Raw genomic sequence first — 226437 nt, forward strand, 5'->3', positions numbered from 1 at the left:
TTTGGGCAACTGACACTTGGACAATTTCTCCTGCACTAGAGTGCAAATGTTTATAGTTATAAGGAAAAATAACTCAAGTTCTAGTCTGCATCAGTAAAGGAACAAGAACATTCTATGCCTATCTGGATCTACATACTCTTATCTACTCAGTAGGCTGAGAGAAACGGCAAGTCCTTGTGTCTTCTGTGATCACCTCTTACACAGTATCTCAGGTTCACATGACCTCTGCTTCCCAATATCCCTGTGAAAAATAACTAACTCCACTTTATAGGGGGTTAATTTGCTAGCAGAGGCAGTGAAAACGTTTGTAAAACCCCCTAAGCTACCATCAACCAAGAACTGAACCTAGATTTTTGCATCTCGACAACTGCCACTGCATTGCCCCTCAGGTACCTCGAGGCCGCGTTAGGCCCTGGGCTGCACGTGGGCCTCCCCGGAGAATCCTGCCACTTGACACCTGTCTGAAGAGGCAGGAGGAGGGACACCCCGCCTGGCTGGTCTTCTTTAGCCAGATGTGCCAGAGACAGGCACTCACATCTGCACGGGAGGCCCGATTTCCACCCTGTCCGCCACCAGCACAGGCACGGGCCTTGACCCCGAGTAGCATCAGCACACGGACCGGTCTCCCGCCGCCGGGGCCGGCCCCCCCCCCACCGCTGCCCTAAGGGCTCGCGTCGCGCCTGCCTTCCAGTGCCCAGTGCCACCTGGCAGCGGCGCGGCACGGGCCCGCCCCCATTGCGCCGGCAGCGGGAGGGCGGCGGACAGCGCGGTACGCACCGCCGCACCGAGAACCGTCAGCACTGCTGAAGAACCCCCCGCCGCTGGCGGGAGCCTTGGTGCGCCGGGCAGGGGCAGTGGGTGGAGCTGCTGCCGCCCCCGCCCCGCTCTGGGACCCGCTTCCTGCGGCGCGGCGCGCCGTGGCGACTGCTTCCTGCTCCTCCCCGCGCTGCGTCGGGCGGGCGGCTCCGCCATGGCTGCGCTGGCGGCCCGTTCAAACGCGGTAGCTGGCTGCAGGGGGTAATGTCTGGGGAAGCCTCCCGCCCCTGGCCGGGCCTGGGCCGAGGGTGAGACAGGGCGGGCAGCGACCTGCGGGCTGTGCTGGCTCTGGCACTCTCCGTTCCGGGCCGCGCCGGCAAGCGAGGACTTTCCTGTTGTCTCGGTTGTTCAGGTGGAAACGAGCCATTTTCTTCCTGAACCTCCGTTTCTGCTCCCTGTCTCTCCCCTAGCTTGGAGGAAAAAGGTTTTTCGGGGCTTCTCTCGCCCTGATACGGTGCCGGGGGCGGGTGAGCGGGACCGGGGATGCGGGCGGCAGCGCCCCGGGGTCCGGGGCACCTGCTGTGCTGGGGCTAGGGCGGGAGGGTGTGGGGCTACCGGCCCCGGCCGGGATGCATCTTGTGCCCCCGCCTTTCTTCACGGCAGGAAGGGGCCTGTGAGGTGGTTTGTTCCCCTGTTTCTGTCTGGGAATTGGTGCCCTTCCCATGCAGAGAGGGTGAAATTTAACTGCATTAGTCCTTTCTCTTGAACGCTCTCAACAGATATGAGGAACAATAGGACCTTGAAGTACATGAAGTCTATTTTAATGAGTCACCAAGCAACTAACAGTGCTTTACTATTAGCTCCTCTTTGTGCCTATAAGACTCTGAAACAAGTGTTATTCATGTGATAAACTGCTCCAGCTGTCACCAGGCAGAACAAGAGCACATCTTTATGCTTCAGGAGCAAAGGACATGGCATTTATTTAAGCTGATGGGAGTGTCACTGTATGGCTGGTTTAGTGGATTGGAGAAAAGGAGTAGCCACACATGGCATAGCAGTGTGTTAGTGAATCAGCAGCAGTATCCCCTCAGTTTCAGATAATGTCTGTTTTCATAGGTCGTTTGCAATGATTGGCTTAAACACATGGAAAGTGTTTGTTTCCCTGCATTCCTGTGCACCTCTCTTCCGATTCATTGCCAGGCTGCTGCATAATGCAGGTTGTTCCTTTTTCCCGGTGAGACCACTGATACAGGAATAGGTTTGGATGAGTGTGCATTCTAAGGGCCCAGCCTTGGTGCTTTGAATGGTGGTACTTCTGTAGGTGGTACTCCTACTAGTCATACTTTTCTCCTTTCTGGTTAGCATTGGAGACTGTTTTGCTGTATGTGTGTCTTGTGTATGTCCTCTCTTTTTTTCTAGCTGTAATTTTTCAGTTACCACTGCAGTCTCCTGATGTGTATCTTTCACCCCTTTCCCAGACAGTCCTGACTGGCTTTGTATAGGAAAAGTCCTTGGAAATCTGCATCAGCTTTTCTGAGCAGAAGTGCCTGGGAGTTCTCCAAAGTTTTAACCTCGAGAGGATTACAGTAAGTTGGTTTTATATTTTGAAGTACAACTTAGTTTGTTACAGGTGATAAAATCATTCTGGAGTGGTAGAACAATTTCCCTACAAGTCTCTACCGTCAATCTGCCAAACGCTTTTCCCCTTTGCTGCTACCAGCATGCTCAGACCTTGATTCTTTCTTAGGATATTATTCTAATATGCAGTAGAGGTCTCTTAAGATGACAAGCAAAGTCAAACTGTTGAGAGCCTACGTATAATTGTTGAAGTGGGCCATTCTGCTGCTACTAATAATGGTCTGAAATTCACTTCTCATGTGGAATTCACAGTGCTTTCTGTATCCTGCCCCAGATGCTTGGGGTTATAATAAACTGTCATTTGGCTAGTACTATGGGATTTAAGAAGATGCTAAAAGGTGAATTTCTGTTTTCCTTGCTATTGTGTTCATGCCAGAAAAGCAGAGCCAACAGCAAAGTTTGAGGAGCTTCCTGCACCGACAGACTTACTTTCTCTAAGAAATACATTACTTTAAATGAACTGGAAAAGAGCTTTAGAAACTTCTGTGTCTCTTTTGCAGTTACTGAAATGAAATTAGTTTCCAAGTATATGTCTGATTGTGTTGCATTTGTTTGGTTTTGTGTTGTGTTTTCGGTTTTTTTTAAGTTCTGTACCTTCAGCTAGAAAAATCTGTCTGATTGAGTTGTAAGGTGCAATAGACTTTGTCGATATTCAAATCTATATTTCTCTCATTGTGAGGGATTTACATGACTCAATGTAGTAAGATTATGAGATGTAAATTTGCCATAATGACATTCATTTGATCATAGTGTGAAAGTAGAATATTTTCTGTATTTTGCAGCTGTTAAATAGACTATTCTTTTAAAAAGACCTGTAGAAACAGTTCTATTGGGATTACTGGAGCAATTTCTAACTGAAAATTGTTACTCATGGTTGAGCCTTGTGCTGATGCAGGGGATTTTTTAGGGAAGGTGGGTGGATGATGGTGAGGAGGGGTTGTTTTTAATCTACTTAATCTTAAAATATTGTTAAACTTTTCTTTCTGCAAGCAGTTGCATGCACCATCTGGTTTCACATATGAAGAAATTTACTTTTTATGGGTTGTATGTTTGTATGAATGTGGAGGTTGAAGAGAACATTGATCTCCAAATGAGACTTGGATGGCTCTTTAATAAGGCCTTTGAAACCACAGTCTACTTACGTTTTCCAAACAGACTAGAACTCCTATCTGGGGAGAGAGACCAGAGGAATGATTATTTCCTTGCTGCATTTTCTGTGTACCCATATTTAGGTTCTGTACAGTGAAGTATAAGAAGAGCTACCCTGTCACTCTTTGTTTATTCCTTGAGTAGCCCATCACCAAAGTACACTAGCTGTATTCTAATGATTAGCTGACAGGCAGAGAGAAATGTGGTATTTAGAGCCATCATGATAGCTGATAGTGTTGTGGAGCTCTGCATTGGATGCAAAGAATAGAAGCAGTGGGAACAGAAGAACTGGCAACAAAACTGATGCCAGTTTATCTGGACCTGGGAGATATATTTGTCTATAATAGCAATGTTGTAAATAGCTTCAGCTCTTGTTTGCTGGACAGCTCTACAAAGTTCTCTGTCTTTTTTTAATCAGAAGTACTTTTGAAGAATATGCTGTAATTATTTTTGATTTTGTGGAGAAGCAAGGCTTTAGTGAGTGTATGTCAAGCAAAGAGACTTGAAGCAATCTGCTCTCATTTGGGAGATGAGGCAAGAAGAGTTTTGATCACCTCAAACAGGCAATCAGGGGTCTAGTGTGGAGGTGCAGTCTTAAGATTTCAGCCCAGGACACAGAAGCAAAACATATGCAGACAGAACTGAAATGAAAAGGGAGTTAGAAGCTTAAGTATATGGGCATGGCCAAAGTTTCCAGGGTCTAGCTCATGTTGTCTGGCATTGAAATAAAATACAGTTAGAGAATCACAGGATCTTAAGGGTTGGAAGGGACCTCAAAAGATCATATAGTCTACCCCACCTGCCAGAGCAGGACCACCTAGAGTAGGTTACACAGGAACTCATCCAGGTGGATTTTCAATGTCTCCAGAGAAGGAGATGCCACAACCCATATGAGTAGCCTGTTCCAATGCTCTGTCACCCTCACAGTGAAGAAGTTTTTCCTTATGTTTCTTTGGAATCTCTTATGTTCAAGCCTGGCTCCGTCCTCCTGACACACATCCTTTACATATTTGTGAACATTAATGAGATCACCCCTCAGTCTCCTCCAAGCTGAAGAGCCCCAGCTCCCTCAGCCTTTCATCATAAGGGAGATGCTCCACTCCATCATCTTGATGGCCCTGTGCTGAACTCTCTCCAGCAGCTCCCTGTCCTCCTTGAACTGAGGAGCCCAGAACTGGACATGATATTCCTGATGCGGTCTCACGATGGCAGAGTATAGGGGGAAGAGAACCGCTTTCAACCTACTGCCCATGCCTCTTCTAATACACCCCAGGATGCCATTGGAGCTGATTGTTAAGAACTCTCTTTCTCATTATAACTTAAAAAGTTGAGGCATAACTTTCAACCATGTACATAAAACAAGAAAAAAATGTTTTAGCGAATGTTACTTGAAAGTTTGCTAGCTTCAGATGCGAGGAGAGCTGCCAGAGCAGAACTTGTAGGAGTTCAATAGGCTAGTTGACAAGCCAAGGAAATCCTGCACAGGGTTGCTGGATAACTCATGGATATCACTGGATACTGCAAGTTTACTTCCTTCAGGCATTAAGTACAGGAGATGCCAAGCACTGTGAACACCTGCAATAAGGTACAGAACAATGAACACAGATAAAGGAAGGGAAAAAAGTTTGCTCTGACCTGGCTCTGGTATAAATAAATCTTATTTTTTCAGCTTTGTAATTGGCTTTTCTATAGGTATGGAACTTTTCTGGATTTGGGAAGGAGATACAAATCTATACAAGCTAAAGTTTCTTTTCTCACAGTAGAAACCAGCCCTCACTTTGGGTATGGTTGTCTGGAGGCAACAGAGAAGGAAGATGTAAAGGCAGATTTTCCACAGAGACCAGTCTGTCTAGAAAATAGAATAGGAGCTAAGTGGCCAGTTGCATTCTGTATTGATCCCAACATGCTGTGGGAACAATTCCAAGCTCTTTCAACAGTTGAGGCAAGAGACATGGGGGACTATATTCCAGTAGAATCAATGCGTAGCAGGCAGTGGCTTGTTTGATTGCTTTTGGTGTGTAGTCAGTGCAGTCAGCATTGTAGTTGTCCAATGTGGGTCGTAACTATGTTTGATTGTTGCTTCAAGTCCTCCTGCCTCACTTCAGGGACTGTATCTAAGCTTTTAAAAAAAATCTGTAATAGTTATTCATCATCATCAATGGCATTTAGACTCATTGCTTTTCCATACTCTTCCCTGCCCCTCTCCTGCAGTGAATCAGTTTCTTAGTCATTGCTGTAGGTGTTAGCACACCCTTGCACAGGCAGCTCAGAAGGAAAATTTAGCAGATAGCTGTCTAGCAATTTGGAATCAAGTCAGAAGGACTTTTGTGGATTTGAATTTAAAAAAAATATGCTTTGTAAACAAAAAGAATATATGCAGCAAGTGCAAGATTCTTTGTCTACAAATAGGCAGTACAGTTAGTTTTGTGTATATGTTATCAGGAGGAGAGGAGATTATGACTTGGCTTCGCTTCACAGTGAAATAGCGTGACTCACAGATGCCCTTTGGTATTGGGCTTTTATTTTGAACTGCCGAACTCACATTTCAGCTTGCAACCATGGCTTGTCTGTTTATGGAGAGCCATTCTTAAATAAATTTTGTGCTTTAAATTCACATCTTACCTTAGTTAAAATTAATTTTAAGTGCAGGTACAAAAGCCTTTAGGAATAAAATTACCACTTTTCTCAAGACAACATGGTAGATTAATAATATAGTTAATGATAATAATCCTCTCTATCTGAAGCCAGTCCTAAGTCACTATATGCTTGCAAGAACTGACACTATTGATGAGTGGAACAGAAGACAGATTCTGTGCTGATCCTGTCTTCTTTGATGTTCTGGATCAAACCTGCTTGGTACTTCTCCAGCTTTTAGAAGGACCAGAAAAAGTACTTAAAAGTTGATCTAATTATTTTTTCAAGTGGATGATCCAAGAAATCAGAAGGAAAAAAACCTCAACCCACAACCTTGAAGTATCTCATAAAGAGTTAGAACAGAAAGTGATATGTAATAAGTCTGTTTCATGCTTTCCTGTGATATTTTCCCATTTACTGTATGGTAATTTTGCTTCATTCAATATGTTGTGTGAAGTAGACTGCCTTACAAATGTAGAAGCAAGTACTAATCTGTTCTTGAAAAGTGTGGAAAAATGACTAAAAAAACACCTAGTTGACTTAGCTGAGGAAATGGGACTGACAATGATATTGTAAGCTAAACATGTAATTTGAAAACAGAACCATGCAAACTAACCCTGTGCCTGCAAAAATTGGTTCAGAAATCTGTCTCAGGTGTTACCTAATTCTGGAAATCTTAGTGTTGCAAACATGAATGTTTTTTGTTTTTCCCATTCATAGGTTAAAGTACAACATCAAATGGAAATACTGTTTGCATACCTCTGAGTTAATAGGAATAAATATATAACAAATTCAGGGCTATGATAATGACCATTCAGCTATAAAAGGCAAAGGAAAAAGGAGAAGCAGAAAGTCTCAGAATTGACAGTGAAAAGTCACCTGGGAAGTTAATAAGGTGAGTATTTTAAATTTTTTTTTGGTGTTCTGTGGGTATTTCTGTTTTTCTGTTGTAGACATAAAATTTAACCAGTTGGGTAATGGGGCTTCAGTCAGTCGAACAGCAGATAAATGCTGACTTGTCACTGACCATGCTGATTGCTACCAGAAGGTGTTTTGCAAACCAGCTAAGCTAGTGCTGTTTGATGTGAGCCTCAATAGTCTTTCCACTGATGCCGAAAATGGTCACTTGAGTGACCTTGCTTTGCACGAAAAACTTGCTGAAAGCTATTTATTACAATAGTTGTGCTTCTGGTGCTTGAACATAGGCCAGAATTAAGTTGGATTACAGACCATTTAATCCTTTTGACCTTGCAAGGTCAAGGTGCAAGAAGGTTTTCTATTTTTTTGGTATGAGAGCTGAAGAGCAGAACATGAATAGTGAAATTGTACCAGATATAGGTAAAGTATGTTTTTTATAGTTATAGAAATTAAGAGTTTTTTTTAGTCAATTTTTTAGATATTACTCTTCTGGCAGGTAAAATTCTAATTAAAACTGCAAAATATGGTTGTTGGAATTCATGAGCTCAACCATTGCCAAAAATTCTGAGACTAACTAAAAAGTACCAATTGTAGCTATGAATCGTGGATCAGGAAAAAGTCAGTGCCTTCCCTTTTTACCTTTGTTCATTGTTTTCTGTACTTTCTGTATGCTAATGAGCAGCCCTTTCGTAGAATCATAGAATCACAGAATGGTAGGGGTTGGAAGGGACCTTTAGAGATCTAGTCCAACCCCCCTGCAGAAGCAGGTTCACCTAGATTAGGTTGCATAGGAACATGTCCAGGCAGGTCTTGAAGACCTCCAAGGAAGGAGACTCCACAACCCCTCTGGGCAGCCTGTGCCAGGGCTCCGTCACCTGAACAGTGAAATACTTTTTTCTGATATTTAAGTGAAACTTTTGTGTTCCAACTTCATCCCATTAACCCTTGTTCTGTTGCTAGCTACTACAGAAAAAAGGGATGTCCCAACCTCCTGACACCCACCCTTTATAAATGTTAATAAGATCTCCCCTCAATCTCCTCCAGACTAAACAGCCCCAGTTCCCGCAGCCTTTCCTCTTATGAAAGACGTTCCATTCCCCTGATCATCTTGGTGGCCCTGTGCTAGACTCTCTCCAGCAGTTCCCTGTCCCTCTTGAGCTGAGGGACACAGTACTCCAGATGAGGCCTCACCAGGGCAGAGTAGAGAGGGAGAAGAACCTCCCTTGACCTGCTGGCCACACTCTTCTTGATGCATCCCAGGCTGCCATTGGCCTTCTTGGCTGTGAGGGCACATTACTGGCTCATATTTAGCTTATTATCAATCAGGACTCCCAGGTCTCTCTCTGCAGAGCTGCTCTTCAGCATTTGGACCCCCAGTCTGTACTGGTGCATGGGGTTGTTCCTTCCCAGATGCAGGACTCTGTACTTGTCCTTGATGAACCTCATGAGGTTCCTCTCTGCCCAATTCTCAAGCTGGTCGAGATCCCACTGAATGGCAGCACAGCCTTCTGGGGAATCAGCCAGTCCTCCCACTTTGGTGTCATCAGCGAACTTGCTGAGGGTACACTCTGTCCCCTCATCCAGGTTGTTGATGAAGATGTTGAACAAGACTGGCCCCAGAATAGATCCCTGTGGAACTCCACTGGCCACAGGCCTCCAACTCGACTCTGTGCCATTGATCACCACCCTCTGGGCTCTGTCATTCAGCCAGCTCTCGATCCACCTCACTGTCCACTCATCCAAGCCACATTGCTTGAGCTTTCTGATGAGGATGTTATGGGACACAGTGTTAAAAGCCTTGCTGAAGTCAGAGTAGATGACATCTGCTGCTCTCCCCTCATCTAACCAGCTGGTTATGCACTCATAGAAGACTCTCAGGTTGGTCAAACAGGATTTCCCCTTGGTGAAGCCATGTTGACTCCCCCTGATAACCATCTTATCCTTCATATGTTCAGTGATAACATTCAGGATGAGTTGTTCCATCACTTTTCCAGGGGTGGAGGTGAGGCTGACTGGCCTGTAGTTTCCTGGGTTGTCCTTGCCCTTTTTGAAGGCTGGAGTGACATTGGCCTTTCTCAGGCACCTCGCCTGTCCTCCATGATTGTTCAAAAATGATAGAGAGAGGCTTAGCAATCACATCAGACAGCTCCCTCAAGCACTCTAAGATGCATCCCATCAGGACCCATTGACTTATGAGCCTTAAGCTTGGCCAACAAGTCTTTAACCTCTTCCTCTTCCACCCAGGGCAAGTCCTTTGCTGTCCTGGCCATACTATTATCCTTGCTGTACTGGGCTTCCCAAGCGTTGGCCTTGGCTGTAAGGACTGAAGCAAAGAAGGCATTCAGTACTTCGGTCTTTTCTGCATCCTCAGACACCAGGGCACCCATAGTGTTTAGCAGCAGGCTCACATTACCCCTCACCATCCTTCTGCTGCTGATGTACTTGCAAAATGCCTTATTACTGTCTTTAACATTTCTGGCTAAACTTAATTCTAGAAGGGCTCTAGCCTTCCTAGTTGCACCCCTGCATGCCCTGGCAATGTTCCTATACTCTTCCCAAGAAACTAGCCCCTTTCAAAGTAATTTTTTTTATTTTGCATATAAGCCACAGATAATCTTCAAAAGGCAAAATTCTAGATCAGAATGGAAAATATTCTTGCAGTCCAGTTCACACCAAAACCATAGGTGAGCTCATTTTAATAGGTATTAATTTAGTATTCTCTGCTTCTTAGATTGATGGAGGACAGTATGAGTGACACCCAGTAGTTTATTTGAGATAGGCTACTCTTACTGGTAGGATAGCTTTACATGCAAGTCAAATAATTACCTTTGTTTAAAGAGAAAAATAATTTCAGAACTATGGTGCTGATTTGTCTTTTTGCTTAGTTGAGAAGGTTGTTGAGTGTGTGCTGCTGTGCCCTGAATTCTTGGATAATAAGAAAGCTGAACTTGCTTTAGAGGAAACTTTTGTGGTTGGTGAAGACATTATGAGGGCACACTTGGCAACAAGCTAAAGGGCTGAATAAGAGAATGCAACTGCAACTAAATGTTCTGTTTCTCTCTTCTTGCCTCTATTTAAGATGTCATCTCTACCAAGGAGGGTGAAAACTGAAGCCAAATCTTTTACATCAGAAGATGATGAACCTTCACTTCTTAATTCGTAATATTACTTTTTCCTTAAGATATTCTTAAAGGTTTATGCTAAAAATGAGGTGCTTGAAAAAGTTTTAATGCACAAAACTTCAATTATAAAACACAAATTACCTATGCTCTTCATGCTCACAGTGAAGATAGGATGCAACTGATGCCAGTTGTCCAAACATAATCATGTGTGCAGACACTCCAGAGACCAGCTTCAGGAAAGCTTGGTAAATTGTTACAGCCATTAGTCTGCAACAGCATGAGGGGCCTATATTTATTCTGTCTGCCTTTCTGTTAATTTTTCCTGTTTGCTTCCTTTCATGTCAGATCTCAGATTGGTTTGCTTATGAGTTTTTTTTTTTGTTCTTCTTACAAGCAATATTGTTTCATCATTTGTTTTTCAGGAGCTCTGAATCAGAGGAGGAAGAGGAGGAGTGGAAACCAAAAACTAAAATGGCCAAGAAACCTCGGTTGCCAAAGAAAAATGAGGCAAAACCTAAAAAAGTTGCTGCCCCACGGTCAGCTTTGGCCAGGAAAACAGTCAATAAAGTAGCAATAAAACAGGAAATGGTGAGTATCTGTAAGCAGGAGGCATTTATTTACTGTGGTTGGCAAGTAACACGAGCAGAATTTTTTCAGCTCTGATTCACTTGGCTGCCTGAGCCTGATCAGCTCATCTGATTCCTCTGTTCCTGTGAATCTTCAGTATATATTGAGAATCATAGAATGATAAATGTGACTTTCTTACATATTTAAGTGTCCCAGACCTAAGGGCTCTTTAATGTTTTGGCCAATGATAATGGGACGTGGTTCTAAAAGGAGATCTTTCAACAACTAAAATAAACAAATACTTCTACATTTCCTGCTGTAATGAAAACTAAACACTCTCACCTGCTTTCTCTGTGGCAACTTTAATATCTTCCACCTTTTCGCAGGCTGGGTACCATGACCAAAGAAAGCCTGTGCTTAAGTTTCCTTGAATGGTTATTTGACCCAGTAAGGGTTGCAGTTTTATTATGACGAATATAAGCTACACTTCTATCAGAAATTACTTCTGTAACTTCAGAGGTCAGATCATAACAGAAGCTGTTCCTTATAGCTTCTGAAGTTCATCTCTGGGGAAATTTGGGAAGGAAGGTGTGACTTGTCCAAGGTTAAACAGTATATAGCTGATATATATAATACTGCACCTTAACAACTCATTAGAAGAATGCTTCTCTACACTGTTCTCTGTTTTGTGGAGATGAGTGGAAGCAAGGACTATAGGTCAGTGTCTTCTGAAGGATAGGCTGATTAAAGTCTTTCGAGGATAATTTAGTTTGATCTTTTAAAGCAGTTTTGTTGGGTATGTTTGTATATTTTTTTATTCCATGAAAGATATATTTCAGATTACTTGATTTCTGTCTTGGCATTTCCTTGCCAGACACATACATCAGTTGGGAAAATGATGTGTAATAAAGAGTCTTCTTGTGTTTTAATAGAAATATTGTATCAGTTTGTAACAGTTAATGATTGACATGTTTTCAATGCCTTTTTGCCAGGATGTATCCTTGCCTGTTGCTTCTGCAGAAAGTAATAGAATGCAACTTCTAAAAGTTAAGGAAGAACATGTAGGCACTAAACCAAAAACTTTAAATCAAAAGCCAGAAGTGCCTAAAAAAATGGAAATAAATTCATTCCAAGGGAAGAACATACGGAGTTTAGAGAGTGATGAAAAACCCTCAACAAGCATTCCTGTAGTGGAGAATCAAGTGAAATGCGAGAAATCTGAGGAGTATTTCGCTTTTAATGAACCACCTTTTAAAAAGATTAAGTCTACTACATGTCCTGAAGGAAAGCCAGTAAAAAGCCTGGGAGGCAACAAAGTGAAAGAAGAGTTTGAAATGAACTGGGATATTGTACAGGTATGAGATTTATTTGGTTTTTTTTACCTTTTCTGAGGTATCAATGAACCATGTTCTCTATAATTAGCACTTAGCATCTTAACATACGCTTCCAGTCCTCTTGGCATCAATTGGAGTGTCAGAAAACCATTGTGCTCTTAAATAGTCATTTAACTTTTGCTTAAATTGTCATATAAATACAAATGTTGATTGGTAAGTGTTAAAACTTCAAACTTTAACATTTTTCTAATATCTGCTATTAAACACTTACAAAGACTGCCTGTAACAGTTTGCATTTTTCTTCTATATCAGCACGTGGTGGGTTTTTTGTGGGTATTGTCAACTGAAACTCCTGCAGAAAGGGATGCTAAAAGATTTGAGATGTCTATGTGCAGTTTCACAATTTTAGATTTTGTTGCTGTGGATGTTTGCACTGTAGAGACTCATTGGAGAGTGTATATCAATTTATATCACCACCAAGGAGGAGACAGCATCCTTGGAAGAACAGTGACATAAAGGCAGATATCATCTTTGTCTTTTTAAGATGTTGACTTTGAAGCCATTCAGGTCAAGACAGTTTTAGGATAGCTTCTGCTTTGGGAGACTGACTATAGTTATGGAAGATTTTAATAAAAACAGAATTGTGCACATTGTATTAATCATCCTTATTACTGCTTGCAGAAGAATGACAAAGTTTTGTATTTTGTTCCTGAGTCTTCTAAAATATTCCTGAAAATGTAGATGGAGGATTTGAAATTTATGTATTGCTACTCTAAAAGCAGTGAATGTGCAGTAAGTTGTGCAATGGTTTTGCAAGAGTTGTTACACTTTTAGGTTTCAGAATCAAACTTTTGAGAGGTTTTTAAATCGACCATCTATGGGAATAACTTTAGTGAAGTACAAACACTGTGGAGGTGAAAATGTTACTAAGCTAAGGTACTTCTGTAGTTTGTCCTCCATACCATATTGATACACTAAAACTTTAGAAAGCTCTGTTTCTGAAAAATCATGTTAACTTTGTGAGGCTTGGTTCATCTTGAAAACTTTAGTAATACCATGCTAGTTTCCAGTTATTGTTGGAGTTGGGATTTGAATCAGCTTTGAGTTTGAGTGTTTTGTTTGTTTTGTTTATCTGTGAGGTATGTCAATGTTGGGTTAAAAAAAAAAAATTCCAAGTTTTCTGAGTTGCTGTGTACAGTTTGTTGTCATCTTGATTTTTTGGGGGATTTGTTTTTGTTGGGGTTTTTTTTCTGTTCCCAAGACCACTCCTGCCTGATTTGTTGGTTTTTTTTTTTTCTTCTGTAGTTACAGGTTTCTGGAAACACTGTCGTGTTTTTTTTCTGAAGTACTGGGTTTGGCTGGATGCATAGAAAGCTTAGTATCCTGCCTTAGGGAGAACAATAGTCTCTGCTGGCCAGCATAATATTCTGGGGACGATTATGAATTTTGAGTGAGAGTCTGTTTAAAGCAGTCTATCACCTCTGTTAAATATGGTTTATTGTGGTTTTGGGTTTGAGTTTGTTTTTTTTTGCTTCTCACAGGCCTTGTCAGAAATAACAAATGTCGAGCCATGGGTTTGTGCAAACTTAATTCGCCTCTTTCAAGAAGAGAACACAATTCCTTTTATTGCTCGATATCGAAAAGAGCTCATCAATAATCTGGAGGCTGATGCTTTGCGGGAAGTGCAGCAAACATTGGAAGAGCTACGGTAAGTAAGATAGTACAGGGAGGTGTCTCATGGGAAGATTAAGCAAAAAGCAACTGCTGCTTCTCAGTCCCTTGTTTTGGCACTTTGTACACTCTACAATTATATAAAGGAACTGCTAAAGAAGAAAGGCTAAAACTGAGGTAATTATGCTTCATACCTGTCTGGTTTGGTTTGTTTTTACTGTAAGTACCAAGAAATCTAGCATTAGTAATTGCTGAAAAAAAATTAATATCTTAATTTCTCTGCTATTTACTAAAAGGACAGAGAAAAAAGTCTAACTAAGAGTAGTTTATAAGTTCTGAAGATACACAGTCTGATTAAACATAAGCTGCACTCTTCAAAAAATAATCTCTAAGAATCCTTTGGCTCCCTGCTTGTAGCAGCAAAGCCTCTAGTGAAGAGCACTGCTGGAGGTTGTAGTGTACCAGGAGGGCAGGCTAAACTATCCCAGGCCATTGCAGCAATTAAATGACCAGCAAAGCCTTCTGCTGGAGTGGATGAGACTGCTCTCATATCTTCTTGCTTTTGGGTAGCTATGTGTTCTTGAGGTGGTGAGGGAACAGATTTGCCAGCTGTTCTGCCAGTATGGTGGCTTTTTCCTTGTATTCTCCACTATCTCCTAGCAAGAGACACTTTCCTAAAAGAAAAGGTCACCTGAGAGAGTCCTTGTCCAAAAAAGTAATTTAAATCCTAGCAAAATACTTTCACTGCTTGAAGTTGTCATAGATACCTTACTGAAGATCTAAGAGTTTAAAGTCTGGTACCCTTTACTTGATTCTGCAGAACTATCTTAACATGAATTACAGCTTCATCAACACAGTTTTAATTTAGGGCCCTTTTATTTGACTTGCAGGCCAAAATAAATCTTGTAAATATATATGACTATCAGTATTGTTTGCTTTTTCTTAAATCTACCGCAAGAAATTTTGACATAGTTTTGAACTAACCTTTTGGATTATCGGACTTGGTTTGTTGAGGATTAATGTAAGATACAATCTGTAGAGGTTTCATAGAACTTCAGCAGTGTAATAAACAAGGTCACAATTAATGGCCTTAATTCACCATGAAATGTGACTGTTAATATCGATCTGTTGCATTTTAGTTCTGTTGCAAAGAAGACACATACAATGATACAGAAGTTAAAGAAAGAGGGGAAATTATCTGGATGCCTTTTAACAGCATTATTGAATTGCAGAACCTTGGAAGAATTAGACCATGTGGTCAGTACACCAGTTTTTTTTTTTTCAAATCATTCTTAGTTTTAGTTGAATAAAGAAATAATGTGTGAAGTACATATCTTGACTGAGAAATTTCCTTGCCTTTTCATAACTTGGTTTTTTTTTGTTGTTGTTTTGTTGTAAGTCTGCACCTTATAAAACTGGGAGTAAAGGCACCAAAGCCCAGAGAGCCAAGCAGCTGGGATTAGAACCGGCTGCTCTCTCTCTCCTGCAGAATCCTATGGAACTCAATCTCTTTTCTTACATTAGACCCAATACCAAAGGTAAGTGCTCTGCTTCTGTAAGCAATAACGTCCTAAATGTCTGAAAATGTTTTAAAAGGGGAGTTCTGTTCTTATATTGCTTGAAGTTATAAATTTTAAATTCAGCAGTTCTTTTAGCAATGCATGGTAAGATTACGTTTCATGCCATGGCTCTCCAACCTTTCCGGTGTTTCTGTATTGTAAACAGTAGTGATTCTGGTTAACATCTGTAGACTTCTGTCTCTTGTACTAGTTGACATCTGTATTTGCTGGCAAGAGAGAGGGGAAGTGCACCACACACCTGAGACTTCTCCATAATTCTACTTGAATTGTTTGTTGAAGATTCTTCTTTGGTTGTACAAGGGGCTTATGCCCGTACTTGGTATTGAAGTAAATGTCACCCACCAAAGTATATCTTAATAAAAACTGCCTGGGAGTGAACAGGAGAGATTTTGTTAATGAATGACAGTTGGGGTTGGAGAAGTTGTGATCTCTGAAATGGAGCAGGAACTTGAAAAAAATGATTGTCACATATAGACTGCAGAATTGTATTTCTGTGTGAATGCAGTTATTCGTGAATCTGTAGGGGGCAACCTCTGACAATAAAACACAAAGATTGCTGCAACCTTCTGTATGGTGTTGAAGTAGACATACTTTTTCTCTGCCCCAGCATTTTTTGAACTTTAACATAAAGACACTGAGGCTCTTAGTGAGACTCTTACTCTTTCCACTTAGTTGTTCTTTTGTTTACGTATTTTTCTTATAAAACAATCTTAACTTGGCATTGAAACTCAGACGGCAAATATTCTGTTTAGTTAGTGCATTTCAGCATGCATCATTACTTCATACTGCAGTATATTGCAACCACATCTGACTGTTCTGACAGAGGAAAAAAAAAAGAGCCAAAAGAAAATCTTCATGGTGTAAGTTCAAATGAATTATTTAGGGTGCATTTAGAAAAGAAGTGCTATTTGTTGCAGCGTAAACATTTTGGGTTTTGAAAAATCGGTACACCTACTTTCAATTTTGTGCTAAAAATAATGTTGCTTCTGTTTATATAATAGTTTTCATTTGAAAGGTGCATCAGAAATTACACATGTATATGAACTGGGTCACTTTTATCAACTTGGGGACCAATTTGGCAACTTATATACAGCTTGATCAGAGTGAGGGTTTTTTTTAAGTGATGAGATGTTCTGTTCAGAAGAGTTTTCATCGAGTCTTGATATTCAATTCTTCCACATTCTCAGTGTTTTTAAACTTAGACTAAAAATAAACTGAAATAAAAACAGCAGTTCATGTTTGAAAGACCCATATTTGAGAGCTAGGGAAACAGGCTCTCCAGAAAACTTTGTTTTCCTACAGTTTGTATATATTTTCTTAAGACTTGTGCAGTTGTGTAAACTAATTTTTCATATTATTTTTTTATAATTATTAACTGTTCTTTTCTTCCAAGGACTTTCAACTATCCAAGAAGTAGAGGCTGGAGTACAGCACATTTTAGCTGACATATTTGCTAAAGATAAAGATACACTGGATTTTATCAGGAAACTGTAAGTTTCACTTTCTAAACTTCCCTGGTACATGATATGATTCAGTCTCCTAGCATGCAGATGCATAATAAACTTTTTTGCTTTCATGTTGTGAAAACAATGTTACTGTGAGACTACTTTAGTTTCATTCATTTACTTGTGCTGGAGGTCCATTCATTGGCATTTCTGCCCATCCGGCTACTAGTGGAGAGATCTACTGTGAGCATGACACTGATTCCAGAGACTAAACCAATTTGTGTCAGTGCTCCATATAGGGCCAATCTCCCTTGCAATTAGTGATCTATGAGGGAAAGCTTTCTCTTCTTGCATTTCTGTCGAGCTATAACTTTTCGGAGGTGCATATGCTTAAGCTATTGCTCCAACATTTGGTGCTTGACACGAGTCAATGTAGTTACTGTGAAGTGATGGTCGATTTTTGGCATTGGTAGGCAATAAGGCAAACAAATGTGGCTGTTTTAAAAGCAGGAATTACTGTTGCTTTGACAGCGTTAGCTGAATGTAAAGGTTTTACGTTACACGACTTGCAGGTAGTCACGTCGTCATTGGTATGACAGTAATAATTGCTTGTTATTTTTTTTTCATCTGCTATGTACCATCTGGGACAGAGAGCAGGTGATGCCTTGGGAGCGTGCAGTGTAGGTTTGAATCAACTCAGTTCTATTTAGTTGACACTTCTTGGATGTTTATTATGAGTAATGACCAACTCCATTAAAAGGGTAGAGCACAGCAATGTGATGATGTTGATGAAAGGGTTGTTTTGTAAAGGATGTGCTGTCTTTACCAGACTATCACTTTCATTCTTTTGACCACTTGAAGTTCCTTAATTGAATATGCAGTGCTCTACAGATGTATCCTGTTGATCTAAAGTCTGTTATATGTATAATAATCATGAGGAGCATTCAGGAAGCTACTGTTTTGGATCTCTGTTAGTTCTAAAAATAACAAAAACTTTTGTGAGTGTTAATTTATTGCTTTCAGCACTTCTGAGACTGGATAGATTCAAGAGAGATGTTACATTTATATAAAATAAATGAGTATAATATTTTTGCAACTTCCCAAAATTTGGTATCCATTCCTTTCAGGAAAAGAGCTGTAGTCAGCTTTTTCTGAGGTCTGCTCAGATTTCTTCTCTTGATGTGTTCCAATTAGTATATGTTATGTCAGTGTCAGCATTAGGGTATGTAATACAGTTCTGCAGGTAATTAGAGTTAACAGAACTTGAGTGGGGCTCCAAACTTTTTATTTAGTACAAGCACTGATGACTTGTAAGAAGTTTTGTGCTAAATTACCTTATTGACATTTGTTTCTTTTATTCAGATGTCAGCAAAGGTACATTTGTATCCAGTCAGCCTTGGCAAAAGTATCATCCAAAAGTGGAAATGAAAAAGATATTGATAAATTCCAACTGTACCATGAGTTTTCTTGTAGTATAAAGAACATTCAGCATCACCAGGTACTAATAGAAATTTGATTTTTTTTCTTAGAATTTTAAGTATAGCAAAGATGACTTTGCTTTTGAATTTTGTTGCTTAAAACTGATTCTGAAGATACTTGATTTTGCATTTCAGTCATCAAAAATAATAGATGCTCTCAAATTCTTGAAATGCTTAAGGAAACGAATAAAAGACTACTTATTCAATATGCCCATTGTCAAATAAATTCTCATCAAACAAATATTTATAATTTAGTTGATGCATTGGAGATTTCAGTACTAATGTGGTTTATTTTCAGCGTGTCCTTTAGAAGACTGCCTTATGCTGTAGTAGAATGCTTTTCCTTTAATATCTTTGATATGCTTTCATTTTCTCTCTACTTGCTATGTTAAAAGTGTAATATTGAATTAATAAAGGATTTGCTTGCATGTCTTGAAGTGAATTTATTACAAAAAAATATTTTGCAACATGCTAGTTTTACACCCTCTCTTTCCAGTGTGGATGGTTTAGGTTGAAAGATGAAATAACTAAAAGTCATTTTACTTTCTGTTAACATTTGAAGAGGTACTTGTATTTATTCTCTTTAATAATTGTGAACAATTACTGTGTTTATATCACTAATTATTTAGTGAAAACTTGCTTCTACGGGGTCTGGAGAAGTTAATAGGGCAATCTGAGACCACCATGCTAACATTACCAAGATCTGTGGATTCATCAGGCAATTCAATGTTGCGCTGTATGGATTTTGTTGTTTGAGTGCTTTACTGTTGAATGAATGTTTTGGCTGTCAAAGACTGTTCAGTTTTCCCTCCACCGAGAGAGAGGAATATCAATATGTATTCTGTGGGGAAGTGCTTCCTAGAATGATGGTATAATTTACTTCTTATCTGAGACATCCTTTTTTCTGTTTTACATAGACTGTTGCTTAGCTAGAGCCAGAACTAGAAACCAGATTTTCTAAACCTGGTTAGACTTCTGACTTCGTCTATTTCTTATCCAGGATTTCTGCTTAGTACATCTGATGTTAAAATTAACTCTATCTGTTTTGGTTTATTTCTCCTTGTGTTTGTCACTAACCTTAATGCCTCTTTCTTTTCCTATTCTGGCTCTCCAGTGAAGTCATAACTACTGTTCTTTGCAGCTGGTATTCCTGTAATCATGGGATGTTTTTGCACTCTTATGTGTTGTCTTTTGTCTATATATTACTGCTATAAGATATTCTACAACGTTGAATATTTCTCTATTATGAATCTTAAAAGACTATGTTTTTTGTGCTTCACAGAGGTTTCAGGACCCAAGGCATGCCAGAGCTCTTTTGCACTATTCAAGGAAAAAATGCATTTTTATGATCATCTCTTGACATGTGCAGTTTGCAGAGTTCCCTGTTATGTAAAAACAGTAATTTCTTATTTCTGTCTCATTTTTGTAATATAATAGTTTCCAGTTAGTTTTCTTTGTCTTGCTTTGGTGTTTTTATGATGAAATAAGGAAAGAAAAAGTATTTTATTTGCCATTTCTTCCTTAAGCTTAAACCTTACTATTTTCCTTCTGAAAGTTTTTTCTCAGAAATTGCAATTTATTAACCAGCTGTATTACCCTGGTGATGCAAATTACCTGAAAATGCCTGAAATACAGAGGCATTTATAGGATTTGCTGATCCCCCAGGACTGCAGGTTAAATAGCTGTGTTTGAAGAACACTTGCGAAGTTCACTGTTTTGAAGACCTTCTCTTTCAGGACTGCACACAGACAAGTGCACTCAATGGGTTTAACTAGAGGAAAAGTAGAACTCAGCTTTAAATCACCTCTTTGCAGAGCTGCAAATAAAGGATTCCATAACATTTCTGCACTGAAAGTGATCACGTGCAACCCTAACTCTGCTCTAGCTTAGTTATAAGTAGTCACGAGTGTGCCTTGCAGCGTGTATTGCAATGAGGTAAAGTGGTGTGCAGGAGGCTGCAATGTGGTTGTGCAGCTGTCATTGCACACACGGTAGTTCTGGGTTACTTTCTGTGCCATTGTCATTTTGTGTTGATACACATCACAAAATAATCAGGACTGGCATGGAGTCAGGTTGTTTGAAGGAAAAAGTTAAAACGTTGATCCTGAAATGAGGAAAAAACCTTAACTTGTTTAAAAAGCCTGACTCGAGATACTGACATGGGCAGATACCTGTGGGTGTTTCCAGCTGGAACTTTTTGCTTTTGGGAGGTTCAGCCACAGTTCTTTCCTTTGGCATCAAGGAGAACCTGACTGGCCTCTTAGGATGTAGTTGGGTAGCTATACCAACACTGTCATAACTAAGGGAAAAATCCTTCAAGAGTTTATTTAAATTTTTGACTAATTGTAAACAGTTCGGTGTTTGTGTATGCCTTAGACTTGCTTTCCTCTATTTGGAAATGACTGAATTGGTGGGAGGAGAAGAATTCATGAATAAAGTATGATGTTTGAGGCAAGCGCTCTATTTTTCAGTCTTATACTTAAAAAGGAATTGGAAATCAATGTCCTTGGCAAAATATACAAAACTTATTCAGTGAGTTTAAGTAAGTCTGTAACATAGAAGAGAGCTGTGCAAAGTGAAGGATGTTGTATTTTTCTGATAAACAGAATAAGATTTGATTAATCGTGTGACTAAATGAAATTATTGTCTTTGCTTTCTCTGAAAAAATGTATGCTGTTTTTATTAACCCTTCTCCTGGATCTGTTCCAGTCTTACAGAAAAACAGTCTTTTTCCAGAACTAAAAGACTTCTTTCTTCGAGAATAGCCAGATTTTTAACCTGTTACATAAAAAAAACCCAACAAATGAAAAATAACAAAAAACCTCAAAACAAAAACCAAACCTTTTTTATATTAGAGGAAGAAATTAATTACTTCCTTAATTGAGCATTTATTGGATAACAATTATTCTCTGAATACATGTCTCTTAAAACAGGAGAAACAAATTGTTTAAGAATAACAATGTAAATAATATTAGCAACTGCAATACAGCTGGTTTAAGTTCAAGTGACTGACACATTCTACAGAAATAGTGCCAGAAAACAAAATGTGATGCAAATATTGGCCCTGCTAACAGCATGCTAAATGATGAATTATAATTCCATCAGATACGTTCTTTGTCGTGAGCATCATTTTGATTTCATTTTAGATTGACATTTAACTTTCTCTCTTTTTAAAAAATAAAATCAAAATAAATGTGAAAGCATTTGATTTGTTAAAATGTGTCTTTCTAATCTCTGCATGAAGACATTTGCTTTGGCAGTCAAGATACCAGATGCTATAATGTTTCACATGCAATCTTTATTATTAGCTTTGTTGTTCAATGATATGTCAGGCCTGGTATGTCACAGGAACAGTATGGCTGAGGAATATAAATTGGTACTATGTCCTGGAGTCATTTTAAACTATTGTATTTAACATATGTGACATGTCTGAGTTAGCTAGTGATTGAATTAAAGTTCATGATTGACGCAGAATGCTCTGTTGTGACAATGCTTAGGGCCTGCTACATACAGCAACATGTGTAGTCATACAGGAATGTTGACTTCTAGCAGCTTTTTAATTATTTTTGCACTTTAAAGTATTTTGAAAGGGAATATGAAATCTAAAAATGAATGAGTTTTATTTGTAGCTACTTTTGACTATTATTCTGTTTCTAAAATCCCTTGATGAGTGAGTTTTCGTAATCCATGCTTCAGATGAGCATTCAGCATCTTCAGAGCGAGGTTAGACTAGTAGATACCAACCAGTATTTTCCAGATCCACTACCTGCATTGAGATCCTGGTTTTAAATGTAGAGCCTTGGACTTCCATGTAAAATAGAACTCTCTGCAGATAGCACTTGCACAACCAGACTTAGCTTTAGGTCATGAATATGCAGCAATGTACACAAGCAGATGATGTAAAAATTAGGTTTTAAGGTTGGAGTTTTAATATGAATGTAAAGAATATATGTACAATATTTTCTGTTACTTATAAACCTGGCACAAGTAATGCTGCATTCATCTCCTTTCAAATTAAGCTGATTACCTTTGTGTCCAATTCATAATTAATTTTTTTAATTTGGGTTGACTTGGAGAAGAAACCTTTCTCACCTCTAATGCTGATTGGAATCACTTCTCAATTAATTTCTTAAGTTTTAAGTTGGATTATTAAACAAAATTATTCCACCAACTAATTTCATGATGACTTGTATTATAAATGTGTTTAAGATGAACTGGATCTTGAGATCGCCGTCTGTTAAAACTATATGATTTGTTATGCTATAGCATGATTTAATCTGTGTTTAAGTTGTGGATGTTATCTGTATATGCTAGTACTCGGTGAACTGATTTGTTGTACCACCATCATGATTTGCTACAGAATGTCAAGCAAGCGCGTACACAAATGTTGATAAGTTTATCTTTTAGATATTTTGTGTGTCATCTGTCTCTGCCATTTATGTTTGCACTCAGATTCTGGCCATTAACCGAGGGGAAAATCTGAAGATCCTGACAGTGAAGGTCAACATTCCTGACGGGGTGAAGAATGAATTCTGTTGGTGGTGTGTCAATGAAAGGTCTGCATGGATACATATTCTTACAGAAATCTTTTTTCTATAGACAGCTGCATACTGAAATGTACCTCACATGTCTTGTTGCATTAAGAGAACAATTTAAATGAATACTTATTAAATTAGATGAAATTAACAAATGGATGATTCTTATTCTGTATTTCCAACTACTGTAGCATTATGCAGAAAAGATCATGCCTTTGGCCATATATGGGGAATTCTGGCACTGTTTTTCAAACAATCGAATTTTTAAAAAGATATGTGAAGGATGATGAAATGTGAATATAATTTTAAATTGTAATGTGCATCACATTCAGTAGTCTTTACTGAATGGAATAAAATCCAATAGAATATACTTCTGACTTTTAAAAGTAACTTCATATGCCTGATTACAACAACTTCAGGTTTTAGGTCAATACAATGTATTACTTGGCATTTCACAAACCTAAGGAATTGCATGTTTAAAAAGCATATTGGATTTAATAAATAGGCTTAAGTGTAGCTCTCTTAAATCCACGATTCTCAAATATGGTGTGGCCTAACACTTGTATTTGGATTTCTGGTCAAGTTAGAAGACTGGGCTCTAGATTTTGAGTGATTCTTTTAGTTCCTAGGGATTTGGTCTTACAAGTTGCTTTCTTTAAGCCTGTAGTGAGATGTTTAGTGTTGCATAAGTTTGCAAAATTCAGGTTAAATATATGTTGTCTTATGCAATATCCCTGTCAGTCTCTTTATTGGAGACTGTACCTTGATATTTTCTGTTGGAAAATATTGTGACTTGAACTATGCATCTTCCGTGCTTTTCTATTTCTTAGTAGTTTGACGTTTTTGGCGTTATTCTGAGGATGTCTCACTCCTATCTTTCCATCTGAAAACTGAATAATCCAAATGAGGAAAAATAGGAAAATATGCTCTTTGAAAAAAAAAAAAAAAATTGAAAATGTATACAGTTCTATACAGTTACACTGCCCTAGCATGCCTTTTTCTTCTCCAAAAGAGATGTGGTACAAATGCTCCCTTTTCACTATAGAAATTCAATAAATCTCTTTCCAATATGGAAACTTCTGAAAGAGTTAAAATATTGGTTGATCAAATAATATAACATCTTTTAGCACTAACAGTAAGTAACTTTTGTTTTGTCAGAAAAATATCAGGATTCATAAACACACCTAAGTTTCGTTCTAGTTTTAATACCTGTAACAGAATTTCTGTCCTCCCACCAAGATGTATATTCTGTAGACAGATCATGGCTGCGAGTCTTGTTTTTACCATGCCTATGACAGAATTTGGAAGCACTGCAAGCCACAGATAATGGAACAGCTTGTCACTGCTACACAAATGAAAGTGGGATGTAAATTGAGATATTTTTGGTTGATTGCAATTTTGTGAGTCATCCTGAGATTAAAAGAATGTTGACTTTGGAAATGGAACTACTTATTAATACTTAGCATTCATGAGTCTATATTTGCTTATGGCTTTTTACTATTTAAAACAACTTCTCCGTTATCAGAAAACTTTTGAAAGAATGATATTAACAGATGTTGATACATCAACATCTAGGACAGATTCTGATCTTTCTCATTAGATTGACAACTGTGTTACCAAACTAGCAAAACTGTTGCATTATTTCCATGGAATTGATTTACTGGTGAGAGCAGATTAAGAGCTTTTGTTTTAGGCAAGGGTATAAAAACTTTGCAAAGGTGTTAACTGATTTCCTGAAGGTCACACACAAAAATCAGTTGCAGAAGCAAAAATGCCATGTTGCTACACAGTCTGGCCAGTATACTAGCCAAAAAAACCAGTATTATCTATGACCTAATGAACTAGTAGCAAATATGCTGACCTTTGTGTTATTCTGAGGTGAATTTTTTAAAGTTAAATGTGATGGAAAGTGGTTTTGGAAGACTAGAGTTTGTTATTACATTGAGCTCCATGTAGATGCAGTCTCGGATGACTGTATTTTCTTTGCCTCTATTCAAGTTCAGAATATTAGCCTCTGGAAGGATCTGTATTTCCTTGAAATTTGGATTTGTGCTGTAAACTTGGAAATATCCTTATGCTTGGTCTTCTGGTTGGACAGTGAACTGAACTTCATTAGCACTAGAACTGCCCTGGTCCCAAAGACTTATTTGTGAACTGGGACATGGAAGAAGGATCAGTGAGAAACAGATGGAGAAGGGGCTGCTTAGCTGGTTTTGAGTGTAAAGACAGCATGGAGTTGTTCCTTGGGAATGGGCAAGAATTTGTTCCAAGGTGGGACTGCAACCTTTAGAATTCAAGTTTGGTGATTGACAACATTTTTTTCAATTTTCAGGTAAATCCTCAGATCCTGTTTAAAGACTAAGATCTTGTTTAAAATCTAATGACATGCTTTCTGATTACCAATTTGTACCAAGATTCATGTCATGTCCTGAGGTAAAACGAAGCTCTGCTTCTTGTGCTTCAGATCTGAAAGCCTAGCTGTGCTCTTCTTGGAACAGTCATTAATTAATACTACTGGTTCTTAAAGCGAGCTGCCTTAATTTGGTTGATGTATAGTTTCACCTTCAGAGGTGTATCAGTAGTCTAAGCTGTTAATGCTATGGTGGTTCCTGTTGAGAGCAAATATATGTGGAGAGCAGAGTAAGACAATATTGTTTATATGGAGTTCTTCTAAATAGGGTTTCATTTAAAGGACTTTGAAGGTAGTCTTTTGATTATTTAATCAAGAAAAATCTCTTCTTAGAGGGAAGCTTAACTAGACTTCCATGGTCTTTAAAATTATACACACATGCATTTGCTTTATTTTCTGCAGTGAAGTGGATTTGTCTCTTTCCTCATGAAGTATTCAAATGATTAAAGTCCAGTATTTGCTATGTTTGAACTTACCGTGTGGATGTTTTTGCATTTATGGCAATTCTAGAATTTTTAATAGAACATTGCCTAAGTATTTTTAACTTCCATATAGGCAGATAAATAAAATATCTGTGTAATAAACTATTTACAGAGTAAAGATTTGCTAAGTATGTTTAATAGATGGAAGACAGGGAGAAACAGCTGCCATGTTTCCAAATGAATTCTTATTTGTGCTGAGAAAACTTTCTGGGAGAGTGTAGTCATACTTGCCACCTGTAAAAACTTAATGTTTATAGGATTGGATGGCAATAAAGAGGTTTAAAACCTCTGCCAGTTTTACATAGGTATGGAAAGAGTTTCTAGTTACAAGTAAGTATAACAGAACTATTTGCAAAAATCTGTTAGCAAAGTGATGAGGTCATGTGGCTAAGCTCTTAACAACTCTGGATGTTGTAAAACTAAATGGTAAGCTTAATTCTCCTCCCATGTCTGGATTAATGCAGTATTGACTTGATCACAAGTTTCTTGACTATTATATCTGCAGACACTTAGAAAAACTGTTCCAGGAAGTTGTAGATCCCTGTAAACAACTGCAAAACTGTTTGGGTAGGAGCAATTTTGGATTCTTGGTATTTCCGAGTGTAAGTAAACAAAATCACTGGTACAATTCAGCCCTGTTTTTGACTTGGCTTGCACCTGGATGCACTGTCAAATGGCCATAATTCTATCATATTACATTTTAAACTCCCAATGAACAAACAAAAAACTTAGAAAATTTACCCATACATATTAAAAAAACATATGTATACCACTTTGCAGTTAGGGACCCAGGTGTGCAAAAGAAAAAGTGCACTAAATGAAGAAAATTCTGAATGTCATCAGTGTTTTTTAAAAAAAGAAAAGCCAGAACAGATAACAGAAAATGTTCATAGTCTTTACTTGCATTTGAGTAGAATATAAATATACCTCACCATATCTCCAAATCTTTCTATCTTCTTGTTGGGTACACAGTCTCAGTGAGTCAATTATGCTTGTTCAAGGACAAAATTTGAAGTAATTGTCATTACAGCTCTGACCACAGAGCACAATCTCCTTACAGAAGGGAATATTCCAAAGAAATGTTAGGAAATAGTCTTGTGCTTGTGTGGTATTGTTTCTTTTTTTTTCTTTTGCTAGAATGTTATTTACACTTTAAATCTCAGCAGTAGGTAAAAGAGATAAATAATCTGCAAATTGTTTGGGGTTTGTTGTTTTGGTGTTGGGGTTTTTTAAGGACTACTACAGAATTGATAGATTTTGTTTTGGATTGGAATAGAGAGGATGCCAAAAACTCAGAGGATTCCAAATGAAATTTGAATTGGTTTTCAGTAATTGACATTAGTTTAGCTCTTGAATTTCTATCTGAACACAGTTGCCTTATATCAGTAGTTCTGCAGTGACACTCACAGATGATGTTTAGTCACTTTTTTATGTGTCGAGGAACAGCAAATAATGCAACACAAATGATGATATGGAATCAAGTTCTTAATTCAGTTATGATAAACTTTTACTTCTCAAATTGAAGAGTAACTTTAAAAATATTTTCTTTAAAACATAAAATACTGTTTCATTATAATACCTAACAAAAAGGAAAAGACAGGCCTTGTCTCTTGTCTGATAGTAGAATCATGAGCAACTTCTTATTCCATTCATATTTGAAGTTATACTTTCACTGCCTAATTATTGCAGTAATCCTGCACTATATAGGACAGTACACTCAATGTAAAAGAGGGGTTTTTTTTAATTTCCTTTTATCTGAGTTTTTGCATGTGTTCTTAAAATTTTCTTTTTCTATTCATTTGCAGATGGAGACCCAAACAATTTTTAAAACCAGAGTTAATGAGGATCTTACGGACTTCAGTAGAGGATGCATATAAACGCCTTATATATCCTCTGCTCTGTAGAGAATTCAGGTAAGCCGAGAATGAGTGTTTTCATACTGCCAAATTCCTAATAATTCCATCCTCAACTTTATATTACAATATCTTGTATCCATTTGAAAATATCAGCGTGTCTTTAATTCTCTGTGCTTAGGGAAGGAATGAACTCCCTAGTCTTGGCTCTGTCAATTTAATTTGTGACCCTATCGAGTTTAGGCTACAATAGAGAAATGATTTTTTTCCGTGAAGACATTTACATGTTTACATATTTTTCTTGTCCGTTTATCTAATAAATTACAGTTCAGATCTACATTACCATAATGGTTGCATCTTTATCCTTGTATTAGCATAAACTATTATATCACTGAGTTTCCCCAGCATCAATTCATGTTCCAACCATAGTGCCATTGTTCTGACTCCTTCTCTTTTACCTGTCTGAAAGAAACATGCAAAGTCATTGTGGTTGGAAGCACCCCTCATGTTTATCTTCTGTGTTTTGTGGAAAAGCAATTAGTCATAGTCTTAGTCCGATACCGTTCTGTGAGTATTGTGGTGGTTCCATCTGGTGATACTGTAGTAATGATGTCATCAGTGTCACTTGTAAAATCTATAATATTGTTCTAATTTTAAAGGAAATTCAAAACCTAGTATCAAAGTAATAGGGTATTTTCATGGTGTAGTATAGAGTTTAGTGTGTAATTGAAATGATCTGTCAGAAAGTGTACATTCTAAAAGCATTATCTTTCAATAGCTAACAGTACCAATGGTGTGATTCTTCTCTTGCTTCAGGGAGCTTCTCCAGTATTCATAAGATGTTTGTTCTGGCAAGGCTTTCTGATATATAACCTAAATTTTCATACCTGTTATGAGATAGTTGAAAAGGCATTTAGCAGAGAGACCCTATTTCTTGGACCAGAAATGTTGAAATCATATTTATTGGTTATTTGGTACCTAAAATCAGCAATCACATTCTGAAATGAAGCTCTTCTGTACCTGCCTGACTGTGCTCTTATGTTTCTTTTCAAACTGGAGTTGTCTTCAGGCACCATTGGTTGAATGTTCTATGTTCTTCCCTCCTGAAAAGGACTGTCAGTCAGCTAAAGTTTTGAACAGCAAATATTTTTACTGGCTTTTAGATTTCTCCACTACAGTATGTTGTGTTTGCTCATTAGTTTGCAAACAAGATCGCCTCACCTCTTAATTAGTGAGCCTGTTTTTTTTGCTACTGTGAATTTTACAGATTTTTAAAAGTGCTGAGTCCAATTCTTTTGTGACCTGGGTACATATAGTTACTTCAGGGGGAAAGCGTTGTGCCAATTGTCATTTTTTAGCCTCGTTGTCATTTCTAGCCTTCTTTACAATTGTAATCTTTTAAAATAAAGAAAAAAGATTTTTTATCAGGGATTGGTTTTATCATAAATAAGCAAACTGACATAAGGGTCCTCCAAGGCTCTTTCATTGTGTTTCTGCTTTGTGATTCCTACCACAGTACCGCTGTGGCCTCTGTATTGTGTGAGGCCTCTGTGAGGGCTGCTGCAGCAGTAGATTGCCGAAGATTTTATCTTCACTTAATTTTTAAAATCTAGCTTCCTTCCCTACTACTTCCTAAATGTAGCTCACAAGTCATAAATGCAAAACCCACAAATCTTGCTGACTGTTTCTGTGTAGATGTCTGCTTGTATTTTACTCTCTGATAATTTTGCATAATTGGAGGTGTCTGATAAGGAAAAGATGAAACATCTCCTATACAGAGGAATGCAGAGCACCTGCCAGTAGTATTCTTGTCCATGACCACTTAACCCTTATCCTTATTTTATTCTCTTTCCACTCACACCAGAAGGTGGTTTTTAGAACTCTTGCAAAGGACTGCTAAAGTATTCAATAGCTCCTTCTCCTTTCAGCATTAATATTTCCAACCCACCCCCCACTGTTCTTTTTTTCCTTTTATTTAATATCATTAAATGTTGGAACAGAAAGTTTCCAAGAGTGTATTGAAATTTCTGGTGCTTCTAGTGATCAGAAAAATGAAACTTGCCAACAAGACAGTTACCTTATTTATTGTTTAATTTCCTTTCTTCTACTCTCAGATACCACCATTTCTTATATCTGGTATAATAATGTCCAGTGTTGCTTTTGGCTCTTTGAAATACATTTTATTTTGTTGCAGTACTGCATGGAACGATTCCATCAGGATTTGACACAAGTCATGTGGCACAGATTTTTTTTTTTTTTTTTTTAATGGATAATCCTTTCCCGATTTTCCAGGCTTCCTTGAAGTGAGTGCTTTCTCTTTGTCTTCAGGGACACAAACATTTCTCTGTATATCTTGTTTCGCACCTGAAGCTAGTTTGCAGATATTTTTCCACAGAAATGATTGCCTCTCAGACTGTATATGGAAGTGGGGAGTTTTAAATCTCAGTTTAAAAATTAAGTCTTATAACACAAATATAGAAACTTGTAGGTAATGATTAAGTTATTTGCTTTTATTACAATACACCTGTTAGTGACATAAAGTCTAAGTGCTTCACAGACTTCAAGGAAGGGGCTTGAAATTGTGACTTGGTGGATACTTTTTCATAAAGTAGCTACTGAAAGGTTTGGGTTTGGTGGTTTGATTTGTTTTTTTAACCAAATAACTATTTCTTCTGTGTTTGTATCTCTACTATATTAACAAGAATTGTCACAAATTGAAAAAACGTGAGGCTGGGCATCTTGCCAGTTGGAGCCAGTAGTGCACTGAAAAAGAGAAACAGATTATTTGAGGTTGCTTGATATTTTTTTCTCAAGGATCAAATGACAATCCCAAACTTCACAATAAAGGCCAGTAGTTGGGACAAATAGATCATGTCATTGGTACAACTGATGAGTGAAAGACAGAGAAAAGATAAGTCTATATCTGAAATTAAAAAATACAGGATATTATGTCATAGAAAGGACATACGTTATGTTCCCCCTACGCACTTGGCACTTTCAGTAACATATCCTGTTGCTATAAAAGTTTCTGTATATCCATGCCAATTTCAAACATAATTTCCATAAGGTGCATATAACTAATAGCATGTACTTAGTTGCAGTTTTAATTCCTGCACAAGTCTATCTTTATAGGTAGACTGATGTGAATTTGCAGCATGGGAGGACTTGGCCTTGTGGGGAATGGGGATCCTGTATCTCTGGGATAGATGGAAAGCTGGAACTTGGCCTGTGTCTGTGCAAAGCCTCCATTCCAAGAGCATTCAACTTTCCTGTGTTTACAAGCTGCTTTTAAACTTCATTTGTATATGTGTATGGTTGAATCTCTGTTGTGTGTGTAGGTAAGAGATCCATACAGCTGTGAGGCTTTGCTTTCTCTGATCTCCCACAAGTGGCAATAAATTGTTTTGTCCCTGGACTTTCCCTGGAAGAAGCTTATTCTGTGGCTTGGGATAGATCTCTGGAATTTTTTAAGAATAAAAGAAAGACCAAATGATCAGAAAATGAAATGGCAACTGAAATTCAGTGGAGCTGAGTGTAAAACACTTGCAAGAGGAAGTAATTCTTATTTTATATGTAAGATAGAGATCTGACCTATCCTTACACAAAAATGCTTTGATCCATTAAGTGCTCAGAAGATAAGATTTTTTTAGTTAAAGAATAAAGACAAAAAAAAGAGAATCACTGATGCAGTTGGTCTGTATTTGGAATATTATTAGCCATTTTGGTCCCTCCACCTTGGAGAGGGGGAAAAGGACATTAGAACTGCAAAAGGCCCAGTGAAGGGGAGCAAGGTATGAAATACTTTCTGTGTGAAAGAAGACTGACTAGGCTATTACTCTTCAGCTTGGAGAAGAGAGGACTAGGAGATGAATAACGTGTGAAGAGTAGTGACACAGGTTTCTAAGGATAAATTTTTACTCTCTTACAATGTAAGACCTAAGGTGTCATAAAACTAAAAAATCAGCTTCCAAACAGAAGACAGCAGCTACTTGTACAGTTTGTGATGGACCGATGGAACTCACTGCCAGCAGACTGTGTAGATGCAAGAAATGTGTGTGGGTTCAAATAGAAGATTGGATAGTTAGACAAGAGATCTTTTACGGGCTACTAAAGAGACTAAATCACGTCAAGCTCAGGATATACTCAGAGCTTGAAACGGTTGGAGGCTAGGATAAGATTATGGGACATGTATACTAATGCTGCTGTATTGGTTCCCTAGGAAGCTGCTTATAGCCACACTGGGAACTGGGATAGAGGGACCACTTAACTGAAATAGTGCAGCTATTCCCATATGCTTGTTTTCAGTGGTGGAGATATACAGAATGTCTGTTCTTCCGTGCTCACACCAAAATTTGAATTGCATTTGAATTGCCAAGGAGCATACTTTCACCGTCTTATATTAAATCATTCCCTTGTGAATTCGATATACTTGCAGAGTCACAGAATCTTAAGTGTTGGAAGGGACCTCTAGTCCAACTCTTTGCCAGAGCAGGACCACCTAGGAACTCATCAAGGTGAATTTTGAATGTCTCCTTCTCTGGAGACATACCTGTGCCCTTTTGCTGTTGCACACTTCCTTGGAAAAATGTTTAATTGATACAGAAGAGAATCTAGACCTATCTCTAGACTGCTTTATAAATGAGAGATGATGAGGACTTCACTAGTGCTGTCTGTACTATTGTGGAATGAGACAAGGCTGTTTGGCTGTTTCATCCTAGACAAACTGGATAGGCCCTTCCATTTTCTCTCAAGTATCTCTCAGCCTAAATGATCATCCTTTTTTTACTGGATGTTCATTTTTCTCTAGAACTGGGAAGTTATGATGAATTCAGTACATGCCTTCTTCAAATGCACTTTCCTTTGCAATTCGGTATCAGCTTTGGGAAACTTATTCACTCAAAATTTTGAGCTGATGTTTGTATATTAGTATATGTACATTCTTATAGGTGTTTCTATTATACTCTTTGTTCACTTAGTTTCTTAGAAGCAGAATGAGACGATCATATAGCTGATCTTTTTTTAAAAAGTGTCAAAAACTTGATTCAAATTGTGGTATTTAATGAAAGATAACGAAAATGTGACTGGAAAAAGCCATACAACTCTGGAACAATTCAGAAGTGCCTTTGAAAGCTAATTGATGGGAAAATGTGTTTTGCTTTCATCCTCGTAAGGTCAAAGTTGACATCTGATGCAGAGAAGGAGTCGGTGATGATGTTTGGGAGAAATCTCCGGCAGTTGCTTCTGACCAGCCCTGTGAGGGGTCGTACTTTGATGGGAGTAGATCCTGGCTACAAACATGGCTGCAAGTTGGCAATTATTTCACCAACCAGTAAGTTTCAATTCCAAATATTTTTGAAAGGACCGATAAAAAATATATTAACAGAGAGGGAAGGATAGTTTCAAAACCTACTTTTAAATCAAATAGATTTTTTTTTATTAAGCTTTTAGGGTTTTTTACATATCTTGTCGTTCAAATTCCTTTCTTCAGGCTTAAGGTTAAGTTTCTGGCACATGAATTCCAGTGTCTCCTTTGGTGTTATAATTCCTCTCAACATAATATTTAAAATCCCTTCTGCCTTCTTGAATAGAAGCTCCAATATTTGTATATCTCAGTAGTCAGCAAAGAGAACACCTGGCATTTTTATTGCTTAACAAAGAATTTGAGGTTAAATACTTGTGATAACTTTGCTTCTTTCATGGGTAATATTTTGGACATCTGGATGCTTTACCAGCCTTCTTTAGTGGTATGTGTGTTAATGTGAGAAATGAGAAACCTATTTGCAAAATTTTTTAGTTCAGTTTTTAGACAGATACAGAACAGTCTTTCCTGTTCATCGTAGTCTGATCTGGGAATATATACTTCTCTATACCTGTGCAAAAGTGATTTCTTTTTCTTCTATTTTGTTGTTGCTTTTCTTCTGAGAATATATCCAGCCAGGATGGGTGTAGGAAAAACAATGTTCTTGACACGTTTTAAAATGGCAGTAAAGATAAGCTTAATGGATATTATCTTGCATTGTATCATATGCTGTCAGTAACAGTGAATACAGGTATTTCCAAATGTGACAGGATGATAGCAAGAGCTGGCATTGGAGTTCTAGAGCTCCTGGAGTGCAAGTCCCAAACTTTCCTAATTTTCTGTCTTTGCTATATCTTTAAAACCTACTAGACTAGAGCAAGAAATAATTTGCTGCGAATTGCTGGTTTTCTTTGGTATTATAATAGACTTTATTTACCTAAAATTACTAGATGCTCATTATTTGTTATGTGGATTTGTCCCCAGGGAACTAGAAAATGTATCAGCTCATTTTGCTTGAGCCGCCAAAGCATTTTCGTCCTCTTGTCCATCCTATTTCATCTACTTGGGGGAAAAAAAAAGGGGAGGGAAAGATGGTTTACGAAGAAACTTTCTTTGTGAATCATCAAATTAGCTTCACTAATTCTGCAGGATATAACTTCTGGATTTTTTTAATTTTTAAATGGCTTTGCCTTTCTTTGCTCTAGGTCAGATACTTCATACTGATGTTGTTTACTTGCATTCTGGTCAAGGATTTCGGGAAGCTGAGAAGATAAAAAAGCTTCTACTACAGTACAAGTATGCTAAAGAAACTTTTATTTATTGCTCTTTCTTACTAAACTTGAAGAAAATCTTAACTATATCAATACTTTGAGTGGAATAGGAATTCTACTCATTTAACCCGAATTATTCTTTTGTAATGTAGCTCAGAGCTTATTTTTCTTTTAGTCTGTGTTCGTTCTTTCACACCATATCTATGTTGGAAGCATATGAAATCAAGCCACGTCTCTGACAAGGACTGCATGCTACAGATATATTCCTGTAATGCTTTGTGAATCCATTTGTTTTTAGAAATAGAAATCAGCATTCAGCTGAGGAATATGTTTAGCCTGACTCTTCCTACCCCCCACAACCCCAAACTACTGATCAGTCTTTCCCTGTTTCAAAAGATACTTTTTTTTTTTTTGGAAAGGTTTTATTAAGCAAAAGAAATCCTACTCAGGTACATCTCCAGACAGACTTGCAAATAGAGGCAGCATGATTAGAACGTTATTCTGTCCCACTGTTATGATCCCCTATGGACAGACATTACATCTACTGAGTCAGATGCTGAACTGCCACAGCATACAGTCCAGTTTATCTTTAAGCATTAGATTGGATTTAAACAAGGTGATTTGGTGCTTGACTGGCTGTGGTGAGGGCAGTCAGAGGTAATGGCCTGGCAAGCTGTTACAGACTATGATGTTCCCATGAAAGAATTAAGGTTCTGATTGCTTGAGCTTCTGTCCTTTTTCATGACTCATAACAGTTGAGGGGAAATATGAGGGGAAAGAGGACTGTAAATAGCATTAAATTTCTTTTATGAATGTGAAGTATAATTCTGTGGTTTTCTACAGATATTACCACTACTCAGTTCCATTACAAATGAGTGAAAATTTTCACTCATCTCTTGACTTGTCACATTTAAAACCTGTTAAACACAAGATGATATTACTAAGACTATGTTCTTATTAGATCAAGGCCTTGTGTTATATGAAATAAGATGTATTAGTTGTTGTTGTACAACAAAGCTAGGTATGAAAAAGTCTAAAATAAGAATTAAGAATAATTGTGGGTTTGTTCTTTGTTTTGGTTTTTTTACTCTGTGCAAAGCTGTAGCACTGTCGTGATTGGCAATGGCACGGCCTGCAGAGAAACAGAAGCTTATTTTGCTGACTTAATTATGAAGAAATATTTTGCACCACTGGATGTTGTTTACTGGTAAGATCATTTCACTTGCTGGAATGTTCATCTGTTCAGCATATTTTAGCTTAACAGATACTTCTAAATGTAAATTTTTCAGGTATTTCTTTTTGTTGCACATTGTCTTTAAGTCAAGCCTGACCCATACTTCTAGCCAAAGGAAAATGCTGTAGCTCTTTGGATCATGAAGGTAGTTCTCTTGGGCCAGTAAGACAGACTCGCTGTTGCGTTTTCTTTTCTCTTCCTGAGGTTCACTCTGTTGCTGTTGTCATTGTTACAAAGTGAACGAGAACAGCAACTCAAACAGCCAGGACCTGCTTGACATTGTGTTTATTACTTGATAAATGAGGTTTAAATGCAAATGATAAAACTTGTTGTATTATCTAGCTACTATATGGCATGGTTGCTAATGCTATGGGTATTAAGTAGTCTGGAAATAAATATCTTTTAATAACTAGTGGAAAGTAGTGAAGGTATTTATCCTCTTTAAACTTGACATTTTATCCATTCATTTGAGTTTAAACTGAAGTATTCTTCCGGTGATTTGGATGGAAACTGTACTATATCAATTTTCTCCCATGCAGAAGTACTCTATTTTTTAAATTCACACCTTTATTTTTTAAGCTTTTTTGGTGATTTACCTTGGATTATCTTTTGTGCTGAAGTTTAATTGCAGTATTTAGTTTTCACTGTCTTAACATGCAGAAATAAGTTATCTAAATTTTTGAAAAAGTTGTTATTTTTCTCTGTTAAAACAACTATATACACTTAATTAAGCCTTTTTTCTATAGATTAGGAAGTTACTGTACAGAAATGGCCAACAAATCTATTATTCCTACTAAATTAGGCTATCATTTAATTTCACTTGTTGTTTGTTTCTAGGATTTCTAAGTAAATTTGCACAAGATCTGATACTTAAATCCCCATTTTGTTCCAGGAGACATAGTAGGGGTTTTCTAGTTTTGATTCTTTGCAAAGGAAAGAGGCTATTCAAGCTTATCAAAAATTAGGCATCTTCTTTCCTGAATTCAACTCAAAAACAGTGGTTTTGTTCACTTTATATAGTTTAAAAATCCATTACATTGACATAAGCACTTTGTCTGAAAGAGTAATAGTGGTTTTATTTAATTACATTTTGTAGCATATAATGCATGTGAACTACTTTACAGGAAAAGGTTATTTATGTAATACTGTGGTGAATGGTTTTCTCACTGTGCTTTCCTCTTTTGCTTTAATATTTTCTCCTTGTTTATCAAATTTCAAGATTATCGCATTTGCAAGATAATTACCAGAATTGACTCTTATTTTGGCCAGTAGAGCTACCAAATTCTTGGAACTGATAAAACCTGTTTTAAACTGTGAAATACTAATTAGTATAAATGCACTAAGGCAGTAGTCAGGTTATCAAGTTGGTTATTTTTTCTAGTACTGACAGGTAATTTTTTAACCTTTCACTTTTTCTAAAATTTGTTGTGATATTTGTAGGAAAAGTATATAAATGTGATTGCTTACTCGGCCACATTAATTCCTGGGAGTGAAAGTTAGCGTAATAAAAAGCATTTTTGTTTTTAATATATATTTATATTGTGATTTTCTTGCGCTGTACTCATATATGGTGAAGAACTAGTCCCTACTTCAGAGTTTGTAAGTAGAGCACTGAGCTACTGAACATTATATTAAAAATCAGAAGAATGTAATTTTTTTTCTACTGTGTTCTATAGGTTACATTTGGTGCTGTTGAGCTTTATACAATGCTGTTTGTGTGCTGTTTTACAAATAAGCTAGACTTAGAGTTCTCATCTCTCTTACATTTAGACAGTCTTGATTGTTTTTCTTGAAGATCGGGATTCCTATGTTGCACTTTCTGCTAAACTAGTTTTATGCATATCTCATTGCATTGTCCAGTGCAGGGGTTTCCCAGCTGTGCTGCTGAATCCTAGAAGTTAGCTACCCACTCTGCTTTTCTAGCTTCAAAAAACATTCTCCTTAATCTCTGTGGTATTGGTAATGGAAAGGAATGATGAGTCTGGACATCCACCTCCCCACTTCTGATAATCCAATGAAATGCCTGGAATTTGTCAATCTGACTTTAAAAATGTGATACATGGTAAATGGGAAGCAATTAGTACAGGATTCTTATTTAAGCAATAAGTAACACTAGACATACATTGTGAGAACTGCTGTAACTTTTGAGGGGAACTAGGAAAGATGACTTCGAACAATATGCTCTGCTAATCTTTTTTTCTTTAAAAAAGTACCCTAGAGCATGCATGTTCAGATCACAAGCTATTTCTGTTTCCATGTACAAAGTGTTTCCTTGGTTATGTTGTTTTCTAATGACAAGAGAAAATATGAAGTCTTTGTTTATACATAGGCTGAATACAGATTCCTAATCAGTTCTGTGGAAACCCACGGTATGCTTTTGGATCAAGTGATCTTCATAAATTGTTTTTCAATTAAAATCTCTAGAAAACAATGTAAGTAATGCTTTAATAGTTGATTTTTAAATATCTGTTTCATCAGGTTGCAATTGTAGCTGAAAATAGTATTTACAAATCAATTTACTGTTCAAACTGTTTGGGGAAAAAAACCCAAACAAACAATACCCCCAAAAAAGAAACCAACAACAAAAAAACCCCTAGAATCTAAATGGTTCTTCTACTTTAACCAAATGAGTGAGTTGCATCTAACACGATACTGTTTCCCAAGAACTCAGCTTCTTACAGTGAGACTGAGCTGTGCAAAGGTGGAAATCCTTTTCCAGCAAAACAGCTCAGTTCAGTGCTGTGTGAAAGTTTTAGAGAATTGTTGATTGTATTTGCATTTTACAATATCTTTCCGTAAAGAATTCCAAAGGTAAAGTGGCTTGCCAGATCCCAATCAACTCAAGCTGTCATTCAGAAAGGTGGCTGATAGAGAGGTACAACAGACTTGACTTCCTTGCAAATAAAGCTTGTAATACCATATTTTTTTTTTGTTAGATGTGAAGAACAGAATCAGAAATTATTATAGAAAAGAAATCTGTTCATACACTTATGACCAGTTCATCATATGGAACTTGGATCATGGATTTCCAGGGAAATGAGACAATTATAGAGTCTGTAGTTTTAGAAAGAAGCTGTGTGCATCTGTAAATAGTCTGGACAGGTATGCACTGTAACAAAAGTTAATGATAATAACCAGCTAAACACTTAATTGATTGCATGTATATGAACACATGCTGAAATAGTCTCTCCACTTCTAAAGTTCTCTACAGTAATTTGAGAATTGTTCGCAAAGTTATTCCTTACCTTCAGTATCTGATTCTAGTGGACACCTAACCGCACTTAAATGAGAACACCTTTTCCAGCTTTTTTTGGTTGTGACAAGCATCAAATTAACTGATTCTTACTTGAAAATATTTCAGTTATATCAGTGTCAAAAGAGCCTTACAAAATTATCTTCTTCACTTCAATTTCTCTCTAAAACATTACAGTATTTCCTGTGATTGCTTTGTCTTTTTTAATGCTAATAAATATATGAAAGCAAGCAATTAAAATAACAAATCCTCAGAAATGGCAAGTACAAAGTACACCTAGTTTTACTGAAGTTTTACAAAGAGACGACAAGTCAGTGAAGACAGTAGTAGGAAATGAGGCATGTGACACGATTTTTCATGTGGCTTTAAAAACTGTCTGGACTGAGTTTGACAGTTTTTGATGTAAAGCAAATATTTTTCACTATTTTTGTAACCAACATGCTTTCAGATACCTACATCCAACCTAAATAACTGCAGGACTTTCTTTTTTCTAAAATATAGTTTCCCTTTTAGAGCTATGTTTATTGACTTAGATTAGGACTGGACTAGAGCCCAGAGACAGTCAGATCTAGTCTTCAGATTTTTTGTTACAAATCAGTTTTTGTTACAAGGTTCAATAAATATTCTTGATTATTTATATTAGTTCTATTGTGAGTTCTTGCCAAAGATACATTGTATTATAACCAAAACAGATGTTCTGTTTTAGACAAGTGTATTTGTTTTAACAGGACCAGAAATGTAAATGAAACAACAGTGTGTTCAGCATTAACATGGCAAATGATGAACTTTTCAGATTTCATTGGCCTTTTTGGATTAAATGAAAATCTTGACAAAATATTTCAGGAATCTCATTCCACATTTTGTTCACTGTAACTGTTTTTCTTTGCTGTCAGTTGTCGGCATCTTGGAAATGAGTTATTTGAATGACAGGTGAACTATGCTATAACAGGACAACATGAACAGCTCAGTCATCGTATTTGCAAAAATAAAATCACAATCCGGTCTCAGTGGTTTCACTGTCACAATACAAAGATTCTTACTCACCTGACTTTTCTTATGTACTTTTTACATTAACACACACTCAGACTAAAGTATATCAGCTCATATTTAAAAGAAAATTTTATAGGTATCGTGAATTGTTAATTGCTTTCAACAAGCAGTAAAGAATGAAGACAAGTGTATTTTTTTGGTTTTTAGGTGGCTTGGTTTCTCATTTCTGTTATACTTAGTTTTAAACTCGATACAAAATCCTTTTCTGCCACTTTTAGCAAAATCTTTTCTTGCTTTTGTGACTTTAAGCACCATAATTAATAATTTACTACTGCTTAAGTTCAAACACTTCTGTACTGTAACAAATGGAGGAAAGTCTGTAATGTCTTGTAAAGTTCTCATCGGGATTTCTTTAATGTTTAAATTGTCTGCTTTAGAATACTTAGAAATGTTCTACTAAGGTAGAATAGGACTGTTTAATACCTTTTGAAGTTGGACCTTGGTGGCAAGAAATTGATTTGGAAATGTTTGTTCTACAGAATTTTAGGTCCGCTTATATTTTATAGGTGTCTGCACATGCTTTAAATATCCTTTTCAATTTAAATGTCTGTTTTATGTTGTTGAATATCTACATTATACTCTCTCAGCTTTAACAAATGCCACTTTCAAGTTCTATGCCTCTATATTTCTAATGTTACACTAGCTTAATTCCCATTACTTTTCTGCTTCATAGCACTTGCAGTTTGAAAGGGACCTAACATTTGGGTTCACATTATGATAATTAGGTTTCAAAGCAGTGTGGGGGGATTAAGATGTCTGAAGTCTAGTTGCTGAATAAAGTTCAGAACTACTTGTAAAACTTGTTTGAGTGGTTAACAGAAGTGGTTTTATTTATTCAGTGCTCATGCAGCATTAATCCGTATTTCATCAGGTACCCACAGTGCTGTAACTCTAGATATGACCTTGGGACTTAATTTACCCCATCTCAGTTTTCCTTATTAATGTGCCATGAAAGAGGTACATGAAAGATAGCCAACATCAAAGCACCTTTTCAAATAAAGTGGTTGATATGAATCCTCTGGTATTTAACACTGTCTGTCAAATGTTTCAGCTGGTTTGCATCCTTTTACAAGCTATTGCTTGCTGAATTAATGCAGTTGTTTCAAGTCTGTTGAAAGTACAAAGGGGCATAGGGATATGGGAAACTTTATTCCTATTTCTTTTTGATTGTGTTTTCTTTAAGCTGTTATTTTTGTCTGCTAAGCTGTACAACTCTACTGATGACACATTTATGTACACACACCTACACACTTAGATCGTTAGATGTCTGATACAGAAAGTAGAAAGTAGTTTAGAAAGTTTTGGCAAAAAGAATACATATTTGGTGGAAACAATGAACATGTCCGAATTGTGCACTGAAGAGCTTTTGTTGTGCTTTCATCTCCTTCGAGCTCTAGTGGAGTCGTGAGAAGTCTGAAATAATGAAAAAATAATTTGAGGAACAAACAGATTTAAAAGGTATTTGAAAAGGACATAATTTAAAAGGTTCTCCTTGACTGTGTAGTGATTTCCAGCCAAACTGTCATCTATTCTTTACTTAAGTTCCTTTCTATACATACTTCATACACACTTCAAATGAAAAATCATTTTGCTTATATTAATATTTACAGGAGACAATCTTGTAAAGTAAAACTTCACTCTGTACAGTGACTTCTTCCTCCTGCTACTCTTGATTGTTCATAACTTTAGTTAGTAATTAGTCTATTGTTGAGCACAACGGGAAATGTAATATGGCACATTAAAAATAGTATCAGATGTTTGTTCCTGGTGCACCCACAGACTGCTGTCTCTGTTGAGCTGAATCCATTCTATATTCCAAAGGGGAAAAACAGAAGTCAGCTTAGATTTTGAAGCAGTCCAAGAAAGCGAAGGTTCCCCTCTGCCCAAGCTCTATTGCTTATTTTAAAAGTTTACTTTAGTACTATCTCTAGCTCTGTTCTGAGGGGAGGAAAATAAATGTGTAAGCAGTGAAGAAAGAAGAGAGACAGGTGAAATAGGAGATGATAATTTCTAGCTCGTGTTGCACAAATTTTTAAAACAAACTTTGTTTGCAGTACATGACACAATTATGAAACTATCTTTGAATTCTATTTCAGAGAAACAACTTCACAGTTTTTAAGATGAGAATGAGGACTGAGAGTGTTGTCATGTAGTTAAAGACACTAGGAATTCCTTTAAGTTCAGAAAAGGAGTATGATATATGTGGAGTTTAGCTTTTAGCAATGTGAAGGCAGGGGGTCAGGAAGCAAATGTAACTAGCAAAAGAAATTTAAATCTTGAGGAAAATGTAATTTTTTCCAGAAGACTAGGATATGTCGTTTGACTTGGGTCGAGGGCAATCGATGGGAAAACAGTCTTGGGGGAGAGAATAAAATAATTCATGTAACTTCCGTTCTATGTTTTCTCTTTCTAAGAGAAAATCACAATAACAATAATATTAGCCAGTGATTTTAAAAGTTATATATTCTCAGTATGTAAATCTCTTCAGACATGTAAAGGATACTAAACAGGCAAACAAAAAAAAAAAATCACATCTCTAAAGTTAGGAAAGATTTTAGGATGAAAAGCCATCCGACGTGTGGCAATATGTTCAGAGGCAACTTTGCATGCTCCTCAATTAGGAATGTACAGATATCAAATGCGTGCTTGAAAAACAGATAATAAATTCATCACAATAATTCCTCTCCCACCCTTTTGTTTTTTAAGAGAATAATTTGTTATACTTAGGATGGCAAAATTACTTATCCATTTTCGGTTTTATGTTCCCCACAGAGTGGTAATTTGTACACAGACTGTTTTCTTGTAGATCTTTGTTATTTTCAGACAAATAAGAGACATCTTTTATATTAAGATAATAGTTTGAAAGATGTTTGTTACTGCAGTACAATCTGTTACTGCAGATGAAGAGGGAGAACCATCCAAAAATATTTACAAACACAAACCAAGACCATGTTGGAAAGGTAAAAAGTTATTGAGAAATGACAAAGGCTATACAATGAGTAGGTCTTACCATTTCCACACAGAGTGGGCCCATAGGTCCTCTGGGAGTAGTTTTGAGATGTGGGTATTGTAATGGGTATATTCACAGAGCAAGTCTGGGTGTTTCGTTCCTAAAGCTCTCTTAAAATGAAATCAGATTGCTACCAGATATGTGTAATGGTCTTTCTAATGTTCAGCATAGAACTTCTAAAACTACACCGTGAGTAAGGAATTCTATTTTGTCGATTTTTATCACTTGATGTTGTGCACTGGTCAGCGTTTCCAATGCAATCTCCTTTCATAAGAGCTTTCTGTGATGACAATGAAAATAACTCTGGCCTAAATTATATTTTTCAAGGCTACTTCCAAAGCTCAGAAATGAAAACATTTAATAGATTTGAAGAAAAATAGATTACTAGATCTTTTTGAGGGAATGCGATACCTAGGGGTTTTTTTTTTTAAGGTAGTTACATCTTTTGAAGTTTTTCTGTGCCATTTGGTCAACACCAGAAGGTGTTGGTATAATTTAATTGATTTCATTCAAAAAAAAATTTCCAAGGAGATCTTATTTGGTGGAATGAACCTAACATAAGGCACTATTATAACATCTCTACTTTTCCCAGAACTGATGTTCTTATTTGGTCTGACATTCTTCTTCCTCTGACGGGTCACCAAACCACCCTTCCTTGCAATGGCTGTTGATTTGTGCATGTGATGTTTGGAGTATTGGTAGAGATACTGAAGGATGAAACTTCCAGTTGATCATCTACAACTGGAAAGGTTGTGTGCAGGTCTCTGCATTCTGTGTACTATCTTGCACTTCTTGGCAGGAGATGGCGAGGATCCTTTTGTTAAGAGGTGTCTGAGTGGTGGACAAGGTCTAGGAGTAGCTTGAGAAATGCAATAAGTCTGAGGAACTGAGTAGTTGGTAGAGGAAAATTGTGCAGAAAGACCGGGGGTGCTGTCAGGGAATAAGAAGCAGGACAATTTTGAAATACTTCCTCTAGATAAAGGCACTGAAGTACAGTCTATGGAAACTTTTCACAACTTTGAGCTCACTTGAGCAGTGTATTCCGTGTCTTTACAATGCCACAGAGTATATCCAGAGTACAGTTCTCTTTCCTCTTCTATTCCCTCTCATAATCATTTGTAAGCATGAATGGATAGTGTACAGTCCAAGATAAAAACTGTGGTTTGGGCTTCAGGTGAAAAATGTAACCTAATGACATATTGCTTCTTACAGTGAGGTAGATTCTCAACAGCTGCACCTATGAGTCTTTTCCCAGTACTACATTTTATTTTTATTTATTAGCTGGAGCGAGATGAAGTGTGCCTGTGGCAAGTGGTGAATTTTCACTAGTGAAGACTGGGAAAATTCATTTTGGTTCCTCACTATTTTAAAAGCTCCAGCGGGAATTACTTGGGGAATCCTGTTGGGAGTTAAAGGGATGCATCCAAATGCAGTGTGATTTATACTGAGAACATCCTGATTAAAGTTATATAAATACAAGATGTATCCTCTGATTTGCGAGATACTAAGTGTTATTGCACCGTCTGACCTGGTTGTATATTTGGATAGTATTTTGTCTTCAGTTACATATTCTGTAGGAATCTAATGGAGAAGTAAGCATTTTTCCATTTGTGTGAAGTTGTTTGTTTTAAGTAGTAAATATCAGGAAATGGCCGTTTGTACTATTGTTGACAAATTTCCCCAGTACTAGGAAAGCAACTACTACAATTGACTTTAAAAAAAAAAGCGCTTGGATTTTAGGGAGATTTGAAAATTAACTATTAATGACTTTGAGATGACCGATAGCCTCAGAATTATCTAGAACTGAAAAGCAAATATGTGTCAGTCAGTAAACCAAGGGCTCTTTCCCTTTGTAGTTACAGAAAATTGTTATTTCTGTTCTTGATTACAGGCTATCAGCTCTGAGAGGCTGTTGTCAGTGCAAGAGTGAGTGCTACCTATGTTGCACCTTCACTTGGAGTAATTCTGTGTGATACTGAAACTGAGGGCTTTGCTTGCTTGGACTCATTTAACTTTTTCTTACCAACAAAATGTATGGCAGTCTTAAAAGCTTAGTGAATGACATTGAAAGAAGCCACGGCAACAGGAGATACTTTAGCATGCTTCTGATGTTTTCAGGGCATGAGAAGCAGAGAATATAAATGTGCTGTGTGTCTCAAAGGGCCTTTGAGTAGGTTATTTCAGCTTGAAAAGGGATTAGATTTAGATGACTGTGGTGTCCAACGGTTGTAACTGAAGGTGGCTATTGAGGATAATTCTTCTCTATAACTGGATCCCAGCAGTTTTGTCAATGATGAGTAAGTGCAGGGGAGGAGAAATGATCCATTTGTCATGTTGGGTGATATGGAGGCAAGAGAGTACGTCTGAAAGGAGACAGGAAAAAGCACAAGCTGCTTGAAGCACCCTCTTCAGTTACTGGGATGTCCTAGCAGCAACAGCATAAAATGATGAGCAAGTGGTGGGGAAAGGGTAGAGAGGAGTGAGTGCTGTTGGTTTTCGAGTTCTTTTCCAATTTTGGGAGATATGTGTTGCTTTGGTGGCTTCATGTATGGTTGTAAATGTAATCATATCCATCTAGCAGTTCTGTACATTTAGTTATTTTCTTTTCCTTCAAACATTTTCACTTTAATCCTGTTTGCAGCTTCAAACACAAGTAACATCACAGTTTCTAATTGTATCAGATTATTTTATGTACCAGTAAATACTATCCAAGCACCTCAGTTGTCTATGGAGCTTTCTAAATAAAAAACCTGGAGGTGGAGGGGAAGATGTTCATCTATACGCAGTTATAGTTAGTGCTACTATTAAGTTGGTTTTTCATATAAAACTTCTCTCTCAAACCTAATTAATTTTTACAGCTTTTTAAACACCTTTGGCAGCTAAGGCAACATGCCTACTGCCTATTTAGTTCTTTCATTGAGTTGGACTAGAACTAACATTTGGATAAAATACATTTTGACATTTGAATTTGACATAAATGTTTCAGGGAAACAATTTAGACATGCATCCTCCATGAGCGATTCTCTTGTCAGCGTAACGATGTTGTACTGTAAATATACTTTGGAAGTGGGCTTTCAGTAAAATCAGTGATGCATTTATTACTTGTTCCTGGTCTATTTTTCATCATAGTGTAAAATCACAGCTCAAAGTTACTTTGTCATTTTTTTATTAAAGTTATTTTTTAGAAGTTAGTTTGTCATTTTTAGGTAAATCAAACTGGATATTCCTGTGTTACTTCTCAGTGATTATCTCTCTGCTGAAGGAAATGTTAACTCTGATCTTCTGCCATAAGAGTAAATAGAAAGAGACATTGTCAATTTGAATGTTTTAAAAGGAAATAATTCTGAAATCATGATCTAGTACCCTTTTAATGTTTTCCATTTCTTTAGCTAACAACAAGAAAAAATGGCCTTTAAAGAAATGTTTAATTCTTTTCAAAGGAATGCTTAAGGCTGTCCTCTTTTCTATTCCTCTTGTTTTTCCCTGCTCCTGTAGGCCCTGGCTTTCTCTACTGACATCATGCTCTCTTATTGCCATGCCCACAGCCACTTGGTGCCTTCTTGGTCATAGATTTCTTTGTAGGGAAACTGCTTAATGAGCTCCTTGTGTTTCTGGAGAAGATTGGAAAGGCTGATCATTGTTAGCACAGCAATTTAGGGAAAATTGCTTCACTGGCATCCTTTTGATAAGGTAGTTACAGTAGATTCTAGGTTACTGGACATCTGACATTAACCAGAGTAATGTTTTCTGATTGACACAGAATTTTAAATAAAGGGGTTTTTCTGATGGTGAGAAGAAAAAACCGGTGGCATCGAATTCAGCGGAGATTCTCTTCAGTTTTATGGTCTGTAGGGAATTTCTTCTGGAAATTTAAGAAGCAAAGATACAGATCAAATGTCGATGATGTTTTATGTAAATATATTTAATGTGCAATGCATAGAGTACAAAGTTCATTGTTTTTTGGTGGATCTTAAATACCAGTATTATGAAGCCAACCTAATTTGTGAGAAGCTGCTAGAAGCTTCCACTATGAGCCAATGCCAGATAGCTTCAAGACAGACCTACCACTGGCCAAGGCTGAGCCGGTTAGCAATGGTGGTAACACCTCTGTGATTAATGTATTTGAGAAGAGGATGAAACCTGATCTAGGTTGACCTGCTTCTGCAGAGGGGTTGGACTAGATGATCTCTAAAGGTCCCTTCCAACCCTATCATTCTACAATTCTAACTGCAAACTCTGGTAGAAGTGAGGAGTGAGAATGCAGAGTTGTTGCGCTCTGACTCCAAGATCACTGGGGAAGGGGGAGGAGGTGCTCCAGACACCAGAGCAGAGATTCAGCTGCCACCTGTGATGAAGCCCATGGTGAGGCAGGCCCTTCCCCTGCAGCCATAGAGACCACAGTGGAGCAGGCTCCACAGGCCCATGGAGGACCCTATACTAGAATGGGTGAATGTGTCCCAAGAAGGCTGTGACCCTGTGGGAAGCTCATGCTGCAGCAGGCTTCTGGCAGAACCTGTGAACCTGTAGAGGGAGAGGAGCCCATGCCAGATCAGGTCTGCTGGCAGGACTTGAGACCTCATGGGAGACCTGTGCTGGAGCAGTTTGTGAAGAACTGTAGTCTGTGGGAAGTACACGTTAGAGAAGTTTGTGGTGGACTATCTCCCATGGGAGGGATCCCATGCTGAAGCAGGGGACAGTGTGAGGAGTCCACCCTCTGAGGGGAAGGAGCAGCAGAAACAACATGTGATGAATTGACAGTAATACCCTTCATCTTGTCCCTGCACTACTGAGAGAGAGGAAATTAGATACTGGGAGGAAGGGAAGGGTGGGGGAAAGATGTTTTAAGATTTAGTTATTTCTCATTATGTTTCTTTGTTCTGATTGTCAATAAATTAAACTATTTTTTCCCAAGTTTAGTCAGTTTTTGCCTGTGGCAGTAATTGCTTAGTGATCTCCCTGTCCTTATTTCGACCCATGAGCTTTTTGTTACATTTTCTGTTCCTTGTACATCATAGGAGGAAGAGTGACAGGGCAGCTTTGGTGGGCACCTGGCATCCAGACAGAGTTAACCCACCAGAGTTGTTATAAGCTAAAATTTATAATTAACACATTGAACTTTGTGGGAAATGCTTTCTTTAAGTTATTTTTGAATCCTCTGAACTACCAGCTACCAACACAGTACAAATTGAAACTTTTAATTATTAAAACAGGACTTGTGAAAATGTTAATGGAATATGTATGGTGGAAGTTCGTGTCTACTCCTTATTTATAAAGCATCTGTAAGTTAGTTTCCATTAGATTTAATGACAAAGTTTGGGGTTTCTTATTTACTGTGCCATGATCATGTGGTGCTTGTGATGATGGTGATGTTGTGGGCCTTTATGAACTTCAGAGAAAGTTAAGAGTTGGAGCTTGTGAAATGTGTTTGTTCTAGTTCTCTGGGTTTGATTAGACCCAAATCCAGAACATGCTAGTTTGTGGTATTAATAATTTTAAAGTTTTAGTTGTATTTTGTAAGAAGATAGCTCAGTATCTTGAATAGAATTCTGAACATACCTATCTTTGACTGATTTATAGAAAATAATTTTCAAATATGTAGTTTAGAAGTATTTACATGACACTTTAGGATTAGCTTCTCCTTTACCCAATTTCATAATTTGGGGGCGTGGTGGGTGGAGAAAAGTAGCAATTAGACCCTTAATGTCAAAATCTACATTCATACTTTCTTAATATAATTTTAGATATACATTAACTGAGCTTTTGATCAGGCTTGGTCATAGAAACCTGTACTTTCTCTGAGGGAATATATTTAATGTTTGTGCCTTATTCTTTTGGTGGAGGTGGAGCTTTTTCCCTATCTCTGCAGTGGATGTAAGAAATGCTATCAGTCTTATGACACCCTGACCAGTAAAAGTGCTAGAATGGTTCAGTGCAGATCTCGGCCATGTTGTTGCATGTGATGATGCATGTTGGTGTGCAAACAAATGTGAATTTCGTGCTGCTCTGGCTCAGGGCTGTGGAAATGCTGACAGCAGCATTAGTGCTGGCCCATCTACCATTAGCAGGCTAAAGATGAGGCTTGGCTCTGCCACCTTCCACACTAGCCAACAGAGCTGAGCAGGTGCCTGAGGGCAGAAGATGTTCTGCCATATTAAAGGGTGCTGCATGTCCCACCCTGGCATATGTTCTCCATAATCCCCTGTAGGAGCTCTCTGCATCAGCCCAAGTGCCTCGGGGCTCTGCGCTGATGTGGGGTCTCTAACAGATAAACTCTTGTTCTTATCTAGATGATTATTCTTTTAATATTGTGTTGTCTCTTCTTCTGTAGCCTTAATCTACAAATTGAGTTGTTTAAGGGTATTTTTAAAGTACCAGATGTTAGTTATCAACTGCAAGAATAGTCATAACAGTTCAACATCAGACAGTTGAGATTGAGTGAGCCTACTCTATTATTGCGGGAATCAGTAGGACACACAGTTGCATTCATTTAATTTCTAATGTTTTCTTTTTGCTTATACAGCATTTGAGGAAGATAGGGTTGTTTAGGGAGTTTTCAGTACAGAACTGTTTGAAAACAGAGTTGACTTGTAAAATTTCCATTTGTTTCTCAGACACTGTCCTACGCCAGATATATACTTTTCTGAAATGAATACATGGTGCTAAATTTTTAAACTGCTATTAAAAAAAAATCTGAACCTCAGTTTAACATCATCAAAACCTCAGTCCTCAGCTACAGAGGATCCAAGTGTCCTGTTAATAATATGCAGTAGGTTTTGGGATCCCTGTTCATTGAAATATTTGAAAGCTGACTGGACGCAGCCCTGAGCAACTTGCTTTGGTTGACCCTGCACTGAGTAAGAGATGTTAGACCAGCTGATGTCCACAGCTGCCTTTCAACCACTATGATTCCTTACAATGCTGGCTTGTCTTGCAGGATAGACATAAGAATCTAATAACTGATCCGGAAGTAGATAGGGAGTAGCTGTCCCTTGCCCACATGTTAGAGTAACTGTAGACTCTGCCAGCATTGGCAGATTCTGATTGTCAGTGCTTTCTGTATAATGCTCTCCAGAAGACTCTTTGATCGAGCTCCAGTGTACTTTTCTTGCTGCCCAGATGTGAACTGGCCAGAAAGCTTTGCATAATTTTGTGTCGTTTTTGAAGTAACATGTGATGAGAAAACAGCTTTGAATGGGGAAAGGAGGACATCAGTGCTTCATTTTAGGCCATTGGCTTTGGGTGGGAGCATCGCTGTTGATGGATTATTATTTTTGTTGCCTTGCAAGAAACAAACTGAATGTGAATTTCCTGCTGCAAACTTTATCATCTGTTAGAGAAAACAACATAGTTGTACATGAAAAGGACAAGTCAACCATTTTAGTTTTGTTAGTGTGTTTGTTTATAGTTGTGTAACTGTGACTTGCAACTCCTCAAATATTTGAGAGACTTTCTCTTTTATACTACAAAAGGAGGGCTAACATGGTTAAAAAGATGCATGTTCTAAGGTTTTTTTCTGTTTAATATTTGTCGTTGGACTTACAAGTAGTTACATGTATAAATGTGCTAATGAACCTTTATACTGTTGTAAGATATTTTATTGCTATAATTGCAGGTGATGTGAGTATCTAGGTATTGTGAACATACCTGTGACTGGACAATCACTTAGAAAATTATGATGTAAAAGGGAAGACATGATTTAGCCAGGTTTTTATGATTTAGATGTAAGATTACCTCTTCAAAATCTAGAAAGCCATTTTATTCTACACTTTCATATTTTGATAACTAAAAAAAATGACTATATTATAGTTTTGCAGGTTTTTTTGAGTCTGAAAGTAATTGGTTAGAAATGAAGCATAAGAAATTTCAGTCCAGAAGAACCATTATTTTTTTAAGTGTTTGTAACTGGATGAAAAATGTGTTTTAAATGAAGTGGTCTTTCAACATATGTTTATGCCAGTTCCAGTGATATTACTCATGGAAAGTCTCCACTGTGGATCTGTCACAACCTGAGGGAACAAATTATTCGCTTTTAAGAGAAGAGGGAAAACAAATATAGCACTACCTAACTGAACTTTTATTTCACTAATTCCAGATATTTATTTTTGTCAGTACTTTTCCCTCATTTGGTTACAGTCTTACTAAAAGAATTTATTTTCTGTAAAAACATGGAATTCATGAATTCATTTCAAGTTTTTGGGGATTTTTATTTTTATCTCTCCACAGAGATTGATACATACTTCTGTTTGTAATACAAAATATGACTGTATCCAGTATTTTAAGTGGCTAAAGGATAAACAATAATGTACCTAATATGTAGCTCACTTTGATTTGGAGATATGTTTGGTTCAGTTCAGCAGCTTTTACTGTAGATGCCCAGCAGTTGCATATTATTGTCAGTAAAAAAATAATATTTAAAACTTATGACAATGAGGAGCACCAGAGAAGACATGAAAGAATCCTAGAGGCCTAAAAAGAGAAAGTATAATTTAATAACAAAGCACTTAATGTACTTAGGTTGCTCTACAGGTGTCTAAGTATGTCTTGTTACCTTTAAATCTGAGAAGTAACCAAACTGGTACTATGCTTGTTAGGGTGAAGCAAGCTTCGTCTTTTTTTTTTTTCCCCCCCTAGTTTTATGTGAAAAATGTTACCTTTTTTTGAAGAATGAGTAACTTACTCTTTTTGTTAACTTGTTTTGTTTTTTTCTTGGCTATTGCTATGATCCTTTTTATACTGTAATGCTGCAGTTGCTTCATAGGAGATTAATAGATTTTGCTGGAAGCACTGAACAGGTACCTCAGTTTTACAGCCTTTTTTTTCCAGTGAAGAAAAACAATTTCCTTGATGGACAGAGAGAAACACTTCTTGATCAGTGCTTTCAATAGTCATAAACTAGAAAACAGGAAAATGTCAAAGCAAGCTGTTTCTTCACATAATAAGAAAATGGAACAAAACAAACTAAACAAATGAGGACTTGAAAAATTGTAAGAGCACTGTCATGATTGAGTTTGCAGAATTTTTTTTGAGAGCGACATATAATTTTGATAAGGTCTGCATGAAACAATATTTGGTTTATGTAACGTTTGTCTTGATTACATTGAGCTGGAGAATAAACACAGAATGCAAAGAAAAGTATCTTCTGTAAACTGAAGCACACAATTTTTTTCTTTTTTTGTGAATTCCAAATCAAAGTTAAGTGAGAAGAAACAACAGAGCTAAAAAGATGTGATCACACTTTTCCTTAGTATTTAATAGCTCAAATAAATTTTCCTGCCAGCATTCATTCTGTTTCCAGAATTGTTAATTTATTTTGAGTTTCTTGCTGTTGAAAACCTGGGTACTTCAGAGTTCAGTAAACTGTGCCAAGAAGTGTCTGTAGGCTAAAAATATTTAATATGATGTCTTCAGATACAGCCTAGATGATAAGAGGGATGGGAAGGGAACAGAGAGGAGCAACAGTGGAGGATCTGTGATTCCCTCACACTGTGCAGTCTGTCTACAGACAGACTTAGCTTAACCCTAATAGGAGTATAGTTGATTCCAGTCTTCCCTCATGGACCTGTGCTGAGGAGAGAGTAGCTTGCTAGGGAGAGAGAGTTAAGATCAGCAATATTGTCAGAAGGGACTGTGGAGAGAACAGAATAAGGCCTGACTCAAGTCAAAGCTTCAGGTCAGGATTTTGCATGAATAAGGGCTGTGGAGGCTGCACAGCAGCGCTGGCCAGACTGCCTCCCAACTGCCCAGAGTGAGCATTAAAGAAAATGACAGTTGCTGGAGGTGCCGTTCTCCAAGAGGCATTTTGCTCCATATGTTGTGGTCTTGTCCAGTTATGCTCCGCTCAAGGGATGAAGTCACTATGGGAGTTAATGTGACTCTTAGCTCCAGCCTTTCATCTGGCTTAAATAGCGACTTTGTAGCCACAACAGTTGCTGCATCTGTGTTGCCTGTTATACCAGATTTTAGTCAAGTAAAAGCTGTATCAAGAAGCATCACATGCCAACAATCACTTTGAAATTATCTAGAAAGGCTACAAGAACATGCTATTCGGCTGCTGTAGTTGCTCTCAGAAATCATTTTTGTTGACTAAATCTACATGCTCTGTGAAGTTGGCTGACAAATAAATTGATTGAGAGGTCTGTATTCACTAGAGTACCTGATAAGCTCTCCTCAATGGATCATCTGTGTCTTAAATGTCCTGTGTCCCATGGGAAAAGGGTGATATGGGTAGGACAGTGTGTGCTGAAAATTAGACAGACTTTAGGCAGACATCAGTTTCCCCAATTATAAACTGTTGGTGACTATCAATTATAGATAGTACTAGCAAAATCTAAGTATGTCTTTATAGGCAGGATTTTTTAAAAAAAAACTTATTTGTTCCCAAAAACCTAGCTCTTGCTACTTTATAATGCTTCAGCTTGAATAATTGTGTGTAAACACAAACTGCCAAGTTCCAGTTTTACTCTTTGCCTCTGCTGTTTCTAAAAGCAGACAAGATGAGTCTTATCTCCTGCAAAGTCCTGCATCGCTGGAGACGGGCTGGATGAAATTCCAGCTTTCCCCATATGCTACCGCTGCAGGGGTGTCTGCTTGGCTGGGAAGAGAAGGAGCTGTTGAAGGGACAACATTAGTGTTGGCTTTCTGCTCTGGAACTTGCAACTTCCTTTGGTCTGCTGTGTTTTGTGGTGTTGAGTCAGGCATGTTGGCTTCACCAAGCTCTTGAGAACAGGAAGGTGAAGGGCCTAAGTAAGGCTGCTCATTGAGCTCTTCAGCATGGAATGGTTTTGCTGGGCTTTTCGAGAAGCAGCAGCATCTTTTTGGACTGCAGTGTTTTTAGTGTATGCATCTAGGCAATTTCATTTCAAGAGTGTCTCTAAATATATGAAATGTGTTTAAAATCACCTAGTGTTTCTCTTCTTTTTGGAATGTGACTACCAAAATCGGTTGTGTTTGTTTCCATGTGCCCCTCCCTCCCAGTGGGTAAAAAGAGAGTAGGTAACATCTTGTCAGTGTTTGGGTATATTTTGTAGAGCTGTATATTCAGTTTGTTCCCTTGAGATCATTGGGATAATTTGTGTAAAAATGAGTGAGTACTGGGAGAATTGATCTTGAATTTATAAAGTGTATTCATGAGGAGCATACCATTTTTCATGCCTATTATATTTTTGGATATGGACTCTAGGGTTTTCAATTCCTATGTCAATCCTGAAGCCTTTTTTACTGCCTACTCTTTCTTCTAATCTTAATATTAATTTGTTACAGATAGGTAACTTCTTAACATATTGGAGTACATCCAATAATCATTATTTCTGCTTAAAATTACTTAAACGTGGTCTTATTGTAATCACATAAAATGTACTTTTTTTTTAAACTTGCCCTCTTACATTGAGGTAATATTGTATTCAATAACGTTCATATTCCTGCAATTTCTCTTTATGTCATTGCTGCAACAGTGAGAGGAGGAGTAGCTAAATTTCCTCTCAAATTTCTCCTGTACTGCAGTGTTTAAAGTAAAAATAAATTACTTAACTGCCTTTTAGTTGGATGGTTAACTTGGAATTGAAGCTCCTCTCTGCTCTTGCAGAGAGCCTGAAAATCTGAACTCTAGATCCAAAATCTACTTCCAACTGCTTTATGAGCAATGACAGGACCCGTTTTCTCAAACTGTCAATGAAAGCAGCGGGGGCAGTCACAGGTGACTGTCACCTTCAGTCTTGATACATGCCACCCCAGGTCTTTCACTTTTCACTGTAGACATGGGATGTGTATTTCTTCTGGGGATGAATCCGCGGAACCAGTTTTGTTCTGATAACAGCATCTGGCAGTAGATTGATTTAACAGGCTGTGAGGTTTGCTCTTTTCAGATATGCACTTGTACAGCAGCTTCTGTGCAGCTCTGACATGGCCACACGCTACTGTTGTTTTTTCTGCCTCCTAGCACCACGTGTGAAGCTAAAGCTCTTTGACACCTGCCATTTGGACCCTTTTCTTACTGAAAAATGTCATCGTTTTCAGACAAGATGAAGACAGATATCTGATCATTCTTCCCTTTGCAGGGATGTGCTGAGGGCATACATAGATGAATAAAGGATTCCGAGCCGTAGCTATACAGTTAGTTTTACTAGTTCAGTACAATAAGTAGTTTTTGATTTAGATGTTCATAGAGTTGTATCTAATACAGAAGAAATTAAAAGCATGGTAAGATCTTGTGACAATTCTCAAACATATTTCATTGTGCTACAAGCAGCATATGTCCTACTGTTTTAATGGTGGGAAATTTCAGACTACTTCTCTTTGGGGGGAGAGATGATGGTAGTTGAGGAACTGAATCCAGAAGATTTTTAACTCTTCTAATTCAGTAATGAGTGAAGTGTTTTACATGGGATATTTTCTATTTTCATCCAAATCTGGAAGTTAGTAGAACTGGGCTGTGTTTTTTCAAAGTAGTAACTTTTTCAAAGGAAAAGCCTTTAAATCCTATGCCACAATTGCTTCCTCCATATTCTTGAAACCTGTTTTGTGCTAACAAATAGGCAATCAGGTTGCATTGCTTAGAACAAGATTGGCCTTTTGTTTGAAATATCCTTTTGTTATGTTTGATTACAGGAAAAATGCTCTTAGAATGTAAAATCAATATGCAGCCCTCACATATTCTAAAGGAGTCAAAGTAAAAAATGCTGGGCTTTCTTAGCCCTAATATTTCCCAGCTTACAGGGAAGTAAGTAATACTTGATGACAACTATTTCAATAATTGCATTTTTAGTATACTTCCTAACTTTTCGGTCTCTGTCATGCATTGCTCCTGAGGTTTGGATTCACGTTTTCTTAGTTAAACTGGATTTGACTTCTTGTATTCCTTTTAATTTTTTATAAAATACAGATTGAGGAGTTCTTGCACTTTATTTGATGTTGAAAGACCATACTTTGGTATTTCAATCCATTAAGGTTTTCTTTTGCATATTGTTCTTCATCTGAAAGTACATTTCTGAAGTGAAATTTAGTTCTGCATATAAGTTAAGTCACTCTTCATGATTTCAAGTCATGATAGAAACTCTGATTAGATTATCTTGCTAAACGCTTAAAGAAGCAGGTCTAATTCTTTTCTCTTGAAGATTCTAAAGATTATACTGACTACCAGGAAAGTCATCAGCCTAACTGGCACTAAATATCACTTGTGTCTGAACAGAAGAGAAATAGTCCCTTAAGGCAAGGATGTTTGCTTTGAGATTCTGTAATTTCAGAAGCTGCTTCAGAAGATGCTTATTTATTGTCTCTACTGTAGAGTTAGCAAGCTGTTTCAAAAGTGGCATTTGTGACTAAAAAATATACTGTTCTGTGTTACAATTTGCTGCATGTCAGAGTTCCTAGTTGTAAATAGCTTACTAATTTTTGATTTAAAAACTAGGTTTTGTTGGTCAAGACAAAATTACTTTCATCTTTTTGTGATGTAATTTCTGGTGAACTTTCTGAAATACTGAGCAAATTTATTCATATGTGCGTAGAAACCTTTGCAGAGTTTTTTTGTTTTGACTTCAAAACACTAGTTAGAGCAGAATTTCAGCTAATATTTTCTATGAAAGGTTTCAGAATGTGACTGAGCAACAATGCAGGGTCTATATCACAGCTCATCATTTGATGTACTCTCTGAAGACACTTTGTGGGCTTCAGTTCTTGTGTGCTTGAGTGTTTCTGGGTAGGAACTGTTCTTTAAAACTTGTCCGTGTCATATCGATCAATGCCCTCCTTCATCTAACTGAATGGTGTCACTATGAGCTTTTCTGTAGTATTTTTGCAAGAGAAAGCTAATGCCTCATGTCTAAAGTGACTGATTTTGAGAAATGGACTTCTGTATAAATAAAACGTGTGTAGTACATAGTGACTAATTTTTTTAATGAAAGAATGGAAAGTATATCATAAAATATATTTAATACAAGAATATCTCCTGAATTCTATAGTATAGTTAAAATATAAAGCTAAATCTTTAGACTATTTAAAAGCAGAGATTAATTGTAGAGGTTTTTACTTGCTTCAGTTGAATAATGATTGCTTTCTAATATAATATTTTTTTTATGATCCTAACATCTTCCTTTGCCATACCACTAGCTAGAGAGGGTAGAGAGACCAAATTTTGAATTTTATCTTATCTGTCTGAATGAACAGGCTTTTAAAAATCTTTTCAGCCTTTTTCTTGTTTGAGTATATACTAGAACGTTTTTATCTTGCACTTCCATGACATATGTTCCTAATAAAATGAAAGCAATGGTGTAGCTGTGTCAGAGCCAGGGTCTGTCAAGCCTGGTACCCTATTGTTCCTGTGGCAAAATGTGTATGGATGAATAAATCACAGCAACTCGCTCAGCCTGCACTGTGCTGCAGTCTTCAGTTGACCAAATTCTTCATATTGTCCAGAAAAGGAAATGTTCTGTATGCAGTGTGTAGGGGCTGGAATGCTCTCATACCCGAATGTGAGATCCTGGAAGCAGCAGGTAACTCTACCTATGATGGCAAGGAACCTGCAACTTGCCATTGGTAATGGTGAGTTCAAGTAACTGTCAGAGTTACTTCTGCCATGGGCATTGTCTGGCTTGACAGGAGAGGAAAGAGTGAGACATAAGTCAAAATGCAAATCAACGGATTATTGCTGTTTAATGTGAAGAGCTGCTTTGACCTCTTCCCCTAAGTGACTTTCATTAGTTGCCAAAAATGGGTAGAGAGACGCATAAGAACAGATGCAGACTGCCTATTTTTCTAGTATTTCCATAGGTCTAAACCATTTTTTGGTTTGGGCTCTTGTGAAACTAGTTGTGACTTCTGCAACTTCAGTAAGGCCGAGTGGATTTCTCGTTCCTGAAATAGCCCAATCTTCTTTTGAGCCTGTAATTAAATAAGTTCCCTGCCCCTCATCAGTTTGTTTTTAATCACTAAGCCTATCAACATAATTAAAGCTTGTAAGCATTCCAGTCAAGCTGCTAAATGTAGCATTCTTTTCTGGCAAATATTTATAATTATTTTCTGTTCTGAGTAATTCTTAAGCCAATTAATTTAGTAAGTAACACTTGAGTAATCCTCTGACCCTTTTGTACTTCCGTTCTTTGTGGGAACCTCTAGCTTTTGTTGCCACAAGCTTAGGAAGAATATACTTCTCAGTTAATATGTAAAAAGTCAGCTTAATGGAGTTAACCTCCTGAACTAATTTTTGATCAGGGAGTTATGTTTTGGCAGATGATGATTTTATGACCAAATATGAAAATCTTATCTCATTTTGATGTTGACGTACCCTTTGCTTTTAGAGTGACCATGATTTTCTTCCAAATGTTAGCACTGGTCTCTTCTTTGTACTAATATTCTTTCTTAAAGGGTTGTAAAACATGTGTTTGGAGATTATAGGAACAGTAAGTTAAGTTGGTTAAAGTTATTTTTTTCATTCTCTGTGGGCTATTAATCCAGTGTTGCATTTGATTGTGTGGAAATTACTTCAATGGAATAAAACAGGCTGAAAAGTTGGTAAGGTTCATTAGTATGACAGGAAGATGCATCCATCTTTAATAGCCTCTAGCCTGAAGTATCTTTCATTATACATACGATAGACTTCTGCACATGGTTTTGAAAACATTTTCAATAAGGACTTATGATCTAGAAACCATTTAAGTTTTCAGAAATGCCATTACATTCATGTAACATGAAATTGTAGTAGAGTTTACAACTGTTGCTAACTCTAGTTTGTTACATGCAATATTTACATGCATTTTTGTAGGTAAGTTGCTTTTTTTTCCTTTTACAAGAAAGGTTGGTGGTTTTTTTTTTCCTGTAAAAGTTAAGAGATCGAAAGTCTGAATGTTTTGAACATGTCTTTAAATTATCTTTCCGTACCAACTATATAGTGCTTATTTAAACTGAGTAAGAAATAACTTGCTCTAGCAAATGTTATAAGACTCCTTAAAAGAGCAGGCATGGTCTCTGGCATAAAGCTGAGGGCCCACCAGGTGGTGCTGGTGGAATATATTTAATGTTAGCTTAACAGTGCTTAAAATATGTCTTAACAAATGTGAGTGCAGTACACAGAAACTTACTTTCTATGCAACAAACTTGTTTGTACAATGAAAAATTAAATTGAAATATTATGTAGTGGCTTCTTTGTTGAGGCAGACGTTTTTTAAAGTTGGATACTGTTTCTGGGGAAGAAAGCTTGTCTGTAGGATAGCTAATGTGGGAAACAGAGAGAGTATGGAGGCACAGTCGCAGATTCCTTACCTTCATTTTTGTTAATTTGGCGAGCAGTTTATGAAACTTGTCCATTCATGTACTAGAAGTGTATCAAATCATGACCTCTTGCTTATTTGCCTACTACATTTTGACTTGAAATAGCAAAATAGCTTTTTTAATAATGTTGTTTTAACTGTTAAGATTTTGGTTAGTGCAAGTCTTTCCTCTGAAGAAATGCACGGGAATGAGGGAGTCTAGTTTTCTGGATTAAGACATTATGTAGCTTAAAATACCCAAATACAAACAAACTCTAATTCTGAAGATATAATTTTTTTTTTTGTTTAGGTATAGTCTTTACCAGCTTTTATAAGGGCTTCCTTTTGACACTATTGAAAACTATATCTTTTAAAACAAGGCGAGGGAGGAAGGGAGGGTAGAGAACAGAGTGGATTTCTGTCATCCACTGATTTGAGCAGGTTTGATTTTGTCTTAATGTTCCCTGACATAAAATATGTATTTTCTTTACAAGCATGATGTAGAGCATTTTACAACATTAAATTAGCTTAAATTGTCCTGTATATCACCCCCTTTTAAAGAGAATTATTAGAATTTGAAAAACACACAAGCAAACAAAATGTCTGTAAACCAAAGTGTCTGTCTCCTGTCTAGTCAAAAAGAAAAATCCAAAGCAACTGCAACTAAAAATCCTCAAACCAATTTTGCCTGTAATCTTAGCATTGTGACCAAGCTAAATGTTTTAGCGTTGTATGTGCCAGTGTCACATTACTAACCACCTCACTGCAGCTAAAAACAAACTAAATAAAACCACATGACAGCCACTAATAGGTCTGTAAAAGTTTGGTTGACTATGGCTGAGTGAACCAGAGGATGATTTCTTTGGAGTTTGTGGCCCTACGCATTTACTCTGTGTAACAAATGTATTTAACGTCTGGGTTTTACTGTCTTAAGTGCAGTGATATGGGGTTCTGCACAAGTGGAAATTCTTCTCTCTGCTTTTCCAAATCTGCTGCAGCAAATGCTTAAAGAATAACTGCATGCGTATATAAAACCATATCAGAGTGAATGTCAACTATATAATGTGTGCTGCTTCTAAAAGTGCTTTTTATATCTTATTTTCTTCCTTGAGACAGATTTGGCTTTTTTTTTTTTTTTACTTGGTTTTTCTCGCTCCTCTTCCTGATATATAAATGTTCTGGCACTTGAGGAAAGGAAATGTTTTCTTTTCAAATATTTCTGTCTGAGTTCAATTTTATTTACTCATTTCAGCAAGGACTTTTTGTACTACCTACCTTAAAATTTGGCACTATTTACTTACTACTGTGGAATGATAGTATTACTGCAATCCTCTCACTTCTGAATTGTCAATGTAGCATTAATGGGTATCAATTAAATGTCAAGTATGTTAAAACTCCAGGTCACTTTGTGTTTTCACTGCACGAAAGACTGGCAGGGATGAAGCAATAATCTATGTGTATTAGTACAGTACTGTAAAAATGTGTGCAAAACACTGCTTTTATGTTTTTTACCGAAGTGTAAGATCAATGTATTAAATTTAGAAATTGTGTTAGAGGTGACTTTTTGGATCTGTTTGAATACAAAGTTTGAAGACCTATTACTGAAAAGCCTTAGAAGTGTGTGCTAATGTGTGGGGGTTTTTTGGAAGCAATATCCAAAAAGAGAGCACTTGCCAGATGCTGCCTTTGTAAGGTGTGAACAGATTAAGAAATACATTCTGCTGCATTGCTCTTTAAACTACTCATTTATCAGAAAAATCAGTTTTAAGCTTCTGTCAACAGCTTCATTTTTTTAGCATACAAACATATTTCAGAATCCTTTGAGACTATTTACTGAATGTCATCTATAGTAAAGGAATGCCTGTAATGCAGAATCTTTTCAAAAGACCACATAAATAGTTTCGTTTTTGTCTCATCAATTTTTTTTTCTCTGTTAGACTCATTCAAACAACCAGTTTAGAGTTATACTAATACAGAAGAAAACAGGATTTTATTCTCTATAGTTATTGAAAGATCCAGTCTGTCTGTAATACTGAAATGCTCTTTTCCATTTTGAGTACAAAATCTGACTTGTGTGTGCAGCACACTAGCAATTTCCAGTTTTGATTGAGAGATCTGTAAAATCAATAGTAAGAAATTATCACCTTTTATATCTGCATTTTACACTATTTATTGTTGACATGATTGGAACACTGAATGAGAATGTCTTTTTTTTTTTCTCTGAACTCCAGATTTTTCGAAAGGGTGGGCCTTCTAGGTATCAGTTTATTTAAAAATTCAACCTACTGATTGTTCTTAAAAAGAAAATGTGTAGTCTAATTTTAAAACAATTGAAACCAAACTTATTAAAAGGTCAGATTCTTAAGTATTATGGTTGCCCCTCTTATGGCAAAGATAAGGTTGTTCCAAGAGTGGAACAGTAAAAACGAAACTAGTTCTGAAACTGATAGTATTCATCTGCAGTAGCTGTGAGATGCCTTATTATCAACCTGAAATTCAAGTTGTGTTGAAGGTATTTGAAGACATATACTGTTGATTCAGTGGTGTCAAAATTTCACAGCTGAAAATAAACTTACGCTGTGAGCAATTGATTGCCATTTTCTCTTGAGTGGAACTAGAGCACTTGAGGGTTTTTTAATGATGTGACTTGAATTGGTGAGTTTATCATCATTACTGAATAAGTTTGGAGTATATGGTAGATATATGAACTGTAGTTTAAGTTACTGATGACATGCAGTCTGTGGTTTTTTGGGGGGATGGCAGTGAGAGCAGGGAGAAGATGATATTAACTGCTGCTGAGAAGCAAGCTGCAGCTCTGTGGCTCAGTGTGTATCAGGTTGGGGGATTTTTCTGAGTATATTTTAGGCATCTAGCTTTAGACAGTGTGTGTACACACACAACCTGGATTTATGTAGTAGTTTGATGTTAGACTTTACAACATAGCTGTTGTTAATGAAGTTGTCAGGTAAGTTTTTGTTATGTTTATGGAAGCCAATTTCCCCTTTTACTTCTGGTAACACTTGTTTCTTGTGTTAATTTCCTCCATTGTAACATTATTGTGAGGGCTCATATGATGCACAGTATGTATCTATAATAGAGCCAAAATTTCAAAAGAATGGATGCTGCAGATCAAGGCAAGGTCTTTTGTCATAAACAGAGATCTTTTATTTTGTACTGTCTTAATATTCAGTTGATTAAAAATGTTTTTAAAACATGAGTTTTTTAAAAAAATGTGAAAATTCCGTTAAGTCACTTGCTTTAGTTGTGTTATTCAGTTCTGTGGTGTTTTAATTGCTTGCTGTGTTATTTTTCAGCATTGTGAGTGAAGCAGGAGCATCCATCTACAGTGTCAGTCCAGAAGCATCCAAGGAAATGCCAGATCTAGACCCTAACCTAAGAAGTGCAGGTATGAAATGTATTGAATTTTATCATCATTTCAACATGGAGCTCAAGTCTCATTTCTCAAATGGTAATATTTATAATGTTATGTATAATAATAGTCAGAAGTGTAAAAAGGGAAGGTTTTGGATGTTTTTTTTCTAAACTTTAACTATTCTACCATTTTCACATTTGAAGTCATAGGTATGCCAATGAATTACATCTTGTAATAATGCTTGTAAAGTAAAGGTCCTTGTAGGTGGATTCCTTCAATAGGCTGATACAGGAAAATTTATGGGGATTAATATAACCAATGACCTGTATAAACATTCACAATTGGACATGTCTGTGTTCGAAAGAGCTAGTTCTTCCCTCTCTTCTCTTGCCCCTTGTGTGCACACAAATGTTTTCAACAATAATGAAACACTTAAGGCTCAGAAAAAACTAAGAATAGAATAGATAATTTAAAGGTGTTCATTCATTGTGATCACTTTGAAGTCTTCATGTAGCTGAATATAGTCCTCAAGAAATACTGTTTAATTGTGGTTTTTAAAAAATTGCGTCCTTCAGCAGAAATGTCACTGAGATTTAATACAGCCCAAGTTCTTAGAAATATACAAATATTACCACTTTTTAGTATTCAGACTAGATGATCCCTGGAGGTATCTTCCAACCCCTAGCATTATGTAATTAAAGAGTAGTCTTTCAAGATCAAATTCTTAGCAGCTTTGATGGTGTCCAAATTCTACTCATGGATTTGGCTTTATCTACCCTTATGGCTGTCCTCAATCTGAGGTTATTTTTTTATTACTTCGATTGGATATTTTCATTTGTATGTCCTTTTGTATTTGTTTTTATCTACCTCAGGTGTTTTATATTCTTGGTTCTTGTGCAATTTGCAGTCATACTACACTTTCAAATATACTGTATGTAATTGAGTAACACTCATTTGTAAGTCCTTTCCAGTCAAAGTTATACTGATGTTAAGTTTAATGTTGCTCTAGCAGGTTAGTGGCCTCAATCTTTTGGAAGGTGTAGAAGCGAATCAGCAGAAAACAGTTCTGAAATTACAAGCTATTTGGGCTAGAACATGGGTAATTCTACCCATGTTCTCCTCTCTTTTAATTTCCATGAAGGGGGAAAAAGAGATTTGTGTTAAATCAGTGTTTCAAGTGAATGTTTTTACAGAAATATTCTTTAAATGTCCAATGCCCTTCCCTTCTTAGAATAGACCTCTAGATTCTTTTTGCTCAGCTCTTTCCTCCCTGACTATGAACATGGTGATTATTTCTTCCCTGGGTCACAGAGGTTTTGAGTAATGGTATGGCCAGAGAAAATATTTGGCATGTGACATTTTTCTGTATGTGACAGATGCTACTAACTTTCCCTTGGGACGAAGATTTTTATGTTGCTGATATACTTAATGTGGATTTAGAATTGATATAAATTAACAGAAAAAAAAATGAAAAGGAGAAAATATATTTATTAGCAATATACTTTTCCAAATATACACGATTTTCCTTTTTTTCAGAGTTAATTTTTGAACATTTCAGGTACTTTTATTTAGCATTATGCATCAAATGTGGTAAACACAAATAAAATTTGTAGTACATGACCAATTTCAATATTGATTATCTGGAGTTCATAATTTCTCCATTATTACAAGACATTGTTTCAGGCAGGACTTCGGTGCTCCTGCATCCTGGTTGAAAAGCATCAACAATTTTAAAGTGCTGCAGCAGTACCACAGAGTGGATAGAAATTGAAAAAGGGTAGTATAGAAAGTGAAAAATAATTGCTTAGTTCCATGGATGCCAGCTGTTATGGAACCGACTCTATTCATTACAATCAAGACTTTCTAGAAGTTTTAGGCTTCCTTCTTGATGTCTTCTGGTGTCAGTTTGTAATTAGCTGTGCCAAAGCTGTGGATGCGTTTTGTTGAAATTGAATGTAAAAATGTGACATAAGATATTTGGCTTTGAGATTTTTTTGCAAACTTCTTTCTTGTCTAGCCTTTACTTACGTACTTTTTGAGGTTTTTTCCTTTAATTTGCGGCAAACGGAGAAGTGACATGATGTCAAAGCTGACTTGCTTTTTATTTTAATTGTTGTGTTACATCATGTCAGATTCTGTGCTTACATGATAGCATTTAGTACATTAAAGGAAGCTGACAGCTGCATGATGAAGTGTGACATTTATAGTTAAAATAAAAGGTACAACTGACACGAAATATCTGTGATCCTAACACAGTTTGCCACTTTAACATTTTTCTCAACACAAATCTCAAGAAGGATTTGGGGTTTTTTGAACTACCTAGGTAGGTCTAAGTTTGTCCATCAGGTATTAAATAATGTATATTATATGAGAACTTACTTTCACATCTTGTGACATGATCTCTGACATATTTGCAGTGGTGTTTAGCAACTGTGTGTACTGAGCTTTCACTTGATACAGAGAAACAGAAGATATCAGTCCTGATTAAAAATACCACCTTATCCTTGGCTGAATATTGCATATAGGGAGAAAACCAGCAACCTTTAGCATTTCTTGGGGTTGATAATTACAGGCATTAGTTGAGCCAAGAAGTCATCTCTTTTGTTGTGGTGTATTTGTTCTTTTTTTTTTTTTCCTTTGAGCTGTCTTTGAAGGTCTTGGATGATATGGGTTTGTAATAAATGATTGAGAAAGATCTCATTATAGACTAATGGTGTATGTACAAACTATAGTGCAAAGTCTTTGTAGTCATCCCTATAACACTTTTTGCCAAAACAGCGGTTGGCTATGCTCTTTCTGGCACTAGGCAATATCAGCTTTTGTTAGATAGTCTTTACTTTGAACCAGGTTCTTGAAAATTTTTATAGCATCAAATATGAATATTTTGTGAAAGTGCAGAAGCTTGTGTATTGCTCGTCCAATTCCTATAAAAAACCTTGTGGAGTGGGACTCCACTAAGTTGATAGTAAAGAACTATCTTTATGAAACCTATTTTCTTGTGTTTGAGTGCGAAGGTATATATCCCCTTCTAACAGATGTTGTAGGATTAATGAGCAGAACAGCTATTTCTCAGCCTCACAGAATTAGGAGATAAGAGGCTTATAGGACAGAGCAGTAAAAGGATTTCCTACTTGACAGGCTGAGTAGGTTCAGCTACAGCAGATTAGGACATTCTGACTAGAGAATGGGCCACTGGAGTTCAGTAACAGGGGTTTTAGGATGAACTTGCAATAGGGTTGCAGCCTGACAGAGAAGGGAATGCAAAGCTTCCTTGAATTCTCTTTCTGAAAATCTTTGCCAAAAGACGAGCTGAAGATTTGATGGGGGAAACATTTTTTGTACGGGAGAAAAGACACAATGAAAAGAGTGCTTAGCAAGCTGGAAATGTTGATAACTTTTGTAAAGCTTATTAATATGTACCTTTTTAAAGCTTTGTGACTGCCTGCTCTAGAGTTAGTGGAACGGTAACAAGGAAGCTTTGAGGCTGGGTGAATGACTGACTGCCATTTTGTTTCTGCCCTGGCATATGTCCTCTGGCCACCTTCTTAAAGAAGTCAAATGATTCATTTGGTGGCTTTCGTAAAGCCATCAGATTAATATTTACTTATCTGTCCTGTTCTTTTGTTGTTTGGTTTCTTTTTTCCTGAGCTACCAACAGTGTAACAGTGTTCAACCTTTGCCTATAGCTTTCATTCATGGCAACTTCACGTAGTATTTTTTCACTGTAACTTGTCCATAAGATGTTCTGGATTGCTCTAGATCTCCATGGTAGAGATTTGCTTATGCCTCTTTTAATGGAAGGCCTGAATGCAAGTTTCCCCTTGAAATAGTTGTAAGTACTGTGCTCAGCAAACTGTTACTTTGCCTTGTAAGTTTACCAGTAATTCTTATTGCCATTAGTTGTCTTTCATTATCAGGGCAGTTGAGAAGACTCCTGATGCACGAGTAAGACAAAAAAAAGCTAAACTCAGGGGTGATAAGCATTCCTCCTTCAAACAGATGGACTCTCTGACAATCAGTGTCAACCTTTTTTTGATTGCTGTCACTGTGCCTGTGAACTGTGGAATTAAATGATTTTCCAAAGGTTGAAATCTTTTTTTGTTTTACCTTCATCCTGTCTTCTTATAGTTTTGCCCAAGAGTTGTTTGGTTTTTTCTTTTGTTTGCAGAACAATGAAAATGAGGCTTCTGGGATGAGAAATAAATTGAGCCTCTGCAGGTGTCAGTGCATAGATACCACCATGCTTGCTTTTTTTTCTCTCAGATGACACTTCTCTACTTCTGCAGTTTCATGTTAGTGCAAATGCTTGTTGACTCAAACAAATTTGACTAGACAAAATAGGTAAGATTGTGGAGGCACAGGTGAAGAATATAGAAAATGTAATCACATATGACTTGTGTTAAGAGATTGACACATAGAAATATGGAATTTGGTTGGATGTCTGGAACTTTTGAAGGTATGATCTCAACTGGTGGTGGATCTTTTTTTTTGTTGTCCTTAGTACACGGAGGATAAAGGATGCACCAATTGTTTGGCATGTGCCCATATAAGAAATTTTTTTTTCTGCTGCCTCTCCGCTTCTTATAAGTGTATACTATGATGAAACGAATGTCACTTAATAACTCTAAGAACAAGAGCTAAATTCTGGTGGAACAGTGATCTGATGGTGGAGAATCACCATGAGGTGGTAGTCATGCTGGGATTTTACCCTGGTTTCGATATATGCTCAGTTATATTAAATGAGAAATGCCTTTCCTTCATTAAGTTGATTAATTACCTTTCATTTTGAGATGACTGCTCTAACAAATAAGCAATCTCTTCTTTCTTTCACTGTTTAAAAAGCAAAATTAAAACCTAATTTACTTCGTTGCATTGATTTATAAAAACGCAGACAAATCTGAATACATAGTCTTTAAACACAGGATGAGGTGGGAAAGGGGATTACGTCTTTTCAGACATCACATTTGTGTATATGTGTAATCACTTGTTAGATGAGATCTCGCTCTAAGCTGCTCCAGTTTATTTCCATATCTTACTGCAATCATGCATTTGTTTTTTAATTTGCAATTCTATGTTCAGATGTGAAACGAGCAATGTACTTGGGCTTGTCTTATGCAACAACTCTAAGAAATGCTTATTTTCCTCTCAGACATGAAGGGCCAGGAGTCCTTCGTGAAGACTGCACAATTGTGTCACCCACTTAGGAAAGCAGTAAATGTAGATAAAATATTCCCTACAGTTACCTTTTCTGCAAGGATTTGGAATACTAACAGGGCAAGCATTTGCGTCCTGCTGCATGCAAAGGTATGATGCAGTGTAGAAACTATATTGCTTCCAAAGGATGATCTCTGAGGATAAAGAAGAATGCAGGAGAGCAAAAGGTCACACAGCGCAGCTTGCCTTAAACATTGTCAAATCCCATCTGCTTGTCTCCTCTCCACAGGGCAGAATACATTGGATTATTGTACACTCAAAGTTCAGCACACCACTTGCACTTTTCGTTGCAAAAGAAAGCCTTATAGGCTTTCGGGGCTTGTTAGGACTTTGAGACTGTCATGCTACAGGGTTTTGTTCCCTGGAGTGCTGTTAAAGATAGAGACATACAGTTCAGAGCTGTCATACAGGCCAGCAAGTAGAAGGCAGAGTGTGGAAAAAATGTAATTTCTTTTGACTTCATCTTAAGGAAAGTAAAACAATTTGATGATTAGATGTGTGGGACATAGTGCCTTGATGTCTACTTGAGCTAATTTCTTCATCTTCTTAAAAGAGCACTGCTACCCCTTGGCTACTCAGGAGAGAAGGTCATTTTTCAAAAACTTTGTTGGTCAGAAGTCTTACAGTTAAACCATTCATACTGCTTTCTAAGTGGAAGCTTCCTTCTGCAGCTTATTGTGGAGGACAGGTGTATGTTCCACAAGTTTTCATAAAGTTAAAAGAAACAAAAGTAAGCTCTGAATTCTGACTCGTTACAACATTTTGCCAGCCCATTTAGTTAGGTTGTGTGCAACTATATCAGTACAAAATGAAACTGTATTTCATCTTTCATCTCCTGTATTTTGTAGCATTTAAGAAATGGAGTAATAAAGCTGCTGGAGGGGAAAAGATGCAGTGGTTAGAAGCAAAATGGCTGGTGAACAGCAACAATAGGCAGAGGTGCTTGTTCATTTTCTCCCCACAGGACTCAGTTCCTCCTAATGAGCAGAAGCTCAAAAGTAAAGTTGTGAGCTAGATTCTACAGTTTAAAAACAGCCCCTAACTGCAGATAGTCTGGAAATGGCTGGACCTTTTACAGATGTGCATGGGCATATGTGCCTGCATCAGGATTTTGAAAGAGAAAAAGGGACTTGAATTGCCTCAAATCATTGACACAGTGCCAAATGGGTTGTTACACAGGTGCTAGAGATGTTTGTAGTCTTTGCTTTCTTGTTGTTCTAGACAAAAATTTTGTTTTGCAAACTTCATGGCATATGTGAGGGAGGATATATAATTATTAACATCCTTATTATCAGCACTGTATTTCCTCTGAAGCTGTAGAGTGTAGTAGTAGGCAGGAGTAAAGTGAGTTATCTTCTGTAATCTGCAAGGTCGAGACCCACTTAGAATCCCTATGGCTTCTGCCTTATTACAGGATCAAAACAGGATTTGAGCCAGGTGAAAACTCTTCTGTCTAGTTTGGATCAGTATTTTCACCATACTATGAGTTTTCTGTGTGTGTATAGTTTTTAACTAAATGTCATTCTTTCCGTATATGTTAATGTTTGCAACTGATGTCTAATCTTTGCATGCTTTGCGAAAACACATGTTGTTTGCTTTGCTTTGCATTCCTCTCATTTACCTATTTTTTTTATTTCTCCATCTGAGTTCAGCAAATGAACTTGACATTTTCCTTACAGAATGTAATTTTCTGTGCTTCTGAACAAACTGAAAATACCCCACCAGCTGTTTAAAAGCAATCTCCAGAAGGAGAGCGCTAGTCCAGGCTCTCGTTTCCCTTAGCATAAAAGAGTGATGAAAATTATGTACTTCCTCCCTCTGGATGTAACTGTATGTGTGTGTTTGGATGTTTTCCTTAGAAGGCTTTGTTGCTTTTTGGAAATGTGGAGCCAGGGGAATGACAAATACAAGGATGCTTGTCAACTTGAGGAGTTTTGCTTTGCTTTTAATATGACAGTGTGATGTGTTACTCACCAAACCTGATTTTCTTACTATGGACATAGGAAAGAACATTCTGGTCACTTACAAAAGGTTAATTTTTGTTGTTGATATAAATGAATGGCTCATGTACGAAAGTACAGAGCTTCAAGAAACAGTAATCAATAGCATGGTGATGCAGTTAAAATTAGTACCAGTGATCTGAATGTGCAAAGCATACTGATGATATCTACCTTTTAAGGTGAGCAGATGGGAAAAGATTTTTATGAATTTATACCATCCTGTAAGACTAACTCTTTTCCATGACAGAAAAGTCACATCAGGCTTAAATTAAATAATTGTGTCTCCCATCTCACCTTGGATTAATAAAAGTGCTACTATCCTGTGATACAGAAATTACCAGCACTTGAGAAAAGTACTTCTGAGAATGTGTTTCTAAGTAAAAATACTGACTTTAATAAGCTGCACTGTAATATTCACTTGTTGTGGTTTTATCTTTAAATGTATTTCTTACTACATTTTTGTATTCAAGCAATCTCTTTTAAAGATTTTTGTAGTAAAGAAATAGAACTTTGTCATTAATTATTTCATTAATCTTAGGCAAATAACAGATTATCAGTTTTATGGAGTTAAAAGTAAACTAAAATGTAACCTTTTCAAAACAAAAACCTGCTCACTTGCCACAGAAGAATTTTCGATGAAATGCAGCTGTTAAGCAGTTGCTTAAAATAAATTGCATACTTTAAACCCACCAAGAAGATATATGAGGATTCAAAACTGTGTCACAAATCCTGACCTACCGAGAAAGAATGCTTAATGAAAAGACTACTGTACGTTTCACTGTATCCTTTGCAAGGAGGGTGAAATTCAGGTCAACAGGATAGAAAGCTTCCAGGACTCAGGAAACCTGAACAATCGATCACTGAGTAAACATTATTGCAGATACTTATGGACGGTAATTGATCTTGAACACAATAATAGGCTTTAGAAAAGGATTTAAATAAGTTGTAATGTTTCCATAGCTATCCCAGTATAATATATGGACAGTAATTACATATGCTTTTGTGAGTTAGTCTCTGATTACCTTAATGTATTTTATTTTAATTCCACTGACATTGAAATTTCAACCCAGATTTTTGAGGTGCAAAGGCTAATTTAAAATAGGAAGGGGGATGAGTTACTTGGATGTTTTAGTAGCATGTCTCAGCAAGAATGAAATACTGAGGTTTTATTAAAAAAAATACAGAATGTTCTCATTTGTGACAAAATTGAGGTTGAACTAACCAAAGCCTAATAGCATGTGGTTGCCATATATTTATTTCTAAAACATTTGTAAAAGTTATCCACTGCTTTCACATCTGAGAGCTTCACATTGCTTCAAAACACAAACAAATGTTCCCGCTTGTATGAGGTAGCTAAACTGTCACAGTTATTGACTGGGACACATTTTTATCCTTATATAAAGACCTTATGTGTTTGAAGGAAGAAATACCATCATCTTCGACTTTTGGCCAAAAAAATGATTTTCTGTTTGCAGTGGCAAGCAACACTTGCATGCCATTAACTAAAAGAATTTTTTTTTTTTTTCCTTTGACTACCTAAAATCATTCCTAGCAGTTTCTCAAACTTCATTTGGGCAGAACTTTTGCATTCATTTGCACTCTTTCCTTATCTACAGCAATTAAACTTTTGCTTTATGTTATGGCTCTTGCATAGAGCAATGCAAAAGGAGAGCATTTTAATATGCAGTTGTTTGAATGCAGTAGTTGGCAGACTGCCCTCAAACCAGACATAATATTTGAAGCTATAATTTTGTTATATAGTCTAGCTGCTTTTGCACCCTAAAAAGTACACACATCTGATGTGGACCATAGCGATTGCTTTAGACTAATTCCGTTACTGAAGGGAGACAGGTAGCCTAATTAAGAAGATAGCACTAACTCTTTGTTTTTTTAGGTCTGGCAGCTGATATGGTCTTTATATAGATACCATCTACAGAAATATTTGGAAGCCTGCTATATTGATTTTGTACCTCACTGTTGAGAGTGAGTACTTTTTTCCATCCTTAGGCTGAAAAGATTCAGCCTGAAAACTATTATCAGTATTCCAGAGTGGAAATTCTCTCCTTTTTAGTCTCTGTGAAAAATGATATCACTTGCTGTAGAAAGTACTAGTTAAAACAAAGTTATGTCATGTGTATGTGAAGAAAAGAACCTTAGTTTTCATCTTGTCAGTTTGGAATTAATTTTGAACTTCTAAAGACAGGAGTAACCCTATAGTTCCGTTTGCAAGTCTGTGAGGGCACATCTGCTCATTAGTCATTAGGAAACAAAACATTTTATTATAATACCTTATTTTCTATGAAGATCAGACACTAAGGTTGACATGACTTGTGGAAGCAACACATAAGCCTCCATAAGGAAGCTTTTCACCCACCACACTATCATCACACTTTATTGTTGATAGGCAAAAATACTTAACTGTCTGGTGGGTGTCTTGTCTAATAGCCAAAGTCTGGAGTGAATTGAGACTCCTGAACAGTTAAGTTGTCTTTCTTACAGAGTGACAGAAAATGTCCTAATGACAAGATAGGATTTCAGTAAACAGGCTTTCTATAATCTTTATTTCTCATTGCATTTGGAGACAAAGTGTGTCAACATTAAAGTCGAGGAGACCATCCTGTGGTCTCATGGATGCCTCTCCAAGCTTTAAAATTTTACATGGATTTACTGCATGGCAACACAATTTCATAATGTCATTCCAAGTACTGCAATAATGTTTTATTCTTAATTGACATCTTGAAGATTTGCATCTGTTGGGTATACAGTTCTTGTGGTGATTTTCTAGCAGAGTGACATGTCATCCTCATCTTAATGCCTTGTTCAATAGTGAATAGGTTTTTTTCCACATTTTAATTAGACTAGCATATTTTAAGAATGGCATCTCAAATGGCCTCCTTCATGTTTGGCCCTGCTGATTACTTTTGAGACATCTGATTTTCTGGTTTGCCCTACATGCCATCATAGAATTTGTTTTGTATTTGCTTGAGCAAAAGTGAAGCACATCTTAACTGTAAAAATGAGAATGCACTACCTGTTTCATTGTCAGTCTTCTAAAAACGCATAGTTTCTGACCAAGAGACTTCAGATTCTGATCTTGACTGAATTTATACCCATAGAGGATGTGAATTACTCTTGCCTTTTCCCTATTGTGCTCTCTCGTATCTTGAATTTTAAGAGTTTTGGAGTGAACTTGTGGCTCTAGTGGGGAATTCTGCAGGTCAACTATCCTGCTGATGTTGGCCGAAAGAACTGCATCCCTTAAATCGTGTAACTGACTGTTAGTTGATCTTTGTGCTTCAATATTGTAACTATTAGGCCGTATCCAGGAAGGCACTTAAATGTCTATGTAACTTTATGCATGTGAATAGTTTTGGTGGTTCCGGTGGGAATACGGACAGCAATCTCTGCTGAAGTGCTTTGCTGGATCAGGTCCTACACCTCCGCTGGAAGCCTCCTAGGGATATGACGGCATTGTCAACCTAGCTATTATGACAAGAAGAGTCTAGATTTTCCTTCTTAATTGAAGATTCCCAAGAGAAAGTTATGCTTGGAAAATGCCTGTATCGACCTATCCATGTAGTTGTCTATTTTAAAAGACTTAATGAAAGGCTTATCTAAAATACAACTTTGGAACTGTGTTTTGTCATTAGGAGAAGCTAAAAGAGAATTCTGTCAAACATTGTCTATTAAACAGGTTTAAGAAAGCTTACTGGAAGACTAGTATAGTACCTATACAGAGACATAAATGCATTCAGAAGAAATATATAGTTTTAAATGTTTTCTGGTTTGGATCAATACTTTCACTAGTGCTTTCTCCCACTTTCATTTTACATGACTAATGATATGTAGCACTAGTGTTTCAAAGTAGTTAATGTGAAAGATTGTTATAGGCAAGCGCTTCTGTAGAGAGCTATACTTGTGTAAGTAATTTGTGTATTTAGGCTGATTAACCTTTTGTGATGTTTTAGTGGGTTTTTTTGGTTGATTTGGTTGGGGGTTTTCTTTTTTGACAAGAAGGTGTATCTGAATTCAGAACTTCTCCATCAGAAAGTCAGACAGATCAGATGTCACCAGCACAGTACTTTCTGAGCCTAGCTAGCAAATTGCCATTGTCAGCATTCGTTAAAATGGATAATAAAGGATATGCAAAGTCTTGCATGACCTAGCAGTGAACTTCATGTTAACTGTTCATTTAGCAGAGCTAAATCTCTAATGCTGTATTTAATCAATAAACTTTGCATCTGTGGTTTGAGAAGCCTGTGTAGCTAATAAATCTATTTACTGTTTGGCTTCAAGTATCAATATTTAGTGAAATCTCTTTCTTAAGGCTACAGAATTATTAAGGAACTGAAGTATCTTTCATAGAAACCAAGAGAATTGGGATTTCAGCGTGGAGAAGCAGCAGCTCAGGGAGATCTTATGAATGTGTATAAATACCTGCTGGGAGGGAATGAAGACTTACTCTTCTCAGTAGTGTACTCTGTCAGGACAATGAGCACAAATTGCAACACAGGAAACATGATCTGAACACAGGAAAACACTTAAATATTTTAAGGGTGATCAAACACTAGTATGAATTGCCCAGGCAGGTTGTATAGTCTCCATCCATGACTATAATCAAAACCCATCTGGGTGAGATCCTGGGCAAACTGTTCTTAGCTGACCCCGCTTCAGCAGGAGTGTTAGACCACATGATGTCTGTCCAACTTAAATAGTTTCATGTTTCTGCAGAGGTGTTTATATGTTTTTATATATATAAAAATAGGTATATTATAATCATGCTTGTGATTGTATAACTATATATATGTGTGTGTGTATGTATAAAATCAGCTATTGACTACTGGAGATGCTTTTCCTGTTTAAACATAACATATATATATTGTTGACCAAATGACCACATATGTACACGTTCATTCCTGACTCATGTCTGTTCTTGCTCTAGCCCTCTGTTCATTTGCTTTAAAATGGTTTTAAATGTAAAATAAATTTAATGAAATATCTCTTGAAATGACTAATGCCAGCTGTGGGGATGATTCTGGAGACAGCTTAAAAAGGATCACAGCTTTCTTTTGTCTCACTCCATTTCTCATTCTTGCACATGTGTACATGGTAGGACAAGGAGTCTTAGCAAGAAGGCCTGGCGCTGGTGTTTTAGTAATTTGGTGGGTTGTGATTTGGGAATTTGGTGTGGGGGGAAGTGGGTGTTGGTTGGGTTATTTTATTTGATACTTCGGGGGATTTTGTTGGGGATTTTTTTTAAAGACTTTTGGTCCTTTTTTGGAAAAACTTTTGCAGTACCTCCAGACACTTATGTTCTTCATCAGTGTTCTCTTCACTACGTAGAATGAACGTTCTTATAGCTGCTATACCAACCAACCTGTATTGTCAGGAGAAATGTATAAATGTGATACTGGCAGAGTAGAACTGTGATGAAAGATTGCAAATGGATGTGTTTTGGTATATAGTTTAGATTAGCAAAGTCCAATAAGCATTTTCAAAGTGAACAGTGATTTTTATAGTTGAATTTTATATATATATAATATGCAAGTACATAAGATGAACTTTAGGAAATACTGTATTATATCATTAAATCTGTGAACAGTTGCTCCGTTCTTTTTTAAATGTTTCTTTTTTGCTACATATTTGCTATTTAAGATTGGAGGATATTTCAGAGATTAATTTTATATGTTACATGTGCCTTTCAGTAAGAATACAAGGGAAAAATCTCCTGTACATAATTCTATTTAACTCTATGTCCTGGAAAAGCTTTTTTAATGTCATGATTACAATTAGAACGTCTTTGTTTGAGTTATTCAAGTAAAAAGTTTGATTAAAGTACATTTCATATCCTGTATTTAATAGTGAAGTAGGACTCTGCTATATTATTGATTATTTCCTGGTTAAAAGGAAAAAAAAAAGATTAAATTTGTAAGATTTTTTTAAGTAAGAGCAATTACATTATTCTGATTTTCTGATAAAACCTATAGTTATTTTGTAATTCTTTTTTTTCAGTTTCCATAGCTAGACGTGTCCAAGACCCATTAGCTGAACTAGTGAAAATTGAGCCCAAACACATAGGAGTTGGAATGTATCAGGTAAGATAATACATGTGATTTGATCTAAATCATCTATCATGATATAAAACACCACCAAAATGCTGTTTTATAATTGTCAACTAATTACTTCTCCTTTAAGGCATCTGTATAGTTGATAGAATTATAGTAAACACTTGGAAGTCAGAGACAGTGGTTTTTTTTTTTTTAATCTCTACTTTTAATGATTGTGATTGAGACTCTGAAATGGCTGTAGCCAGATTTATAGTCTATTAAAAACATCAAATCAGCCAGGAAACCTGATCTGTAAAGCTTTCTCTTTTTTGTATTGTTGCAGCAATGGGATTTTAGCTCTTTGTATAAAATACAATGAGATATTGATCCCCCACTTAGAAGCCATTAATTTGTACAATTACATGCATTCCTTCTTGTAAGTTTGTAATAAAAGCACTTATTTTTAAGTTTTTCATTTACTAAAGCTGAATTCTTTCTGCTATACATTTTTGTAGGTTATTTCTAAAAGGTAACTTTTACCTTCAAAGTGTCTTTACAAAGTGAATGGTATTGAGAAGTGGTACAGAAGTTATTGCCACTTTACAGCATGTTGGCATCCATTCAGGGAAGCATTTATTCATATGCTTGAATCCCACCAAATAGAGAAATAAATAAAGTAGAAAATTCAGTGTGTGCTTTTCTCTATTTTTGAAACTGTAGAATGTAAGTAAATTTGAAAGTCTTGAACAGAAGTCAGAACAGAAAGCACTGAACTGTCTGCATCTGTGTTTTCACATTAGCACATGGTAGTTAACAGAACAGAATGTCATTAGCAGCCTGGAATCTTTTAGTGCCACTGCTAAATGTGATGTGACTAAGAAACGTGCTATGAAAAATTTCAAAGAAGTGTATACCCTGTTTTGCTTTTGGGCTGTTTTTTGGTTTTGTTGTTTTAAAGAATTGATGCCAACATTTTTGTTGGTTAAGGTAGCGCTCAGTACTGCTTTTGCAAGCCCTACTTCTGTTGTCACAGACTATAAAATGTACTCATGTTCCTTGCTAACTGAAAAATGTATTGGTAAAACAAAATTAATTGATACAGAAGGATTAACTGTGTATACCATAGTTTTTGAGGAAAATTAGATCCAAGAGCTGAAATACTGTAGATTTCTTTAATGTATGTATCCATATTTCAGCAAAGGTATGCTTTAATGATGACAACTATAAATCAGGGAGTGGTCATCTGGCAAAGAAGAGCAGCTTCCATCTGAAGCATAGTTAAGTTTCCTTCCTTGTAGAGACCCCCTGCTTTTCTTTATAACCGTAGCCACATTAACAACAGTAAGTGGTACACATTTTTCTTGGTCCTTGCCTTAAGGTAAAAAGTATTTAAAAGTAACAAAAAATGTTATATCAGCCATTTGAGAAGCTGGTTGCTTTGTTTAAACAATTTTTTTTAAAAAATCCATTCAGAAATGGAATATTTTACTATTTAAATGATACAGTGAATTCATAAGTATTAGGAACTTGCATTGCCGTGTCTAGAAGGTGTTCATTTAGGTGTACAAGCATACATCTAAAGCAAAAAGATACTGAATTGGTTGTATGGTTTTGAAAGCATGACATTGTCAGGTGAATGTTGCAATGAATATATTGCAACAGTTCACTACTGCCTCAGTGGCTGAAGCTGACATAATTCAGTTTACACTGAAACAGAGCAGGTGACGTACCATGTTCCCAGCCCTTTCAGGGATGCTTCTTGACCCACTAGATGCACTTTTACTTGTAAGCACCTAACTACAGTATTTGTTCACATCCAAACTGGTTACATGAGAAGTTTCAGAGAAATAATTCCTAAAAGCCTGGTCAAGTTAGACCTCAAAAATTGTGCTCTATCAGCTGTCTTCACTTTTAAGTCTTGTCATGGTTTGGATAAATCCTCTGAGACAGACCTCCTGTCTGAATTGTTAGTGATCGCTACAGAAGCTGTAAGGTGCTCATTCAAAGGAATTTCGGGGTTCTAGAGCTTTGTGTGACACTTGAAAGCAAATCTGCATACCTGAAAACCAAATCAGAAGCTGTGATGCACTTTGGGCATGAGAGCTCCCTCATGGCAGATGAGTGGGAGGGAGAAGAAGATGAATTAAGCTGTTAGGACTGGTCTTGTCTTCTTTTGCTGGCATCTCAGAAGGCAGGCATGGGAAAAGCTGTTGTGTCGTGCAGGGAGTCACAAAGCAATAGCTGATATAATCCCTGTATATCAGGTACAGATTTTCATATTATCCAAGTTGATTTTGTTCTACTTTATAACTTAATTGTTGGCTTTACTTTTTTATTAATTTCTGGGATGAAATATGCAATATGCAGTCAAGACCAAAAACTAACAAGCTTTTCACAAGGGAAGTAACTCTCTTAGCCTGCTGTAGGTATAAACCTAGCATTAACATATGACTTTTTCTTCAGCACTTTGAAATTGATATTCAGAAATCTGACAGATCCAGATTTTGGCATTCTTTACCTGAAGGACAGATAGCGATTAGTCCTATGGCTGGCCTGTGTTTCTTTCAGCAGAGGCAGGCTGAGACTGTGTGGTGCTGCCGCCAACGGCTGTGGAAGCTGTATAGCAAAAGCAGGATGGTGGCTACTTGGAGGATGGTTGCACGCTGACTTCGCATTGATCAAAATATGAGCACCCAGAACAAGGGATCCTGCTTTCTCTGTTACTCCTGCCGAAGTGACCTGAACCTTTTCTGATGCTGTTAATGGCTACTTGATGTACTGTGCTGGCAAAAGCAATGCATAGCTGAGGGCCACTGCCTTCACAGCAGCTGAGTTTGGATGGATTTAGATATGGCTGCTATTGGTTTAAGATAGTCAGAGGTTTCAAACAGTTGTTTGAAAGGCAATATCTAAGAGACATTAATTTCTCTATATTTTTAGGGAGTTTTTCTGAGAGGTTCAAGTGAGATGCTGGCGATGCAGAACCTGCTAGAAGACTGTAGCTGTTGTAATGCCAAACAATGGCACAGGAGCATTGTATGTTCAGATAAGTGACCCTTGGGCAGGAGCTCCTGCTGCTATCAAAAATGACAGTAGTGCTACAGGAAGTTGAAGTGGGCATGTGTTAAATATGCTGCTAAAAATCCAGAGCATATTCCCTACTGCCTCCCTCCCCCTGCCATTTCCCCAAGAGTACTGTGAGAAAGAGAATGTGTCTTCTGTAGCCACCACTTCCATGGGATTTTGGACCCTCCCACCTGTCATCTTCGTACCTTTTGTGCATGTTTATGAGAATAGTGGTGTTTTCTATTTTTTCTAGCACAAGTTTTCCAAGCAAATCTCCTGATACTTTGGGTTGTGGAAATAAGTTTCCAGGTAGCAGGAGATCTCAGGAAATTGAATCTCATCAGTTGGAATTTGGGTTTCAATTTGGGTTTTTTTGTCATCTAAAGTAAACTTGTATTTGACCACCTGCTTTTATTCTCATTTCCAGTTATGATTCTGAGTTTCTGCACTACCAAAAAAATCAGGTTTGTCAGACAAAAATAAACAGGCCCCAGATCTCCTAACAGGTATTTCCTCAAACAAGGAGAAGCACAACCTGATTTATTAGGGTCTCTCTCAGACTAAATTCCAGTTGCCTAAAGGTCCTTGTTCTTCCTTCATCTTTATCTCATTAGGAAAATTGTTCTTTCCTCCCAGACAGGAACCTAGCCAAAATTAATATATCACCTTCAGGCCATATTACTACGATTTCTTCTGTAGCTGAACATGAAGATGATGCCCAGACTCTGTCTGATGCAGAATATGTTTTCCTTGCCACCTTCCTATGCCAGTTCAAAGCTAAATTCCTGTCGGGGAAGAAGCAGTTACTGGCTTAAGATATTTTTCTGCTGCAAACTAAATTTTGACCTCTACATTTGTAATGATTTTGGAAGATGTAGATAAGAGTGGAGAAAAAAGCCACTTCACAAAATTGCAGTCAGGCAGTTAGGGAATTCAATTCCAGAGCAAAGAAAGTGAATAATAGTAAAAAAGATGCCTAAAGAAGAAAGAAAGAAAAAAAAAATCTTTCCTCTCAAATAGAAACCCAACATTTTATGGAAGAATAAAACATCACTAGCATAAATGCTCTATCCAGCTGTCCCTGTCAAAGACAAATAGCTTTAAAGGGGGAATTTAATTAAATTTTTAAAGTCAAAACTTGAACCAGGTTATAAGGCAGAGAAAGGAGAAATAATGCTAAGGGACTATTTCAAGTTTGGTCGGTCTTTTGCTGTTGCTAAAAATCCAGTAACCTCTAAGGAAAGAGCTAGGTGGAGCTCAAACTTACCTGTAGCCTAAGCACAAAATATGTGGTGTGTGTTGAAGGATCAGAATTTTCAACAAATAGTGTATAATACTAAAAAACATGCACTATGATCTTAAAAAGGCAACATCTTATAAGGCCTTCATAATTTTTGGAGCAGAAATATCTCTTCATTGTGTATTTTGATAACATCTTCACTGTTTACCACATTTGGAAAATTAACATCGCAAAAGGATGGTAGGGGATAATAGCTGTAATTTTGTAACCTCTGCATTAGGAGGAGATTTGATTCTCGATGTCAAATAAATATTGTTTGTAAACAACACTCTAAAGTAGCAGTTCCTTCGGGGGGAAAAAATATTTAGCAAATTCTTGGTGTATTTTCTATAATATAAGCCTAATAATAATTAAATTTGGAAATGCCTTTTCTGTCACTCTTGCCTGTGTTCCTGTCATTATTTAAGTGCATCAGTTTTGTATTTGATTATCTGTAGGACATTTTATTATTTCAGGTGCAATTTGATATACCTTTTAGGCTTGGGATTTTCCTCACAAAGATGGGCATGTTTTATTAAATGACAATGCAACTTTAAGGAACACTTTTAATCAGATATACTTCCTCCTTAATTGAACTGCTTCTGTCTTAATCATGGTATTGCAGATGTAAACTACTTTCAAATGTACAGCCAGGTGGTTGATAGCAAGGCATCTCACTGAAGTTGTTACCTTAGTTCTGATTGGAAGGAAAGGAGATTTTTTCTTTTCTCCTAGAAAGGCCATGTAGAACCATTCCTACCGTTGCTGGACATCCTTGTGTGGGTCCTCCATTCCCTACCACCGTGCCAAACTATACTCACACTGATGAGAGGCAATGGGTGGTAGGATGTTACTGGCCTCTCCTGCATGTGTCTAAAACTGCATGTAATCTGTTTAGTTTGTTGCATTCTTTAGTCATCTCAGTCCTCCCTCAAAAGATGTACATGACATTGCTGCTATCAGTCTTTTTAAACCTCCAGTGGGTGCCTGTGTCATAGGATCAGTATTAGAAAGGTGTGGCCTTAAACCTCATTTTTGGCAGTAGTGTCACTCAGAATTTTATTACTCTTCTGAATTCCCATAATGAAATTACTTACCTTAGGGAAACTGATTGTATATTTAATGCTTAATAGTTACTAAATTTGGAGATATTTGGGAGGTGAACTATAGCAACATTTTAGGAAGACATCTATCAGAGAGACCTCAAGGGTACCATTTAAATACAAGAGTAAGGTCAGATAACACTTGGGTCAGATGGATATAACTGTGGGCTGAACAAGCCTATTCATGTATTTGTTGTCTTTCTTATGGAAAAGCTGTCTTGTTCCTTGTACTGCAGGTATTTGTCAGCCTGTTCTTGCAAAACCCTAGCAAAGATAACTTGGTATCTTTATTTATTGAACTATTCTAAGACTTAACAAACCTTAGATTGATTTCTTTACTGTCTAAACAAATATTTGAGGTAAACTAAATGTTGTGTTTTTTCTCTAATAGTAAACATTTGTAAGTTAGTGTTTGAACAGGAAGCTGCTAACAAAGTATGCTGTGAGGCCTGCAAACAGGCATCATAATCTGAACTTTGGGCATTCCAAAGAATCACTGTGGTTTAAGAAAATATGTTTCATTTTTCCTTAAAATAGAGAAACAATTCTTAATGTTGAAAGATATTTCATATTCCTCTTGTTATCTGATTTTGGTTGTATATCCTTTGTGTAGCATGCATTTATTTAATAGCATGGAGCAAAGTACTGGAGCTGACTGATTTTTCAGTCAGAAATGTGCATTTTTCACTATTTGAGAACTTCAGTACTGGGTTTTCTTTTTGTTAATTGACCCATAAGATATATGAGTAGTTAGACATGTTGCTTACATGGCATAGGAGAATCAATGACATGATGTGAGAATATGATGACATATGATGTGCAAGAGTGTCTTCTTTAACACTCTGAAATCACCTCAAATTTGAGCTTACTTTATTAAACTATTAGTACAAATTTTCCATGGGTTTGCAACTTAGATTTTTCTGATTAAGAAGATGGGATACCTTATTAGATGAGCACTGCTTTATATTGTGTGACTCATGTAGCTCCTGTAGAAAATCAGTTCATCAGGAATGTTATTTGTTGATCAGAATTGTAAGTCACAGGTTTCAACACCCAGTTGAACAACCAGTCTACAAAATTCTTCATCTTTCTTTCTGTATTACTACACTGGATTTCTATATATGGTTAGACATCAAATTAATCTCTGGTGATATATAACTGCCATTTTGTGACCTCGCTTATGGTTTTCTGTACTTTAATTGAAATGGTTGCATGAAGAGTATCTTTGCCTAAGCACTAATTGTCAAAGGACATAGATGTGAGCTCTTGTGTATCTCAGAGTAATCAAACCACTTATTAAGTGTATATTACTCATTTTCTGGCAGTATATGGCAATGAGTTAATTATGGGTGTACTGTAGATGAAAAAAATTATGAAAAATACTGATAGACTGGAATCTGTCTGAAACTCTGGGGTGGCATGAGAGAAACCTGGCTGTTCTAATGTTAAAGAAATTGCTAAACAACATAGACTAAAGGATATCTTGCCAGCAATTTTTAAAAATACATTACAGTAACACAGTAATTCTGGACTGCTTCTGTATTCGTCTCTGAACTCACTGGGACTTGAAAGACAGGGGCATGGGGGATAATATTTCACAGTGCTCTTAGCTCTGCTACTCAATAAAAGAAACTTAAAACTTCTGTAGGGTCCTGCAAAGGGACTGTTGTCACAGAACTTTTTTGTAGCATACTGTAAGGAATGGCTTGCTTTGAAAACTGTGGAAAATGTAGAGGTGTACTCAAAGTTTTAAGGTGTACAAAAAGTTTTTTGAGGGATGGAGTGTGGTGGCTTTACCTATAAAATACTACCAAAGGCAGGCAAAACCCAGGATCTTGTCAGTGAGAAAAAGGTGTCTTTCAAAAAAAGAAAGTGGATATGTAGGCTGGTGAATACATTTGTGTTTCTTGCAGGATTTCTGACACCCAGCAACTTACAAAATCCTTAATAGTTATGTACTAGCGGTAAAGCATTAGCTCTATGTGGAAACCAAGAAAAAAACACATGTGGTTTTGCCCAGTGCTGTTTTTATGGCAAATGATGTTTTTAGGGCAAATAATTTTGAAAAGTAGAGCCCTGTGAATTGAGTTGTCTGACATCTGTGAGAACATAATCTTTGCAGACAGCTTTATCAGGAAGAGGTAACGTTATATAGGTGCACCCCCTCCTCAGTGAAGGAGGTACGCAAAACTTAAAGTTCCCTTTCCAAAGAAGTTACACTTCTGGCAAGTTTGCATAATTTAAGCTTCATCAGCAGTTTTGGCGGCTGCCAGGGATGATTTATATGTCCTGTACATTGATGATGTCTCTTTGGTTTTGCCTACCTAATTCTTTCACTGGCAAAGAAAAATCAACTGTCCAGCAAGCAAAGCACAATCAACTTTTGCTAGTCTGTTTTGGGCACATATAACAAAACAAAAGAACACACAAACAAGATAACAGTTGTGTTGTTAAGGATTCTAGTTAGTATACTGTATGTATTTACTGGCATCTTCATGAAAGTGTGCCAGTTCGCTGAGGTACAACGCTGCCCCTTTAAGGAAATGAAGGAAAATGTCATACATGTGTATTTACAAAGAGTGCAAGAGCACAGCGGTAGCACGGCATCTGCACATGTCACTCACAAAACTGCCTATGGGACTTCATCTCTTTTTCACTGCTGTCACCACAAATGCCCTGTAGACAGCATTTGAAAACTTGACATAGATGTGCCTTTGTAAGACACCTGAACTGCAGGTAAATTTTAGACATTACTGCTAATAATCTTCACCTTGCATCTCTGCAATTTAGTATTAGAGAGTTTGTATCTGCATATAGAGGGTTTTATAGAGCTGCTGAGGTTTTAGGAAAAGTAGGGAAATTTCAGAAGTAGTACTGGTACGCTGAAGTGGGATGGTCTAAGGGTGTTGATAGGAAACAGCTGCTGGAGAGATATGCCCTCTCTTGTCAGTTTGTTTCTGATTGCTTCATTACCAACTTGCTTAGCAGAAGTTTGTTAGGAAACTTTTTGTCACCATATGACAACAGACTTGGTACAGACTTTCTCATGTGATTTGGGCTTTAACTGGATTAAAATTTCATTGAAAATAGGTTGTTTACTTTCAGACTGTCACAAAAGCAGCAGATAAGAACTCCTGAGCAGAAATTGCCCAGGTATAGGGAACAATCTGTTGAAGCCTATGTAATGTTTCAGGCTTTTTTTTTTTGTTGTTTTTTTGTTGGGGTTTTTTTGTGCTTTTCCATAAATGTTCTTGGTCAGAGGTAGTTCAAACATAGGCAAGCTGAGTTACAGTCCAGATGAATGGATGGATTTAAACTCCTGCAAGAGAGTGTTCTGATATGGGATCCAAGTGGCAAGAGGTGCAAAATGGGAGTTGAGGCTGGGATCCTGAAAATCGTCTTGATGTGGCTTCTCTGAACACTTGGTTCGCTAAAAGCTGAAACAGAAAAGAGGATGATAAAGTCTATCTTTTCAAAAGTATTTTGATTGGACAGCTTCTGACATGTGTGAGATGCTGTTGGGTTTCCTGTTTACATTTCAAGTGTTTAATGACCTTAAGTGGAAATACACAATTTTAGCAATGAAAAATTTTTCAACTCCTTTCATCTAGGTTTCATTTGAATTTTCATAAATTAAGTTCTTTACATTTTTGAAACAGTCTTGAAAATGCAACATTCAAAACCAGCCAGAGAGCAGCAAATTACTCTTGGCATTACCTGTATCTGTGATGTGATATTTGTGTTCATAGCACTTGCGTTTCAGCCTCAAACATTCACCTTTTACGTGAAGTTAATCTTTAAGAAGATGTGTTATGAATTCTAGTCAGTTTTTAATGTAAATATTATAATGGGAAAATTGTTTAAACTGTAACTATAGGAAAATAATTTCTTCAGTGTCCAAAGTCAGGTAAAAGTGACACTGGGGATGTGAATCACTTGCTTTGAGTATCTGTGTGGGTTCAATTTAAATATCACGAATGTAAATATTATTTGTTAGTTGAATTACATAGTTACTGCTTGCTGTGCAGTGGTCATCTGTTGCATCTGTTGTTTTGGTTTCGTGAATTAACAGTATATGCATTTGACTCATAAGGAAAAATACTAATATTATCATACTCTTGAGTGATTCCATGTGAGTTCACCACAAGCAGCTGTTGACTCAATATCTGAAATCTGGACTCAGCAATAAATTTCTGTTCCATTTAGTAGGAGATTGTAAGTGGCAATTAAAATCCTGATGGTGTTTTAAACCCATGAATGTTTTCTTGATATATATATAGTTCTACTGGTAGATATTTCAATGTTCTTATTTTACATAATATATAAAATAATTATTCTTACTTTAGTTTGAACAAATATCAAGTTACAGAATACTGCAAGTACTGTTTCATAGGTTCACCTGAGCTATGGATTTATTTTTCTCAGCAACTATTTACTATAAAATGCAAGTAATTGATAAAAATGATACATTTTATTTGAGTCGTGGTGCAATTTTAGCATACAAATTTGTTGAAATATTTGGTTCTGTGATCAAATTTTTCCTCTTTTCCATAAAGTAAGAAGAATGTAAATTAATGTAGGAAGAATTTAATTTAGTGTTGCTTATCCGAAGTAATCCTGTAACAGTTACATCATTCAATAGATTTTGCTGGAAATTCTAGTCTCTTTTCACTAAGAGACAATGTAACGTGCAAGATTTCTCTGATGTTTAATAATTTGTTGGAGTTTAGATTTTTATCTTGCTAATAACACTTTTGAAAAAATCATTTTAGAAACTAAAATCACCTTTCACTAGACAGTGATTATTATGTATGACCTTTATTTTTGGATCAGGAACATAAATATACACTTTTTTCTGTGTCACTCATTGTCTAAGATTTCATCTTTGTTCTGCTTTCCATTACATACCATGAATTATATGAAATTAATTTAATCGCTACTCCAAACAGAAATTAAATGTGCCTTAATCCAGAGTTACGTTGTTTGCTTTTACAACTGTAAGTCATAAGTAATTAATTTTCCTTGGAAAATTAATTCACTTACCATTCCCAGTAGCATCATATGTTGACACAGGGTTATAGATAGTTTAATATTTTTGTTCAGCATGTTGGCCTCAACTTTGGAAGACCTTAAAGCAAAACAAATTCAGATTTACTCAACTGTATATAATTCAGGGTTATTTAAAGTGAATATTGTCTTTATTATTGTCAACCAGCTGATGATGATGATTTTAAAATTATATTCCATTTTCTAGAGAATTGAAGTCTATGGACAGATGTGAATAATTTCTTTTAAAAAAAATGTTTCGTGTCAGACATTTACGTAACAGAGCCACTGGAATGCCATCAGTAATAGGAAAATTTATCTCCTTGGAGAACATAGCTATATATTACAAAGCCTTGGGACACAGGTAGATACTTTTTACTGTACCTTACGTTGCCTGAGATGTTAGAAGGTGATTCGTTATTCCTGTTGCACTGAGAAATTTCTAAGTTGACTTAATTTGGAACATTGTTTTCTTTCCTGTATTGTCACGTACAGAAGGGCAGCTTGTCACAGTGCTGAAGGGCAGCACCGGTGCTTGTGTTGGGTGGCCCTGCTGCCTACAGGTGACTGGCCTTCAGAGGTAGCATTGAGTAGCGTGAGCGAGAAGTCTTCCGGAATGAGAGAGGAGGCTTTTAAGTCTAATCTTTCAAGTTTGCCAGGAGGACTTCTCTTTTCTTATTTTTTTTTTTTCTTCCCCATGCAGCTCCATAAAACATGGTGTTTATTACTTTGGTTTATTTTTATTTATTTAAGTCTCCCGGCTGAAACTCCAGTGACGGCAGTGTTGTGGTTCAAACAAGCAAGGCTTATTTTATAAATGTCCCTTTGTGGGCTACATTTTGCCTGAATGCAGGGGGTCAGTATCAATGGTGTTTAATTTAGAATTTTGGGGGTGGAAAGTAGAAATTGACATTTAATTCCAGTGTAAAGTTACTGCTAGGTCAGGCATAAAAATATTATTGCATTAGCAATCGCAGGAAGAAAATAAACTGTGGGTGCATTGACAATATACAGTCGTATGGCAGACTTGTGTAGAATAGAGCAGTAGATAAATAGAAAAAAATACTTTTTCAGGTGCTTTTTTTACCACAACACATTTTTATCAAGTAGAGAGTGTACAGAAAAGTATTGTACTAATAGAATTGAGTCCAGCAAAAGCAAATTCATCTGTTTGTAGCAAAACTGTGTATAGGTAAATATAGCCACACATCTCTTAAACAGTCTTTTATACATACATGCATGTATTTGAAACATTGATGAACACATTGACAGAGATCTCTTAAATTCTCAGTCTGTTACTTTCAAATACAACTGTTTTCAGTTTCCTGGTTCTACATAAGATACAATGACACTGTGTGTATTTGTTAATATAGCAGATCTCAGTAGATGTTGCTGACTGATTCATTATTGTGGCTTAATTACTTTAAATAGGATTCACTGTGATATTTAGAAGTACAAAATCTACTGCAAAGAAAACAGTGACCTGGTGAACTGAGTTTTGCCACGTACTTCATAGTCACCTATATTACTGAAGCTTTATCCTACACATGGCACTGAGCTGTTCCCCATCTTCCTTACCTGTGCTTTCAGCTTTAACAAAGTGCAAACTCTAACTGAGACTGCAAAAATTGTTCGTCTCTTCATTTTCACCTACTCTGAAATGATGTACCTTCCATGTCAGGAAAATGAGAAGCAAGAACCAACTTTATCCTTTTCTTACCTTTTTTTTTTTTTTTTTTCCCTTCCCAGGAGCTTGTGCTAAATTACACATACAGACACCAAGCTCAGGACACCCTGCCCCAGTGTATAAACATTCTCATTACACTTACCCTTTAGTGGTACTGTTATGTGTGTAATGTGCGTAAAATGGTGATGTGTGTAAAAATTTTGGGAGCCAACCAAAAGCTGTTGCTGTACTTACAGTTTTTTTGGCAGTAGGAGTTTGTGTTTCTTTTGGGAATATTCCCATTCATTTCATGATGACAGTGATTGTCTAAATTTGCAAGAAAAATGAAGTTACAGTAATTATTTTTAAAAAAATTCTGCAGAAATTGTTTCTTCAGGCAAAATTTATATTTTGAGCTCAACTGTAGTTTTGGATTAGATAATTTAGAGTTGGCACTAATTCCAAAAAAACCATTGAGCTATGAAGTACAATAGGAGAAAGCCCAAGAAGCATGAACAGATGCATACAGTGTCTCCTAACGTAAGTGCCTGGCTCTTTGGAGGCCACCAAGAAGACTACAGTGATTGACACACATTCTGGCAAAGTGCTTTCCCCCTCCACACCCCCCTGCACCCTGTAACAGTATTGAAGTCAGTCAAAATGTATAGACAAAGCTGAGTGAATACCAGTTTCCCCAGTACAGGGGCTATTTTTTCAGGAAGTCTAACTCAAACCAGATGTTTTGCTTAGACCTAGAGTTTGTTGCTGCCAAGCATCTCATCAGAGGTCAGAGTTCTGGGCTCAGGGCCCTGCTAGAATTCTTTCACAAATTGCTATTCGGTGAGGTTTTAATCCTAATGGAAAGAATAATGTGCTTGTAAAATCTGCAGTTATTACAAACACAGTATACATATTGTGGACTTCAAATGACTACATATTTCATTCCCATAAACAGGGAATGCAGATGAATGCAGTGTGTAATAGTTTTAGACATTCAAACTTAAACCAAGTATATAGTTTATACTACTGTTAACCATTTGCATTCTTAACACTCCTGTAAAACGAACGGTAATCTTAACTAACAATTGGCAGCTCAAAACAAAGCAAAAAAACCTCCAGCACATTTTGACTTGTAAGCTGTTTCCTGAAGTAAATAGGAAACCATAAGCTTTTGAGAATGTTCAGAAAACCCACTCTGCTTGCTAAGGTACTAAGGTTGGCATAGTTTGTTTCTTTCCTTCTTTTTTTCCCGTCTCAGTTTTAAAATAGCTTTGTAGCAACATTTTATGGTCAACTTAATCTTACTGCAAGTATTTCTTCATACAGCTAATTATTCATCCTCAAAAACTGAGTAGACTGTATATACTTTAGCTTACTTAAAAACAAATGCTGGTAATAGAAAGTGACAAGAACTAGTGATGAAAAATCTCGCTTTATTTTTGTCTTCTTGCGGGGAGCATTATTAATAAATTTCTGCTATGGTGCTACTGAAGTAAAGTTTGAGTGTGAAGAAAAAAACCCTCAGGTAACTTTTCTAGGGTGATGCAGCCTGCAGCTGGAGAAATGCAGATTGGTGTAGTATGAAGATTGAGATTTTGGATATCAGAAATTAATGTGTGCTGCAGGAAACGGGACTACAGTGTGAAACTGGGTGGTGTAACGGATATTTTGGTATAGTGAGGCTATATTGATGAGTTGCTTGGTTTTTATGTTGTGTAGCATGTTAGTTTTCGCTGCTGAAGAATGGTATCTGTTATTTTTCAGCTTGCATACTCTTCAAACTTTTAAGTCTTGAATATGTTCAATTATAATTAATAAAACTGTGCTGTTTCATCTCATTCTAATTTGTGAATGTTTTGTAATTCATAAATGTGTTTTCAGTTTGGTGATAAATATAACGTAAGGTTATGTCACTCAAAAGAGTGAACATTGTCCTGTTCGTGCAATGATCTTAGTGACAGGCTGGTAAGGAGGTAAATACGTATAAGATAGTATTTCTGTGTTAATACTCAAAACTTACAGACATGCTCATGTGTTCATCTACTGTGTAATGTATTCTTTTTTCTTACTTAAAATAAGAAAACTGCATAATGAATGTCAATGCTATGGTTACAGGTGTTACTGTTCAGGGGAGCGGGAGGAAAATCTTTTACATACTGCTGTAAGTCTCCAACAAGAGTCTCTTAGCTAAATTTGTTTCATGGGACAGAATTCAGAGATTTGTATAACAGATCACTGCTACATCAGTCAGGTCATTGAATAAGAAATTGATGATGCTAGTATTTGGACAGCAAACTAATTTTCAGAGACAGCATGCATTTTTCAGAGAATCAAAACAATAATTTGTTCCTGCTATTTTCTTTTTAAAGGAGAATGTGACCAAAAGAATATTGGTAATCTTTTTGCTTTATACAATACCTTTGTATAAATAATTTTTCCCTTTGGTTATTGGGTGTGACTTACGTTTGGATGCACAGAACTGAATTAGAAAACTTGAGTTCTTTTAGTGGGTAGATTAAAAGTTTTAAATTTGTTCTGTTGAAATCTACATTTTTTTAATAAGCTACTAAATTCCCCAAAAGATATACTACTTCTATTGCAAATCGAATGATCTTGGGGCAAGCTGCTGCCTCAAGGTGAGAAAGCGAATATTAAATATGGGATGAAATTAATACGTACAAACTAATCATTCAGATGCAGTAAGAAAAAGTGGAGACAAACTGCAATCTTATAGTAGAGGCTTTTTCATATTAATGAGTTTCCATTTGCCAATAATTCTGTCATTTGTAACTTGAATCATTCATCACCCCTGCAAATGGTTCTTTCTAGACGTTATTTGCAATTTTGTCTTGTGTTTTTGTCCTTGATGTTGTGAAAATGACCGTCTACTGTTACAGGAATGAAAAGAGATCTCATTCAAACATCTTTTGTGTTTCCACTTTCAGTGAAAAATGTTTTTCAAACCTGCAGCTGGTTATTTCTGCAGGAGTTCCCACTTATATTCAGATTTGATTGACATTTTGAAATGGCAGCTTTTCATGAAAAGCTGTTAACTTGTAGAATTTGGTTATGGTAGTAAGACAGACTGACTTTGTTCTGCTGTTGGGGCCTGTCCAACCTAAACACAACCCTGCATCTGAATTTAATAGTGCTACTCAGCACAGAGAGCATGAGCTTTTTCTTTTTTCGTTTTTCTTTTCTGTTTTTTTAACACTGGTGCTTCTGATGTGTTTTTGAACCTGACCTGATAGGTACTCATCCTGATATCTTTTCTGTCAGTAATTGAGTTAATTGACATTCTCCTTTCTCCCTCTCCTGGGCTAACATGTTGTTCCATAATTTGAGTAACTGAATAAGTTTTCATTTTACCTGATAAAAATAAGTGGAAAATAGGTTTTAATGGCTACAGAGGTACTGCAGTGTCTTAAAAGTGACTATCTACAGCCTTTACTGCTATTTATTTTTGATGTTTTGTGTGTGAGGGCAAGCTTACAGTATTAATAGATCTTCTGAACAGTGATTGCCAATTTAATTTGTAGTTAAAAAAAAAACCCAAAAAAACGAGAAAGCAGTGCATAACATAATTATTCTGCTCTGGACTTTACCAAGCTGGTCTTTAATATTATGCCAGGATGTTGAAAATGGGAAAAGGAGACATCATGCAAAACCAGTTACCTTCTGAATTTCTTGCCAAGTTTCTAAATACGGATATAAAAGTACCCATATACATTAACTGAGAGGAAGAGGAGTATTTTTAACTTGGAAAGAAATTACTATTTACATAAGGGAACTGCAAAAACATAGAGATCCAAGCATCCTGGCATCCATTGCTGATGTCTACTGTTTTACTTGATTGCGAGAGAAGTAGAACATGGGAAATAGTTGGGGATTTCCACAAATTACATTTACAGTCCTGTAAGAGTACATTTATATAATTTGTGTGAGGGAACATTTGAATCTTATTTTATAAGGAGGTGAGTGATAGTGTCATTGGTTACAAGTGATTGTAAATTGTTGAGCTGCCGACTGATTTTAAAAAACTTTATTTTCTACATACCGTAGTTAGAATTTCTGATCTCTCACCTGACTGATTAGTTTTATAAATAGCTTCTCCATAGATATTTGCCTACCCATAGTGATATACAAATTGATATACTCATCAACTGCATGCCACTGTAGTTTGTTTAGGATGCTGAGATGGGGATGTAAAATATATCCTGATTATGCTGTCTCTGCAAATGTCTCCTGTCTTTGCCATCTGGCAGTGGTACAGCCACACTTTGGTTAATATTAAAAACCATGTGTGTTCTTCCTGTGAAATAAACTATTATTTGCTTGATCCTTTCCTTTAAAATTATCTAGATTAAGTGAAAGTGAATGTTTTCTCAGATGCCCATTCTGTAGTTTCTAAGTTTTAAAATGAATTTTTGAGTATCAACCAGAAGATAAATTTTATGTTGACAGGCCAATGTTTACAGTTCTGTCAGGTAATTTTGAATGAATGCTTGTGAGCTTCATGTGAGCTTTCAAAGTAAAAGCGAAAGTGTCCTAGTTGCCACTCAGATGTTAATATTAAAAACTAATATGTGCCACCACTATTCTTCCAAGCAAAGACAGGATACATGGGTACAAGCTTTTCGGTGTATCCTTAAGGTCACTGTGAAATACTAGACCAATTGAATTAAATGACGAACTGCCCACTGACTTTAAATGAAGCCAGGATTTTGCCCTTTAACTCTATCAAGCCCTAAGGGCAAGCAGATTTCATTCTTAAACAGACCAAACATGGCAGTGTTTCAAAGGAAAGCTGAGCTGTTGTGAGGTTAGACCCAAACTGCAAAATGCAGAGGGTAGCATAGGGATGTTGAGCTGCACTTGGAAGTACAAGGGTTACAGGTAAAAGGCTACTGTCTGATTGGATGGGTGGAAAGTGTTTACTGTTTTCAGATGCATCTCCCATGTCATTTTGTATATGAAAACATTCTTTTGATGTGTTATTGATTGCAAATTAACATTCTTTGCTTAAAAATAGGAGCATATAGAGAGTGGGAGGTACTAACCAATTTGCTGCTGCCTCACACTCTTCCTGTGCACAGTAAAACAGGTTGGATTTTTTTTTTTTGACCCTTCCAGAAATAGAACTAGGCATTTAAAATGGATACGTTATTTTTGTTGTTACATATTTAATGTTAGCTTTTTCTGGTATTCATTCTTTAGCATTCTGGGGCAAATTGTCAATAATATGCATGGTCATTTCATATGGTATCCAGTTTTGGTTTTTTTTTAAAGTGAGATCTGTTAAGACAGAATGTTTATCAATAAATTAAAGGACTGATACATTAGAATGATTTGCTGTCACAGAAATCTTGGGTTGCAAGATAAAACTCTAGAGAAAAATATTTATTTCAACCAGATAAGCATGCATTTAGGATATTCAAAGTCACTTGTTTTACAAGACCAAGTCTAATAGTTATTTCCAATGGAATAAGTACTGTATGTTATTATTGCAGAGAAAAATGAAAAGTCTTTGAGCCTGGATTTTCTGCCATATTTATCTGGGCAGAAGAATTACACATCCTTATAATATTTTTTATTTTCTCTCTCTAATGGGCTGTCTTAAGTTCACATACTTTATTTCTAATGGACCTCCTCTTCCTCTCCTTCCTTCCTGCATAGAAATACTGCTGTGAATCAAGAATCTCTTACCTGTTTGCTCCCTTCAGATTAGCTTAAATTTATACATCACGAAACCTCAAAGTAGGTGTGTTCATAATCTGGACATTCTTTGTATTAAAACCCTCCTTGTCTCTTTGAGTATCGTTTTCCTCCACTCCTTATTCCTGCTGTGTCCATCTTCATTTTATTTTACTTTTTTTTCTGATGGATACAACTGTATATTCATGAACTAGAGAAGGGGAAGTTATAGAAATGTTATTTCCATTATATCCTTCTAAATTTCTGTTTTGTCAATAGAAGAGGTTTATATCACTCACAGCTCTCATTTATTCCTAAGATGAAGCGAAACACTTCTCTTAATTAAAGCTGTTTTAAAGCAATATTTCTGAACATACTCACAATCTTGTCTTCTCAGAAAGCGTAAACTGGCAGGATTGCCTGCTGTTTCTGCAACTCCTCCTCTCTGTAGTGGTGTAATAAAGCCATGCTGAGGAACATTATGCCTATATGTTATGAATCAATATGTTAGAGATATCTGGGATAATCTGGCTTTTCAATAGCTTTCTTTAATTCACCTGACAGCCATTGTTAAAAGTACTTTACTTCAAAGTAGCACTGTCAAAGAACACAGATATTTTGCTGAAAACACTTCTAAGTGTGGGTAAGAGGGTAATGCTACAGATTTTGGCCTGAAGTGTGTGCAAAATAGTATGTCCATGCTCTTTATTTGCATAGCATTCCTTCCTTCTGTGTACACATCATTAGTCTGTCTTTCTATTTTATCACATCCTGAGATCTGATCCTACCTTGCTATTACGAGGTACTATATAATTTCCCAGCTCTATTTAGTAAGCCACTCTGCTCCTTCCATAATCTTCTCTGAAAAGCCAGTGTCCCAAGTCATTGGTCCATCTTTGTGTATTGTGGGGTTTAGTTTTTCAGGGCTTTGGGAAAAAATATGCTAAGACTTCTGCCTTAGTGTCTACATCCTGAATTTTAGAGATACCTTAAAGAATGACTTTTTTTCTGTGGATGAGTTTTTGTCTTTTTCTCTTCCAGTCCTAAAATACAAGGTACATAACTAAGGCAAATAGAAAATAGGTGAATACATAATTTAGAGGTATGAATACTTTATGAAACCTTTGAATCAGTTGTCCAGAATTCATTCTCAATTCCAAGTGCAATTGTCTTCTGAAAATGACAATGTGAATTTCCATGTGAATATACAAAGGGACGGAAAGCTAGAACTGGATCCTTCTGGAATCTTCTTGTACATGACAAAGGTATTTTGTTGCTAAAATTTCAGGCTGTTGCATGATACTTCAATTTTTGCATAGCAGTCTTTTTGCAGAATTTTTGCTACTTCTGCATTGCTAGCTCTTGGACATGTTCTAGTGCTGCAGATCTCCAGGAGAGTCGCTAAGTCTTGCAGAATGAGATTCGGAAAACGCATATTTTAGTGCAATGAAGTGCAACGTGCAGATGAGAGGAGAAAGAGGAAGAAATTAAACTCTTCTGAAAAATTTGATTCATGAGGTATCCATTTTTTAGGCATTAACATTGAATGATGGAGAAGACTGAAAGTACTTGAAAATAGCTGTGAATGAGCCACGATGAAGAACGTTATCAGTTGTAGCTGCTTCTTTGTTCCAAGTATAAATTTCAAAATGACTACTGTGGCTAGCAGTGTTTTGTCTTCCATTAGTTCTTCTTGATAATGTTTCAAAATTATTTCTTTCATGTGATGTGACATAATGTAGACTCTATCTGCAATGCCGTCTTCTCATTTTTCATAACTGTCTGTATTTGAATATATTTTGGACCAGGTTTCCATACCTCATACCTAGAGGTCATTGGTATTCACGTAACTCAAACCATTTGGATGTTGATTTCCAGTTCTCTTGTAGAAGCATACATGCAATAATAAAAATCTTCTCCTTATAGATCCCATCTAACTTCAAAGAAGAAAAAAATACCACCCCAAAACTGAAGTACAGGCCATTTTAAATTTTTTCACATACTTATTTTAGTCAGTATCTTAGAAATACTATTTGAAACAATTATTGAGCCTTTCATCCCATTTGGCTGTGCATGTAAGGAAGTCTAGCAACTGATTATTGCTAGTAGTTAAGTAGCAGCAGGAGAACTTGGGATCAGCTTTTGGAAACATTTTTTCCATCACTAGAATTCAACTACAGTTATGGTATTAAATAATTTTGTTTTCCAAGTTTTTATCTAGACCTTAAATATGTTGATCTGAGGTGGTAGCCTAGTTGCATCTAAATCTTGTTTTCTACTTGAAAATAATTTATGAAAGAGGGCAGCTTAGTTCCTGTCACCAAACTGGGCATATTGAGCATGTCCTCTGGAACAGGATGTAATGCATTCAGTTACAGCACATTTTTTTTATAGCAGCTGTGATAACTAAGAGAATTGCTTAATGAGAAGTGGTTATTAGCTTCTGAAGTGAAGGGTATTTAGAGATATGTTTTAACTGAAAATATTTGTAAGATGACCCTGGACTATGCAATCGGAGAACAGAGCCATCAGTGTATGAGCATCAAAATATTGGAGAAGCAATGTTTGTCCTCTTTGCTTCTGGGTAATGATGCTCAGATTGCAGACAGGAAATGAAGAATTATGATCCTTTCTTTTTTTATTTACCACTTCTTTGATTTAAGAGAAATTTCTAAGTTCTTTTGAGTTTAATTTGTCATGTGTTAAGCTGGGACTGTTTTCAGTTACCTATTATCTGAGTAGTGTGAAGTTTAAGGGTTCTGCCTGCTGTGGCAGGGCAGGTTAGTACTTTTTGAAGTTCATGCAAAACCAGAACAGTTGCTATAAGAAAATATCTCCTCAAAATTCTGTCACCTACAGGTCAAAGTAGTCTGAGCAAGTACACTAAAACAAAAAAGTCACCACTTGGTATCTCTGCACTGCCAATTGTGCATGTTCTGCCACTGTAAGTTTGGAAGAAGTTAAGAGTACTTTTATTGTTTTATGAAGTGACTTGAAGTTCTTGAGATTGCACTACTCTAATGTGCAAATTTCCCAGACTATTAGGAACATGGAAAAATACTGTGAGTGTTCTTGTATAGAGTAGCTATTTGATATGTCTTTTCAGATTGTCTAATACTTCTAAAAAACCCAAAATAAACCTGTTTCAAAGGTTGCTCTCAATTACTGGTAACTCAAAAAATAATTAATCCTCAAAAACTTCATATCTGCTTACAAGCCCTTGATTGAAACGATCTCATGTCCTAAAGAACACTGAATTAGGGTCAGTTCAGCACTCTGCTGAAATATTCATTTTCATTGCTGCAAATCATAGAACTTCATATAACTGGATTCTGTGCCTTCAAAGATGGACAAAGTCATGTACACATTACTTTAGACCAGTAGCATATTCTAATGATATCTGGTCCTAATTATATTTATACTCTAAAACACTGAGAAATTTCTGTACTCAAATGGCTAACAAATTAAAATAGAATGAAGACACTAGCCTGTTAAGCAGACCACCTCACATGAATTTCTTATGTAGATGTAGAATTACTATGTTTTGTATGTTTAGAAAGGAATACTAAAACACTAAGTTCTTAATTCAGCTAAAACCTCTCAATGTTTTCATCTATCTGACCTTTAACATCGCCCCTGAAAACTAGTTTCTTTCTGTTGTGACATAATGCTAATGCCTTTTCAGAATTACAGCTATCCCTGATCTGCTGAAGGCATTATAACCTTACTTGTATGAGTCAATAAGCAAGAGTCTTCTGCCAGACAGTGAAATGTACCTCACAACAGTAGTTTGAGTAATGCAAATTAAACACCCTCATATTTCTTTTTTTTTTTAACATGAGTATCAAATGCTTTAAAAAAAAAAAAAAAAGAATTCTTAGAATGCACACTGAGTAGGGGGTTTGTTGTTATGTTTCAAATAAGCTAAGCTAACAATTTTAAGAGGAATGTAAGGTTATGTTAGGAGGCCAGAAATCACAGCATCTGGCAGGGATATTGGGGAAAACAAATGCTCTTTGATTTGTGCTTTTCTCTCCTAGATGCTGTGATCTGATTTGTTTAAAAAAATGTATATTGCAAAAGTACTCAGTTGCTATTTCCATGTATGGGGTAGTGCATGCACTGTTCTAGTTTGTGTCATTGTGCTAGCTCATTTTGATTTACTACTTTTTATGTTATGCTAATCACTTTAGTAGTATCAGCCAGGTTCTGTCAATGATTCTGAAATGTTGCTTGGTTTTAAGAGTGAGACAAATATTGTTCTCACTCACTTGTAAAAATTTTCACTGAGAACTTAAATTTTTAGTACTGACAAGTTAATGCAACTAATTTATTATTCAGTCCTGTCAACTTTTCAACTTCCAATGTGCAAATATTTTGCTTGTGCTATATGTGTAATAGCAAAAGTACTAAATAGACATCTTAATGCGTATTTTGTTAAGCTTAGTGCAGAGCAGGTTTTGTAAAATGCATAAACTTACTGCATCATAGGGATTTTTTTACTAGTTAATTATTTGTGCTTTTGCTTTAAACATAACTTGCTATTATATGTGCTGAAATTGGTTCCAGTTATCAAAGAGATGAATGACAATGGATACTTGTATGACTCTGCCTGTCAAATGCATTTACGCTGGTGCTGAACAAACTTCTGTTTTCTCACATGTTTCCTGGTTTTCTGTCAGTCTTCAGTCTTCCACGGATCATTCAATAAACAGTACCCTGGGTGACTTTTTTGAGTTGCCGTATGTCAATCAAACTGGAGTGCATGCTTTTTAGTAAGCAGAGAAAATAAGCTTGCTTTGTTTGAGTTCGGCTATGCCTCCTGCAGGACAGTGTCACGCATTTTATTTCATTGCACTTAGGGAAATGGTCTAGTGGTTGATAGGGCTGGGACAAAGGCTGGACTCGATGATCTTAAAGGTCTCTTCCAGCCTAAATGATTCTGTGATTCTTATCATTCTTAGCTTATTTTTTGCTTTCAGTTATGCAATGGAAGAAGTTGGGGATGCAGATGAAGGGAATGACTGCCCCAAACAAAACAAAAAAACCCCAACCAAAATGTACAAAGGAGAAGCCAAACAGAAGAGAGGGAGAGAACTTAACAGGAGGAATTTAAAGCATTATTTAAACATTTTCAATCTGAACTGATCTGATTTAAAAAAAAAAAAAAAAGGAAGGTTAAATTGCCTACAAGCTTTTTCCAGCAAGCACTTTGGGAGCTGGTGTCCCTTTAAATAAGTAATTTTTAGAATCCTCTCAAATTTTCCTCTTAATCGTATCATGATTAGTTCTGTTGATGTGTGATTTAAAAAAAACTGCTGAATGTCATTGTTCAGCATATGCTTTTTTTCTAATGAGGGAATGGATGTGTCATTGTATTAAATATATTATCAGTGCATTGCTGATATGAGTCACTTGGTGTAGCAGTTAAGTGCATTTGTATACTACCTTTGAGAAGGATAGTGAGTGTAAATTGCTTATATTAGATATTTAAGGTACAGTAATATATGTATCACCTGTACCAATCTTTCCTTTCTACAAAATACACTTAAATTACTTTGTGTTTTGTTGTAGTTTTTAATAGTATGACAAGTACCACTTTTCTCATTAGAGATGAGTGGGAGGAACCCCCCAACTTGTCTTCAGTGGAGCTGGTAGAAGTGTATGTAATAGACTTTTACCAAGCTCTTTGCATCTCCTGGGGGCTCTCCTTGTTCAGAGTTGGAACTTTATACCCCAGGAGCTGCTGTTCCTCACTCATCTGCTGCAGGGGGATGGATGGTCACTGACTTCAGACTAAACAGAATTCTCAGAATTCCAGACTCACCTGGGCTTTCATGACTTCTGTCTTGTCCCTCCAGAAATGTCTTGTTCATTTGCCCTCTATCAGCATACTCATTTTTCCTCTCTTATCCTTCAGTACTTTTCATTAAAATCCCTAACTGTCTTTGTTGCCTTTCGGCCACATGATCTTTGAAATTCTACTCCTGATCTCCTGGCCTTGTTTTTCCATAGCATTGCAGGGTGTCCTCTATATTTTTGGTGCTTTAACATACCCAAAATTCAGTTTTGGACTGAAATCGAGGTGTAGACTGTCCCACTGAAATCTCCAGGAGTTATGCAGTTGATTATAATTGCAATTCAGATTGCTGCCCCTTATTCACATAATAATATGCATTGGAGAAAACTGATGCCTGATTTGAAAAGAAGATGATAGTTCTGGATATATGTTAGGATTTTCTGCTAGCATACTCACATCAAAAAAGTTAGCTTTAGAAACCAGTCATATTAGCAATGGGTTCAAATTCTTGTAACAAGCTTAGCAGTATTATTGCTTCTGTTAAGACCCAAGCACAAGTAAGTATAGTATGAATTCGAACATCTTGCAAGTAACTTTACATGTAATTTGAACATTTACATGACCAAGTGTCCATCTTTGTTTTCTTTTTTTAATATCAGAGCTGACTGACTTTGTTTCACCATTTTCTTTGAAAACATAAATCCATTTCTCTCTTGGGATATTTCAGTAATAGTAATATGCTGTTAAAATAAATAGGATTTGGATTTTTGAAAACAAAAAAATGAGTCAGAGTTAAGTACATAGGATAATAATATATCCTGTAACAATATAACATTTGAAGAAACCATAAACAATCTTCAAAAGAATTTCTTGAAGTTAGGTCCTTTTATCAAACATCAGAGGGATAAGCTTGTTTTCTTAGAATCTAAATGAAAGGGATTTTCCAGAGGATGCTAGAGATTAAAAACTCCTGCCAGAACTTTCCAACATTTACACCTGACATGTAAGGTGTATTTTATTTTTTTTTTTCTAATTCTGCACATGAAATTTACTTATCATTAGGCTATTTTTGTTACAGTACTCCTGCAGTGCTTAAAGACTTGTCCTGAATGTATTTTGCCTTTGTGGTTTCACAAGCACTTGAAGTGTAGCTGGTTGGGTGTATGCCACAGCATCAGTGGAGAATGTTGGGGTTTTTTTTTTCCCTTTTTCAAAATTTTAAATATATTTACATGGATCAAATCTCAGTAAAATAATGTAGTTTTGAACTTTGCTTAGGATGTGTTGTGTCCCACCTAATTTCTCATTCAGTAAAAGTCATTCTAACTGAACAGTTATACCACTTTTTAAAGAAAAAAAAAGTATTTTTTCAAGAGGCATGTTGGCTAGTCTCACATGCCAATATTTAAATTTGTGGATACAGGAGTTAATAGTAGGTACCAACAAAATAATGTTTTATGAGGTGTTAGAAGTGTTTCAGGACTTATTTTAAGACAGAAAAAAAAAATTGCATTTACTTTTTTGAAGGTTGACTGTTGGATTCAAAGGACGAGTGAGGTATAACTTGATCAAAACCCAAAATAGCTGACGTGCAGCTCAGCCTTATTTACGATGAATGTTGATCTTATTATAGTACTATAATTCTGAGCCTGGGTCAAGAACCTGCAAGTTGCTGCCCAGACTTGAGAACTCTTCCCCTCCCAATTTCTTTGTGACCAGAATCATTAGGTCATGTCTACTTTATGTTTGTAGCCTCTACAGATTACAAATAATTCTTATTCAACATTTATTGGAAGGTATCTTGCCTGATTATTGGGCATTGTAAAGTAATAACGATGCACAGGCTGCTTGTCACAATGTCTACTAATGTTTATAAATGTCAAATAAGAAGTATTTAAGAATAGCTGTATTGCAGTAGAATTTTAAGCTGTTTGAATTTGTCTTTAAGGCACAGGGAATCATGCCAAATTTCTGAAAACATGGGTTTATAGGGAACTGCATTATAGTTATGTGGATTGTTTTAGTATTTGGGATTGGTGGTTTTTGGTTGGGTTCTTTTTAGGCTGCCAATGGTAAATTACTTAGAGTTGTAATTTACTACTATGTAAAAGCTGCTGGTTATGTTATAGTAGTCTAACTCTACCAATTTAGTGTTCATTGTGTTTGGTCAGGCAAAGTTAGCGTACTGGTCCACCATCTATGCTCATGCAGAGTCTCCAGGCTTCATGTGAACAGTGGTTCTTTGACTTTGACATCGTGCTGATGATAGATGTGTTTTTACAGTGTCTGTACTGGTATACTGCTAGAAAGAATTGAGATGAGAGTTTGTTTAAAATACTGCCTTCCTGTTGTGTACATCAACAGGAGTTTGAATCCAGAACATGGCTTTCAATTACAGTTGTGATGTCATCCTCTTAAGGAACAGATTGCTTTTTAGTAATGTTCACTGTTTCCAGCAAGTGTTCATAGCTCATGAAACAGTGAAACAACAATCTCTGCTTCATACCACATAAAAAGAAAAGATAGCTGATGCCTTGGGATATAATACTAGGAAAAACTATCATGTGCATTATAAGCGGCTATTCTTACCACTATTCTTTAGTGTTAAATGTTCTGTGCTTTGTTTAATGAAAGTACAAGAAATGAATTTTTTTTTGATTTCTGGTGTTTTGTTTTTGGTTTTTTTTTAGCATGAGTTTGCAGAATGGTGATTTTAAAATATCCAAGATAAGTTTTTTATGGTAATTTTAACAAATTTGCCACAGAGTAATTTGAGCAGTAATCATGACCAGAAATCAAAATAGCAGCCCTTGATTTTCTTCCAGATTCGTAAATGTAAGTTAAAGTTAAGTATTTTAAAAAATGCAACGTTTGAATTTCATTTATTGGTCAACTGCAAGTATTTACTAATTTATCAATTAATTTATCAATTAATCAAGTAATTTAATTTTATGTATTTTGTTCCCTGGCTCCCTTGGTAACTCCCTAGAAAACAGATACTAAAATCTGGTTACAGTGTCTGATATTTTTAAGAGCATATTCATTCCTGTAATACTCCTCACAAAAAACTCAAACGGAATAGATGTCTAAGTACTTCCTAATGCTAATCTGTGAAGCAAGGTAGCTTTGTTTTCTGGAGTGATAATAAAAGAAAGTTCACAGATTTGCACTGGATATCCTACAGTTTGTGGAAAGTCCCTTATTTTGGTTGGCCTTAGTTTCCATAATTTGGTTTTTCAATAATTTTTTTTGGAGATCAGCATACAAAATCAAGTTACCTGCTCCAAGAGATCTACTATTCTAGCAGTCAATATTTTAATGGTAGTAATTTCTGAGTATTTTTTTAATGAAACTGTGATAGTTTATCTGGGTGATATATCCAAGATGGTGTTTGAAAATCACACCAAAGGATAGGCTCCTACTTATTAGCATAGCTATCAGGGCACCTTGTGAGCTTCACTGTGGGTAAACTCCTATTTTGATTGGTTCAGCTGGCTGAAGAATATAGTTTCTCCTGGTTTCTTAAAACGAATTTTGGAGGCAGTTGTGGTATTCGTTCCACAGATAAAGACAATTAATAAATACAAATTATTGTGAGAAAATACTTAACAGTTCTAGAAGGGACACCCACATGCATAGGGGTACATTCAGTGTTAGTGTTACTATGAAAATGTTTTATTTAGAAGGATTTTCAGGGGATCTGCCGAAGCAATGATCTTCCATGTTGATGTGTGAAGGGATTGTTATGCATAAAATTCTGCATAAGCGCATTTTGAAAGTAGCCTTGTATATTGGACTTGGACTTTATTTCTATAGATGTATATTCTCATGTGCTTAATGCAACAGTTGAGAAGGATTCCTGTCTTTACAGACTCGTAGCAAGTGAGTACCATGAAGTATGTGTACTTCTAGTAGCATCTGAATAATCCAATACCACCCCAGTGCTTATAAATAGTACATAATAGTATATATAGTATATAATATCATCTACCTTCTGGTATTTGAGAAGGTGAGTGGAATTGTTAGAAGACTGGAAATGCACTGCACTTCAAACCTTTCTGAACTGTAGCTTGTGAGTGGTAGGAAGTCTCAACAATGGTGTTGGAGCTAAAGGAAGCTGTGATGGTCAGTAGCTGTGTGTTGGGAGGCAGATGTGCTGTCTGGAAAGTTTTTCTAGTGTTTGCAACTTAACACTGTTCACTAGCTGAATGTATATTCGGTGAGGTACTGATAGCTTAGGGATTGTTTTAGCCATGCTCCCTTATGCTTATGTTCTGGCACATTAGTCCACTCAGTTTTTTTTTACTGAGCCTTCATATACGTGCTGTGTTGTCCATTCCAGGTGGTACAACTGTTATATGTTGTAGTAATAAAGAACAATTTGTGCATGTCCTTTTTGTTTTGTTTTGTTTCTTAATGGTGACTGCCAAGCAGTAGCAAAGCTAAAAGATGTATATCATCTTTGAGAGACCTGAGAACTTGTATTCTCGACAAAAGAGACAGATGAATAATACAGTTTCTCTGTATTCTGCCACACAAATTTTACATAAACTGTTGCATCCACGAACAAGTCTTCAGGTAAATGCTAACTTTGCATTTGAAACTGGGCATCTGTGAGCATTGATCTGTCTTCCACTAGCAGAGGTATTTCAGGGTGCTTAGCTTTTGTGATATACCCTTTCCTTGTTCTGGGAGGAGTGGAGTTGGCTGAATTGCGATCTAGGTTCACTTCCAGCAGACTGGAAATAAAGCTGCTTTTTCTGAATCAAGTCTATTCGAAAGAACTGCTTAGAAAGATTAGGTTAGATCTGTGGATTACTTTCTTTGCTGCATCTCATTTGTTACATCATTGTGGTGACAATGACGAGTGTCTTTGTTTTGGATCATGTAACTGCATGCTATTCCTTCTGAAGAACAATCATTATCTTAAGGAATGAGACTGAAATAATCTATCCTACTCTGTGCCACAGACTCTGCTTTATATTCTCAGTAGTTTAGACCAAGACTTTTAGAGGTGGCCAAGAAGAGCTATAGATAATGGCACTTGTTACTGTAGCTTGTGAAAACTACATGATAATCAGCTTCCAGGTAACTTGAATTCAGTAGGCTTTCCTAAAAGTAGAAAGATGTTTTGAGTAGTCTGCATTTTTGTTTCTCCTTTTGCCTTCCACCGTTGTAATAAAAATAATTATTACATTGATATCTCTTACCTTACCAGCTCTTTAATTGTGGAAAATCTAGCCCAGTATTTGGTAGCTGTATTTGTCAAAGAAGAGAAAATGTGTGTTGTTTCTGAACAGTTTTTTTCTGCTTCTTGTACTGTTTTGTATAAATGCATCTTGCATGAGGGTGTGTGTGAACTGGAAGCCTCTAGCTCCAGTACATTATCTGGCTGATGGAAGGAACATGAGGAAATGTATAGAACATCCTCACTAAGAAAAGCTTCTTCAGTAAGTCAGAAAAATAGAAACATTTCTTTTTAGGGTTTGTTTCTTTGTTTATATCTCTTCATTAAGAAAAGAAATGCCAGTTTCTACTGACCTGCAAAGTATGCAAGTAAGCTTTGTGATTGTAAGGCCAAGACTGTGCAAATGCCAGTATGTGTGCATGTATATGGCTGGTTGCATGTAGAAGGAGTAATACTGGCTACATTCGTGCTTTGAGTTTGTCAGTAACTTTTATTATGACATCATGAAAATGCATCACATTACCAATACCTGAAATGAGGAGGCTATGAAATAACCTTGACGTAAGTTTTATGGTTGTTTCAGTTATTAACAACTACTTGATGAACTACCAATATTAGTAGATTGGGATTAATGCTGTTCTCATGTTAAATGTAACTGTGAACTCTTGAAAAAAGACCTGAATGTCTTAGAACATAAAGTAGTGGATGAGATGCTTGGTGTCTTGGCTTGGATCCAGCTTGATGCCCTAAATGAATGAATCATAAAACCACAACAGATCAACCCAGATTTACATGAGCGATGTATAAGAGCCCTGAAGCTAAGCCAACATAGTGATTGAATTAGCTCCTGCATTTAGAGAGGCTTCTCCCTCCAGGTCAGACTTTCAAGCACTGATGGGCTTACATGGGGAACTAGCAGTTACAGATTGAAGTATGCCTATGCTATGAAAGAAATTACAGAGCTTCAGAACTTTTACCTCTGACAAGTGTGACTGATTTTCTTTTAAGAGGTAAAAGGAGGAAATATTAGGAACAATAATGGAAAAAAATTGGAAGAGTTTCCATCAGTGGTACTTTAGTCAGGGACCTGCCAATCTTCCTAGAAATATCTGTTCAAAATGTGAAACATTTTGTTGCTGCAGGGCTGATACGTACCTTATGTATTACCCACTATTGTACAATAACTGACTTGTTCTTTTAGTAAATAATAAATGTACTGTAGTGTGATGCTCTTAAGTAGGACAGTTTTTCAAATGTTCGTATGTACAGGTACAAAAGTACAGCAGTTGTTATCTTTTCTCTAAGTAACTTGTTTTGAAATGTTGTCTTGTAGTAAATTGATATTATAGGTAAATGTCACATTAAAGACAAGACATAGTGGATTAACAGAAACATCACTCATTTTGAGTAATCATTATATATTTGATATAGCTTTGTTTTTACATGGTGCAGAGAAATAATTATGTTAAAAAATACAGTAACGTGAAGAGTGTCTTATTCTAGGGATTTGTATCATAACAAAGATGTTGCAAAGGTATACTGGAGCAATTTTTTAAATATCTTTTACAGTTTATGTTCTTAACTGATACCCTCACAGAAGATTCTGTTAAGTTCCATCAACTATTTTATTAATATTGATATTTGCAGTTCTTATTTGTGTATGCTTTGATATTTTGGTAACCCGATATCTCCATTTCTATTTCTCAGCATGATGTATCACAGACTTTGCTCAAAGCAACTCTGGATAGTGTGGTTGAAGAGTGTGTCAGTTTTGTAGGAGTTGATATTAACATCTGCTCAGAAATACTACTAAGGTGAGTCAAACATTTTCCTATTCCAGTAATTACATGGCTCTGGATCAGAGAGTCTCTGTTTAGTCTGCCATCTGACTCAAGCTCAGCTGGAGCAAATGGCTCATGTGTTACACTTGCAATTACATGAAAATGACACATGAAGACAGTTTTTCACTAGATCATTAAGGATCCATTTTTAAGAGGAGGTGTGATTCTCCAGAGTGAAACTGTTCTTTTAAGAAAAAATTATTTAAAAATTTTGAGCCAACACTGCAATTTTTAAAAAACTTGGTAAAATTAACTTGTATCTTTACACTGAGAACAGGATTTACAAATGTACTTTCTGTCTCTTAGAGGATATTTTTATAGGTATTGCTAAGTGGAACAGGTTGTAAAAGTTGGGTGAGGAAAGCAGAAAAGGAAAGATTTAAGGACAAACTGCTGAAAAAATGATCCCATTTTACTGGATTTTTTAAAAACTAATTATGCCATATTTACTTGGAAAATACTCTGGATTTTATTTCTCTTGGTTAGAAATTAAAAGCTTATTCTCTGTCTTGGCTGTTTAGAATTCAGAATCATTTAGCTGAACAGTGTCTCAGAAGAGCAAAAGTGTTGCTGACCTCCTCTGTAGTAGGAGGGGAAGAAAAATAATGTCTGTAGTCTTGATGATGACAGTTCTATCTGGTATCAAGATTGGGACAAATGTATTCTTACTAGCTCTATCTTTGATTAAAAGGGGTTAAATTTTTTTCTTGAAAACACCTTTCCATATTTTGGAAGAGCCTTTTCTATTCTTTCTGTTTCTTCGTTTTCTCTTCCTTATTCTTTTTCTGTGTATCCAATTCCTAGCCTGACTCCTCGTTTACTTTCCATCTACCTTCTTTCAGATTTAGATCACCAATTAGTAAGAAAGCAAGCAGTACCTATTGGTAAATGATGCTGAACAGCTTTCATTCCATGAATAAAAGCCTACCTGAGTAAATATTTTGGGCGAACACTGTCAGCATTGCCTACCTAAGCAAGTGCAGTGGATGAGCACTGTCAACCTTGTACACGATACAGCTTTATCGTGCAGTTCAGCAGACAGCACCAGGCTGAGGTGCTAATGTGTCTCGACAAAACTGTGAACATGGAGTGACATGTCAGGTCATGGTTACAGGTGGTAACTGTGTTGGCAAAGTACTTTGGTCTGATGAACCTGGCTTATGATGCATGTACTGCATCGAGTTCTGCATCTAACTTGATCCTCAGCAGTTCAATTCTGTGGTTCTGTGTAGATGCAGTCTGTTTCCCTCAGATGTACATTGTATGAAATTGTCATCCTAGCTAGAATATACCATGAACAGGGCTTTCTGATTATACTTTCTAATGCTTCAAATACACTTATTGGTATACATTACACATGGAAGAGGTGATGATGCTACGGTACTTGCATTACTGTTGAGTATCATACTGGAAAGACTTGAGATCTTGGAAAATTGTGAACTCTGTCACGGTCCTTTGTAGGTGTAAATAAGCTGGATTTCATAATGTTTCTGAGAAATTTTTGCAGAAAATTCCATTTGTAACGATTAATATTTTGTCTGTGGTTAAAGATGAGTGTCTCCAATTTAATTCTGAGGTTTCACCGACTTTGGATTATTTCTTTAACTTTTACTTGAAGATGAGAATACTGGAAAGATTTTTTAAATTTGTTTTTTCCCTGATTTCTTTTTAATTAAGTATTGCTGCCAGGTTTGCTGGTGGTTTTTCTAGAATTGGTCCATGGCATTCCACAAATAGCTCTATGCTGCCATTGACTTAAAGCAATGGTCTCTGATATATAGTACCATATAGGTGACATTTCCATCACTAGTGCCAGGAGTAACTGCCTGCTACTGCTCTTTTCCCTCTTTATATGAGTAACATACTCCGTACACAGAAAGTTGTACTCGCATGTGCATACACAAAATGTGCAGCAAACCCACTGCTTCCTGAAGGGACTTGGCTAACAAGTTGTACTTCACAGGTAAGTTCTTTGCCAGATCTGAGTTGCCCTCAGAACAACTTGTACAGCCTGTTCCCAGCTGCTCTTTTATCTCAAAAGCAGCTGAGACAAAAGGAACAAGCTGTGTGAATCTGTTAAATTCTGTGAGGAAGACAATCTGCCCCCAGCCACTCTACTTCTGGAGACCAGACGTCAGCCCTTCATGTTGGGGCAAGGTGTCGCGGCACCATTGGAAGAAAATAGCTGAGAGAGGGGGTTGTTCTCACAGGAACAATTTATCTGTCCTGAACCCTCCTCCCACGTTGTTTCCTAGAGAGGGCAGCTAGGGGCAGGCTGTAAGACATGACAAATTGAATTGGCATTACAGAAATAGCCAACAGATCATAAATTACAAGTCCTTGTCTTACTAGTTAGGTATGTGCAGAACTGTATTGTTGTACCAAGTTTTGTTGACTTGAGTGGATTCCTTCAACAGAACTAAAGGAAGTGATCCTTTTTCAAAGGACCTTGGTCTGGTAGTGTATTTTCAAATTTTTTGGCTGTTAGTAAGTTTTGTAAACCAGATTTTCTATAGTAATGTGTTTCCTTGTAATGGATACCACTTATATTAATGACTGTTCAATGGTAATCAATGTATTCTGTAAAATTTTCTCATAGACATATTGCAGGACTGAATGCTAACAGGGCTAAAAATATAATTGAATGGAGAGAGAAGAATGGACCATTTATAAACCGAGAACAGCTCAAGGAAGTTAAAGGTCTGGGTCCTAAAACCTTCCAACAGTGTGCTGGCTTCATCAGATTTAATCAAGAATATATTAAGACCTTTTGCAGGTAAGAGGGATGTTAGCTAACTTGACTAAATTATCCCTAATAGCATGAGAAGACTTTTTTCCCTGTTTCTGTTTTGTATTCAGGCTTGAGACTTGAAGAATCCTAGGCCTTTGCACTCTGAAAGACAACATCATCTTAACAAATGAGCTTCTTGAGGTCAATGGTTGAAGACAGTTCTTCCCCTGAATAGTCATGTCTTATTAGCCAAGTACTTTCTTAAGTGAGGCTTTCAGTAAGTACGTAAGTTAGAATTCTGCCACTGAATTGGTAGAAATTTGGCAGGTGGTAGTGTCATGATCTGAGATATTAAAACCTTAGGCTTGTGTTTCAGGCATAACTTAGAGATATCTAAATTCATGTTGGTGCGGTAAAGGTTACTCTGGAGAATGTCAAGGTAGTAAACTAGAGTGGATTTTTTGAGAGTTTCAATTCTGTTACTTGGAGAGAGACAGTTAAACAGCTGTCTGGGTCAAACTCTGTTATACTCCTGTACCTAGCAAGCATGTCTCAAATATGAGGCCCTTTCCCAAGTCCACTTTATCAACAACGGGTCATCCTTTTCCCTGCCATGTCATTTCCTATTTCTGTACCAAGCCTTTCCCTCTTGCAGCTATTCATTGTGCTCCTCTTGACCTGAAATGCTTCCTTTCCACAACTGAATGTCCCCTTTCTCGAGCAATTTATCTTCTGCCTTTCTCACTTTTCCTTCCAACATAAAGAACTAAGAAAGGGCACAGTGGTAACACCACCCCCACCCTTTTGCCACTGACTCCTCTCAAAAAATATTTTCCTGGGAACCACATGCTGCGATTTTAGCCAACCCAATGCTCAGAAGCAATACTGTATTCCCAGCTGCTGCTGGCCAAACAGCACATGCGTAACTTCCAGGCAGGAGGTAGGTACGTTAGGACTGGATTACTGCCCGGGTGGAAGGTATACATATTGGTTGCCCATCTGGCAGGGAGACTCATGCTGCAGGCCAAATGGTGCTCACTGTAAGCACCAGAAGACCAAAGAAACTAGTTTCAAGACTGTAGATGATTGATAGGTCTTAGTTGTACAGATCTCTTCTAGTCAACACTGCAATGCAACAGAGGAAGAAAAGATTACCGCCTTTTTTTTTTCCCAAAGAGTTCACTGTTGAAATATTTAAGAACATTGTAATTTTTCCTTGCTACAGCACACTTCTGATATTAGTCAGATTCCATAAAACTTGAGAACACTGTATAACCTGAGAAATCTACTGTAACTTTAGAGTTTGAGGCCAAAATAAAGCTCTAACACCATCGCCTCTGCAACATTTCTTGTGGGCCTAGGTGGCAAAGCCAAGCGTTTTTTAAATGGACTCAGAAGATTTCATTTTTGTCTTCTCTAATCACATTGATGGCTACAGAGTGCTGTGTGACCTGAGTTTTGTGCTTTTTACTGGAAAGTTTATAAATAGTGGTTATGTTAAAAATTGATATGGAAAGAGAAAGTTATGTCTGCATTTCTGGCAATTGTCAGTGCCCAAAGTGCCAGTGTCAATTCCGTGTCCTTCAGTGTGTTCTCTTCTGTCCTGCAAAAGTGTGAGCTACTTGTGATTTAGGAAGCAAAACCAAACAAAAGAAAGGAGCCTTTGCCAGTAGGAGTCATTCGATGCCTTTACTGTATCCTGGACATTTTCCTTTATTTAAGGGAAAAAGTGTGCCAGTTGTATATATGCTACACACCAGAAACAGAGATCTTTCTCTCCTGTCTTCTGTAAAGTACTTGTGTCAATATGGGCAATCTGTCCATGGAGCCTCTTCATTGTCCAGCCAATTAAAAGAAAAAGAAGGGAAAACTCAATCCAAATTGGGTTTTCTGTGGAGTCAGTAATGTATTCGTGAAGTTTTAAAGAAAGCTGTATTAAGATACTTTCCCAAAAATAGTTTCTAATTTTTTAAATACTGATAGCTTTGACTTTTAGCTTTTTTTCTCTTCTAATCAAGTCTTGGTCTGAATTCTTTTGATTTGAAATTTTACATATTTTGACCTGGACCATGTTTGAGTTGAATTCTCCAGAAATTTAAGTATAGCGAGTGAATAAATGTAGTTTAAGGAGTTCTGATATTTAAGCATTAACATACTTTCCTTGTTCCGTACATATGCTTGAGATGAAATTTGCTTACCTAAAGGTAAATATTTCGGATTTTAAACTATGCAGACTATTACTAGACAGTTACGTATGAAAGTATCCTCACAAGATCTTTATCAAGTAGGTAAATGTAATTGGCACCATTTAACAGGCAGAAGATGCTATCCAGACTGCAAATGATACCATAAGTTGTATAGTGTTTTCTTCATAATCTCATCATCATGAATAAATTTTCAGGAAGCACAGAATCCCTTCCCAATGTTTGTTTCTGTTTTAAATTAATTTGTTCATACATTGATATGCTATAATTGTATTATTAAGATGCTGTTGCAGTGCTCTTTTGTGGGTTTTGTACTTTTTGGTTTTTTAAATAATGAATATTATATAAAAGTCTTGAGTGCATTTTTCATTTGTGTACAGTGGAGTAGGATCTTCTTTGTTAAGAATGACGTGTTCATTTTTGATTTCTAACAGTAATAAGAAAACCGAACTTGGAAATCAAGCAGTTTTGACTAAAGCAGGTGTACAGGGTAAAAAGAAGAGCAAACCAATACCATATGTCTCACGACAGCCCAATCCTTTGGACCAAACTTGTATTCATCCAGAGTCTTACAACATTGCTATGAGGTAAGCAGTCGGAAAACATTTGAACTGCTGGTGAAAAATGTCAAAAAATGTCAAAATTCAAATATTGATTTTTCAGACAGCAGCCTGCTCAGCCTTTTGACACAGAAATACATTAATTTGATGCTTTCCACCCTTTCTTCAAGAAAAAGGTTTGCTTCAGAAGTTCTCTGCATGCAAGTTTCAGTTTTATTGTTTGGGGTCTTTTTGTTTGCATAGTATTCTTCAGTGAGGGAAAACAATGAATTTTCAAAACTTCGCCGGACTTTCCTCCCATGATCCTGTTTTCTTCATATCACCACTTTATGCCTCATTGAGGTCACTTTTCTCAGTTTCATTCTGTTTACTAGTTCTATGCCACACATCAGTTTGGGCTTTTGATTCACAAAGTGTAGAGACAACTTGTTCTAAAGATATCTACAAAGTGATTTTTTTTCTCTTCTATTGTGCCTCCTTATATTATGTAAAAGGCCATAAGTAAACCATCATTTTACTTGTTCTTTAAAAGAATCTTGTTGAAATGACACGTAGCTTTTTTTCAGTCAGCAGTAGTTTAATACCTCTGCATTGTTGCTTATGTTCAGCATATGGTAGACGTTCTGCTTAGTTAATCTTGACCACCAGTATTTGTTTATTTGTATGTTTGAGCCTGCACAGAACTGCATGGACATAGGTGAGTGTGTCATGATAATGAGCCTTCAAAATTAAATTCTGATATTGCAAGGTCTGATTAAGATGTGTAAATATTAAGTTCCCAAATACATAAACACAATGGTGGTTTTATTAAGTGACCATTGGCTAAAAGAAGAGAATGGTGTTTGTGTCAGAAAAAAGTAATTAGGAATCCATGTGTGCCTCTGGTTAGGGGATACTGCAGCTAGTAAATGCTAGTATAAGCTGTGATCATTTCTATCATCAGTCCTGATTGAAATTGGACTCCGCTTGTCCTCTTGAGAAAACATTATCTCTTACCATAAACCTGCACATATTTATTTTAAGTGATTTGCAGTGAGCAGGCTTATTTCTTCAAATGTGCTGGAGCTAATTTCAGCAGTATCTACATGCTTTAGGATTCTTATGATCTCTGTTGAGAATACTATTCTTAAAGAAACAGAGTTGTGCCTTCTATTTTATAAAAAACCGTCATTAAGCAGCAGAGAGATATGGTGAATTTCTGAATTCGTGAAGCTTCAGTTTCTTATCTAAGAAAATCTTCCTTAGAACCTTGCATTGTTAGGACACCTTCTCTACAGTGTGTGCTCTTTTCTCTTTCTGGGGGAGATATTGTATATACAACTTCCTACGTATAAGTCTGCATGCCTTCCTTCTGCTAGGCATGCAATGCACTTCTGTTTTCAACTTCTACCTGCCACAGTTCATTCTTCTTTGTGTCGGATTCTAGGGCCACCATGCATTTGCCTGCTAGAGTCTGTCTTCTTTGTGCAGTGTTTAGGTAACATATGCTTCTCCTTTTCCACAACCATTTCTTTTCTTAAATGTCAGCATTTGTTTTTCCCTAAGCATAGCTGTGGAAAAAATCAAGCAAAATTCTGATCCTAATGTTCTTCATTTGGTAGGTTCCTTATAGGATAAGGAAACTTGATCACACTGCCAAGCCCACCATTAAACCATATCTCTCAGCACCTCATTTACATAGCTTTTCAATATCTCCAGGAATGGTAACTCCAGCACCTCTCTGCGTAGCCTGGGCCAGTGCTTAACAACCCTCTCAGTGAAAAAGTTCTTCCTAATGTCCACTCTAAACCTCTCCTCTTTTCCTACCACTCATTACTTGGGAGAAGATACTGACCCTCACCTCACTAAAATTTGCTTTCAGGTAGCTGTAGAGACTGATTATGTCTCCCCTCAGCCTCCTCCAGACTTCTCCAGTACATATCAAGTAGTCAGGATTTGGTTAGTAGCTTTCCAGCCCCAGTACATTAATAAAATAATAAAAATGTTCACAGTACTGATGTGGAAAGATTACTTTCAAGGAACAGAGAAATACAGTTAGTTAAATAATGGAATACTACAGGAATTTATCTACATACAATACCATCACAAAGATTCATCAGAAAATAGAGTTGTGACTTCATTTCTAGAGCAGCACTGATTACTTTTATATCTGAATTGGTGAGTAGGATTATTTCTGTATAGATTAACTCAGATATTCACATACAGGTGAAATTCTGAAGACAATTTTAGTACATATCACAAATCATAAAATTGGGATTTGGGATTTGACCGGAAACTCAGGCTTAGCACTATTTAAAAAATGAAAATAACAAGTTTTTCATCTCAACCAAAAGATAATGGTTTGAGTCACACGCTTATGTGTGATTCAGAAAAGGAGGCTGCCACCTATTGCACAGACAACATTGCTTAGAAGATACCTTGCTGATTCTTTAAATGTGCTCAGGGTCAGACTCTTTGGATGTGGAGACCTGCAAAACCATTGCAAAAGTATGACATGACTGCAGACCAATGCTACCTATTTTGTCCTTTCTCTGGCTCATGCAATTACTTGAAAGTAAGTTTCCAGCTCTACTGTTGTCTGTTCTCTCTTTCTCACCAAATAGTTTGTCTTCCTAGACTGAATTTTCAGAGGAAGTATTTAGATTGAAGTGCGTGCTGCAGGTGTTGTACTGTATGGAGGGGGGGGGGGATATGCTAAAGGATATCAGTTGATATCAAAACAGAGTTACAATATCTGCTAGGGGAACACCAAAACTACTAAGTTTATCATCTGTCTCTGTAACTAACTGAACCAGTCTGTTTTTTCTTTGGGCTTTCTCTGTTGTCTTACTAGTTACATTTATGAGTGTCTGTACACAGTCTGATGGGGGGTGAAGTCTCAAAATACTTTCTGTGCTTTCTATGAATGTTCAATATGTTCAACAGTATTTTTCTTCTTGCAATCGAAAGTTAGTTTCCTTGACAACTCATTAAATATGGAGGTTATAACTTCTATTATATAGAGTCTATTAACATGAACTAGCTTGATATCACACAGTAATCTGGAGAAGGGGGCAAATATCTCAAATTTTTTCATTGCAAATTGCTGTTTGAAGACAACACTGCTCTGCAGCAAACTGACAGAAGCCAAGAAGTGTGGTATTAAAAATTTACACTGGTGACATAAGGGCTGAGTTTAAACCAAGCATCCTGTCCTCAAGCAACTAATGCTATCATTTAGCAATGATTATATATTTAAAATGACTCCTCAAGAAAAGCATATGAGCTATTAAGCTTCTTGGAACATACGGAAACAGCTTTCCAAAGCAATTTTGCTCTCTAAATATGAATGCATGGAGGATTCAGTCCAAAGCTTATCATGGCGGTTGATGAGTTTTGCTGACTTTGATAGGTAGTGGATGAGACTGGGTTTGTAATTCCCTTTTGCTGAGCCTGTGGACTTTTTAACATGTTAGAACTAAGCTAGATTTAAAACCTAATTGGTAATTCTTGTAACTTAATGTGCATGAGAAAAATTGAGACTGTTAGAAGTGTGTTAGAATCAGTGTTAAATATGTATGTTTTTAAACAAAGTACATTTTAAAGGAATTCGGTTGCTTTGCTGCTTTCAAAGTATTTCTTATTTTCTGTGCTTATGAAGAATTTGTCAGAGGCCATGCCAAGCTTACAGGTGGAACTGAGCTCTCGAAGGTCAGAATTATTGTCTTGAAGAAGTTGGGAAGATTTGATTGAAGACATCAAAATGCAATATTGTGTACCGTTGCGACAGGAACTAAAATTAATTGTATAGATACTACATAAATGAACCATAAAGACTTCCTCATGCAATGTCTACCAGATCTTGCCATGAGAAAGTAATTTGTGAAAATTTTATTGGATTAAATGTTTTCATGGGAAACTATATTTCTTTTTAAACAAAATACACTGATGAATTTTGTCCACTGCGTCTATCCAAATTACCCAAAAGTAGCAGTGCACGTTACAGATTTGACATGCAAAAATTATCAGTTTTTAAAACAATATTTTTGAGGGATAGAAGTTCACCAAAATTTGAAACCACTGATTTTCTTTACTGAACTATCTTATTTTGTAGCTTGAAAACCAATCTTTTTTTTTTTTTATTTACAAAAGGTTAAAAGCATTGCTCCCAAGTGATGACTTTGGTTGCCAAGCTTTAGACTGGAGCCAATTTTTATGACTGAATTAGAAACTCCTGAAAAATAAGGTTTTTATAATGGAAACACTGATGTAATCTTTACTACAGTGGCACAAATGGTGCTAGTATGATTGATTTATGGCATTTAAACATCTTAGCTTAAAATCTGTATAAATTCTCTAATATAATTGGAAAACATCCTACTGGTGATTTAACACACTCTACAGATGACCCAAATGTTTTGTTCACGATTTCCACACTGTCAAAGCTTGGCTTTGTCTTGTGCAGTAGTCCGACTTAAGAACATCTATAAATATTGTGATTCAGAATTTCTTAAAAGTTAAATTAAAAACAAAAAACAAATCCCCAAGACTTTGTAGTCAGCGTATTTTCCTGCTAAGCAGAGCTGTGATGTAAGTTTCTGAAAAGTTTATATGTGAAAACCAGTTCATAGTGGCAGATTCTTTTACAAACAATTAATACAACATGTAGGGCATATCCAATTTCTTGGTATGTATTGTAAAAGAACTGGTAGGAAAACCAAGGAAATGTTTAGGAAGTCCCAAGAAGTTGCAGCCAGATTATACTTATAAACCAAAGATGACGGACAGAACACACAATGTTTTTTTCTTTGTCATATCAGTCTGCTGGGTACAGCTGATTTCAAATCTTAGCATTTACTGAATTTTATTCAAATCTCATAAAAATGCTCGTTGTTAAAGGTTGGCACTGGAAATATGTATTTGCTGCTCATAGATTGCAACATCTGACAGATAGAAGTTGTACTGCAGTCTGATTTAGAAATCTTTTACCGAAAGTTCTGATTTAGCATAACGCAGGTGAGGATCTTCCTTGACTAATTACCCAGGTTTAGGGCCTTCCCTGGTAGAGGATAGTACTACTCACTGTGGTTATGCCTTACAAGAAGTTTTTACTCTACTGAGCAGAGTAACTTGGCAGTGAAGATTCACGTCTCACCCTTCACTGTGTGTCAATAATGCTGCTTGATATCCCCAGAAGCACTTTGAAATCCCAAGAGAATTTAGCAAAGCACTCATTTGTTTGCTTATTCTTCACCTACGTAAAACATTTGGATTTGGTGCTCACTTTGACATTTATGTCCATAACATTTTTTTACTCCATAGGAGAAGTATTGATCATTTATCAAATATCTTGCTGTTTCTACTAGTCTTTTCATGGGTGAATGTAGCTGCTAGCTTTTGAAGGCAAGTGTGATAGTTAAGAAAATACAGAAGTTGATTAGCTAGAGGCTACAACAAGAAAGAGATCTTCCTCTCCAGCGCCTTATGCAACTGCAAACTTGTCCTTTGGTGGCACTTCCAGTTCTTTGCTGGGCTGCCTTTCTTCTTTCCAGGTCTCCTAGTTTTTCCTGAGCAACTGAGGCAATGTTTAAGGGGATAGAAATCAGGGAGGGAAGTTATTCGATATGGTCTTTGAGCAATGAAAACTTAATTATTGTGTTCTGTTTAATAATGCAGTCTACATGTGAATATTTTTCAGAGGGCAGGAGTTCTTACTGTGAAATGTTGCCTTTCCCTAAATTCTTTGTAAAGTCATCAGAAACATCTTTTGTCCACTTCAGTAAGACGGTATTTGCATGCACACAGTATTCCACTATTTAACGTAAGAAGTAATACTTTTTAGTAAAGTCTTAGTTTTCTCTTATCAAGCCTAAAAAAGGTATGCTCAGTAGATGAGTGAATCTCTATGACTATTTCCAATAGAAAATGAGTAACCTTGTAAGGAGAACACTTGAAGAATTATGGCAATTAAGCCCAATAAAGAATAGTTCATGTCATTCTAGAAAACTATTTCAGTCACAAGTCTCTTATCTTAGTAGCTAGGTTTTTGGAGGACATATTTTGAAAGTTACCTTGTCAATAAATAGAGGAGCAGAAAGGACTTTCACTGCTAATTGCCATCCAGTAAAAGACATTTTGAAACTTTTATGTGATGTAAAATATCCAGTTAACAAGAACAATTAGAAGAACTTGGAAATAACAAAGCATTATCCTCCAGTTGCTTGATCCATAAATCACGTGATATTATTTATTTGTTCAAATATTTGAAACTTGCATAGCTTTCTACTGCATTTTAAAAAGTTAAGAAGAGAAAAAATGAACTTTTTAATGGGATGATCTCCTTTAACTGTAATGTTAACTAATCATGTTTCAATGCTTTGTATTTCAGGTTAGACTTTAGTTACGTGATATATCAATAGTCATGAAAACAGCAAACAGCAGCCTGCCTAATGGTATGGTATCAAAGTGGCTATGCTGCAGTGGAGCTGTATCTGAAGTTCTTTTGTCATTTAGAAACTCCATTGTTTATTAGATTTATACATTCAAAATGTCATAAACTGGGTACTTTCTGGTCTTCTACATGCAGTCAGATAATCTAGAATAGCAACAATTTATGCATTTGAGGAAAAACATACTGGTTAAATAACCTTATCTGGCTAAACCATGTAAGTAGTTTTAAACATATTTGAAACTAACTTTCTGTGTGCAGCAACTAATTAGAGAGTCATGCACAAATATTGTTTTATATATAAACTGCATTAGTAAAAAACTGAGGATCCATATCACTAGTGAGAACAAGAGTAGCTGACATCTACATTATACAAATAATGCTTCTACATTTCAAAACATTACTAAAACATAAATGTCTGCATAATTTAAGTTTGCTACTGTCACGAATGTACATTTTACCTAACAAAGCACATGCTAATGCAAAGTTGTTTTGTTTTCAGAGTGATTATGTTGCATTACCATTAATTCATATGTGAGCTATGACAAGACGTAATGGTGTATCATGTTGCCTTAATGTAATGAATCCAGTACTACCAGCTCTTAAGTCGCGTTGCTGGAAATGATTACATAAAACAGAAATGACTGTGACTAAAACCCTTAAAAAGCTCCTGCACATTATAAGAAGCTTTTTTGAGGGTTTAAAGTAACTTCATAAAAATTTACTGAAGGCTTCCCTTAGTAATATTTTTATTCTTTTCTGACTATTTTTTGCATTCCAGTGACATTTGCATTATCTTTTAAGCATTGCGAGGGCTGTGCTATAATTTTGTGCAGATGTGTCCGTTAAGTGAACATGATGTGCTTATTTGTTACATTTATGCTACTTTTCTTTCTTTATCTGCCTAAGATGGATGAAATTATGTATTAAATAAAAACATCGGTGATTTAGCCATGACCACTCTTTGCAGTTTCTGTAAGACTACAGTCATGCCTTTTAAAACTGTGGTAGTTGCAGGGGTTTCTGAGTATCCCCTAAATCTCAAACTCATAAAACTCAGTCTCTAAACCAGCTAAACTTTGCTCTCTTCTCACTCTCCTAAGACTAGCAGCTTTTATCTGAGTTGATGTGCCTTGAACAGAAATTTCGCCATTCACTGAGACACTCAACATTTGAGGAAATGAGGGTAGTATTTCTTATAAGAATGACCTCACTTCAGAAAGAAACATCTCGTCTTTCCCATTTCCATTTCTGTTAACTTTTCCTTAGGTTTTATCTTTCTAGTAGATAAACATAGCACTTGAACTACTGGAACATGTTCTTTAGTTCACATGTGTAGCCGGGAAAATAGTTGAAGGACTTTCATTTTTGCACGGATCATTCATGTTCTTGTGCCATGCGGCTGGAACTCTCATTTACAAATTGGGTAAGATATTTCAAAGATTGTGGATAGATAATTTACATGTTTTTATCTTAAAAATGTTAAATTAAGGGAAATCTCTTCTCCCCCCCACCCCATCCCCTTGCCATATCGCAGTCTTGTTACTCATTGTATCCTTTTTCTTTCTGGCCTTGAAATAAGTCTTAAAGGAAGTTGTTGGGTTGCTTTTTTAATAAGAAAACATTTAGCTTTGTTCTTAGAAGTGACATTTAAAAATAAAAAAGATCACTGTAATGCATCGCTGTTCAGTTAGAGATTTGGGCTTTATATTGACTTTTTTTCATTCTTATTGCCCTCAAACTGTGTTCATTTGAGTTAAAATGTTATATTAAATATATAACCAGATTCAAGAAGTTTCTTGTATTTTAAAATGTTTTAATACATAGATTTTACTGAAACCTAATCTAAAAATGGGAGAATTTCTAAAATAGAAATATATTGTTCCAATTAAAGATTTCTTTTTTAAGTATATGCATGCAGGGCCTCGTTACAGTGCTTCTTTCTGTCTATAATATAATTGATGATTCTGAAATGTTCTTAACCAAATGCCTGATTTTTAAAACATTAATAATTCTGCTGAGATCAGTGGGACTTCTCATGTACTTTGACTTGACCACATGTTTTAAGCATCATCTTCAGTGGAGCCAATATTTTATTCTGAGCCATAACCATGTAAAGATGTTAATTTAAACAATTGTAAATGATAATGTAGGGCCCAAACCTACCACCCTTGCCTAGATGAGGAATCCTTTTTAATATCAGACACATACTTTCACTGGGATTTCTGGAGGATTGGGGAGGCAGAGGAAGAAGCAGGGGACAAAACTACTTTCATTAATAGTGGTTGAGGGCTCTGGCAACTGGATTGTGTCCTGTTTCAGGCTGGTTTTCTCTCCAGCAGCCTGCACATAGCGCTGTGCATTCTGATTGCATTACCTACACATTTGAAGTTTCGTATGTACCAGAATTTTGGGGTTTACATTGGTGATTGTTCCATGTGGTTGCATTTACTAGCATCATGACCCACCCTGTTATCAATATACAAAGTGAATGCACTTCTGAATTTCCATTTGAAGTGTAGCAAAGCCAAGTACATGAATGTCAGCAAACTTGTTTATAGGAGCGGGTGGTAAAGCATACATTATTTAGAAGGTTGAGTCATGAGGCTGGTCAGTTTTGTCCTGTTACATCTGGCGTGTCAGTCAAAGCTGAGGCAGCTGCCGCCTGTCACTACTGCTGTGGTGGGGCATTGTCCATCCATCAGCATTGGCAGTCAGCAGCCGTGAGGCGTTCTGCAAAGAGTGCTTCACTTGGACCTAGGTGCAATTTTGGTATTATCATTGCAACCACTTCTGGTGCTCTGAGACCAACAGAGGATGGTTTCATAGAAAGTCTTTTATTTTTTATATGTAGCCTCTTATGAGACAAAATATTTGAGGATTAGTAGTGTTTTGGTGTCAATTTACAGCAAATTAAAAATTGTGTTCAATATTATAACCAATTTTGCATCTGTTTTGATGTTTACTTTGTTTCTAAAGCATCTAAAACTATTTTAAAAAGTGATCTCAAAAGTTAAAATCAAAACACAACTCAGTAAATCCTGAAAACAGTATCATCCACCAAATGTTTATTAATTTTTCCTTCATACGTTACTGCATGAAAAATTTGTAACCATTAAGAAACTCAATTTGGAAGTTGTATCTATCACTATTAAGTGCAAATATTTTTATGTAAGCCAACAATAAATTGCCATGCTTGCATTTGAATTCTGTAAAAAAAAAAAAAAGTAACATCAGATGGGTTCCTCAGGTTAAAAAAAAATAAAATACTAGCCTCAGGTTTGATAAAAGCACAGCATGTATTTTTGTGGGGAGAATAGTGGATTAGTACCTGGGACTTTTGCTTTCTTACAAAGCTGCAACGTCTCCCACCACTCCCAAGCACAGGGCATGAACTGGTGGTCAGCACTTCTTTTGGAGCTTGAGGTTTGCACCTGTTATGACATAGGATAAGGACAGGAAGTAGGGATCTCTTTTAAGAACTTGGAAGGAAAGTTTACTCTGGAGGTCAGGGACAATAATTCTACCTGTCTGCTGTGTTGGAGAACACACAAGAAAACCGTATTCCTCTCTCCAATAGTAAAGGACATGATAAAGCAAAAAGAAGAGGCTTATTCATGGTGAGATGCAGAGCAGGGCCACAGGTAATTTGTCTACTGAGAAAATAGTGATTTGCTTTATTTAGTACAATGTGGCTCAGCTTCTGTGGGCTGCATCCTCATTTTCTTTCATTTATATCCATTAAAGCCTGGTTTGCATTTTTAAGTCCTTCAGTAAAATAAGGTCATCTATTCAGTAATAAATAAGCATTGTCTAAAGCATCACTACTGATAATAAGGAGTAGGGTCTGCGTGTCCATTTTTGTCATGTATTCTCTGTGCTTCTCAGCATATGTTCCAACATTGCTTAACTAAAAACTTTCAGTAAGTGTGGTTTAGGTTTTTCTTTTATTAAAAAAGAAAAGAAAAAAAAAGAGAGATCACAGATAATAACTTATTTATTTAGAAGTATTTGTTTTCAGCATTTTTAGATACTGCTCTAAGTCTCTATGGGTCTGCAATACATGTATGTGACAATAGAGAAGGATAAGGTTGTTTGTCTTGTGTAACTACTTTGACTTGGTAATTTCCTAGTTTCTGAAAAACTAATTGTTCTTAATCATGAAGCTCATAGGCAAGAGTATTTTTGTGTAATTTTTTTCTTACATTTGCTTAAAGATTCTGCTTATTAAATAATTTAAGTGTTGACTGTTGTTTTACTGAATTGTCACTCATTTTAATTTGAATGAGAGTGACAAATTACGGTATTACAGAACTCTCACTTACTTCTAGGGAACTTTCATGGTAAAAGATATTTCAGTCATAATCAGATTTGGTTTTAGCATGAGATGAAATCATTGGTCTGAAAACTGATTTACATTTTGAAATTTTGCTTTTAGTTTTATAATGTGTAGCAGGAGATACATGTAGACACATAGACACTGAGTTTACCTGTATGTCTCTAATCAGCGTTGAATTGAGAAGATGCGTACTTGGGAATCTGTTCATTGTTCATATTTCTTTTATCAGAAGTTTGGTTCACATGTCAATGCAAAAGTAATTAAAATCCCTAAATATAACAAAAGTTCAGTTCTCACTAAAGGATGTTACAAATATCTTTCTGTATCTTTGTTTGAATTTCCCAGGTTTTTATCTTTGATTGGAGGAAATGCAAATGACATAGGAAAATCAGATATGCAGCAAAAAGTAAATGCAGTAATTCAAAAGGAAGGACTGGAAGGCACAGCCAAGAGGCTAAACACAACGGTGCACACACTGCAGCTTATCATTGATGGTCTGACTCAGCCTGAAGGCTTTGACATACGAACAGGTAAACCTTTGTTTTGAAGGCTGTAATATTAGTTTGATTGTTTTACATACCCTTTTTAAAACTTCTTCTTCTAAAGTCAGTAGTAGATTTTTATGGATCTGTAACTCCATTTCTTTTCTCAGACAAGATAAAGACTATATCATAGTCAGATGTTTTTTCCAGTACAGTAGGTAAGGAGTATGAATGCTGTCTTAAATCATGGCTTTTTCAGCCTTAGGAAAGGGAGTTGTATGGATGTTAAGAAATGAAATAGTTTCAATATGCTGACTCTATACAGATTAAGTCTATGTTGGCTCTCCATCACAGGAGGGAATGCTGAGATCAAGCTGAACCAGTAGTAATAAAGGTCTGTGGAGCGGTAGTGTAATGGTGTCTCTGCTGCTCCTCAGGGGAAGGCCTCCTCAGACTTCTCACCTGCTCCACTGTGAGATCCCTCTCATAGGAGACAGTTCTCCACTAACTTCTACAACATAAGTTCTTCACGAACTGCTCTGGTGTGGTCCTTTCCACAGGGTACAATTCTTCAGGCATAGATTGCTCCAGCATGGATCCCAACAGCGTCACAATTCTGGTCACAGCAAACCTGCTCCACTGTGGGCTCCTCTCTCCATAAGAACACAGAAGACACCCCTGTAGCCCCCCACTACCAAAACCTTACCACACAAACCCAATACAGATCTACAGCCTCATGAAGTTACAGACTGAGTGATTTTGGTGTATTTTCGCTATAAACTTCTTATTGTATTTTATTTCTCCAGGGCAAATATAGGAAAATGGTTGCAATCCTGGTTTGGTGATGCTTTCTGTGGACAACCTCAGTCCTATTACATCTCAGAAAAGCTAAAAAAACAGTAGGAAAAGGTTGAAAGGGAAGTTGTTGAGGGCTCAAAAGGGTTTTCTGCAGGAGCAGGAAGTGGTAAACAAAGAGCAAGAAAGTTTGAGAGTTATCTATGCCCTTAAATTCAGAAGGTGAACTTCAATATATTGGGATATTACCTGCTTGTAGTCACATGTGTGTGATCTGTAAGTTGTCAGTGCAAAGAAGCAGTTGATCACGTGATGTCATGGTGCAGATGAACAGCAATCCTAAAAACTGTGCATTGTCAATTTCTCTCTTTAGTGCAGGATGAGACTATTCACTTTCCTGTATAAAAATTTGTATAGGAATAGAATTTCATGTATAATTATGTATCTCAAGTAAGAATCACCTCAAGTCTTTTCTCCATAGCTCCAAGGAAATTTAAAGAATCTTTCAGTGACTAATATACTGTGCGCTTCTGATCAGCTTGTGATAGTCTTGTATCCCAGAGTTCACTAAACTTATTACTCCACTAATTATAGTCTCTTAAAGTGATTCACAAAATACGAGAAATCCGTTGTTTATCACAGGTGGATCTTTGTTTCAAAAACTTAATAAAGCAGTGTTTTGGACCTTAAAGCTATCTTGGGATGAAACAATCAGCTGGAAATAACCCTTAGAAATAATACAAGCTTTTTCTCTGGTGTCTTACTTTTGTTTCTTGTTTCTTATAACAGATTTTGATAAACCTGACTTCAAGAGAAGCATAGTCTGCTTTGAAGACTTAAGCGTTGGTACTGTTCTGACTGGAAAAGTTGAAAATGCAACGCCATTTGGAGTTTTTGTTGATGTTGGGGTGGGAAAAGCAGGTTTGATTCCCATGAGAAACATAACAGAAGCAAAACTTTCTAAAGTGAAGAAGAGAAGAAGCCTGGGGTTAGGTCCTGGAGAAAGAGTGGAAGTTAAAGTGCTTAATGTCGATATTCCTCGATTGAGGATAACATTGGATCTTATCCGCGTTATATGAGTGATTTCTTTATGACTGAGACTTTGTTTTAAAGGTTAAGTAATGTCAGCAAGGTTGTGGAGATTCAGGCATTTAATGAGTGTGTTGAAAATTAGCAAATTTTGTAAACCTCAGTTTTGCTGCTTTTTTTTTTTTTTTTTAGTCTAACAGTTTTTCCACATTTCTTGAATCCTATCTCCTGTTAATTGTCAAAGCTTCCTAGCAACATTGTTGCTTTCTCTGCAGAGAAAATGAAATCTCAATGAACTGTCAGACGACTCTCTTATCTATTCTACCAGTGCAACATTTGCAGTCTTAATCTTTGGTCAGTACTATAGGAGCCGACACATATACTGCGCCTCTTCAAAAAATAGCCATTCAGTTTGCCTGTTTTCTGGTTGAGACTCTAACAGAAGGTACCTAAATGTAGAAACAAGTGATCTATGTAAGTTAGTCGATCGTGGCATCACTTTAAAAGTAGACTAAGAAGAGAGCATCTGCTAATAGAATTGATGGTTCAGAAATGTTCAGCTTTAATTTATTTGAGCAGGTCTTTTTACCTTATCTTTTTTATCTTATTGTTTGTTCAGTTATCATTGATTAACATACTTGGATATACCTTTGGGTTTAAGGAACTTGGCTCAAAGATTTCAAAAGACGTTTATGTTGTTCTGTACTTGTGCAAAATAAAAACATTTCTGGCCACTGTTTCTCAGTGTGTTGATCCTTTGAGTGATTTAGCAGTCCTAGTCCTCTTTCTTCATCAGTAACACTTTTAACTTAAGGATACAGCTTGTGGGAATGTGCTTTTCTGACCTTCTGAATGGTATGCACTTTCTTGACATTTAATACTAGACTACAGCCATGGCTTCATGTTGTTCCTGATTTAACAAAATAGTTCTAGTCTGTCTTGGACTCATTTAACTTGACATTAGGGGTTTTTTGTTTTTTCCATCTTTGATGTATTTTTCTGACTATTTCAAGTGAAAAAACAATTTTTCGACACTGATCTTTACACAGTGTGCTCATGAAGGCATGATTCTCCATAAGTAAAACCTTTTTACTGGTTGTCAATGCTTGAAAAACTCTTTTTAGCCTTCTATTTTAATAAGAATGCTCATTGTCTCTTATGAGTGCCTAAGATATGGGATTTGTCTTCTACCTAGCGACTTTGTTTCGGTGGTATTTCAAGGGGTTTACGCATTTGACCAAATTGAAAAGGACAGATGATGGTATAGTGGCAGAAGAGCCTTCAGCAACAGCAGATGGATGTGGCCTTTCCAAGGAATTTTTGGTGTATTGGGTGTTTATTCCTTTTAATTCATCTAACTCATCTGTAATTTGACAAACTGCTGTCTTTAACAACACCTATAGTGAGCATCAAACATCTTTGCAAGATTTCTAACTACAAATGTCAAAATAGCTGTTGGCACAGGGAATATATAGTAGTCAGCAAAAGGTTGGCATTGTTTATTGTCCAATCTCTGTGCTTTAATTTTAAAAATTAAGAGCCAGCTATAGACAGTGTATTTTGGAGACCACAGAATCTTAAGGGTTGGAAAGGACCTCAAAAGATCATCTAGTCCAACCCCTCTGCCAGAGCAGGACCACCTAGAGTAGGTCACTTGAGAGGAACTCATCCAGGTGGGTTTTGAATGTCTCCAGAGAAGGAGGTTCAACAGCCCACCTGGGTAGCCCATTCCAGTGCTCCGTCACCCTCACAGTGAAGAAATTCTTCCTTGTATTTCTTTGGAACCTCTTGTGTTCCAGTTTATACCCATTGCCCCTTGTCCTATCATTGGCCATCATTGAGAAGAGCCTGGTTCCATTCTCCTGACACTCACCCTTTAGATATTTGTAGACATTAATGGGATCACCCCTCAGTCTCTTCCAAACTAAAGAGCCCCAACTCCCTCAGCCTCTCATCATAAGAGAGATGCTCCAGTCCATTATCTTGGTGGTCCTATGCTGAACTATGGTCCAGCAGCTCCCTGTCCTTCTTGAACTGAGGGACCCAGAACTGGACACAATATTCCACATGTGGTCTCACAAGGGCAGAGTAGAGAGGGGAGGAGAACCTTTTGTGACCTGCTAATCACAGCCCTTCTAATACACCCCAGGATTTCATTGGCCTCCTTGGCCACGAGGGCTCATTGCTGGATCGTGGTTATCCTGCTGTCCACCAAGACCCCCAGGTCCCTTTCCCCTACAGTGCTCTCTAACAGTTCATTCCCTAACCTGTACTGGTACATGTGGTACTTCTTTCCCAGATGCAAGACTCTACACTTGCCCTTGTTGATGATGGAATCATTTACCAGATGGAAAAAAGGAGACAGACCGTACTAGCCTCACTGCATTTTTCTGCTGAAGATAATAATTCTTTATGATATGAAGGTCAGCACAGTTTGGAATCATGTTTCTCAGGCCTTTAGAAATTTTCCTGTAATACTTCTGCACAGTAGAATTTGTTGGTATCAAATTAGAAACTGTGATACTGTATTGCAGTCTTCAAAAACATAGATACAAAGCAAACAAGCTGAAATGATTTTTTTTCCTACTACAAATGATGCATTCACTGATAATGCTGCAGTATTTTTTGCTATCTCCACCAGAAGAATTATTTAAGTTCTGCAAGCTTTATCTAAACACTTAGCAAATGAACTGAATTTGGTTGGCCTTCCCTAAAGAGATAAACTGAGCCTGCTCCTGAAGGTCATTTCAAGTGAAGATGGAGAGTATTTTCTCTTTGTGTATTTTGTTTGTTAGTGAATTTCTTTTTTTAAAAATCTTTAATATGAGGACTGTGACATCTTCTGCATTTTTGTGTATATCTCTTGAAAGTTCATAACATTCTGTAAATAAAAGTCATCTCTTTGAGATTGTTTTTCTCAAAGTCTATACACAGGAGGCTTCTGCCTTACTCAGAGGATGTACTCATGAGCTAGTTTCATTTTGCCTTAGCAGAACTCAGAAGCTTGTTCTGTGCAATCACAGGGACTGTTGGAAAATGTCACCTCAATCTGTTTTCTCTTTGCAAATTTATGGGGAATTTTTTGTTTGCTTGAGGGGTTTTTTTTGCCATAACACAGTTCCTTTAACAGCCTAATGAGAGTCTAATAAGGAAGAATATGTATTCATATGACTTCCTCAGCTTTTGTCAGATCTTTGTCTGGAGATTTCATAATACTTATCAGTTTCCTCTTGAATTTCTGTGGCATCACAACATAGAGACTTTTCTCTCATTCATTTCCCCCTTTAGTTTCTAAACCAAGAAAAAAGTTGGCTGGATGTCTTTTCCCATTTGAGATACTCTTCATGATGCAGTCTGATCTTTGCTATAAATTCTGTAGTACTTAATAGTGATGTCTCCAAGATGTAAAACAAACAAAAAATACTACTTCATCCAGATAATACTTAAATGCTTCAAAGTACAGTTTCCCAGGGGAAGAATTAAATACAAGTCTTTAATTCTAGCTAAAAATTTTACTTTTGCCTTAAGCTGTGGATTCCAGAGGCATCTACTCACTGTTCCACCTCTCCACAAGAGAATCCAACCCATTGATCTTGGGTGACAATCTCCTTTTATAGTCTCACCCACACTTATAATCTGGTATTTTGCAATTGCCTTCCTCCTATATGCAGACACATAAGAAGAGCTTCTAAAGGTTTCCTGTGCTTTTAGATGTTACACAAAGGAAAAGAATTCTTCTACCAAACAAGATGACACTTGTATGCCTGGCTGTGGTAATGCAAATCAAGAGTTTAAAAGAAGCCATTTGTTTTGGTTTTATTCCTGCCTCGGGCAGTTTTAGACAGCATATATCAATTTTCCAGAAACTTGTCAACCTCAGGAATGATTTAGTATGCTGTTCAACATAATAAAATCAATCGGAAAACAAATACAATTTCCATGAGGAGCAGACGGTTGGGGAAGTTTGTCCATATGGCATATAGACATGCTGGAATTTGGAGTTTTGTGGGGTACTTAGGTTAGAAAAATTGCATGCCAAGTGAAGATAATGCATAATTCAGTAGAACAAATAATCTAACAGCTTTGTGGTAGTGCATCTTTAACTTGGTGTCTGTATTTATTTAGCAACAAATAACACTGAGAAACTCAATGCCTGGAAGGTACAAAGCAAACATGAATCATATTTGCCTAATTCCAGAGCTTCGTATAAGGAGCCTCACCCACTCTGAAGTGAGTGCAGAGTTCTTGGTTCAGGCTGAACAGCACATTTGCTGTTCTAGCTTTCCTGAGAGTAATTTATATAGCTATTTGGCATTGTTTAACTTAAAGAACTTAACTTTGCTTAACTTAAAAAACTTAAACATCTACCTTAAAGACTATCAGTCTTGTAAGAAAGTTAAGGGAACCAATTGGTTATGCCAGTATGCGTTACTCTGTGTCACTCCCTTTTGTTCAAGGTTTCCTAAAGAGCTGTGAGGGAGTTGATGTGTCTCTGGGCATATGTAAAAGCTAGACAGATTAGTAATAAGCTGTATATAAGTAAGCTGTAAGTATAGAAGTGTTTCATCCTGAGACATCATTGTGAATCCATACTCCCTAACACTTCAAAAGTAACTGACACTTCTGTGTTTCTTACAGCAAACCTCAGTGACTATTTTTTAGAGAGCTTTGGTTGCCTGTCTCCAGTTGAGAGTAATGGTCTTAAATGGTCTCTTCACTAGATGTTGGCTATATGTTTGTTACAGGTACCTCTTGCCAGGAGGCTGTTGAAGAGTGCTGCTTATTCAGAGATGTCTCTAGGAGCTGACCAGTAACTTCCATCTAATCTGCACTGGAACTTTAGGTGGTCTTGTGACAGGTCAATCTATTCTCATAAAGGTTTTCTGCAACAGATGGCCATTTCTAGAAAGCTAGAGTTGAACAGCAAGTAGTCTACGTATTCTGCCACGGACAACAACAGCTTCTGCCACTTGGATATCAACAGTCAAAATTCTTCAGTCTGGGAGAGACCAGTGCTGCTGGGAGAGACCAGACTACTTCTGTGTGAGCTTGTACAATGGGGCTTGCTGCTGTTAATCAATCTGCTGTTTTTCATGTTCTTCTGTTTTTCACATTTCCAGTCTTTGAAAGTGAGAGGGAACTGGTGGTCATGTGCAGAATAGCATGACATACCCAGGTGAGAATTTTGCATGTCAAAGTTCAGGGTAAAACACTTAAATATCATCTCACCTGTTCTCTGTCCTTGACTAGGAGCTGACAAGCTTTTGAAATTGGCCTGCTTACTCCTTGTTTCACTGGTTAGAGCTTTTACCTTATTTAGCTTCTTCTAGAATTGAAGAAGATTAAAGCATTTATTGGAAAACTTTGTTTCATTTTCCTCTTACTCTCCACAAAGAGCAACAAAGAAGGAAACAGTTGTAAATTGAGGAGCTAAATGATTTCTTTAGTTTTATTAAATCTGATTGAGTTCAGGCTTTTACTTGTTAAGAATTTGTTTGTCTTCAAGAAGTAATTAGGAGACCACCACTTCAGAGAAGTTATTCAGAGTGTTGTTAACTCCTTAACTTACAGATCCATTTATCCTACTACACTTGTGTAACTAAATGACAAGTATTTTCAGTATGCAGTGAGCTAAGCTGGAGTTTTGCATTCTCATGTCTCATCATCAGTCATGTTTCTAGTGAAGACTATGCCTTTATTTGTGGTCAAGCAGTGAATTTTTTTGTGTGTGACTCATGATGAGGTATGTGGAAATAATGTCAAGAGAAGAATTATTATGCTTGGGGGTCATTTACAAAGACTGAACAGAAGTGAAATTTTAGGAAAGTATTTTCACCTCAGAATGAAATGTGTGGAATAGCTTGGCAGAAAGCGGAAACTGCCACATACCAGAGCCTGTATGTTGGCACTGTGACTGCTTTTTTGTGTCATGAGGAGAGGGAGAGGCTGGAAAGGAGAAATGGAAGGAAATGGGGGAATTTGGGGAAGAATATCCTGGAGATGTAAATAGTCTTACAGGGATGAAGTTCCTGGTTATCTGTTATTCCTGTACCTCCCATGAAGGTAAAACCAGTAAGTATAAGTGTGCGTTATAACTAAAAGGAAATTGCATATCTCATCACTGCATGTTGCTACTGAAGGGTAGTGTGGAACCATTTGCCTTCAAATGGGAGAAACACAAAACATGTGCTGTTAATTGATTTGCTTATCATTTCCCAGTGTTGCTGTTTCTAACTAGTTTAGTATGAGTAGATCAATTCTTGTTCATCAGCACTTCTGGCTGATAGAGTGCAGCTGTCATGTGAGTATATGTGTCATCCACTGATGTGAGGGAATGGGATGCTCTGGAGCCATTGCCGGTTCCAGTGTACAGAACTGTTATTCATTTATACCTAGTGGGAAGAATCCTTGAAAGACTAGTTTTTCATAGCTTTCTTTGATCTTTCAGACTTCATATGCAGAGCCAATCAGAAGCTGAAAACAGCAGAAAATCCAGATATCTGTATGTGGGATAGATTTTTTTTCTAAGAGCACACAGCATTGATGATTTAAGATCTGCACTGGTGATTAACTTTTTTGCGTAAGCACATGCTTGTTAGTCTCTAAAGAAATTAAATCTTTGCTCATGTAAAGACCACCTCTGCTGGTGTACTCCGTGGCTAAGATAGTTGTTCAGATTAAAATTTAAACATGTTCTCAGGATGTTGTCTCTTCTGGACTGTCTAGTTTAGAATTGATCCGAAGTAGCCCCAGTGTGTTAATCTTCAATATGTATTATGAGGCACATACAGGACAACCAAGTGTTCAGACTCAGCCTGTTTGACCAATCTAATCTCCTTCTATGACAAGATTTCCTGCTTAGCAGATGAGGGAAAGGCAGTGAATGTGGTCTACTCAGACTTCAGTAAGGCCTTCAATAGAGGCTCCCACAGCATCCTCCTGGAGAAACTGGCTGCCCATGGCTTGTATGGACCTCCTCTCAGATGGATGGAAAACTGGCTGAATGACTGGGTCCAGAGAGATGGTGAATGGAGTTAAATCCAGCTGGCAGCCAGTGGTATTCCCCAGGGATCAGTGTTGGGGCCTGTTTTCTTTAACATCTTTATCAATGATCTGGATGAGGGGATCAAGTACAACCTCAAAAAATTTGCTGATGACACCAAGCTGAATGGGAATGCCAGACCTGCTTAAGGGCAGGAAGGCTCTTTAGAGGGACCTGGACAGGCTGGAGCTATGGACTGAGGCCTGCAGTGTGCCCATGTGGCCAAGAAGGCCAAGGACATCCTGGCCTGATCAGAAACAGTGTGGCCAGCAGGACCAAGGAAGCGATTGTCCCCTTGTACTTGGCACTGACAAGGCTACACCTCGAATACTGTGCTCAAATCTGGGCCCCTCACTACAAGGACATAGTGATGCTGGGGTGTGTCCAGAGACAGGCAACAAAGCTGGTGAAGGGTCTAGAGAACGAGTCTTATGAGGAGCTGGGGATATTTAGCCTGGAGGAGACTGGTAAGAGATGTGATCACTCTCTACAACTTCCTGAAGGGGAGTTGTAGTGAAGTGGGGATCGATCTCTACTCTCTAGTAATGGATGATAGGACATGAGGAAATGGGCTTATGTTGCAGCAGGGGAGGTTTAGAATAGACATGAGGAAGAACTTCTTTACCAAGAGTAAGTATTGGAGTAAGTATTAAGTATTGGAACAGGCTAGCCAAGGAGGTAGTGGAGTCAACATTCCTGGACATATTCTAAAGATGCATAGATGAGGTATGGAGGGATATGGTTTAGTTTAGTGATGGGCCTGGCAGTGTGAGGTTAGTGGTTGGACTTGATGAAGGCAGGTGGTGAAGCTTATAAAATGAATAAAAACCATTCAAAATGACATTAAAAGAAAATATCTGCCTGGCAGTAGGAAATCCTTGACAGTCTCTCTCACGGTCTATTTCCCACATTTCAGAGTATTAAGCTTCTCACTTGGATCAAGTTACAGTAGTGTTTCTTGGGGGTACACCATCACTTTGCATGTCTTCCATTGCTTGCAAACTTTGCCAGACCAGTGACAATCTGTCCCTTCTTAGAGATCAGCAAGACAACGGTAAAAAATCCCTCCTCTGGGAGTGGAGCTTCAGCTCATCTCCAAAACCAAGACTGCCCACAGTCAAAACCGTCTGAAACAGTTCTGCTCCTTTTCCAATTGTGAGAGGACTGGCTGCCTCAAGTCTTCTGTTGCCTTTGTTGAACACAGTATCGCTGTTTTATCATTATTTCTTGGTGTCAGTCTTTTTCTTTCTTGGATTTGTTGGTCTGGGTTTTTTCATTTCATGTTCTGAAGTGAGTCATTTACTCTTAGGTAAACCAGAGCAGTGCAGAGCTTTATTTTCAAATGTACGTCCAATTTTGTTATTTCAGCATCTGTTCTATGTCCTTTAAATGTAACTTATATCTGAGTTTGTTGTGAGAACACTTTCCTTATAATCAGGGTGACAGTTATGGTATTTAACTGATTTGGTGGTTATCAGATCACAACCATGTGGGCAGGCGTCACTCTCCACAGACCGCCGTATCTGTTAAAGGAGAACTTCTTGATATTGTATGATCTTTAAAGGTAGGAAAAAGTAATAAAGCTTTGGGGCTTAAATTGACACCTGAAAGTTGGGAAGCGTTTAAGGGTGTGCTTTGGAGTGCCCATCCTCTGCATTAAGCAAGGCAGGGCTTCCACAGGAGAAGCATTATGTGATTACTTTGTCTCAGGCAAGGCAATGGTGTAGTGCATATCCATAGCATAAGAAACCAAGGATAGATGTAAATGGTGTTTTCTACCCTCTAAGTGTGTGACTTTGCAGCCCGAACAAAGATTTTTTTCCAGTGATGTTACAATGTCCTTTACTGGCTTGTTCTTTGAACAAGAGATTGAAAACTAGTTAAGGGGCAGACAGGAGGATGGCAGTCCTGAGTCCAGTTTGCACTGGGCTTAATCTTGTTCTACCACAAGCATCACATCACAGGATCACTTTCATAAACTTAATGAGTCCTTTTGAAAAACATATTTGGCAATGTTATCAAACAGAAGATAATTATTGCATTTTGTGAAGAAATAAACTGGAGAGACCTTAACCAAATTCAGACTCAGTGTCAATGAACTGGGATTTCGATTGTATCCAAACGGAAGTGTGACCATTCAGATGGGATTTACATGAAGATGATGTGTTTTCATACAGGCAAAGCTGCTTTTCAGTAGTATCAGCTTCCTTGTCAAGTCTGCAAAAGCTAATGAAGTAGGCTGTAAAAGTAGTGTTAATTACAATATTAGCATTGTTAGTCAGCATTTCAAACTGAAGCTTTGCTGGTCGTAATAAAAGGAGGGACCTTGGCAGACTTTGTGTTAACTTCACATTGCATGTAAGCAATTACAGCATCCCAGGAGTTCCTCTGTATCTTGATAACTATAAAAAAGTACAGTTGTAACTGAAAGATAAAGGTCCAGCAGAACAAGAATATAAATGTGAATGACATCTTTGTTCCATTATTTCATTTCTGTTTGTAAACTATATTCATAGACAAATCTATATTATTTATTTCTGGCTGATTGCTGGCAAGATAGACATAAATATGCCTAGGAATGGACATGCAATAAACAAACTATCCAGAATGTATTTTGGTGGGTTTAAAGATCGGATGGTTTTGGTCAGCAGATTTTCACTCTGCAGATCAGCAGATTAACATGCCAGGTAATGTGTGTTCACATTTCCCTCAGTTGAGGGTGCAAGTTCATAGGGTTTTTTTTACTGGTGCAGAAAACAGAGACAAGATTTTGTTTTTTCTTTTCCTAGAACTCTTTACAGGAACACTTACTTAACAAGTTAATTAAATGAAACTGCCCCTAAGCAACATCTACTCCAGACTCTCTGGGTGACTTCTCTAATTTTTTCTTCTATCTTCCCAGTGGTTTCAGCACTAGTAAAATTCTCATGTTGTATATTTCTCCTAGTAGCATCTAGGGGAGCAAACCTCATTTCACCAGCAAAAATTAAAAAGAGGGGGTTAAAAAGGCAAAACCCACAAATCTACTGTTACTTACTTAGGTTTATATAGTTTTCCCACTGTATCTTGCAGAAACACCTTTGTTATTTTTTCATTCAAACTCAGCTAAATGGTATTTCACAAAAATAATACTTGAAGGAGTTTGTACCAAATGGAATAGGAAAATTTTAGTAAGTAAAATGTTATCAATGGAACAGAGATTGACTGTTCATCATGCCTGGTATATATTGCTTTGTCTAACAACTCGCCCCAGCAGGCTTACAATTGTGCTCTCTCTCAAGACCCTCCCAGCTGCAAGACCTGATTGACAGAATCTGTGGGCAGATGCACTTGCCAGACTCCAATAAAGACGGGGCCTTGGGAAAATCTAAGGCAATTATTGACGGGCAGCAATCCACTAATCAGACAATTTCAAAATTAATCCCACAGTCCCTTACTGTATTAGCTTTCCTTCTTGTTTGTATTTATATAGCAAATTCATGACTTCAGTGAATACTCTCCCTTCCAGCCCAATTATATCTCTCTGAGGGTATTAAATTAAAACCAAAAGAAATATTGAAAGTGGCTTGCAATTAGGTTTTTTTAAAGGTAGTATGGCACTCGCAGGCTGGGGTTCTTAATATGATGCTTGATAATAAAAGTAAACAGGATTTTTTTCATCATGCAAGCAAGACAAGTATTCCTAATATGCCTTGTTATAAGGCATATATATAATGAGAGGAAAAAAGTGATTTGATTTTGGAGTTTAATTATATTTTCATAGAATTCTTCTAGAGTAACTGACAAGTCCACAGTGTCTCCAAATAACATAAATAGATTTTGGTTTGTGCATTTTGATTTATCTTTCCCTTGTTTTATTTTGATCACTTTATAATACAAAATTGCGTTGTGTTTGATTGTAACCTGCCTTTTAAATGAGCACTGATCCAAATAGAACTCTTCTTTCACATGGAAATGAAATATAGAGCCATCTTCATGGTGTCAGTGTTTAAACATGAGTCACTGCCTAGAGTCTTTGGTCATGTATCTCATTCTTTTAATATTTTTAATTTTGCATTGAGAGTTGTTTCTGCAAACCTGAAGCTGAATGTAAAATTTCATTTTTTTAATATCTGTCCCGTTTTCAGCTTGGGGTATTTTTCTTCCTAGTAGCTGGTACAGGGCTATGTTTTGGATTTATCCTGAAAACAGTGTTGATAACACAGGGATGTTCTGGTTACTGCTGAGCAGTGCTTGTACAGCATCAAAACCTTTTCTGCTTCTCACTCTGCCCTGCAAGCAAGTAGCTGGGGATGTGCAAGAAGCTGGGAGGAAGCATGGCCAGGACAGCTGACCCCAACTAGCCAAAGGGCTATTCCATACCACAGGACGTCATGCCCAGTACATAAACTGGAGGGAGCTGGAGGCACAGGTCACTGCTCAGACATCAGTGAGCAGGTGGAGAGCAACTGCATTGGGCATCACTTGGTTTTGGGTTTTTATTTCCTTGAGTTTTTTTATTTCTCTCTCTTCCTCAGTTACATTTCTTTTCATTACTATTATTATATATTATATGTTGTTGTTATTGTATATTATTTAATTTTAGTTATGAAGCTGGTCTTAACCCATGAGTTTAACTTTTTTCCCCTTGATTCTCCTCCCCATCCTACTGGTGGGTGAGTAGCAAGCTGCTGTGTGGTGCTTAGTTACCAATGACATTACGGAAAACAGACATACAAAGAGAGACATCACTTTAAAGGTCTTCTTTTGCATCTTTGCACTGCAAATGGCTACTGGCTTGGGTAATAAGAGCACTGTGCACTTCTATTGTTTCCCACCATGGTGGGAAGCATATAATTTTTTGTTTGTTTGTTTATTAGTGATCCATTTGCTTTCAAGTACAGAGCATTGAGAAAAAAGAAAGAGCCAATCCCCTTTGAAGTCAATGGGTAAGCTCAGTGCACGTGGGTTGGGGAGTAGGTGGTGCAGTGCTAGATGTAAAGATTATAGAAGGTATTTCCAAGTTGAGAAACATGTGAGGCAGAGATGTGACTGGAGAAGCTTAGGCTCAAACCATTCTTGGGTAACTTTGGTGAGTTCAGCCAATTTTTCTGTACTTTCCATCTGTATGTCACCTTGAATGGATACTGAGGCGGAGAGGGAAGTGATGTGAAAGTTTTATTGGGTTTTATTAAAAATATAGAACTGGCATAATTTTCCAGTAAAAAGGGTAAACAATTCTGAAAGTGACAGCAGAGATGGTTAACTCTGATCTTTTTAGTATGTGGAGCTGGTGAACATACAGTTGCAAACACGGAACCTCATCTTCTATTTTGAACAAAAAGATTACCAAACAATGTCACTTTTGGGCTTTTGTAATCAGTCACAGTTCAGATTGATTCACAGTCAAGGAGGACATATGAGGCAAGAGTTATGCCCTAAGTAAAGGATTTTCTAATTACTCAGGCAATTTTTCTAACTCTTTCCAGAGCTATGCAGTCGCTTGTCATGGAAAAGGGCTGAAGTAACACGCTTGTATGTTTGGATACATTTGCACAAGACAACGAGGCACAGGAGACATAAAAGTTCCTCTGCTTCTTTTATACTCTGATGTCTAACAACATGCCTGCAATGATGCCAGGCTGCCTTTCCTGATGCAAGCAAAATGCAGGATGGAGCTACTGATAGGCCTTTTTTAATATTACTTTTATTTGATTTATTGCAGAAGCTGTTAACACCCCATAGTGCTTTGAATAAAATAAAACAAAAAAACCTGTAAGACTCAGCAACAATGTAAGCCAGGCAGCCTTTCATCTTCATTATGAACTAATTCAGCTGTTGATTACCTAGGGATTAACACCTCCCTATGTAACAAAAGATGCATTCTGTGAGTAGGAAGCTCAGTAAACTACCAGCTCACATAGTTTGACATATTTCAATTTAGCTCAGGAGTACAGAGTGTGAAAAGTGAGAGATTAGCAAACAAAAAAAGAGTATCCAGATTTCTACACGTGCTTATTTTAGAATCTAGCAATTCATCAAATAGATTTCACATGAGATGATTAAAAAGTGCTTTAAAAGCTCGGTTATGTCAGTGGAACTTTGTCCTTTAGCAAGGGATTGAGCTTGGAGGTTTCTGAGCCTGAAATCCTTTCCTATAACTAAATATTATTTTGATAAATAAGAGCGGCTCTTCAATCCATATCTGCCTAGATGGGAGGGATCCTCTTTAGACGTGGGAACGGTTCAATTTCCCTGGTCATGCTGCAGTTCAGCTAACTGCTGCTCTTTTTGGGCATTGCTTTGTCTTCATTTTATATGTGCAGGTGGATTCAGACCACTGGCTTTATATCAGACACCAGCTGGCAACAGTTTTCAGCTATAGTTGACCTGGGTTAAGTTAGAGCGGATGACCAAGAAGTAAAAGTCTGTGTTACCGAAACCTGAAGTTATTTGTTGCCCTTTAATGGTGGCTGGTTCTGAAGCAGCAGCAATTAGGTTTGTGTGGCACAATAAACAAAAATAGAAAGTGCGTTCATATGGATAATGTAAAGATTAAAGCTCTTCCACTCTCAGCTGCATGCTGAATAGCTTGCTTTTTTATATGCTTTTAAATAGGAGAGCTGCGTAACATGACCCTCTAGTTGAAAGGATGCAGAATCACTATACTCCCATCTGGATTATTACATTCAATTTAGGCCACATGAACTCCTGTGCTGAAGGTGTACATCTAAGAAAACGGTTGTGAATTGAGCGTGACTTGCATAAAAGAGCAAGTTGCACCTATTCTCTCTTGAAAAGCATCTGCTTTTATTTAAAATCACAGTTGGCTTGCCAGCCAGCCATGGGGCCCCCATCTTCTTTTCTGTATCACCCCACATTCACATGCTTAATATACTAGTAATTTTATTATGGAGCTGTGGTCAAGACTCTGTGGCTAAGGTTGCAACCAGGTTCTTTTATAAGCTCTGTTTTTTGTCTGCCCCACTAGAGCTTTCACTAGGAAAATTGACTTGAAAATTGGCAACATTTGCTCTGCACTTCATATCCATATATTTGCATTCTCAGGCATGGTTAATTGTCATGCTCCCTGCTTTACTGCTCTTTCAACTTTAATGTTAATTGTTGGGCTCCAGTTAAAATTAAGCCTTTCTTGGTGTCTTTTAATTATAACAAGGCCCTAGGCAGCTGGGTTCCTATGACCACTGCACATCACACAGTTCTTGGTTGTGACCCTCAGTTGCCTTGGTATGGCTTATTTGTAGACTGAAACCTCTTTGACTTTTTGTTGAATTTGTTGAGGGTCCCAATCTGCAAGTCAAATCTCCTCTTATGGCTGTAGTAAAAAGAAGTGGTAGTAAACATGCGAACAACTCATAGGCGCAACCTGGCTCCAGTTGAAGCTGATGGCAGAGTTTCCACCAACGTCAACAAGAATGTGGTGCAGATGTGTCTCTCATTTTGTAAATGATGGTAAATGCTAACTCATCCTACCATCTCAGCTCAACCACTGATGTTTTCCACGTGTTGTTTCCTTATCACTGTACAAATTGAAATCACTGGTTTTGGCAAGGTACTGAAAATCTGCACATTTGAGTGTAGGGAGTATATGTGTAGTAGAGTTGATCACTTATAACTAAAAGTGTGTTTTGAAAACCGTGATGAAAATTAAGACGTTTAATACAAATAGTTTCTTATTTGCTTTTTTAATGTACTTTTCTTATCTCTTTTCAAGGGCAAAATCCAGCCTTACTCACAGGAGCTAAATAGTGGCAGAGGATGTACAAGCAGCCAGTTGACTTTGGCACCTTAGTTTTCCAAAGTGAATTCAGATCAAAGCAGGGTGGCAAAGTCTCAATTAAAAATGGAGTATCTGTTATTGTTCCATAGGAGGAGGACATTTTTCCTATTTAATCTGGGTCATTTTCATGCAATTTCTGAATAATTATTCTTGACTATGTATTGGAAAGCTGTCAAGAATCCTATATCCAAAAGTGACTTAATAGCATCCAGAGTTCTAAATAATTGCCATTTTCACACTCAGCATCCTCAATGTATGATTCGCTTTTGAAAATGAATCAGAATTTTCTAAGTCCTCTACTTTTTTTTTTCCCCTAGTTTTACTTAGGTTCTTTAAACACACAGGCTCTGCAGTCACAGGTTTGAAAGTGGTGAAAGACCCAAAATTATCTGCAACAAGCAGCAAGTCCTTTGGTATTTTCAAAAGAGACTTGATGAAAGTCAAAATGTAAAAAATAAAGGAAAACAGGAGAAAGTCTGCTCCTAGAAGAGCAAGAAACTTTTAAAAATAAGACTAAGAAGATGGTGGTGAAGACAATAAGGGGAGGCAAGTCTAAAAGTAATCATGAAATGTGGATGGGACACGTTTTCAGGCAAAGGCAGAATGGATAGACATGAATACTCTCAGGAATGTTAGTTTGTCTATAATATCATCTTCTAAAAAAAAGTAGTCTTTTTAAAAACCTATGTAGATTTTTCTTCTCTTCCACTGAACTGTTCAATGTATTTGTTATCCCTTTAGTGCAGATTTCTTGGGCTTGAATGCATTCATTATGCTTAACGTAAAGCGCAGTATCCTTGCTTCTAAAGTATAAGTTCACATCCACTTAAGGAAAACTTTGTCCATTCTTTGAATAGAAAGATTGCAGTCTGCTCATATGATAAAGAAGCTGTGTCTGAGAAGTCTGTGTGAAGACTACTCAAAACTGTAGCGCTGAATCTGCCAGTAACACCAGTCCAAAGAAGGATGTATCTTACAGGTATACGTCACTATGCATGTTCAGAGGAACATATTGCAGACCTGAAACAACAGTAACAGTAGTTTGTAGCTGTAAACAGGTCATGGTATTGTTAGTGATGCAGCAACAAGCACTTGCCAGAGAAACCTAGGAAGTGCTTGGGCTGTAGTGGTAGCTGGATGATTCCAGGTGTCTCTCTCATGCAAAAAGGTCTTAGAAGAGCATACAGAAATTGGCCATTTGTACTTAAATGAATACAGAGAAACACTGAAACTGTCTGGAATTTCCTTTTTCAGAGTTTGTAGAGTTCACTCCTCCAATCTGAGAGGAGATATGAAATAATGAAATAATACTGCATTACTGCTAGCCTGTTGATGTAGTCAGTACATTCCCTGTGAAATTGTGCTTTGTATTATTGAATGTGAGAAGTCTAAACATGTTCTGTGACGCCAAAACCTTCTGCAAACCAAATATCTGGGATATCTTTATTGCATACCTGCCAGAGAGAGTTATCCTTGGTCTACACTCTTCAGAGAGGTTTTAAGAGAAATAACTCTCTTTAAAGATTAGGCTTTTTAGGAGGCTGGGCAGTGAAGTCTGCCTTGTTGGTTTGTTTGTGTCTTGCAGTTGTAAACTTAGTGACACATACGTTAAAATTCATGTAACTTAGTATGATGCTCTTTACCAACTTCATGCAATATATATCAGTTTAAAAAAATCACTCACATTATGTGTAAATGCTAATAAAATGAAATCCCTTAGCAGTCAAAGGAATTAGCCCAAATATGAGTGAAATACCAAGACAGGCCTTGTTATTTTTTATGAAACTGTGAATAATATAAGTATCCAATTGATAAAATTTTATTAAAGCTGACAGCCCTTAAGTGATCTAAGTGGTAAATATTGAAATGAAGTTTCAACAACACTGCAGTACCAAGGGAGGCCTAAGGCAGTAATAAGGATTAAACAATGATTTAATGTTGTTCCTCGGGGGTAGGGATTGTTGTTTTAATGGAGAGCAAAAGCTTACTTCCTTCTAAATAATTAAACTGTGATTTGAGGAATTGATCTAAGGTAGTTGTAGTGGTTTGTTAAGTCCGAAAGAGGTAAATGAAGGCAAAGTGTCCTGGGGCAAGGGGAAGTCAGGGGAGAGTTAGTGAAGAGATAGTTTTGCAGGATAGATTCATGACAAGTGTCCCTTGGGAAGGGAGAAGATGGCAATGAGCATATTTTATCTTTTATTTGTAATGTAAACAGACTTGTGCTGCCTGAGGCTGGGTAATAGCTAATGAGCAGGGGGTTTTCATGGGGTGCAGATTTTATTAGCACAGCTTATAAAAAACAGAGCTAAATTAAAAATGTGATGTCTTCTAGATAATCCGATAATCAGGGATGCTAAAGGGAGCTCCTCCACCGAAGCAGAGCGAGCGTATTAGCATACTCATGTAAAATTCCCAAACAATTTGTTCAGCAGTTTTTGTGAGCTGAATGGCTTTCCCATCTTCGCAGCAGAAGGCAGATTTCACATAATAGGGCTGAGTATTTTGGGCTGTCTTAGGAATGCAGGAATGAAGGAATTTTGTAATGTGTTTCAAATCTGTCATTTATGTATAAGCAGTGGGAGGCTTGGCCAGAGAACTTCTCACCGTATGTGCCTCTTGGGTGACTTACAAATGAGATGACAGCTAGGATGGTGGTAGAGATGGGATATAAGTGGAAAAGGAGAGAGAGAAAAAACCCTCCCTAATTAGATAATTGCTTAAGGTAATTTCCTTGGGGTTAACATGATACACAGTCTGGACTAGTTCTAGACAACTAATACAGAGCATCCAAAATCGTGGTGAATGGTTTCCAGCTATAACCCCCCTCTCGGTCTGTATGTGCGTAACATGGTTTTAAAAGGCTGTTGAATTAATATCCAAGAAAATACTGACATTCCTTCCTCCTTACTTACAGAAGACTGTTTCTGTACTCAAACTATGCCTTCAGGTGTAGATAAAAATGGGCAGGGTGTATGTTATTTGTTCAGAATAATGTTGTATTTGTGCTATAGCACATCAATGGACAAATAAGTTGAAATATCAAAAGCCTTTGAGAACCCACACTACTGTCCTACAGAGTCTCCTGACTACCACTGCCAGTGCCTCCATTTTTCTCAGCACTCAAGACAAAGCTCAGAAGGCAAATTGAATGCAGAGGATGAATGGCAAAATTCTTCTAGAACTTCAGTTCTAGAAACTGTATTTTCCACAAATAAGAGAAAAAGACAAAACAACAACTTGTGTCTATTGGGAGCTTTGGGACTTAATGAGTGAGGTCCAGGAAAAAAAAAAAACAGAAATTCACCCTGTATAACTCACTCCAGGTTGTAAGACGTGGGTGCAGCAGTGTCAAAGCTGAAGTTATGCAGCCAGAAATCGACTTTTGACCCACCTACTCCTCTCTGTGCAATAAAATGAAGAAGTGAAAGTCAAATCCTGCAAGTAGGTAAGTGTATAGAAAATGATTTACTGGTTTGATTTTTCCAAGCAGGCTGTTATGTGTTGTTCTATTTTGGACACATTTTACTGTAGTTAAAGGAAAAGCTCATGACCACCTGGTGTACAATCAACCTTATTGTTCCTTACTCCTCAGGCTAGCAAAGAGAAGACGTACAATGATCAAACAATCATTGTTATTATTTACTGATGGTTTTCCGTTGCAAGTTCTAGTCTACATAGTTCCTTAGAGTGCACCCACTGATGTACTGAAGGGTGCACTCCAGCTGTTTGGATGTTCTCCTACTGTTCAGTCTGATTGAAACACATTTTCTGTCAGAAGGAATGAAAAATATATAGACTATTATGTTTTGTTAAGTTCAGTTATCAGATTGGATGTGATTTTGTATGTATTCGTCTTGCTTTTTATTTCTATGGGAGAACACAGGGAAGAAGAAACATCTTGTATGTGGAGCCAGAAGATGGTAGAATTCAGTACATGGTTTGAACCCACCCCCAGGAAGATTTCTGTCCCCTGAGGCAAATTCTGCTTTATAGAAAACTCCATTGTATGAAAGAAGTCACACACATCTGAGGTTTTTAGGAAGTTCTCTGACGACAAGAACTAGGAATTCTGAACATGATTCAGGTCCTGTGGACAGACATGGTAGGGAACCGAGACAGGGCTGACATGCTTATGCTAACTCATATTAGTGAGAAGATGTTATCATAGTGTCACTGAGGTTATAAGGCACTGCTGGAGATTTTCTAGTCTAGTCTCCCTGTTGAGAGAAGGAACATGTTCAGGGCTGTGTATTTTAGTACTTGACATCAACTGGAGTTTCCAAGGGTCTGAGCGTTTCCTGTGTAGGTACATCACGTGGCTTTAGTCCATACTTCAGGAAAGGAAAGTGTAGGCAAATGAAAGTTATCACCTGCCTGGATAAAGTAACGATAGAAGGATTACTCGTTTGTAATTATTTTCAGCTAACATCCATGTGAAAGACCAGAGTCTTTTTATTATATTGAAATAACCAAAATTAAATACTTAAAGATAATTTTCTCTGCTCCCAAGATGTACTTCTGCCACCAGGTATGTACCCATGAGTTTATCCTAGGCACTGGGACTTGTCAATAGCAGTAAATGGTTGAACGACAATTACACTGTAGGTTATCTTGATCTCGCTGGCATGTGAGTTTGTGTTGTCAGTTCAGTTGTTTTGGAACAGAAAGAATTGGTCAAAATGAATAAATGAATTTATTTTAGAATTAAAAAACAAAACAAAACAAAACATTCTGGTCATCTAGAGAGCCAAGACCTCTACCCAGTCAAGAAGACTAGAACTGTACCGTGGACAGTTTTGGAAGTGTGCCCAAGGTGAGATCCAAGATATCTACTCTATGGAGATCAAAATTTTACATTTGATCTCCTGTAAGCATACAATCCAAATTCTTGGATATCACAATGTGGCATCTCCAATGTTTATTCAGGGAGAATAAGGCTCTGTTTTAGAGGACCAGGAGGTGCACAACACTAACAGGGACATAAGTAATGGCTGACTATCTGCTTACTAGGATGTCAGTAGATCAGTTCCTGCCTTTGCCCTATGCCTCCTGGAGAGCAGTCATGCAAGTCATTTGTCTTTCTATTTACCATATCTGCAAAAGTAGTAAAAACAGTTCCTTTCCTATTACTCTTCTAATACAACTATTTTGTTTAGACAATCACTCTTTCAGTCCAGCAAGTGTCCTGTTCTCTGCATTGAAAATGAAGCTGAGATAAGAGCTTGAAAATTAATGTGGAGAGCTTTGTGACCATTGAATTAAAATACATTTTTGCTGTGGTTAGGTTTCTTACAACAGCTTTTTTTTGTGGCAAGCATGGCTATGTTTTGACTTAAATATAGCAAAATCAACAAAATGAAATGGCAAAAAATGTCACAGCTCATCATGCTACAAAGTATAAACAATCATCAAACAGGTGAAAAATACATTAAAGAAGAATAAAACTTCAAACAGGTTTTAAGTAGTTCACTTTTATGTTTTAATAGCTCTTTAGGAGCCTGTAAATAGAAAGTCAATTGGATTTCAGACTTGTTTCCATAGTTATGTTACACACGGGGAGTATTCAATAAAACAAATCTTTTATTTAGTTCCTGACCGGTAATTAAAATGTGCCTCTGCATTTTCTTGTCTGTTACAGTAGGAACCAATATCAAAGATTTCTAGGGTTTACAAGTATTCACAAATATATTGCAACTTAAATTTATCTTTTAGGCTGCAAACCCAGTGCTAACTGGAAGTCTTTAGTTAGTGGAAAGTTTGAATCCTGTTTGGCACATTTCTCTTTTTCTACAAAGACTTGCTGTCAGCTTCAAAGATCTGGAGTCCCATTTACACATTTTTCAAAGTAATAAATTGCGGGGGAAGTCAAATATGTAGAAAAAAATAGCAACTAGAAACAGATCACATTTAGGAAAAAAAGAAATTAAAAAGATACTGTATCAACATTCTTAAAAATGCTGGAGGGAGAAGATGTTCTTGAAGTATGACATTATAGTTGTCAATTAAATTTGATTTGTTTCAAGCTCTGATATTTTTCTAGGTCCACAAAGGACCATTTGGTGCTGCAGACTCATTACTGTGTATATTTTTAGTAGTTTTAGAAGACGACACCTGTGAATGTCAAAGAAAAGCCCAAGAACCACTCCTTTCTATTGCTCACATGCTACCTGGATCAGTCTGGCTAAATCAGAAACTTTCAATCTTTGTTTTTTTATAGGATTCTGTGTGATGGCATTGTGGGGGAGGATTTCAGAGCTGTGGATCGCATAAAGAATAAGCTGTCTCTTGCCAGCTTTACCTTTTTTTTTTTTTTCTGTTGTATCATTGTAGACTCTTGCCCTTCAAAATGCTTTAGGATCTACTCTATGGTATGGTCATCAGTAGACCTGTCAGGATTAGAAATAACCATATCAAAATTACCAAATTAGAAGACAGCTCACTTGCACAGGAAACTCTCTCTGTGCTATTCCTTGTGTATCTCCCAGATACATGGAAAAAAATTGCTTTGGGAGAGGTTTGATCAATTAAACTGGTTAGGAACAGGCTGATGATGATGAAGTTTGGCTGCAGTTTTGCATTTGATAACTTTCCTCTATGATGAATTTCTGACACCTTCCTCATCATTTTGGCTAGAATTGCCTGACTGCATTAATAACCAACTGCCCTGGTTTTTGTACAGTCCTGAGCATTGACTGTTCTCCCTATGTTCATCTAAAATTGTTGTCATTTTTCTTTGATCAGGCATGCTTAAGGCAATATATTGTTTTTCAGATGTGTTGGGTGAATATTCTTGTTAGCAGCATTGTATAAGACCATACCATATCCCACAGTTCTGGACCAGCTCAGTACTATTGGGGCACCATGGGCACAGAGAGGTAGGGTTATGGTTATCAAGATCATAAGAGGTGCTCCTGGGATAAAACAGGCAGAGCAATGAGTCTTCCCAACCTGATATGAGAAGGCTATAAGAAGAGACTATTGCCTTCCAGATGACTATGTCTAAAGGAAAGCAGCAATCTCCAAGGGGAAGGATATCAGCTTCTCAAGGATTGCCAGCTTAAGCTGTTGACTATTGCAAGTCTGTTGAGTAACATGGCTGGTTATAGCTATAACTTTACATACAAATGCATCTCTGCCCCTTGCTGAGGCTTGACATTAGTCAACAGGTTTATGTTTTTACGAGTGTTAAAATATCATAGCTGTAGTACTAACTTGTACAGTTGCTGACATAATTCCTCCAGCCTCACTTCTTCTTTTATGTTGGAATTATAAGAACAGTTACACTCTTTATTATCCTTTAAAGAAATGAGCTTGGAGAAATGATTATAGAAGTGGTGTAATCTCAACAGAATGATAAGATTTGCAGTATTGCTGATGGGCTCGGTTTGGCTAATAAAACTTCTAGAAAAAAGCCTAAGCTGCAAGAATTTACAGGGATTTATGAGCTCTTGGAATAATCAGGAATAACTGTTTCCATGAATGGCCATTTTATCACAAAGAAAAATTAGGGAGTTGTGTAGCACAAGATGGTTGCTACGGTGGAAAAAGTGCTCATTTCTGAATGACTTTTGGCTCTATTTATTGTCAGAACTAATCACACTGAGCAGTTCATCTGTTCGTTACTGTAATATTGTGTTTACAGCCTGCATAAATACATCTCTTTTCATATTAAGCCTGATAGCTGCTTTAAACCTGTCTTTATCTATTGCTTTTACATTTCTAACCCACTTATTGCATTTACAGATACTGCAACAAATTTATGTGTTTTCTAAACCTAACAGAATGCCTTGTGTACTGATTGATGGAAAATCGGTTGTTCAGTTGCCAGGCAATGATTGATTTTCCAACACAGCTGCTCCAGCTGTGCTACAGATGCTGTTTTTTCTCAGATATCATAGACAATGGTGTAAGATATTGAACATGATCCTTAATTGTAAAGATCTCTGAAAAATTAGTCATTTCAGCAGTTAATGACCATTTGGTCACCATCTTCAGCTATGCTTTTTGTTTTTACCTAGTAAGTTTGCAACTACCAATGCCACTTGGAAATTCCTTTAGTGTATTTTGCAAGAAGCTGGTTTGAAATCTGTGATATAAGTAGATTCTTGTCACAGAAAATTACAGTTAATTACAAAATGCTGTAGCCAATAGCATGTGCTGATGACAGCAAGCCTTTTTCCTGGAATGCATTTCAGAATCCAGTATTTTATTTCAAACCTTGCTCAGCTGTGTATGACTAATAAATAATAGAGGAAAGCATAACTCAACAGAAAATTTGCAGACCTTCTTTTGATCTGGGAAAGCAGGCTTCAGTTGCCCGGTGTTCTTTTAGGTGACCTTCAAAATTTAGTTGCAGGCTGTGATTTGTCTCTGCTCTCCATTTTCAAGGCAGCATAAAATATTAAAGTCAAGCAATATCAATAATTCATACTCATGGCACTGGGGATTCAATGAGATGATCGTTTGGATTTGCTAAAATTAAAAGTGCAACTCTGCTTAAGGTATAAATGCAAGTTTAAGGCTTTTAATACTCATTATGAGAGAGGAAATTAAACTAAGTCTCATGTTTCATAGAAAGAGGAGCTGACATTTGTAGGTGCCCTGTCATTTGTGCATTAGCCTTCCTGTTCACAGCAGGGTAATGTGTCCACTTTCTAAAACAGACAGACTTGTTGGCAGACTGTGCCCTTTTCCCCTGCCTTCCTCAAAAAAATCATTTCTCTCAACCTTCTGCCTGGTATGAAGTCTGACTTTTTAAAGTGCCACTTGCTACTGGTATAAACAATGTGGCTGATTGAAGAGCAGAGAGAACTGGAAACAAGTCATGGACTGGCTTCTAAAACCTGTTTTGCCATGGTCCTATGGGTGAATAACTTTGAGTGTCCTTCCATCTCCTGCACTTAATTAGAAGCTCCTCAGAAGTCCATTTCAGTGTCTAGTCCCACGAGCCTCTGATTTCAGTGGGCTGAAGCACTGAAGTAATACGAATAGGAAATTAAAATGCAATTCATTCCCACTCCAACTTCTAGAACATGATATTTTCCTTTATGCTTTCTGTTTTTAAATTAACCTGATGTCTCCTTTGTCTAATCTTTTCTTCCACTGAACAGATTTCTAAATGGTATATAACACTATATGACTTAATAGTCTGGTAGACTTCCATGCAATAATTTTTAGAATAGTCATTTATACTTGCCCTGTGTGTTAAGGCAATATCCTCATGCACGTCCATTTCTTCAGAACTGATATTCTTCCAAAATAAAAATAAAAAATCTCTCTCCTTTTCAATTGTAATTGATACCTTTCAAAGCCAGTCTACTAGAGACATTTTAGAATAAATTTATGCTACGCTTCTGTAAAATTTTTCTAGTGCTGCCTTCTTCAAGAGAAAGGGAAACAAAAGCCTTGTCTCTGCTTATTTTCCTTTGATAAAATGCTCAGGTTTTCAGCAACTACTTTCAAGCAAAAATAGGATACAATTGTAGGTGAAGTCCCAAACCAAATTCTCACTGGGAGAAGTGAACAAGCAAGAACAAACTTCCTTCTAAATTAAATACTTCTTTCCATAGAGCTGGTACCGAGTGGCTCTTCATTTTAGCATTTCTGATACAGTCAAGTAGGCTGCAATCCGTACTCACTACACAAGAAACTAGAAAAGACAAGATTTCCAGTTGTGATTGTGTAACAATATTTGGGTAAACACTGAAACAAAAGACAAACTGAGGCTTGGGTTGTTTTCACTGAAGCCTGTGCATGCTCCTGTCAAGCATACAAAAGGCAGATTCACCTTTTAAATTCTGGCTAATTTCAGAAACGTGGGTGAGCTGGAGGGATCAGGCTGCAAGAAGACAGTTTCAGCAGTCATGGAGCAAGTGAACGGCTCATCTCTTCTGGCCCAGAGGAGAACCTTGGAGGAAAGTGATGTTAGCACTTTCATTCAGAGTTGGTGTTGCAAGGAAATAAGTTAAAATGAGATCTTTTCTATTGCTATGTGTCCTGTTGGCATGGGAAAGGAATTCCAAACCGTACTTGAGTGTCATGGTTTAGCAAGGAGCCACTTTTGCTTGGTAAAGGGGGGAGGGGGTTGCAGTGAAGATCCAGTAAACAGTTATTGTACTCTCCCCCTCCAACCCCGCTCTTGGGTTCAGACCCACCTCCGGCCCAGCTGGGCCAATCTAACGCCTCTGCCATCACTATTTAAGGATGGGAATTTGAAGTGCTGGAGAGGACGTGTAGGGGTGGTACAAGATGGAGGCAACCATGCGGACCCCTCAAACAGAGAAAGAGGACCACCAGACCAGAGACCCCTCTGCAAGCCATGATAAGAAAGCAGGATGTACCCCTGCAACCTATGGAGGGCAATGGCAGGATTGAGAGCCATCAGAAGCTCCATGTGAGTGCACCCAGACAGGTGAGAGACTGTGTGAGGAGGTGGCCATGTTGCAGGCCATGCTGACATGCGCACCGCAGAACAGACCCACACGAGAGGCAGAAAGGAGCTGCAGCCTTTGGGATGAATGCATGTTGGAGCAGTCTGTGAAGGGCTGCAGTGTGTGAGAGGTACCCCACAGAGGTGCAGGGAGGACTGGTGTGGAGCCCGCCTGCCCTGAGGAGAGATAAAGGGCAGAAGCTATCAGGAATAGACCAACTGAAACCCCCATTCCCTGCCCCCCTGGGCCATTCAGCAGGGCAGGAGTTAAAGACACCAGGGCTCTGAGCCTGGGAAGAGGGGAGGGATGGGGAGAAGGTGGTCTTAAAGGGCTGGTTGTATTCCATCATTGTAACACTCTGTGTTGTTTTGTGTTGGTTATGTTTTGGGATATTATGACTATGCTTTAGTTGGTGTTGGATTAAACTGTTTTCTGTTTTCTTCCTCAAGCCAAGTAGCCTGGTCTGTTTTGTCCTGGACCAGAAGAGGTAATTAAGCCCTGCCTGCCCTTTAGCAATTCTCAAGTCTGTGGTACTTGAGGCTAATTGTGGTCTTTTGTCCCCTGATGGGCCTAAACTATGACATTGAGCATATGTGTTGAGGATACTGTGACCTCTTTGGCTAAACCTGTAGATTAGGTGGCTACTTAAGGAAAAGCAGGTTGTTGCAAGAGAACTTTATCATCCTTGGACCTTGACTCAGTTTTGCTCCGCATATAACTCCTCGGTGAACATCTCTGCCATTTTATAGTGAGAACTTTGGGAACTGACCCTTCAGCCGTATTTATTTTCTTTCTGGTGGAAGTGTGTCATGGTTTAAACCTAGTCAGCAATGAAGCACTGTTCAGCCACTCACTCACCCTCACCTTCCTTCCATAAGATGGCAGAGGACCTAACAAAGTAGGAGGAGAAAAGACACTCAAGGGCCTTGTGGATCGAGACCAGGGCAGGGAGGGCTCACTGACGATTATGGTTCTGGGCAAAACGGACTCAACTACTTGACTCAGGGAAGAAAGAAGAGTTTAATCTATTATGAACTAGAAACAGAAAAGATAGAAAACAAAATCGCAGAAGGATGATGAGAAAAATTCAACCAGCACTTTCAGATCTCCTTTCCCCATCCCTCCCTTCTTTCCAGGCTCAGCTCCCTGCTCACAGTATCTCTGCCTTCTCCCCTCTCAATGGCACAGGGGACAGGGAAGGGGAGTTGCAATCAGTTCATCATCTTCTCAGAGGAGGTGAACTTCCCACATTCTTCCTCTGCTCTAATGCAGGATCCCTACCATGAAATACAAACAAACCTTAACAAACCTCTCTGGTGTGAGCCTTTCCCAAGGGCTGCAGCTCCTCAGAAACTCCTCCAGTGTAAGCCTCCTTTGCAGCAGCAAACTCCAGACACATTCTGCTCCAACACCACCTCCCAGAGAGTCATGGCCCTTCTGGGCACAGTTATTGCTGCCTTGGGGATCTCCACGAACTGCTGGCAGATCTCAGCTTCACCATTGCCCTCTGTGGGTTGCAGAGGGACAACTGCTGTCTCTCCACAGGATGCAGGGAGTTCTCTGCTCCAGCACACCTCCTCCTCTCTTCCCTCACTGACCCTCATGTCCATATGGTTGCTTTTCTCTCCTCCAACTCCTTTCACCACTTCCCAGAAAGAACAATCCTTCTCCTCCAGCTTCTTCTTCTTACAAAATGAATGTGGAAGTGTCTAATTGGCTCAGCCCCAGAGGTGAGTCTGACTGAGAGATACAAAGAGTTTTGAGCAACTTCTTACAGGAGTCACCATTACAGCCCTTTCCTCCCACTGGAAACATCTCCACACAAACCCAATATAAAGGGCTACTTTTGCTTGTTGTGGAGAGGTTGAAAACAGCTACTTTCAGGCAATAGGAGAAGAAATAGTCACTGTAGATAAGATGATCACAGAAATGTCTAAGACAGGCCATCATACAACTTCATTTAGACTCCCAAATCAAATCCGAGATCTTATTATGCCTATGTCTGATGAAGAGCCCTCTACTTTCACAGATTTACCGACTCTGCAAGTACTTATAGACCATGACTGAGTCATGTCTTGACCTCTGCACATCCTCTAGCTCAATGGAGCTCTGTCAGGCTTTGGTCCTGGGGTGCACATGGCATCCATACTTTTCCTGTGAGCCATTTCTCATCTTCTTCTTTTCAAATTTGATGTATGAAGATATTCTTGGAATGCTTTTTTGTAGCCATTTCCTATTCTTTGCCATCTTTTCAAGTAATGAGGACATTATAATGGTAAGCATAACCCAGTACAACTTTTACTATAGACTATGGGAAGGAAAGTCTCGCTGCTGCTACTGAATGATCTTCTGCTTTGTCGACCAAGACTTACTACCTTGCTTAATTACACATATTGTTTGTTAACGCTCTTTTCTCCTTTTAGTGGTTCTCCATCTCACCATCTTGCTTTCCTCAATCACATATAAAACATCTAGTTCTTTGCATTGATTTATATGGTTGTGATTGATATTATTAAAAATCGTGTGATTTTTTCCCCCCTTTTCATTGGGCAATTCACATATCATTGAGTGGAAGAACTGTCATTACCCTCATTTACCACTGAGGCAATTTTGTATTGAACAGTCTCAGTGATTCTAGAAATAAAGGTCATATAGCTCATGACAGAACTTGAACTTTAACTGTCTGTGTATATTCTTTTTATCTTCAAAAAGAGTTTCTCTTCTTCAAATTAAATTAAACTACACAAATTTCAAAAAGGGTATAGTGTTTTCTTTGCGCCCCTCCACCAGAATAAACAGGATTCAAGCTACCTCCACCTCCCCACTCCATTACTCATATTCCTTTGGGGATTTGTAACTTTGGAGATATGTGGTGACCACTGAGGAAATTGCCCTAAGTGATATTGGAGTAATTCCCCTTCGTTTTAGTAATAAAGGTTGCATATGTTTTATGAGAATAGCACCCCTGCAGTACAGAGAGCTACTGTGATCCATCACTTTAAATCAAGAAATCGTTTGACACATTTATTTCCTGAACAGGAAGTGTTCTGTCAGATCAGTTGGAAACCCTGAAATCTGTACATGTTAAGATGAAAGTCAAAATAGCAGGCACTGTTATTTTACTGGAGCAGTTCCATTTTCATATGGAGGCCACTCTACCAATGGGATACTGAAGAACCATCTCTTTCTTTCATTTCAAAGTGAATATGTCTGAAGAAATCTATTAAAATAGGGATTGTAGCTAGTGACAAATTATGTAGTAGAATCTGATGCAAAATAGAAATATGCTTCAAATATATCATATATTATATAAAAGTGGTTCTAGCAGGGGAAAAAAAAGTTTGAAAATTTCCAATGTTATTGTAATCAGAGAATTTTAACATAGATTTTGCTAGTTTAACACAAATCATGGTTGACTCAAATGTGTACATAGCAAAACCAAAATTGGGCAGTTTGAACACCACTCATAAGCAGGGAGGTGACCAGAATAGCCAACTACACTTCCCTTGAAAGCATTGATTGCTCAATAAGCATTCTGTCTAGGTACAGAAGGGGCTTCCCACCAGATTACTAATTGTGTGTGTGTTTGTGTGTGTGTGTTATAGCCAACAGAATATTCCCAGGCTGTGTTAACTTTAGATTAAACATTATTAACATAAAAACAACACTGGAGATGTGTAAGCCTTGTATGCCAGCTGCATTTTTATTGGCCGTCTGCAACTTCAAAGACTTTTCTTCTCTAAAGCCCAGGCAGGTACGGTAAGCTGCCCTCAAACCTGCCTTTGCTGGTTTATCGATTCTCAACATTGCTTTATCTGTAAGTCAGTGGGGTTTTTTTCAGGGTGAAATTATCTTGAAAGTATGTTCTTCTTTGCATGATTAATATTTTTTCAAATTTCTATGTTGCTAATAAATATGCATCACTATTTTCCCCCCTTCTTTGATTCTCTCTGTTATTTCACCTGTCAGAGATCTGTTTAAGTAACAGATGCCTAAAGTATTTTGACAGGGTGTTTGTTTCTGTTTCCAGAATAAAACTCATGTGATGACAAGCAGATAGTAAAAAGAGATTTGCCTCAAATGTGCTAGAGACCTGCTTTTCCTCTTTTCTCTGCCACTTTAAAATCTGTTCTAGTGTTATTACTTTGGCACGTGCCTTGTTGAAAAAAATTCCTTCCTGCCCAGGACCAGGGAATCCTGATCTTCATCCTTTTTGAAGAGATATTACTTGTCAAAGTTCTTCATATGATTATGAAGAGATATTAGTGTCTAGGAGCATTGTTGAAAACAATACATCTGTCCATCATATTGAAGGCACAACTCTTGAAAATCTCAAACAGTTGAGAAGGATTCCCTGAGACATCTACTGTACTCCTGAAAGTCAAGTACAGCAGGTATGTCTTGAAATTCATTTGAAGAGTTCATATTCAGAGTTGTGTGTGTGTATCAGAAGCAAAGATATTAAATAATGCCAATGCTTAAATTTGCCCTGTCTTGGTTCTGGTGTCAGATATCCAGTAGAATGACTCAGTTATTTTGGGTAACTACACTGAATTCCAGTATTTTAATTAAGATAAAAATCTACTATTCTATGATTCTCCTAGTATTATTTGTGAAATAAGCCCATGTTGAATAGCATGTAAAATGAAGTCGCTGTATTTTTAAGTTGTCATTTATAAATACATATGGTTCTTGTCAATATGGCATCTTTACCTGCACTACCGGCACTTTATTGTAAAGCTTGTTTCAGTGAAGATCCTTGTGGTCAATAGTACCTCAAGATCAGACGTTATAAATTCAAACACATCTTGGCATCTGGAGCGTTTTGGACCTTTCTAGTTTGTTTAAACCATACAGTGGAAAAGGGCTTAGAGATGCCCCAAGGAGCAGCACATAGGAAACAGATGGAAAATTGCCCCATGTGTCTCAATTAAATAATCTCTCCATTTCCATATATTAATTGTTATATGGTGTTAACACCAAAACTTACTTTATAGTACTGTGGATATACACATATGGACAGATGGAACCTGAAACATTACACTGACATGTAATTCTGCCTCTCAGACTGCAAGCTCTCTGCAGTAAGGCCTGTCCCTTATTATGTCAAAGCAGCAACTAGTCAAATGGAGTCCCGAGCTGGGATGAGGGCTTTAGATACTCTTATAAAACGATGTAGTAAAGACCAGGTTACTGAAACTGAAAAATACATTAAGCATACAACTGAATTTCCTCATTGTTCCCTATTCTTACAAATAAAAACTTGGCACAGCAGCAATGTATCTGCTTTTCTGAAGTTTTTGTCTTAAAGTCTTGAGATTAAAGTATAAACGATGAAGGTTTGCATGACTACAAAAAACATCTTTACTGTATGTTTTCAGATGAACCGTCCACTGCCTGATTAAGTGTCAGCACTATAGCTGGACTGCAAGATGCTGAAATTCATTTCAGTCTCAATATGTTTAAAGTTCATTTTCAGGCATAAGTCTGTGGATAAAATCAGTTCAAAATCCGTAAGTCAGCATGGCAGAGAGATTTCAGGGCAGCCTACCTGTCTGTGGCATTAGTGGAGGAAAAGCCCTTTGAAGTTACAGATGGCCAATAAAAATGCAGCTGGCATTCAGACTTTAAATGGCTCCAGCATTGAATTTTTACATTACCGTTACTTAAGCAAAGACTGAAAATTTTCAGAAAGTGCCTCTGAATACTGATCCATGGTAAACTTTTGGGCCTACAATGTGGCCAAACTCCATCATTCTAATTTCCTTATCGTTAAAACAAATTGTGAGAGGCCTTCCATATAACTCACGATGCTGAAAAATGTGAAAGCTCTAGACTGCTGTCATGCACAGGGTCAAGAATGTCAAGATTCTGCAATGGTTCCTGGTTTTCCCTATGCAGGGCAGTACTAGCTGAAGAGCTCCAGAAGGTCTGCCTGTGCCAAGGTTGCACTCAACCTCAGGCAGGGCCAGGTGAAATGCCTGCTGACATCTCAGAAGTGGGGACGTGCATCTCATAGGCTCATACAAGGGCTTGATTTTCTCTGGATTTGTAAGTTGCCTAACTGTTGTCTTTCTGCAGGGCAGCTCTGTGGAGATGACATCGCACAGAAAGTCAGGAGGAAGGTGAGATCTTCTTCCCCTGGCCTTCAGTGGAAACTGGAAGAGTTGGCACACCTTGTCTCTGCTTTGACCCCTTGATGGATGCAAGCTCTTTCCATGGCCTCGTACAATTCCCATCACAATGATACAGGAGTTTCAGAGCTTACTGGCACAGCTGGAATACAAACACATGAATGAAGGTGGGATGACAGACTCTCAAAATTAAAAACAGCCCCCAGCTTTCTGAATTATCCATGTTATTGCTTGAATTAGGAAAAGGTTTAAGGCAGACACATTTGATACCCTTAAGAACTTGGTTAACTTTGCCTTTCCATGTGATAGAATGTGATGTGTCTATTCTAATGCTGGAAGGACTTTCAATGCTGCTTTTCTAGCTTATAAAGATATTCCAGGAAATCTCAATCAGCCTTCTTTATCCTGTGGACAGGTTCATGAGAGGAAGATGTGGGGACTAGGTAAGAGTGGGGACATAAAGCTGTTCTTTTATTGTAACAAGTTCATAGTATGGAAATGGTTGACAACCACTGCAACTGGATTTTACGAGGAAATTTGAATTATCACACTAAGAAATAACCCATTTTTATCATTCATAAGTCCTAAAATAGCGTGTCATGGGTGTAAGCACTGAACATTGCCTGTGCTTGGCCTCAGGCTAAGCTAATTTGGAGGAATTATAGACAAAATTTTATTGTTGCCATTTGTGGGTTTTTTTTAAATGACAGCTGTTAGCAGCTGTTTGATGGTTTGGAGAGTCAGAAATAGCCCAAGCACAGCTGGATCAGTAAGCAGAGTTCAGATAAAGCAGCAGTTGAAGATGTACGGAGCTTTGCCGTTTCCTCACTGAGCAACCCTGTACTTATGTAGATGAGTAACATTGCTAGTTTATTTGAGCAACCTGGTCTAGTGGAAGGTGACCCTGCACATGACTGGGGGTGGGAGTTAGACAATCTTTAAGGTCTCTTCCAAACCAAACCATTCTATGATTCCCAGGTAATTTATGCTTTTATTCTACTATAGAGCACATAATAAAAAACTTTCCTTAGAAATGTTTGCAGATGTTCTCTTTTGGAGTTTTGGGTGGGTTTTTTTTTCATTTCAATTGCAAACTTTCTGTATTTCTCATGTGGTACAGAGTCTCATGTTTGAGAAAGAAAGCACATTTTGGATTTTGTAGTCATTTCTGCACCTCACAAATGAGATCAGCTTCAGCTTAGCTCCGTCATTTCATCCTGGTGCAAAAAAAGGTCTTTATCCTGTGTTCAGACCTCACCTGATTGGCTTCTAGTTTTGAGTAGAATGAAGAAATAGTTAGAAAAAAACCCCAAGCATTGCTATTTACAAACAGTATGCTTTGCTAGCCCGATAAAAACTTGCTGTTCTAAATAAATGCATCAAGCATTCATTGGATTAGGAGTGTAGAAAAGCAAATGTGTTCAAATCTTAAACACATCATAATTTTAAGCGTCCAGAAGTGTTTAAAAAGTGTTGGTAGGAATGAGCACATATATCCATTCACTAGTTAAATATCATAACCTGTTTCTTTTCTAAACACATGCGCAAGGGAACAGAACATGTTTAAAATGTTAAACACATTGACATGTTTACAATGTGTTGTAAGAAAGTGTTTAACTTCTTGCGCTCCAAAGCTAAACACTTTGGAATTAGAGGGTTTACTAATTCTGCATTTATTCAATATGACTATCACTAACTGACACTTATTGGATAAAGTTTGAATGGATTCAGAGTAGATTAAAAAAATGAATCAGACAGGCAGGAATACTTTGGCTTTGGAACCATAAGGGAAAAAGATGTGAGTTAATAGTCTGGAGTGTTTTGTAGTTTATGTATATATCCCAGTGAGCAAATAATTAAAAAAAAAAATTGACCTTAGATTTATGGACTGTCCCATATCTGGTTCATGTAAATACCAATCATTAGTTCAAATTAGAGGTCAAATTAGAATTCATTTACAAGGTGCATTTAAAATAAGCCTTTAATAATAAAATCAAGTTTTAAGTAAACTGCTATATCGTTGGACTCCTGGTTCATAAAATTAACCCTAGGGATCCTGGATTGATGGAGCTGGCAAAGCAATACAGTAAGGCCAGGATGTCAAGGTAGCATTGATAACCTTTTCAGGTGGGATTTTTTGAAGTATACTGTTCTAGGCTAGTTTTCTTTTTTATTGACACAATTCTGAGGCTTTACATAGTTTAATTTCTAAATACCATGGAACCAAAGATAAGCTCAGTGCTTTTAGCCCAACCTGATTTGCATGGAAGCTGAAGGGGGAAGCTGGACCTAAGCCCATTTAATGAAGAAGATGCACTCTACCATTTCTGATGTGAGTCTCTTGGAGCTTGATATCATCCTGTGCAGGAGCTGAAGCTGCAGACTGGTGATTTGTCAGACTTCAGATACAGGCCAAAGGGTCCAGCCTCAGTGCAGAGCACCACATTGTTACCCTTGCTTATTCCAGATGTAAAATGAACTAACAAAATGTCAGAGTGAAAGCATGGAACTCTTAAAGACATCAGAAATTGAAACTCTCCAGAAATGTGGAGGATAGCTGAAGGCAGCCTAAACATCACTATTCTGAATCTTTACCCAGCAGGTGTTTCTGGTAAAGAAAAACAATTAGAAAAAGGCCTTGTTGCTGACATCTCTTCTCATCTTTTTCACAGGCTTAATTTTGGGCAGTGAAGGCTATTACTCTCTGTAGCATACATTTGGGAAGTCTTGCATTCCACAGTACCTTCCTCCCAGAATGTGAATGATGTATTTAAAATGGAAACAGAAGTGAAAAATCGATGTAACTGATCTAAGGTTAAGAGCTATATTTGGGATGTTAAGGCTGCTTTTAATTTGAGTGATGGATACTTTCAGTTGAGAGGTCCATCCAGCCCTAATACCTAGTTTCATTCCCATAGATGTAGTGTGAGTCCTTGGTAAAACACAAGATAACTGTGTAACAGAAAATATCAGGATTATAAGAAGTTGCCTGAGATGAAGAACCAAAGGTTTCGAAGGCAGTAGAATGCACTGGATATAAAAATGGACATAGCATGGCAAGCAGTGGATGATGAAATGATTACATTATGAAAGGAGTTATTCATAAGAGTATTGCAGGAAAAAAAAAGAACTTTCATCTGAGAGTATATGAACAATTTAAATTTTCTGTTGGATAGCAGGTGCATTAGTCAAGATCTCAGTTGTGTAATAACAAGACTTTTGGTTCAGAGTGTCATGGTTTAGCAAGGAGCAGCTTTTGCTTGGTAAAGGGGGGACGGGGTTGCAGTGAAGACCTGGTGAAAAGTTCTCGGACTCTCCTCCAGCTCTTGGATTCAGACCCACCTCCGGCCCAGCTGGGCCAATCTGATGTCTCTGCCATCACTATTCAGGGACAGGAATTTGAAGTGCTGGGGAGGACATGTAGGAGTGGTACAAGATGGAGGCGACCACACGGACCCCACTGTCAGAGAAGAAGGAAGGAAGGAGGAGCACAAGATCAGAGACCCCTCTGCAAGCTGTGATGAGAACACAGGCTGCACTCCTGCAACCTATGAAGGGCAATGGCAGCATTGAGAGCCACCAGCAACTCCGTGTGAGAGCGCCCAGACGGGCAGAGACTGTGTGAGAAGGTGACCATGGCACAGGCCGTGCTGGAGAGCCTGTATGCCACAGAGCAGACCCACACCAGAGGTAGAGAGGAGCTGCAGCTTTTGGGATGAACATACATTGGAACTGCCTGTGCAGGGCTGCCACGTGTGTGAGGTACCCCACAGAGGTGCAGGGAGGACTGGTGTGGAGCCCGCCTGCCCTGAGGAGAGACAAAGGGCAGAAGCTATCAGGAATAGATCAACTGAAACCCCCATTCCCTGCCCCCCTGGGCCATTCAGCAGGGCAGGAGATAAAGAAGCTGGGATCAGGACTCTGAGCCCGGGAAGAGGGGAGGGGTGGGGAGAAGGTGGTCTTAAAGGGATGATTGTACTCTTCATCATTGTACCACTCTGTGTTGTTTTGTGTTTGTTATGTTTTGGGGTTTTATGGTTATACATTAATTGGTGTTGGATTAAACTATTTTCTGTTTTCTTCCCCAAACCAAGTAACCTGGTCTGTTTTGTCCTGGACCAGAAGCAGCAATTAAGCTCTCCCTGCCCTTTAGCAATTCTCAGGTCTGTGGTACTTGAGGCTAATTGTGGTCTTTTGTCCCCTGATGGGCCTAAACTATGACAAGAGGAAATCAGACTTGTTCAGAAAATGAAAGCTATGGGTAAATAACAACTTGGAAAATCTGTGATCTATGAAAAGAGAGATAGGGGAGCACATTAGTTCTTGAAAGGATGTCCGGTTTTTTTTTTCCCATGGAAAGAGTGTCATCACTGCAGTGGTAGGGAACACAATTTTTCTACCCACCCTTTGGACTGTGCCAGACACCAAGATACCCAAGGTATGTGAAGGTTTCCTTTTCTTTATAAAAGAGAGAACATGGAACTCTATCTGATGATCATATGGCCCTATTTACAATAAGGGCATTATCTACAGTAAACATGCACCTAAATTAGCTATGAATGCCTCTAGGGCAGTGTTGGTGTGGAAGTTGCAGATTTTAAATATTGTAGTTAAAACTGGAGGTGTTTATGAAACAGTAGAAAAAATGATGGTCTAAGAGGTCACATAGATGATATTTACTCATGGAACTTCCTGTCACTTATTTTCCTCATTGAGTTGTTTTTTTCAGCGACATGGGTATAAATTGTACACAGATAACAAATCAGAGAGAATTTTGGTGCTACAAATTTGTGCTAAATAAGCACCCCATATATACAAGCACATATTTGCCACTTCTTGTTCAACTTCAGCTTAAGTAAGGACTGATGTTGCACCTGCACAGAATGGGACTTTGAAATTTTCAGTGCGATCAAACTTTTTAGCAAATTGTAAGCCAGATAGCATGTTAATGGACTCTGATAGTGCCTGAAGGAAGAAATCTTAGATGTTGATGGACTTTTGCTTATAGGCAGCAAGATTATGATTCCTAAGGTGTTACAGAAAATGTACAGGAAAAGACACATGAAGGTCATTTAGAGATTGGAAAACCTCAGAGAAAGGCCAGAAATGCTTTTTACTGGCCTCAAATAAGTGTCACATTGAGGAAGTTGTCCAGACCTCTCTCTAGTGCCAGAAATACAAACCAAGTGAAAGTGGCCTGTGTCGATATAGGAAAAATTGTCTCCTGAAGCAAAGGTTTGTTTGCCTTGATGAAGAGAAGCTATGTATGTGACTTAGAATATAAATCTGCTTTTTATGTGTGATGGTGTTACTAGACAATGCATCTGAGTAGAAGACTATACACTGATCATCACTTATGTGTAGAGAGAGACTGTCACTCCACATTACACCAAGCCTCCAGGATGTTAGAAGTAGGTGCTGAAATAATACAGCATCTTCTGAAAAGGATTGTAGTGTCAGATTCTGATGGCAGAAGGGCAGCAGGGAGCCAATGAAGGATGAAATTTTCTCTACTGACTTAAGACTACATGATTCAAATATATGTATAGAATCAATGTGATGAAACAAAAACTTGTGATTTGAGACCTCTGAATCAACATCTCTTTGTTAAAATAAATGCCCGCTATATTTAATATTACACATTCTCCATGGTGACAGTAGGCAGTAGTGTCACTTCAGGCTGACACACCCAGAAGTGGGGAACAGAGAAACTCTTCTCCTAGATCACAGAATAAAGAAAGCAAAGGTAAGTGTAGCAGGATCAGGCAGCTGACCAGGCAGGCTGTCTTACCCAGGCCAAGCTACCGCATGCCAATTTTACAAGGAAGATGGAGTATGATAGGTTTATTGTGTGTTCACCCCATGCTCACCAGCAAGAGTTTGGACATGGGATAGGAAAGGCCTCTCTTACACTTCTGGTTTCCCACTGGTTTCTGAATAGATCTATGTTTCTGTCTTGGGAAAAGAACAGAAAGCTAGCACTTAACCTAGCACATCCCGATGCAGCTTCTTGCAGCTTGTGACTTTCAGCCTCGTGTTCTGATGTCTCCTACTCTGAGAGCTCTTTCCACAGAGGGCAGTTCATTAGCGATTGTTATTCTACTAAGCCTCAGGCCATTGAATGTTTTGGCTTTAAGTCAATTATCGTTATCTGACTACAGCATCCTCTGGTTAAAGGCAATGCCCAGACTGACTTTCTCTGGAGACATTTTTCTCATCGATCTAATGTTTTATTATTCTGGGTGCTCACTAATGCTAACACAGTGTTGGTCAGGCTTCATCTTTTCATCCTGCAAGAGGCTGTCTTGGATCTGTGAGAGTCTGGTGAAATCTGTCACTGGGTGCTTGGCAGGTGGGAGTAGCTCTGACATGCAGTCAAAGGCTCTGGTAGCACCACAAACCCTACATTTTTGCTTCATACCCTATTCAGGTGTTTTTGTTGGCACAGAAGTGACAACAGGTGCAAATCAACATAAAGAGGCATATGTGAAATTTCTGGTTCAGTGGAAGGTTTTCTTGCAGAAAATGCATCTGAGACATTGCTAATTAAGATGCTACTCTCATCTCATACAGTCTTCACCTGTATAATGAACTTGAAGGAATCCACTTAAGCGCGTTAAGTATGGGAAGCAAAGAGGTTACATGTATCACTTCAGAGTGATATGGCTGACTTAAAGGCAGTGGGGATGGCAGACTTGCTTGCTGACATCAGGATCTATTTCTGAGAAAGCAATGGATTTGATTTTTTTTTGTCATTTTCATCACAGCAGAAATACTTCTGTTAGGGAATTATGAGAATCATTAATTTCCTGAGTTCCGTGATTTTTCTGAAGCTGCACATGACTTTTCTTCAGAGAATGGCATTTGTGTGAGTGAACAGGGCAATGGAAGGGAATATGGCAACTGGAAGTGAATTACTCATAGGAATATGAGGAGTCAGACATAAAATATTTCCTCTCATGACCAAAAGGCTAGATCTACAGCTTATAAGAAAGGCCCCAGGTCACGCATGCAAAGCAATGGCATGGATCAGGCAGAAGAGTTGAGTGGGATTCCTTGAAATCTTAATGCTAGGAGAAAATTATGTTGCAGCTAAACTACAAGTGCATGGACACTGATAACAGAGTTATTTAAAAACTATCCAAAATAAATTTACTTTTGTATAAAGCATTTTTAGTCCTAAGAGACTGTTTCTGCACTGGTAATTCTGTTGGAAAAACTCTGGAAGCAGAAAAGAGAAAGCTTTTTTGTGCCTATACTGGAAAAGAGATCGATTACAATGGAAGGCAAATAAAAAAGCAGAAAATATTTTTTTAAAAATAAAATAAATTTTGACATTTTTAAAGATAAGGCCAGGAAATGCCTTTTCCAGTCTTTACTTTCCAGAAAAATCCTTCAAACCTTTAAATGAATTCCTTTCCTTCTTTTCCTAGACTTTAGTAATTTCTTTTGAGTATCTGGCTGTGGTAGTTTGAGCCTGGCTGGATGCCAGGTGCCCACCACACTGCTTTATCCCCCACCTCCTCAGCAAGCCAGGGAAGGGGAGAAAATAAGATGGGAGTCTCGTGGGTTGAGATAAAAGCAGTTTAATAAATAAGCAGCAAAGCCGCGTGCGCGGGAAGCAAAGCAGAAGCAGATAAGCTGTTACTCTCTACTTCCCATCAGCAGCGATGTCCGGCCACCTCCCGAGAAGCAGGGCTTCAGTACGCGTAGCGGTTGCTTTGGGAAGGCCAGGAATGAATCTCGCCTCCCCTTCCTGCTCCTTTCCCCCAGTTTATATTACTGAGCTGACGTCATATGGTATGGAATATCTCCTTGGTCAGCCTGGGTCAGCTGTTCTGGCCATAGTCCCTCCCAAGATCATGCCCATCCACAACTATTGGTGAAGGTGGGGGAAGGAATGCTGGAGGGACAGCCCCGATGTTGTGCAAGCGGTAGTCATAATATTGATATCAACAGTATGCACAGCACTGCAGGAGCTGCTGTGGAAAATCACTACCATCCCAGACCCACTACACTGGCACTCTTTTGATCAGTCAAATAATCCAGATAATTTCATGGAAGTGTTATGTTCTCATCACCGTTTCTTAACAGTATGTTTTTTCTGTTGCCCACACATTAAAGCAACAGGGATTTTATGTTTACTGCTAGTTTATCAATGAAAATGTGAATACATTTCATTAGTATTTAAATATTAATTTCCCTTAGTATTTGAATATTAACTATGTTAGTTCAGATTCCTATTGAACGAGTCAATGACAAGTCCTTGTCAACACTTTCTAAAAACTATCAGTTATCCTATGCATAGCTACTTACCATGTATCCCACTGATCATGCACAGTCCAAATTACAGTATTTGTGATACTGATTTAAATATTTATAGATATGTTTTTTTCACCTAGAATTTTTATTTTTTATCAATCACAAACTGAATGCTAATGAAATATTAAAACACATTTCTTGTGTCTTTATCTATTTTTAAAATCTCTTTTATTTAGGCTTTGTTTATTTCTTTTATTTAGGTCTGCTGTCCTGCTTGTTTAGTACCAGTGTGATATTAGTCTTTCTGATCTGTAATGTTCCTAATGCTGCAGAAACTTTTAAAATATGCAATTTGTTCAGAATAACAGGTTTTAAAGCTTTTTATAACCAATATTTAAATTTAGTATTTGCTATCATAGGGCCATACCCCTCACCTACTTGCCAAACCACTTTCTTGAAAAGTATTTTTTCATCCTTGTATATATATCATCCTTCTTTTATCAAAGTATTAAAGTACTAAAACAGAAAAGTATTAAAACAGAAAAAAATGATGAATGCTTCTGCTTTTTTAATAGTATCAACACATTTAGTTTTTTCTTCACATGAAGGACAAGGACATACTGAGACCTATTTTTGGTTTCGAAACACAAAAAGCCCTCCTTTTTCTTTTCCCCTGAAACCTATCAGTCTGATAGGTTTTGTTTTCTTTTATCTAATTTTTCATTTCATAATTTTGAATTATTATCAATTATTATCTATTCTTTCTTCATAGCATTTATTATCTGTATATTTTTTATTAATTAGCTATGGTTTACTATTGACTTGACAGTAACATTAGGTGTCTTTTTGGCTGAAGTTGTTCCCTACCCAAAATGAATCATGGCTCATGGGACTGTTAGTAAGCTCTACCTAAAGCAGTCTCAAACTCCTTTAGACATCGATTTAAATGGAAGCAAAACTGGACTCAGATGTGGCTCTCTAGATTTACTCTTAAGATTGTTTAACTTCTGAAAACAGAAGTGGTACCTTCGCCATCATCACCCATTCACAAGGGCTGAGGAAGAAGTAGAAAAAGACAAAGCAGAATATGAAAGGGAGACATAGGAAACCTGAGATCACTTCTTTGCTCTGCTTCAGGCATTCTAAGATATTTGACTCTCTGTGCCTTCCTTCCTGCAGGATGGAAATAACACTATTATTTTGCCTTCAGAGTACTCTGAGAAGAAATCTTTAATGACTATGAAGTGCTTTGAAAACACTGTGACTGAGAAAAAGTAAATAAAATATCCAAATAAGCCACTTCTATGCTACACTTCACTCTGAACCAGGGATATTAAGGGTCAATCTCCATGCTCAAAATCAGAAGTCTTCCAATTCTGATGGCCATGTATGGAAGGAAATGGGTGGAAGGTTCAGTGCCACCTTCATTCTGTGGCCTCTCCAGCGACCTTGTGGTTGTTTTTATTCTGGGGTTGGTTACTGTTTTCTCCCTGAAAGCTTCTAACTAATGTCTTCTTCAGGCTTGCAAGTTGGCAAGTGTTTTGCTCCCACACATACACTGTATTATTTGTGTTCCATTTCTGGTTTCCTTGTGCCATCTCTTTTTAGGCTTTTTTATGTATCCAGCATTACCTTTTTTTGACTGGATATTGATTGTCGCCCAAATGTTGCTTATTAAAGGGCCAAAGCATGTCTGTTCATGCACTGGTTACCACTTGATGCCTTGAGCAAAAGCTCTGCTGCACTGCTGGGGCTGTTCTGCAGTGTAACCCTTCTTAGTTGGGATGCTAGCTCTCCTCACTCATACATGTGCAGACAGGCACAGTTTCCGGAGCCAAATACATTACATAAGCTTGTAGTTGCACGTTGGGGGAAGGTAAGAGGATGCTGTGTGTTACCAGCTGGTTATCCCCATGATAAAGAGTGTGGAGACTTGATGAACTAAATAGTCCTGATTCAGAATGAATTTTTTTCTGGTATGTCAGGAGGAGATTTACATTGAGATCAATTTGTAGATCCCATTCACTGCACTGTTCCTCAGATATGTGTGTATCAGTAGAGATGTGTGGGTGAAGCTGCGATTGCTCCTGGATACCCTTTATTATGAAACCCCAGAGCAATAGAGGTTAGATAACTACTTACGATCTTGTTGTTTCTTTAATCACTCTTCTACCCATACACATTACCTAGGCATTTTTTTGCTTTAAAACATTTATAGTTCGCTCTGGACCTAGTGCCTTTCCGCTCCATTTATGTCACAGCAGGACACTTCATAATCTCAAGTTACATATTTTTCTTTGCTACACCAGTGGTGTGGGTGTAATTTACACTCATCTGACAATTTACAGCAATTCTTTTATTGGCATGGATTCAGCTCTCAGCTAAACAGTGCATCAGATTCAAGCACAATTCCAGAACATTTGCATGGAGATAAGGAAATCAATGATGGGTCATTATTTCATTAGCTCGTTACTGTGAATATGATGTCATGTAACTTATAAGTCAACAGAGAGTAAAAGACATAAATTTTATACAAAATACTCTCAACAAATATTCCTTTTTAACTGCCCATCTCACTCTTACACAACCTTAGGTAACTTGATCTTCTTAATTGCCATATTCACAGTAGAAATTTGATACTGGATTGATTACAAGTGTATTTCTAATGGATTTTCCCCAGAGACATTACAATAAAGTCTGATGAGAACCTTTTCATTGCTCTTTCTATTACTTGTAAAAACGTTCTTAGAAACAGTTTTAACAAATTATAATCTATTTGCCTTTTTTTTTTCTTTTGATTTCCTTTCCAGACTTTGTGTTCTTTCAAATTTCTTGTAAAACTAATGGTATAAGGAATTTATTCTAGAAGACTTCAGTTTCCTATAGTTAGTATGGACTTCAACTCAAGACACCTTTAAAATGACAATCAATCAACCTGAATAAATAAGTAAAATAAAATTAATTAAACAACAATGGGGAAAGAAAGGACATTGGAATTCTGAAGTTCATTATTCCTCAAAATCATTAAATATTGTGAGTGCAAATGCCAGCATTGCCTGTCTGTGTTAGCATTTGCACTGGTTCAGCTGGTAGTTGTGATATAGGGAAAAGCCCCGATTTGAGGCCTGATGGAAATTTGTGCAAATCATAATTCTAGGAAGATTTTGCTTGAAGACTTTGACAGATTTGACATCACAGCCAAAATCAGAGGATGGAGGCCTATCAAAAACACAGTAACACAGTAACAACCAATGATAGTGGGATGAGATTTGGACTTCAAGGAGACTGGAAAGAATCCAAAAGAGATCAGATAGGGAAAAACAAAAAGAACAGAAATATGAAATGGAAAGCTATAGGAAACCTTAGAAACAAAGACTGAGACAACAGAAAGTGGTAGATCTTGGATGGGAGAAGTCTTGACTTCTGAGAGAAGACATAACAGTGATTCCAGAGAGGTGGATGGGAAGGAAATTAAATGAAGATAAAGAATTACAGCATTAAGACATTATTCTGCCCCCTTTGAGGACAAGAGTCTGAGTTTATCCTCATCAAATTGAATAAAAAAGTTTTCCACTACAGGAAGCTCTGTGTCAGCCTTGTTATCTGACACAAAAAGAGTTGGGCAGGAAGGATACCATCAGTATCAGAAAGCAGTGAGGGACCTAGTTAATCTCTATTATAGACTCAGTTTATGAGGGGCCAAATTTTGCTCTCAACTTGCCTAACAAAACCATAAAATTTACCAGTTTCCCAGATAAAATTGCCCTGGCTTTCTGTAGCAACTTCACTGTGTCACTGAGACCAGAGTTTGACTCTAGTGTCGGAAGCCAAGAGCCCATACTGAAGCTCCAACACAGAGAAATTAATTCAGCTGAGTTGCATACAGCTTCGAAATAGGGTACAAAAGAGAGCAAGAATTACAAAAATGATTTGATATATCCACATATGGATAGGAATGTGATCTTTTGTAAGAACCTGTGCATGTGTTAATCCTACTATCTGTATTAATTTATTCTTTATGTTTATTATTTCTCCTAGAGAGATCCACAACCCATTTTTTGTTTAAAATCTTGTTATATTTCTAATCTGCTGTCATTTTAATCTCAGTCCACATCATTACTGTCAATTCCAAAGAAGTCTTAACTGAGACACTGTTGAGATGTTAAACATTGTGAGAACTTCAGGCAAATAAAAACCACTATGTTTGGCAACACTAAACCGCAAAATGTTATTGTTAATAATGTAGTTGTTAAGGTATTTGAAAAGTAAATAATTAAACATCTTTGGTTCCTCCGATATTAAAAAGTATTCTCAATTTTACAATATAAAGTTCAGTAAAATCAGACATGGATTTCTTGAAATAAATATGTCTTTTTCTTCAGTGTAGTTCAATGAAGTATGCTCTATGAAACATTCATACTCTGCCTTTCAGAGTTGCTGGAGAAGAGAATGGCTCTATAACATCAAGCATAATTACACATTGATTGTAAAATGAATGTCTTGTCTCATGTAGGAGTGTCCTGTAATGAAAAACTCTTCAAATGAGTCAAGCCACCTACAGGGATTCCTGTATTGAGATGCTGGGATGAAGTCCCTAGTTCTGTCTATGAATGCTGTTTCCTTAACTTATAATTATCTTTTTTAATTGTTTCAAATATAAAAATCCAACCCTAAAAAGTGCAAAATGTTTGGTAGAAATATGTGGAACACTGTCAGCCCTCTCTGGGCTGGGCTGCTCATAGGCTTAGACTGGATTCAGAAACTTGGTGCTGGTAGTAACTGTCTATTTAAATCACAGAAACTTGTTGTGGAAAAACTGTGCTGAGATGTGCTTTAACCATAACAGTGCTTTAAAACTTCCTTTACACATCTGTAAATTGAACCTACGCCTCTCTTAGTAAAGCTTAAAGGAAAATATATGTATTACCTCTTGGATTTTATTAAATTCTATATGAACTTTAGTACGATTGATGAAGACAATGCCAGGACAGTGGAAGAAAATGTTGGGATATTTTTTAAGTGGAAAGAAAGTAAAATACTTGCATAAAGATCTTTAATCCGATTTCTGTCCGCTTAAAAACTAATTTAGTGTTGTTTTCACTGCAGTATTTACTGAATATCATTAAGAAATCCACTCAATGTCTTTAAGAGCAGTCAGACACCAGCAGCAAATGTTCTTCATTTCCATGATTCAAATGAAAAAACAAAAGTCCATTGAAGAAGGTGAAAATTATCAGAGTCCAGGTTTTTCCCTTCCCTTTCTCCCTCCTTTCAATTAGGAGTTGAAATCATGTTTTCCATTTTAAATGCACTCTTAGATTAATGGATAATCTTGGCTCACCTAGGACTATACGCTGCAGATTTCCTTCCCTGCTGACTGTGTCATCTGGTGTGTTTGTGCAGCCCCACGATGACTTGCTCACATCCGAGATAAACAAGCTTTTTTCTCATTTTCTTTGTTCACTTTCATTTTGCATGGTCTCCTTCTCTTTGAATGGTTCACTTTAAGTTTACTAGAGCTCCATGATGGGTCTATATAGAACGTTGTAAAGCTTGGTATTGGATTATGACATTGCCACACCAAGTGTCTTGTACTGATGATATTACCTTTTCCAAACCATATTAGTTAGAAATACAGCAGGCAAGCAAATGGTTCATGACAGTGGATCTTGTTCACAAGCATCTTCTGTTTGAGAATCTGTAACAGTTTGGTAGGAAGTTAAGAGAAATTAGCTCCAAATCACACAACCGAACCAAGCCCCAAATTCATAGCAGTGGAAAACTCCTTGGACTGTTGCCATTATTGAAAGGAAGAATATGAGTCAATGTTCATGCTTCAGGATAGATTGGATAGATACTGTGTGTTATGAGGAAGTATGCTTATAAAGGATTTTCCATAGTTATAAGCTAAGCATAAAAAATAAAGTTATTCTACCCTACAGCAGTATAAATTCAGCTGCCTGAAGAAACTCTAAACCAGTGACACTGGTCATGCAAGTTGCCTCGTCATGTTCTGTCTTTCTAAATTATTAAAAAATGCCAAAGAAGGAGAGATTGTCAAGTTATTCAGAGTAAAGTCATTATCTTAGCATTTTTTTACCCTTGCTCCCAAGACTCCTTCCTGTCTCTGAGTTAATAATGTTTTTAAATTTCAGAAACTGATTGTGACAGATGGCTCCTGTGTACAGCTGCATGTGCGCATGTGTGGATGTGTGTGCATACATACACTTTGAAGCATAGACAGAAATGTGATTTTTGCATTGCATGCATTACTTAGGTAAGAAACACAAAACCAAGTCAGTGTCAGTTGAACATTATTTTTATGGCTATATGACACGATCGGTGAACGCCACTAGCAGGGAAGATGTCGGTTAAGGAACCTGAAGGTCATAAATTTTCTCTGCAGCAGAGAGGCAGTGTAAGGATTGTAAAGCATAGATATCCTGCACCGACTCACTACTTTTTTTAAACTTTCTGTAGGGGCTTATGAGAGCCTGATGGATTTTTTTCTGTTTCAAGCTATGCCAGGTGTTCTTTTGTGGCGAGTCTGTCAGTGAAGATTTTACTAAGAGGTAGGTTCCATAGTGCCTGGAAATAACCAGTGAGGAATGGAGTAAATGCTATGGCTAAAAAACTGCTGCGAGGGAGTATCTACTAACTTACAAAACAGTTTGATCACATCTGGATAAGAAAGTTAGGTTTTGTGGTAAGCAAGCTATTCTTCCTCCAGTACCCTCAGTTCCTTGGTGGAAGTTCTTGTTTTGAGTGTAATAATGAAGTGAGAGAACAGAAATAGTCATTAATTAGGGTGAAAAAGGACCTCTTACCTTGCCTGGGAGCTGTAGTCTTTCAGCAGTTTGATGGGTACAGTGGAGATTTACTTAAACTTCAAGACTGAATTTTTGACTGTGCTCTAAGTCCTAGAAAAATAGTAATTTTGATTTGGAAATTGCTTGACAGAGTTGTCTCAACTCTCTGAGTGCCTGTCTGCTGTCCCCAAGAGCTCTTTTTCTCCTAGGACAATCTCACTTATTACATTTTAATTTAAACTTGAGATCTGATCTTCCACTGCTGAAGCCAATAGAAGCTTAATACTGGCATGCATATGGAAACCTTGTGTTTTGGAGTAGTAAGACTTCTAAATATTTGCACATATTAACCTGTTATTTATGTATGTATAATTAGCATGTAATGCACCTTTATTAATTATAGTTTAAGGAGACAAAATCTGTTCCCAAGATTTGCATTATCCTTTTAATCTATGTGTGTAAAACAAGTGCCTGAGCTTAAGCCCAGAGAGGTCCCAGAAGACATTTTCTTTGATCTTATACAATCATAAGATATATAGACCTCAATTGTCAGATTATTTACTATGTGTTCTTTATTGAATACTTTTCCTCATATTGCTGACTACATTGTCTTTGCCTGAGCTCATGATTTCTTTTAAGACGTGTTTATGTTTTATTTATGTGATTTTCTTTCAACGTTGTTTCTGCAATATTGGTGACAACATTATGAAAGACAGAGACAGACATAGTACCAGCAAGTTCTGTCTGTCCTGCACAGATTGGTTTATGCTCCTCAGTACAGAGGAAACCTGGGTAATATCAGTCTGGAGCAGAAAGAAGCACACCTATAGCAGATATCAAAATCCTTGTCACTGAAGGGAGTTACTTTCTGCTTCTATTTACTGTTGTCATATTAAAATGTTTTTACAATATTTGGTATGACTATTTTCTGAGTGAATGAGATGAACAGATGCAATGATACTTGTTTGTTCAAAGCTATAAAACCCCGTCCTTCATAAAATAAAAACTATACTTAGAAAAACAAAAAACTGAACAAATGAAATTAAGGCAAAAAAGGTATTTTTATATGTTTTGGGGATTTTTACATACTACTTTATTCACAGATCTTGGAGAATCACTTTCTACACAAGATTTTCATAATAAAAATAACTCTGACTTAATGCTGACAGAAACATCCTCTAACATGAATCAGGCTTCTTCAGGAAGGAAAGAATTGTTTGGGGAATAAAATGCTTCCTGGAAAAAGCTAATAGTATAAAAGGGAAACAGTCAGCAGCATCTGTATAAATTTTAAGGAAAAACTGAAGTAATCTAAGTGTGTGAGATATTTTTCAGCAACAGGAAAACATGTTCTTTTCCTCAGCCGTGTACACCATACTTCTTGCCTCTGCCCTGCACAAGGTGTTTTTCTTCTTTTGCCGTTGTTTTTGAAAGATTTGAAAAGGATACAATTAGGAGAGAATAAGCTATAAAATAAAAATGCATGGATATGACAACCTTCTTTCTCTTTTCAGTTAACTTTACTGATGAGTGAAGTGGGTACATCTGTGTTATGGATCCCCATATTCCCTCAGCCCTATAACTTTGGTTTGCCTTTTCCTCAGGACCTTTAAGATGGTTAGCTGCAGCAGCAGATGTGGCAACTACAGGCTTACTGTGCACACAGGCATGTCTGTCATCATGGTGAGGCCTCATGCTTGAGTTGCAGCCATAGGAGATCTCTCTTTGATCCTCACTTCTGGGAAAGAGGGGAGGCTGGCAGAGCCAGCCAGCAGCAGGGAAGCCTAGGAGGGATGGTAGAGGTGTTAGGTGCTCCCTAAGGGTTGGGAGCACCTTCACTGCATTGGGACCTCCTTCAACTTGTGTTAAGTGTCTACTGCAGAGAACAGGGAGAAGCCAAAGGGCTGGGAAAGATGAAATATATGAAAGATAAGAAAGAGATTCTCAAGAGCACTGACATTGTTTTGGCCCTGATGTCCAGAAAACCCAGGGGCTAAAAACTCCACTCTAGTGAAGTGACTCACTACCAGCTCTGGTCTAGTGTGCAGTCTTGAGGAAGTCTGTGTTTAGTTTTGGGCTTCCCAGCTCAAGAGGGACAGGGTACAACTGGAGAGAGTCCAGTGCAGGGCCATCAAGATGATCAGGGGACTGGAGCATCTTCTTTATGAGGTAAGGCTGAGGGAATCAGGGCTGTTTATTCTACAGAAGACTAAGGGGGGATCTCATTAATATTTATAAGTGTATAAATAGTGGGTGTCAGGAGGTTGGGACATCCCTTTTTTTCTATAGTATCTAGCAACAGGACAAGGGGTAATGGGATGAAGCTGGAACACAAAAAGTTCCATTTAAACATAAGGGTGACATAGGCTGCCCAGGGAGGATGTGAAGTCTCCTTCCTTGGAGGTCTTCGAGACCCACATGGATGTGTTTCTATGCGACCTATTCTAGGTGAACCTGCTTCTGCAGGGGGTTTGGACTAGGTGATCTCTAAAGGTCCCTTCCAACCCCTACCATTCTATGATTCTATGAAGTCACTTTATCTCCAGACCTTGTCTATGTCTCCCCACTTCTGTCCTCTTCTGCCACCTCTGCTTTAATTTCAGATCATAGGAGTAGAGAAATTGCTTCCTGCATGCATGCAACACATTGCAAAAGTGGTTCTGTTCTCCTGACCGAGTATGGTTGGCCCCAGACCTTCAAACGAACCTATGCTTAAGAAAGTACATCAAAAAATATGTTTTAGAAATCTGAATGTTATACCCAGAGTTCTCTCTGAGTGCTCCTGAGTTTGTGTCCAAACAGGCTCAGTATCTACTCTACTGCTCTGACTGTGATTTAGTTTTTATCATGTAATCCTACTCTATTATACAGAAACTGAGGATTACACAAAGACTTATTTTGAGGAAATACCACAGGCATGCAATTCTGGTTTCTATCACACTCTTGAAGGGGAATTTTCTGCTATCACTTCTACCCTGGCAGGGTTTATTCTGACTTTGTAAGCTGAAGCAGGCAGACCAGGAGTGATGGAAACTGCAACTGTTTGATTTATAGAATCCTGTTATTTTGGTGTCTTGCCAGTAATATTAGAGTACCAACAGATGTTGCACAAATGATTAGAGCCTATACAGGTAAACAGAAGGAAACAACAGGGGTTATGATACGGCTGGAGTTTCTAGTCTTTGGTTAAATTGCTAGAACCCTAGATAAAATCCACCTACCTGAAAATACCTTGCATTTGCTGTTTTCTGGGTTGAAAATAGTTTGTGAGGGAGGTATTTGTAATGTTGGCAGAGGGAGACAGATTGTTTATTTTTTAAAAAAATAGATCAAGTGATCAGTTTTCAGGAAGAGTAACAGTGACTGTTAGAAACAAGCTATTGGTGCCTTCCAGATTTGGAAAGGAAAACATATTGTACATCACTTCTCATCTATAATAGGTTATCTTTGACTATAAAAAGGCAGAGCTAAGCCTAGGTAGGGGCAATGGCTGGCTTTGGAGAGCAGAAGTCAGCCTGGAAAGACAGGGCAGCTTTCAGCTGAACCCCAGGCTTATTTTTCCTCAGTAAGGTTCTTTCCTGTGTGCCAGATGTGCTACCTACTAGAGCTGATCAGGCTACTTAACCAAGATGGACACGTTCACATTTTCTTCTATCTATTTACTTTATTTTACTGGGAAATAATCACTGGCAAACTCTGTTTCCAGATCAGAATGTGCTCTAGCTAACACTACAGAAAGTGCATAAGGCAGGAGTCTTCACCAGGGAAGCACTGGGTATGACAAGGCTTCGCACTCATCCTGCTCCCTCTGCAGCTGTGCCTCTGTGCCACAGCATGAGGCTCAGATTCAGGAGATTTTCAGGGCTACTGTTAATTCCACTGGGAAATGGCACAAATGTTATGTAGAAAATTGCATGGGAGGGAACTGCTGAGCTTTACACTCTGGCTTCAATAGAGTCTTTCATACTGCTGGAAGACCAGAACCTGATCCTATGCTTTACTTTCTCTTGAACGTAACCTAAGAGGAAAAGTGGGAGACTGAACTTTAGTTTGTAGGAATCTGGCTGTTCACCTTTGATTTTATTCCAGAGTGGAAGTAGCAATGTTTGCAGCTCCCACGTTACCAGTGTATATATCATTCCGGACAACAACTTCTTTGTTTAGAGATGCTTTTAAATATAGGATTGAGTGTATTGAGTGCACTGATGTTTAGCCTTGGGTTTTTACCCATATACCTGCAGGTCTTTCATGGCTGTAATCTTCTGTTGATGCATATGTTTCTGGTCTACAGGCAGTCTTTCACAGCATCATTAACTGCAGTATGCTCTTTAACAGAGAGCCATGGGAAACACCTGCCTTCTACAGTTGCCAAGTTTTTTTTATATGTAGTCTTCATTACATTGTGCTTATCTTTTATATATACACCATACATATATACATGCATATAGAAATAGTTCTATATAAAGATATTCTGACTGTTGTCATGAAATAACAGTGCATCAGCAAATATCTTTAATGTCCCTGCTCTCAGTAGTTTCATAATATGATTTTATAGCAAATCATTGTTCGCAATGATAAATTTGTAAGAAATGATTTCACATTTTAACCAACAGCAAGAAATTAATGAACAAGTGACTACACTCCTTTGTAACATGTATGCATTCAGTTTTCATTTTAGGTGTAATTTTAAATTACCCTTTTATTTTTTTTTAAATTAAGGGGACAGAGCTTTTGTTTACATGATGGAGAATCTGATTCTATACCTATAGGGATAAGAAGAAAAGTTAGACAATGGCAAATGAGTGCATATTTCTGAATAAGGTAATTATTTTTTGTCTTGGAACAAGCAGAGCTACTGTGTTAATGTGCAAATGGCCTAGTTCCTATTTGGCATGACAAAATTAGAGATAAGTATGGGGAAATTAAAACTTGTGTAGGGCTAGTTTTCTAGGGAAACATCTCAGACAAAGAAAAGCTACGTTTGTGAGTTGATCTTTCAAGGGAATACTCTGCCTGAAGATGGAGAACAGGTTATCTTGGAAGGGATACTTTTGCCACTGACATGCAAGCTATCAGTTTTTTAGTCCTAGTGTGAGAAATATAAAAGCTCTACTTTATCGAGGGAAAACTGTCAAAAAGCCAGCCCTCTGGCCCATCAAAGCATTGATGCCCAAAACCAACACTGATGGGTAACTGGTGTGGTACTGAAAGGTGCTGCTGTGGAAGACTATGCACATAGTGTGTTAAAAGACTGCAAATCATAATGCAACTGCCATCTTGGGAAGGAGATAAATATAATATTTAGGTTTTTTAAATGTTACTTCTCTGAACTGGAATAGAGAAGTGATCCGAAAGAGAGGGAGCAGTGTGCAAGAATGCATGAACACAAGGATAGGGAGTATTGTGTGCCACAGAAAATTGCCAGACAACTTTGTAGTAACAATAACAAAAAAGAACTTCCTCTGTTTTATTATGTATTATGCCTCTGCAGTCAACATTGATGTTTTCTTGCTAGGACAGGCTGGCAGCCCCCAGAGTGCAGGTCCTGGAGATGACAGTTTGCATTTGGCTGTAACACATTTCCCATCCAACTGTTCTGAGATATTTTCCAGTTTAAATACAGCCAAAATCAGCCATTTACAAGAAGCTGTTGCTGAACAAATATGCTTTGAGAACAAGCACAAACCTGTAAAGTCTCTCTCTGTCTTGTGAAAGCATTTCAAATGCCTCAAAAACAAGGAGAAGAAATAGTAAATTCTGAAGCCACAGAGGTGGGGTTATTTAAGTTTCCAAACATGTCTCTTGTTGCTAAGCCCTATTCGTGTTGAGAGATGGCATAGAAATGGTGTCTCTGAGTTAAATCTGATCAGCATCAGGGAGAAGCTAGTGTTGAGGATAAAATGCAAATAAAATAGGAGTTTGTCAACCAGTACATCATGAGCTGTGATTATGAGACTGTTAAAAGCCAGACGTGAAGGTCCTGTAGAAGCAGCCCTGTGGGTAAGGAGAGACAGCTTGCTGAAGAAGCTACAAGCTGTCAACAGGAATAGTTAATGGAAGGGCTTGCAAAGGTGTGGCTTCCCCCACCGATCAGGTGGTGACATTTCAGAGCAATTTCATCAGGGGAGGGGAGTGAGATGCACAAGGCAACGATCTTAGAGCGTTGTGATAGCATTCCCTAAAGGGAGAGAGAAAAATAAATTAGATCAGTGATCTCCCTGAGCAGAGCTGCCAGTTGTTAGCATCTCCAAAGGAAGCACACAAGCCAAGATGACAATGCTGAAGGAAAAGGAGGAACTCATTTGCCTAGATGTACAAATGCATTATTTTTTATTGTTCTCCCTCTGTGGGGCCCTGTTGCAAGAGGTCAGGGCTTGACAAATGCTGGTTAAACAGCCCCTTTCTGAAGATAAGCTGTGGCAGACCAGAGCAGAGAGGCAGGACTGAAAGTGCTGATTTCCTCAAGGTAGTATATTTGGAAGTGTCAGAGTCCTGTTGGCTTCTGCTGCTGCTGCTGCTTCCCTGGAAGAAGGATTGGCAAGGAGAGCCCTGGAATTTTTCAAAGGTATCGTTAGGCCTTCAAATGCAGTTGTAGTCTTGGCTAGCACTGGTGTCCCTCATTACCCTGCAGATGCAATGTCTTACAAATGTAATCTGAACTCATGCTTTTTAATGGAGCGTATGCTACTAATCACTTCAAAATCAGCATTATTTTTTTCCCTTTATAATGAGACTGAGCTTTTTATTTGAATATGGATGGAGTTTTGCCAGAAAGGCTTATGTTAAGTGGTTTCATTCAGCAACATGAAAACTTATGTGCTTGTCTCTGCAGGTACAGAAAAGTGGAAATCAGGCAGTTGCAAGGAATATAACTAATGACTCCACTTGTGTATGTGATTTTTTCCAGGGAGAGAACTGGTGTATAAGTCTTTGAAAGTAGGACTGAAAATGAGACAAAATTTTCCTAGCTCAAATGCTTTAGTCTGTTTTAAAACAGAAGTATAGTTTTGTGGGACCACCATGCGTTATTGCAAAAAAAATTTACATCCATTAATCAATAGTCAATTGAGAAACTGGTGCTAGTAAACCATTGATGACTTTAAGCTATTTGATTAGAAAATCAGAAAACTGTTTCCATTTAACTTTTAACCTTAGTATTCTTTGACTTCATCAGGCTGTAAACCAAGCCCAGAGTGACTAGTCAGGGGTCTCGGCTATTAAGAAGTATCACCTGTTTCCTTCCTTTGCCTTGTCAGGTGACTGTTGAGGCTCTAACAGGAAAAGGTGATGCCCAGTTGAGTCTTTGCAAAGGAGGTTTATCTTGGCACAAGATAAACACAAGTTGACAAAAATGTCTCGGGGCACTCCATCTACCAGTGGTGACAAGGAAATAAGGGTACCTACCAACATCTCCCACCTGGTGTTAACAGCTGGGTTTTAATGCTGCAGCTTGCAGTGGCGATGATCCAAAGTGTGTAATAGTGTAACATGTAGCTCAGGGTCATTGCTAAAGGGGACAGACAGCATAGTTTTGGAAACTATCTTCATCAGACCTGGCCCCAGGGTGGGGATACAGTTGCCACTCCAGACTTGGGTCATCTTCTTTTGTCACATCTGCCTTTTCCCTCAGCAAGTTAACAGTTTGTTCCAGGGAGGCATCAAGATATGTCAGGGCTTTTCTTCACTGCAACATGTTCAGTGATGTGCTGAGTTTTATCATGCCTAATAATGGAGCTGATTTGGCCTTTCAGCAGGATAGCAGTGGTCCTGAAACAAGGAATTAGTCTAATATCTTATGACAGGACTAATGTTAACACCTTCCTTTTCCCAGGGGCAATATGGAGCTTTCTCTTGGTCTTGTCACTGCCAACAACCTTTTCCAACTCTTGGGTGACAATCTCCCTATGTGCAAAAAAACTGCAGACTCTCTCCATTGCTCAAACAGGGAAACAAAAGAATTAATTCTTAGCAATATTCTGGAGCCAGCAAAGATCAGCAACCATGAGAGATGAAGGCTGCAGAATTTTAGTAGAATGTTTCTTTGAAGAGATATTTCTAAAGGAGATTGATGACATCAAGGGAGCTGAAATAGAAAGACTATCCATTAAAGAAGATATAACATGACCCCAGGTAGAAGTTTGGTTTTTTTTTTAAGCTAACTTCTTTTTACTTTTGATTAATGACTTGGCACTGAAATTGGATGTTGAACAGCACTGAGTTCACCGTGGAAATGAACTCACTGGGTATCACTGATGTACAACTAAAGATTTAGAATAATGACCAGACAAGCCAACTATTTTAACTTTTTGCATTTTCTATGTGTGTGTGCAAGGAGTCAGAGTTGTTGTTTATCTGACAGGGTAGGGGTCAGAGGCTGTTGTGCTCAGAATAGTATAGCGGCATAAGTTCCAGCATAAGATCAAATCTAGACATAAGCAGAAATACAATGTTTCCATTTGTGATCATGTATTTCAATGGGAAGCATGTTCTGCACCCTGTAGATGTTTAGGAAATATTTTATATCAAGAAAAAGCAAATGGGATTAACAGTACTTGTCTCATTTCATAAGCAAGCTACCCAGCAGATTATGAGCCCAGTTCAGTGGAGAAGTTCACTTACCTCGTCTTATTCTTTGCAAAGATAATAGCTCTTTGCTAATTTTCCTGAAGAATTGGTAGTCAGAAGCCTTAGATCTGAATGCCAAAGAGGAAAGAAATAGCTTAGGGAATGTTATAAACTTACACATAGCTAAGCGTGTCTCAAAAGACATTTTTGGCTTGAATTTCATGAAGAGTACAGCTTTGGTGAGCGCTGGGTGATGCGCTTTCTGTCTCCTGGCTGCGTCAGGCAGGGAATCCACTGTCAGAGTGCACCACTGTTTGCAGCTGTTTTACTCTTTCCGCACTCTTTGCCCTAATCTGCTCACAAGCACTCATGGACCTTGGCACTTGCATGAGAGACGTGTGTTAAAATCATGTAATGGCTGTCCAGGCCTTTTTGTGATTAGAACTGCTGTGAGTTGTTCTCCAGGGAGTCAGACTCTGGCTAAAAAGCTCTTCCAGGCAGACTGGGAACAGTTTGGGAACTTTCTTCCCTCTTCTCGTTGAGTTTTTGACTAAAACGTGGGTCTGCAGACTGCTAATACCTATATTTTTGTATTCAGCTGCATGAACTGAGGGTGATATCTGATATCATCACGGAGAAACAGACCCAGAAAAACCTCAAAAAAGGAGAGAGAAACTGTGCTCACAGTAAAACACAGATACTTTTGAGCTCATTCCTTAAGTGTGGGAGGGGAGAAGTTAGGGATTAGTTGTGCAAGGATGTGTTAATGGAGGTATTTGTCCACTGTCTTCAGCCAAGATCTCTCAAGGCTCATAAATTTGACTAGCAGGAATTTTGTTTCTGTTGTTGCTGAATGGAATGATATAGATCACTAGGTGGCTTTTTCCCCTTTTTGCTTTTTTTTCCCTTTTGTTTTATTATTTTTAAATTCTCTCATCTTGGATAAAAAAAAACCTCCCAAAAACAGTATTTCAGTATATTTCATTTCATTTATTTTCATATGTTCTGGCAAGTTCTGCATTATTCTTCATGATTTTTTCTCCTGAGCTAGTGAGATTTCTCCTTCATTATGAAAAAAAGTCTTGACTCTATTCTTCTGGAGTATATGATTTCTGCCAAGTCATTTTATAAACTACAGTAAGATTTCAGTGCCCAAGACAAAGCTGGTCCTTGCTGATACTATAGGTCCCACAGCCCACATTTCTCTTAACTGAATGGGCTATAGCCCCTCCCGCTGAGACTGCTGATGAATTGAAACATCCAGTAACTACACATTGCAAACTGATGAATTTAAACAGTAGCAAAGAAGACAATATGCAACTTCCTCTTCTTTCAGTAGAAAAATCTATATTTCCCTCAAGAGTCTTTTTAAGAGATTTTCAAAATAAAGCTGAGGAGACTGAAGTGCCATCAATTAATCACAATCTGAGTTCCTAACACAAGGCAAACTGCAGCTTTTGGGACTGATATTTGAAATCCTGTGCTTCTTTCGCAGAAGCACCTGTCTGCTTTATCCTGGGGTTTTTTTCATAATCTTTTTTTTTCTTTGTCCTGTGTTCTCCGATGATGTTTCACACATCATTTGAATTATTATTACTGAAGGAAATATTTGAAAGGGAGATGAGGTTTACTGAGAAGAAAGAATTGATCTGTTTTTCACAGTTTTAAGCACACATATTCAAACCAGAATCTCCTTTTAAGTTAAGACTGTGGTGGACTTAGTTGCCAGTTGTAGGAAATGACTTTTAGATAAAAGAAGAAAACTATTTGAGTTTAGTAAACAGAAGCACCTATTAAATTCACAGATCTTCTGTTTCAAGAGGATTTGAGCATTTAGGCTGGATTTTTTTCTTTGATACTCTCCTAGCAAGTAGCAATAAGGCATATTTCAGACTTTTTTTTATAGCTGCATTTCTATATGCTTCATGTTTTTGGTGTGTCTCTTGCTTTAACAGAAAAATGATGTAATCTGTTGTCTGCAACAAAAACTTTTTTCTCCAGGTCAAATTCTCACTGTTTTGTGAACATGCAAAAACTCTCAGATTTAAAACAAACAGAACAAAACACTAATTTGTCAACATACTGTGTTTGGAATTAAATAAAAAGTGAAATGTAAAATGATGTATTTAAAATCTCTTAATTAATATGTAAAATGTTAGAAGTGCACTATGAATTATTTCTTTATACAATCAGACACTTGACACTAGGATGGGAAGGTCATAGCTTTAAACAGACCGACACAAGGAAGCAGATTTCCACAGCTCATTTAAAATAAGTTCATAGTTTTCTGGCATCTCCAGAATTTTGGATCTTGTTGCTAAAGGAGAAAAATGAAACTTAAGGACAAGGGATATTTAAAATTTGTTGTAACTTTCCAAGCTTTTTTACTAATTCTAGCTTTCCTGCGTGAGCTTCAGTTTTATTGACAGTTTACCTATCAAAGTATTATCTATTACTCCATTGAAGAATTAATGTTTATGTAGATGTGCAGCTTTATGCAGTGTTGATTTTTTGAAACATTTTAGGCATTGCTTAAATCTTAGCATTGCCTTTCTGTTCAACCTGTGTATTCACTAGCAGCAATGGCTGCACAGTTTCTTCACTGGCAGGAGTGAATGTTACTATTAGTAAATAACATCAGACCTTCACATTTAAAATTTTCCAGTGGTCCCTGTAAGATGTGCAGTTCAGCCACAGTTTGCAATGGCATGGCTGACACAAATCACCAGCTAGTGCTTAAGCTGTCATGCGGTGTAGACTTGAAGCATAGTTAGTTGTAATAATCATTTAAAATGAAAAAAAATGCCTGCCTACCTGCAGTCTCTGTGTTATCTCTCCTTTCCTTGATGGTGAGGCTATTGCAAGAATTTTCTGAGAGAATTTAAGGCTATCAACTGTGGCACTAAGTCCCTCAAAGCAGACAGAGGAAGAGAGCGCTTTATTCTGGGCGGAACTGTATTTCAGGGTGCTCTCGATTATGAACCACATCCACATGCATGCCACAGAATCAGCAATGGTCCAGTGTTTAAAAAATCCTTAATAATGATTGATGTGGAAGTACCTGCTGGGATGTGGGAGGAGGAGAGGAATGTCACAAAATTACTGCTCCTAGAAGTTTTTGTGCCTTATGTAAAGGCAAAGCAAAAATGCCATCAGAATGAAACAGTGCTTTGTGGGCATCTTGCACACAAATACATCTGTGCACACATCTGTGCTGGAATACAGACATAGATACAGATCATTAACATTTATTTTCTGAAGGTGATCCAAAGTATCAGTCACCTGAATTACTGCAGTAAAACCTGTCTTTTAACGAAACAAAAGTGAGATGTGAAAATAAAAGGTAACCTACTTTTAAATGTTTATAGAAGATAAAGGTTTAACCACAAGTCTTTCATCAAATGGAAGACAGTAGGAAAAAAAAGTTTAGAAAATGCCCTTTGGCTGCTCTTTACTGTGTGGTGAAACCTCACAGTATCTCACCTCATATACTATATGGGCCCTAAAGGCAGCTGGAAATGTTTAGAAATATGTCTATTTCGGTACATGGCTGCCTCTCTATCTGTTATATCCAGCAGTGTTTCAAGGAAGGGAGATATTTGCTTAAATGAAAAGCCCAGACCAAAGTGTGAGATGGTAAATGGCGCTCGAGGGTATACAGCAGTCTAAACGGTGCCCTCTGTTAAAAGAATCAGCCACCTGACTGCTCATTAGTTAGCAGTAAATAATGAGGAATAGCTTGAGGCAGGAGCTCAGAAGTGCAGATGTCCCAAAATATTCACCCTGGTTGTGGTGTCATGAGATCTGTAGTGTCGTAAGGTAAAATACACTTAATCCCTCTTCTGAGTGAAGTAAAGCATTTTACAGTCTTTGTGGAGTCTAGTAACTTCATATGATCTTTTCAGTGAGGATATCACGAAAGGAAAAGGAAGGTCCATAAGATCAGACGATAGCTACATGTTTCCCCTCTTCCCCATCTCATTGCACACCCGAAAACCATTTAGCGAAAAGTGGACACTGGAAATTCCCCCAGTGGAATGCTGCCACCTCCTCCTCTCAAAATGTACTAGGCGATGTGTTTTGAATTAGACTGATAACAAATCTGAATTTATCAGATAGCTCCTATTGTTTTAACCAGAAGACCAGCATCTCAAACTAGAATTATCTTGAAAGCAGAGGGAGTCTGAATGAGGAGGATGTGCAGTGGCAGGGCCATGGGAAAAGCTCAGTCATATTTAACATTGATGGAGCCATTGAAAAGAACTTCAGAAATATAATACCTTTGAGTAGAATTTAATTTTAAAATCTATAGAAAGATTTTTAAATGTTGAATCTCTTTCTGTTAAGGCATTTTTTTAGCTTAGAGGCTTAATCTCTTAGAGAGTTCTATAGCAGGACTAGTTTTCTTTGCTAAATTTAAGATTGTTTTGCATTTTGGGTACTTAGGTCAAAAAGTATTTATTGTAGAGTTCTTACAAACATTTCAGTCACAAAGAAACTTCAGTCACATTAAATTTTAATGAAACTTAGGCTCCCAATTGCCTACATTTTCCCATTTCAAATCATTCCTCCTCCCTTTTTTCTGTTTTTGCCAGTTTGGGTACAGGTCCCTAGTTGTCTGAGACCACACGGAGTGACAATCTTGGGAGGAAGAACAGAATAAAGATAAAATGCTCATCTGTTCTCCATACCTGGACTGATACAACACCCTCTGCTCTGTATCTCTTGTCCTGGTCTGTTCTGGCTACTCTGCATCTTCTTAACCCTTTGGCAACGCATCAGATCTCAGCCTCGGGCTCCAGTAGGTCTCACTCTCTCTTGTATCAGGTGCCATGTTATGTCACCTTCTCCCTACAGCTCACAACAGTACCTGCCTTGATATTTCTTTGATGTGTCCAGCTTAGTCTCACACCAGACAGCCCCTGTGAAGGTATCTGCACAGGAAGGTACTCCAGGCAGACTCATATGCCATGGCTGTTACACGCTTTTCAGTCATTGACTGATGTAATCGCTGCCTCTGGGGATACTGGTTGAGGTCCCTGCCCCATTCATAGTAAGTTTCTTGCCTTCACCTTGCAGCGATCTGCCTCTGCTTGTGGCCTATTTACTATGCTTTGCATGTTCGTTATCTGAACTCTGATGCTGACCTGAACACCCCCTTCCTCCTGCCTTCTTACTTTTCAGCACTGTATCAAATCCTGCTTGCTGAAAACATTAAACAGTTTTTCTCTGGTCTGAAAAATAAAACACTGCTTGAGAGCTACCTAAATCTCATAACCAAGGGATTTAAATTAAGAAGTGTTTAGTGTAGGAATGTGGGTCTAGGCTGCATGTCTAGGTTCTTTCTTTTGCTTATTTACACCTCTCATTGATCTCAGCATATATACCAAAGGCAGAGAGGATATTTGCAATGTTGACAAATGGGATCTCGGCAGTAGTGAGAAAGCATGCCGGAAGGAGGATGGATGCCACTGCTGAAAGTGCTCTGACAGAAAGAGGTAAATCTGGCTGTGTTCTCCCTGTCTGTGTTGGGCTGGGGCCACCCTCACTCTTGGCTTCTCCTCTGCTGATGCTGAGGTGAAATTCCTGTCACGTCCTTTGACTATGTGCTAAAAAGATTTTGTCTGCCCAGGGTGTCCAAACTCAAAGGTAAAGAGGAATCTCCACCAAATGACCACTGGACGGCAACAGCTCAGGAAAGGTTGCCATATGACTGCACTGGGGGTTTTAATCTGCAAAACAACTGTGACAGCATTTTTTAATGACCATTAAGCTTTCATATTCTCCATTTCTTTCTCTGTCATACATTTGCACATATAAAAATTCAAAAAGAAAGTGCAAGAGGAAAGGGAAGCGGGAAATTCAACCTCAATAAACTCTCCATAAAATCCACAAATTAAGGGCAAGTACATCATGAAAGCATATTAGTCAGAGAGCTATAAATTCCAGCAAATTGATTGTCATGTATAATCAAAAACATACTATAATATGTAATAAGTTGAAATAAATACCGCAAACCAACCTCAGGCTGTAAATGTTTAAGATTAGCCCTTCATACCACATATACCTGAGGTATAAATATAGAAAGCAGGAAGGCTTAAAAAAGAAAAAGGAAAAAAGGTGTGTGTCATAAAAATAGGGATTGAAATGAAAACATGGTCCTTTGAGTTACGTTTAGAAATAGACTGCAAGTCACTGTATGGCTTGAAAGGTTTTCACAGCATAGATATATTCTTGTGCACCGCTTAATAGTGGCCAGTTTCTCCTACTTGAGCTGAACTTGTAGACGAGCTTTTAGTGGTAGTCGTCAAAGAATGTTGCCTACTCACTGTCTGCAGAGGTGACAAATGGAATGGGTGGCTGTGACACAAGGTTTACCTTGAGCAGACAACGTAGCAATGCCTTCATTTGACTGTGGGGTGGCTGGAGACTATCAGCTGGGACTGCAGGAGCCTCGTTGTCTGCAATATAGCTCCGGCCATGGTCCTAGCCCTGCCTGTGCTCCCTGGGTGCTCTTTTCCATCCACAGCAAGCTGTACACTGTCTGAGGCACCTGACTTAAGGATGACTTCATTCACACTGATGGGATATGTCAAGGAGCTACTTCATGATTTGCAATGTTCACCAGGACCTGCTAAACACTGATAAGCTGATGGGTTTCAGATCACTTGTCAAATTGCTGTGTATCCTCTTTTAAAGCAAAATACTTATTTTAACCTTCAAAATTAACATATGGACCTAGTTGCCCAAAGCTAGCAAGGACTTGTTTTTAATCTAACAATACATAATTGCTTCTATGTGAAATCTGAAATGACCTGTCCAGGATTCCCAATGTCCACGCTAGAAGACAGTTTCTTCTTTTTTTAGTATATATTCAGTACCAATTGCCTAAGGTGCCTTCTTTAATGTGATATAGGCCTATGATTTCCAGTAGCATATATGTCGAACTCCTTTTGTCAGATCCTGAGCAATTTGCATCTAATCCTCCAGTGGGGAAGCTGTTGAAAAGTCACAGCATTGGGCTTTCTGTTTGAAACCCTTTAGCTTAAGATGGGATTATGTGGTGCCGTAACCTACAGCACTGCCTCCCAGCCAGAGGAGCACCTGTGTTAATAAGGACACTTCTGACTTAGTCAACGATTAATTATGTCAAATCGGAGAGGTACAGGATGAAATCATATTGAGAAAGGGATAGGGATGGTTGGCAGTAGGATGTCTGGGCTGGAGATGCCAGCCTCAGTCCCATGTGGCGGTCTCCCAGTCTATCTGCCTGAACCCCCACAGGAGCAAACACCAACTGGGAAGCAGAAATCTGCTGTCATCCAGGACTATGGTTTCGCTAGCACAGGACAAATGAAATAGCTTGGGGCAGAGGCCAGTAAAAGGGACCGCAACCTCCCCTGAGCTGGCTGCAGGCACTGACTGCACTGCATTCCCAGACACTCACCTGAAATGTTAGGCAGTTTACAGTCACATGGGGCCTGACTTGCGCCACGTTTCCTTCTGTCAGTAACTATTGCCAAAGCCCTTTAGGTGAAGATAGACTTGAGAAGCGTCCTGAAGCTGCCTGAAACCTGATACTTCCTTCCTGGTGGGATTGGAGTCCCTCTGTCAATAGCGTGTCAGTGCAAAACGGAAGCAGCAATGTTTACAAAATTAACAAATGGACTTCAAGTTAAACACTGGGCAATTTGTGAGACAGACCTTTTTTTCCAAGCGTTGACCAGTCTCTTGTGACTACTTGCAGGTGAATGTTCTGTTATTCTTTCTGGACTGACTTATTCTAACATCATGTCATTTTTAATTGCTTTTCTTGAGAAAATATGTTTGCAACTCCATCCTGTTAGCCTCCTTAGAGTGCTCTCAATATTAACCTTTTCCTAAGGCCACATTCACTGTTTCTAAATCACACCTATAGTTTTACTAACTTCAAATCACTTGCAGTTAGGAATGCAAAATTGCATGTGTATAGTAGGTGTGCTATAATATTAAGCTCTGGGCTTGCAAATAGGACAAGACTAAATGGCACAGGCTTGTTTACATTGGGTCCAGATCCTGTGAAGATGTATATGCCGTGTGTACTTCAAGATGTCTTGCTGACTTTCTACAGGGCATGCCTAAAGCCTCACAGAACTAGGACTTAAAATGTTAAATCCTACATCAAGGAGAAGCTGTTAACACATGACATCCTTGGGGAGGTGCAAAGCAGAAGGGGGCTTTCTACCTGACAACATGATGTTGCCTGCTCCTCTTTGCCAGATCCTGAGTATGTCTCCAGCCACCATGAAACTGGACGATCCCAGTGCACATACTCAGATACATCTCAGAGTGTCCCTGAGTAGATATAACGCTTTGACAGCAATGGGTCCCCTCTCTTTCATCACCAACGAAGCACAGAAACAATGTGATATTTTTAACAAACTCAGCTATATTTAGTGGACTGAGAATACACCTCTTGTTTCAACAAGCAGCAAATATGAAGCTGGAGGAAAAGACAAGGAAGTGTCCAGAACTAAAATGGATTATTAAGACTTTTCACCAAGCTAACACGGCTCCTTGCAACAGGATCAAAATAGTTGTCTGTCAGTCATTTGGGGAAAAAAAAAAAAGAAAAAAGAAAAAAGATTTGCTGCCAAGGTTTTTGAGGAAGAAACTATACTAAAGCATTATTTTGCTTATACAATGTTTACAACTTTTTTCCTTTTAGTCTGCACCATTAAATGTAAAGAGCAGATCTATCAGCATCTAATGTTTCTTCAAAACACCATGTAGTGTCTAGAAAACTGAACTGTCAGACATGCTTGTCATGTACACATATTTTGCTATTAAATGTGTTCGGGCATGAGTTTTGGCAGGATTTCTTCTCAATTGTCCTGAACTTTTCTTGACACCTTTTATGGCACGTAATACATCTGCAGCTCAGGGCTTGGTAAGCCCTTAACTCTTCAATTATGAGCCTAGAAATTCCCTTCCTAATTATTGTCCTATAAGCAACACGATCTAATTCTCACGTCAAAGCCCAGAACATCACACTGCAGGTGCCTGGCTTTGTTTAGTTGCCTTTTGCTAATTTTTTTTGCTTTTTGCGGTGTCAGGAGAGCAATGTCCCCTCCACATTATTGTGTCAGTGTAATCCTGAAGCAATTTGCAGTCACTTGCTAGCTGGATTGACTGATATCTAGCATTTGTCACTTTTTTCTTGCATCTTTTCCTCCAGCTAAGGATGGTGCTCAACTCTCACAGAGTTTGGACCAGGCTTAATTGCAGGACCAAATTTTATTGGTAGGACCAATAAAGGGTTAGGATTTAGTATTGGTGTTTATGTAGTACCAGGTGATGCCAGAGACCTCTTTTAAAGTGAGTGGGACTCGCAGAAGTAGTATAAGAAATAAAACACAGGTAATGTGTGCAACACTTTATAAATCCCATTTTACCCTATAAGGAAACTGAACTGGAAACTGGCACAGTGGCTTGTCAAAGGCCACAGAGGATATCAGTGCCAGAGAATGAATAGACCTCACTGATCCCATATCTGTAGCCTCTGTGTGATTGCTTTGAAAATTTCATTTCCTTCTATTGGACTGATTTTAAAAAGAATAATGAAACAGGGAGTTCTGCTCTCTTTCTTACAGCCCGAGGGAGGAAGTCAGGGAAGAGTTTCTCTGACAATTTAATTAATTTCATAAAAGAAGAATTACCAAAAAGTTGGTTTTTTAAAACTCCTATAGAGATTATAAATCATAGATATTTTATTAAATATTAAATTATCAAGCAAAGATACTTTAATCTACAAATATCTAGAAGACCCATCTTTCCAAAGTATGAAGAAGACCATCTATTCATGCCTTACTTACTTATATAAACTTATACAAACAAAATTTTATATAAGCCTAAATATATCTAAACGAGAATATTTTCTTCCTTAGGCTTTGAACAAAAATTGTGCACCCCACTGCTAAACACAATTTTGTCCTTTTTCATGTTCCTTCAACATTTGTGAATAAAGTTGATCATCTTACTAAAAATAAAAGGTTTGTGTTCTTCCTTAAATCTGAAGTTGTTAGCACAACCAACAGCATCCTTCTGTAGCCTTTCAGAACATGTACAAATGGTGTAAGGTGTTAAGAGATGCAGGCCACAAGGCCAAGAAGTTTAATGATGGATTTATTATTGAAAAGTTTATGCACTTTTTTGAAATAGTAGTTGGACTTTGGGCTCCTCTTAAAGTTACTCTTTAAAGAACACAGGGTTCAATACTGAAATAATCTTTGCAATCTCTAGAGAGGAACCCAAAGAACTCTTCTTGGATGACAAATTACGGAAAACTTCCAAAACAAGTTGTCAGCTTTCTCTGAAAGTAAATAACGATCATCAAAATTGTGTAGCTGTTCCTTAGATTTTCTACACTGAAAGAGAGAGAGTTTAAATTTCATCAGACTTCCAAACCCAAATCCAAACAAATCAAACTTTTGGATTCATTCATACTTGGATTTGAATTTAATAATTTGAGCTGATTTCTATGGCCATGGAAAATCATATTGAAATAGAAGTTTGCTTATGGCTGTTTTTTTCCAGACTGATAATTTTTGATAAAGCTTTCTGAGGTTCAAGATTAGTCCCACCTGGAATTTTGTTTAAAAACAATTGAGTATTTTCCTACCTCTTTCCATGCAGCTGAGTAATTGCTTTAAGTTTGATGTCTTCGTGTTTGGTGGCAGAGCTTCAAACTCTGTGCATGTCAAACAGCAGAAAGCTAGGAGAATTTGAAAGGTTATCGCTGTTTCGCTTCAAATTCCTGTGTACTGAAACCCTTCGGAGATGGCTGCCTACTGCAAATCATTGTTTGACAGCTTCACTCAACTTCGAGACTTGTCAAGTTGGGGCAATCTGACAGCTCTCAGACAATAAAGTAAACAAGGGATTTGGAGCGTCAGAGAAGGAATGCTTAAAATCATTCCTAATATTTCTCCTATTCATAACATGTCACCAAGCTGGTGAAGTTGCGAAGGCAGCAAGTCCCAGCTTCTTACACATACCAGGTGGTGTTCACAGGGTGAGGGAAAGCTTGGGGGAGCCTTGGCAAACAGCTTCCACCAAATATCATCCCAGTTTGCTTCACTAATGGTATTCCTGGTAATAACGAAATCTCAAACCATTCTTCTTCAGATGGATATCTTTTCAGATATCATTAAGCATGTACCTGTCTGCATTAAAAGGTGATTCAATGTTGGTAGAGACAGAGCCTCATTTAATAGTTGTTCTTTAACCAAAGGTGAGCACATTATAGTATTATGATGTAGTTAAGGGATACTTCTTTCATAGCAGCCAGGAAACCTGAAGACTGGTTGTACAAATGCTCAGATACAGAATCTGTATCTGGTGCTGGAAACTACTGAGGATTGCCTTGAACACTTGTATACCTCTTTATGGATCTACAACATATTTGCACATCAGCTAGCAGGTAGGTTTCCTGAGGCAGTTACCTTTATGAGGTCCTGTCTTTGTGGACAGCCTTTTTTTTTTTCTTTGGAGCATATCGAGTCCAAATTCTGATAACCTGCCTATGTTAATGCATCACCAATTGAATCCTCAAATGATTAGCAGCATTGAAGAATGTAGCCTGGTTCTTCAAATATTTTCCTGTGTAAATTTCTGTGTTCCTATCAGGGAATAATTTGATTCAGAACAAAGTATAAAAAGTCTGGCCTAATGTTTAGACTAGTGTGACTGTTCCTTACATATCTATTTTGGGAACTCCTGCTGCTAACACACCTAGAGCTGACCCCATTGTTAACTGCATAGCATGTGCATGACAATAAATTACCTGTTGTCATTATTGAAAATGACTAATGGTCTGCTAGCCTTTTAGGACATTATTTAAAAGTCATTTTTCTAAAAGAAGAACTATATTCCCTCTTGAGGTAATGCCTTTTTTTTTTCCTTTCTTTTTAAATAACTCCATTAACTGTTGCTGTTCTGTGTTAATATAGGAGGTTTTCTAGTTACAGTAGTTGCTGTGCAGTAAAATTGCACTTATGGCTATATTGTCTTTTGATTCTTTTTCTAATAAAGACATCTAACTGGACACTCAACTCATGTAAATCTCTGTAGCTGTGTTTTCAATGGATATAGTGTGCTGTAGACTAACTGTAACATTTAGGGGCTACGTTAAAGATCTTCATTTACTGCAGCATTACAACCCCATTAATTCATACTTTAAACTGAGCCCTGAACAAATGTACTTCAGCAGCCACTTGTGCCTGCTAAAAGATTAAAGGCTCTGAATCATGTGAAGAAAGGAAATCTTTATAGGTTGCTAGTTAATGGTTGTTTTCTTTACCGTTTGAGTCAGTGAATTGAATTGTAATGCACTGGACTGACTCCACATATGGAAATTGCAAAGAAAATGATCATTTTTTTACAGATGAATATTTTATTCTGGAAGTCAGCTATACACTTCAAAGTGATGGACAACAAGCAAGCATTTGAAACTCTGATGGGTCATTTTAGCAACATATTGCTTGCTTATCTATCTGTCCTGTATTTTTCATTAACAGCTTAATAGTTGCTATAAATGTAAGTGATTTGACATTACACATGGAGGTACATGTAGCACCATATAAAAGAAGCTTACGTTGTGCCATGACAATATGCAATACTTGAGGTCTCCAGCTCACAATATACATTAATACTTGGTCAAGGGCTCACATTAATTTCATTGCTACCAATGTGCAAATAAAAATTCATCAGAGGAGTAAAACTGCAGGCATGTGTTCTTTTGCAGTGTTCCTAAGGCTTATCTAGCCTTAAGTGCATTCCCAGATTTTTGTTTCTTGCTAATACTATCCTGACAAACTCAGACACATCAGAGCCACTCAGACTAAGTGGCAGAAGGGCAAAGAAAGTTTCCACAACTAAAACTGCTCTTACTGCTAGACAGAGAGTGATGGAAGTTAATCACTGAAACACGAACAGACAGGACTAGCTTGTCATAATAAGAAGCTATCAAATCACAGCTTTGTTAAACTCTTCAACGTTTCATCATGAGCAGCTGTCAAAGTCTTATCATTTCATGATTTATACATTACAGAGTGATTTCCTCCCTTTTACTGTTGCCTGTAGCATTTTTTTTTAACTGAAAGTGGTATTGGTCCTATTCAAGTGAGCTACAATTCTGAGTGTGTATGTATATAAATGTGTAAAAAAAGAGTGGAAAGGACAAAATAATTCTCAGACTTGTCTCCGTGCACAAGAAGCATTTGTCCCATACTTCCTACCTTTCATTGTGCCCCTTGGATGACAAAGAAGTAGGACTGTGAGCACCACCAAAAACATATGTTAAGCTATATCTCCTCATGATAACATCTGTGAATAGTGTGACTAGAAATAACTTCAATGTCTAATGTCATCTCTTTCTATGGAAAAACTGTCCAGCAACAGGACTAGGGGTAATGGACATAAGCTGAAACACAAATCATTTCAATTAAACACAAGGAAAAACTTCTTTCCTATAAAGGTGATGGAGCCCTGGCACAGGCTACCCAGAGAGAATGTGGAGTCTCCTTCTCTGGAGGTTTTCAGGACTCACTCTGGTGCCTTCCTGTGTGACCTGATCAGGATGAACTTGCTTTAGCAGGGGAGTTGGACTAAATGATCTCAGACTAGAGGTCCCTTCTAACCCTAAACATTCTGTTATTCTGTGATTCTATGAAAAAACAAAATGAAAAAGAGTTATCTCTGTTTTGTATATAACCAAATTTGGGATTGAAAGAGAGAATTTAATTGTTGTTAAGTGCCTTTCACAGTGTTTTCACATGAAGGAAAAAGTGTGAGTCATCAGCTTTTCTGAGGAATACCCAGGGCTGCTGATGCAGTGCTACAAAAGTCTTGGAGCACTTGAACCAAACTAGGTGAAACAAGATGACCATTACATTACTTAAAACTCTGTCCACATAGAAACTTTTGGGCTGTGCCCAAGAGGCCTCCACTGTCCCTCCCTGGGCCGGCTGGCAGCCAGTGACTCAAGGTGTTCGGAAAGTCCCTGGCTTTCATGTCCAGACATTTCACTTGAACTGAAATTAATGCCCTTGAAAATTACTGCTAAACAACAGGTACTACAGGCTATAATGACCACTGAGCTGCTCTTTGCTATAGTGGACTCCTGCCAGGATAGGATTTCCATCTTTTGGGAGATATTTCAAATCAGTCTGCAGTCTGGGAATTTTTGGACTTGTGGATCTACGAATTTGCTTGTTTAAGACTGTTGGTGTTTGCTTTAAGTTTTTCAGAAATAAAATAACAATAATATTTAGAACCTTTGAAGAAAAGAAAGCTACTGCCAGGGTCTATTTCTTTTGGAATTTCTAAAAGGTTTCTGAGGGGGGCTCCTTCATGACAATATAATTAAGCTATGAGACACGACAGCTAGTCATTTCAGGGTTATTATTGTATGCCTAAGGTGGCATCGCAGGCATGAGGCTGAAGGGCAAGTGACTTTAATCACCCATTAAGCGCAATAATCCATTTGATATGCACTGTCTGGAGAGACTTATCAAAATGGAATGTAGAAATAGTATTAAGAGGAACAGACAGGCTGGTGAATGCACTAGATGTGAATATTAACATGGTTATAACATCACTGACAGGCACTCAAAAGGTCTATTTGTGTCAAGTTTTCATCATTAAAGACACTGCAAAGGAATGAGTCTTAATAAGCAGCAAAATATGATAAGGACTTCTTTAGTATTTCTGCTTGTTTTCCTCATTAATTATTGTCTTGTATACTTTAAACATAGCTCACACAGACTTTAAAGTGTATCAGCTCATCTACGCAGTACACTTGATAAAAATGCACATGGCAGATAATGACAGAACAGTCCTACCTTCAAACCCTTTATTTGGTGGTATATAATCCTGACTCACTTTGGTACCTTTGCCCTCTCTCAAGAGTGCTCTGCTCTCAAGGCAGGCCATTCTTTCAAAGCAGAGAGTTGCTTCATGCAGCATGTGAAGATCAGTGGTGGGTTTCCACATCTGTTTCGGCTGGCAGACCTGAGAATTGAACTATAGTCCTCAACGGCAAAGTAGAGATGCCAAATTGCCAAGCTTCCTCATTAAGCTAGTGAAAGATTGGAATTTATTTTAAAGGAAGGACATAAAACATGGTTATTTTCAAATGAAATGTGTTATAGAAATGTGAAGTTTTATACTAATATGCCACTATGAGGAGAAATACAGTGCCAATATAAATATTGGTGGTGTGTTCGTCATATTTACAGGGCTGAAAACATTCACTTTCCCTAGGCCTCCTTTATGTATATTAATGCATTAAAATAATTACCAAAATACAAACATGAGAGATTAAAATATCTGCTATAACTCAAAATATAATTGTTCTATGCTGTATTAAAAAGAGCATTTTGCTGAATTTGCCCTTGTTTGGACTTAAGTAATGTTTGTGTATTTTGTGCTGCATATGTAAAGCTTTGCCATTTATTTGAAGACTGCTTTGACTGTGTAGTTATCATACTCTGATTTCCATTTGGACAATCAGTGTTCTCCTGTCAGTCCACTTGAGTATACATGGACTGAACAATGAAAATTGTCCTGTTGCGGGTGAGTCGAGAGCTGTGGGGATTTTGTTTCATTAGAGAAGAGAGATAAAAGAGTGAGCCTGAAAATGAAAATTGATGACAATTGAACCTTTTGTTTTGCCTTTCAATAAAATTTATGGAAATGCAGCATAGCAGGGCTGTTTTCACTGTTTCACTTCAAAGGAAAGAATCTTATACTAAATGAAATCTGTTCTTTGAACAATATTTGAAGAATTAGACTTTTTTTAAAAATCAACAAAATTTCCTCAAAGAAAGGGTTAAAAAGAAATCCACTAAAGTTTCCCTAGGGACAGGATAGACCAGTTTTGAAAAAAAGTCATTGTTATGCTAGTAATAGGATATGTCTTAAGCTTGTTCTTAAGCCTTATTTTCTTTACTGCAGGTTGAGAAAGTTTCTCTCCATTGTGTTCCATGCAGTTGTTCTGCAAGAGAATGGCAAAGCTGTGCAAGGCTTCACAACAAAAAAAAAACCCCTTCCTGTGAAGCCAAGACCCTGCCAAAAGAAATAGGATCTGCAGTAAAGGGTACAGATGGTCATTTCTTTTAAGTATACATGTAAGTATTATATATAATATGAATATACATATATAGTGTATCTATGTGTGTGTGTTTACATAAATTTGCATACATATCAATACTTTCAAAAATAGCAATTCTGGAGCCTATGTAATCAATGCAGGCTTTTTTGGAAACTAGGCTCAGCACAGCAAAACCCACTCACAAGTTTATCTTGTAGAATTCTGAGATGAAGATTACTGTGCTGGGATACAAAAGCTAATTTCTTAATAACGATACAGTAACCGAAAGCAATGCAAGCTCTCCATGCCTGGAACAGCCAGATGAAAATGGCATGGTCTAGTGATTAGAAGGTTTTAGTAGGAAATAATACTTTTCTTGTCACTGGACTGCATTGGCAGAATGAATGCAGCAGCTGGAACGCATATGCAGAGTGTTTACTGGAGCAACTCTTACACTTTCAGACAGAAGGAAATCCTGTGCAGGATTGGAAAGCGCAGAGAGCTGTCACCAGGGAATAGACTGTCTGTGTGTCTCCATGAAATAAAAGCTGTGCGGACCACAGACCCTGCAGTGGGCACTTCCTGCCCCCTTTGCTGCAGCACTTCCAGATTTCTTTTTCTTTCTGCCCTTTTTTATTTCCTTTTTGCTGGAATATATAGTGGTATTATCAACAGAAATGCTGATGAAGCCCAGGATTTACTTTGTATCAAACTTCAAAAATCTGATTAAGGGTGGGGGTTTTTTTGTTGTTGTTGGGTTTTGTTGTTGTTGTTTGGCAAAAGGAGAACCTGGAAATTTTTCCATCTCTCAGGTTGCATAGATTGATCTTTCTAGGCTAATAAGACATCTGATATTACTTGAGGGTTTTTTGATTTGGGTGGGGTTTTTTTCTCCCCCAAGCTATGTAGGTTTCTAACTACTGTGAATGCATTTAAAGCAGTAGCAAATCCCAGCAACTAAAAGCTGCTCACACAGGGAGCATTTTATTGTTTTGCTGATTAGCAATGACCAGTATCTGCTAATGAATAAGAAAACACATTCATTATCTCAATAAGTTTAAAAATCTTAAATTAATGATGCATTTATGTGACAGATTTGTGGGAGGGATTTCAAATATAATCACCATCAATCTGACTACAACCAAAATAAATTTTCTGAAAAGTAAAACAAACTGTTGCAAAGACAAAGTAGGCCTTCGGGGGCTCATGCAATAATCTGTGTTTTTTATTTAGCTGTGTATAATATGTTGGTTCATTTCTTGTCCAGATAGAATCTCAGTGTATGTAACATTACTGTAAAAGCTAAGAAGAGTCAACATATCCCACTACTCAAAGGAGAGGGAAGAAAGAAATGAAAGAACAAAATGCATACTTAAAATTTCTGTTTCAAATAAACAAGTCATTCCGAGGTAACTGTGTCAGATATGATGGACTTGTAATGGTGAGCATTAAACAGAAAACCTTTAATTCGAGGATGGTGACTTTTCTCAGAAATATGTGACTACGTTGGGGTGTCATTTCTGGAAAACCCAGATGCTGCTGTCACTACTAATAAAATTATTACAAGGTTTAAATTTTTGGTGAAGTTGCTGCTTATGTTCTCTCTTTCACTGAACGGAAATGTCAAATTTAATCAGATGAAAAAGAGGTGGGGCCCCAGTTTCAGAAGCACATAAGGAGCACATACACAGGAGCAAAGTGGCCTGTAGCCCTAGTCATGACCATCTACTTTGGCCCTGGCTCAGTGTCATGTTATGGCTGAGGAAAGTTGTGCTGGTGAACTAGACTGGAAATGCTTCTTTAGGTTGAGGCCCTGAGGGCTGCTGAGCACAGCAGCTGAATCCCCGTGGACTTGCTCCATTAGTCGATATCATTGAAGAGGAAAGGCTTAAATTCCTACTTGCACATTCCAGTAAAAATGCATAGGTCATTTCTGATTGTTTTCTTGACAATTTGATTTGCAAATATATTTTAAGGAGATTTTTACCTGAGAAAGGACTTTTCAGTTGAGTCGAAGACATGTCACTATCTTTCATTCACAAGTTCAAATGTATAACACACAGCTGCCAAAAAAAATCTGCTTTTGCATCGTTGTCCAGGTTCCATGTTCTCATTATTGGTTTCCAGTCAGTGTAAGGGGAGTATGTGGCTGTCATTCAAACAGATGAAAACCTTTGGCTTTGAAAACATATCAAGGGGTGCCTGTTTTTTAAAGGAAATATACTCCTTCCTACTATTGCATAGTTTCTTGATCAGATAAAACCCATCTTGTGTTAACGTTTAAATTAAATGCACTTCATTCTAACCCAACAATAACAAAATCAAACCCACTCATTGCCAAGTATCATAAGCTCTTAAAATACATTCAGACAGTACGATGATATTAATAGGGAAGCAGATATCAGGTTTCGGCCGACAAAGCAAACCACACAGTGGAACATGAGAAGGACTGTGCTTACCAACTTCAGAATAAAATGGAAGACAGAAGCCCTATCAAAATTATACTAATAATCTAATACTGTACGTTATATGGAGGCTTGGCCTGGAATATCTCAAAGATGCTTCACAGAGAGAGACGTTGTTATCTTATCTCTCCATCTAGGTGGCTGAGGTAAAGAGGTTAAGTAATTTAGGCTCGGATTTCAGAAAAATCTTTTGCCAAGGTGTGTATCAGCAAAAGCTCTTTAAGAAACTAGATTGTATTGAAGCAAAATGATACAACAGTAGACTAAACTCCATCAGAATTTGTAAAGACACGAGGCAAAGCTTCACTGTATGCTTGGCAGGTTCTTAAACTCTCATGTTAAGCATCTCTACTAGCTATATTTAAGGGTATGAGGTGGTACTGGGATGGACTTTTGGTCTTATCTGCTGTGGCTGCTGGTGGCAGAGATGGTAGTAGAAATTGACTTGCACTTTTCTTTTTTCAAGTGTGTAGTTATCAAAGGTACACATGCATCCCACAATACATAATCTGTTGACATATTGATATTTCTTTTTTCTAAAAGCTAGTGAGAAATGTTGTTTAGACATTATAGTATGATTGTCAGGAAGGCTGAATTTTCTGGCTTACCTGTAATTGCCCTTATATACATAGATAGACTATATTTTCTCTGAGAGAGAATATAACTGATTCCTATGTTTTAACCAAAACAGTGGACTATGGAAACAAACTTATTCAAGCTCTGGTAGCTGCATTGTCATTTCTGACAACAAAGCTCTGGTTGCATCAGTGGATTCCTTGACCATACCTAACATCTTGGAGGATTTGCATGGTTTTTTCTGGATCTCAATAAGAAAAGCATGGCTACAAATAATGTAATGAAATTGCTTTAATAATAATAAAATAGAAATAGAACAAGAAAAATAGATAGTGAGTAAATCTTACATCGTTTTGGACAGTGGGAAGCCCGTTTCTGTGCTGCATCAGATAGACCCTGAATACACAGCCACGGCATGCTGCACACAATTCCCTTCCATGGAGAGGCTTAGTCTTACTGTCATATCATGGTGTCTTTTATTCACCATAACAAACAAAACTATATCGCCTGTCCTGACAGATAGGAGTATTATCTCCTTCTTTCTGTCCACCAGAATATCTCCAACTGTATATATCTAGCAATGTCAACCTGGAACAGTACATGTTCAGGTTGATCCTGAGTGTCTTCTGGCATTGCCACACACATTGTCACAGTGGTCGCTCCTGCCAGCCCAAGAGTTACTAGGTCTAATATATCTGGCACAGCTTGCCCAAGATCACTAAGTACCCAAACGCAGTATCTTCTACAAGGCTCTCAATACAGAAGGAAACTTTCTGTCTGTAGAATTGTAAAGAAGTTTTCTTACTCATACAGTGGGCTTTGCTTTGTATTTTTTTGCCTGATGATGTTTGCAGGCCTTTGCACAGTTATCTACATGTGCATGGGGAATACACAGGGATTCATTAAGTCAGAATGCACCAAATGAAGCACAATTTTCCATATCAGTTCCCTATGAGATGAAGATTATAATCTTTGTGTAGTTGCATCATTTTTTTTATCCTTAGCAGAAATTTTTCTGTTTTTCTTTTTGATTAACCTGTTGCAACACCAGACCTCAGTATACAGTCACATACCCATCAAATGGAACATAAACCAGTCATGTCCTCTGTGCTAAATTGGCAAGGTTATACATTAGTATGTATCATGGACATCCAGAATTGTCTGTTTCCATCAGTCTTTGTTCCTGGCTCATTGATAATAATTATTTTATAATAAATCTAACTTATAAATCTTGAATATTGGTACATTCACCATAACTGCATGTTTATGATAGCTCTTTGACCAAACTTGTGGAAATAATGGAAAAATCACAGGCAGCTTAAATACTAAGGAATAGTTGGTTCAACTTTGGTAGTGTGAAGGACATTGGTAAAGATTGTAAGATAATTTGTATACTAGGTAAAACCATCCAGCACAGGAGGTTCATTCATTACTGAAGAGTTAAGAAATTCATTGGGCAGAAACCAAAATCTTTCTCAAAGCATTTAAATTCATTTAGCTGTTGTCTTCCATGTGTTACCAAAATATTGGTACTACAAAACTACAAAAAAGATGTTCCCAGGACTATCTAGGATTCAGTCAAGAGTATATAACCCGGATGCTCAAATATTTATTATGGAAACAGACTCTAGAATAAATTTCACTCCTGGTACCACTTTGCACCTGTGACCCCAGAAAGGAAATAAAAACCTCTGTAGGAAATTTGTCCTTGTGCCTTGTTTGAGTTCTCTCTGTTAATGGGCTTAAGTGCTGCTGGTATTATGTAAACAGGAATTAAAACACAGGTTGTATAAATATGTTGCATTTGAAAAATTGAGTGAATTTCGTCCACTGTCAGTGATTAAATGGCCTCACTGCTTGATATCTACCAACTGTGCACAGAAGCAGCCAAGGGTTTGCTATAAGTTCAAGCATACAATATTATTCTGGTACTGTAGAAATTCAATATTTGTGTACATATTCTTTTTGCAACAGGCTACAATACAATGGGTACTGATGATGAGGATGTGATCCCATGTCACATCATCTCTACCTCTATCCAGATCTATCTTCACAACAGAGTACTGTATCACAGAGGCAAAGCAGCAAGTCTGACATGGTGGACAAGAGAGTTTTGTGCACACAGATGATGTGGGCTTTATCCGATTGTCGGTCTTTCCACACCATAACAAGTAATTTGTGTCACTCCTGAGTTTTGCCCTCAGGATTGTCAGTCTTTGGCTAGTATAAAGCAGTGTCTTTGGCATGCTTTACCTGTCACTGGTTAAAGTTTACTAAGTGTTAACATGCTTGCATTTGAACATGTCTGCCTAGGGAGATGCAAACAGAATTGCCAACTGCTATGTCAGATCTCTTGTCTATGCATACAGCCTATGCAGCCTGTGTCGGTGGAAGGTTGTTCTCAAGAATAAGAGAACTGTTTCTAACACCTTTGCTTTTGCTAGCAATGCTTCTTCAGTATCCTATTTATTTATTTGCTTTTATTTAACTATGGGGAGATTCCTGTAACTGTTGGTGCTCCCTGTGGCTCAGTTAACTTTGGGATGTGTGCATCAGTACCAACAATGCTTGGGGGATATTGGAGTATGCCAAGATATCCATCTACTGCCATAGTACTGATGCTGTCTCCACCAAGAGGCCTGAACATCCTCAATTCTTTCAGTATGTTTTAGCACACCTCATTGCCCAAGGAGTTTATTGAGACTCTGTCTTAGACTTGCAGAGTTGAGGGGTTTTTAATTTAGTTTCTCCCCGTCTTGTCTAGTGTGGCTAATCCTTAGTTTATGGATAGATTTTTTGCTGAATTTGTCATTATTTCTTTTTCTGATATACAAAGTAGTAGGGTTTACTAGGTTTTTCTCATTAGCTGACCAAAGCTTTGTTACTTGTGGAGTAGTCTTTAAGACAGGTCATTTGGATGCTCTAAAGGCTTGTGAGAAGGGAACGGGATTTTGTTATTTATAGATGATTGTGTTTGGCTTTAGCCTAGGTTAATAAAACTCAAGACAGGTCAACCTGAGGTCTTTAGAAAAATAGCGTGTAAGTAGATCAGCATCTGAGGAACTTGTCTGAAGGTGAACATAAAAACAGTAAGTGAATGAAGTAGTTGTTTGAACTTTGACCACCAGGAAAACAAAACAATAATAACCCACTCTCCAAATCCTTCCTGATGGAAGAGCAGGCAGTGATGAATCAATGAGAGCACAGATTTGCTTTTTTTTAAAATTACACAAATAGTATTTTCACAAAACTGAAACAAAGTAGTATAACGATTAACATTGTGTTTGAAAAATCTCTAGGATATATATAAACTCATTGCTTAACTGTGCGGTGACTGTAACAATTGATGCATTCACCTTCAAAGCATGATATAAATTTCAGCTAATATTCCTCATTCCTATGGGGTTTTTTTACAGTTTTTCTGTGAGCTAAGGGAAAGTATATACCTTCTCAAAGCAATTTTTATGTTGATACACACTTTTATCGAGAAGAATTCACCTTTAGAAGATCCATCAGAGTGGAACATTGCCTAAAGGAAATTCCCTGTCCTTTCTGGATCATAATCAGTGGTCTTCTTCCTCAAGCAGACACAGAGTTAGTATAGAAAATAGGAATAGGAATACACAGCACTAATTAACTGGTGAGGAGCACACTTGTTCAATATTTGATTTTGTTGAGCTGAGATACAGGTTAAGAATTAGTGAATTTTTATATGATTACTTTGGAATAATTGTATATTTTAATCATGACTAATAAATAAAAGGGATAACGTGTAAAAAAAAGCTGTAAATCAGATTCTAAATAGAAAATAATTTTATGCAATGAATGATATGCTAATCAACATGAAGTTACAATATTGCTACTAGGATTAATGAGCTCTGCCTTTTCTTGGTAGATATTTAAGGCCTGCCAGAGAGTTAGATAGCAAAAATATTTTAATATTTATCAGCTCAGTTACTTCTTTTTTAGCCATTTACAAGATCCAGCTTACTTTGGTGGAAATATTAATAGTCCTTTTATCAATTTGGTAAGAAAAAAATATTGCAGAACATTTGTTCATAGGCATGAATTTTGATGTATGGTTCCAGATGTGAGTAAGGAGGCTTTATTGTATGTTCTGAGGTTTTCCTATTGAGCATTTCTGAAATTTCAGAAATGAACACTGTGTAGGTCTGAAAGATACAGTATGGGGTGCATGAGAGATGTTTTTGACACAATAGGGTCAGAGAAGTTAAAGACACGTTCTTTGTTGGCAATTTTGGCAGAAATATTAAAACACAGTGTGGGAACTGCAAACCTTATGACATTTGGTAAAATGTGAAAGGCTTCATGTCTGTAATATATTACTTGATGTCATGTATATGAGTTGGTAGCTTTTGCACGATATATAATGAATTTCACTTTTTTGTCTGAAGTATGAAAAGATTTTCCCAGTGTGAATAACTCATGCTTGAAGTGCACTGTGAATTTAAAACCCCCTATTGTCCAAGCGTAAAAAAGTTCATTTCATGATGTTGCAAATAATTCATTCTGTATTCTTAGCTTAATGACTCCTTATAAAACTTTTGAGAAACCTGTGGTATCCAAACAAAGGATGTATAAAGAGAGGTATATATGCAGGTATGTATGCAGGGAACCAATTACCCAGCTGTGTCACTGGATCCTGAACTTCAGTTATAGCTCCCCATTACTTTGCTGGGTCTTTATTTGCTACTCTTGTGTGGGCTCCAATAAATATAACACAACTCAACTTTTCTGCTTTTGTTAGCTGAGCTCCTCTGGCTTCCACAGTTGGAATGTAGTGTTGTGTCCTGGGAGGTAGCACCAACATTTCAGAAACATTTCTGAAAAAAAGGATCCTAAACCCTTTCTTTGTAATTGTGTTCATATTAGATTCAACAGTATTTGCCCTTAGGGATGTGAGAAGCTCTGATACACAAAGTCCATTATACCTGAGATGCCCATTTCACTGGGAGGGATACTGTCTGCATGACAGTAGGGAGGGAACCTAAACAGACAGGATTATGAAGGCACCTAAAGCCAGCTGCACTGCATCTCACCAAAACCTTATGTTCCGAATAAAGCCAATCCAGAGGTAATTCACCTCTGATATATACTGGAGTGCTGTTGCAGGAACGTTACAGCGAAAGTTTAATCTGCAACCTTGTCAGAGGAGAGGTGATCGGTACCACAGATGATTGGGGTGCCTGATGTATGATTTGATATTGAGGGAGAAGGGACTGTTCAACCTGGAAAAGGGTCAGGGGTTTATCAATGTGGGGAGGGGTAAGTAAAGTTGGAGCCAAACGCTTCTCAGTGGGCACAAGTTGAAACATAGGAAATTCCATTTATACTTAAGAAAACACTCTTTTACTGTGTTGGTGGTTGAACACTGGAAAGGGTCATCAGAGAAGTTGCAGAATCTTCATCCTAGGAGACATTCAAAACCTCTCTGGCCATAGCTCTGAGCAGTCAGCTCCAGCTGACACTGTTTTGAGTAGGAGGTTGGACTAAGTGATTTCCCAAGGTGCCTTCCCACATCAAAGGTGCCGTGACTGCCCAGTTTTAAACCAAAACTGACTGCACTTGCTTACAATCCCAATCTCATACCGGTGTCTGGCCAGGGTCCTTTGAGATGAAAGATGAGAAGGAAATCTGAATATGGAGTTCTTATCACATGTCCTGTTATCCTTAGGCTAGCACCTATGTGCTGGATTTGGATGTCTTCTTGTACTCTTCAGGAGTTGACCGCAATTACGATCTTCTGTCTCTCCATCCTATCTCACCTTTCTCAGTGTTTTCCACTGTCTACCTTACCTGTTGTCTTAAAGCTCCAGCACTTTATCTATGGGAACATCTGTCCAATCTGGGTGGAGACTGTCCCTTGTTCTGAAATCTTCCTTGATTTCTTGGTTTGAGTATCCCAGAAAGCTGCATATAGATGTGTTGGGAACTTGGGCATCTGCTACTCTGAGTGTCACTAGTGTCTGCAATTCTTATGTGTCTTTTTCTGTTCTACTTTCTGGTGCTTTCACATCCAGATATACCTCTTCATTTTTGATTCATCTAGTCTTAGCATTTCTACTACAAATTTCTACACCCAGCAGTATACTCCCAAGGACCACTTGACTAAAGTCATATCTATAGGTTTAATAACCCTTGGTGAACTATTATTTTCCCTTACTAATTTGTTAAATTGTTTTTTAATATAGTTGTAATTGAGGCCTTTTTCCTTCCACGAGGTCTGATGGCAATCAATTTACTATAATTCCTATAGGGAAAAAAAATACTTCCTTTTATTTGCTTTACGGCTGCTGCCTGAGAGGTTGCTTTGGCATCCCTTAGGTCTTGTGTTAGGAGAAATAGGAAATAATTGCCTCATATTAACCTCTCTATTCCAGTTATTATTTGAAGACTCTAGCATATCATCCATCAGTTATTTCTTTTCCAAGCTGAAGAATCACAGTCCATTTCATCTCTTCCTCTGGAAGTCAGTCCATGCCCCTGATCATCCTTCTTGCTTTTCTCTGTCTCCTTCTTGCTCTGACACGTGATTTTTGAGATGTAAGGACAACACAGGTCTGTGCACAACACTGAACCATGGTATAACATTGTGTCACTGCTTTATTCTCTGTTCCTTTCCTAATAATACTTAAAGTTCTATTTTCTTACTTTGCCTGTGTTGAGCATCACCCTCTGATGAACCTATTCACAAAAGCTCCAGGATCTCTTTCCCATGTTGTGGTGAGTACTTAACAGTCCATAAATGTAGATGCATTTTCCCTCTGCATGGATTTATTTTCACTTATTAATATCAAATGTCAACTGTAATTTTATTTCCCATTTCTTTGCACTCTTACAGTCAGGCAGTTTTTACTGCCTGAATATTTTGGTGCAATCATCAAACTCTGTATCTTCATCACTTACTTCCTTTTCCAGATCATCATTATAGGTAAGTCACATACCACAGGTTCCAGCTCATTTATTCTTTCGAAGAATCTGAACAGATCTGTGCTGCATTGCTTCCCTCTGTTAATGGGACCTAGACTGTCCTCCCAGTTAAACTGTATATATATTAAGCCAGTTGACAGCATATCAAAGAGTTTCCTATCAAGTTTCCCAATAAACAATTCAGATTTCCTGATCTGTACTTTTCCAAGCTGCTCAACTGACTAGTCTGGAAAGCAGTGTCATGGTTGCCGTCTTGCCTCTCTACACTACTGACAGATATTCAGACAGTAAGTGGTAGGAGCTAGTAGTTTGAGAATTTCACAGCTGAATTTCTTTAGGACTCCAGAGCAAATATCACGTCCTCTGGCCAATTGGTTACTGCTTTATGATTTATTCTAAGACATTTTCTCCCAATTTTCAATTTGAGACAGTTCATCCAGCTCATTCCCCTGAAAAGAAAGGCTGAGAAACTTATAGTTTCTTAGTAATGCATTAGAGAAAAGTAGCTCTTTTGCCAAAATTATATCTTCTGGTGAAGGGTCTAGAACACAAGTCTTATGAGGAGCAGATGAGGGTACTGCGATTGTTTAGCATGGAGAAAAGGAGACCTTATTTGCTCTCTACAACTACCTGAAAGGAGGTTGTTGTGAGGTGGATTTTGATCTTATCTCCCAAGTAAGAACTGACAGGACAAGAGCAGACAGCCCCAAGTTACACCAGGAGAGGTTTAGACAAGATGTTGGTAAAATTTTGGCACCAAAAGGGATGTCAAGCACTGGAGCGAGCTGCCCAGAGAAGTGGATGAGTCACCATCCCTGGCATATTTAAAAGACGTGTAGATGTGGTACTTAGGGACATGATTTAGTGGTGGACATGGCATGACTAGGTTAACAGTTGGACTTGATGATCTTAAAAGTCTTTTCTAACCTAAAGGACCTGTGATTCTACGATTCTATAAGTGCTCCTACTAGGCTGTGATCATCTGTCAGCCCTAAAGGCTCTCTGGCAGGCTTTCTGTTTGCGATTTTTTTTTTTAATGTTTTCATGGTTAGTTTTTAGTCCTTTAGAAAGTTATTTCTCAAAGTTTATTTTGTCCCTTCTTACTCTGGTTTTACTTTCAATATCCTTTAATTCACCTCTATTCTGGTTTCCTCTATTGTATATAATCTCCACATTTTGAAGCATGCCTTCTTATTTCTGATATTCCTGTTTACTCTGGTGCTTAGCTCTACCATTTTTAATCTCATTTCGTTCAAAATCTCCACCCAGCCATACATTTTTACAATATCTTCTATAAATAACTCTGATCCACTTGTAAGTCACTTTTGTTGATTCATTTTACTTCTTTTTGTCTAACAATAATTAATTATTCCTAAATGAGGCTTTTGGGTTGGACTTTTTAAGTCTTTCAAGGCGGTAGATTATGAGTGTATTGTGGTCAGATTTTTTAAAAGAATCAGAACTTCTGCTGGGTTCAGAAATTAATCAGTTAATCAGTAGTTCTTTTTTTAGAAGTTCTCTGACCAATTGCTTCAAGAAAGCAGTTACTACAGAGAATAGCATTTGTCCATACATGTAGGGTCTTGGTTCTGTGTGTTTTCTGTCCCTCCAGTGGCTCTAGTCTCACTCCGCATGTCGTCAGTGACAAGTCGATATTGTTGACATACTGTCTTTTACAAAGGACCAAGAGACCCTAAAACTCTTGCTGCCAGTGTTTAAACGTGGACATTCTAGATCAGTCCTTGAACACTGTTAGACTTCCAACACTTGTATGGAAATATTTACTTGCCATCTTCTTGTCCGTTTTGGTGTGCACAGCATAAATGGGACTTTCTTATTAAGTCTATTAGTGAGATGTCATTATTTCCTATCAGAATTTTATTGATTTCTGACCTAACTTGTGTTTTTTCAAAGGATGGAGGGGTTTTATGACTTTCACAGGAGTGGCTGAGTCATTCCAATCTCTGTGCTCTTTCCACAGCCTTTTGTTTTAAAACTCCCCTGACATCTTTCTAACTTTAAGTCCTTACAATGTGATTTTTTTTTTTAATGTAGAGAGTGTCTTTCCTCTGTAGGCTTGTTTCAAAAGTGTCCTTTATTACTAAGTAATCCTCTCTCCTAATTAGCCCCTTTTGCCTAATTAGAGAGATGGACCACTGTTATCCAAAGTGCTAATTTATAGAGTATTTGAATAATTATGTCCTGGCCTAGGACAATGTACATCTTCTGTTAAATAAATATCTGTTGCAACTAGCAGGGTGGAATCTGTCTCTCGTGGAGGCGAAAGGGTTGCACCAGAGCTTGAATTGGCGCTGCCATCCTGAATTAACCACGTTGCTTGCCGCATAACAGAGCAAGCAACAGAGATATCTCTGTTAATCTCCACAGGACAATACACTAGTTTATGTAACTACACCATGAATTCCTTATAGAATACATGAGTAAAGGTGGATATTCAAAATGGGCTTCACAGCCACCAGCCATTCTATGTGCACACTCCAAATAGGAAGCAATTTAAGCCAAACAATAGGAAATACTGAAAGGATACTGAGGTTGGGAAATTTGTTTTCCAGTATATTTAAGTCAAAGCTGGTAGATGATGCCTCTGTGGGACCAAGATTCACAATTCAGAAAAATCTTCTAGACTTTGTTACACAAGACTATCTTTTGGATGTCTTAGGTGTAGAAAAAGTATTTGACATAAGATCAAAGATGTAGAAATGGAATGGTTTGTGATTTTCATTATATGTACACTGCAGGACATCTCAAAGGCTTGTATGATAAATTATTATTATACAGCATAACAAGAACTTTGCACATGCACTGACCTCCTTTTAGTATTGAATAACATCCTATGTGGTACGAAATGTGATCAATATCTCACATGAATCTGGAAGTTGGTATTCTCGGAGAAAAAATACTGGGCTCCTGAATGAAGACAGACCTATGGACATTTCTTTTTCTTTTTGTAACTATCAATTCATATTGCAGTGAGCTTGAATGTGAAGAAGGTGAAGATTTGGCCTATTCTTTCAAACCATGAAGTATCTAACTCAACCATTTGAAATTGTTGATGATTATTTGTTTTTCTGGCCAAAATCAAAGCTGCATGTTTGCCATAGATATTCTTCCTGAAGGTAGATAAATTCCTTAAACTCAGTCTCTCACCAATTCTTCCAATAATTAATGAGGGCTGAACCAGATAAAGACATTTGAAAATATATGTCATTATTTTAAGGTCTGTATTTTCAGTAAATGACCAATACCATCTGCAAAGTATTTTTGTAGAGAATGTGCAACTTGTCACTGAACGTTGCAGTGAAGGAGAAAATGAGAATTCATATCCAAGCTTAACCTGGCTTGCTGCTTCCTTGTAATAAGATACCATTTCAACACAGGCAGCTTATAAATAAAGTCTTCTCATTGAATGTGGAAAATATTGCACACATTGAGCAATGTATATGTTAAATAAAAAAGTCTCCCTTGTTGGATTCGCAGCTTGAGGCTGCTCCATTAGCTCAACAGCAGAGTTGTGGGCCCCTTGGCCCCATCCCACCAGCTCTAGTTTGGCTTGGGAAGTTAATTTTGAATTTGGCATGGGCACAAATTTAAGACAATGTTTGTTAGATTCTAGCTGGTGGATGGAAAGTATAATATTTGATGCCCAAATTGTGGCCTCCTGTGTGAAACTCCAGCAATGACTTAAAAGTAAGAACAAGAGAAAACGTAGTGTAGGCACAGATATGCTTCAGCAGTTTCAGCTACTATGGCTTCAGCCAGTTAAAACACTCAGCAGCACTGACCACAGGATAAAATCTTAGTCCTGTAACATCTCGTGTGACTGGGTCCTAAAATTCCTTATCAGCAAAAAAAATTTGAACTGAATTTAAAAGGAGTTAACGGATAAGATTTTGCAGGAGCTAAATTGCTCCACTTCCATCTCTATTTCCCCTTCAGTCAGAGTTGGCTGTCAGGTACTTTCAAGGACTTTTCTTTGAGCATGTGCAATTTTCTTTTCCATTTTATTAAAAAGAAGTTGACTGCATTTCTGCACTACTAGCTATATGTACCCTTCAGCAATTTTACCCTCTTGCCTAACTCTTTACTTTGTAGATGACTAATATTGTCTCTCCTTATCTTTCTCACCCTCTTCCTGCTTTCAGCTCTCATAAACACTGTCATTGCCTCAGTTTCTGTGGCCCACATAGGCTTTGACCAGACTAACGGTGTTACAGAACCATGATGCTATTGCTAGGGAAGCAAAGGAAATTTAATAACAAGCTCCTTTTATGAGAGAAAGTAATCTTTCTGGGAAAGAACAAATAAACTCGCTCTTTGTTTTGAAATTTATTCTGTTTATTTTCAGCTAAACCCCATATTTTACCCTTGTTGTTAATGTTTTCAGGTGCCTTTCTTATTTTTTATGCATGCTACGACCTTTAACATTCATCAAAGCTGAATAGCTAAAGTTGATTTGGTTTAGACATAGCAACACAATGAGTCATGTCAGTAAACGTGTTCAACCATTTACTGAAGTCTGGAGCCTCATATGCATTTATTCTTGAGAAGAACCTTGCTTAATGGTTGCCCTCATGACTTTCCTCTGATTTTTGGCATCTACAATGACCTGGCAAAAGACCCCAAAAGTAAAACTTGGCTTTGGGAGGAGGAAATATGAGCAACATCCAAGTTACCCTTTGTCCCCTTGAAGCAGGCGTCAAGTGGAAGAAAAACACGAGTAGCATTCTAACTAGCAGATCAGACAAATTAATATATTGACATTTCTTTGAAAGAAATACAAGTCACATGGGCTTTATTGGTTCCCTATGAGAAGTTATATTTGTTTCTACAAAGTCAGTTAGATGTGCCAAATTTGTCTTGTGTCATGCATTATTCCAGCTTGTGAGCCCTAATTTTTGGAAGATTAATAAAAATACATGTTTAGAAATAATCTTATATTTATTTAGCTAAAATCACTAGTAACTTCTTTTTGAGGTCAAATGAGCTATTGTTCTTTGTCTTCAAACAAACAGAATGCATTGAATGTTACATGGCTGAAACTGTTAAAGGTTGGTAATATCTATATTATGGTTGCTACAAATGACAGTTGCTCAGATATGCTGTCGAAAGATTTAACTGTGATAGTTACAGCTGCTCTGGAAAACATATATCTGAATTTCATGAATCTTATTAATTCAACCATATTTTTCTAGGAAAAAGACACATTGCCATTGTGAGTGCCCAGGTTTTTGAGCCCAGTTTTCCTAATTATATGTACAAAGAGTTGCAAACAGACTGCAAGTAAACTTTAACAATATTTTATAATAGCCTTTAATTTTGTGGTCAGTAAATTATGGGAAATGCTCTTTTGCTAATCTTACCAATACATTTCCCAAAATTTTCTCCAAGTAACCACATTACTCTTGCTACCCAAATCACTGTAGTTTCTTGAACTGCATTTCCAAGTGGTTGACTAATGGCTGTTGAAAAATCTTTCAAAATGTAGAGTAACTGAACTGACGAATGAGTTTCAACATTATGATTAATCCTTGGTGGCAGAAAGTCAATGTCAAGTCTTTGAACTTAAAGACATATGCACAAAAAGGCAATGGTAAACACTGTAATGTTGTCTTTTTCTAGTGAGACTGCTAAAATAAAAGCATGTGGAAGGGGTGGCTTCCATCTTTCTGTTGAATGATAACAGTAGTTTTTGATGATGCTTTTAAATGAAGGTGTAGCTATAAACTTGTATTCACTGATGCGTCCCTCGGATGTGGGTTTTGAGTGCTTTGAAGAAAATCTGAAATGCAGTTTGCCAGTATGCTGATATCATGAAAAATGAGAAGCTTTATGAATGTTGCATATGGATCCAGTAAACAACCTTGAACTCTTGTAGCCTTCTTAGCTAAAATGGAATGCAACAATAGACATTATCTGAGGCAAATTATTTTCTTGTAATGTGTCTGTCACAAAGACAGCATAGCTGGGCTTCTGACTGCAAATTCAAATCAATATTAATAGCCAGACTTCAGTGGAATTCTGATGAATTTCAGGCTACCATCTCAGGATCTGAAGTTTGAAGAAGATGCCAAAGCAATCTTACACAAAGTGAAATAGCTGAATTTTACACACTACTTCTCAAACAACTGTGAGGACCCAACAAGATAATGGTAGCTCTAGTGAAACACTTTTAAAAGCAGCCTTGAACTAATCTAACTATTTGTCAGTGTGTGACACACAAAACCCACCTTTGGACGGGTTCAAGAGTATTCTTTGGCACTCTGACAGTTCTTTTAATTATGTCTTTTGCATTTAATATTTATGTGGAAGTTGTTTAAGCATTAGCCTTTGTGATGGGCCAGCTTCAAAAGGTTTGAAATTCCAGATTCAGCTAAGCATTTGAAAGGTTAGAGTCTTGTCCAAGTCACATCCATACTCTCAAGTATGAAAACTCAGTGTGGAAACGATCTGATGGAAACAACATGTTGCCCTCAAATTGAGTCAATCTTGTAATCTCTTTTGTTTCTCTTTTTCTCTCGTCCCTCCTCTCCTTTCCATGCTTTTCCTGAGGTAGGATCATCTCTTAGACCAGGCCTTAATGTCATTTGTCACACATTTTCTAAGGACTGATTCTACAAATCCCACAGATGCTAAATCAAGTCTGCTGTACTCAAGTTTCTATCCTTCTCCCTAAGACTGTTTTATATCTGTTCCATTATGTGATTTTTGTGCAGTTTTATTATTTTTAACATAAACGTGTGATTGAAGGAGTACCTCTTACTCCTGGAGTGGAAAGCCAATAAGGCTGGTGACTCCTGCATCCAGCAGAGCTTTTTTGTAGTTCTACAGAGGCTGCAAAGGAAATTGTGTCTCCTGTCCAAGAAAGTTTGCCCTTACCATAGGCAACTCTATCGCTCCTCTGGGAACACTCTACAGTGTTACTTTGGTGTGGAAACGAGAGTGAGCAATAGAACAAAATGAATTAGAAAGTAAAAATCTTTCCTTACTAGAAAAAAACACAAGTTTCTCTGGTATTTTCTTCTTATAGTTAAGGTGGAAATAATGCCAAGGGTATTTCCTGGGTGACATTTTGGTGCTGTAATCTGGAGGTGCTTGTAATAGAGGGAAAAAACAACACAACCCTTTAAAGGTTCAGCTAGGCTCAGTTCAGGATATATACAAATTCTGGATGAATCTTAAATCCAGATCTGAATATCCTCAGCCTTTCTTTGAAAACCAACTAACTGACAATTGCTCCTCTTCATTTAAAAAAAAAAAAAAAAGAAAAAGGTCTGACACAAAGTACCTCAGAGGAGCATTTAAAACCTGATTCAGCAGTTTACCAGCTGAAATTGCATCCAGGGAGGTCCCCAGCTGCAGTCGTGCCACATGGGATGGGAGTGCTCCACTGCTGCTGTGTCTGATGAAGGCAAAACACCCTGTTGCCTACTCTCTTCTTGCTAGTTCTGCTTTGTTTCTCTTTAGTTCTCCTGGCAGTGCTAAGATGATGATGGGTAGATTTTTGCTGGTGATTATTTTCTAGTTACTTTTTTTTCTCTAATTGTTCTTTCTGTCACCCTGAAACTCATGTGAACCCAGACTACTGAAGGCTGAGCTGCTTTGTCTGCCTTGCAGGGTCACTTTTTCTGTGAAACCACAGGCACCATGAGAAAACAGCACCCAAGTTGAAACAACCACCATGTCTATTTTCTTTACCAAAATGCTTTATTCTGTGAGAGCATATAAAAAAATAGAGAGCCCAAGTTTCATAAGTGAGTTCACACAGAAAGTGTAAATGATTGGGAAAATTGTTCCTCCACTTATATTTGTTTTTCTCTTTCTGTCTGAGTGGTAGGCTTAAGCCTATGTGAATTACCGTGACGGGGGAAGCCTGCCAAGCTCCCTTTCTCAATTGCATTAAAATGTCTCTGGAATCCATTGTGTGTGAGGAGAGCACAGACAGTACCTTTCCTTCAACTCTCACAAACTAGTTTGGTAAATAAAATATGTGACCACAAAAGGGAAAAAAAAAAAAAGAAAAAATTGTTACAGAATTCTGGCAGATAAATTTAAGGAATGGACACACATCAACAATTCCATGGTCATCCACAAGTGATATACTATTTTTAAAAGGCTACTTTGCTAAAATATTTTTGATAGAAATGTGGGCGCCCATAATAACCGTGGTATGCTGCTAAAAGAATGAATATTCTAAAAAAAAAAAAACCAAGTAACAGGGAATTTGTGGCCATTTATCTTATAAACCTGTTTCCTGTTTCAAACTTGGTGGGTCAGAAATTCACCGCTATAAACTGCACAGAGCCAGTGACTTCTAATTTACAACAACTGAAACCAAGGTCTAGAAGGAGTCTAAGCAGGGTTTGAAAACCCTACTTCTGTCTGTGATGTTTTTCATCTTTCTACACAGGACAAATAACAAAACCACATCCCTGAAATGGGGAATTACCTGTACTAGAGAGCATGGGATTGATCTAAGTCTATTTTGAAAGGTCATGGGCATTTTTTTGAGACAGAGGTGAGAAGCCATTTTGAAGATTATACAACTGTGTTTCCAGATACAACAGTCCCAACTTCAGTCTGAAGTGGGGGAGTTTTCCATTTCCCTCTCAGTTTATATTACACTACATTGCTTTTTTTGTCATAGACATAACCCTTTGATGAGAAAACCTTGACGGTCTTTCAGAAGAGGAAGAAAATCTGTCTCTGCAAAGTCACCAGAGACCTTGGCTATTACTAATTGATTCTACATGGAAAGCATGCAGTGGTGACAGACATCAGTCTGAAAGAGTGAGACAAAGAGTTTCTGACCTTCTTTGAAGTGCTGTGTGCAGGAGCTTTTGGAAATATAAAAAGTTTCTCTTTGCCTGCTGGGGTCTTCTGTTCCACAGGCTGTGTCAGGGAAATTTGTTCAGTGTACGTCGGAAAGGACAAGGATGAGAACCTTGAGGGATGCCCTTTTGATGTATCACTAAACTCTGTTTAGTGAAGGGGAGGTGGTGAGGCCCCTCCACCCCGATATTTTTCTCAGTTTTAGACAGATCTTTGCAATGACTTGTGATGCCTCTACCTCAGGCCTTGATTTCACTTAGAAATTTGACAAGCGGAACAATCAGCTACAACTGCAAAATCGTAGTTCATCTTGCCTGGTACTGATAAGTGAGATCCCCAGTGGGAATGGAGCTATACTCTCATTAATTCAGCCTATGTCCCAGGCATGGGCAGCATAGAGGTGATGGGAGAGGAGTATCTTCTGACAGCAGCAAACAGTACTGAGGTGGAGAAGGTGAGCACCGCAGTGAGACTGCTGGGGCAGATGCTCCACAGTTCACGCAGCCTCAGCTGTGGCAGCTGGCAATTTGCCCTTGAGCAGTATATTTGCAGCTCCTGCCGGATTGGCATCATCCTTGGCAGCAGCGATTTGTCCAAGAGAGACGCCAGTGTAAGAACATGTGTGAGACAAGAGTGTGGGAGGCTGGGGAGGCAGGCCTGTTTGTTGCTGGAATCCAATGTACTGTGACAGGCCTTTGCTGGACTAGCAAATAAAATAAATACTTTTAAGAAATTGCTGCTGATCCAAGAGATGAAACTGAGAAGCTGATAATAGCAAGTGTTTATGAAAGACTCATGATGGTAATGCAGTACCTTGGCAGGCTCCTCTCAAAAGAAAATAGGACATTCCTGGCACACCAGGTAACACATCTCTTTAGAGTTGTTGCCACAAAAGACTGATTAACTTCTAAAACACAAAAAAAATGCTCCTGTGCCTCATTGCGAGGACAAGATAGGAAAAAAAACCTCAGGTGTCTCATATATTTCAACAGAGGCTCCTGTAAGTATGAAGAGTGATATGTTTAATGGTTTCCGAGTTTTAGCTTTGGGGTTTGCATTTGTTCACTGTTACCCGATTTATTCCTTATAGTTATTCTTGAATGAAGCTGTAAATTCTGTGCTTGTGTTCATATAACATATACACATAATTTGAGAGAAATGTCATTGAATGTTGAGAGGCTTATAAAATGGACTTGTGCTTGAAAACAGAGTTTGTGAGGAAGTAACAACAGATTGGACTTAACAGTCCTGAGTGATTTCAAAATCTAGATTTGAGCCTGTATATAAAAAACATTTGTCTTGGAGTCATTTCAAGAGGATTTTTTTTTTTTTTGTATGAATGGCATGATTTAAAAAGTTTTTTTCCAACCAGTAGACTTGTAGTCAACCACAGCAGTCACATCTCAGGAATTTCAGAGTTCAACTGAAAGATGTTTTCAACAGTAGTATTTTAAATTATCCTTATTTCATGATTGCCTCTCTGAGTTTTGCTAGCATCATTAAAAGTAGCACAGGCTATGGAAGCTGTGTCATGAATAAAGCAGGTCAACACCCAAGGTTTTCAATAAACAGGAATTTTGATGTTTTATTATTTCATCTTCCAAAAACAAGTACTGCAAATAAATAAGTAAATAAAACTTAGCAGAACTGAAAATTCATTCTTATTTTTATTCATACTAATATTTTTATTTTACTACTGTACCAAGAAATTAATTCATCTAGACAGGTCAATTCTGTTGGTGTGAGATTTCATTTGAAAAAGTATTTGTTTTTTATGGTATGTTATTTATTTATTTATGTTAGTAAAAAAGTTCAAATACCTTGACTGAAAGAGAAAATTATTAAAATGGAAGTCCTCTGTTACTCTGCAAGTATTAGTTGTGTCTGTGGGTAGACTCTCCAGCCAGATGGCATTCAATGTGCTCTTAGCCAGAGCTTTTCCAAAGAGCCTCTCTGTAAAGGGGAAACTATTGTGCAATAATTTGTCAGGTGAAACTCCACAAGTGTTAAGGAGATGTATTTTTACAGTGTGTTGGACTTTGCTTGAATACTGAAATGAGTTCAGAAATATTTAAGATTTTTTTCCAAAATAACTGTTTTGGAAAGATAACTTTTTTTCTTTTTCTAACAAGCTGTAATGGAAAACTTCCAACATTTTGTTTGAATTATTTGCAGTTAAGTAGGAAAAGACAACATGATGTTCTGAATAAATCCATAAAATACGTTACTAGTAAAGATAGATATCTTAGGGGTAAAAAGTAATAATTGGCAATCATAAAAATCTGTCTCAGCTAATCAAGTGTGGTTTTAAATGATACATTTTGCTTCCTTAATTTTTCCACTATAGAAAGTGACCACTTTTTAATGTAAATGAGGATATACTCTATGCATTGCAAGCCTCCACTGGTTCAAGTGCATTTGACTGTTAATACTTCTGAAAATAACTCCACTTCAAAAACTCAGTAGTAATTTTTGAGAGCAAGCTAAAGCTCCACAGTCCTTGCAGAGCACTTGCAACCAGTTCACTGCAAGCCATGATTACCTTTTGAGATTCATCTATTATAGCATTTATACATGACATCAATATGTCTGCTTCCTCTGTAGTGCCAATAGAAAAAATCTTGCTGATTCTGGAGAGACTTTGCCGTTTGGAGCTTCCAGACTTCCAGGGCTTGGTTACTCTTCCTTAGTGGATGGGAGAGCTGTTGGACCGCAACATGCTTAGGAAGGTCACATTCAGCTTTCAGTCTTACAGTGAGCTTCCTGGTCTGGCCCGTGCCATGCAAATACAGGAGCTGGGAACTTGACACATCCTCTGACATATGTGTTTTGACTCATGCTTCAGGCAGGCTGGAGGACCACCTCAGTCTGACAAGGCAGGAGCTGGAACCAGGCGCAGGGCTGGCACAGTCGATACCTTGGAGATCTGCCTCTTTCTCCTCAGTTCATCCTATTTTATCTCTTTGTATACTTTTTGCAATATTTCAGGAAAACAGGCAGAGGAAAGAAGGACAATAAAACCCCTATAAAACCTCTCTGTATTTCATATTGGTTTTATGCCACTCACGCTGTTGGGGACTTCGTGACACGAGAGATGTGTCATTCTATGTCTTTGTCTGTCCAGTAGGAGAGTATGAACAAACCATTGAAAAAAAACCTTCTGCAAAAAAATATTATTGTTGGCCTAATTTTGTGGAGGATTGTGTTGCTGTGGCATGCTTCTTCGTGCTCCCTCTGGGAAATAAGAAATGAATTAGAATTTTTTCAGCATTTTAGCTGGAAATGGAGCATAAGGTACTGCCTGTGACTTAAAAACTGCCTCTGTCAGGACTCGGGACACTCCTTTTCTTTATCTAAACCAATTAAACGTGGCAAACACTGGAGAACTGTTGCTATAGTTCCTGTTATGGAAGACACTGGCTGATAGTTGTTTTGTAGAATGGGGAAACTGCTACTTTTACTCCCAAAACTGAGCCCCAGAATAGATCCAAGAGCAGTAGCCTACAAAATGATTGAAGACAAGGTGACACTACAGCTGTGGTTCTTCATTCCTTTGAACTAATAATAATACTCAGTTACTTCCTGAAGTCCAACCCGGGCTTTACTTCATTTTTGTTTCTAATTCACTGACTTAATTCACATAGCCTTTTGGCTTCTCAGCAAGTGCCTGCTGATGTTAATGAAAATCCTTCTCTAGGCTTGAAGGGACTTTATGTCAGACTCCTGAGGCATATGGACTAAAATGATTCCTGATGCCCTCCTGAGAAAACGTGCCTGGCCTCAGCAACCTGTTTTTTCTGTGGTTCTAAAAAAAACCAAAAAATGCTTTGGAGATGTCACCATTAAAGCACTTCTGCTGGGACATCAGCTGCTTTATGTCTTGTTTGACAGAGAAGTTCTCTCAATTTTTATATTTTTATAATATAATAATTTTTATATTATAAACCGAGTTTGATTATGAGCTGCAGTGTATTGTAAAATTTAGCAAAGCCTCATAATGCAGAAGGTTTTACTAAGTAGCTATCAAAAACTGAAGCTTTAGATAATTTCATGGTAAGTAAATATCCCTGAACAAGTCATAATCAAGATAATAACATAAAAATATTTAAATAATACTGGATCTGCTCTATCATACGTTTCCTCTCCTAAAAACTCAATCACAAAAAAAGACCTTATATATTTTTGTGATTATCAACTGATTTGAACAGACTTTCTCAACAGTGATTGTAATTAATGGTTTCTAAATGATCAGTAGCTGCCTCTTTATCCTCTGCAGAAATTTTGGAAGCATTTAAAAAAAGAAAAAAAAAAACCCCAACCTGAAGGTGTACACCCAAAGCCTCATTTGTCTGTCTGATTGATGGTGAAATAACACAGAATGGCAAGTCTCACTCTAGATTTTTTGGTAAAGCAAGAAAAGTACAAAGACTGGGCTAATTTGCAGGTCTGAGCACTTAAACCGCCTTAATGCTGTACAAGTCTTACTTTACCCAAATCACAACTGACATGCTTTTGATTTCTACCTGTAGGCTACCAACAGTTTCTTAGGGTAAAAACTAGCAAGTCAGTTCTGCTCTAGTCACTTCCAGAAAGCCAGTGGCATTTGTACCTGTGAGCAGAGGGTGAAGACTGAGCTAGCATTAAAAATCTGGGAATGGAGGCAACCACACTGACAATGCATTTATAAGTTCTCTTATGAGCTTCAGTCCAGTAATTGTAGGCTAGTTGTTCCCTTATAAAAATCTCAAAGAGCAGAACTCCCGATCTCTGTCGCTCTCACTCCCACATCTCTTCTGCTTAAAACAATAATCTTTTCACAGAGCAGACTTGAGGAGAATGGCCTTGCCCCTCCTCTGCTTGATACTTAATTTATGCATGTAAGATCTCTGTCTGCAATAAATACACCTGATTTGACCTCTTTGGGAAGTGGATTTCTGTCCCACTCTGTTTCTCCCTGACATTTGTTTTGTTTGGGGATTATCAATAGTCTTGGTGGTGTCTAAGAGGGATTTACCTTCGCTGCCTCTAAGCCATGACATCTGGGTGACGGAGATGGTGGCACTCTGCATGGCACAGCTGATACTCCCTTCAAGAGCTCCTCTGAGCAGCCACCCATAGCTACTGAATGTGTGCCTGTGCTGCCCCTTTTTGGAGACAATCTCCAGGTGGAGTCATCATGTCATCTCCTTTGGTGCGGGGTTATATTATGTAGTCTCACATCTCCAACTGCTCCTTAGCTTCCTTCCAGATTCATGCCTCTTCCACTTGTGTGCTGGCCCATACAGGGAGATGCTTTGGTGACAGCAATCATCACAAACCAGCATAGCTCCTGAGCTGTGACACAGCCACACACCTCTTCTGCCTGACAGGCTGGTATTGCTTCTGCCAACCTAAACTAAAGCAAGTTTTCATTGTATTTTAGCAGCAATGAAAAATGCAGAAATCATTCCTCAAATTACCCATCCCTTGCCTGTTAGTGTGCCTGTGTCCTTGCAAAGCACAAAGCTGCTGAAGCTACTCGTCAGAGCCATCTGTGCCACATTGCACACAGCTGCAGCATTTGTGGTGAAGTGACTGAGTGACTTTTGGGATGCAGATATTTGGACCTATAGGTAATTTGTTCAAGTAGTCTTGGTCAATGGTAACCAGAAGTTAGTGATTTACGTTGTTGTTCACTCACATAGTCACAGCTTCATTCAGCTGTCACATCTGAAAAGCACAATTACTCAGTCAAAACTCTTGTTGTCTCTTGCAGAAAAGCCTTAAGACACACTAGGAGCCCTTCATTGTTTGTTTGCTTGTTTGTTTCTTTATTACCTCAGTTGTGCCATGGAGTAGAAATCTTCAGAAATGTATATGAAGCTATGAAGGCTGCACAAAATGAAGGGGAGGGGTTTTTTTCAAATGAACGTAATAAACCATAACTCAAACTTCCATTGCATGGTTTTGGGGCCCACTTATTGTCAAAGTTTCAACAAGAAGTGTCCTCAAGAAGGTTGGGGCAGTTACAGCTGCTGAATAGGGGAGACTTTGGCACTAGTGGATAGACTGCTTCTCTGCCCTTCCAGATTTGGCCCACAAAAAGGTTTCAGGAAATGAAGGAGGAGCGAGTCCTAAATCAGGAAGTGGCACTTTGTGAGATTGGTACCAATGTTTCAATGTGCCACACTGCTGGGGGAAGAGAGGATACAGGAGCAGGGATGAGCTTGTCCTCTGTACAGGGACCACATTAGCTTTACACAGGCTTAATGCTGGGAGTCAAAGAGGTTTGCTGCAGAAACAGGTAGTGAGTATGTGATTTAATGTGATCTTAAGGTCAGTCTTTTTTCTAAATGTGCTCCATATCTTTTAGGACTGAAGTATTTGTGAAAATCTGAGCATTATTCATTTTCTCACAGAGTTTCAACACAAAGGATTGGTAGATGCTCGAGGGTTACAAAAAATGACCAGTGCTGAAGGCTCTATGGCCAGGGTGAATTCATTTAAATATAAGACTTTCAGCCACAGACGCAGTCTTTAGTGGTCAGAGTTGATCTAGACTGACAGTCCATTGCTGGGCTTTATCCTTCTGCAGATAAACAGAGACTGGTAGGCTTAAAGCTGTCAGTGCAGCACTTCTAATTAATTCAAAATTTATTCAGAAGTTTAAGAATGGGGAAAAGAATTGAAGGAAGATAAACATTAACAATTTGATCCTAGGTTGTTGAGATATCATTCTCTTCTAATCAGCTACATCTGAGATACTGTTTTCAATTACAGGACCTGCTTCACCTGAAATATGTTGAAATGCTGGTAGAGATCAGAAAACAGTATTAATCATGGGGAGGAGAAGTGAGGCATCTACAGATAGGTAACTGGCTGCAAATACTAAAAAAGGTCACACTTCATGAACAAAGGAAAAGTCTTTAATCTAGGAGGCAAAATTAAGAAAAAATAATTTTAGGCTGAGCAGCACAATATCAAAGCAAGGACTTCCAAAAGAAAAAAATGTAGTAAAGAACAAACTCAGTCACAAACAAAACTGTAAATTTTAATTGCTCTTTCTTCTTTCTGTTCTCTCTGACTAATATCAACCATCCAACACAGTAATAACAATATCTCCTCCCCTTAAAAGTCAAAGGTGAAATATGGATGGATTTTCAAATTGCAAAATATGAAACCTGTTAAACACAATAGTTGAATGTGCCCTTATATAACCTGAATAGAATTTCACAGACCCCTAATAAACTAACAAATCTGAGACTTGGTAAATCCTGTACCAAAAAAACCACACATCAGTGTGTTTCAACAGCTGATGAATAAAAAACATGTAAGAATCTGGAATCCAGGTGTTAGGGGTGAGCATATAGAGATGAGTGATTGGCTCTGTTGTGTTTAGTCATTTGGGGACCTCAGTCTATATTCACCAGAGATGGCTGTAAGGCTGAGATCACCAATTTGATCTCACTTGTCTAAGCATCAGTCTGGAAGGAAGTATGGCCCCTAATGTAAAGACCACTGCTTTATTTAGTAAGCCACGTAATCCTCTTGTGTAACATGAGCAATACTATCATATTACATACACTGTAACTAACAAATTACCAAGATTGATCTTCTAAATCCATAGAGAAAATGACAATTTACTAGTCCCCTGTAAAGCATTTGTATAATCCAAGCTACAGTCCCAAGCACAGTAGAAAAAAACATTATTAGGCAATTACTGCAACCATTGTTTTCATTTCTGCAGAGGTTGCTCTTCTTTAACCTAGTTTTTCAGTCACAATTTACCCAAAGACCACTAATAAATGATGACAGCCTCTTAGAAAACCTGTGATGTTAATTTGCTATACAGCTGCTAGGAAGAAAAAAACTTTGTGGTTTCAAATACATTATTTAATCCCTTTGTCATTCTTAACATCCACACATTTTAAATGGACAATAATGACTCACAGCTGAGAAAGAGGAACCCTAACAAAGCCAACTATATGCTCCATTCTGTATTTAAAAGAGATATGTGTCTGATTCATATGGTAGAAATATGATTCAGGTTTTATATTTCTCCTATTTGGAGGACAGTAAGTGGAATTAGTACAACAGTGTTTGGGAAGATATGCCCTAATAGTATGTTTGAATTCTCAGCTGGGCTCAAAATCAAGATCAAAACAGAACATACTACAGAAAAGAAAGAAAAGAACTATTAACAACCAAAACAGATCTTTTAGACAGAGATGTGTGTAAGTGTATGTGTGGTTTCACAGCCCTTGAATTACCACAGCCTGCAAGTTTGACACCTACCAGGAGTGCTTGAAACAAGGAAATGTAGGCTACTTAGTAAGAATTAATCCAATGTACCATACTTGTTCCTCAGACTCTTCAATTCTTTCTTCTCGCTCATATGGGCATCAAAGTGGACCTCTGAATATTTGGAGTCGAAACAGCCCAGTTCTGTGTACTGTGGAAACAGATTCATATATTTGGATACTGAGAGATATACACAGGTTGTTAGAACTACAGAATATCCTGCCTGGATTGTCCCATCTGTGTTGGACAAACCTATGCTGAGATGTTATTGCATATGCCCTGTCCTTGCCTGGCAGCTTTGTGGGTCATCGGCCAGGACAGGTTATAGGAACAACTAAGTTCCCTATGCTTCAGCAGGAGACAGTGGGGGCAGGACTGCCTTTTACTGTTTTTTCCCTCCCAGGAAGCACCAGGAATGGCCAAGATGATAAGATCCCACATCACTTTACACTGCTTGTTAAGATGTTTTTATCACCGGAAGTCTCTAGTGTGCATCTGCCCAAGTTCTCCTGTTTGAACCGATATAATGCTGATAATAGGGCACAACAGGTCTTTAGAATAAAACCATACAAATTTAGATTAGTTTTTACTTATGGAAAACAGTGACTCTGGTTATTTCCCAGCAACGGTTTTGCAGGTATGCGTAAGCTCAGATGTGATTTAAATGAATATAAAAGTTACCTTTTTTTTTTAACAGTGGACCGAACCAACTCTAAAGCAGTGATTTTCCTCGTGGTTAAATTCTAACTTTTTCTCTTATGTCTGACTAAGAGGCAGCTTCTCTCCACAGTTCAGTTATGGCCCTCAAATGAGCTTGTATGGGACAACAATCTATTTCAGAAGAATGAACACTGGAGAAGAGAAAGCTGGGTTTATTTCTGACTCTGAACTCAGGCCAATTAATTTACCTCTCCATGACTTGATTATTTCTCCATCCTTTCTCTTTTTAAATTTACATTCTTTAGGATATGGGATTCTGTCTTACTACACATTAATAAGGCCCCTGGTGCAATATTTTCTAAGAGTAATGTGCCGGTAGGAGTAAATCCTGATGCTATTGCAGCCAAATTCCCATTGGCATGAAGAGGCCACTTACTTTATTCCCCCCAGTTTTTAGCTGCTATAAACACCTCTCCTGTACCTACATCTCAGCATGGAGGCAGCTAGTGGTTTCTGTTTTTCTTGCAAGACAAAATATATTTTCTAATTCTGTACTTGCTCTTCAGGAATTACTAAAATGGATAAAAGTCTACAAACCTCAAGTGGAACACGTTTAGTATGAAAAAAAAGAAGAAGAAATTGGTCTTGAGAGAATTGTAGAAAAGTTCAGACTGAAAGTGCTGATTTGACAAGTCAGATCTGTGTGTGAATTTTCTGTCTAACACCATCCTTGCAACATCGTCACTCTTGTCACTGATAATATAACCAAGGATGAGATCTGGAGAGGCAAGGTGCACATTTTCTGGGTATTTAAGCTTAGTTTGATGGCGGCTGTGCGATCCTGTTAAACTCTGAGATGCAAAACACAGTTGTTTTCAAAATTCATTGCCAGTGGCGGTGACAGATGCTTTTTGGAATAACATCCAGTGAGCTGCAAAACTCATGTAGTCAAGTACTTGTCCACTTGTCCCTACTTCATGTGTTATGGGAATATGTTTACACTCACGCTGTCTTTAATGTTGGGGATTTTTTTCAGCTGGATGAAGTGTTTTGCAGATGCAGCATTGCACAAATTGCTGAAGGTGGTATATTGAAGTTTATGCCCACACAGTGGTCGGCTATTTCTTATTTTCTCTGGGGGATTCTTCTCCAAGTTTAACTCTTTATGGGACACGGTGAATTTAGGTATTAAATTTATTTTGTCAGACACTAATGAGTTAAACATACTGGATCTGACATCCCCGGCCTTGATCTTGAAACAGGTCAGAGTTATCATTTTAACTATGTGCAAGCTGAAGCTGAGGGTGCAGTTACTTCACCTCAGTTTTGTGAGCCTTCCACATCCCCTGTTGATGAGGCATCCACTTGTCTTGGCTGAGGCCCATGTCCTAAGATGGTCTGCTGTGGGAAGGCTCACATCTCTTATCTAGGCTAAACAGCAGGTCTGAACTATGCCTGGGTTTTGTATGAAGACACAGGCAGCTGCAGATGGTACCTGCAATGGATCAGCATGCCAGTATTCTATTTTCCTAGTAACCTTTTCTCTGACTATTAGCAGAGAAAATGGTTTTCCTTCCATGGTAATTCTTCCTGTTTTTCTACTCCACTTCAACAACTACTATGCTTATTGTGTTTGCTTGTCTTATTCCTTGTCACATTGAAAGAAAAGAGATTCTTTTCCCTTGGACTGTTTGCTTGTGCTCAAAGCTCAATCAGTGTGGCTAAGTGGACAGTGAGGTGGATCGAGAGCTGTCTGAATGACAGAGCCCAGAGGGTGGTGATCAATGGCACAGAATCGAGTTGAAGGCCTCTGGCCAGTGGAGTTCCACAGTGGAGTTCTGAGGTCAGTCTTGTTCAACATCTTCATCAATGACCTGGATAAGGGACAGAGTGTACCCTCAGCAAGTTGGCTGATGACACCAAACTGGGAGGACTGGCTGATTCCCCAGAAGGCTGTGCTGCCATTCAGTGGGATCTTGGCCAACTTGAGAGTTGGGCAGAGAGGAACCTCATGAGGTTCAACAAGTGCAGAGTACTGCACCTGGGATGGAACAACCCCATGCGCCAGTACAGGCTGGGGGTCCAACTGCTGAAGAGCAGCTCTGCAGAGAGAGACCTGGGAGTCCTGATTGATAATAAGCTAAACATGAAGGCCAATGGCATCCTGGGATGCATCAAGAAGAGTGTAGCCAGCAGGTCAAGGGAGGCTCTTCTCCCTCTCTACTCTGCCCTGGTGAGGCCTCATCTGGAGTACTGTGTCCAGTTCTGGTCTCCTCAGCTCAAGAGGGACAGGGAACTGCTGGAGAGAGTCCAGTGCAGGGCCACCAAGATGATCAGGGGACTGGAACATCTTTCATTTGAGGAAAGGCTGCGGGAACTGGGGCTGTTTAGTCTGGAGAAGAGGAGACTGAGGGGAGATCTTATTAACATTTACAAATATCTAAAGGGTGAGTGTCAGGAGGTTGGGACATCCCTTTTTTCTATGGTATCTAGCAACAGGACGAGGGGTAATGGGTTGAAGCTGGAACACAAAAAGTTCCACTTAAACATAAGAAAAAAACTATTTCGCTGTTCAGGTGAGGGAGCCCTGGCACAGGCTGCCCAGAGGGGTTGTGGAGTCTCCTTCCTTGGAGGTCTTCAAGACCTGCCTGGACATGTTCCTATGTGACCTGATCTAGGTGAACCTGCTTCTA

The 226437-nt window shown here is 37.6% G+C and overlaps 1 protein-coding gene across 7 annotated transcripts; it reads left to right on the forward strand.

Moving 5' to 3' along the window:
• Positions 1–953: 953 nt before the first annotated feature.
• On the forward strand, positions 954–125547 carry SRBD1 (S1 RNA binding domain 1). Of its 7 annotated transcripts, none has more exons than XM_061990006.1 (23): positions 954–1017; positions 2235–2342; positions 6898–7072; positions 10175–10254; positions 10640–10805; positions 11777–12139; positions 13660–13826; positions 14929–15046; positions 15189–15327; positions 16763–16859; positions 18177–18312; positions 22745–22848; positions 27525–27632; positions 32744–32901; positions 34077–34167; positions 35242–35349; positions 62239–62330; positions 75524–75606; positions 106108–106214; positions 108841–109017; positions 111611–111763; positions 122848–123032; positions 124569–125547. In XM_061990006.1, exons 4-23 carry the CDS (start codon positions 10175–10177, stop codon positions 124856–124858), a joined length of 2922 nt encoding a protein of 973 aa, XP_061845990.1. In that variant the 5' UTR covers positions 954–1017; positions 2235–2342; positions 6898–7072; the 3' UTR covers positions 124859–125547. The 7 variants fall into 7 exon arrangements, with proteins under 7 accessions (XP_061845990.1, XP_061845985.1, XP_061845986.1 ...); XM_061990001.1 differs by having other exon boundaries at positions 960–1240; positions 1873–2342; XM_061990002.1 differs by having other exon boundaries at positions 960–1240.
• Positions 125548–226437: the final 100890 nt, after the last annotated feature.

The sequence above is a fragment of the Colius striatus genome, chromosome 2 (assembly GCF_028858725.1).
Source record: "Colius striatus isolate bColStr4 chromosome 2, bColStr4.1.hap1, whole genome shotgun sequence".
Lineage (NCBI taxonomy): Eukaryota > Metazoa > Chordata > Aves > Coliiformes > Coliidae > Colius > Colius striatus.

Bases quoted from the DNA above. Each gene is read 5' to 3' on its own strand.
- SRBD1 (XM_061990006.1), top strand. From the start codon at position 10,175: ATGTCATCTCTACCAAGGAGGGTGAAAACTGAAGCCAAATCTTTTACA. The intron at 18,313-22,744 runs GTACTAATAGAA...GTTTGCACTCAG, and splicing joins AGAACATTCAGCATCACCAG to ATTCTGGCCATTAACCGAGG. The intron at 34,168-35,241 runs GTATGCTAAAGA...CTCTGTGCAAAG, and splicing joins AAGCTTCTACTACAGTACAA to CTGTAGCACTGTCGTGATTG.